This window comes from Podarcis cretensis, assembly GCF_951804945.1.
Source record: "Podarcis cretensis genome assembly, chromosome: 13".
Taxonomy (NCBI): domain Eukaryota; kingdom Metazoa; phylum Chordata; class Lepidosauria; order Squamata; family Lacertidae; genus Podarcis; species Podarcis cretensis.
Genome location: NC_137182.1, coordinates 2,361,406 through 2,649,763, shown reverse-complemented (window position 1 = coordinate 2,649,763; position 288,358 = coordinate 2,361,406). Strand labels below are relative to the sequence as shown.

Sequence of the window (288,358 nt, the reverse complement as noted above, 5' to 3'; positions counted from 1 at the left end):
CATCCAAAACATTAAAATAGTATATCTTGGATTATCTGAAGTCAATTCCCCAGTGCTTGAAAACGACAATGTGTTTGATATGAGTGACAGCAGAATAATTTATTGTGACAGTGGAACAGACTCCCTCGAGAGGCGGGGGTCTCTCCTTCCTTGGAGGTTTTTAAGCAGAGGTCGGATGGTCATCTGTCTTGGATTCTTTAGCTGAGATTCCTGCACTGCAGGGGGTTGGACTAGATGACCCAAGCGGTCCGCTCCCACTCTACCATTGTGGGATTCTATGAATAAATCCCTAGGCTCTGATGGTTTTACTACTCAGTGCTCCCCCCTCCAAGGTTTCTTTATGGATTTTTATTACAAGTATCACAAGTATGTAATAGTGCTGATACAAAAATTTAGGCACATCCAATGGTTATAACACGTCAGAAAACCATATGCCTGAAATCAGCAGCAACCTTCCTCCTGCCCCACCTCTTCCCTGGACCCTTGGGGAACACAGGGGGGAGGAAGCTTGCATGCTGTGCTTAGGTGCTCCCCTGCCTGAACTACGGAGAACCTCCAGAAAGGGAGTTAGATCTTTAACTGCCCTGTGATCTCCGGAGGAAGGGCACAACAACAACAACAACAACAACAATCATTCTAGGTAGAAACATATCTTGTTACAAGGTAAGACTACAAGCTATTTATGATGGGTTTGCTAACAGACTGAAATGGATAACTTTCAAGTATGTCCATCCAGACAAGACTGGCTTTCTCCCAGCTCACCAAATGCTGACATTATTAGGAATTCAGTAAGTAAAGTAAACTGCAAAGCTAATGGTCACACCCCCATTGCAGTCTTTGTGCTTGGTATTTTATGAAGACTTTGACTACACAGAGGGTCCATATTTGATTAAAGTAAGTGAAGAAGGTGGACTCTGGAGCAAAATTCACTCGTGCATTATGTGTTGAGGGGGAATCTATGGAATATCTATGGTAAAAATCAGGATGAACAATCTGGATTCAAAATAAAGCAATCTAAACCATGCAACAAACCTTTCCATGAAATTTGGGGCACATTTAAAGAGTGGTGAGGTGCTGGGGATGATTCAGATTGACAAAAGTTAAGTAGTGTTGTTCTTTCAATGGGAAAGATTTAAGCACTTTGTGCCTAAGAAATTTGCAACTTGTTGCTTGAATTTGAACAACAGGTGGGCTGCTAAACCTGCATGACCCAAGTCTGTGTTTAAACTGCCTCACTTTATTCAATGGGATTTACTGCAAGTAACTGTGCTCAGCTGTGCAGTCTGAGGCTGCAATCCTATGCCAGCTTCATTGGGATGAAGATGCACTTCCAAGCAAACTTGCTCAGATTGCACTGCTTGACAACCCTTTCTGTGCCACAGTAATACCAGCAAATTGTTTCTCCTCAGCAACTTAGTAAGGCAATACTTTGATTTAAAATGATTCAAATGAGAAATAGATTACAGTATTTAAACCTTAAATGAATGATAATATTTTTGGTTTGTTTTCCTGCCTTTTATAGTGATAGCTTTGCCCCCAAGAAAATGAACAGAGATGGACAATGCCTGGCTGCTCTGGCCCCTGGTGACTGGATCCTTTAAGCCTCATCGGTACATCTCCCAAGCTGAACTCCGCCTACCATCAATGTATGGTTGACTACCAGGCCATGCTAATGCCATCTCTCAGAGAATGGTAGCCTAACAAACTTTCTGTAAGAAAAATCTCAAAGTTAATTAGAGAGAGAGGGGGGAAAACTTGCACCTAAATCTCCCCTCTACCCAGGAATGTAAATTTTCCTAACTTCCTGCTTTTCATTTCCCTTATTTTTCTGAGTGATCTTTAATTTCCTTTTATTAGACTGTTCTAATAAGGCTAGCAGGTGTGTGTGTGCTCTCATCTGGTTGCCCCATCTCAAAAAAGAGCATCACAGACCTAGAAAGGGGCAACCAAAATGATCAACACTGATCACCCAAAGAAACTAAACAAAAAGTTCGGGATGAATAAAAGGAAGACCGACACACATCACACAAGAAGCATGTGGAATTCACTGTCAGGAGATGGGGGGGGGGTGCTCATTAGCTTGAATGGCTTTAAAGAAGAATTAGACACTTTTTTATTGGGAACTAGGTCTATCAGTGGCGATTAGCTATACTTGAGAAATCGCACTTCCACCTTCAGAGGCAGGAAACCTTGAATATCACAGCCAGGACCAAACTCAGAGCTGGACCGTTGCCTCCATCCCCTGCTGCAGACTTCTCCAGAACCTCGGCTTGGTTGCTGCTGGAAGCAGAATGGTGGACTCGGTGCACCCAGGGCCTGATCCAACAGCACTTTTTCAACTCTTACATAAAAAACACACATAGTTTTCCTTGAACTGAAAATGTAGTTTATTCTGGATGAATGTCTTGGATATCCTTGTCCAAAATTGCAAACAGGCTTTAATTAAAAGTGTTCCATATCTCCACCACCAGCTCATAATTAACTTTATTATGGGGATTTAATAAAGTAGACCTCTCAATTCCTATGTAAGATTCTACTTTAGAACCATTTTAATTCTATTTTTAATTTCCTCTCCAGCAGACCACAAATAATAACTAACGAAAAGGTCCATTTCTAGAAACAAAACCTGCGCAACATAAAGGCTTTCTCTCATTTCCATTAAGCTTGTTCCCCATCCCCCAGGACTATCAAGATGTGTAAGAAACAAAGTTATAATTTGTTAAGACAAATTCATTTCCTCCTTTTCTCTGTTGGCACATCTCTATGTAACTTTTCTATAGAAAAACAATGTTTAGTCATTGTTTCTACCATAGCTACTTATAGGAATTCGCTGTTGGTTACATGTCTTCCATCTCAGGGACCTGCACACCAGGCGAGGGTGGCCCCTGTCCCTTTGCACACACAGCCTGGCAGACAACATGCAACTAAAGCCACAATCCACAAAAGGTATTTCCAAGCAAACCATACAGGAATAGACCACAAACCTGAAGCATTTATATGCCTGGTTTTTTTTAAAAAAACCAAATTACTAAAATAAAGAAGAAATTAATTGGGAACACACACACAAAATAATTTACAGAAAATGCAATATAATTATATTTTTTGTAGTCATCCGTTATCACAGCACTTCAATTCTAGCTAGAATAACCAATAGATTGTTTATTAAGAATACTTTCTTCTTGTCAGGCCAATTTATATCAATATATGTGATAAAAGAAGGTAAATATTCTCTTCGTAATAATTTTAAACCTCTCCTTCCTTGCTTTCACTTCTCTGTATTTGAAATTCTGTAAAGGGGGTGGGGGAAAGCTTAATTTTTAACACAAATGATACAAAAATACCTAAGAGTCAGAGGTACAGACCCTGCGGCAAGTCTGGCACAACAACCCCACTGAAACGAATGGGATTGCAGCCCTGGGACTGCAGAGGTCAGCAATGTATATTATTATGGACATATTCTGCTTCATTTTAACCCAAGTAGTAAAGGCAGCATCATACAAAACCAGCTGACCAGAAGCAAGAGAGGACAGGAATCTTGGCATCTTGCTGGAGATGGGGTTTTGGCAGAGGCCGCCTTTCTCTTCCCTGTGTGACAAGATGCATTGGCCAAAATCCTCTTTTCAGTAACATAAATTGGTACAGGGCCTCTGTGCTGCTTTCCATTTGGTCACCTTGTACAAAAACCTACATATACCTTGATCAGGAAAAGCAAAATACTAAGGGATATTGAATGCTATGGCTGGTATCCCAACTAAGTCATACTCAAATAAGCCTTTGTTTCAGTAGCTCCGCTCTGAGGATGACTAACATTGGCCAATACTCCCTATTTATTGAACATGCCAATACAAAATAAAAAGAACAGCATGCTCTTTACCGTAGCTCAAAGACACAAATTAGGAATATTTGGCTCACAAATGAATAGGATGGTGTGGAATGGGAAGAAGACACTCAATAGTTTATGAAACTTGTATAATAACTCAAGACTTGAAGAATAAAATACTGAGATGAGGACAAGAGTCTTCCGTCTATTTGTTTTGTTCAGTTCCAATATGTTTTAGGAGCTGTATTCATTAATTCTGACATTGCTTCCTAATTTTACTTGGACTGTTCAAGGCATTTCAAGTGACAAAGGATTCCATCGACTTGAAATGCTGGACACATTTTCGCACCTCACATAGATAGGCAAAAGGATTCCGAAAATGCCTCCAATCAACATATTGTTCACCTGCTCAGCTTGTTCCAGTTTGCTTACTTGAGTATCTGACAGCCCTTGTGTGTCTGCTGACTCCAGTTTTAAACGAGTGACATCCCATTAATTTCAATGGGGCAGATTAAAATGATTAATGCAGTTGCCGCTGACCTGGCGTTACACGGACAGTCCTTTTCACTGTTTCAATTTGCAACTTTTCCCCCTTCTCCACGGAGAAGGGATTCACTGATGATAAGGGAAGAGAAAGAAAAACTACTCTTTTTTATTTCCCCTCCCCCTGCTTACATTAATCTACTTAAACTTTTGCTTGCATTCCTCCTGGGTCGCTTTAGCTGTCAGATGCTTCTGTTTTGAACAATGCAAGCAGCAACCTCAGTCCAGCAGCTGATTCTGCAAAGCAGCCCTCCCGGAGGCTGTTTCACAGGGTCTGTGCTGATGCCAGTGTCACAAAGAGCAGCTCTTGCCTGGCCACCTGTGACAGTTAAGGATTTCCTCCAGGTGACCAACAGAAGCCTTCCAACAAATGGCTTCCTTTCTCTCTGGGCTGCTGGTGCTGCCACAAATGCCCAGGTAAGCAAGTTATGGATAGGTAGCCTAGGGAAAATAGTGTAGGTGATTGACTTTGGAGGTCATGTGTAAAAAGTGGTTATATCACATGATTCCCAAATAGTGAGTCAAGAAGACCAAGATATGTGCTTATGGGAGCTATATGTTTCTGAACTGATATATCCAGTGTGGAGGACAACAGAGCAAACAATAAAGGGGGAAAGGGGCAAACTATCGTCCTGAGCCCTAAGGTTGTCTCAGTAAAATCCTACAGAGCCAGCAACACATATTCATGCAACTGTTACGCTTTTATTTGACAGCAGGTGCCATATGCCAGTTTACGGGCTTCCCAAAGCCATGTGTTTGGCTGCTGTGAGGGACGGATGCTGGACCAAAGAGGCCTTTCGTAGACAGCCACTCACCTGGTCAACTGGCCAGTCAGAGTTTCCTTCAGGCAACTAAAGAGGAAATTTCAAAAAGACTATTTTGTCCTGTGCCCTGCCTTTCTGGAAATGACACTCTTTTGCACCTCTTTCCATATAAATAGACACACACACTTTTTAGATGAAGAAAAGAGTAGCAAGCTGGTAACATTTGTAGACCTCTTGACAAGTCTTCCATAAACACAGAAGGGAAACTCTTTTGAAGGGGATCTTCCGAAAGCACCATCCGTTTCACAGCCAATGCTTGTACAGTACATAATATCCAGGGCAGCCTGGATCCACTTGACCAAGCCAGTCACACAACATAATTTTCATGGCACTTGTATGCATGCGATAAAAAAAGAATATTCCTATCACTCTCCTGTACTTTGGTCTTATTTCCTTTTAGCTGGCTGTGCCCCAAAAAATCTTATTGGCTCAGCATTCGTTGAACTGAATGGGTGGCCAGCTAAGGCTCATCATTGGAATACATATCATCACCCAATCCATGCATGGCCTGGCTAAGGCAGATGTGGGTTACAATCTGTTCTGTATGAAAATGTCCTAGAAATACCTGTTTCCTTTTAGAACATAATGCACACATGCCTTGAATAGGTGGGTCACACAAGCCGCAGGACTACTTGCCTCATGTAATTAGCTTTACTCCTAGCCATTGCGCTGACAATCTGTTAAAGAGGTTTTGCACCAGGGTTTACCTGTCTCTAATGAGATTCAAGCTTTTATTTGCAAACTTCCACATCATTAGTGTTTGAAAAGATCAACCCTGGGACTTGTGAGTGTGTACACACAGTCACGTATCTAGTTCATCCCCTAAATGTTCTTTTCTTAGGTCCTGGGAGGAGCTCTAGAGCATGATGAACCTCCCTCTCGGTGGGCAAAGATCAATCTGCTTTGGAGGTCCTACGCTGATCAGCATTGAAACGGTCCACTGCTGTGGCTTTCCTAATGGTGGTAATCTGCAGGTGGTAAAGGCATTCTGAAGCATCTTGGAGGAAGCTTTGTATCCCTCCACAAATATTCCCTTTTTGCCTTTACCACCTGTGGAGAGCCAGCAGTGGGACAGCCAGGGCAATGGGTCTTCCCTTGTTCCTTGGGGAGGGAGGGAGGGGAGGGAACTATGCCATCCCTGAAGCTGAGATGGATATTTTCTCTCCCATTGGAATTGGTGGGAGAGAACATTTTAAAAAGAAAGATACTGCAAGAAAAAGGGGGAGAGGCTGGGGGAAAAGCCATTCCTCCTCTGTCTTCCTTTGTGGCTGCTGTGAGCCTGGAAGGCCTGAGGAAGTGGTGGTTCCCCTGGCATGGGGGCGTCCCATCCTGCCACCTGACCTCCCTAGGACTGTTCTGCAAGTCTGCAAAGAGTAAGGTTGAAATGTGATTGCAAGCTGTAGCTACCAACTTGGTCATAACAAATGTTGAACCACGTCCTGCTTAGTACTATCTGGGAATTAAATTTTAGCTTGGATTTCCTGCCCTTTACTAATATGAAATTATTCTAAATGTTAACAAAGGTATGGCAATATCTTGTAACCTATACTTACAATGATTGGCTTTGCAAAATATGGGGACCCAAGCCTTTTTGCTTAGGATGTAAGCATGCAACTTCAAATTCTGTAGTGAATAGAGTGGTAGATATGGGTGTGGGAAACTCAAGATTCAAATCCCCACCCAGCCATCGCTTGCTGGCTATTATCTAAAACAGTCAAATGACCTTCCAGGTTCAGAAGCAGTTAACCTACCTCCAGGCGCCATAGGTGTGGGACGTACAACAGGGGAAGGATGTGTCTGCCTTCCTACATCCCAGATACATTTGCCAAACCATTGGAAACAAAATGATGGACCTTTGCCATGACCTAGCGTGGCTCCGCAACCTTGGGCCACACACACCCAGGTTGCTGCAAGGCTAAAATGCTATTCTAAGCTCTTTCTATTAAGGGCTGGGTACCAATATAAAAAATAAATTAAATATCAGCAAAAGAATATAAATAGCTTTTATTCCACTTACTAACATAAACAGAACTGTAAAAGTCCACCCCTGCTGATGAAGCGTGCAAGCCTATGCATGCCTACTCATAAGTAAAACACACTTAATTCAATTGAACTTACTCCCAGGAAGTGTATATAGGATTGCAACTAAAGTTGGCCATTTCTGCTCTAGACTACAACTGTAAATAGCTTATGTCCACCAAAATATATCTGCAGATATAGCCGAGTCTGAAGTTTCTGTTTATTTCCTTAAAATAGCCTGCTTTCAAACATTACAAATCTAATTCCCCTATTACCACAAATTTCAAAACTGTTTCTGCCGGCCACCAACTATTTCAACTTTTTAAAAAGCAACAACAACCCCCCACACCAAATTTTAATGAAGGGGGGCGGCGTTGATGCACATGGGCAAAGGCAGGATTTATGGGGGGGCAGGCTTCATGGGGGGGGGAGGCAGAACCTCAGTTTGTTAAGTATTTTTGTAGATTTACTTGATTTGGCCCTGCCCATGTTGATGCACAGCACTGCAATTTATGGTGAGTGCATCAAGCACATGCTGAAACATTCAAAGGTAGTCCAATAATATGTGGCAAGTGCTCAGTTACATCTTTATTCCCACTACAACTTCAGTGTATGCAATAATAAACCAACTCCCCATTTCTAAACACATTTGCTGGGTGTGGGTGGAAAGTTGCCTCTGATTCAAAACTTTATTTGCTGTGGGGGTTTCTTTTTCTTTCTTTTTCTTCTTAAAAATAGTGCTCTCTGGCAAACACCCCTATAAATCTCGGGCAACCTTTTTGTGAGAGCCTCCAACAAACAGAGCTGCACTTATCAGAGTGAAGCTGATATGTTCCAACTGGTCATCCTGGTGTGAATTTGCACTTCTAATAGTTCTTTAGGGTTGCACACCTTAGCACATTTAAATTGGTAGATTTACCAACCAGATTTAAGGGCACACTTTCTTTTTTTCTCTTGTTGAATGAAAATGAAAATATTAAAGATATTTTCCACCAAAAATGAGTAGTAGCTTTTACTAAATTCTAAATTCTCATATTTTCTTCTTTAAAAAAAAAAGTACCTATTTTGAGGTTTCAGTAATATGTAACTGCTGCTTAAAAGTAATACGTTAAAGGCAGGTTGCTAATCAATCAACTGAACATTATTTAATCAATTGACAGATCTAAAAAAGTTTACTTGTACCAATTAGAAGTTCATTTATACTGATACAACAGCAACAGATAATTTTGATGCAGCAATCTCTGAACCTACAAATAGGCAAAAATGCCCTGTATGGCATATGGCATTGTACATTCCCAAGAAGAATTGTAGCATGATGCTTCTAATTTTGAGAGTTTGCAACTAATTCAAAACCTTAGCAATATAAATTGAATCTTGAAATGTCAAGGTTCAGTTTGAAATATCTGGAGAACTTAACTTTGTATTAAAATAACCAACGTTACATCATCACTGCAAGTTATTATCTAGCTCATATTAAATGTAAACTATTTTGAGCTGGTAATCTATTTGGTATATTTTCAATTATATAACTAGAGATAGATATAAATATGAGTTCACTGTCTACAAAGAAGACAGAAATATCCGCCAGCATGCCCTTCACCACTTATTTCAGATTGCAACCTCTTAAATAAATTTCCGGAACTCTATTTTTACATGTGTATAATATTAATGCACACTATTTTGAAAGGGTAGGATCCAGTACCTGGTCCTCAAAAATGGATTGTATATTTACAGCCTATATCAGCTTAAAATAAACTTTTTTGCCTACCTTGATCCAAAACAGGCATGTTTCTCTTTTGGACACAGATGCCTGGTCTTAAAAGTCTGAAGGAGCTGCAAAGTGTTTATGAGCTACAAGAAGAAGCTTAACTCAATATGAAACAAAATGTCCTGAGACCTCTTATTTCCTGTTGATAATTGGCTAGCTTTTCTGTTTATTTATTTCGTTATTGTCAAATAATTATGAGGAATGAAATGAAACAAATTTACTTGCCTTGTAGGAACAACTGAGAAAATCAAATCATTCCCTCCCTTCAACCTGGGTTCAGTCCTTTGCATAAGGTGTCATATTTGTTCAAAAAGAAGAAACTTAGGTTTAATAGTGTAGCTCAAAGACCAAAACTGAAAGCATTGCAAAACCTTATTCCTAAAAATTCTGATCAACACTTTTTGTGTATTTTAAAGGTATCTCACAGGCTGATCTCACTTCATCCGATGTAAATCCCATTCACGTCCAACTACTGCAGCCTTACTTCCAGTTCATTTCAAGGAGATAGTTAAGCACATCAAACTGAAGAAACGTGCTTTAAAAAATGTTCCAGTGGTGCATACAATCCAGTGCTCTTAAGCACCCTAATTAATGTCTACAATCCATTGATTTAAAATTAATGCAGCTGTTTTCAGTACCTCAGATATTCAGCTCAATCTGATGCATACCCCTTGATGCTCTTACTGAGTTCAGTTAAACATGCTCCAAAGTAGGTGTGCATATAATTCTTTTTTAATAAAACAACACCACAAAGTATATCAATGAATTAAATTGTATAGATCAAATGTTTCCTGTTCATGGACTGGGAGAAAAACTTAGCCTTATAAACATTAAGAAATTGGGATAATTGGAGAAATTTAGGATATGAACTTCCTAAAATCTTGCCTAGTAAAATGCTTGTTTGGAAGGCTTGATCTGGTGCTAATTTTTTTGGTGCAATCCTATGCTGATTTACTTGTTAAGTTCTAGCGTTTTAATGAGGTTTACTCCATAGTAAGTGTGGTCTAAATGTCCAGTTTTTTTCACTCCTGTTGCTTTTCTAATGTTTGTCCATGGAAGTAACGGCAACAGCATATCAGCAGCCATCTTGATGGCAAGTGCAGTAAATTTCTTCATTCTTCCTCTTCATTTCTACATGTAAACTTATCAGAAAAGATCTATTGCATAGAACTTTCTATGGAAACTATTTCTACAGTAGGACTACTTTTAGAAAATGACCTTCTGAACCATTTTTGGTTCAGTTCATGGACTTAGAACAATTTTAAGAATGCTAATTTCATAGCACACACATGGCCATATAAGTGTCACAGACTCTATAGCAATGAGCATTTATTTGCAAGTGGCTAATATAGCAACAATAAGGAATAAACTTTCTGGAAACCTCTTTAAAAATGCTTGTTTTTCTAATGACATTAGAGAATCTATTTACCTTTCAAAGATATTCAGGGGCATGCAAACATGCCTTCATTCCTTGAACTGTAATAATAAAATTTAAAGTGTGATCTAGAAGTTCCAAAGTGTAATTCCCCCCACACACACACACGTTAGTCATGAACGATAAGAAAATGTCTACTATCTCCTGAATAAAACTTACATATCTAACCTAGTTTTCTGACAACTGCCAAACTTGTCTGCTGTGTCTTGTAAGTCTTGGATTCCTTTTACAACTACTGTACTTTAACTTCAACACATAAATTTAAAGATTCCTTTAAAGTGTATATATTTAGATTCCAGTTAACATAGTCTTACTCTCTGGGTGTTGTGCTGGGCCACATAAGGAAACTTTTTTTACTAGTGGGATAAACTTCCACAGCCTCAGTTACATCTGATAAAGTAGATGCAAGCTCATGCTATGGTGAATTTGTTAGCTTTGGGAGTGTCAGAAGCCTGTTCCCTCTGCTCCATGGGGCTACTGGGGGTCCCATCTGCAAACCTGGAGGGGATGTCAATCATCACGAGTCCCCCTTTGGATCTTTCAGTGAACATATATGGCACTTTTTTCTCTTTTTTACATCTTTATGAAAATTAATAGAAATTACATTGGGTTCTTCCTCCCCACTTTTTTAGGAGGGGGTTGCCAATAATAATCATCATGAAATTCTTGTAACACCACATTTATTCATAAAACAACATTCCACTACTAACATTCAAAGCCCACCGAGTTGTCTCCCCAGCCTGCCGCGCGCAGCTTGGCGCTGCCTCGGAGCTTTGCTCGTCGTTTATTCCTCCACCCCGAACCACTTTCCGAAACCGGGGGTCGGGGAGGGGAGCAAAACCTGCTCTCCTTCGGGCAGATCACAATCGAATCCACGGACTAGGAACGGATCGGCCGTTAGACAGACAGATCTAATCACCTCTCAGACCAGAAAAACAAACTTAGCAGGCAGCTCCTGAAGTTTCGAGGCGCGGGAGGCTCTGCACCAAGTTGAACTCGACAGCTAGGATCGCGCGCACTTTGCCCGCCGGCTCCGGCGGCGCTCCGCGCGCGCTCTTTCCGCCGGGCAGCCGCTCGCTCCCCGCCGGAGTTGGCGCGGCTTTTCCCCACCAGAACTTTTCTCTCCTGGAAAAGTTTGCTGCCGCGACAGACAGGAGGGGAAAGAGAGCGGGAGAGGGCGAGGGCGAGGGGAGAGCGCGAGCCGGGAAGGTACCTGCTCCGGGCGCGGCGGCGGCGGCGGGATGTCGGCGGCTGGCGGGGCCGAGCTCTCGGGGTGGCAGCGGCGGCGGCGGCAGCAGCAGCAGCGCGCCCGCAGGCAGCTCGGCTCCGTCGGCGCCCCAGCCCACTTCCGCCCGCCAAGGCAGCATCGCGGCGGCGGCGGCGGCGCCCAACCTGCTCCCTCGCCGGCGGCGCAGAAAGCGCGCCGCGCTGGCCCAGCCCGTCAGCTGACCAGGACCCCCCCCCCGCCGGGCCGGGCCGGGCCGGGAGGGGCGCACCTGGCAGAGACCACCTGGCGGCGAGGGGGAGGCGCCCACCGGCTGCCCCTCGCCCGCCCCGCCGAGCGCCAGGTGCGCCGCCTGGTTGGACGTGCGCTCTCCGCGCGCCCAGCGCCCCAGAAGAAAAGGCGCAGAAAGGGGGGCGGCCCGCGGGGTGCGGGCGGCGGCGGGGCCACCTCACATTTAGATACCGCTTGCTCGCAGGGGGAAACCTCCCAGGGGCTCCCATTTTATTTGGGTTTGGTTTTAGAAAAAGCATAGCTAAAACATTGACAGCATGATTTAAAACATGCGGAGAGTTGAGAAGCCTGACAGGGCAGACGAAAACAAAGTGAAAAGACCTGCAGACCTTGCAAGCAACCGGGGAGGCTTCCCTGCAGGAGAATGTCTGGAGCAGCTCAGAAAAGAGGAGGCGGGAGGCGCCCTCTCGCTGTCCAGAGGCAGGGAGTTCCAAAGGCTCAGTGGCGCCACACGAAAAGGACGGCGTTTCTCGCCATCCCTCCTCACCCTGCACCCCTCATCACAGCGATCTCTACTTGGAAAGGACGCCCTGGTCTTCAGTACAGTTACCCTGTGTTACTCAGAAGTAAAATCTCATTGAGCGCAACCGGGTTGGATTTGAGTAAATGCTTAAGACCGAAACCTACTTGCTGCTTTCCACGCAGGAGTTCTGCGCCGTGGGAAAGGGCCCTTGGGTTTCCGGCTGGAGCCCTTTCCCCCAGACACTTAGGGAGCATAGGGGGGCGCATGAAGCCTCCATGTAGGTTGCTGGGGGTTCGGGCTGGTGCACCTGCTGGGAAGCTGTGGAAGTGGATGGACCAAGGGCATCCATGTGGCAGCAAGTGTAAGGTCATTCGGGCAGAATAACCTGGCCAGCAGACTAGCTTCTCTCTCCTTTGAGCAGCTCCTGTTCATCCGTGGTGAAGTAGATTAAATGCTCCAAGCAGGTGAGCAGGGACGGACTACACTGGTGCCAATCCCAGAATGGGCAGCCTGCTGTAAGGAAGGGCGGGTTCCTGCCAAGAGGAAGCATCCACACCTGCCAAAAAAGTATGAAAACTGGCTGAAGATGTTGGAAGATGGCTATTCTACTGTTTCTCCCAGTTAAACATTCCCAGCTCCCCCAACTTCCTCATCAGTCTTGGCTTCCAGATCCTTGATCATCTTGGCCATCCTCTTCAGCACACCTTCCATCTTATCAATATCCTTCTTAAACAGTGGTGTCTCTGGTCTCTGGACTCTAGGCGCTTCTAACCAAAGCAGAATAGAGCGGCACTATGGCTCTCTTTGATGTGGTGTGTTGAACCAAAGGTGAGACTGCTCTGGAAGGTTTGCAGGTGCCACCATGGTAGTCAAGTGCCACCATGTGGGCCCTGGGGTGCTGGGCTCTGGGCCCAGAAAGGGCAGCGATCTGTCAGCCTTGGACAGTTGGCACCTATTCCCTCACCTGTCAGGTGGATTGGAGAGAGGTTCTGGCCAAGCTGATGTGTGCTGCTTCTTGTATAAGTAACGTCTACATGTTTAACTGGGTACAGACAAGCAATAACACTGGCTTGCTTGAAGCCAGCTATGATTAGATGGGCACAGGACATAGGTCATGACATTATGTTTGCTGACTGGGAGCAGTTATGGACCACAGGTATTAAATTCACGGCATGTAATGCCTTACGAGAAAACATTATGAAAATGATTTACAGGTGGTACATGACTCCAGTCAAGCTTGCGAAGATTTATCATTTGCCCAATAACAAATGTTGGAAATGTAAAGAGACTGAAGGTACCTTCTTCCACCTTTGGTGGACCTGCCCAAAGATTAAGGCCTTCTGGGAAATGATTTATAATGAGATTAAGAAAGTACTTAAATGCACCTTTCATAAGAAACCAGAGGCATTTCTCTTGGGTATGGTCGGCCAGCTGGTGCCGAAGAAGGATAAGAATTTCTTTTTGTACGCTACTACGGCAGCAAGGATTCTCCTAGCAAAGTATTGGAAGACACAAGAGCTACCCACGCTGGAGGAATGGCAGGCGAAAGTGATTGATTTTATGGGACTGGCAGAAATGACCGGCAGAATCCGCGACCAAGAGAAAGAGACTGTGGAAGAAGACTGGAAGAAGTTTAAAATATATCTTAAGAGCTACTATAAAATTGAGGAGTGCTAAAATGCTAAGGGAGAGGAAGACGTAGAATTACAGCGGTAAATTTTGTTTGATTTGGGGTGAAATTGAAAGGGAGAATGAATTTATATTTAATTGGCTAAAAGGGTTGTTGAATAATTGTTAAAAATAAAAGGATGCAAAAAGGGGAAGGTATGGGGAAGTCCGAGAAAAGAGGCTTATGGAAATAAGGTTAAGAAATTATGATTTTATGTGTTTGTTTCTATGTTGTTTTTGTTGTGTTTGTTAAAAATTGGAAAATTAATAAAAAAAATTATTTTAAAAAAATAAATAACACTGGCTTGCTGATATGGTTGTCCGTCTCGCGTTTGTAAAGGCAGAGAGGCCCTGTTTGCTGTGCTGTAGGTTTACACTTTTCTTTGGGACTCCCTACCTCAGAGCTTTCCAAACTGTGTGTCACGAAACATTAAGTGTGTGGGCTGCAGTGCGCCGCTGTGTTGTGCGAAGGCTCTCCACGCTCCTCCTGGGCTGGAAAGGGGTTAGTTTAACCTACCTTAGCTTGGCTCCATCCTTCTTGTCCTTCTGCTGCCAGGTGGTGAAGACTGTTGTGTTCCAGCAGGCTTTTGGAAACTTACTGCTTTTAAGAAAAGGGGTTTCAACATGATTTTTCCATTGTTTTAATTCCACTATAGTTTAATTTTTGTATTTTATATCTTTTTTAGCTTTTACTTTCATATTGGTTTTTGTAAGCCGCTTTGAAACTCAGTTCTGGGGAAAAGGTTGGGTATGTAATAGTAGTAGTAATAATAATAAATATAATACAATATAAAAAAGATGTATTGGATAAATAAAAGGTAAAGGTAAAGGTACCCCTGCCCATACGGGCCAGTCTTGACAGACTCTGGGGTTGTGCGCCCATCTCACTTAAGAGGCCAGGGGCCAGCGCTGTCCGGAGACACTTCCGGGTCACGTGGCCAGCGTGACATCACTGCTCTGGCCAGAGCCAGAGCCAGAGCCGCACACGGAAATGCCGTTTACCTTCCCGCTGGTAAGCGGTCCCTATTTATCTACTTGCACCCGGAGGTGCTTTCGAACTGCTAGGTTGACAGGCGCTGGGACCGAGCAGCGGGAGCGCACCCCGCCGCAGGGATTCGAACCGCCGACCTTTCAATCGGCAAGTCCTAGGCGCTGAGGCTTTAACCCACAGCGCCACCTGCGTCCCATTGGATAAATACACAATGCCTAAAGACAACACTTTCTCTGTTTTGCATAACTGAAAGAGCATACTTATATTTTAATTTAAAAATTAAGACAAAACATAAAACTTATACTGCACACGACTGAACTGTAAGCTGAGTGAGGCTGCTACTCACCCACCTGAGTGCGCACAGCACTGCCAGGAGCACACACACCCCTCCTGGGCTGGGAGGGAGGTGAGGCATCTCCTACATCTCCTCCCTTCCCCTCCTCAAAGGGCTAAGAGGGGCAGGATTTCAGCCCTGTTTAAATTAAAAATGTATGATGTTGGGCATAATATAGAAATGGAAGCGTGGGAACGATTGGGAACACGGACATAAAATTTACAGCAAGAGAAAATTATATGAAAATGCTTTGTAGATGGTACCTAGTGGACACCTAGTGGATTGGCAAAAATGTATAAATCAAAGTCAAGTAAGTGGTGGAAATGTGGTGGTCTTATAATAAGGTTAAAGCTTGCTGGGAAATGATATATAATGAATTGAAAAAGATGTTTAAGATACCATTTATGTATAAAAAAACTCAGAAACCTTTCTCTCGGGAATTATAGGATTAGAACTACCCAAACAGTATAGAAATTTGTTTATGTACTCTACTACAGCCGCAAGAATGTTATTTGCCCAAAAGTGGAATGATGAAGAGGGCCCGACAAAAGAAGATTGGATACAGAAACTAATGGCGTATGCAGAAATGGCGAAACTTACTGGAAGAATAAGAAATCAAGATTACAAACTCTTTAGAAAGGAGCGGAAGTGATTTATTGAGTATTTTCAAACGAATTGTAAACAGATTAAGACATTGGCAGAATTATTGTAAAAACTTGCAGTTAAAAAAAAATGTGAGATATATATTCAAATATACAAATAAAAGAATAAGTTAAAACAATTTGGAGTATGCAGGAAAAGATGAAAATAAATTTAAGGAACCACAGAAAGAGGGGGAAGGGAGCCCAAATTTAAAATGTTAAAAATTGGGAAAATTATTGTTGTAATGTACGGTATATAAATGAAAATCATAAATATTTTTTTTAAAAAAAAAATGTAAAAAGGTTTGCACATGTGACATTTTCCCCATTATAGGGGGAATTTTTTGTTGTTGCTGCTGTCATGCAGCTGTTAAAGGCAAAGAACGTAAGATCTTGGGGCTTTTTAATAGTCCTGCAGTTGAAGAAGATCCCCAATGGAAGAAACTGCCTGGGGGGGCTTTTTGGTAGCTTATGGGGGTTTAACTCGTGCATTTTACAATAGTGCAAGCAGTAACTTTTGAGGTTTCCAACTATTTTATGTGATCATTCCCCCTCCCCCTCCCAATACGTTTTATTTATGTGGTGTGTGTGTGTGTGTGTTTGCATTATTATTGGAAAACATCTACAAACACATTTTTAGTGCTTTGAGGGGGTTTTCTACAATCATTTGGTATAAAAAATGAAAATAAATAAATGTTAATGGAAATTTTAAAAAACAGCATGTTTTATAAGCAACAAGTAAAACATTTTTGGAAGCTGATTATTCGGTATTCACAAGATTATGAATTAGCCACAGAGACTGGATTAGAAGGAATAAACTTTACTAAGCAGTTAATATGCGTCCTAGATATTTTATTTCAAACGCGGCAAATCTGCCCTTCACTTGGAGTAGGTTTGTCTTGTGGCACCTGCGTAGAACTTGCTTCAGTCTCTGCTTACATTCCTCTTTGGTCTTCCACCCACATCGGGATATCATCTGTGCAGCCCATCCAATGCCCTCAAATGTCTGTGGGGTCACAGACCTTGGGGTCACAGAACTTGGGAGCTGGAGACCAAATGGCATCCTTGTAAACTGGTACCTGCCAAAAGACATATGAAATGTACTTAGCCTGGAATTTTCATCATGAAGCTGAAGGCACCCATAATTCCTGGATTTAGTAAATGATACAATTTGATCAATATCTGGAGAGTTAAACTGGGAAGTCAGATTCTTAATAGTTGGACTTAGCTTCTCATATTCAAAAGATCACCTGAGAGATGTGCCATTAGCAGAGAACAAAGACAGGGAGATGGGCTATCAGCAAAGCAAAGACTTTGTGCCAGAAGGCAAATGGGGGCGGGAATCTCTCCCTGAGCTTTAGTCCAAATACAACACCAGAGTTTTTGTTTGGAGGAAATTTTAGGATTTCCATTGGCTGTGGTGTGATCAAGGGGAAATAATAATAATAATAATAATAATAATAATAATAATAATTTATTTATACCCTGCCCATCTGGCTGGGCCTCCCCAGCCACTCTGGGCGGCTTCCATAGAAACCAAAAATACAGTAAAATATCACACGTTAAAAACTTCCCTGAACAGGGCTGCCTTAAGATGTCTTCTGAATGTCAGGTAGTTGTTTATCGCTTTGACATCTGCTGGAAGGGCGTTCCTGGACATCCTGCTGGAAAGGGTGTCAGCCTGTTAAATGCAGCAAGCTGGGGAGGGGATCCGTAGTGCAATATTTGAATCAGAGGCTGCAGCAATGGGAGAGACAGGACCCTCATAGAGTGCAATACTTTGAACCATTCCTCACAGACTGTTTGTATATAGATGTAAATAAACCATATATCATAAAGACACCCTTGTCTCTGCTGCGCCTCATTTCCAAAGGAAACACGACCTGGGGGGGGGGGTAAGCTCCTGAAATCTTGCACCGTTCCAAGATTTGGGTGATATGCAACAGTGTCTTACATATTGGATTTGTATAGTCGTTTAGTCGTGTCCGACTCTTTGTGACCCCCTGGACCAGAGCACACCAGACACTCCTGTCTTCCACTGCCTCCTGCAGTTTGGTCAAACTCATGCTGGTAGCTTCGAGAACACTGTCCAACCATCTCGTCCTCTGTCGTCCCCTTCTCCTTGTGCCCTCCATCTTTCCCAACATCAGGGTCTTTTCCAGGGAGTCATGAGGAGGTGGCCAAAGTATGGGACCCTCAGCTTCAGGATCTGTCCTTCCAGTGAGCACTCAGGGCTGATTTCCTTAAGAATGGATAGGTTTGATCTTCTTGCAGTCCATGGGATTCTCAAGAGTCTCCTCCAGCAACATAATTCAAAAGCATCAATTCTTCGGCGATTATGGTCCAGCTCTCACTTCCATACATCACTACTGGGAAAACCATGGCTTTAACTATACGGACCTTTGTTGGCTAGGTGATGTCTCTGCTTTTTAAGATGCTGTCTAGGTTTGTCATTGCTTTTCTCCAAAGAAGAAGGGGTCTTTTAATTTCGTGACTGCTGTCACCATCTGCAGTGATCATGGCGCCCAAGAAAGTAAAATCTCTCACTGCCTCCATTTCTTCCCCTTCTATTTGCCAGGAGGTGATGGGACCAGTGGCCATGATCTTAGCTTTTTGATGTTGAGCTTCAGACCATATTTTGCACTCTCCTCTTTCACCCTCATTAAAAGGTTCTTTAATTCCTCCTCACTTTCTGCCATCAAGGTTGTGTCATCTGCATATCTGAGGTTGTTGATATTTCTTCCAGCAATCTTAATTCCGGCTAGGGATTTATCCAGCCCAGCCTTTCACATGATGAATTCTGCATATAAGTTAAATAAAGAGGGAGACAAAATACAGCCTTAGAATCATAGAATCATAGAGTTGGAAGAGACCACAAGGGCCATTGAGTCCAACCCCCTGCCAAGCAGGAAACACCATCAGAGCACTCCTGACATATGGTTGTCAAGCCTCTGCTTAAAGACCTCCAAAGAAGGAGACTCCACCACACTCCTTGGCAGCAAATTCCACTGTCGAACAGCTCTTACTTGACCCCCTTCATGTGGCCATGACCCCCACCCACCACTCAAAGCATATGATTCGCCAGTTCCTTGCTACATGGCGCAGAGCAGGAATTTCTGGGGTGTCTCCCAGGTTTGAAAGAGGCACCATTTTTTTTCATCTACGCCATACTCCATCTAATCTTCAACGTGGTGCATTATTTGGCCGATTAGCACCATAGCTACACCACTGCTTGCAGGTAGTGTGGAGAAGCAAAAATAAATTAGCATCTTGAAGCACCCCTGCTGTAGTGATAGGTGTTTAGGTGGAATCTTCTTTCTTGTAGTTTGGAACCATTGCTCCGTGTCCGCTTCTCTGGAGCAGCAGAAAACAACCTTTCTCCCTCCTCTATGTGACATCCTTTTATATATTTGAACATGGCTATCATATCACCCCTTAACCTCCTCTTCTCCAGGCTAAACATGCCCAGCTCCCTTAGTCGTTCCTTGTCGTACTCCTTTGTCGTACTCCTTTCCCAATTTTGAACCAATCAGTTGTTCCATATCCAGTTCTAACTGTAGCTTCTTGTCCCACATAGAGATTTCTCAGGAGACAGATGAGGTGATCAGGCACTCCCATTTCTTTAAGAACTTGCCATAGTTTGCTGTGGTCGACACAGTCAAAGGCTTTTGCATAGTCAATGAAGGAGAAGTAGATGTCTTTCTGGAACTCTCTAGCTTTCTCCATAATCCAGCGCACGTTTGCAATTTGGTCTCTGGTTCCTCTGCCCCTTCGAAATCCAGCTTGCACTTCTGGGAGTTCTCGGTCCATTTACTGCTTAAGCCTGCCTTGTAGAATTTTAAGCATAACCTTGCTAGCGTGAGAAATGAGTGCAATTGTGCAATAGTTGGAGCATTCTTTGGGATTGGGATGTAGACTGATCTTCTCCAATCCTCTGGCCACTGCTGAGTTTTCCAAATTTGCTGGCATATTGAATGTAGCACCTTAACAGCATCATCTTTTAACATTTTAAATAGTTCAGCTGAAATATCATCACTTCCACTGGCCTTGTTATTAGCAGTGCTTTCTAAGGCCCATTTGACTTCACTCTCCAGGATGTCTGGCTCAAGGTCAGCAACCACACTACCTGGGGTGTATGAGACATCCATATCTTTCTGGTATAATTCCTCTGTGTATTTTTGCCACCTCTTCTTGATGTCTTCTGCTTCTGTTAGGTCCTTTCCACTTTTGTCCTTTAATATGGTAATCTTTGTACGAAATGTTCCTTTCATATTTCCTGTTTTCTTGAACAGATCTCTGGTTCTTCCCATTCTATTGTTTTACATATTGTATAGAAGTCATATTATCTTACCACTGGCAAATTTCCTTTAGCTGGGCAGAAAATCCCATTTAAGGTAGCAGAACCAGACATTTCCACAAAGGGACAGAAATTACATCCTCATATCCCAAATACCCTCATTTCGTATAAGTTTGAGAGAACTAAGTGCATTTAAGAGTCGAGCTTAGGCAGAAAATATGACGATCTGAGCTCTTGCTAAGTCCCAGTGCTCCCAAACTTTAATTTGGACCACAACCCTAAAGGGAATTTCTGTAGCCTTCTGGTGCAATCCTGGAGGCGTGGAAATTCCATTCCTGGCTTTGGGTCAAAGCTCCTTCACAGAATAAAGCCATATTCCACTGCTTGCACCTTTGGACCTGGAAGAGGAATTTCTGGTACCTATTATATCTTGTAGCAGTAGAGGCCTTTTTATGAATGGAGGCCAGATACAGGATAAAGGAAGCCTTTTATTTGGTTGTTTGTATTGTTATATGTTATGCTCACTGTATGTTATGTTCATGTTTAATGAGGGTGGATTTGTGTATTGGGGTGGGGGGGTTGTGTTATGTTGTAAATAAAATTCCAATAAAAAATTAAATTAATAAAGTTATGAATGGGCTAGGCAATTAATGCTACACCACCCCAAATTTTGTATCTCTGTTTCTCTCTTTTCTTACAATGAAAGAAAGCTTTGCTTCAGTCTCATTTGGATCTACATTATTGGGTTTTACACAAGTTTTCAAGCACACTCAAGGACAGCGCCTGTTTATTGCTTGCAAAACACACACACACACACACACCGCCACTGTCAAGGAGGCATATTTAAAGGGATGTGGGAATGGCAAGTTCACACACAAGGTTTCCCAATGGACTTTATGTTAACAGCTTCTGTCATCTTGTATCACTTCCTGGGAACCTGTCTTTATTTTAAAAAAAATTCTACTGAGTAGAAGCTTTTGTTAAGCAGTGCAAGGTAAAGGTAAAGGTACCCCTGACCGTTAGGTCCAGTCATGGACGACTCATGCGCGTTAGGGGTTGCGCGCTCAAACAACGGGAGCTCACCCTGTTGCGGGGATTCGAACTGCCTTCCGAACGGCAAGCCCTAGGCTCTGTGGTTTAGACCACAGTGCCACCCGCGTCCTTAAGCAGTGCAAAAGGGATTCTAAATAGACAATTGTAAAAACGTGGCTATTGCCTCTTATCAAAGCCCAAGTGACGTGAGCCAATATACATCTCCACTGCTTAGAAAGTTCATTTTAAAAAGGAGTTAATTCCAGTTCCAGTTCCCTTCCCCAAAAACGAACTACCGTATTTTTCGCTCTATAAGACGCACCACACCACAAGACGCACCTAGTTTTTGGAGGAGGAAAGCAAGAAAAAAAATATTCTGAATCTCAGAAGCCAGAACAGCAAGAGGGATCGCTGTGCAGTGAAAGCAGCAATCCCTCTTGCTGTTCTGGCTTCTGGGATAGCTGCGCAGCCTGCATTTGCTCCATAAGACGCGCACACATTTCCCCTTACTTTTTAGGAGGGAAAAAGTGAGTCTTATAGAGCAAAAAATACGGTAAGTTCCCATCAGTTGTGATCCTTAAGCTTTAAACAGCAGCAGCAGCATTTTTCATGTAGGTAAAAAACAATAAATGCAATGACCACAATCAAACACAGAGTTAAGTGCGATGAAACTTCTATGTATGCAATTGTTGAATTAAAATTGGTCAATTTTAAATTCAATTCTATATAAATTTTAACACTGAAAATAAATTTCACCATGAAGGGAACACTTCGCGTTCAGTTCACCTGGAAATTATAGGAACTACTTTCAGGTGTAATTCAGTGATTTTCAAATTAATTCAGTGAATTAGTGACTCAGTTTATTCAGTTTATTCCAAGCATATCCAACAGGCCTTTTTAAAAAAAATACTATGTTGGCTCTTGGTAGGCTGGGAGTGTTCTCATATGATGACTGTACTGAGTACCTCTGGTCCTCCTCTCTCACTAGGCTCTGCCTTAGGTAGGAAACATTTAAGATGGAAATGGTGCTGTAAAGGGGAAATTAACCACAGGAAGGATGATTAATGGGGCACTGGGGCTACTAGACTGCAGTGAGTAAATGTCAGGAAAAGAAATGTTTACTACAACTGCCCCATTACACTATAATTGGTTTATATAATTCAAGCTTAGTTCTATGTAATTTATATGAGAGAAAAACTCTTTAGAGGCCGACTGGATGCGCCACATGGAGCAAGTGCGCGGCTGGACTTAAACTCCTGCCAAAGCAACAGCAGTGAGGTTACCTTCTCAGGCTACGCTGTGCTGACAAATAGCTCTTGACAGACCACAGCTAATTCAGTGAAAAATATTATTCATCTCAAGAATGGCGAATAGTAACTGTTTTCCCTGTTTCTCCGACTTCATTTTCCTGTGCGTAAGCTAGTGTGAAAAGGAAAGCGGGGGGGGGGGGGGGTGAGCTGAAATAAGTCTGAAATTTCAGGTCATGCCATGAGGTGCAAGGCAGGAATTCTTGCTCTTTTGGACACTCCTGCCTTGAACATCTCCTTCCTTCCTCCCCCCCCCCCGCCCTACTCTCCCATTATGGGGGCCTTTGGTTTCTCAAGTCCCTGGCCAGCCACAAATACAAGGCTGGTGGGCTGAATTAGGCTTGACGGATCAGATGTGTGGGCCTGATAGGGAGAGAACCAATTCATTTAGTTGGAAGCTACAGCTTCAAGCTGCTAGTCATGTTCATCCCACCACCTCAAATCAAGGATGCCAAGTATTCTGTGGTTTCCCCAGGAGCCCTCGCTACTAACCTCAGCCCTAGAGCAACTGTGTAAAGAGAGGAAGCCAACATTTTAATAATCTCTGTCAGGATCTGACAATTTTCTCAAGGAAACTCTTACCCAAACATGCCACTATTTTTATCTTCCGTTTGTGTTCTAAAAAGGAAGGGGGAGGGGGAGCAGATGGAGTGGAGTGGGGGCTGAGCCAGCCAGGAGGCCAGGTGAGTCACCTGTCTCAGGGAGCAGAATCCACTGGCAGAGCACCTCTGGCCTCCAAGGAGCATGCTCCTTGGATCTGAATCTGCTGCCTCCCACGCAGCCCCGCCACTCCATGCAGGCACACCAGCACTGTGTCTGCTGCCAGCCTGCCTCAGGACGCCTGTGCCATGATGGGCATCACATTCTCCCATACACTTTTGGAGAGGCGGGCCATTGCCTTAGCTGCCTTGCCAATACGCTTATCTCACTCGGCATCGATGGAGAGGTTGCTGGTTATGTTGAAATTGAGATAGACAACATTGTCTACTCCCTCTAGCATGTGGTCACCAGTGCTGATGCATGGAGTGCTGGCGACATCCTGATCCAAGATGTCTTTGTCAGGTTGATGGCAACACCAAACTCCCTGCAGGCTTGGGCAAAATGGCTGGTGAGTCTCTTGAGAGCTTCCTCGCATTGCATTGTCAAGGCCACGTCATCTGCAAACACCACCTTTCGGATAAGGTTCCGCTACACTTTTGTCTTGGCATGGAGCCGTGCCAGATTGAACAGACCCTAGTTGCTCCTTGAATGGATGTACACACCGTCTTCAGTTGAGCACCAGGGAGAAGAATCTGCCCCAAGAGAACTGGAGTGAGAACATAGCCCTGTTTTGCACTGCTCTTTATGTCCAAGGAGGAGCCGTCATAACAGACGGTGCCACTCATGTCCACCGTAATCTTGTGGAGCTTAGGTGGGCACCCTGTCTTATTTAGCAGTGTGAAGAGTCCTTTTTGGCTAACTCGTTCAAAGGCCTTTGTCAGGTCTATAAAGGCGATGTACAAGTGGCACCTCTGCTCTCGGCATCTCGGCTGCAGCTGGCACAGTGGGAAAATCATGTCGACTGTTGACCTCTGATTTCTAAAGCCGCATTGTGGCTCGGGATAGACCCTGTCAGCCGATGACTGTAATGTGCCAAGAACAGCACAGGCGAAGGCTTTCCTCGCAGTACTCAGCAGGGAGATTCCACAGTCGTTGCCACAGTCATGGCAGTCACCTTTGTTCTTGTAGAGAGTCACACATGTCTTGTGGCACAGATCCTTGTTCCCAACACTGCAAAAGGAGGCCAAGGAGGCGCAAACTCTCAGCAGTAGGATCCTGGTTTTACAAGTGGTTTCCCTCAATGTCATGCCTCCAGTATAACCACTTAGCCACTACACAGCACCAGCTTTCCAACTATCCATCCCTCGGATCCACACTGGCTCTCAGCTTTCACATCCCCCCCCCCCCAGCTGGGCAAGGGGGCTGCTCTACCCGGGTATGAGCACACTTTTAGATTCCACTCTCCCCTCCCTTCTGAACCATGTAAACCAGAGGAGCATACAGGAAAATGGGGTTTGGACCAGCGTGCGACACCCTGAAGTTGCAAGGAATGATGGGAATCAGGGCCTGTCTGCTGCCTTCCCATTCTCAAACTTCCTTGTAGGCTTGGTGTGTATTGTCAAAACTTCAGAGGCTGATGGGCAAATAGGTTGTGTGGGTTGTCTCCCTCTCACCCATCAAATCTCTCTCCCGAAATCTACAGCAGAAAAAAGAAAGAGCGCCTTAAACATTTTTTTAAAAGAAAGGTAAAATGAATTTTAAGCGAGCCTATGTTGAAGAACCAGGATAGTATATTCATTTTATTTTGTATATCTAGACATTGATTTTAATGTTATGTAAATTCGGCTAGCAATTCCTAATCTATCCTGAAATGCAAGTGTCAGCGCTCTTGTGTAGTACAGGTTACTGATGATAAAAACAAGCTGTGTTTTGCACAGGGAAAGAGCATGATTACCAGCTTTAGAAATTCAGGGCTTTCCCCCCTTCATTACAAATTTAAAATAGGACAAGCTAATGCAGTGGAATCTGAGGGAGAACCAGCAGCTGAAAAAGCCAGTATTTTTTTAAAAAAAGAGTCAAGTTTGACAAGAATTGTTTTTCCTCTCTCCTTGAATCTGGACCAGACATTGTTAGATGGAGCTAAGCACTTATTAATTGTCCAGGCTGAGCACTGGCATTCACTTTCTCTTTTTAAAGGAAAGCTCAAAGGATGTTTCCAAACATATTGGCTTAGTTTCGCATGGGTAACTTGAGGCAATCATGATGAGTAAGTAATTCCTGTCCATTGGCTCAGTGGCGATGGAGCTGAACAAAGCAAAGGCAGCCTGTCCAATCTCCTGTGATTGCACTCATCAAATACTGCTCCATCCCTGGCGCAGCCATTTAACAGTGGGAATCTGCCAGAGTGTTCGGCGGATCACCAAGGAAATTTCGCCTCGAGGAATAAGGAGGCAAACAGGAAAGTGAAGTCCCCCCTCAGGTGAAACATGTGAAGAAATCTGAGGGGAAACATCTGTAATGAGACTAGCAAAATTTCCCAAGGAGGGTTCCACATCCCCCAAGGTGGTTGCCAGATTTCAAAATTTGGAGCGAATGGGAGATGAAGAATACTGGGGAAACACAAGGCACTTGATAAAATTTGTGAAATTTTTCAGAGGGTGCAGTGGAGAAAATACAAAACTAACTTATACAATCCAAGTCAGGCTATTGTTCAGTCTAACTCAGACTGACAGTGTTTTTTCAGACCGACTGTGACATAGATCTTTCCTAGCCCTGAAGCTGGAGATGTTTTAACTCAATTTGCTTGAGATTTAGCATCAGGTGTTTTGCATGCAAATAATGAAGACTGGTACAATGCCTACCAGGTTGTATTTGTATTAAAAGCTCCAATTCGTCTTGCTTGTTTCCCATACTCTGTGCATTTGTGTAGAGACAATTGAAACCATGAGTTGTTCCCTCCAGCTGCTTCCTTCTTTTAGTTTCTTGCCCTTTAGCAGGTTTCTGGAGTACCACCTCAATTTCCTGTGCATCAATGAAGCTATTATCCCCAGTACTGTGTATTCTTCTGTTGTCTGTAATGCTGTCTCCCTCCCCCTCAATATCTAGTTTAAAGCTCGCCTGACCAGGTTCGCGAGACTCTTAACAAACACATTCTTGCCAACTGCTTCAGTTTCCTGCACAGAGCCTCATAGACAGCACACCTCCTGGGACACCCAGTTTCCTCCGCACACTACTACCTCTGCCCCCCCCTGTAGGGAGTCACCTATCAGCACCACACATCACTTCATCCTCTGGGGAGTGACAGGAATTGTTCGGTACATTGTGCCTTCAAAGCCTCCTTGGAGTATTCTGAGGTCTGCCACTGCTGGTCTTGAGTCTTCCTGTTGTCTTCTGGAGCATATCTGGATATTGTTGGGATAGAGTACAAAGGCAGGAAACCAATGGCTTGAGAGCCAGTGTGGTGTAGTGGTTAAGAGCGGTAGACTTGTAATCTGGGGAACCGGGTTCGCGTCTCCACTCCTCCACCTGCAGCTGCTGGGTGACCTTGGGCCAGTCACACTTCTCTTAAGTCTCTCAGCCCCACTCACCTCACAGAGTGTTTGTTGTGGGGGAGGAAGGGAAAGGAGAATGTTAGCCGCTTTGAGACTCCTTAGGGTAGTGATAAAGAGGGATATCAAATCCAAACTCTTCTTCCAAACTCTTCTTGAGTATCAGTACTTCCTACTCCTTCCTCTCAGCTTGCCTTCATGCTGGTGGGGATCAGTTGGTCTGTCACCACCACTTATGGCCCGTCATGGTGATATCAGCAGCGGATGCAGGAGTTGGTTTGGGGTGCTGTGGCGAGTGAGGTGGATCCAGATGAGGAGGACATTTCTCACAATGCAGCTGCTGTTGGGAAGCAACTGCTGGGTTGGTGCCGTCATCCGTGGTGGGCGCAAAGGGGGATGACTGGGATTTGAACTGCATGGAGCCAGGACATGCTGGGGACAATGATGCTGAAGGAGGGCGTGGCAAGAAGGCCTTGTGCTGCTGAAGCAGCACCCAGCAGGATTGAATCGTCCTGCTCTCTGCAGGGCCATTGTGGATGGGGATCTCCTCCCACCCCCCTCCAGCTTGTATACCTTAATTATACATTATGGTGGTGGCTATTTTGGGGACAGATCTGGGTCGGTGGGAGGGTGACTGGTGCTCCCAGCCCTAGAAATTAACAAATTATATCATCCAGTTATAAATATCAGTATTTATTTTGTTTCTTGCCATTCCTGAGCAATACTGCACACTTTACAGCTAGCAAGCCATGTTCTGCACGCAGAAGATGTAAGTGTTCAGCTGAATTGTGGAGTTTGCACACCCTGGTACAAAATGTTTTCAATAATTCACAGCATCTCAAGCAAGTCTAGTGGTACAGGGATAGCTGTGTGCTGGGACATGACACTTTACAGGAATGAATTAATTTTTGCTTCCAAGGAAGGTCAGAGGTTACTTCAAAACAGCAACATGTTCAACAGCACAGGCACATCTGCCTTGGCTACTGCTGTCAATGAAGTTAAAACAGATGCAAGCATTCATCTAAGTAATTGCAGGAGGGGAAAACATTAAGAATATGGCACATGTTAAAAATGAACCCTAATTAAAACTGTTACTTAATAAACAGGCCCATTTTATTAATCATGGATTTAAAAAACAAGTAAGTGGCTGTAAAACAAGCAATTATAAGGCTTATAGAACTCTATATTGTGATTAGGAGGGAAAGTCATTTCACAATCGTCCAATGATCCATTTTCTACCCCACAGCTGTCAAAGTAAGCAAGCAATTGGCCCTCCTTTCATCTAGAGATGCACCGTTGCTATTTTGATTACATACTGTTGCTCTTAGAGCCAGTAAGAGCAGCACTCTCAGACTGGTCCATGCTGTAACTGATTACAAGCTTGCTGACATAACGGTGTATATTTTTATGTATTTATTTATAAAAGTATTTTTATACCAAGTTATAGTGTACAAGGCGGTGTACATTATAAAACCGAAAGCATCAATTAATTTTCTCCCAATGTCTCCCAAGACAGATGAATACAAACAAGATAAACTAATGAAGAATAATTTATTTTTACAAAATCATTTAGAAGCTATGCATTTATGTATTTATAAACATTTATTTGAAAACTGCTGCAACTTCTTCCATTCTTAACTACAAGAACCTGCCAGAGTCGTTTTGCTGTACCACATCATTACTACTAATCACATTTGTATATCCTTCCTCCAAGGAGCTAAAGACAGAGGCTGTCCTGTTTTATTGTCAGAACACCAAGCACTGCTAAGCAGAAAAGTACTGGCCGGCTGAAGGTCACACCGAGTCTCAGGTCTCCCTGCTCCATATTCCACATGCGCCCCATTACGCCAGGCTGGCTTTTCCATCCAGCGAGTCGAGAAGAGTTTCCAAGCACCATCTGTAGCATTTCTGCAGTTCCTGGGGTGTACCTTATCAGATCATAACATTGCCTAACCGAGTCTTGCCGACACAAAGCCTTGCCAACAGTAATTCACACCAGCCCTCATTTGCCCAGATATTTTATAATCCAAATCAGTTGTAGATCTTCTGTGTGAGTGCTGTCCTGCATTCTGGCAGAGGCAGATTTAGGGGAGCAAGACCAGTTCAGTTGCACTGGGGGCAAAGCCTTGGGGACACACCACCACTATTATTTAGAATAGAGGGGGGCGGGGAGACGGACAACCACATTTTGGTGTTGTATAGGGCACCGCTGAAATTCAAGACCCAAGGTCTGCCTCTGATTCTGATTTAACTGAATGTATTGTATGCAGCGGTTTTCTTAATTCTTCTAGAAAAATAGGTGCCGATACGCACCATGAAGTTGTTACAGTAATTGCCACACTTTTTGACAACAACAAAATAGGTGCTGGTACTGCATACCATTGAGTACCCCCTGAAAAAAGCACTGATTGTACAAATGATGCCCACAAGTTTGTCTTATGTACAAATCATGGCGCCTCTCTCTCTATTCTATAGAAAGTGTGCACAACGTTGTGCTGCTCTGCTTCTTGCCTTTTCAAATTTGTATGATGAAAGAGGAGCCAGTTTCCTGAAAGGTGGGGAGTCTTGAGTGAGACTACATATCCTGCCCTTGCCATGGGCACCACCATTCTAGAGACACTCAAAGTGCCACTGAGCCTCTCTTGTTTGTGTGTACATGCCATCAGACAGAACAGATAGAAATGGCAGATAGAAAGTTGGATAATTTAATTTCAAATTAAATGTACATTCTAGCTAATACAATATAGTTGCTGGATATATAAAAAGAAAAAGAAAAAAGTTAATAATGATGATGATGATCATGATAATTAGCAATAATACAGTCATTTCTATAATGTGAATTCAGTGTGTGCATATGTACACAACAGTTTAAAGTGGACTGAGTGCCAACTCCATGTACATGTCTGTTCACATGATATTAGTCTCCTCCAAGTGGCGCTTCCTCCTAATTCAGATTTTCCAAAACTGGGGAGCGGGGGGGAATCCTCTTTTTTTGTTTTGCTATTTTCTTATTTCTTGGAAAATAAAAAGAATAGCAGTAGAATCATGCGGGTGTTTTTAAGCTTTGGAAGATGAGAAATGTCAGGGATCTATGGAATACAGACCTTGCAAAAGCATGGAAACTCAAGGATAAGAAGAAGAGGGAAAATATCAGAGATAAAAGTGGGTCTGAAACAGAGAAAGAAACATAATGAAGATTAGAGACAACGCATCAGAAATGTAAACCCTGAATAAAAACAGTTGTTATTTAATTCAGCAGCTTTTAGCTAGTTGTACTGAATACTTTATTTAGTTAAATAAAAATGATAGATTTACATAGGAGTTTGTGCTAGATTTACTGATGAATAGGAAGAAACAGAAGTCAAATAGTAGATCAAGACAGAAAAGCAAGAAAGGAAAGATGGGTATTCAAATACTGGGTGTTCAAATATTTCATCCACTGATATATTTCCCACATTGGCCAAGCAAATCTGATCTTATAAAGCTAGATCTAAAAAGTCAATTTCAGTAGAGTAGGAAGATATATCATGTCAGCCCAAGCTCACAAGCAGAGCATCGTTTTGTAGATGCTGTGCTTTAGCAGAGGGGACAGTGGGTGCAGAATTCTGCTTTCTGGAAATCATAGATTCACAGAATTGTAGAGTTGGAAGGGATCGTGAGGGTCTACCCCCCTGCTATGCAAGACTACGTTGCCCAATGTGGGGCTGAAACCCACAACCCCGAGATGCAGGGCCTCATGGTCTACTGACTGAATCATCCCTGACAATTGGCCTCACTAACTTGGACCAAATCTCAGCTTTCCTTTACAAAAAAAGTAAGTGTCTCAGCCACACAGATAGGAAGATCTGTGGAGAGAGCGGTGAATTCTCAGAAGCCAAAATAATGGTAGGGATAAGATTTCTGGTAGTTGAGTGGGAATGGATGGGGGTGAGGCCCTTGATGGAAAGTGTTCCTGTTTGCAAAGAGGAGAAGAATCAAAGAAATGAAGATGAAAGAAATCCTTGCTCATGATTAGCACCAGGAAGGCAATAAACATGTTCTGTAAAACGCAAATAACTAACCTTGAGTAACAGGAAAAGGGAGGCCATTGCTATAGTCAGGAAGTGGGAGATAATGAAACAGGTGGCAATTGGAGGATTTGAACAGCAAGTGCAGCATGCTTTTCAACACATTGGGGTTACTTACTAGAAAAGGGATACACACTACAAATTGTGGATGAGGGTGTAAGATTTGTGCAAGGAACCCTAAGGCCTCCTGTAAGTGAGCCCCATCAAATGCAATGGGATTTACGGAATAAACATGCATGTCAGTGGGCTTACTTATTGTGTTTGGCAAGTTCAGTCCTAGTTTTCTGGGACTTGCACCTTGTAGACTAGGCATAGGCAAACTCCAGATGTTTGAGACTACAATTCCCATCATCCCTGACCACTGGTCCTGTTAGCTAGGGATGATGCAAATGCAAAGAATGTACAAGTGCAAAGCATTGGGAGAATGTGCATCTTCTGAGGAAAGATGTGCATTCTGGACTTCAGATGAGATGTGACAGTATGTTGAGAGAAAGCATGTGTATTTCATGCTCTCATGCTGGAAAATGTCTGGAGCCCCTTGTGGTTAGGAGGCCCTTTCAAAGGGCGATCATCCACAAGGCTGGGAGCTGCTGCAACCGATACCTGGCTTTAGCAGCGGTTGAAGGGCTGCTAAGTGGGCATGCCTTAAACATTCTTCTTCCAAAGAGCTTTAGAGATGCCGATAACTTTATTTTTCAGAAAAACTATGCTCATCCAACTGCAAACTGATCCCTATCAGAAGAATCAAAAAACTGAAGAGCCGGAGGAGGAAGGAAGATGATAAGTATCTGTGGGCACACTCTCAAGATCACTTGAAGGTGTCTGTTGACCTTTTGCTGCAGCTCTGTGTGTAAAGCTTGGCAAAGGGGTGTGAAGTTGTTTTCTTCCTTCCTTCCTCTATCTGCTTCTTAGCATGGAACATTTGCATTTTTGATTCTGAGAATATTCCTGCTAAATAAAAATTAACGGACTGCTTTCATAAACATGCATTGGGTGGGAACGCTAGGGGGAGGAAGGGGGGTGCGTCCGCCCCGGATGTCATTCCTGAGGGGGGGTGACATTGCCCCCCGCCCTTCTGGAAGGCTCACCGCCCCACCCCTGTGGGTGGCTCGCCCTGCCCCCGGGTGCACAGCATGTGCGCCGCTCCGGGTGCCAGAGCAGCTAGCTCCACCTCTGGATGGGCAGAAGCCACACCTTCTTTTTAATGTATTTTTTGCTAGCATATTTTTGTGGAAAGGATGGTAATTCAAGCATAATAACATAATAACAATCTTGAAAATGCAGTGTAAAAAGTGATCAGACCTGCACAATTTGCAACGCACTAAACTGAGTTACCATGGCACCTCCTGCAAGCTTCTGCCTTTGTTGCCTAGTTGGGACTACCAAATGAAAAAGAAAAATGGGCAGGTTATAAGAACCTGCCAGGCTGCACAACACTGAGTTGAGTTTGGTGGGTCACAAGCCCCAGTGTAGACTGTCATTTTAATTCTAGATTATGAAAACAGTGTGGATGGTGAAACTGAATTTGGGGTCTTCCATGCACCCTAAATATTAATGAGGCAAGACTTTGCTGCAAAATAAATGCAGAATAAAAATAAATGCCTAAAAGTTAGAGTCCGGCAAACCTTGGCTTCAGTTGGATCGAAGAGATTTTAATCTGAATGGTCTGTTTTAAGGTTATGAGTGTCAAACTGTTTGGTCTGCAGAAATCAGCAAGTGAAGTTTTCCATTGCATGAAGACAAGCAGTATTCTGCAGGGGTAGCGGTTTTTTAAGGGTTAGGCAATCCTAACACAAATCCTAAAGCAATGAGATTGTGCTAGTGAGTTTACCAACACACACCCTTCAGAAGCCATTGAAGGACTGACTATTTCAGTGTAAAGGAATGCTGTGTACAACAAGGAATAAATTTTACAAATTCAGATCCATATTTGCACCTGTGAAATGTTGAAGGCATGCCTGCAGAAAGCAGCCCAAATATGCTTTCCCTGTTAATGTTCAATATATATTTTGCCTCTGCAGTTACTCTTTTTTTAAAAAAAGGATTTGACTTGCAAACCTTCTCTGAGCTCCCAAATGCCCTGATTTCCCCACTGAGAATACAACATTATCGACCACCTGAACGTTTAGTGCACTGTGCAGCCACACTGAGAATGATATTTATAGTACATCTTCTGTAACCAAAACCATGTCAGTTAAACCACTAGAGACCAATAAAGGTCTTGGTGCCATTTGACAACAGGATATAGTGTCATGTGAGAGGAACACCTACGCTTCTGTCTGTTTCTCTCTTTTGCAGAGAGAAGCAGCCTACAGACCCATGTTTGAGGCGACCAGTAAACATAGCAAGCAAGCAAACTTACTAGGATTTTCCCAGCCCCCAAATGGTCCCCTGGGCAGGGCTGGTTCCAGGTTTTAAGGGATCCTCAGCAAAATGCCCTCTGGTGCTCTCCTTCCCAGGGGGAAGGGTGGGCTTGCTCAGTGATGGTGGCAGCAGGGAGATCTGCGGGACTACAGCTGATGCTCGGGTTATGAACGTGATCCATGTGGGAGGCACATTCACAACCCGCAGTGTTCACAACCCACATCTGCGCATGTGCAGGTTGCAATTTGGCGCTTCTGTGCATGCGCAAAGTATGATTTAGCACTTCTGCACATGCGTGACTGCCAAACAAGCTAGTAAGCAAGCAAGCAAACAGTGCAATCCCATGCACATCCACATGGGAGTAAAATCCATGGACTTCAGTGGAAACCCCTTCTGAGTAACCACACCTAGGATGCCCCTCCTGGGCCCTTCTCTCAGTGGGGGCAGCATCCCTATTAGAGCTACAAGGAAGCAGGGAAGCACTGGGCAGTTCCACTTTGGGCACCCGGCTGCGTCCCAAGGCTGTTCTCCTGTGCGGAGCAGGGAAGCTTTAATGACTGAAGAGGGATATAGTTTGTATATATAGTTTTACCCAAATAACAGCTGGCTTTTAAGTGAAGGGAGGACAACAAATTAAAGTAGTATACTTTTTATTTTTTATTTTTAAAATTTGTATGCTGCCTTTCATCTGTAGATCTCAGGGAGGTTCACAACATAAAAATACAAGATTAAAACACAAAATGCATAACAGAAACAAGAAGAAAATGAAAGTAAAAACACAAACCAATAACCCTACTCCCCCCAACCCCACAAACACATTTTAAAAGGGCATTGGATGTCAGTCAGCCAAAGGCCTAGTCAAAGAGGAACCTTTTTGCCTAATGAAGGCACCAGGCAAACCTCCCTGGGGAGAGCATTCCACAACTGGGGAGCCACTGCCGAAAAGGCCCCGTTCTCGTGTTGCCACCCTCCAGACCTCTCATGGAGGAGGAACACAAAGAAGGACCTCCGGTGGTGATCTTAGGGTCTGGGTAGGTTCCTTGAGGTATAGAGTTTCTGAGCCATTTAAGGCTTTATAGGTCAAGAGCAGCAGTTTGAATGGAGCCCCAGAATGAATTGGCAGCCAGTGCAATTGAGCCAGGATTGGTGCAATGTGCTCAAACCTTCTTGCCCTGGTGAGCTGCCTGATTCTGCACTAGCTGAAGTTTCCAAAACCGTCTTCAGAGGCAGCCCTACTTATAACGCATTGCTGTAATCTATCTTTGAGGTTACCAGAACATAGAGAACAGTAGTTAGGCTCTCCCTGTCCAGATGGGGGAGCAGCTGGGCCACCAGCCGAAGCCGAAGGAAGGTACTCCGGGCCACTGAGGCCACCTGGGCCTCGAGCAACAGTAAAGGATCCAGGAGGACCCTGAAGTGATGTGCCTGCTCCTATGGTTGGAGTGGAACCTTCAGCATTGTGCCTGTGTAGCTGGAGGGTGGTGATCCTTGGTATGAGAATAGGATTGTCGTGTGCTCCTATTTTCACCTACGGAATATTGGAGAGCATGCTCATAGGAGCTGAGTGCGTGCTCTTGAAACACAATTCTCTGTAACAGGCAGACTCTGTAGGGGGCTTTCAAGGATTCTCCTGCAGAGAAGCTGATGTGGGAAGTGTTCTCTGGAGGGAGAATGTTTCAAAAACATTGCATAATACAAGATTCTCTGGAACTGATGTTGAGCCAATAGCGTTGGGCACTTGAAGCCATCCCTGGCAGATGTTTATCCTACCCCTTCATGAACCAACAAAGATTCTGCAACTTCTTTGGCAACTTGCTATATTGCCCAACTTCTCTTACTACTAGGAAATTTTTCCTAATATTTGTCTCGAATCTCTGCAGATAGAACCCACTTGCTCTTGTCCTAAAACAACAGGCAAAAGGAGAACAAAGCTGTGGGCTACCTTCTCTGTAACAAGCACTTGGGGTTGGTTGTTTTTTTTGGTGTTTGGCTTTTATTCTGTCTCCCCCCCCCCCCCCCCCCAAGTTGTTTCTTCTTTTGGTTACTCAGCAGCGAAGGCTGGCGGCAGATTGGCTTGAAGGTGTTCTTGGGTGAAGCCTGGGAAGCGACTCCTTGAGAAATCCGCCCCCCCTTCCCATGCAAATAAACAGTGTGCCCTTAAGCAGTGCAGTTATACAAATGCTTAGTGCTGAAAAGCGTCTGCCTTGGTTCAGAGGGATCCCTGCTGTCCCACTTGCTTCTCTGCAATCACATTTCTGGAACTCCAGTTAGAGGAAAAGCATTTGAGGAAATCTAAGTACCACCTCTCCTCTCACTGGTTTTCCTTTGAAACCAACCCCCTTCACAACTTCACCACTCTAAGTCAGAGATGCAAAATTCTTCCAAATGTGTGGTTCTGGTCTCAAATCTTCAGTCTTACACCACTTTGTAAGCCATATCCGCCATGGAGTCTATATATTGTATATACAGAAAGCAACACTACTTATCATGACCACTAATGTTTCAGAAAAATACTGATTTGGCTGGAAAGCAAGCAGCACATTGGGCTATGGTATGTGTGCAGGTGGTTTTGAGTGGTTTTTGTTTTTTTAATCCTTTGTCAAGTCTACTTGGAAGCAACTTCTACTAAGATCATTGGAGCTTACTCCCAGGTTAGTGGGTGTGGGATTGCTACCTTTGTTGTGAAAGTTGGAGAGATGTGACCTACAATGCTCCATATCAGGTCTATTCAGAAGTAAGTCTTATTGACTTCAATAAGACTTACAACTCCCAGGAAGGAGGGTTAGAACTGCAGTTAGCATGTAACTGTAACCCAGTTACCTGGGAGCAGTGCTCTCATTAGACTTCACCTCTGAGCAGAAGTATGATTGGGGTTATGCAGGTAGTCTTTCTGTGCTCTCCCACAAAGCCTGCAACATAATTAAAAGGGAATCCTCCAAGATGGCAGGGCGTTAACTTGCTTAACCGCCTGGTTCCCAAATTGTGCAAAACTCAATTCCTAACAGAGTGGAGGTTCAGTCCTCTGTCCATTCCCTGGGAGACCAGTCATGTGAAGGCTGCACTTAATGGGCACTTCTGTCCTGGCATAAGTTTATATGGGCTGGAGTTCCCTACAGTAACTGCATATTGTATTCTATTGCCCCCACAGCCCTCTCAAGCAACATAAGAAAGAACGCACCCCCAGCCAGTTCCCTTTGCCAGACAAGCCTCTGCACCATTATTATTTGCCTTGTCTCACCCTTGGAAAAGTACCAAACGCCCCTCTGCTGTAGAGAAGGCAACATCCCTCTACCCCACCCCACACAACCTGCAGCATGAGGGCCCCCATTCTCCCACCTCCACCTTTTAGAACAAACCAGGGCCCTCCCGGGCGGGGGGAGGAATTCTGCCTCCTTGTTTCATAGAATCATAGAGTTGGAAGAAACCACAAGGGCCATCGAGTCCAACCCCCTGCCAAGCAGGAAACACCATCAGAGCACTCCTGACATATGGTTGTCAAGCCTCTGCTTAAAGACCTCCAAAGAAGGAGACTCCACCACACTCCTTGGCAGCAAATTCCACTGTCGAACAGCTCTTACTGTCAGGAAGTTCTTCCTAATGTTTAGGTCGAATCTTCTTTCTTGTAGTTTGGAACCATTGCTCCGTGTCCGCTTCTCTGGAGCAGCAGAAAGCAACCTTTCTCCCTCCTCTATGTGACATCCTTTTATATATTTGAACATGGCTATCATATCACCCCTTAACCTCCTCTTCTCCAGGCTAAACATGCCCAGCTCTCTTAGCCGTTCTTCATAAGGCATCGTTTCCAGGCCTTTGACCATTTTGGTTGCCCTCCTCTGGACACGTTCCAGTTTGTCAGTGTCCTTCTTGAACTGTGGTGCCCAGAACAGTTTCCTCTGCTGGGGATGGGTCTGGAGTTGACCCCTCGGTTTCTCACAAAATCAATGTTTCAAAAAGCAAGACCCAAACACTCCCACACAGGGTGGCAGCATGGTGGACTGCCAGGGCAAGAGCTCAGGGCACATTTTTTAAGGGGGCTCTGCACATTTGGCTCCTCCGGCCACCCTGCCAGCCCTAGGCCGCTTTGCCATGCTGGGATCTGATCTGAATAATAATAATAATATTGGTGGTTTCTTCTGTTTTGTATTTTTTATTTTGTCTGCTTCTCAGAAATCAGTGAAACCTAGCAAAACCAAAAAGACACTAGGTTCCTTACACTTCAACAGCTTGTAACATAAATGTAATATTAAAAAATCAGTTTGTAATTATTGTCTGAATAAACTATACTTTCAATAAGTAAACGTGGTCATTTTGGGGCAAAGCAAGTTACAATTACAATTTAGGATCCTAAAGGAACATAGTTGGTTTCATTCTGCAAAGGGCACTAAAAAATTGCAAATTGTTCAACCTCCCTAGCCATTTTATTCTTTATTTTCTTATTAAATTCATATACTACCCTTTATCCAAAGATCACAGGGTGGTTTACAGGTTTAAGGTTTCCATTTGTGGGGAGGGGATTTTTCCTCCATGGATTCAAAATTTATGGAAATTTTACATCTCTAATTATGTGTAGAACAACTTTTGTCTGTACTGAATCTACTGCAGTTAGATTCATTGGAGGAACCCAAGATGGAGCCACTCTGCCCACGTCAGCTAGACTTTTGAGGACAGGCACAGCTTTGAAGCAGCTCACATTGTAAAACATTTAAGGGTGCTTCTCCCTTCCCCAGATACTGCACTTGAACTTGGAAAAGTTAAGTGGTGAAGATCTATTAAAACATTATTGCAGAAAAGCTTTATCAGTCACAAAATACACCATCTCTGTTGAATCCCTGGGTTTTTCTAAGCTGCTGTGCAAAGTCTGTAATGGAAAAGTGGGAAGAAAATACAGCATCTCTATTTTAGACTTCATGGATCTTTAACAATTATCTAATGAAAGCTTTGGGATTCTAGGGCAAAATAACTGAGCCAGTAATGGCATCAAACAGTTAAGAAAAAACGAGTTAATGGTGTTCAACACAAGTAATCATGTTAAATAGTAAAATTATATTTCTTAAAAACTTAAATCCTCATATCTTCTGGAATGCATTGTATTGCAAGATGTTGGAGTAAATTAAATTCTCCCTTCACTCTAAAGCATCAATTTCCTTATGGTAATTATCTGCTAGATTGGATCTGTCAGTAGCAGGGAAGCATGCCTGACATTATACCCTCTTCACAAAAATGATTACAAAAAATTAAGACGAATGAGTAAAATTAAGGCTGGGGCTGGTAAGCCTATATAAAGCTCTCATAGATCACTTCACATAAGGTACCATTGTACTGGGGGCTTCAGCTATTAATGACTAGCCATATAATGAGGTGAAGTCCATTAAAGTGCCGCAAAGGTAACCGATCACAAAGATAAGGGCTCAAAAAAGGATTTTTCAGCCAACTAGAAGCAATTTATTATATACAGCTCTAAGTGAAATGCCTGGATGGATGCAAAAGTTCTTGCAGATTGACAGATTTTCTTCCTGGGAAAGTTTTTGCAAATATGATGGGATTGCATTTTGTCTCATTTGATTCCGTGCGCCCCCTTCCTTTTGGACATTCATTTCTCTAAAAGACACTTTTTAAAATGACTGAGTGAAAGCACCCAGCTGCATTAAATCACATAAAATAAATTAGAAGTTAGCATGAGGGACAAGACAGCATTTCTTACATACAGAGTCTGCACTGAGAAACAAACTAATTTTCAACCTACCTCTGTAAAATTGTTCCTGGTACCCACAGTTGCCAGAGGGGGGAGGGGGAATCTAGAGCAGCATAGCGAGAAACTTCTAAAGGGAATTCTGAAGTTGTATGCAGGAAATGAATGATTTCTAAGAAGAGCGGTGCAGCTTGGAAGTCTGATTCCTTGACTGGCAGCTCTGTCCCCAAACTCAGATATTTGGGCGGTGGTCCTGTTTGTAAGGGGGAAGCATTATTTGTATACTCAGACAGGCCTCCGGTTGCTGTTATTTCAGCACCACGATGCTAATATTACTAACAGGTTGTCCATGCAGGTCCCAGCTCAGTTTAATTTCTGGCCGTATGCAGCACAGTCCCATTTAATTCAGTTATGCAATCTGAGCAGCCACTTTCCATATCAGCTGAAGCTTCACTGGTCTCTGTCAGTTTTGTGCCCTTTTTTAAAGAATTTACCAATGTTTTCTTTCTTGTTTTTGAGGCCTGAACTGCTAGAACCTCGCTTTTCTTTTAAAATGAATGCAGAGACTAATCTGATTCTCAGTTCAGTTTAGACAGAAAAAGCACAAACTTGTGATCCTTTTCTGATAACTAGTTCTGAGTTTAAATGGGGCACGTGTTAAATTCTGCATATACTTAATATTTAACAGCTCTGTTTTCTTTCAGAGGAAATACCTCTTGAAAGCAAAGCTGGTTATTAAAAAGACATTGTGTTGTTTATATCGTATTGGCCCGAATATAAGCTGCACTTTCCCCCAAATTCCGATTGTGAAAAGTTAAAGTGCGGCTTAATTTCGCGACCTCACAAAAACTGGCTTTTACGATATCACTTCTGAAACAGACACATGGTAAAACAGAACAGGTGTGAGTGCCTGTGGAATTTTAAGGGTGCGGCTTATATTCAGTTATTGTCTTTTTTTCTTTTTCCCCCTTGAATTTTAAAGGTGCGGGTTATATTTGGGTGCGGCTTATATTCGGGCCAATACGGTACTATTGTTTAGTACCTGTGTGCAGAAACAACAGCAGCGTTAGCATCCCAGAATCCCCACAAATGCTTTTGCAGGACAGAAAGCTCTGGTGGCCTTTTTAGTCAGCTCCCAAGCTCAAAAAGATTTTCTTTTCAATTCTCTCAGCCCACACAATTTCCCCCTTCAGCCGTGTTCCCCTTCCACTCTGTAGCTGGGTGTGAGCTCCCCAAAAACTGCAATGAAATGATCTGCTGCATTACTTGCCCATTTACTGGCAAAGCCAGGGCAAAACTGAAGCAACACTTTGAAGAAAAGAATATTGTGACATCATCAATGCCCACAGAGTAGAGTAAGGTGAGACTAAAACTGTGGCCTATGTACATTATGAGAGTAGGGTTGGGGGATAAATTTGATTTTATTTGCATTTAAAGGTGATTTTTACCAAAATTGCCATTTCTGAAATAAAAATGAGACCTGAAACACAGCCATCCTTCAAAATCCACACTTATCCAAATTTTTCAATGCAGTTACAAGTTACAAAAATGTATACATTAGGGGAAAGTGTGCATAAAAATGAATTTATTATCGAAAATAACATACAAAAATAAAGGCAAATTGCCTGCAGAAATTTGTGCACTAGTCAAAATGGTATATAAAAATGTTTCTTTTAGGATAAATTCATAATAAAATGCTGATGATGAATTTGCACAGCAAAGTGCTGCAGAAATGTGAAGAGTTGAATTTAAGATTGAAAACATGAGAGACAGAGAGAGCTGCCACCGGCAGATCCTTCCATCCCTACCTGAGAGTAAATCCAGATGGAACTCAATGGGACTCTCTTCTGGGGAGATTTTTTATATTCCGCTGTAAAATTGTTTAGTAGTCATTCCTTATCTCTCCTGAAGAAGCTGTAGTTATGTGAGGAGCACCAGGGAGGAGTGTCTGTCTGAATTAACTTTTTAGTTGGCGGCAGGTCCTGTACTTCCATTTCTTCTAATCGTTTTCAGTTTTGCATTGAAAACCCTTCAAGGCCTCAGCGGTGAGGATGTGCAGCCTGCGCAGAGCACTGGCACTTCAGCCGTGTAAATACCAGCTTATTTACTGTGTTAAGCTGTTTGTAGCTAATATAATTATATGCTTTCTCACTGATATCTGATCTGTTAATTAGCTGGAAAAAACACTTTGATTGGGGTGACTGCTTAGTTAAATTGTTTAATAGTCCCACAAGCAAGGCTGTCAGCGAAAAATATGAAAATGACCGCAAAGCAGACACAGGCTTTTGTTGCCGTTTTTAAATCACATTAATTGAGCACCAGGTTATATGCCAGATGAACATGGCTAGAAAATGTAGCAAAGAAGCAAATGGGAGTCAATTTTTTTATTTTTGCAACTGAAATTGGTATTTGACACTTGAGATATGTATATTTTAAGGCTATTATTTTAAACTGTTTTTAATACTGTATTTTAAATTGTCGTGACCCTGGCACCTTCTGGCAAAGGCTAGGTAATAAAGTAATAAATTAAATAATAAGGATAAAAAGCAAGAGCTCCCAGGCTGTTCTTCTTAAATCCATGAATCTCAGTAAACTTCACTACTTTGTCAGAGTGTGGAGTAAATTTCCTGTTGCTTTTCAGAAAATCCCTGCCTGTTGCAGCTGGAGTTGTTGAGATACTCTACTTAAATTAAGCCTTCCTAGCAGGTCTTGAACTGCTAATGCTGGAATAGTTCCGAGGTGGACAGTTCTCTGCAAACCCTTTTACCTCTTTCACCATGTTTTTGTTTCTGATCATTTCTTTTTTCAGGAAGAAAAAGTATTGCGTGGATAGGCGGAGTCCCCAGATCCCGAGTGGTCCCCCCCGTCATGTGGAATAACGACTCTAGACAACGTGCTATGGGATTAAATTGGCCACAACTTTATTAAATTTCAAATGTGGGTAGACCTTGGCTCAGGCATTGGGCGTTCTCCCTCCCTAGTCCCCAGCCGGGGACCTAGGGAGCATCAGGGTTATCCAGTGGGGGGGGGATGGGCGGGCTCTGGAGAACATATGTTCAAGCAGAGATAGCCGCCCCCGTTACGCCGCCGCAGGGGAGAGCAATGACGACCTTTCGGCGTACGGCCAAAGCCTCCCTTCAAAAACCCCTTTAACGGGGAACCCTGGTATCGCCGCCGCAAAGAGGAAGATGGACTAAAGGATTCCGCCCAAGGCCTGATACCGCCAAAGTTGTGACGTTGAAACCTGCCAATGCAGGGAAATTCCTTTCCGGCCCTTCAACAGCGACCTTATCGTAGCAGCGCCCGCATACCTGTGGAGACAGGTTAACCTGCAAAACCTATGAAGAAAAGTTAACCTGCAAAAGAAGACATTAACTGAGGGTGGGTAGGGTGGGAGAAGCTCTGGAGCCAAGTGAGGATTAACAATTAAGATCCACCCTCTACTGTGTGGGCAGGTAATGCCTCCCCTTACCTGGCCTGGTTTCCCTGGCAACGCTTCCCCCAGGTGGGATTGGGCAACTCACTGGGGTAGGCGGGGACCTCCAGGTATCCCACCTGAGGGAAGGCAAAGCCTATGCTGATGGGGCCACTCCAGATCCAGGGCTGCACGCGTCCACGCAAAAGGCGCCCCCCGTTTTAAGTGGGGAGCAGTCATTCTAGACTGAAAAGAAATAGACTGAAACTTATTGATTAATATATGCTTTCCTATCCTCTTTAAACATATTATTTTCTCCAAATTCATTTTCATGATGTCAGGACCAGCCACCAGCTCCTCCTCGTGCCATCTCATTTTCAACCATTCATTTGTTTCTGTGTATTGTTTATCCAAGAGACATTTCTCTTTCACTTGGTATATTCATTATGAAATAATTCTCTGAGAAGATACAGGCCACTGATTTTTTGCAATTTGCATCAGCACACTCTTAAGTTATGTTGAAAGCTAAGCTTTTTGGTCCTCTTGCTTCAGAAGTACATTAATATTTCTGTGACCTTTACCGGGTGGCAGACGAGAAGCATTAGGAATAAAATAACAAACAAACCCAGAGAGGTGTACTTGAAATTACATATTTGTGAGCCTGTGCTAAAAATGAGCATGAGGGGAAAGAACTTGCTTGTTACGAAGATGTCACACAAACTAAAATTTAAAATAACCCTGCTACCCTGGGCTAATTATTTATTACATTTATCTCTCTGCCTTCTTCCACCTTGGAATTCAAGGGTAAGTGGATGAGATCCCCAAGGATATGAGGTTTGCAGCTCATCTCCAGCCCACGTCTGCTGGGCTTCCACAGGGCTGGTGCCTCATGGCCTTCGGACCGTACCCCAGCTTTTAAAAAACCAAACAGAACTAAGGCTGTACTTCTAAGCACACTTAAATGTCACTGACCTCATAGGACTTTCTTCTGATTAAACATATGTAGCCTCACACTGCAAAAGCTCTAAGGAACATCTCCTGCTAACATCTCGTTCAACATGTCCCATGTCACTGTTCCTCTACGCACCATTCCTTATGGATGGGGTGGGGAAAACCACAGGGGAATCATGGTCTGGAGACAGTGGACAGAATCTTAGCATTGTAGAGTTGGAAGGGATCCCAAGGGTCATCTAGTCCAGTGTTCCCCAACCGGGGGCCATATGGCCCTCTGGCCCCCCCCCCAGAATATTCCATGGGGGCCACAGATGAAAAATGTGTAAATGGGGGGGCCACAGTGGAAAGTGAGAAAAGAAGAAAAAAAACATATTTTTAAAAAATCCTGATTGGCTGGCTAACTACTTGCCAATCACAAGCAGGATGTAGCCTACCTTGATTTCAGCAAGGCATTTGACAAGGTGCCCCATGATATTCTTGTAAAGAAGCTGGTAAAATGTGGTCTTGACTATGCTACCACTCAGTGGATTTGTAACTGGCTGACTGACCGAACCCAAAGGGTGCTCATCAATGGTTCCTCTTCATGCTGGAGAAGAGTGACTAGTGGGGTGCCACAGGGTTCTGCTTGGGCCCGGTCTTATTCAACATCTTTATCAACGACTTGGATGATGGACTCAAGGGCATCCTGATCAAATTTGCAGATGACACCAAACTGGGAGGGGTGGCTAACACCCCAGAGGACAGGATCACACTTCAAAATGACCTTGACAGATTAGAGAACTGGGCCAAAACAAACAAGATGAATTTTAACAGGGAGAAATGTAAAGTATTGCACTTGGGCAAAAAAAATGAGAGGCACAAATACAAGATGGGTGACACCTGGCTTGAGAGCAGTACATGTGAAAAGGATCTAGGAGTCTTGGTTGACCGCAAACTTGACATGAGCCAACAGTGTGACACGGCAGCTAAAAAAGCCAATGCAATTCTGGGCTGCATCAATAGGAGTATAGCATCTAGATCAAGGGAAGTAATAGTGCCACTGTATTCTGCTCTGGTCAGACCTCACCTGGAGTACTGTGTCCAGTTCTGGGCACCACACTTCAAGAAGGACACTGACAAACTGGAACGTGTTCAGAGGAGGGCAACCAAAATGGTCAAAGGCCTGGAAACGATGCCTTATGAGGAACGGCTAAGGGAGCTGGGCATGTTTAGCCTGGAGAAGAGGAGGTTAAGGGGTGATATGATAGCCATGTTCAAATATATAAAAGGATGTCACATAGAGGAGGGAGAAAGGTTGTTTTCTGCTGCTCCAGAGAAGCGGACACGGAGCAATGGTTCCAAACTACAAGAAAGAAGATTCCACCTAAACATTAGGAAGAACTTCCTGACAGTAAGAGCTGTTCGACAGTGGAATTTGCTGCCAAGGAGTGTGGTGGAGTCTCCTTCTTTGGAGGTCTTTAAGCAGAGGCTTGGCAACCATATGTCAGGAGTGCTCTGATGGTGTTTCCTGCTTGGCAGGGGGTTGGACTCGATGGCCCTTGTGGTCTCTTCCAACTCTATGATTCTATGAGTCTATGATTCTATTCTATGATTCTAGGTAAGGGGGGTGGGGCTCACCGGGGCCTAATGCTCCTTTTTGCCACATGCATTTTCTTGAAGCAGTCCTAGTTTTTTTCCTTTAGGAGAGGGCAATGGCTGAGCCTCCCGTTTTGACTAGTAGAGCCCGCAATCCAGAACCCCCAGGTCAGGTTAAGTGCAGTGGTGGGGTGGCAATGGGTAGGGCTGGGCGAGCCAGAACTGCTTGTTGCTGCCCCCAGTGCTGGGCCCAGTGGCAGCCTGGGCCTGACTCTGCAAGGTGCAGGGTGCAATCCACCCCAGCGCCTAGTGGATCAGGGCCTTTGGATGTTGCCAAGGGGCACAGGGCCCATCAGCAGTGCCAGCCCGACTCTGCAAGGCATGGGGTGAAATAAATAAATAAATAAATAAATAAATAAATAAATAAATATCTGTCTACTCAGAAGAAAGCCGCACTGAGTTCAGTGGGCCTTACCCCCAGGTAAGGGTGTGGGGGGCTACAGTGTTTTATCTAGGCAGCCAGGACTCCTTCGGATGACAAGATCTTTTTGTACCAGGTCAGTGAGGACCACTTGCTTTTTAAAATTCCCCCATATTTACAGAACACCTTGTGCATCTTTTGGACTGTATCCGTAGCTTTCCCTCTTTGTGTCAAATAACTGGTGTCACATGAGTGCTGTTTACTTTTTATAGTACATGGAAGATGGATTTGCTTGCGAGGTTCTGGACTCTCCTTCTTTGGAGGTTTCTAAGCAGAGGTTGGATGGCCATCGGTCAGGGATGCTTCAGCTGAGTTTCCTGCATTGCAGGCGGTTGCACTAGGAAGATGGCCCTCGGGGTCCCTTCCAGCTCCATGACTCTATGTTTTTCTGCTTCAACAATATTGAAGATCCTTTTTCACACAGACTACTCGACAGCCAGGTCTCCCCCAGGTTTTCCTTGGTTGTTCTCTCCCTGCTTGAGAAACTTGAGGATGAGTCTTCTGGAGAGGCTCTGTGCTGTTTGCTCTGCTTGCGAGTCCTGCTTGGAGCGCCCCTTAGATCTGGGTGTGCTGCAAAGAGCTACTCGCTGGGCGACATGGGGTGGGTTTGTGTCTGGCTGTGGATTAGGGGAGGGCATTTGGAGCCTGAAATGAGGGAGACAGGTTTAACATTGGTTAAGAAAGTAAAATACCTGGGGGTTAGTATGACTGTTAAGAATGTGAATTTATTTAAAGATAATTATGAAAAATGCTGGACAGAAGTGAAAAAGGATTTAGAAATATGGTCAAACTTGAAGCCTTCTTTACTAGGCCTTATCGCTGCTATAAAAATGAATGTATTGCCAAGAATGTTGTTTTTGTTTCAATCATTGCAAATTTTGGATAAAATGGACTGTTTCAAGAAGTGGCAGAGAGATATTTCTAGATTTGTCTGGCAGGGCAAGAAGCCCAGAATAAAATTTAAAATACTAACTGATGCAAAAGAAAGAGGTGGATTTGCCCTGCCAGACTTTAAACTTTACTATGAATCAGCTGCATTTTGTTGGCTGAAAGAATGGCTGCTTCTTAAAAACACAGACATTTTGGATTTAGAAGGTTTCAATAATGTATTTGGGTGGCATGCATATTTGTGGTATGATAAGGTCAAAGCACATAAAGCGTTTAAAAATCATATTGTTAGGAAAGCATTGTTTAATGTTTGGACAAGATATAAGGACTTACTTGAAAATAAAACCCCAAGGTGGCTGTCACCGATGGAAGCGAAGGCTCAGAAAAAGCTCAATATGGAGGCCAATATTGGAAAATTTTGGAACAAGAGGGAGATAAATAAAAATTGCAGAGCTTTGAAAAAATAAAAAAACAAAGTGCGAGATTGGCTTCATTATTATCAATAATGGAGGCATATAATTTGGATAAGAAAATTGGCTTCCAGGTGGAAAAATCAAAATTAGAAACAGAACTGTTAGATCCCAAAACTAAGATTTTGTCAAGAATGTATAACTTGCTGTTGAAATGGAACACTCAAGATGAAACGGTGAAATCTGCTATGATTAAATGGGCTCAAGATGTTGGACACAACATTATGTTGGCTGACTGGGAACAGATATGGACCACAGTATGAAGTTCACGGCATGTAATGCCTTAAGAGAGAATATTATGAAAATGATTTACAGGTGGTACATGACATCAGTCAAGCTTGCTAAAATATATCATTTGTCTGATAATAAATGTTGGAAATGTAAAGAGACTGAAGGAACATTCTTTCACCTTTGGTTTTATAGGGGTGTTTTAACTTGGAACTGTTTAAATTGTATTGTTTATGGATAAATTTTGATGTATTGTTTTTAGATATGGGCCAATGGCCGTAATAAACCAATCAATCAATCATCACCTTTGGTGGACGTGCCCAAAGATTAAGGCTTTCTGGGAGATGATCTATAATGAAATGAAAAAGGTATTTAAATATACCTTCCTGAAGAAACCAGAGGCCTTTCTCCTGGGCATGGTCGGCCAATTGGTGCCAAAGAAGGATAGAAATTTTTTTATGTATGCTACAACAGCAGCAAGGATACTTATTGCAAAGTATTGGAAGACACAAGATCTACCCACCCGGGAAGAATGGCAGATGAAGGTGATGGATTACATGGAACTGGCGGAAATGACTGGCAGAATCCGAGACCAGGGAAAAGAGTTGGTAGAAGAAGACTGGAAGAAATTTAAAGTCTATCTACAGAAACATTGTAAAATTAAGGAATGTTAGAAGGATGCTGGAATGAAGCTATGTGGTTTTAGTAGTAATGTTATAAAGGATTAAGTAAAAATGGATTGTTATCAGGTCAGAATGTAAAGTTACAATATATTAAGATAATTTATCTTAAGTAAGATAAAAACAAAGAAGGAAAGGATTTGCTGAAACAACTAATGAACTAGAATACAAAAAAGGGAGGTGTGAGGAGGTCAAGGAAACAAGCAAATGATAGATAAGATATGGAAAGATGGATTGGTTTTTAATTGTTTTTTTCCCCTGTATTTTGTATTTTCTGTTTTTCTTTTTCTTTCTTTTTTATTCTTGTAACTTCTTGAAACACCAATAAATATTATTTTTTTAAAAATTAAATGAGCCCCTGCTTGCTGCTATCCTTTGCTTGTTTGTTTATTCATTTATTTCATAAAATTATCAGTAAAAAATTTACAACCACTAAAGGGACCAGGAGACAGCTTATAGTGAGGGATGTAAGGCATTCCCGGGTGCTCAAGCTTCCTGGCTTCCAGTCATGCCACCTCTGCTGCTGTTCTTTAGTTAGAGAAACGACATCCCTCCTCCCACCCTAGTAATCCTCAAAATGTCTCTTGCAGCAAAAGGACCAGGGCTGCTGTTCTGTTGAGCATCTTATGGTGAGGGGGACACATTTTCCACTGCTTCCAGCCACCTGCTTTGCCCCGCCCTCGATTGTGCTTGCCCGGCTGGAATGAGTCCTCCTTGGACTTGGATTCCTGCTTGCCTGGATGGGGAGAGAGAGGAGTTGGGACAACACAGCTAGAAACTGTACAAAGATAAAATTCACATTGGTTGCTCTGCCCACCTTTGCTCTCACCCCACCTTCAAGCTATTATTTTGTGCTGTGCATTTAGGAATTGAAGCTAAGTATTGTGTAAGTATCACACACAAATTAATTGATACTGAATCATTCCAGGCTCACTCACTTTCAAAGTATTCATGTTAGTTCATAAAGCTGTTGTTGCAAGCAACAAGTTGTATAGTTTTTTCCTTTGTGTGAACAAAATAATCAGCTTCAGATGATGGCTTGAAGAAACGTAACTTCTCCTTCTGTGGAGTGCTGGTTTGCTCAGTGTTTTAACTTCACACAGGAAGTCAACTCATTTCCTGTTCACTTAAGTAATGTTAATGTTAACTAAGGTCTCTGGCATAGATGTACCATTATCAATCTCTGAACTCTGTTTAGGAGATCAGGGGCACGCAGCAGGCTTTTTCATTCCTGTCCTTTTCCCCATCTAATGAACACCTTTCTCTTTGAACATAAGAAGAGCCTGCTGGATCCGACCAATGGTCCATCTAGTCTAGCCTTCTGTTCCCATAGAGGCTAACCAGATGCTTGTGGGAAAGCAGGGAGCAGAACATGAGCACATGAGCCCCACTCTCCCCTCCTGCAGTTTCCAGTAAGGGGTGTCCAGAAGTATTGCTGCCTCCAGCTGCAGACGTAGAGCATAACCATTATGGCTAGGAGCCATTGAGAGCTGTCTCCTCCTCCTCTGTGAATTTGTCTGATCATCTTTAAAAGCCATCTAAGTTGGTGGCTATCCCTGCCTCCTGGGGAGTCTGCAGGTGGACTATGTGCTGCACGAAGAAATCTTTTCTTTTACCCGTCCTGAAGCTTCCAACATTCAGCTTCGCTGGATGCCAGGGAGTTCTAGTGTTAGGAGAGAGGGAGAGAAACCGTTTTTGTCCATTTTCTCCATGCCATAAACCTCTATCACGTCACCTCTTACGCACCTTTTCCCTAGACAAAAAAGGCCTAAAGACGGCAACCTTTATTTACAGGGGACTTGCTCCATTCCCCTGATCATGTCGGTTGCCTTTTTCTGAACCTTTTCCAAATCTTCAATACCCTTTTTGAGGTCAGGTGACCAGAAGTGTACACGGTGCTCCAAATGTAGCCGGACCATAGATTTGTATAACAGCGTTATGATATTGGCAGTTTTATTTTCAGCTCCTTTCCTACCGATCTCTAGAAAGGAATTTGCCTTTTTCACAGCTGCCACACACTTGGTCAACATCTTCCTCCAGTTACCTGCTATAACCCAAGGTCTTGCTCCTGGTGTGTCACCACCACTGAAATACAGGCCCAGGGCTGCACGTCAGTATACTATAACATACAAAACCTGCTGGACCAGAAATAATAATGAGAGAAAGAAAATGAAAGCACATATGTAGAACAACAGTGACTTAAAATGTTGGAGTGGGGTGAGATTCTGTGGTGAATGTGCAAATTCAGCTTAATTCTTTTGAAGTGTTGGCGGGGGGAAGATTGTAATAACAAGGAACAAGGTGGAGGATGGGTATACTTTCATAAATTCAACATACATATGGAAAAGATGGCAGTAATAGGGGGTTGTAAAACTAGGATTAGGGACCTTCTGAGAAGCATTTTAAAAAAACTTGGCTCCTGGAACAAAGCATGCCGTTTTGTACGGACTAGAGAGACTGCTGCACAAGTTCTGACCTGTCGAGTCCAATGCTTTCCACCTGCATGCACTGTGGGCAGCCTCCTTCAAGGAGGCTGAAGAAACAGGCTCTTGCAGGGCTGGCAGGCTAAATTCAGGCACAATTAGTTGAGCAGACATGGTAAAGGCAAAAATGCTCCACATGAGGCTACATTCATAAGAATATCTCTTTATTTAAGTCAGTCAAAACATTCCACAGGACCCAAAGTAATGATTGCAGTACAAGATCAGTTTAACATTATTTGAGGGCACACACAGGAGTCCCACCTGGCAGCAGATGGGTGGCATATCAGGCAGACCTGTTGATCCCCCAGCAGTTGAAGCAATGCCAGCAGCCTCACAATTGGTGTGGGCTGAACAGCATGAAGCACCTCAGACATGCGCGGCCTCTGCAGCCGGCATGAGGAAATGTTAATGAATACGAAGAGAGAAAGTACATTTTTTTAAAAATGCATTGAAATGGTCATTTGGAATATACAGAAGGTGTCCCACACCATAAAGGCATGCCCTTATGAAGTTTTGTTTCTTGACCATTCTTGAAGAAGACATTCATTCCACAGCCTTGCTTGTTTCCCATTATCTCTTAAAGCTTGGAGTTGTGCCGTCAGAGACAGATATTCTTTCAAAGTTCAATTCTTTTTTTCTCCTTCTTATTGAAAGGATTTTGAGGTTCAGTGGGTACAAGGGTCTGTGACAAAGGCCCCAGATGCGGAAATTCAGATGGTTGCCCATGCTTAGCCAGGTAACTGCAATCACAAGAGAAGACAAGCATCTTTCTCACCTGAATGTGAATTTCAAGGTCACAATCACTACTGACACCAAGAGACAGTGGGTAGAACTTGTTGGTATTCCAAACAATTGTAGACTGTAAGGGGTTGTTGTTTTTTTCTTTGTTATTATGTTATATAGTTACAGTGGTACCTCTGGTTGCGAACTTAATTCATTCCGGAACTCCGTTCTTAAGCTGAAACCATTCTTATCCTGAGGCACGTTTTCGCTAATGGGGTCTCCCGCTGCGCAAGCGCCTCCGGTGCACGATTTCCTTTCATTTCCTGGGGCAAAGTTCACAACCAGGAGCAGCTACTGCTGGGTTAGCAGAGTTTGTAACCCGAAGCATTCATAACCAGAGGTACCACTGTATACGGTAAACCTCCCTGTGATGTTTGGACAAAGGGCCGTATAGAAATTTAATGAGCAATAACAGTAATTCCCTCCGACCCCTTCTCCCTCACACTCCTGCAGAGGCATAAGAGCTGCTTCCTCCTGGCATGCTCCTGCACTGCTGTGTCATGCGTGCAAATAAACAGAGGCTCCCCGTGTTTGGGGTCAATGGTGTGGCTCTTTCTGCCCCAGTTGTTGCCTAGCTTGAAGGGAAGGCAGTCAGGTGAAAAAGACATACACAACTGACCAAGCCATGCGGGTGCACACTAGGCTTGGGTGTTGCACCGATACATTGCCCAGGAATGGTATGAGGGCCAGAGGGGGGGGTGGCTGCTTCACCCAGTGGAAAAGTGCAGGTGAAGCCATCACTGCTGCTCCCGAGGCCCTCTGGCACCACTCTGGGGTAAACTTTTGATGCCTAAAAGTTTCAGGATCATGATATGGAGGGAAGAGTTAACCCCCATTCCAAGTGCCATGTTCACAAGCCTGATAGCAGCCATCGAGAAATTTACACTTTAAAACACACACAAATGGCATTAAACTATATGACACATAGGGTGCTTCCAGAGTATAAATAATTATTATTATTATTATTATTATTATTATTATTATTATTATTACCCCACCCATCTGGCTGGGTTTCCCCACTCACTCTGGGCAGCTCCAAACAGAATATTAAAAACACGATAAAACATGAAACATTAAAAACTTCCCTAAACAGGGCTGCCTTCAGATGTCTTCTAAAAGTCAGATAGTTGTTTATTTGCTTGACATCTGATGGGAGGGCGTTCCACAGGGCGGGCGCCACTACCGAGAAGGCCCTCTGCCTGGTTCCCTGTAACCTCACTTCTCGCAGTGAAGGATCCGCCAGAAGGCCCTCAGCACTGGACCTCAGTGTCCGGGCAGAACGACGGGGGTGGAGATGCTCCTTCAGGCAGACTGGCAGTATATTGTGGGAGGACTTCATGTACATACCAGAATTTTAGTTTTCGGCAGTTAAAGTGAATTAAAGGGCTTTGTTGCTTCAGCCCAACTTTAAAAACACTTTTTTAAAAAAACATTTTAAAAACACGCAACTTATTGTGGTTAGGAAGTAATAGGAAAATGCATTGAAAAGTGTGGTATGAAGGAATAATTCCTAGGAAGACAGATAAACAGCCTGCAAGCAAATAAAGATGACTGCTCGTTGTTGTATAGCCCCCACTGCTCACAAACACACCAGAATGAATGCTCAGTGAGGACCACATGCAAGCTGAGCTCTGTGAAAACTCTGAGCTAGCAAGTCAGGATGATTGCTCAATAAATAGGTCATCTGGAGAAGCCCAGTTTTGCCCTCCATGCTTTAGAATTCTTTTCCCCCCCCCCTCTGTTTTCAAAGGAAATACAAAGGAATCTGAAAACTACAGCAGATGTCAAATAATCTTGAAAGCTTTTCTTATGGGTTTTGACTCCAAATTTTTCAAAACCAAAGAAATGTTGTGCTTAATATTTAATTGTTCTTTAATGAAATAACCATAATTAGAATTCTAATGTATCTGAGCAAATTAAGTAATGTGCCTCACACTTACCAATACATTCGTGAAATTATTGATGGTGATGTTGGTGGAAGATTAGAATTTGCTGGTTGGGTGGCTGACCAATGAACCTTGCCAGTGTATCCAAAGGTGTTTGGGGAGCTAAGGGTAAAAGTTAAAGGGAGAAAAGGAATTGATTAAATGGGCACAGGCTTGAAATAATGACTTCTTGATAGCTCTAATTAAAGCAAAAGCTTTTGTTGTTGCATCTGAGGTGGGTGGGGAGAGAAAAGATGATGCAGCAGGAAAATACCAGGCTACTTCCTAAATGAAAATTGTTATTCCACTCATCTTCATAAAACTCGATCATTTTAGATGAGGATCTTGTTGACATTTAATATACTTTTATACCACTTTTCAGTCTAACCTCACAAAGTAATTTACATTAAAATATAAAAACAATTAAATATCAGTTAAACAAAAACAGTCAAGAAAAGCTACAAGGGTGGGGAGTGAAGGGTTTTTTGAAAGCCAGATCTCTCCTCTATGCAGGGCAAAATGGTTAAGTAGCAGCTGGTGGCAGATGGAGGAGGGAACAGGCCACCTCAGCTGGGAGCTAGACGGCAGGCCCTATCCTGCACAGATACAGAATGATGCAAAATTACACATATTTGTATTTTAGACCCCAATATCAGATTTCTCACTTTTTTCCATGGGCAACATTTTGCACTAATGGAATACCATCTGATTCTAGAAGAACTGATATTAGAGACTGCCACATACTCTTGGCAGCTGTATTTCATGGATATGGAATTTTGCCCTAAAACCAAATTTCACACATACAGCTCTAAAGCATAAAATGACTGCACAAGGCCCATTTGCAAAATAAAGCAGCAAAGAATCTTATGTACCAATGTACAAATTAGATTCAAGCAAAAGAACTACATACATGTAGAATGAATTTGTGCAATTGTCTAGTCTGTGGGCAAAAAATAAATTTCAGATTCAGTTTTTTTGGCCATAAACATAAAATACAGTGGAGAATTATCAAAACAACAACAGGTGGGGAGAAAGATAATATATAAATACATAATGAGAAATAGATAAAAATACAGACAATTAATAATTGTTTCGATGGCATCGAATGCATTGGAAACTGCCACTAAAATTGAAACATCAAATTCATCTCTGTCTCCCAAACTGACGGGCAAATACCTAGCAAGTTGATAATCACTACTAGATTGTTGTTCAAGTTACAGTGGTGAGCAAGCCCCGTTTGCCAGAGCTAACAAATTTTGCAAATTAAGACCCAGAGCTCTGTATAAACGGTTGCCTTTTCTAGCTCAAGTGGCAGAAGTTGGGGTAGTGACAAGCCAACAGGGAACCTGCCAGCTGGGCACGCCCAGCAGCCAAAGACTACATTGGATCCAGGCTGGGGAGGCGTCACTCACCTGCAACCTGCCACACCAGGAAGGCTAAGTGGACTTGTGTATCTCTCCCCCCTTTCCATATCTAGGATTTCTCAATGTATGATGTGATAAATTCCTGATTGCTGTTGTGATACATTGCTCAATAATCAGCATCCAATCACATGAGAGAGAGGCTGGGAAACTTGTTGTGTATCCCCAGCATGGAAATATAAAACAGGGAGCCGTTTTTGGTAGCAATCCTGCATTTCTAAGAACATTTACTTTCAGGTTTAGCTGGTCCTCAAGTGTACAGTGATGCAATGCATGCCCACCCATGAGGCAAGGTGAGGCAACTGCCTCCAGTGGCAGGATCCACTGGGGCAGCAGATCCCAATAGAGTTATTTATTTTGTCCTTGTTCCTGATGTACATCTTCACTCACCCCTTCTGCCCTGACAGAGAGGGGGGCGCCATTTTGTGGTTTGCCTTGGGTGTCAAAATGTCTTGGGCCAGCCCTGCCATGGTGCAACATAGATAAATTTAATGATATGCATGCATGCACCAGGCCTAGAGAGCAAGGCACTTGAGATTTGCTAGTACTAAGCATTGTTACACAAAGCAATGATGTGTTAGCAGCACTAGTAATGAAAAGGAATTTGTAGTTGTTGATATGACATTTGGCTAAGAATTGCATGGCCCTCCCTCTTCCTTCCCATGACTGTTCCACAGGAAAACCCCATCTTTAGTGGCATTTCTCCCCCATTGACTTAGAACACCTGCAGAACAAAGTTTCTTGAGTGCTGTAACCTCAGTGCAGCATTGTGGGGAGGGGGAGCAGAAAAAAGGATAAGATACAGCTAAATGAAGCTGAGAAATGTGCTAAATATCAAGTCTGTGCAATTATGTTTATGTGTGTGAATCATTTGTTGTTTGCCAATGAAAAATTAATAGTATGTATAAGGAGCAGAGGGGTTCAGATTACCAGATACAACTTCCTGTACAATAGAGGTTTCTGTTTACTGTGTGGCCTTGCAGATGTTTCTGAACTCCAGTGCCCATCAGCCTCAGCCCAGCTTGATCACTGATCAGTGATGATGGGAACATAGTCCAGCAACTCCTCTACAAAATCCATTCATTGGGAGAGTATCTAGGGCAGGCAAAGGCAGTCTCGGCCCTCCAGATGTTTTGGGACTACAACTCCCATCATCCCTGACCACTGGTCCTGTTAGCTAGGGATGATGGGAGTAGTCCCAAAACATCTGGAGGGCCATGTTTGTCTAGTCTATGCCTGATCTAGGGTATCTAGCTAGCAGCAAGCAGGTGCAGAAGACGACAGGGTTCCCGTGCCTTAAACTGTTGTGTAAAAAGAGAATTTTGCAGATGCAGCTTCTCATCACGCTCATGACAAGTTGCACCAATCAAGCTAAAAAAAGAAGACCCTGCTAGTTTGAAAACTAGGCATGAGATAGAGAGGAGCAGTTGTTTAAAGTTAGAGGAGAAGTTGGGTATTATGGTAGACCCAGTGAAAAGCCTGATCTCGTTTTTTGACAGAATTACAAGCCTGGTAGATGAAGGGAACGCAGTGGATGTAGCCTACCTTGATTTCAGCAAGGCATTTGACAAGGTGCCCCATGATATTCTTGTAAAGAAGCTGGTAAAATGCGGACTTGACTATGCTATCACTCAGTGGATTTGTAACTGGCTGACTGACTGAACCCAAAGGGTGCTCATCAATGGTTCCTCTTCATCCTGGAGAAGAGTGACTAGTGGGGTGCCACAGGGTTCTGTCTTGGGCCCGGTCTTATTCAACATCTTTATCAATGACTTGGATGATGGACTCAAGGGCATCCTGATCAAATTTGCAGATGACACCAAACTGGGAGGGGTGGCTAACACCCCAGAGGACAGGATCACACTTCAAAACAACCTTGACAGATTAGAGAACTGGGCCAAAACAAACAAGATGAATTTTAACAGGGAGAAATGTAAAGTATTGCACTTGGGCAAAAAAAAATGAGAGGCACAAATACAAGATGGGTGACACCTGGCTTGAGAGCAGTACATGTGAAAAGGATCTAGGAGTCTTGGTTGACCACAAACTTGACACGAGCCAACAGTGTGACGCGGCAGCTAAAAAAGCCAATGCAATTCTGGGCTGCATCAATAGGAGTATAGCATCTAGATCAAGGGAAGTAATAGTGCCACTGTATTCTGCTCTGGTCAGACCTCACCTGGAGTACTGTGTCCAGTTCTGGGCACCACACTTCAAGAAGGACACTGACAAACTGGAACGTGTCCAGAGGAGGGCAACCAAAATGGTCAAAGGCCTGGAAACGATGCCTTATGAGGAATGGCTAAGGGAGCTGGGCATGTTTAGCCTGGAAAAGAGGAGGTTAAGGGGTGATATGATAGCCATGTTCAAATATATAAAATGATGTCACATAGAGGAGGGAGAAAGGTTGTTTTCTGCTGCTCCAGCGAAGCGGACACGGAGCAACGGATCCAAAGTACAAGAAAGAAGATTCCACCTAAACATTAGGAAGAACTTCCTGACAGTAAGAGCTGTTCGACAGTGGAATTTGCTGCCAAGGAGTGTGGTGGAGTCTCCTTCTTTGGAGGTCTTTAAGCAGAGGCTTGACAACCATATGTCAGGAGTGCTCTGATGGTGTTTCCTGCTTGGCAGGGGGTTGGACTCGATGGCCCTTGTGGTCTCTTCCAACTCTATGATTCTATGAAAAGCACTGGATTTGAATAAATTAAGATCATTGGTTTCAGTAGCTTCAGGTATGCTTAGTACTGGAAGAATATAACAATATAACTAAGGAATATATCTAAGGAAAAATATAAATAGAAAATAAATTGGGGAAAAACCAGAAACTCTACTAGGGTAAATGTAGACAGCAGCACCTATGTTTTGAACTTTTACTACAAGAAACCAATACTATTTTGAGATATACAGCATAAGCAGATATAAGCATTATATCCACATAAAACGTCAAACCGCACCATAGCTGGGAAGAAGGGTTTCTACTGCTATTTATATTTTGGGGTTTCTCTGACATTTAGGTCATCATGAGGACTATTCTTAAAGGCAGCATCTCCCAACTGCTGTTACAAGCCATTAAGGGCACATGAAAAGCATTGTATCCCTGGCCCTGCCCATCCTGCACTTCCATAGCAAGACCACAGCCTTGGCAGGAGCCCTGGCCATGACAACAAGGAATGCATCAGATTCCATTCATCCATAACAATCCATGCCGGAGGACACTGCCAGTCAGCCAAAATCTCACCGGGGAATGATCTGTCCATAACATTGGCCTCCCCAAGCCCTCCTAACACTGGATCTGTGCCAGCCAACTCTGCAGACCAAACACCTGCCCTGCCACATCTATGTATCAGCCAGGCCTGTGACATATTGAGATAGCTCCATGGTTGTCATAGAGACCATGAAATCGCGAGCTAGCCCATGACAAGGCCACCACAGCACAAATGTTAGGCATGAAATTGCCTCTAAGCTGTGGAGCTGAGGGCGCTGTGGTGCATTTGGGTGGGCTATACACCAACATCATCTTGAGCCCAACACCAGGAACAACCCCTTGAAATCAGTCAGAGCAAGCTGGTCTCCTGGTGAGAGCAATGGAAATGTTATGGATGACAGTGGCTTGCCCCCTGCCCCACTGGGCTGGGTTGGTGTTGCACCAAGTACCTGGGGGGGCAGTGCTGAGTCAGCACAGCCCCCTCACACCAAGTCAGCCCCCTCACCCATGATCAGATCATGAATGACAGATCACTTGTTTTGGACCACACTGGAGGTTAGTGGCATCACCAGGAGGGGATTGGTTGGCACGCTCTACCAAATCATGACAAGTGCAGAAAGAATGATTGATTAAAAGCTCTCTCACTCCTTTATCTGTACCCCACTGTCATACCGGCCCCATGCTTGTCACTACAAAAATGGAATCCCTCTGCCCCGGACCCCCAGACCTAGCCCAGGCACACAGCACCATCTCCTCCCAATCAAGCCACAGTCAACAATTGCAGTAATGAACACCCCTGTGTAAAACTGCCTAAGTGCCAAGCAGCAATGGAGTGCAGATATAGAAGAAAGAAAAGTATCTAATAACAGAAAAGGACCATGTTCCAAGTGCAAGAGACCTCACCTTTAGGGCTAGGCCAGGGGTCAGCAACCCGCGGCTCCGGAGCCGCATGTGGCTCTTTTACACCTTTGCTGCGGCTCCGGGACAGATACTAGCGAGGGGAGGAGGCGCATTGTGCGCCCCGACACTCCCCACTGTGGCGGGCGCTGTACTGGCTGTGACGTTGCATGGGGGCTGTGCGTGCGTTAGTCACGCACCGTCCCGACATCACCTTCCCGCCCGCTGTCAGATCGCGGCTCCGGAGATATATTTGTTTTAAATGTCGCAATGGTTTTGCGGCTCCCAGTTTTTTTTCTTCGGAAACGGGTCCAAGTGGCTCTTTTTGTCTTAAAGGTTGCAGACCCCTGGGCTAGGCAATATCTGTTTTTCAACATAGTGATATATCAACCAGCTAACCATGGTGATATAGTGATATAGTGATATATCACGATGCCTGAAATAATGCTGAAAAAGCAGCTGGGCTGGGGAGGGAGGGAGAAGCGACCAGGAGGAAGGGAAGGAGGCTGCTGCTGACTCAGGTGAAGGAGCTCCTGCCTGATCCCTCCCTCCGTAGCCCAGCCTCATCCCAGGGAGCCTAAGAAGGTGCTCTCCCATCTGCTTGCCTGCCTGCCTGCCTGCCTGCCTGCCTGCACGCTTGCCTTCGCCTGAGCAAGGGGGCTGCCTCTTTCCTCTCCGTTGGTCACAGGAGTGACAGACCAAGACTGCCTTTGTCCAATGACACGCACACACCCCTCTCTAACTTCAAACGAAAGGAACAGGCACATCCAAGCCATGCAGAAACAACTGGTGCCAAGCAGGGCTAATGAGCTAATGGGCTAACCCTGGGGACAATTTTGAGGGTCCAACAGAGAGGCCTGCAGGGCTGTATTTGGCTCCTGGGCCAGAGGTTCCCCACCCAACTTAAAGTGTGATGCTGCAAAACAAAACAAAACCACCCTGCAGCACCATCAGCTTTAATGGTCATTAAGGGATGGGCAAAGATTTTCTGCAATAAGCGGCCAGTGCTCGGTATAGCAGTCCCCTCCTCCAGTGGCCTCCCGTCTCTCACCCAGGAAATATACCACCACACCAAAGCTAATCCTGTCCAGGCTCTCACCTCAGAAGTCACAGGTATCTGGTGTCCAGAGACCCAGCCAACTCCAATCCCTGTGCCAAACCAACGTGTGTGCGTGTGTGTGTCTCCGCTTATTGCAGGGGGTAGGACTAGGTTACTCTTGGTGTCCCTTCCAACTCTACAATTCTGTGATCTCCCCAAAGGATCTTTGGTGTTGCTTTGACTGACAGTGTTCTGTTCTCTATGGCAAGACTTGCTCCTTTCAACAGCTGGGCCCTGGGATTGGCCCCGTGGTGTCCCTGGCACCTCCCACTGCTCTTGCAACCAGCAGTGGGTGTAGTTGGCCTCCCCCTGCAAGCCCTGTCCATGCCACTTTCCACTCTGCTGCAGATGGCAGGCTGTCATAGAGGGAAGCTTGCAAGCCATAACTGATCTCCTAAGAGGCTTCCAAGGAACAGCAGAGTTCCCCACACAGTTTAAATATGATTATTTGGCAGTAGCACAATATATCCTCTTCTGGTTCCTTTTGGCATGCTCCACTACTAAGATTCTCTAGTTCATATAAGACTATCTTTCAGAAACGGCATGCGGCAGAAGCACGATTAGCAGCTGTGTGAAAAGTTAAAGGAACCAACATTTTTACAGCAGTAAACCTTTAGCATCTTCAGGTGACCTCTAGTGGCCAAATGTCCTCTCCACACCTAAAGTACATGGAGGTACTTGGCTTGGGCAGAGAGTATATTTCAAATAACCCCATGTTTTCTTCTTGTGTTGTTAATGGTGAAGAATCATAGAACTGTTGGAGGGGACCCAAAGGGTATTCTGTCTAGTCCAGCCCCCTGAAATACAGGGTTGTGTTTCTCTGGAAAATTCTTAGTTTTGAAAGCATACCTGACAATTTTATAATTGAAATGAATATATATTTAGTTACATTACAGTACACACATATAACTTGCCTTTCAAATGAGACAGTAAAGTGGGATTTCCCATTGTGCACCATGCATAGTAAACCATTAAAGTCTCCTGTGAGCCCAAAGTCATTGGGAGTGGAATTCCTCACACCAGCTTTGGGGTGGCTGTAAATTTCCACAGTCTGCCTGGGAGTGGCGGGGAAATGAAGGGGTGTAAGGCTTGGCAAATGTGTGTATTCTGCCAGGACTGTTTTCCATCAGGATTCTTCCATGGGCACCTATGTCATGCTGGCGGCATCTTCCAAGACCCACGGATGTGGCTGAGCTCCCCACTCTGTCACCTTCCTAAAGCCATCAGATATCTGAGCATTACACCTTAAAAGTTGTGTTTTTTTTTTAAGACTTTAAGCATGAAGGCTGTGTACACACTCTGGTTTACTCTGTATCCAGGGGATTCCCATGGATAGTTTGTGAAGCTGTGTGCTCACGATATTATACTCAATGCTTATCCATCCTGTAGTTTGAAAAACACTGCATTTTCAAACCAGTTTTGAACTGATTTGAAAACAGAACCCTTTGGAAGACCTCCATGCCCCCTCTCCACCCACTGGTGTGGACAGGCAGTGTGCAACCGAAAACGCATCCATCCATACTGATGTGTACAATGACATGCAACATGCAATTAGAGGGTAAAGGACCTCTGGATGGTTAAATCCAGTCAAAATTGACTATGGGGTGTGGCACTCATCTCCGCTTTCAGGCCAAGGGAGCCGGCACTTGTCTGCAGACAATTTTTCCAGGTCATGTGGCCAGCATAACTAAACCATTTCTGGTGCAACGGGGCACTGTGACAGAAGCCAAAGCACAAGGAAATGCTGTTTACCTTCCCGCTACAGTGGTACCTATTTATCTACTCATGCTAGGTTGCCAGGAGCTGGGACAGAGCAATGGGAGTTCACCCCGTCACACAGATTCGAACTGCTGACCTTGCAATCAGCAAGCCCAAGAGGCTCGGTGGTTTAGACCACAGCGCCACCTGTAACCCATATATTCAATTAGAAGTGCGGGGGGGGGGGATAATGACCTTGCTGAGTTTTAAGTAGGTAGTGAGTACACTGCTGAAGAGTGCCTCCATTTTCAATCTTTAAAAAAGCATGCCTCAGGGAGCTTGGGAAAGATCCATTGAAACACTGAAATAAAGAGAAATTCCTCCATACTTATTATTAAATCTATACCCTGCCTTTTTCCCCCCTGACAGGGACTCAAGGCAGCTTACAGTCAGAAATAACTGCTAAAAACATGGGAGGAATAATTAAACAATTAAACATAGATTGAATTAAAACCAGTGCAATTTTTCAAGAAAATGAGGTGCCTGAACTCACCATGAACACCTCCCTTGTTTTCATATAATGGCAACGGCCTGAGAGGTGTCAGAACTGAGTTCCAGCTTAAAAAACACCCTGATTATATGTGTGTATCTATCAATCTATTATCAATTAAAAACAGACATTACAACAGAAACAGCATAGCGCCAGCTGTCCTTACAAGCAGTCAGTCTCCCCAAGTCTCCACCTGCTGGCAGGAAGACAAGGAGGGAGCCTGTCTAGCTTCTCGACGGAGGGAGTTCCAAAGGTGTCTGGGAGCAGCCATGAGACAACCAAGATGGAATTGCTCCCTATTAGTGGGTCAGACTATATGAACTATTCATATACTGCGTTTGGTATCCAAAAGGCATTTGGATGTCCCTATTCTCTTTACCCTGAGGTCCAGCGCCGAGGGCCTTCTGGCGATTCCCTCACTGCAAGAAGTGAGGTTACAGGGAACCAGACAGAGGGCCTTCTTGGTAGTGGCACCCGCCCTGTGGAACGCCCTCCCTTCAGATGTGAAGGAAATAAGCAGCTACAGTATCTTATCTTTAAAAGACATCTGAAGGCAGCCCTGTTTAGGGAAGTTTTTAATATTTAATGCTGTATTCTTTTTAACACTTGATTGGAAGCCGCCCAGAGTGGCTGGGGAAACTCAGCCAGATGGGCAGGGTATAAATAAATTATCATTATCATTATCATTATCATTATCATTATCATTATCATTGTTATTGTTATTTACCCTTGCAGTAATTCTGAGATATGTCACTATCTGCTCCTTTTAAGAGCTGATGCTTAATGAGTATGTTAAAATAGCTGCACCCAAAGGCTAGCTGCAGCTAAAAACTGAGCTATACAACCATATTCAGCACACAAATAATATCTTACATATTCTTGACAGATTGCAGATGTGTGTCAAAGCCTTCCCTGTCTGACTGCTCTTACCTATGAAAATGCTTCCTGTACACAGAAAACTAGCATATGATTGCAGATGATTTTATCCCTGGCCCCCTGATATGAGGCTGATATATGCTTATGAGAGAGCATGCCAGCCAGTGATCCCTGCCAACAGTGTGAAGAGGTACTTCAGCAGTAACTTGACAAAGTTGACTCTGTTTGTGTAGCTTGGCTCTTAGTCCCACTGAAATCCATGGAATTAAAAATTACAATACAATGCCATCTTGGCTGTGAGTCCTGGAAGACCTGCTCCCTGTCTTGCAGGTCTTTTCAACCTGCCTTATATCATATGATTGATGTGGAAATAGTTCAGTTTGGTTGTGTAGCTTTTGATGTCATATTTATTGTTTATGAGTCATAAGCATAATTACTTTTAGTTATGTTTGTAATTATATAATTTTTCATGTTGTAAGCCACATTGAGCATGGTTTAACAATGGAAAGGTAGCATACAAATAAAATGATGTGTGGATGTATGTAATACATAAATTCCATTGGAATCACACAGTGCATGAACTGATTTGCCATAATATCCCAGAAGGGACGTGGGTGGCGCTGTGGTCTAAAGCACAGAGCCTAGGGCTTGCCAATCAGAAGGTCGGCGGTTCGGATAGGATTCCAGGTGGAGAAGTCGAAATTAGAGACAGAACTGTTGGAACCAAAGACTAAGGTACTTTCGAGAATGTATAACTTGCTGCTTAAATGGAACACACAGGATGAGACTGTTAAATCAGCCATGATAAAATGGGCTCAGGATATTGGGTATAACATTATGTTTGAGGACTGGGAAAGGTTATGGACCACCGGAATAAAATTCACGGCATATAATGCCTTGAAGGAGAATATTATGAAAATGATATATAGGTGGTACATGACGCCAGTCAAGCTTGCAAAAATATATCACCTGTCTGATAATAAATGTTGGAAATGTAGAGAGGCTGAGGGGACATTCTTTCACCTCTGGTGGACATGCCCCAAAGTGAGGGTCTTCTGGGAAATGATCTATAATGAACTAAAAAAGCTATTTAAATATACCTTTGTTAAGAAACCGGAGGCCTTCCTCTTGGGCATTGTCGGCCAGAAAGTGTCAAAGAAGGACAGAAATTTCTTTATGTATGCGACAACAGCAGCAAGAATACTTATTGCAAAGTATTGGAAGATACAAGACTTGCCCACACTGGAAGAGTGGCAGACGCAATTGATGGATTATATGGAATTGGCTGAAATGACTGGCAGAATCCGAGACTTGGGAGAAGAAACAACGGAAGAGGACTGGAAGAAGTTTAAGTGGCAGACGCAATTGATGGATTATATGGAATTGGCTGAAATGACTGGCAGAATCCGAGACTTGGGAGAAGAAACAACGGAAGAGGACTGGAAGAAGTTTAAGGACTATTTACAAAAACAATATAAGTTGTATGAATGTTAAGTATCTGCACGATTTAGAAAATCTCAGTTCCAGCAAATAGATTTTGTAAAATAGAAAATTAAGTTATAAATGAGAAAAGGTCGAAATTTAAGGCAACAATATGTTTAAATTTAAGGTATGAGTAAATGATAAAAATTATCTTAAATTCAGAAGTATAATATTTGGAAAGTACAAAATAAGGTGTGAAACAAGGTAATAATTTGCTGATATTTTTAATATAAATAATGCAGGGTAAAGGAGATGTGAGGAAGTCCAGTTAGTTATATTTGGTGTGTTTGTTTTGGCTTTTTTGTGTATTATTTTTTGGTGAAGGGATCTTGTATGAAAATTTAATAAAATATTTTTTAAAAAAACAAAAACAGAAGGTCGGCGGTTCGAATCCCCGCGACGGGCTGAGTTCCCGTTGCTCGGTCCCTGCTCCTGCCAACCTAGCAGTTTGAAAGCACGTCAAAGTGCAAGTAGATAAATAGGTACCGGTGCAGTGGGAAGGCAACTTCTGCCTTAAGGAGGAGGTGGAATTGCGGTCTCTCACGACCCCTCCACGCGCGCAGGGGGTGGGTGGCCAGCCCTGCGTGATTGGGGTTTCCCGGCTGTGTCACTGGAGATCTCTCTCTTTTGGCTTCCAGTGCTCCAGTTTACCCACCCTCCTGCCCTTTAAGGTTTTTGTCTCTTTTGACCTTGCTATGGACTTTGGTTGGTTGCCATTGAAGGGCCTGGTAGGAATTTTTCCACTTGGCAAATTGGCATCAGCCACTTGGTTTTTGCCTACCTCATAGCAGATAGTCACAACTTTTATGGTATGGTGGTTAGGCATTGGAATATCGTATTTTTTGCCCTATAGGACGCACTTTTTTCCCCTCCAAAAATGAAGGGGAAATGTGTGTGCATCCTATGGGGCAAATGCCGGCTTTTGCTGAAGCCTGGAGAACGAAAAGGGGTCGGTGCGCACCGACCCCTCTCGCTCTCCAGGCTTCAGGCAGCTCTCCGCAAGCCATGGGAGAGCTGCGCGACTTCGTGCAGCTCTCCCACGGCTTGCGGAGAGCTGTCTGCACCCTGAAGCCTGGGGCGTGCTGAGCTCAATGCCCCCCAGGCTTCGGGCTCCACGCAGCTCTCCCACGGCTTGCGGATAGCAGCCTGTTAGCCTGTTCTGGGGGCTGGGGTTGGGGGAAGCTCGGGCTTCCCCCGCCCCAGCCCCGCGCCTGGGGGGGGGGAATAATTTTTTTTTCTTTATTTCCCCCCCCCCCAAAAAATAGGTGTGCCCTATGGGCCAGTGCGCCCTATGGGGTGAAAAATACGGTAATTCTGGAGAAGCAGTTGAGGGGAGGTAGCACCATCACCTGCCCCACATATTGAAGGGTATTCCGTTAAAGGATTCGGGAGGGGGGTGGCCCAGTCCGAAGCCTAGGGAGGTGAGGGCCCAAGGCACAACCCCTATAAGTGACCCCCGGGGGAGCTCCTAGTTGATGTGCATCAGCAGGACTCCCCCTACTGGTGGTTAACCCTTTCTGTGCTCCCAGCAGACGGGCTGGAGTCAGATATAGTTGGTTAGATCCAATGCCTAAGCCGATACCGCTCATCATCTGTAACCAATAAAGTTTTGGCCTTTTTTAGCCCATTAACCTTAATTATTTGAGTCTTGTGTCTTGATTCAACAAAAGGGGGGTGGGGTCGAGACCTTGCCACGCAAGGTAAACAGCGTTTCCGTGCGCTGCTCTGGTTCGCCAGAAGCGGCTAAGTCATGCTGGCCACATGACTCGGAAGCTGTCTGCGGACAAATGCCGTCTCCCTTGGCCTATAGAGCAAGATGAGCACGCAACCCCAGAGTCGCTCACGGCTAGACCTAATGGTCAGGGGTCCTTTTACTATCCCAGAAGTCTGTAGTTGAGTCACCTGCGACCAGTCCCATATGTTCTGGTTCCAAATAAACTTAAATCCTGCTTGGCAGCATGATATGGAGTCTCTCAGGTTCTCAGTCAGTAATTACTATACAAGAAAGGAAACTTGAGGTTTACATACTAGGAAGATTTCACATATTGTGGTTCTGCAGTTCGAACTCTGCTGTGAACAATTACATCTACATAGGGATTGTCCAGGTCATCAGGATTCTCTGCACCAACACAGCCACTGTTTGGATGAAAAGGGGGAATGAATCAAAAGGCAAATATGTATTATTTATAACACAGCTGGCTGAGGCCACTGAAGCTCCAAGTTTTTCGTTATTTATTTAAAAGGTGCACAAAAACATACACAGAGATTTGTGCAGTCACGTACCAAAATACACATAAAACTAGGCAGTGTGCTTGTAGGAAAAAATGGATGACAACGTTTTACCACGTAGGTGGAATAAGCTAATTTTGGGAAACTGTAAATAATGTGAGAAAGAAATGGAGTCATCATTGCTTCTACTGCCTTTTGTATTCAGCCCCAAGAAACTGGTATAGCTCATTTTTTTTGTAACAGATTCATTAGTTTCTTCCATATTTCTATATCCAGTACACAAAAAACCAACCATAGTAATAGTACTAGGAAATAGCAGAGCAATGTCTCAGAAGCCATGATTTCTGACCCACAATGCTGAATGTAGCCCATTACTCTCATGTTGTGATATGCTACATGCTTGATAATCCCCCTCATGCTTTTGCTCTTCCAAGCAAGTGGCAAAAAACAGGAGGTTTCTCAAGCCACTGGGAAGGCAGTGGATGTGGCTGGCGGGCTGTGCTTGGCTTGCTGGATCACAAGTTGTGCAGGCCTGGGGCAAATAAATTTTAGTTGGCCTCAATAACCAGACATGGATGGAGTTTCTTGCCAAGCCCTAATACACGCTTGCATCCTAACATGGACAGCGGGTGTAGAGGAGGAGCACAGTATCATCTTTGACCTTCTGCTGCATTTTGGAGACAAAATGCCTTGGTATATCCAGAATGGTCCACAAAAGGCCTTGTTCCTATCCCTTTTGACAAGCATCTCTTCTCTCATGTCTGACTCGACACTATGCTTTGGAGACACGATTTCTTAAACACAAGGACCCTGCCCGGGGATGTAGGAGTTAATAAGACCCTCTTAAATCCTCCAGTGGGGCTTCCTTATTGCACATTTCAAACCTATTCAGTGCTGGTATTTAGAACTGCCTGGCCTCACCTCCAAGTGAAACACCCCCCCCCCCAAAAAAAAACCACCACCTCCTGTTTTTTGCCTCTTGCTTAGAATGGCAAAACTCATGTGGCAAGTGCCAACAGGACTGGAGCCAAAAAGGGACACTGAGAAACCGGGGAGCAGATATACTAAAAACCACCGGTAGATGTGGGGACCTCTCCTGCATAGCCCAAAGTGAACTGAGTATGCTCAGTAGGCATAGCAGGTTGAGTGTTACTTGGAAAAGAACAATGAAAAGGAGAAAGGAGAGAAGGGTGGGGTGGTCTGCTGGAGCCCCTTATGCCTTCTACTTCAAGGTGAGGATTCACTGCAACATTTTGTCATAGGTCTGACTTGTTCCAGCTGGCTGTTCAACTGTCCACAAGGATCACAATTGCTAGAGCAACTTCTCAAGTCAGTTCCCAGGCTGCTCATAGATGATTTATGAAATCACACAGCCATAGGATAGGTTTTGCAGCAGGTAATAGCCTGAATTGCATGCCTATTCTATTTATCAGCCCTCTTAATATGAAGTCAAGCATGAGAATGAGTTCATTTCAACTGACAATCTTCTAAAATCAATTCTATATATTGGGATAATCTCAATGTAGGGAAAATATGTATATTAAAATGGTGGAGGGGTGGTACAAAGTTGCTTTTTCTGCCGTGAACTGCCATAAACTGAGAAGAAGCATATAAGAGTATAAGAAACTACAAATTTTGACCAAACTCTATGAATTTTGACCAAACATCCAGTGAGTCTAGAAGTGACCAGTTAGATAGGAAGCTCATATGAAGTCAACATTGTTTATCTCCAGCATACATAGGCACACTGACTTTGAATGGGAAAGTTCTGTTTAGCTGTCATGGCTGATATTTAGTAAAAAAAAAAAAAATCTCTATAATCTGTCCGTTCCTTTAAATTTCAGGCTAATCTAGTGGCCACAACATACTGTATATTTTGTGGCAATGAATTTAATATGCTAATTATGTACTGTGTTTCCTCATGGACTCTACTGGGCGATCAGCAACATTTGGCTTATCTCTTCCTTTAAATCTTTCCATTTCAGCTGGTCATTACATTCTGTAACTTAAGAAATGGTGCTCAAGGGCTCATCCAGACTTCCTTTTGTGCCGCATTCTAGGCACAGGTCCAGGCTTTAACTCTGTGTCTGAGTGGCTTCCTTTTTGCCCTGGCACTTTCCCCAGGAAAACCCACGTTTTACTACTGAATCAGAGCAAATGCCAATGGGGTTTTCTGCAGATTGCTGGTTGCTCTGATTCAATTGTAAAATGCAGGTTTTTCCAGGGAAAGTGCCACGACAAAAACAAAACACAATAACTGCTCGGACATGGAGTTTTAAAGCATGGACCTGTGCCTCGGAAGTGCAGCACAAAAGAAAGTTTTGATGAGTCCTGATTTTGCTTTTTCCTCCTCCTTCCCAATCCCTTTTCTTTCTGTCATGTATTTTGAGACAGGAAGCCTAAAGACAAGGATTTTCTTATCAATGACATTTGTAAGCCATTCTGAAAACATTTTATGGCTGGGGTGACTAGGTGCAAAAGATGCACATTTGTGTAGAAGAAATTTCAGTAGCTATACATGTAATAACAAGCTATGCCTGCTGAAAATTTCTCCCCTAAACCGCCATTAAAAGTGCAAGAGCCCTGCATTCTTTTGTGTCTGACCACCTTATTTCTGGTTGTAGAGTGGGTTAAAAATGCTTTAAATAAATACATGTATTTTTCTTCTGTCCTCCTGCCAATTAATTTATCTGGTGATTCTGAATTCTAATATTATGAACTCACACAACATCCATTTTCTCGTTATAGAAGACTGCAGTCCTACACTTACCTGGGAGTAGACCCATCAAGCTCAACTGGGCTTACTTCTGGTGCAGAGTCCTGCTATCTCCCCAGCTCAGATTCATGACATTACTCCTCATATTGTTGAATCTCCGCCTCACTTTTGGAATCTCTTTCTGTGATCCGTTGCCTACTGCTCTTGCTTTGTTTCTCTGTGGCTCAGGCTTAAGTGCTCCTTGGTCCTCTGGATGCCATTGTAAATCGGAAGACAGGAGTCAACGGCATCCATAGGACCAAGGAGCACTTATGCAAACAGACTGCGTCTCTTTTTGTCTCTTTTTGAACGAAGAAATTCCCTGCTTAAGAGAAAAGATATATATTCACATAACAACTTTTACTTACGTGTATAAAGGGAGATGTTGAGTTCGAGAGCAAGGACTAACACTGTTAAAGATGAAAGGCACATTAAATTAGTTAACTTACTTCCTACTAATGTACAATTAATATTTGGTAAGTTATCAGATGTGACAACTTTCAGACAATTTACAATGGCATATATATTTTTAAGAACACATAGCGGACGCAGGGTCCTAGTTCAGCCTTGGTAGGTAGTAAAAACTTTAATTCTGGGTTTCCAACACTTAGGGTGATACCATTGCCTGACTGGCTAGGTCTTACAGATTCTAGCCTTGCCACCGGGTGCCTTTTGCACCACCAGCTTGCCCTGGATCACCAGACTTCATTTAAAGTGTGCATGCACACACACACACACACACACACAGAGAGAGAGAGAGAGAGAGAGAGAGAGAGAGAGAGAGAGAGAGAGAGCAAGTCTTTTTACTCCTTGAAGAGCTTCCATTGTGATGCTTGCTCCTTAGAATGCAGCTCTGCAAAGGCAATGAGGTAATGAGGAAAGAGGGAGAGTCAGTTAAGGAAGGGCAGTTGGCAAAGGAGAGAAGCAGACTGAAGAAACTGGAGACAGAGATCTGAGGAAGAAAGGAGAGAACAAGGAGGATAGCAAACTCTGGTGGCCTGAAAGACCTGGGACAGAAGGACCAGGGACACAGACTGTCACATGGCTATAGCAGCAGCCAACTGCAACTATTCATCTGCTCAACAAACTTGCTGTTGCCAAGTTGTGTGTGGGCGGGGCCAAGCTCACCCATGAGGTAGACTGAGGCAGCTCCTCAGGCGGCAGAATTGCACACTTTGGGAGAAGCAGTGACAGTGGCTGGGGGTGAAATCTTGCAATGAATTACAGAACTCTTGTGAGATCTTGCCAGAAGCCTGGTAGGTGAAGCTTTGCCGGCAGTGAAGGAGGCAGCAATTTGCCATTTCGCCTCAGAGGGTGAAACAGGACAGGCTGCCCCTGCCTGCAGGGTTTGGGATAGGTTAGGGTGGGCATTGCGATTGTTAATCGCTCTTAAGTGTATGTGCTAAAGAATTTGACTCCCATGTGTTTGTTTGTCAGTCTGTCCCTCCTCCTCATCACAGAACTCTGAGAAGAAATACCCTTCTTCTTAGTCAATGAGAAGAGTCATAGCTGTGGCTGACATTTAAGGAACTCATGCTGCCCGGGGAGAACTTAAGCTGCCTAGAGTAGGGACAAAGGATTTAATTCAGCTTGCACATAAAGGGAATCAACCTGATTTGCACCTTCCGAAACTAAAAACAAACTGTTACAGAAATGTAGAGAACTGAATTTAAGATTAGGAAAAAAGAGAAACTGAGAGAGGCAGAAATGGGCAAGATTCACCAATCTCCTGTACTAGGCAAGTTGACAGTTGGGGTGGAGTTAGTCCACACAATCCTGTGTGTGCGTGCATTCTCCAAATGTGCAAGTATTATCTGAACTGTCCTTTTGCAGAAGCAGTACTGGGAGAGAATTTTCTCCTTTCCCAGGTGGTGCTGGGGAGCAGATGGATCCTTGCGAGGAAGGGTAACGGGGATAGCAAAATCAGGCAGAGTGGAAAGTACCTCTGCTGCAACCAGCATATCAGGCCCTTGTACCCTGCATTCCCCTTTAAAAAACCCCCAAACACAACCCCTAAAATGGTTTGGCCTTCAAGGTCGCTGGCAGCAAATGTTGCAGTATAAGTTATTCCCACCTCAGCTGGTCACTCTCTGTCAGGGGCTAACAGAGAGGGACCCAGCCCCTGACAGAGCTGCCGGCCACCACCCTGCTCCGCCTTACAAACACAGAAAAGCACTTCTGGTCATAGCAAAGACCCGTCTAGCTCAATTGCACCCTCTCTCCCAGCCCAAATTCAGCGCCACCAAAACAACTGTACATATGCGTACAGCAAAAATCTTGCTTCGTGTCACTTTAAAATTCCCCTGATGTGAAACCATAAAAGAAAGTACAGACAATTTTTAAAAATCTACAAACATTTTCAAACTATAGAAATCAATGAAGCTCACAAATTAATTGGCTTGTCCGGTGACATGAAGGCCCTTCTCTGAAATCTGTCCCAGAGGCTTCCAACAACCTGGAAGAAGAATGTTTTTGGGATCACCACCTGTGTGAATAACACCGTTACTGCTAATAATCACAGTAACCATAAGAATAATCACATTCTCCCCAGGAATTTTCAGTACTGTACTGAAAAGTGTCTGGCACATTGTAGCTGCTTATTCTCTCTCAGGCAGACAAGAAGAACTGGAAGTTTATGTACATGGGATGCGGATGCTGGGACATGCCTGGGTCACAATTTCAGCACACATTTCTGCACAGGAAGAGTAGAAAGTATCACAAGAAGCTCACTCAGTGTCACAGAAAGACAAGACAGGCACGAGTTCTTACGATTATTATTTGTTCATTTAGATATTTGCTTATATACCAAGATGGCTTCTGGAGAGTGGTGAGGTTATGACACCTACCTTCACTTCTACCATGCCATAGCAGCTCTTTGCTGTAGCCAGTCAGCATGGTGGGAATAATATGGAGGAGAGGAATGGAACAAAACTTGTTTTGGCACTGAGGTAGTTTGATCGGCCATGGGACAGGATGCCTTTAATTGTGACATAAAGGCTTCTTAAATGACTATAGCTCCTCTCATCCAAGTCCTACATGAAGGCTTCCCCCACAGAGCAGCTATTAAGAGCAGATGAATGTCAACTTCATGTGGATACCTGTCTGGGCAGCACATATGGATTTATGTTTTTAAATTAATGTGGATGGATCGGATGGTTATTGTATTTATAATGTGAACTTATGGTTTTTCTCTCACACACTTCCCCTTCTCTCTCTCTCTCTCTCTCTCTCTCTCTCTCTCTCTCTCTCTCTCACACACACACACACACACACACACACACACTTTCCTTTCCTTTCTTAGTTCTCTGTTAAATTTGTTACAAATAAAGGAGTAAACAAAAAATTCCATATGGAAAAATCCTGTCCCAGTCCTCGATTTCTTGCCTGGTTAATTCATTCCTCACTTTTCAGCGCTAAAAATGAGCCCCAAGGCAACTTAGCTAAATACTTACAAAAAACATAATAAGAGACAGCATTTAAACAGAGCCATCAACTCACAATCAAGCAGGAGGGAAATGCAGAGCAGCTCAGCATCTACGGTTGGAACTATTGCTCTCCTATATTACATGTGAACTTACCTGATACTTAGTCAGAGCATCCATCTAGCCTCATACTGTTCATTCCTGACTAGCAGCAGCTCTTGGGGGGTCTCCAGTAGAGTTCTTGCCCAGCTCTGCTACTTGAGATCCTTTTAACTGGAGAGCCAGGGAATTAAACATGGGGGGCACCTGTATAAAAAGTGTGTGTTCTACCACTGATCTATGACTATGAATTAAACAACAAGCAACAACAACCCATAAACAAGCTAAAATGAAGTTCACTGACTTGGCTTGTTTCTGCTTCTGGTTCATACTGCTTCATTGAAAAACGCTGCGAGACTCTATCAGCCCTTGGCTCTAATGTCGTATCTGGAGGCTTGACTTTGGGGGGCAACATTCTATCCCAGGGAATGTCTTCATTTGCTCTTCATTAAAAAGAAGGGAAAGAGGTTTTACAGCAGTGGTTGTGGCTAGACAGTGAAATAAATAACACAGATTTCCACCCCCCCCAAAGGTGGACAGATTTTGTAATGCTGGTTCCATAAGAGTCATTGACTGTGCATATAAGGGGGGGGGGCAGAGGGGATTTGGTTATGTTATACGTTCACAGAAAAAGTGTCTAAGATGGAAGAGCTTATTTCATGGGGGGGGGGGGAATCTGGCTGTATTATGAAGCACAGAATATAATATGCATACTCCATAATGTATGATAAAATTATACACGGAGAGAGCCAGGACAGAAGCATGTGAGTTCTTGGCTTTTTACATCTAATAGTCAAAACTATTAACTTTACTTCGTAACAAAGGTCCCCATTCCATCACAAGCTAAGCCACACATGGATGAAATGCTGAGCGACTCCTCCGCTGCCTCTTCACAGCCAAAGTATAATTTAGGATGGGCTGCAGCTTGGAGGGTGTAAATGCATCTTTGCTGATTGAACACTAGGAGCTGAGCGCCCAGGCATCAAAAGCTGACCCAAAAATGAGCACGGACTTGATGTTTATCAATATATCTCAATATATCTCAACTCAACTGAAGGCATACGAAACAAAGACCATACCCAGGAGGTCTCGTCAACCGGAGTCCCTCGTGTACAGTCTTATCTAGATTTACGCCATAGTCAAACTATTGAACTCAGTGATATTGCATAGCAATTTGCATGCCTGCATATGTATATTTTCAAGTTCTTTGTGACTGTACATACCTTGTGTGGATATTATTTTGATATTTTGATAAGTATTTTGCAATACCTATTGCATTGGGACATTCAGTGCATATTATACTTTCGGTGCATACAGAGTTGTGTTTTCATTGAACACAAGTTTCATTTACATGGGTGTTTAAGTATCTATTTGCCTTAATGTTAACACACAGAATGATGGAATATCTACTTGGTTGTAGGGGGCTTTGGGTCACCTTGAACAAGATAAAGCGACTAACAATTTTTTAATAATATTTTTATTGATTTTCATTATAATAAACATCACTTAAAACAAACATTAACAAAATTCACAATGCTGTTTATACATTCAATAAAACATCCAGATGTGGGATTTCTCAAATCCCTTGACTTCCCTCTACCCCCTTCCATGGTTCCATTGTTTCATGGTCAATTCATGCATGTCTATGTAATATTATTAATCTATTTGTTTCCAGTTCTATCTTTTATCATAATAATGCAAATGTTTCTTAAAATCCTGCTAATGTATCAACTTGTATACAATGCTTTGATATATATGCAATAAAGATTTCCCATTCATTTCAAAATGTTATTGTCTTGATTTCTAAGTTTCTCTGTTAATTTAGCCATTTCTGCATATTCCATTAACATAATTTGCCAGTCTTTTTTTGTGTGGATCTTTTCCTCTTTCCATGATTGGGCTATCAATATTTGTGCCGCTGTAGTCACATACATAAAAAGATTTATATATATATATATTGGTATCTGCTTTCCTGTAATTCCTAATAAAAAGGCTTCAGGCTTTTAAACAAAGGTTATTTTAAACATTTTTTTCCAGTTATATATATATCATTTTCCAGTTATATATATATCATTTCCCATTTTTTTTATAACTTTACATTGCCACCACATATGATAAAACATACCTTCTAGCTCTTTACATTTCCAACATTTGTATTCTCTTGATTTATACATTTGTGCTAATTTAACTGGTGTTAGATACCACCTGTACATCGTTTTCATATAATTTTATTTAATTAGTGAACAAGCTGTAAATTCCAAATCATTTTTCCAAAGTTTTTCTCATTCTGACATTTGAATGTTATGTCTAACAAATTTAATAAATAATAACCATCATCTTATACCTTCAGATCAGTGACATGGCCATGTGTACCTGAATGGCTCTAAAATATCCCAACAGATCTTTGTTTTAGGCCTAATATTCACTGAGGTGGTAAACCTGTGTCTGGGTTGCATCACTCCAGACTGCAGGTCTCAGCACTCAAAAGCAAAACCCAAATCCTTCCACATAGGAAACTAGCATGTCATGAAGAAATTTCGGCAAAAATTATTGTCCCTGACCTCCAATTTCTTATGTGCAGGCAGGGTCAGCCCAGTCACGAGGTGGAATGAGACAACTGCCTCAAGCAGTGGGCAAAGGGGAAGGGTGAGCTGGCATGCCCCCTGGCCCCCATCTCTCCCTGCTGTGGGCACAGTCACCTGTTCACCTGTGGAAGGAATGGTTTCTGCTGCCCCTTTCTCCTCTTCTCCCTATGTTGCTTTGAGGAAGGGTGCAGGTGCTGGCAGAGTTTACCGCAGCAGAAAAGGCTATTTTATTCCACCCCTCTAAGTCTAAACAGCCTTCCTTTGCCCACCCCATTCAGAATGGTTGGCTCCGAGGAAAGATCCCGTCCTTTATTACTGAGGCACTGGAGAAACTATGAGTGCTCTTGTTGGCAATGTGGCAGTGGTGGCAAGAAAAGTAATAGGGGGGAGGAAAGTGGGGCACAACACTGGGGGGAAAGGAAGGGAGACAGGATGCCTTCTTCAGTTCAGTTGAGATATATTGAGATATTGAGATATATCAGGTAGGGGAGAGCTTGGAAGTGGGAGCTGAAGAAGCATTTCCCTAAATTTCTCAGCTGTAGCATTTCAGATTACAAGTGGGGATACATATGACTGAATGTTCTTCCATGTATTTTTTTAAAATAAAAAAACCCTTCACAAGCTCTCCCCTACCTGATGGCTAATCTTTGGAAAAGAAGCATGTCAACTTGTATTATTATTATTTACCCTCACTTGACTGTAATGTTCCAGGGCAGGCTATATCATTGAAATGTAATATTAAAAACAGTTTAAAACAACTTACAATCACAGAAACAAAGTGAGACCTAAAGGAGGGGTTCAGCCGAAAGCTCCTACGTAGCATCCTGTCATCCAGGTGAACACCAACTGTTTGGAGGTGAACACCAACTGTTTAAATAATCCTTTCCTTACCAGAAACAGAAGCTCACCTTTGAGCCACTGAGGTATACATATACTTCCGCGCTTTCTCATCTCTGAAGGCTTCAGAGGACGGATCACTTGACTTTGTAAGAAACCATTATGAAGAGAAATCATAAAAGATAATGCAGGGATTAGTCCTTTAATTGAATAGTTTTCCAAGCTGTGTAATGTCTCAAGCACACAAGCATAAGATTGCTACCCCTTTTCCTACTCCTGCACCTTTAGAGCAGCCTAAAATGTTCAGAGTGGCTTATTCAATAGAGCATGAGACTCTTAATGTCATGTCAGGAGCATGGATTTGAGCCCCACGCTGGGCTAAAGATTCCTGCATTGCAGGTCCTTGGACTACAGAGGTGCCAGGTTGCCCCTTACGATTGAGGGGGCCCATCGCGTGCCCCATGGGAATGACGCCCCACACAGACAACCGCACATCGTCTGGAGGCTGAGCACTCTGGAGGAGCCAGCTGCTGAAGCTGCAACACACCCTCTCAAGACTGAGGAGGCCCAGCCCCTTTCTAATAAATAGTGAGGGGGCTGAAGACACCTCGGCCCCCTAGAGTTAAGATGCCTGTTGGACTAGTATTCATTTGAAAATATGTTCCAGGTTTAGACAAACAACAAAATCAATAGCAGGAAACAAAAATACCTTAATGTCTGGGTCCACATGAAATGCAAATGTATGAGGTGAAAAATTTCCTTTGACTTTAGGTGGAGCAGGTATAACTTTTACTGGACTTGTCCATCCTGAAAAAAATGTTGAATTTCTTGTGCTATGCAGCCTACTACAGTATTAAAGATTACAACTTAGTTAAATAACTCTTATATTGCTACGTTAACTAACTTAAATGATTTTATGATGACTGTGGTGGTTACCGTGGTGGAAACAATGCAGTCTATGGCAGTAATTTGCCAAACTAATGTTATACCATGAAATGCTTGCAAACAAACTTTCTAATGAGGGATGATATCAACAACTGAATGGTTGCCGCAGTCCACTTCAATGAGTTGAAGTGAATTTTGAGTTTGGCTGAGAAAATACCACAGAAAACCCTGAAGGAGCACTATAGGTCAAAAAGAGAGAGTGAAATCAATGGCTAGCAGACACAGTGAGAAAGTGGTCCCAAGATGCCGGGGAACCTAAGAGCCAGGTAACAACGAGGCAGAGTAATTGAAGGAAGGGGCAGAGCAGCTACTGAGAAGCAAGAACCTGAAGGAAGGGCAGACAGAGGAGAAACAAAGGGCTTGACAAAATGAGCACTTAATAATGTGCGTGAGCTGCGGAGACGCATGTCAGGAGGGGCTGCATGACAGGAAACGGGGGGGGGGGCACACAAAGGAAGACATGGTGGGCAGAGTTTGGGAAGAGCCATCAAGGAATAAAGATCCAAGGAACTGGGGCAGTGGGTGCATGGTTGAAGAAAAAAGGGGTTAAGAAGGAAGTTTGTTTGGGATCTAAAGAGCTAGACAGTGCCTTAACTGGGGGGGGGGGGGAGCTGGGTTTTTTGCCGTGGGTGAAACCTCCAGAGCAGCCCCATTGAGGCTCCCAGCCTGGGTGGGTGGGTATGTACACAAATGTGAGTGGGTGGGTGGGCCAAACTGGGTCTTTGGCCCGGTTAAAATAAAGCCTAGTTTCGTCCCTGGATCTAGAGACAAAAGAGACAGTGAGCTGCTGTCAGGAAGTAGACAGGAGGCTGGAGGTTGTGACCCAGAGAGCCAATTGCTTATATGTTTAACAGGCCCAATAGGGTGCCATTTTCTTTACTGCTGCTCCCCCTTTTAATATCATTTATATAACATTTTAAATTTGATGTTTTACAGTTTTTACTGTGTTTGTTCTTCAAACTCTCCCATGAAGTACATATTGTTCCTTTTTATTTCCCTCGCACAGATATAGGTTACATCCACACCACACATTTAAAGAACTCTTATACCCTCCCTTCAGCTTCCCACAAAGAATCCTGGGAACTGTAGTTTGCAACAGGTGCTAAGCCTTGTTGGAACCTTAAACTAGTTCCCATGATCCTTTGGGGGAAGCAATGACAGTCCTTTCAGTGTGTGGTGTGGATGTGACCCGAGGCCGGGGTGCGGTGATTTACCCAAGGCCACATAGTGAATCCACGGCAGAGGTGGGACTTGAAATTAAATTTAGCCTCTTACATTAAAAATGAACCACCAGCTCTCTTCTGCTTTAGATTAGTGAGCCTTTGGAACAACACAACGTATACTTTAGCAAACAGTTACATGATCTGAGTTGTTTGGACAGGCAAGCTATATCTCATCTTATATATTCTTATGTTATAGCTAACAAACCACCTATCAATATTTAAATTTATTTGTTTTAAAATCTTAGATTTCTACCTACTTTCTTTATAAAATAAGTCAAGGTAGCTTACAACCACAAAATATCAAACAATATAAAAACAAAACAGGAAATAAAAACTGCAGCAACAGGAGCAGTCTATCACAATGGAGGGGGAAGTGGGAAATGTGCCTGTATATTGCAGCAACAACTTGTTGTCTCTGTCAGTGGAGGATAGATTATTCAGGATCAGGAGAGGGATGTGTGCATTTGCTCTCAATAGAACAGTGTCCTCAAAGGCAGTACTCCACTTTCCCCCTTTGAAGTGCATGACAGCATTTACTCATACTGCATGGAAGAAACCAAAAGGGTGCACCCAGAACCCTGTCTGAGGGAGGGTTAAGTCCGCCCCCTACATTTGATAAGCCCAGTACTGCATGGAGGAAACAGATTTTGCCCCTGCCAACTGAACTTAAGTAGAACCATGGTCAGCAGGAAAAAGGTTAAACAACCCATTCCCCTCACCTGTTCTCCTTCAGCACTGCAACTTTTTCATTCACTAGGGGGAAAGTTCAATAAAACTCTGCATAGCATGCATTTTGGCACTTTAAGGGACATCATTTATGTACCAAAGCTGCACCTTACGTCCTTTCATCAGACAATATAGTGAATACAATGAGAACAGTAAAAGATAGCACCATGTACCTCCAAGTTTAGACCGGAGAGAAATATCTGGCACTGCTCTTGAGTTCCACTGCTGGTCCTGCTTTATCTCTTCCAATACCGAGAGTCTTCTGTTTGCAGGCTGGTGTGTCGTATGTGGGAAGGGGGCCGACGGTGGAGGCTGCACATCTTTACCATTCCCCAGGGGTTCCTTATTTTTGCTGTACATGATTTGGTTAGCTTCAACTGCGCCTCCTGGGCTCACAAATCCTGAACAAGGGTTAATTATTGGCAGATCATCCCGATGTGGAGCTAAAAGGTAGGATTTATCTTCAGGTCGAATGAATGGATTGGATTTGAGAAAAGCATTACTGCATTTGTCGTGGAAACTGGTAAAAAAGTGTCTGTCTTCAGGTCCTCTCACAAAAGGCATATACATTCTCTTTAAGAGACCTTCATGCTGCTTCTGATGCATCTTGTGAGAATTGAAGTGGCTGAACTGCCTTGCAGTGACTCCAGAAGTCATAATTATTTTTGTATTGTTTCCAGGTAGAGATATTAAGAGTTTTGTTTTCTAATCCTGTCCAGGAACTCACACGGAAACTAACAGCACACAGACACAACCTAAAACCTTTCCAACTTATGGAAGAAAACACTACTTTAAAACCAAAGTAAAAGGAGATAGAAACCCGGAAGGGAACAGAGCTGTAAAATGAGAAGAGTCTCTTTGTTGCTTAGTGACAGTAGAACATGAGCACACAATGGAAGTTGTAGTGATGTTATTTCATAGGGATCTGGATCCAGGAGAAATGCAGTGATCTTTCTGATCTATGAATGAAACAATCGTTTTCTCTGCTTCACACAACAAAGAGACAAATTACCGTATTTTTTGCTCTATAAGATGCACCAGACCACAAGACGCACATAGTTTTTGGAGGAGGAAAACAAGAAAAAAAATATTCTGAATCTCAGAAGCCAGAACAGAACAGTGAAAGCAGCAATCCCTCTTGCTGTTTTGGCCTCTGTGATAGCTGTGCAGCCTGCATTCGCTCCATAAGACGCACACACATTTCCTCTTACTTTTTAGGAGAGAAAAAGTGAGTCTTATAGAGCAAAAAATACGGTATATGCTTTTTTCTTCCCTACTGCAATGTTTTAAAATGTATTAAAGATTTAGATTGTCAAACATCAAAGTTCAAAATAATCACCTTATATATTGTTATAGATTTAGGGTAAGCCCTAGAAATTAATAAATGCTACGGTTTGGGTTGTTTGTGATATGATGGGAGAACACAAGCTGCAAAGGAATTCCTGAGCTACAGTGATCAAGGAATAATTGAGGGACAAGAACAATACAAGGGAACTCCTTCCGCCAGGTGTGAACAGAGACTGGGGATCTGGGAGATTGCCAGGGTAACTGCTCTGATGGAGAACAAGGGGTTTCTGGGAAGAAGGGGAAAGAGGAGCAAAGATTCATCTTTGGGGGAGGCCGGCTGCAGGCAGCCTGCGCTGCTACCTCTTGACATGACTATGCCATAAGATCTGGACTCCCTCCATGCAGACTGAATAAACCCTATTTCTTAAAGCCAGACAGTCTCCGCCGTGTCTTCTGTTCTCCAAAGGGACACAGACCCCATGGGCTCTCGCCACCACTTGGCAGAGAGAGGGGCCGGCTTGTAACAAGAGGGACTTTTGTAACAATATTATCGTTTGGCCTTCCTCATCTTCCTGAGTGGTAATGCTTGGGGGTCACCTTTTATAAGGTCAGCGAAGAAAGTGTACTAGAGCCCTCTGGTGCTTTGGGAATGTTTGTTTATCTCTTTTCAAAAGATTACTGTGGAGATAAATGAAAAATGAATTGCAAAGCTTTCCCTCTTTCTAACCCAGCACCACATTTAGTATGCTAATACTAGACTCATAGACTCATTTTTTCAAGTGCCTATCCTTACGTAGTAAAAAAAAATGGTCACACACAAACACACACGGGTGCTGGGGAAGCCCAAGATTTGCAGAAGTACAAAATAAAAACTTTAGAAAAAATCCTAACAGAACCCCTTCAAAATAGCCCAATGAGACTTTGGTTCAGTGTGCATGGACTGCTGAATGTGTGTGGGGTAGACAGAAAACTAGGGAGAAGAGAGTCTCCTGAACAGAAGCACTCTACACAACAACATTTTATTGCAGGTCCATCTTGTAGATGCAAGTGCCAATGCTTACATTGCCAAAGCAACAATATCCTCATACAAGAGGAAGGTACCAGCGGATGTGGAGGGAATGCCAAGGTTTGCAGAAGTCCAAAGAAGCTTTAGAGGACAATATTCTAAAGGAAGAACCCCCTTCCATCCCCCCAAAAGAGCCCAGGAATAACTGAGCACACCATGACCACAGGATGTTGTGACTGACTCTTGGGGTGTGAAATGGAAAAAGGTGGGTAAAGGATTACAGTACAGTAGAGGACAGGGCAGACCTGATTAGAAGAGTAAACAAGAACATTCCACAGTACTACAGTGTACTGTTGCTGGATCCACCTGTTCCTCTCCAATTCCACTTTCCTACACAATCTTTTAAAATGAATTTTTTTAATTAAAAAAAAAAGCTGACCAAATTCCTTTATACTGCTCCCATATCTACTGTGAAACACATCCTTTACCTGATAAGTTTGATAAAGACTCTCCTCCCTGAAAGAGAGGGGAGTGGTTGTGGGCGGGAGCCTGAACACCGCCCCTAGCAGGGGGCGTAGCCCCCTGCCTCCAGCTCACCTGGCTGGCGCTCATGCCCCCCCCCCCGGTAGCTGTCCAACCAGGTGCCGTGGGGGGGCGTGTCCAGCAGCCTTGACGCTGCAGCGTCAGCCTCTCCCCGGCCTCATTTCTCTTCGTCGTCCTGTGCGAGTCAGGAGTCATCGTAGGGAAGAGCTCAGCCACGAGGTTTGGAGTCGGGGGGGTGTGTGTTTGTGTGTGTGGAGGCTGTCTGGTTCCTGGCTTGCCTTTTTAAATTTAGGAGGCTTGCATGTGCTCATTGCTTTACTGCTTTTAAAAAACCTACGCACCCAAGTTTGCCTTGCTGTCTTGCTGTGTCCTCTTTTCTGTGTAAAAACCTACATTTAACCTTTTATTTCCCCCCACTCCTGGTGCTGGATTTGTTTGGGTGTTTTTAAGTGCGAATTACCTTTCTTAAGCTGCAGCTTGTTCCTTTGCCCAGCACATGGTCACTCCACCAGCAGCGAGGTCTGAGTGTGAATGCCATCTTACTATCTCCCTTGTCTCCTCACTTTCCTTCCCTGGCCTCTGCCTTGGTGGCTGTGCGTTTTATTTTAATTTTGGCCAGTGTGCATGTATGTTTTTTCCCTTCTATTGCCCTTGCCCGTCTGATTGCCTGGCTGGTCTGGGTGACTGAGTGGGTTTGCCTTTGGGTTTGCCTTACATTTTAATTTGTTATCCAGGGTGCTTGTACGTTTTTCCCCCTCCCTTGCCCTTGACTGTTCCTCTCTAATTTTAAGTTGTGTGTGTGTGTGCTGGCAGCGTGTGTTTGTGCCTGCCGTTTGTTGATTTATTACTCTTTTAGTGTGGGTTTGATTTACCCTGCCATCCATTGGTACCACTTAAATCGGGAGCCCCCTCTGAAATTTTAAATGATGCTGGGGCTTAGAATAGACTGTGCATTTAAACCTCACCCCTCTTACTTTATCTAAGCCACCCCCCCTTTTCGCTTGGCGTTTGGGGGAAGAAATAAGGCAGGGCTTGGGGGGGACAATTCAGGGTTTCTGACCAGGGAACCATTCCTCAGCATTGTACATTTATATGTTTAGAACCTTTGAAGGTGTACCTTTGCCTGGTTCTTGTCATTGGCTTCACTTGCCAGTACAGGGTCCCTAAAGAAAACCGCTTTTAAACAAAACAAAACAAGACAAAACAGGTTGCGGTTTATATTTCCACTTCATTTTGGCTCGCTGTAAAGGACAGCTATTTTCCTATTCTTCTAAACTTTTCCTTGCCCGGCATGTTCATTTTACCCCCTCCTCCCCCCCAACTCCCCCCCCAGGCTTTTCTTCTCCTCCCTTCACCCCTCCTCCCTCCCAGCACCCCCACCCTTTCAGAGTTCCCTTTGCTTCTGGCCTGAGTCATCACAGTTACCAGACAAGTTTTTCAACTTGCTTGCCTGCAGGCTTGATTGCTCTCTGAGTGACCAGCAGTTTGTTAGGCATTGTCTTTAAGCACCTGGCAGTTCAGCAGCTCTAGTTGCATTGTCACTTTAACTAACCAGCAGTTTGACCATTTGCAGTCTTTTGTCTGTTTAAGCACTCTCATGGAGCTGACCTTGTGGCCAAAATTTTACTTTTCTTTGTTTGGCAAAGTTTCCTTTGTTTGGTAGACATTTTCCCAGTAGTGAAATATTCCCCTTAAGAGCAACCTCACCCCTCCTTTTCAGAGGGCCATTGGTGTGGGCCTGGAATCTTGTTGATTTCCTTTTCTCTTAATTTGGCTGCAGCTTCTGGGCATTTCCTAGTAAGCAGTTATTTTCAATCCTGATTACTTGGTGTTGCTATGCACCTAGATTTGCCTATCATTTAAAAGGGGCAACATTTAATTGTAGGCAATTATCTTCCAATTCTGTCTGACTGCAGTTGAGGTTTCTTTGTGTATGGGTCTGTTCCTTGGAGCCAGGTGCTAACAACTAGCTGAGCGCTGCTGCTTGAACTCTTGCTGGGTTGTGATTTAATAAATATAAATAAATACAAGCGGTGCATTTAAGTGACGTATAGCTTATTCTGTATGGGACACCGTGCATATTCCTGCATTGCAGAGGATTGAATGAGATTTTATTTACTGATTGATTTAAAAGGCTCACTGTTCTGCCGAAATGCTGGTAGAAGGACCATTTCCTTAAGTGTATTTTCCTACATTTTCATTTGATAGCAGTTCCTGTGTCTGTTGTTCTCTGATTGTTCTATGGTACCATCCCTCTAAATCACTAGGAGTTTTACCTGAAGCAGCTCTATATAAGTGATTGTGTGCATGTGCCTGAATTGTATATTGACTAACAGATACATAAATTAATAAGGAAGTACGTTCTGAGCATACTATTGCATGGAATTAGCACAGTGTAGTTAATTCAGCTGATGTTAAGAATTTATGTAGCCAAGCGTTAATAATCAACTCAAGGAAACATTATATAGCCAAGCGTTAATAATCAACTCAGGGAAACATTGTTTTTGGCAGCATTTTCCTTCTGCTGGGCCTCCAGCATTACCTTTTGTTTTGCAAAGTGTTAGTTAAAGGACATTTCCCTGAGAGCGATTTTCTTTGATTCCATTTGATTGCACTATGGGGGCTGCGTTGCTCTGCTGTTCCTATTGTTTCATCACTACATGCTTGTGAGTTGCTCCTCAGGAGGCAGGTCTATCCACCTGACCCATTTGTTTGGTGTCAAATAAATTTATAGACATATACAAACAGAACAGTCAAGTGATGAATAATTATTTCATATCATCGTCACTTACGGTAGACAATTGATAGTATCAGTAATTAATTCTACTTACAGTGGTAATTGATTGAACAAATAATTGGATTAGATTCTAGTAAATAACAATAATAATAAATAATAAGAACAATAAATAAATAAATAATAGATAAATAATAATAGAATGATGATGATGATAATAATAATAATAATAATAAAATAAAACATTAAAATAAAGAATATTAATAATAATATATAATAAAAATAAATAAAGAGAATAAGTGGAATGGCATCACATAACAAGATTAAATTGATTAATTAATTAAGTAAATCTAAAGATAAATATATAAATAGACAAATAAAACTAATAAAAATAAAAATAAAATTAATAATAAATAATTGACATATATTTCGGAACCCTCAGTTGCTTAGATCATGGTGACAATAATGCCAAGGTTGTAGGTTCGATCCCTGTATGGAAAACTGCATATTCCTGCATTCCAAGGGGTTGGACTAAATGACCCATGGGGTCCCACACAATTCTAGAGAGCCTGGATAGCTCAACTGGTTAGAGCATGGGGCTGATAATGCTTGGGGATCATTGTTTATTATAAGTAAAACAATCATTAATTAGTATATTTGTTCCAGAATCAATAACATGTCCCTGTACGACTGCTTGTAAGCGGTAGCTCATGTCTGTGGCAGTAGCTTTAGCATGTTATCCATGGCGCCTAAGAGGAAGCGCTCTGCAACGGAATCAGCTCACACCTCAGGCTGCATGGGTGCCAATAGCCGTAATTCATCGGGGGTGCCACATGGACGGGATAATAACCTATTTCACACTGCCTAAATGCATTTAGATCGTTCATTGATGATTATGAGCAGCTTTTTTCCAATCAATCCCCTAACCCCATGCCCTCCACTGCTACCCCTGATATGCTCTTGGACAGTAACTGCAGCAGTGCAAACTAGGTCTCGGGCTCACTCGGCATCATCTGGTCCTCAGAACTGCATTGGGTCGCCTGCGAGGAGGCCGCCGGCCTGTGTCAATAACCCTGTTGTGTCCAGTTCTTCTAGTCCTTCGCAAAATAAGCAGCCCTGGGTCCAGCTTCCAGAATTGGGCACCTTGTCAGCCGGTGAGGAGGAACAGCAGCTGGAGGGGGAACTTCAGACAGCTGAGGGGGACAAACTGTCAGGCAAAAGACGCACCAAGACGCACGTTTGTAAGAAGAGCAAGTTGAAAACGGGCAACACGGAAGAAGAGTCAGAACAGCCTATGTGCCTTATGGGGGGCCGCCACCGTTAGCTATGATAAAAGTTCTGAAGGAAGGCTTCCAGGATCCCGCTAGCACGCTGGGATCAATTTGAAAAGGGCATCTGGTCAGTGGCGGTCATCCCGTATGTTGAGAAGAAACCATTAGATTCTCATCGCATGGGTAAGCCGGAATTAAGAAGGGAGCCAAAGCGCAAGGTGTGTTGGAAATTCAATAAGGGGTCATGCCAAGGCAGTCTGGTAAGTATCCGCACGAATGCGAGAGGTGTGCAGGGGTACACCCAGCTGCAGCGTGTTACAAAGAGAAGCAGCCCTTTCGGGGAGGTCGGGGGTTCCATCATTCTAGCTCCAGAGGAGCCCCCGCAGCAGGGAACAGACGATAGGGACCCTCCGGGTCTAGCATTTTCACTGATCCAGCTCCCTCCTCTCCGCAACCTCGTCTAGCTATCCAGATGGAAGTGCAGCATCCTTTCGTTGGAAGGGTTTTGTCGGAGGGTTTCAGAATACCAGTAACCGACTCTTTAATTGCAAAGGATTTCCCCTAACCAGATGTCAGTAAGGGAAAGGCTTGAGGTTGCAGAAAAAGAAAATAGCTAAAGAAGTGGCCGCAGGGAGGGTGGCTGGTCCATTCGTACACCCCCCCATCCCAAACCTGCATATCTCGCCCCTTGGTATTGTACCCAAAAAGACCCATGGTGAGTTTAGATTAATCCACAACCTTTCTTACCCTAAGGGTCTCGCTCTCAGATGTCTCGCTTCCGGTGGCTAGCACCTGGAGCTCATGGGCTTCAGGTCAGGGATATTGGGGCTTTTGCCTAGCGTGCCACCCACCACAGATTACATTCTGCAATACCTTTCCCATCTTGACGATTTGGGACGGGACCCCAAATCTTTAAAGATACACGTAGTCGCCATCAGCTTCTTTGTTATTTTTTTAAATAATATTTATTAAAAATTTTCCAGAATAAAAAGGAAAGATAGCAAGAAAGAAAGAAAAAACAAATATGATTTACACTTGGTTTCAGTGGCATCTTTCCCGGACTCCCCCCCTCCCCCTCTTGTATTCCATTTCCCTTAAATTGATTCCACAGATTCTTACCCCAAATTTTAAAACCTTATTTGTAATTTTAAATAACCCATTTATTCCAAATTAATTTATCTTATTTATCTTAATGAACCATTTCTCCTTATATTTTATATAATTCCCTAAGATCGACCCCATTTCCCTTCCACGAATTCCCCTATTTTCAAACAACAAACATGAAAAAAGAAAAGAAAGAAATAATATATAATTTTACAGCCTTTGGATTCCAAATCTCCCCCCCCCCCCATTCCCCGGTTCCAATCCCCAAAGTTCATCCATTGTCTACTGCCAGCCTGGTGTATCCACGTCTATATCTCAACTCCACTTTGCCGTCTTTTGATAGCTTTTAATTTCAGAAAGTCCAATCTCGAAAAAACTCTCAGAAAAAGTCATTGTTCTTCCATCCAGACCTCTATGTTTAAGAGTCTAACTTAAATTCTATTTCTTGGTCCTTTTAAAGTCTGGATGTTCCAAATACTCCGGCTTCAAATTTGGTCCAGCTCTTATTCCTCAGGTTGCTTTTTCCTGTTCTGCTGCAGAAACCTTCTAATTCAGAAACTTCTTGTTCTCCACAGAGGCTTTTGTTATTCAGGAACATAACTTGCGTCAAGTCCCTTCCTTTCTTCAATAGATAAATCCATTGTCTCCTTTAGTATAGAAACCTCTGTAGACAAAATAATGCTTCGTTTTTGCAGCTTTCCCAAGAGATAACAGATCCTGCTCAAATTCATAGTATTTTTCCACTTGCTGCTACTGTTGCAATGTCCCAGCCTCCCTCTAGAGGGAATATGGTAACTTCGCGGGTCGGGGGGTGCAAACGGTGCCCGCCGAGTCACCAAGTCCATGGGCATCTCCGCCCATGGTTCTTGAGGGTCCCCGCGTCGCCGGCACGGCAGGACCCGACCCCTACCCAGCCGACTCCCTCCGGAGCTCGGAGGGAGTCCGCCATTCGGCGATGGCGCCGACCCGGAAGTGCCATCAGCTTCTTTGTTAGAGCCATGTTTTCCTCTGACCTGTGCAGTGACTTCCTGATCCGCAGAGCTATTGAGGTTTGGGGCAGGCTACAACCCCCCTAGAGCCGTAAGCCAATTTCTTACGGGCTGCTATCTCAGATACGCACAAAGCTTAGGTCAATCTGCTGGGCCAAGTTCGAGGCCCGCCTCTTTTCCGCAGCATATGCGATCGCCTTCTTTGGCGCCTTGAGGGTTGGTGAAGTGGTAGCCGAGGTTAACGCAAGTGGGAGGAACTGCAGTTGACCGAAGCTAGCATGACTGTGCGCATACGTCAATCCCAAATGGACCAGGCAGGTAGGGGTTCCCTCGTAAAACTTACAGCTTCAGCGCAGCGGGGCCCATGCCCGGTCAAAGGCACTAGATGGTACCTTTACCTCAGACTGCCCGGTCCTGGTTCACGAGGATGGGTCACCTTTGTTGAGACACCAATTCACAAGGGCACTCCGCAAAGTTATTGATGCCTGTGGTTCATCTTCCCAGGATTATGCAGCACACTCATTTAGGATTGGCGCCGCCTCAACAGCGGCACGCTTGGGCCTGCCAGTGGATAAGATTAAGGAAATGGGCCGGTGGAATCCGACGCTTATAAAGGCTACATTCGTTAGAATTTGCCCTGCTCCTTTACCTCTACTTATCCGTAATTTTCTTTACTTTTTCTTCTCCTTTATTTTCAGCCGTTCACAGAAGTGTCTGGATTTGTGGCCAAGGTATAGTCCATTGGCCCACGTACGGTCAGTTAGCTGTGGCCTCACCCCTAACCTCGGATTGCTACCTGGAGTGCGAGTTTCCTGGTTTTCGAGACGAGGCATTGCTTATGCCATTGCTGAGAGGGGGAGTTGCCACGTTTGGCCCTCCTGATAGCCACCTGGAGTGCGAGTTTCCTGGTTTTTGTGATGAGGCATTGCTTATGCCATTGCTGAGAGGGAGAGTTGCCACATTTGGCCCTCCTGACAGCCACCTGGAGTGCGAGTTTCCTGGTTTTCGAGATGAGGCATTGCTTATGCCATTGCTGAGAGGGAGAGTTGCCACGTTTGGCCCTCCTGGCAGCCACCTGGAGTGCGAGTTTCCTGGTTTTCGTGACGAGGCATTGCTTATGCCATTGCTGAGAGGGAGAGTTGCCACGTTTGGCTCTCCTGGCAGCCATCTGGAGTGCGAGTTTCCTGGTTTTCGAGACGAGGCATTGCGAGTTTCCTGGTTTTCGAGACGAGGCATTGCTTATGCCATTGCTGAGAGGGGGAGTTGCCACGTTTGGCCCTCCTGATAGCCACCTGGAGTGCGAGTTTCCTGGTTTTTGTGACGAGGCATTGCTTATGCCATTGCTGAGAGGGGGAGTTGCCACGTTTGGCCCTCCTGGCAGCCACCTGGAGTGCGAGTTTCCTGGTTTTCGAGATGAGGCATTGCTTATGCCATTGCTGAGAGGGAGAGTTGCCACGTTTGGCCCTCCTGATAGCCACCTGGAGTGCGAGTTTCCTGGTTTTCGTGACGAGGCATTGCTTATGCCATTGCTGAGAGGGAGAGTTGCCACATTTGGCCCTCCTGGCAGCCATCTGGAGTGCGAGTTTCCTGGTTTTCGAGACGAGGCATTGCGAGTTTCCTGGTTTTCGTGATGAGGCATTGCTTATGCCATTGCTGAGAGGGAGAGTTGCCACGTTTGGCCCTCCTGGCAGCCATCTGGAGTGCGAGTTTCCTGGTTTTCGAGACGAGGCATTGCTTATGCCATTGCTGAGAGGGGGAGTTGCCACGTTTGGCCCTCCTGGCAGCCATCTGGAGTGCGAGTTTCCTGGTTTTCGAGACGAGGCATTGCTTATGCCATTGCTGAGAGGGAGAGTTGCCACGTCTGGCCCTCCTGACATCCTTATCCTTCAATTAGGGGGAAATGACCTTGTTAGCAGAAGAAGTGTGGACTTGTCGTGGCACATAAAGAGAGATTTGGATGAGGTGGCTGCCTTGTGTCCCGGAACAACGGTGTTCTGGTCCTCCTTCCTGAAGAGAATTGTGTGACGCAGTGTGCAGAACTGTATGGCCATTGAAAAATCCAGGGAACTCTTAAATTGTGCAATAGCCCGTTGGGTGCACTTTTTGTATGGCCGAGTCATTTATCATGACCGTATCCGGATCGGCGACCAAGCTTTATACCGGAATGACTGTGTCCACCTATCGGATCTGGGGAACGACAGTTGGTTAGCTAGTGTCAGCAAATGCATCTGGGATTGGTTACAGCTTTGAGGGTATTGGCGGCGAGCCTTTCGGCTCGGGTGGCGGTTAGGCATTGGAATAATGTGCTGTGGTGTGTCGAAGTGCTAGGTGTGGCCATCGCCTATGCCTTCAATGTTTAGGGGTATTTCGTTAAAGGAATCTGACGGTCGTGTATTCTGTCCGATGCCTGCTTGGCGGGAGGCCATGGCACGACCCTCGGTGACAGCAGGGGTGAGCCTATAGTTGGATTAGCATCAACAGGTGATGAACCCCTGGTGAATAAACCCACTTGTTTCGCGATCCAATGCCTAAGCCAATACCTTTTCATTGCTGTAATCAATAAAGTTGTGGCCTTTTCTAGCCCATTAACCTTATATCACGTGTCCCTGTGTCTTCTTTTCATGTCGCGGTGGTCGGGTCCTCGAACCACAACAGATTTAATAAAAAAGCTAAAAGATTAATATTACTTGCACCGCCCCTCAAAAAACCCCGTGTGCTTAAAAAAATATATTGTACAGTGGTACCTCGGGTTACATATGCTTCAGGTTACAGACGCTTCAGGTTACATACTCCACTAACCCAGAAATAATACCTCGGGTTAAGAACTTTGCTTCAGGATGAGAACAGAAGCGCGGCAGCAGCGGGAGGCCCCATTAGCTAATGTGGTGCTTCAGGTTAAGAGCAGTTTCAGATTAAGAAGAGACCTCCGGAATGAATTAAGTATGTAACCCGAGGTACCACTGAATACTCTTTTTAATAATATAAGAGGAGATCTAATGGATCAGGCCAAAGGCCCACCTAGTTCAGCACCCTATTTTCAGTGGCCAACCAGATGTCTATGGAAGCCTGCAAGCAGAACCTTCTCTTTTACAAAAGATAATAAATTTTATTTAATTAACATATAGACAAGGCAATTTAAAAAGAATATGACAGCAGATGACTGGTACATCTGTTTATAACATCCTGGCGATTAACATTTGACTGATAAGTTGTTTTTACGGCATTGTTCAGTATCTAAACCAATATTCCATTTCCGATTCTGGATCGCAGAACTGTTAGGTGGTGAGTGAATGCAGCGACTATTAGAGCAGTATCTGGGCATGGGGAACTTTTGTTGTCCCCTACCCACCCCACTGTGGGACTGCAACTCATCCCTAGTCACTGACCACACAGGCTGAGGTGGACGGCTGACGCAGCTCAGCATCATCCAAAGGGTCCAAAGTCCCCTGCTTCTGCTTGCCCACACCTCTGTTTGCCTGTGCTTTCTAGGCATTGGTCTGAGAGGTTTACTGCTCACTGCATCCTTTTCCCTGGGAAAACCTGCTGTTTACTGCTGAATTGGAGCAAACATCATCTGCAGGAAACCCGGTTGATGTTTGCTGTGTTTCAACAGTAAACAGTGGGTTTTCTGGGGGAAAGCGGAGGCACAAGTGGTGGAGAACACAGGACCAGTGGAAGTGTGGGTGAGCCCTCAGTTGCCCCTGGCATATCTTGATGAAAGAGAAAGTCTTGAAGGACAGAGGGCTTAACTTTCAGGCAGGCTTTTAAGCTCAGGCACTTAGCAAAATAAGGTTACAAGGATGATTGTTTAAAAGCTAATGAATTCCTTCTTTCCAAGAAGGCTTCTTACACACTCTGCCTGCAGCTGCTACACTCGTACCAAAATGCTGGTTCTGCCACAGGGTCATTTGCTCAAACCACTGGTTCCGCCGTTGCTCTATTGTCTCAAGCTGCTCAAGGAGCGTTGCTATTCCTCCGTCCATCTTGATTCAGGCACACTTTGCTCACAGGCCCTCCTCCAGAAAACACGGACCCCACTTCTAACCCCTGTGTTGCACGCCACTCCAAATCTCTGAGAGGTGCAAGGTTCCAGGCACTCATCCAGGGTCTGTGTTTCCTTTTGTACAGCAGACACGCTGGTGTCTTTATGACATAAGACTTATTTATGCCTATACAGTCATACCTCGGGTTACAGACGATTCAGGTTGTGCGTTTTCGGGTTGTGCACCGCGCCAAAAACGGAAGTATCGGAACAGGTTACTTTTGGGTTTCAGTGCTCGTGCATGAGCAGAAGTGCTAAATCAGAACTGAATCGCAACCTGTGCGTGCGCAGACGTGGAGCTGCGGGTTGCGAACGTGCCTCCCACACGGATCGCATCCGCAACTTGTGTCCACTGTATACAACCTGAGTCTATGATGGAGGGGCTGACAGCATTAACACCCCAAAAGCTGCAGCCGTCGTGGCTCCCTCACTTCTTGCTCTACGGTTTCCCACTTCTAGTTCACCTCACTCTCCTCTGCCCTTTCCTCTTCTTCTTGTCCTTTTTAACTAACAGTAGAGGGAGGTTACAGATAGGTAGCCGTGTTGGTCTGCCATAGTCAAAACAAAAAAAATTCCTTCCAGTAGCACCTTAAAGACCAACTAAGTTAGTTCTTGGTATGAGCTTTCGTGTGCATGCACACTTCTTCAGATACACTGAAACAGAAGTTTCCAGACCCTTCTATATAGTGAGAAGGTGGGGAGGGGTATTACTCAGAAGGGTGGTGGGAATGGGTGATTGGCAGATAGCTGTGATGAGCCTGTTGACGACTCTTAACGACTGCAATAGGTCTTACAGGAAAAAGCAAGGGGTGAGAAGGTGAAAAATGGCTTTGTCATGTATAATGAGATAAGAATCCAAGGTCTTTGTTCAGACCAGGCCTCTCCATGGTTTTAAGTTTGGTGATAAGTTGCAATTCAGCAGCTTCTCTTTCCAGTCTATTTCTGAGATTCCTTTGTAGTAAAACAGCTACTTTGAGATCTTGTATAGAATGTCCTGGGAGATTGAAGTGTTCTCCTACTGGTTTCTCTGTCTTGTGATTCCTGATGTCTGATTTATGTCCGTTTATTCTTTGGCGTAAGGTCTGGCCTGTTTGTCCAATAAACAGTAGAGGGAGGGTATCTGCAAAGAACCTCTTCCTTTCTTCCCTTAAGGGCCCATCACCCAGGCCATCACTTGCTGGATCCAGGGGCTCCCCCCCCCCCCATATCCTCCTCCTCCTCCATTCAGTTGATAGGCTGCCCTTCATGGAAGACGGCGGGGCCTTTGCTTAGGGCGCCGCCGCCCGAGGCCAGAGCGGAACCTTCTGAGGCGCCTCCGCCCCCTTCCTCCCCCGCCCCCTCCGAGGGCCGCGTCAAAAAGGCCAAGCCGACCAATCAAAGGCGAGCGCGCCAGCGCGCTTAAAGTCTTGGCGCTAAAAAACAACGGCGCTAAAGAAGGGCGGGAAAGAGGGCGGGGCGCGAGGCGAAAAGCCCGCCGATGCTGTGCGGCTGCGCAGAACCCCGAGGCGCGAGGCGGTGGTTCTTGTCGGGCGGCGGCCATTGTGACGAGGGGAGTCGAAGGCGGGCGGTTAACGACCTCGCTGCGCTCCCGCCCTGGCTGGGGAAAGAGCGCGAGCGGCAGCAGGAGGCGCCTTTTCCGGCGGGGGAAATGCGGCGCCTGCGGCGGAGGAGGCTCGCGCCGCCGCCTCGCACCTTCCTCTGCGCGCCGCTGCTGGTGGTGGCGCTCTCGGTGCTGCAGGGCCTCGCCTCAGGTGAGGGGGCGCCTCCATCGGGCCCCGAGGGGCTTCAGGCGAAGCCAGCGCGCTCCGTGCGACCCGATCCTCAGAGTGCCAAGCTTCCTTTCGCTTGTGAATTCAGGTTTCTGGCATTTAGAACTATAGGAGGCGAGCGCGCAGACATTTACTCGCGTTTGTTTAGTGCAAAACGTAACTGCTCCCATATGTATTTCCCCAACTTCCTCCCAAAAAGTTGTTCATGATGGTAAGGAGGATGCCATGAGAGAGAAAACGGGGAAATGGTGGAAATGTGGGTGCAAACTATTTCAAAAGAGAGGAGGATCTCTCAAGAAGTCAAGGCTTAAAAAAGAGCAATATATTATTGATTTATTAAATTAATATACCACCCTTCATCTGAAAATCTCAGAGCAGTATATAATTGAAAGTGGTGGGCCAGATAACAAAGAATGGGTACAATAAGCCTACCAAGACCTGATTCTTTTTAGAAATGCTAAGAAAGTACTATACTGTCTTTGGAGTAATAACAAGAAAGGAAGGTGATTTATTAAATTTTTATACCACCCTATACCCACAAGTCTCAGAAACCCAAGAACAAACCTTGGCTTTACATTGTGGTTTGGAGAGAAACAAACCACAAACACTGATTTGGATATCTGGCTAAGCCAAGTTCATGGTTGTGTTGCTCTTGGGTGGACAAATAGAGGAATGCTAGAGCTTGTGTTTAAACATATCACACCTTGATTTAGCATTATGTAAATGAAGGCAGTGTGTGTCTTAGCTAATCATAAGCTAAAGCATGACTTGAAAAACTTGGTATCTGAAGAAGTGTGCATGCACACGGAACCTCATACCAACAATAAACTTAGTTGGTCTCTAAGGTGCTACTGGAAGCAATTTTTTTATTTTGTTTTGACTATGGCAGACCAACACGACTACCTACCTGTAACTTGAAAAACTTATACTGCATTAATGGGCAGATTGTGGCCAAATCATAATAGTTGCACTCCATTTATGCTAGTCGGGTTGCTTCTGGAGTACTGTGTCTAGTTTTGGATGCCACAATTTAAGGACATTTACCCAACTGGAGCTGGTCCAGAGAAGGGTGATCAGGATGGGGGTGGGGGGCTGGAAACCAAGTCCTATGAGAAACAGCTGACATGTTTAGCATGGACGAGAAATTTAAGGAGGAACATGATAGCAGTCCTCAAATCTCTCAAGGGCTGTTACAACAGAAGATTGAAAATATTTGTTTTCTGTTGCTTCAAAGGACAGGAATATAATGTTATTATTGTTTAGTCGTGTCCGACTCTTCGTGACCTCATGAACCAGAGCACGCCAGGCCCTCCTGTCTTCCACTGCCTCCCGCAGTTTGGTCAAACTCATGCTGGCAGCTTCAACAACACTTTCCAACCATCTCATCCTCTGTCGTCCCCTTCTCCTTGTGCCCCCCATCTTTCCCAACATCAGGGTCTTTTCCAGGGAGTCTTCTCTTCTCATGAGGTAGCCAAAGTATTGGAGCCTCAGCTTCAGGATATGTCCTTCCAGTGAGCACTCAGGGCTGATTTCCTTAGGAATGGATAGGTTTGATCTTCTTGCAGTCCATGGGACTCTCAAGAGTCTCCTCCAGCACCATAATTCAAAAGCATCAATTATTCGGCGATCAGCCTTCTTTATGGTCCAGCTCTCACTTCCATACATCACTACTGGGAAAACCATAGCTTTAACTATATGGACCTTTGTTGGCAAGGTGATGTCTCTGCTTTTTAAGATGCTGTCTAGGTTTGTCATTGCTTTTCTCCCAAGAAGCAGGCGTCTTTTAATTTCATGACTGCTGTCACCATCTGCAGTGATCATGGAGCCCAAGAAAGTAAAATCTCTCACTGCCTCCATTTCTTCCCCTTCTATTTGCCAGGAGGTGATGGGCCCAGTGGCCATGATCTTCGTTTTTTGGATGTTGAGCTTCAGGCCATATTTTGAACCAATCGGTTGTTCCATATACAGTTCTAGCTGTAGCTTCTTGTCCCACATAGAGATTTCTCAGGAGACAGAGGAGGTGATCAGGCACTCCCATTTCTTTAAGAACTTGCCATAGTTTGCTGTGGTCGACACAGTCAAAGGCTTTTGCATAGGAATAGAATAGAATAGGTGGAAATTGCAGGGAAGTAGATTTTGGCTAAAGATTAGAAGGAACTTAAAGGTAAGAGCTGCTTGACAGTGAAACTGCTGCATGAGGTGGTTACCTCTCCTGAAAGTTTTAAAATATTTGAACAGAGATTCAACAGGCATCTGTCAGGCTTCGGCAACCCAGTCATATGGACAAGTATAATAATAATAATAATAATAATGCAATCTTGGATTGCATATCCTGCACTGATAGCAGGTTGGACTAGTAGGTGACTCCCAACTCATTAATTCTGTGATTTCCTTGCCTGGTTTATGGTTATCAGGACAAGTAGACTGCTGCCTTTTTGTAAATAGTTGCCTAAGAGCTCATCCCCCCACATACCGTATTTTTCTGTGTATAAGATGACCCTTATTTTTTTTAACCCGAAATTAAGTTATTTAGCTTTGGGGGTGGTGGGGGAGGTCACTTCTGCCAATCGTTCACCTGCCTGCCTGCCACTGCCGATCGCTTGCCACTCTCAATTGCACACCTCACCGCAGCAACCAATTGCCCGCTTGCCGTCACCAACAGCCCACTTGCCGCAGCTGCCAATCGCCTGCCCACTTCGCCACAGCTGCCAATCGCCTGCCCAATTGCCACAAACAATTGCCAGCAGGCCTGGCCGCAGCCGCCAATTGCTGCTGCCAATCTCCTGCTTGATGCTGCCATTAATCGCACATCCCTCCCTCTGCATTCGCTATTTGTGTATAAGACGACACCCAATTTTTGCCTAATTTTTTTAAGCAAAAAGCATCGTCTTACACACGGAAAAAAACGGTATTTCTGTCAGTGGCTGATTAACCTGTGGCCTTCCAGGTGCTGTTGGGCTATAGTATAGCTCCCTTTGCCCTGCCCATTGGTCATGCTGGCTGAGGCTAGTGGGTATTGGGAGCCCAACAACATCTGGAGGACTGCCAGTTAATTCCTCTTTCCCTACATGTAGGGCAAATTTTCCTGCCTACAAACACTGGTCATGCCTGTGCTGCTGCACCCATAGAGCTCACAACCCAGAAAGTCCTACATTTTACGTGGGGTAAAACTTTATTCTAGTAAATAAAACTGAACCAGGTCCTGAGTCAAACATCCTTATGTGCCGGCAATGGGTTTCAGCTATGTCCACAAGGTTCTTCCTGCTGAATAGACGGACAAGGGACATAGTGGGTGTATTTTTTATTTTATTTTTAATTTTACATTTATATCATCCAAAGACTTCAAAGAGACTCTCAATTGGCCTAAACTGGAAGTCCCAAACCAGTGCCTGCGGGTGCCATGGCGGAAGCCTTTCAGGGCAACTGGGGGACATCTATCAACACTCAGCTGTTGTTGCCCACCAGCCATGTGGAGCTTCTGGCAGGCACTTTCTCTTCCCCACAAAGGGCCTATTTTCCACTGGGGGGCAATATAGGGATAGCCTTACTTGCTCAGCATTGTTGCCCACTAGCCATGTGGAGCTTTTGGCAGGTAGTTCCTTTACTCTTTTGATGGACTTTTCTGAAGGGGATGTTGTTCTCTCTTGGGCAGAGCAAAAAAGAGAAGTATGTGTGTGTATTGTCTGTGTATGTACTGTTCACATATGTACAAGAAAGCATGGTGTGGCCACTAGGCATATTTTCCCTTCCTATTATTAGATAACAGCATCATTGTGTGTGGAAAACATCAATAAGGAGTGATCTCGACAATCAGAACCAGCAGGACATAGCTGACTTATGTTAGCAGTGGGCTGTTGCACTCTTTCTAATGCTGGGACTAGTGTAATGACACTTACTTAAAATGTAAAATGTGCCCGTTTGTCCCCATAGTTTGGAAATCCCTGCATAATCAAATAATGTAATTGTAAATGGGAGGCTTGACTGGTAGGCCTTCATTACATACCAGTACATCTAGAAGCCATGTGAAAATGTTTCTCTATAACCAGGCCTTTGGCCGAATAACATCCTACAACCATGGGAAGTGGGTTATTGATTTGCTTTTGTTTTATTGTGTATTTCTCATTTTGTTTTTTAATTTATGAACCATCTGTGATCTTCAATTGAAGAGTTGTACACAAATTTAAATAAATTTATAAATATCCTGACTGACACCTTCATGAACAACATATACATTCAATATATCTTTATGTCAGGTATAACAATTCCCTGCCACATTAACTCTGCTTTTCTTCTAAGTAATTGAGCTTACAGAAACTTTTTGCGGGTGTTACAAAGAAACTGGGAAACATTGAGCTATAGCTGCTTCCCTTCCCAAACTACCCAAATCAAATCAGTCAGTCCTTGTTTTCCTCTACCTTATATTGCTATATACACTCAAATAAACAAAAACTTATAAGAAATACTTTCTTACACACGGTCACCTGGGTTGTTTTAAGTTTAGTTTAAAATCATGCATCAGGTTTGAAACCCCTCTGACAATTACTGCCTTATATCATGTGCTATACTGTACTGTGGCTCAGTTCACACATAAACTAAGCCAAACCATGACTTACCACAGACGTACAGGTTCCCAGAGAACAGATTGCTGTAGGCCGTGAATAAATATAAAAAGCATATTGGTATTTCTAGAGAGAAAGTGTAAGATCTATTCAAAATCTCTATATTCAAAGTGGTTTCAAAAACACATTACAACACTTTTCTAATATATTTTTCCTTGAGTATTGTCATAAGAACTTTCTAATTATATTTCTTTTCTCAAGGAAAATGTTCTAAATTTTAAAGAACTGGTTTTGTTTTGGTTTTCAGTCTTTTATACTGTTTCTGAACTTTGATGATTTTTAAAAAAAGCTTTTTGTAGAATTAAAAAAATAAACATATATGCATAATGTTGGTGCATTACCGAGCTTTTTTATCAGTACATTTATAAATAAATAGACGATGTGTACTGAAAACATGCTCAAAGAAGTTTGATGTATACTCTATAAATCAGTTTTTTTATTTATACTAGTATTTTGTATTAGCAGTTAAAGTGCTCCACCTTGTGGCTCTAGCTACTGCATGTTTTTTCTGTTCAGAAAATCTGAAACTAAAAACTTAGAAATATTGAACAGATGGAATGAAAGTAGCTTGAATAATAGATCAAGCTCAGGATGCTGGAAAAGCACAGGTATGTTGCCCCAAACCCCAAAACTACTTTTCATATTTGGACTGATGTTATTTGTTGTTTATATAATATGATTATAATATTATATTTTATATACATGTATTATATAATATAATATATTATAATATAATATAATATAAGATGTTGTTTATATTTGTTATTATAAGTGCAAGTAGATAAATAGGTACCCCTCCGGCGGGAAGGTAAACAGTGTTTCCATGCGCTGCTCTGGTTCGCCGGAAGCGGCTTAGTCGTGCTGGCCACATGACCTGGAAGCTCCCCCGGCCAATAAAGCGAGATGAGCGCCGCAACCCCAGAGTCTGCCATGACTGGACCTAATGGTCAGGGGTCCCTTTACCTTTACCTATTTGTTGTTCAACAAACACTCAATTTTATATGCAATGGATCCAGAAGTTTTAAGGACAAATTAAGTTAATTTTATGGACGCGGGTGGCGCTGTGGGTTAAACCACTGAGCCTAGGACTTGCTGATCAGAAGGTCGGTGGTTTGAATCCCCGCGACGGGGTGAGCTCCCATTGCTCGGTTCCAGCTCCTGCCAGCCTAGCAGTTCGAAAGCACATCAAAGTGCAAGTAGATAAATAGGTACCGCTCCATCGGGAAGGTAAACGGTGTTTCCGTGCACTGCTCTGGTTCACTTAGTTATGCTAATGCGAGATGAGTGCCGCAACCCCAGAGTCGGCCATGATTGGACCTAATGGTCAGGGGTCCCTTTACCTTAAGTTAATTTTATCAGATGGGATCACATTGCCTCTGGTAGCAATTAGATTAAAACTTCCAAGATGTAAGAACTTGTTGAAGTTTTGTGGTCCTAGGCTTAGAAGAAATCACTACTCAAATGATAGAGTTCTAAAAGTGTTTTGATGTTTTGCTTGTTTAGCCCCCTGCCCTTTATGGTGCAGTCCCTATAAACACATCTACTCATAAATCCTATTAAGCTCAGTTGGCTTATTCCCATGTAACTAGTTGCTTGTTAAATATTTATATCACCGCTATAATTCTCTCCTGTAAATAACACCCAATGAAATATACAAATGATTATATTAATTAGATTTAAAATTTCTATTCCAGAAACATTAATACAAGGGTCTTATTTATTAATCCATTTATTAAAGTTTGCTGTCTCAATAATACGGAATTGTGATTCAGTAAGTGCTGTGAAATCTTAAATGTGTTGCATATTCAGTATCAAAGATCTATTTTAATATAAACATAGCAGAGTTTTAGAAAAAAGAAATAAAGCAGTATCTTTCACATTAATATATTAACTAGTAGATAAACCATGACAAACCAATGATTAGTCTGGGGTTAACACATAGTTAAGCACACAAGCCTATTGTGCCAAAGGCCATATGGGATTTCCTGTTAATTTCAGAGTTTATCCATAATTGCAAACCTTTTCTTTAGCTAGATCAGATCTCTTCATGTTTGACGCTTGTAAAATCAGGAAGTTTGGTAGTTTTGCTGAGAGCATCTTGACTTTGCAATAGGAAATTTATTTACTGAATATAGATTATGTTTAAAGTACAGTTGCACCTTGCTTTTCAAATGGAATCTGTTTGGGAAATCCGTTCAACTTCTGAAAATGTTCAAAAACCAAGGTGCAGCTTCTGATTGGCTGCAGGAGCTTCCTGCACTCAAGCGGAAGCTGTGTTCGATGTTCGGGTTCCAAAGAACATTCACAAACTGGAACACTCACTTCCGGGTTTGCGGTGTTCGGGAGCCAAAACATTTGAGTCGCAAGGCGTTCAACAACCAAGGTACAACTGTACTTTTTAAAAGAAGAACCATCCTCTTTCCAAATGAAGATAAAGAAAGGAATAAAATGGAGGTTACCATAGAATTATATTTTATCTTTATCATTGTTATGTGTTTGCCATCTGCAGCAGCTCTTCTACTAAATCTCTCAGACTTTTAAAAATTGTTCTTGTATGCTGCCCTTGCAAGGAGCTCAAACGGCTTTTCATGGGAATCATTACATTGCATTCTGTAAGGTTACTTAGTCTGAAAGTGAATGAGTGACACCAAAAGTGTGTGAATTTGATCCCAGCAGTAGCATCCACATCTGAAATTCTATCCACAGCACTGCACTGAGGCTGTGTTGGAGTTTTGATGTGATGGGTAGCTCTGGCATAATTCAAGGTCGGTTCTTCTCCAAAGCCAGCAAGTGACAGGTGGGAAGGGAGGGGGATGGGCCACCATGGTCCTTGACCACTGCTTCATAACCTATGATTTATTATCATGTCTCTTGTTACAGTCACTGCCTAATTATACCATATTTTTCGCCCCATAGGACGCACTATTTCCCCTCCAAAAATAAAGGGGAAATGTGTGTGTGTCCTATGGGGCGAATGCAGGCATTCGCTGAAGCCTGGAGGGGTCCCTTGCGGAGAGTTGCCTGTTCTGGGGGCTGGGGTTGGGGGAAGCTCGGGCTTCCCCCGCCCCAGCCCTGCACCTGGGGGGGGAATAATTTTTTTCCCCTTTATTTCCCCCCCAAAAAACTAGGTGTGCCTTATGGGACGGTACGTCCTATAGGGCGAAAAATACGGTACTTGCTCAAGTTCATTGATTTTGTTATGATCAATCGTCATTTTTTTTTATTCCTAAGAAGCTTGAATTTTTATGCTAACTTTTAAAAATTCTGTTTTGACAGTTCATACTTCGGCCAGTACAGATTCTAGTACATTGAAAGTTGTAGGATCAACCAATTTACCAGGTATAAAGTAAATATTTTAAATTCATTCATGTTAATCTTTTGAAGTCTTTTGAACAATTAAAATGTTATGGCTGGATTTTAAAATATTGTTTTCTTTAAGGTCAGTTATACTATTTATATGATTATTCTGTGACACTAAGACTGCAATCCTAAACATCTAACTTGGGAGGAAGCCCATTGAACTCAGTGGGACTCATGTCTGAGTAGACATGCATAAGATTGCCATGTTAGAGTGGTATTGACTATTGCAGAATAATATACTTGCCAAAAATAATTCTAAATTTTTAAAAATAGTATTTAACTACATTAAAACTTAGAATGAGGGAGTGTCAAAAACATATTCTTGAACAGTGCTGCTTTCATTTGATAGATTGCCAAAGCAGTATGGAATGATTTAAAAAGGTGTTTGAAGTTGTACACGTGACTTCGTATTTTGACAGAACAATTACCAGATTTCCCGTTTCCCCTTTAACGTGTACACATTTTTTCCCTGCTACTTGTGTCTAGTATGGTTTAGAAAGTCTTGGTTTTATCTTTGTTGAGGGTATGTAGGACTGGATCCAGTTGGCTTTTTAGCATGTGCCATTAAGCATGTTCAAACAGTTTTGAGTTTGTAGGAGAGCTGCCTGTGTGTTTGTATCTTAAGTGCCAGGAGGATACAGGAGCCATGAGTGGAAGGGAACAGATGCTAGAAGAGGGGAAAGGACAAGACCAGGAAGGTAGAAATAAAATAGACAGGCTGCAATTAGAACCAGAAAGGAAAGAGACTGATTCTGGGAGTAAGGGAATATTGCAGAATAGCATGGGCTGGTGAATGGAACTACTATGCTATGGACATTTAGATGTGGGTGCAGGGAGAAAAGCCATACACCTAGGAAATAAAAACAAAAAAGGGGTTCTTGTGAGAAAAAGTCATCTCCTAGCCCTTGGAGTAAGGGTTTCACCAGGCAGTCTCTGAGGTCAAGAGACTATTTGAAGTTCTGAGGATCCTGGGGACCTGGCAAAAAAAAAAAAAAAAAGGACACCAGGGTTGGCACCTTCTAAATATGGAGCAGAATGCACAAGAAAAGGTGAAGATTAATCTTGCAATCAAAATACTTTTCTGTTTAAAGCATAGCCTTGTTTTTATTAGTAGAATTCCATTGAACTTTTGATGTACTTTGCTTTGCCTACAATTGATGATTAAATTATACTGTATTTTCAGTCAAAGTATACGTCAGGTTGAATCATAACAGTCCACGTATTCTATGTGTAACAAAGCATCTGAGAAATTCAGAATTGATCGATCCAATATTTCAGTGGCATGGACCTGGAGGTGACCTGGTTACAGGTAAGGTTTCTTACTCTTTTAAGTCCAGCTGGCTGCATTTGGATGTTGTACTAAACTGTTGAGTGAGATGTGACTGAGCCATTCTACTCTGTATCCAAACCTCTCTAATTGCTTAGAATTCAGGTAAAATGACACCACCCACACCCACACACCCCCTGCCCCCGCTTGGAAAAAGAACTCAGTGTTTCAGTGATTCCCCCCCCCCCCCCCGAAAAGAGATAAATTCTGGTTAAAATGTTTTCTTACATATATGAGCCAGTTTTGCCCTGCCCTTAAAGACTTTGTTGGTAAATCCAAGGCATAGTTTTTGTCTGGGGTCTAACGGTGAATTTTAGGGGTAGATTCTAAACTTGAGGTGGTTCTGTCAATTTTGTTGTTTTTGCTTGAAAGGTTTGCTGCTCCCAAGCACACACCTTTAGCTGCTTGTTCTAGGCAAGGCTTGACATCTGGCTAGCAGCTTTTACATAATTGATGTGGGTGCTAGTTGGTTTTTTTTCATCTTGTGTACATGTTTCATTGTTACCAATGAAAAGTGAATTATTCTTTGCATTTTTCCATTGTATGGAATCAAATACAATGTTTTGGAATTTGAAGGTCTGCAGACTATTAATAAACTTGAACTGACCTACTTCAGAGTGAAGACTGAATTGGATTCTTCTGCCCTTAGCAATGGAGTTGCATAAGTGAATTGTATTGGCTGCGCTGGATTGGCAAGGCAGCTATAGCAGTGGCTCGCTTCTCCGAAAGGGTATGGGAAAATGTGATGCTAATGTTCAATACTAAGATGAAGGCCTACCAGGCTTTATCAAGGTGTTGAGCCCATTGCTTTATGGAAGTGAGTTGTGGACAACTTAAAACTTTCAGGAGTGATGCCTCAATGCCTTCCACATGCGCTGCGTCAGGAGGATTTTGGGTGTCACAAGGCAGGACAGAATTCCAAACAAAGATGTGCTTTCCCAAACCCAAATTCTGAGCATGTTTACACTCCTGTCTCAGTGACATCTACACTGGCTTGGTCATGTCCACAGGATGCAAAATGGCAGGATCCCCCAAGGACATGCTTTTGGTGAGCTGGCCCCAGGCCCATTGGCAAACCAACTCTTGAGTTACAAAGATGTCTGCAAACTTGGCATGAAGGCTGGCAACATCAATCCTGCCATGTGGAAATCCCTTGCAGAGGACTGCAGTACCCGTAGACAGTCAAGTTGTTATCCATAGCAGTGACCGGAGGAGAAATGAGCACTGGTGGAGCATAGAGAGAAGAAATGCCATGGTGCATCTGCAACAGCATAACTGGATGCCTTCCTCTACCCCAGCTGCAGCAAAACATGTCTCTCCTGCATCAGTCTCTACAGCCACAGCAGGTGCTGCAATCTCCCAACAGCTTGACCTTACTTGCAAAGGTGCACTCCTCCCCAGACAGATGGATGCCAACAACATGACAGTTTCATTTGCTTGAGATTTATTTGAAAATAAAAAAAACCCAGTAGCCAATAATGGCAGTGAATTGGTGTACAAAAAGTTTCATTTAGTAATTTGGACTCTCAAAAGCCTTTCTTGTACAGAATACCGTATGTGCAATTCTAATGATTTCTAATGGTGGAATTGCAAAAGCAATTTTTAAATATGCTTTAGTTGCATCTGGAATTTCAAGGTGGAGGCTTTGCTTATTCTTGGATTTTCCTTCTCCCAAGAGACTAAGAGGCCTAAGGTAAAGGTACCCCTGCCCGTACGGGCCAGTCTTGACAGACTCTGGGGTTGTGCGCCCATCTCACTTAAGAGGCCAGGGGCCAGCGCTGTCTGGAGACACTTCCGGGTCACGTGGCCAGCGTGACATCGCTGCTCTGGCGAGCCAGAGCCGCACACGGAAACGCCGTTTACCTTCCCGCTGGAAAGCGGTCCCTATTTATCTACTTGCACCCGGAGGTGCTTTCGAACTGCTAGGTTGGCAGGCGCTGGGACCGAGCAGCGGGAGCGCACCCCGCCGCAGGGATTCGAACTGCCGACCTTTCGATCGGCAAGCCCTAGGCGCTGAGGCTTTAACCCACAGCGCCACCTGCGTCCCACTAAGAGGACTAAGGCAACCTTAATGTGTCTGAGATCATGACTGTATTCACATGGATTAAAAAAATAATTATTGTACAATAGTTTTGACTGATCTTTCTTTAAGCTTGCCCTTGAACTTATTTTCTGCTCTCCCTTTAGGCCAAACAGAACCTTCTTGATATTCCAATAATTACTACTAAAAGTTTTGCAACTAAAATAGCTTGTTCGTTTGTTTGTTGTCCTTTGTCCCATACTTCCTCCTGAAAGACCTGTGCTCAAATGTTCATTGCAATCTGCAGCTGCATAGTACTGACTTAGATTCCTCATAGGAATTAAATGGTCATGTCAGAATGTCTTGATTTCCATGCTAAGTTGTGCCCACCCCAGTCCCATATAATGGGATTAAAGTGGCTGTGACTCTTGTTGGATCAACATCTCTGCTTGCTTAGTCATGGGTTGTATGTGCTGGACCTTCAAATTCTACTTTGCCTATGTATTGTACCAATTTGAATATTGAAGGTTTTAGTAGAAATTGTAATCTGAGTTTCTTTCAGTTCTTCATCCAGTGGGATACAGGACAGTTTGAACCTACACTTCCTTGAGAGGGGTTATCAATGTTCTAATAATATAGGATTGTCCAATAAATCGGAACAATGATACTTTCTGGGCAGAAATCTCAGCTCAGTATTCTTGGAGAGGCATCCTGGGAGAATGTCATGAGTGAAAGGATGTCTATTAGCTCTATTGTGCTTATTTGAACATGGTAGCTTACTGTCTGCCTATTGTGTCCCCACAATATTCATTTTCATTTTTTATCTTTATCTTTATTTTTATTTTATTTATTTTTATTTTTATTTATTTATTTTTATTTTATCTTTATTTTTATTTTATTAAATTCATTTTTATCTTTATTTTTTATTTAACATTTTATTAAGATAATTTCAATTATAAAAAGATAGAGTGAGAAAAAAGAAAGAAAAAAGTGAGAATGAAAAAAAAGAAATAATACTCTTACATTACCATACATTAATATTCAGGTGTGTATATTCTTATTATCCTAATGTACATATAATTGTCAGTAACCTAATATATTCTGTGTAAACTCATTCCAGATGTCATTGTATTTATCCAAAGAAAGTCTGTGTCTATAAGCTGCCTGTTCATATGTTGCTAATGTTGTCATGTTGTCATTGATTAAGGGGAATCATATTCTTTCATCAGTACCAGTCTCTTGGTCACCATTAGGGTGCGTAGGATCCATTTTTGCTGTTCTGTTGTCAATTTCGATATAATGGGTATATAAGAGCACCTCTGAAAATCTTACATTTTCCCATAGTGTCTTGTTTATATAGTCCAGCACATTCTCCCAAAACTTAGTAAGTGTGGGACATAATAAAAGCATATGTTTCAAAGAAACATTTGATAGGCCTTTCTTATACAAGTGTCAGGGTGTTCAATAGATTCTATGTAGTAGTTTATGTTGTGTAAATCTTAATTTAAGACCCACTGATACATCTGATACCAAAGCCAAGACATTTTCCCATTGTCTAGGTAATAGTGAACATTCCAATTCTTAATTTCAATCATTTCTTAAGCTCTGCGTATTAAACGTATTTGTTGATAATTAATATCTCTAAAAAGTAATCACTGACTTTTTAGTTTCAAATGAATTATCCATTTGCACCAAAAATTCAGGTGTCTCAGATGCTGTGAAGGCTGCTGGACCAAACAAAGTTACTAAAAGATGTAGCTACAGTGTTACTAAAAGAAGTTACTAAAAGATGTAGTACAGTGGTACCTTGCAAGACGAAATTAATCCGTTCCGTGAGGCTCTTCATATAGCGGTTTTTTCATCCTGCGAAGCAAGCCCTTAGCGGATTAGCGCTATTAGCGGCTTAGCGGCTTTTAGCGGATCAGCTGATAAGCGGCTTAGTGGCTTAGGAAAAGGGGGGAAAAACCCGCAGGAACTCGCAAGACATTTCGTCTTGCGAAGCAAGCCCATAGGGAAATTCTTTTTGCGAAGCGCCTCCAAAACGGAAAACCCTTTCGTCTAGCGGGTTTTCCGTCTTGCGAGGCGTTCGTCTTGCGGTGCACCACTGTATTGCCATTGGGCCACCTCTGGCTGATGGTGTTTTTCTCTCAGAGCATCGTACGTACAAAATTCGTCTTCCTCATCTATCAGTTGGTCCAGGGTCAGTACACTTGCTATCATCTAGTTTTTCCACATTACCATCTTTTTTCCAATTATTAAAATAGGATTTTCTCACAGAGTTGGTTTAGCATGTGCAAATGAATCAAATTTATTTTTATTAGCGAATATGTTCCAAATCTTTCTAACTGGCTTAATTGTTTCAAGATTTTGTTGGAACTTTCAAATATTTTGATTGTAATATTGTCCACCCAACTAAAGGTGTTACATATTTATACTCCAACCTTGCCCAATTTAGGAGATTACAACCGTCAGCAGGTCTCCAGTGTTTGATACCTGTCAATAAATAAGCATGATGGTATAATTCCAAATTTGGAATTCCAAATCCACCTTCCTTAATTTGTAATTGCATTTTCTTCAACAATATTCTCGGTGCGTTTTCTGGGTATCCCTAGAAAAATGGTGTATGTGTGTTAAGCTGTTGTGGAAATACCTTTTTGGGTGGGTATGAGGTATAGCCTCACTGAGTTAAGAATGTGTGTGGCCAGTTTAATCTTTATTCTTGAAAACTAATGAGTCCCATAGAAAAAGCAATATTCACAGAAATCTATACATATTTGTGAGATATTGGGACCTTAAGTTTAATCACTTGTTCATGCATAATTTTACTATCCATGAGGATGTAGTTAGCCTTGGAATAAATATGGAAAGGTTGCAGTATGAAGCAACAGTTGGGTGGTGGTAATTTCTTTTTCAGTAAAACTAAATTTGTTACATTTTCTGAAATAGAAAATCAGACTGTGAAAATAACACCAACAGGAACTTTGCTATTCCGACACTTCAAAAATGAGTTCAGTGGAGTCTACACATGTTCTCTTGTTTTTAAGCCAACCATTGAACAAGATGAAAAAAGCTATTTAATCAAATATATCATTTATGGTAAGAAATTTACCTTCATTTCTGAACCATTTTTCCTTTTAAAAATATTAGTGGATTTGTTGGAATTATGAGGGAAAATCAGTGCATAATTAAAAATCCGAGTTGAGTTTGGTGATGTGCTTCATTGTCTTCTTCATTTCACCCTTAATGAGCAAAATCAAAACCATTTACATTTGATTCTCATTGATAGACAACACGTGGTATATCCCAAACAGATTTTCTTTAGTCTTCTCAATCAGAAGTTGGGGGTTACCAACCTGGTGCCCATGGGCGTCATGGTGTCTGCAAAGGCCTTTGCAGCTGTCCCAGGGAAGCACTCTCTGACTTTTGAGTTGACAGGGAGCATATTCCAGATACCTGAATTCCTAGTTTTTCTAACTTATAAGCAAATGAAATGAAGTTCATGTTTTATTGATTAGGAATGCACGGGGGTGGGGGGCTTTTTTCCTTTGCTGTGGACTCCCAGCTCCCATTTGCGCAAGCCAACTTAGCCATTGATCAGGGATGACGGGAGTTCTGTAGGGGTCCCCATCCCTGCTATAGTCAGCACTTCCTAGAGATCTGGTTATTTTCTTGAATTAAAGTTTTGCTGCTGCTGCTTCCTTCTAAACTTACTATTTCATACTTTTCTATGAATTGGAGTGAAAGGAATTAAATTGGGCAGATCTTATATTATTGTGGCTCTCTATAGCAGCTGAGCAGCCCTGTGGTGCAATTGGCATCTGACCCAGAGTGTGCATAGGTGTAGATGCCACCTGTCAGCAGAAATCTGAGCACAGTGGAACATTTCTGATCTGCTGTGCTCGTGAGAAACACAGCTTAGAACCAACCCCTGTAATCATGGGCATGCTGAGTCAGGCATTAAATCCATTGCACTGTGTCTGTTGGACTGCTCAGTACAGAGGTATTTTCAAAAGGTTGTTGAAATTACAATTAAAGTTCCAATAAAACATTCTAAACAGATGCATCTGACTGCTTCTGTTTCACTCTTTTTTGTTTTGTGAAACCAATCATAGAATCATAGAGTTGGAAGAGACCACAAGGGCCATCGAGTCCAACCCCCTGCCAAGCAGGAAACACCATCAGAGCACTCCTGACATATGGTTGTCAAGCCTCTGCTCCTGACATATGGTTGTCAATCATTCTTTTGTATTCTATTCATTTTTAAAACAAGTTGTCTCTGAGATATTCTTATGTACCATTTTCCTTCAATTATCATTACATTTAGATCCTCCCCTTCCACCAAGGGAATCGAAGTGACATACATGGTCTTTCCTGGTCCTTCCCCCAACTACCCTGTGAGGGAGGATAGGTTGACAGGTCATAACTGACTCTAGGTCATCCAGTGTACTTTGTAAGTAAACAGGGATTTCGGCTTTCCACTTCTAGTCCCAAACTCTCTTGACTTATCAAAACAGATTGGGATATTGAGTTGTAATGTAGGCCTGGATAGGAAGAACTGCATGAACCCTGGATGATGAAGAAATCTTTGGATTTGTGTTTCTTGAAGAGCAGCCTTTATGCTGCTGCTAAACTTCTTTAGAAATTAGGGGAAGTTTCAAAAGCAATTTGATGTTCATAAGAAAAATTATAACCCACACGGCCTAACCACTTGGTTGTGCCTGTTGCAGTTTGGATCTTTGGTGTAATCTTGCTTGGATGGCATTTTCCAAGCCTCCGTGAAAACCAAAAGGTGTATAATAAAAGCATGTGTTTGTTAATCAACAGTTCAAAATGTCACTCAAATAATTTTATAATACCATCAATAAAAGGGGAAAGCTGAAATGTTAATCTTGTGTTTTTCTTCTGCAGCTTACTCTGACCCTAACTTTTACTATGAGTTTACAGCACGATATCATGCAGCTCCCTGCAACAGTATCTATAACACTTCATTTGAGAAGAAGTTGCTTCAGATACTGACCAAGCTTGTCGTTGAGCTATCCTGTGAGGTTGTATTACGCAAATCAGAATGCCATCATGTAAAAATGCAGAGAGCTGGAATGCAAAATGAAATCTTCTTCACTTTTACAGGTAAAATTTGTTGCCTTTTGAAGAATTGCTTGAATAAAAATTGTTGTGATACATGTATTAAAAATGTTTTACTGCCATCAGCCAGATACATGGAAAGGCACTATTTGTACAAATGCTGTCTGAAAAGCGTATATAATAAGTAACTTATTTGAATGCACAGTTGATGCTGCATTTTTGGTAACTTTCCCGTTATGTTAATTGATTGGATTATTTTAAAATATTTTGTGAATCAGAACATACTGTTTGAGATTTCAGTTGTTTCTTTGGAACAGATTTTTTAATCAGCTTTTTAAAAACCACTTTCTCATTTATTGACCCATAATGGCCTGCTTCTCAAGCCAAACTATTCCAAACAGTGGCTTAGTGTGTCCACACATACCCAGAAAGGAGCTTGCAGCCATACTGCTCCTCAGGCCTAATTGTTGTTACACCACATGGAACTGTTTTCTGATTTGGGACTCATGGGTAAGTTCTCTTCTTGCTAACCATGAGCTGTAATCAAGGTTTGTTCCTGGTTACAGCTTGTGTTTAGCAAGGAAAGAGCGCAAGAAAAAGAACCAGGGATGAGCAGAACAGCTGCAAATTCCTCTCCAGGAGCCTACACACGTTTTGCTCAACCAGGGCTTAGCTAAGGTTGGTTAGGGTGAACCAAACCAAATCTTTGGCTACTAAAATAATAGTGATCTAGTTGCCCTTCAAAATGTAGACTTTTTAGTAGCAAAATATTGCAGCTTGTATCACAGACCATCATGGATGCCAATCCTGAAACTATTCCAAGACTCAAACGTTTAAAAAATGTCTCTGTGAAAATAGTTGGGTGCTCTTTCAATTTTCTGAATATACCAGAAATCTTTCACTCAAATAAGGTACAAATAGAGTTGCAAATTGAGGTGTTGCTGAAGGTCAGAGAAACAGAGAATGATGTTACTGACATTATACTGAAGAGTAATGTTAGTATGTCGTTTTTATTGTACGGCAGCATTTTAGTTCTTAGTAGCAATAACACAGGGTGGTGGTATCAGTGCACTAAATGCCTTGATTTCAGTGGGTCTATTCTGAGTATGACTGTTGGATATCACCCACAGTTTTTCCACATTTTTAAGCCATTGTAGGATTGGTGTATGGCTTTCAATTGATTGATTTTTTACGATAGCACTGTCTTAATTTCGTAGCAAGATCCATCTCCACACTTTTGCATTATCACTGCTTTTAACATTCTAAGCTCTATGTCTGGGCTAGAGCAGAGTTAACCTATTTAACATCAGAATGGGCTTAGTCCTAATCAAAAGTATGTGGAAGGAAATGTATGACTATGTATATGTATTTCTTAAAAACAATGAAGATGAGAGTTAAGGGACTTAGAAATGTGCAAAAACACATTGAAGTTGTAAGTTAAGGTGTTAACTTTTGTGCAAAATGTTTTCCAGCAGGCATGGAAAACCACCCTGTGGGTCATACATGGCCCTCCAGGCTGCTTTCTCAAAACCATGCTCACCTGCCCCATACCTGGTGGCTGCAGAAAATAGGCTTGCACATCAGTTCGAGCAGTATCCTCCCCCACCTCCAACTTTGATAGGTGGGCAAGAATACCCACCTCTCAATTACCTGGTGGCGATATGATGCCAGATGATTGACAGGTGGGTGATCTCACTCACCTGTCATAGTTGGCCCACTGGGTGAGAGAGAGAAAGAACTCGCCTGTCGGGCCCAAACATTTCTCCACTCCTGAAAAAGCAACATCCTTTTCAAGTTGTATGGGTATAAGAATATAATTGTAAAATTCCTAACAGTTGGTGACCCTTGAATAAGAAATAGGGCTTTTAAAAAAACAATCAAGTGGTATATAAATAAATACCGTATTTTTCGCCCTATAGGACACACTTTTTCCCCTCCAGAAATGAAGGGGAAATCTGGGTGCATCCTATGGGGCGAATACAGGCTTTCACTGAAGCTTGGAGAGCGAGAGGGGTCGTGCGCACCGACCCCTCTCGCTCTCCAGGCTCCAGGAAGACATCCGCAGCCTAGGCAGCCCTGCAGGAGGTCCCGCAGGGATGTCTAGGCTGCGGATAGCAGCCTGCTTCCCAGAGCGTCGGGTGCCTTGAAAGCAGAGTGCCCGGCGTTCGGGAACACATCCACAGCGTGGGGAGCCCTGCGGGAGTTCCCTACAGGGCTCCCCACGCTGCAGATAGCAGCCTGCCGCCCGGTGGGCGGACAGGGCGCCCTGAAGCAGAGCACCCCGCACGCCGGACAGACATCCGCAGCGTGTGGAGCCCTGCAGGAATTTCCCGCAGGGCTCCCCACGCTGCGGATAGCAGCCTGCCGCACGGCGGGCGGGGCGCCCTGAAGCAGAGCGCCCCATGCGCCGGACAGACATCGGCCAGCCCCACAAGCTCGGGGGACAGCAGGGAGGCGCAGCGCCGCCATCCTGCTGTTCCCCGACCTGGTTCGGTTTCCCCGACCTGCTTTTGGGGGGGAAATAAAGGGGAAAATTTTTTCCTTTATTTCCCCCCCCCCCCAAAAAAAAAAAACCTAGGTGCGTCCTATGGGACGGAGTGTCCTATGGGACGAAAAATACGGTAAACAACAAAGATTTTTTAACTTCATAAAATTCCTGAGATTTATTAAGAAATGTGGCTTAAAGGTTTGCATTTAAATGGATGCAATTAATGACCTTGGAAAACATGAATGCTTTATGTTGTGCAATGTGTGTTGCTTCCCTTGTAAAGCAGAACATTATTTTACAGTTGCTTCTTTAGATACAGAGAAAGGCAAAAGTGTGTGTCAGAAAAGCGCATGTGACGTCACAAGAAGATTACGAAAGGTAGTGTAGATCCACCTTAAAGGAAATAAAAGTCAGCAGAAGTTTACCATTGTTTCTAACTCTTCATCATTTAAAAAGGGATTGGAATGTTTAAAAAGGTAATAATGATGACCCCTGGCTTTGATGACTTCAAAGGGGGATGGGATGCATTCATGGAGGATAGCTTTGTCAACAACTGTTAGCTATGTGGAGCCTCTGGGTTAAAAGGCAGTAGACCTCTGAATACAAGTTTCTGGGAACTGTGGTGTTTAGTCTTTGTGTTCTGTTTATAAGATTTCCTAAGGTACCTAGTCAGGCACTGTAAAAAAACAGGTGCTGGACTAGATAGATGTTGGTCTGATCTAGCTGTGCTTATGAGAAGATGGTTCCAAATTTCCTAATAAGTCCTTGCACCCTCAAAAAATAGTTTTAGAAGCCAGTTGTTGACACACATTATACAGTAGCATCACACAATGGATTTGAATGCATAATGGAAGCATGTTCATGGAAGGAGGAAGAAATTGCTTGCAGCATGTTCTCCATGGCTTTTATTGTGCAATAGTGGGTAAACTGAATGAACTACAAAGCTGAGAGAGGGCAGAATTTGCTTCAAGCTGAAAAGACTACAGGATGTCAGATTTTGCTCCAATGAAATGGTGGTTCTGACTGAAATCCTTTGCTTTTTCCCATAAAGGTGAATGACCACCATTCATCCATATGGAGAAATACAAAACACTGAATAAGAAACAGCATAGCAAAAGCTATCCATCACTACAATTTTATCTGGCAGAGGTTCCCCAGCATACAGTCTTTCCACAAATATCCTGCCGGTCATAATGATGGACTTCTCACTATTTAGAATTTGTAGTAATATTACTGGCTATTGCTACTAATGAGGTATTTTTTCATAATATTTTCTAATATTAACTTGAGAGTATTAGAAAAAACATTGGAAACCCAAAAGCTGTATCCACATACACAGATTAATTAAGCAAAGAATAAGATAAATTGAACTTATTCTTTGGTCTCTGTGCAGTCACACACAATGACTATGATCAAGAAGACTCTGACCAGTGGTTTTCCTTCTTACTTAGGGAAAGGCAAAAGTCATCTCTCACATGGTACTTTGCATTTCAAAAAGAGAAATTTGTGAACTTGCAGGTTTTCTGTACTCCAAACAGCAATCCTTATCTTGAAAAGGGCTTCCATCTGCAGATCAGTCTTCCCAGTGTGAGCCTACCCATAAGGAACTCTTCTACATTTATAGCTACATTTTCACACAGGTGATTAGCGCTGTCTCCTGCTGCTGGTTGCCTGTTGTGGGGCTGTGGGTGGAGGGGAAAAAAGAGTTGCAGGCATTGCAAATGGCACTCAGCCACCACCCTTCATGCGGAATGCAAGATTGGCACCTACGGCTGTGCATTAGGATCGCTAAACAGGGCCCATGCGCTATGAACTAAACTCTTCCCGTAAGCTATGGTTATCTCAAAAGGTTGCTCTGTGTGTGATCGCACAGAAACGTAGACAAGAATTGTTCAATTCCAGCTATTCAAGACCATCCCCACTTCCTTTGTGTGGAGAAGGTAAATTTGCTGGACTGAGTCCAACTTTACATGATTAACCAAACTGAACACCAGTGCTACATTAAATTATTTTGTTGCCTTGAGTTTTACGTGTGTGTGTGTGTGTGTGTGTGTGTGTGTGTGTGTGTGTGTGTTTGTACGCACGCTACTCATTATCCATGTCAGTCATGGCTAAAAAATTTACTAAGGTTATAGGCTATTTAAGAAATAAAGTACTTTGTTTAAATGCCCAATTTAAATAACCATATTTAGATATAGATAGTTTTGGTGTAATATATGCAGAGGAAAGACTAAAGCTGTGCCTCCATGACCATTTTTATGCTCAAGTTAAATGCAAAAAAGATTCCCCCCCCCATCACTTACTATCTTCAAAATATCAGTGATACCTCTCAATGGATATCAATATATTCTGGATCTCTTCTGATCAATTGGCGCCCTTGGAATCTTTATGGACAAAATGTGTGAAATGTGTATTATGTATTTTAGGCTATTTTTTATGCAAGTAAGATGTTTGGTATTCTTCAGTGGAAACTCAATAAAAATGGCTAAACATTTTGTCAATGTACTTGTAGGCTATTGAGCAAACTGTCTCATTTAGCATTCAGAATGGTACCAACAACCTCTTGTGGCCTATAGACTAGTTCTAATAACGCCTGAATGGGACTTATGGTTTACCATGGAAGAGGGAATGAAAGGAAATTCTTACCATGAATTTCTATTCCCAGAGACTCCTGGAGAACAGCCTTTATGCTGGGATGGCTCCTCTCCTCTGACTGGACAGGCAGGGTCACATAAAGATCCTTGCTGGGGGAGGAGTCATTCCATGGTCCCCAGACCAGCTGATCAAGCAGGAAAGAACCCCTCCCCATACATTGCCACATTGCAGGTACTTTGCTGTACCCCGCTTTGGTTGGCATCTTTCGTGACGTTCATGTCCACCTCAAGTTCAAGAGTTTGGTTGTATCCCCAGCCATGTGTGACTCTCCCAGAGTGGTGGGTGCTGTCCTCCAGGAGTCTCTGGGAATAGAAATTAATGGTAAGAATTTCCTTTCATTCCCCAGAGGCTCCTGGAGGACAGCCTTTATGCTGGGACTACCTGAGCCTCGCTAACTAGAGGCATTATGGCTGTACCACCCTTTGCAGCACCTTCCTACTGAAGGCTGCGTCAGTGGATGCTCATTTGTCCAGTTTGTAGTGTCTAGTGCTCTGCATATGTCCAAGGCCTATATACCATATTTTCCCGTGTATAAGACCATGCTTTTTGCTAATGAATGAATGAATGAATGAATGAATGTGTCTTCTTAAACACAGATGGTGAATGCAGAGGGAGGACATGTGATTAATGGCAGCGGCAAGGAGGAGATTGGCAGCGGCAATTGGGCGGGTAATTGGTGGCTGCAGCAAGGTCTGCTGGCGAGTGGCTGTGGCAAGGCAGGCAGGCGATTGATGGCTGCGGCAAGTGGGCAGGTGGGCTGTTTGGCAGCGAGTGGGCAGACAATTGGTGGCTGCGGCAAGGTGTGCAATCAGCAGTGGCAGACAGGTGGGTGAGCGATTGGTGGAAATGACCTCCCTGACTCCAAAAAGCTAAACAATTTCTTAATTTTGGGTTAAAAGTAATAGGGGTCATCTTATACATAGAGGGCCTTATACATGGAAAAATACTGTGTGTGTGTGTGTGTGTGTGTGTGTGTGTAGCAGCTGATTGATTGCAGCCCATTATTATATGCCGTTTCAGGAGCGCCTCATAATTAACACCAATATTCCAAATTAGTGAGGAACTGATCACAGATCATTCCGGAGACAGAGGTTCGTCCATGGCAGGGACACACTTCCCAGGTCACACCCATTCTTCCTTTCAAGTTGACAGATATGGGCTTAAGTGACACAGCAGGATGCAGTAAATTCCCCAGAACCTCCTGAGGAGCCTTGCCAGGAATTTACCTCATAAATCCTGTCTTTCCCCTGCCCTGCCCAAACAGCTCCACTGCCTTGGAGGGCAGCAGAACACGATCATCATAAATTGTGATGTCAGCCGGAAACATCCATGGCCCCATTGAATGCTGTTGATGCCCCCCCCCCCCGCCTTGGAATGTGCTCTTAGCCCTCCCAGGGGTGTTTTCCCCACTGTCCGGTGGACACTGAGATGGCTTCCTGGAGTTTTCTGGAGATATCTGGAGATTGAGGAGGTGAAAACTTTACACCCCTGATTATCTCCACACTTGAATGAGACCAATAGGGATTCAGGTTTCTAAAGACTGCCTCTTGTGGTACTTGTTGGGATATTGCCAGGGAGACAGAGGCATCAGGCAGGCCCCCAGTTGTCTCCGGACGATCACTGGTCTCCCGTGGAACAGCAGCAGTCAGTTAGCGACAGGAGCCTCATTCCAAGACGCATGCACACCCTTTCAACAGTGTCTCCACAACGAAAGATTCAGACAGGAGAGCATATTTACAGCTTTATTTAACATAGTTCAGAACAAAGGAAAAACATGATTGCTTGCCTCCATGTCCAGGAAAACAGCCAGAGCAAAAGAGAAAGTTCCCAGCAGACAGTGCTGGATGTAAATAGGCATGTGATACACAACAATCATTCATGACTCTTTTAAGGTGGAACGGAACTATCCTAACAGTACTACCTCTTGTGCCCTGTGGAATAGGGAATTAACCTTAGGAATGAAGGGTCTAGCTGTAAGACCACCTTGTCCTGGTGGAAGATGCATAACTGGGTGTCCGAGGATTTGGGCTCCTATCTGAAACTCCTCACTGAAGTGATCACAACCAAAAACACCGTCTTTAGGGTTAGTAGACAGGTATCTGTTGTTGCCAGGGGCTCGAAGGGTGAGCCTGTTAAGGCTGTTAGCACCCAGTTCAAATTCTAATAGGGGAGTCTATGCACTACTGGTGGGTTTTTCTGGTTCACCCCCTTTAGAAACCTACGGAGCAGAGGGTGGGTATGAAGACAGAAAACTCCCCTTTGCATCCCAGGATGCTGCTCAGGGCTGCTGCTTGCCTCTTCACAGTATTGGTGCTGAACCCTTTATCCAGTCTCACCTGGAGTAATTCTAGGATGTCAATGACATCCGTAGCTGTAGGGTCCTTTTTACTCTGACCATGCCACTCTAGGTAGACCTTCCACATAGAGCTATATGTTCTATAAGTCGAGGCCATGTGTGAAGCCAGAAGTGTTTCTAGGACCCTCCCGGGCTCTTAGTCTTCAAGCAGTTAGGTGGAAAGGCTCTGGGTCGGAATGGAGTAGTCCTTGCCTGAGTACATGTCTCCTGTTTGGTAGTCACCACAGAGCTGGTCTGGAAAGATGCAAGAGTTCTGGGAACCATGGCCTCCTCGACCAGTGTTGGGTGATGAGGATAATCTCTGCTGCTTGATCTTCTGGATCATTCTTGGCAGGAGACTGAATGGTGGGAATGCATATAGGAGACCCATTGGCTGTTTTGTCACCAGTGTCCATGCCCTGTGTTCCCTGAACATTGTAATGTGACATAAACATTGCTGTCTCAGTGTTTTGTCCATGACTGGTTATCCAAAGAGCTGTGCTAGCTGCTGGAATACCTGAGGGTGTGTCAGTCTGTTTCTGATGGTTTGGTGGTTGAGCCAGCCTGCCTTTGTTTTCCACCCCAGTGACATGTTTTGCCTTCAGAGAAAGGATGTTCCCTTCTGCCTATTTGACCAGTCTTTTGGCCTCTTCCATCAGATCCCCCCAATAGTTCAAATATGCCTTGGCGGAAATATTGTCTGAATGTATCAGCAAGTGTATCAGCATCCCCTGATCATAGTTCCGAACTGCAGTATTGCCAAGTGTACTTCTCTCAGGGCCAGCCAGTTTACGCTCATGTTCACTTCTGCTCTGGATCAAGTTCCCTGAGCTGTGTGGCATTGCATGTGAGCTCCCCAGCCTGATTTGCTGGCGTTGGTGGTTATGACTTTCCATTGGGCATTCTGTAGGCTGACTCCCTTCATTAGTTTGGGGCCAGCTACCATTTCAGTTCTTGACACATAGACTTTGGAATTGCTTTCTGCAAATGGTGTGTTGATGTGATGTGGTCCCGAAATGGTAGGAAGCATGCCCAATCCACCAATCCTTTGGGCCAGGAGCATGATGTCTGCCTCTTCTGCCTCTCGTCTCTGTTGGCTTAAAGATCTGAGCTTCTAGATTTGTTCCTCTGTGAGGTGAAGACAGTATTTTTTTTGGAGGCTATCTGTACTCCCAGGTGAATTATGTTTTGTGGGGGATTCGACGAGCTCTTCTCCATGTTTAGCATGAAGCTGTGTCTTCCGAGTGTGTCCAGCGTACTCTCAATATCCCTCTGACATCTGTCTCTTGTCAGGGCCCAGATCAGAATGTTGTATAGGTATGGAGGTAAGCCCCTAATGCCGCCAAGACCTTGCTGAATACTCTTGGCATGGACATGAGGCCAAAAGATAATGCCCGGTATTGCAGAGGTAGATTTCTGTAGCAGAATCTGAGGTGTTTCCTTTAGCTCTTGTGTATGCGGTGTGTGGGGCTGTCTCTGATAGAGCTATGGAGGCCATCCAGTCCTCCCACTCTATCGCCTCTGAAATGGACTTCAGTGTCTCCATCTTGAAGTGTTCATACTGGATGTGCTTGTTGAGCCATTTGAGATCTAGGATCTTCGGCACCAGAAAAAAATTGAAGAAACTCCCACCCCTCTCCCTGCATAGGACATGCTTGATTGCTTGTACATTCATTAGGTGTTCTTTTGCTTTCATGTATGCCTTGTGCTTCTCTGCTTTCTGGGAGTGAGAATTGCCCACAAACTTCTCTCTTCTTGAAAACTGCAAAGGGTATCCTGAGGAAATCATACAGTTGATCCATCAGTCCAGTGTTGTCCTTGCTCACTTGTGGGCAAAGTGTAGGAGTCTCATCCTATCGGGGCTCCATTATTTGTTGCTTGGTGTCATTGAGCATTGCCCCCTTTCTTGGGGCCCTTGCTGAATCTTGCTGAGGCACTGTTCCCCCTGCCTGATCGTGTCTTGGAGTACCTGATCTGTCCCAATGTGAGCGGAAGGAGTTAGAACTCCACTTCCCTTTCCCTTGGCAGTGCTTTCTGTTTTGCCCCTGGTCTCCACCAAGACCTTCCCCAGGGCGCCCCCCAATAACTTGCCAACTCCAAAGGGTGAATTGCCAAGCCTTTCTTGGGAACCGGGATTGGCATCGCAAATGCGTAGATACAGATTCTGCCTCATGATTGTCCTGGCTGCCGTAACTCTGGCTGACATCTGCATGGCATCCCTGGAGGTGTTGGCTTGGAATGTAGATGCTATCAAAATCTAGTCTTTAATCTGCTTTATTATGTCCTCCTCGGAAGTTGATCTGTACAAAGCATGGTCACTCTGGTCATCTCTGAACTCTGCTAGGAGTGTCACATTCTGAGTCACATTTGTAGAAAATAATTTGGGAGAGGTAGCACCAAGATGTGTGGCTGGCCGTCTGGGAAGGCATTCTTAGCTCTGCCTCCTGAGGTGCTGGTCCCCCCTGTCTCCTTCAGCTTCTCTTTGGGTAGTTCCAAAATCCTCTTCGCCTTGGCTACCATGGATCAAAAGTATTCTGAGGTGAAAAGCCTACCCTTGGGTAGGGAGTGACTTCGATCTCCTCTGAAAGCTCTCCCTCCTCCTCTGAGGTATGATCCAGATCATCTGATGAGACCAAGCCTAATGCATTAGCCATCCACCTGCTATTCAAGCGGCTTTTTACTATGGCTTTGTCACTGCATGACCTGCAGTTTATCTGCCTAGGCTGCTTGTTCCTGTGTGGCCTTCTTCCAGTACTGGGACTGAGGATGAGAGGGACTCCCTTGATACTGAGCAGGTTGGTGATAGTAATGGTGAAAGAGATGAGTATGGGCTGAAAGGAGATGCCCTCTGTTGCCGCCTCCTTGAGCTGTGGGTTTTCCTTGTGCCCTTTCTTCCCCGCCCCCTTCTCTCCTGCTGGTTTGGGGTGGGAATTAGTGGGGGGGGGTGAGTTTGCCTGTGCTGGAGTGGAGGTTTGGGTAGCTGATGCCAGCTGAGCCACTACTATCCCCTGAGCCCCCTGCGTCATTATTCCTCTTACCCAGGATATGAATCTAGGAAGCTTCTCCCCTGGCCATGTGGATGCTGCCCCATTGGGTCCTAGGGAACATTCCCCTTCTGATGGCTGTGTCAGTGGTGCCTGGTACCTGTTTGAGTGGCCTTGGTAGCAGCTGGATCCTGTCTCCTGCTCTCCACTGCTATATCCACCAGCCTCCTCTGAGAGGGCACCCTCTGATGGTGGAGATGGGGTGCTGGGCAATGCCTCTTACCCCGTTCTCTGGCCTGTGGTGAGGAGGGAAGTGCATTGAGTTGGGTCCTTGGGGGCAAGGTAGGCCCGAGATGGTGCCTGCAGCTGTGTTAGCCAATAAGGTGATGGATATGGGCCACACTGCTCTCCTGCCTCTTGCTAGCCTCCTGATCTGCAGTTGGCTTGCAGGCGGAAGAAGACTCTCAGGTTAAAAAGCAGTCCTTTGGTTTTGTCAATGATAGAGACTACGGCGCAGGCTAAACATGCACACAGGAGCTCCCTGTGCTAAACAAAACAGCTGAGAGGTGGGAGACACATTTTCAGTGGAGCTGGTGTGTGTCTCTCCTGATCGCTCTGTCCTACTTTGCTCAGTCCCTCTTGACCCACAACGCTTCTGCTACTCAGAGAGAGGTAGAGCTCTCCCTTGCTCTTGCAGGCAGTCCGAGGCATGGAAAAGGGGAGCGTTCCAAAATTCCCCTGAGTCTGCTCTAGTGCCATCTCTGCGGCATTGAATTGAGGCAGTTGAAAAAGGGAAGCTAAAGGAGGAGCCAGGAGGACTGTAAAAGTAAATTAAATTCAGGTAGAATCCAAAGATAACCCTCCAAAAGGAAAAATCAGTAACGCCATAGAAAGGCAAAATTAAATCCAAGCAAAGAAGAAAGGAAGTTTTTAGGGTCGCTGAATTTGTTCAGCACTGGAGGGAAAAAAACCATCTGCCCATCTCGAAAGGCAGGGACAGTCTGGGGACCATGGGATGACTCCTCCCCCAGCAAGGATCTTCATGAGACCCTGCCTGCCTGTCCAGACAGAGGAGAGGAGTCGTCCCAGCGTAAAGGCTGTCCTCCAGGAGCCTCTGGGGAATCATGAGTGCACAAGGGTGGAAAGGAATGGATGAGCCTTCGACTTGTTTATGCAATGTCAAACTGTAGAGCTACCCATAACTAAAATCAATATTGTTTCAGTTAGTCATATAACACATTTATTTTTCCATGTGTGAAATTAATACATAAAAACAGGAAGGATAAATTTCAGATAAAATTTAGTTACAGTTAGAAGGTTATTTATTGCTGCCCCTTATGTTTTTCAGAGTAAGACTGAAACCATTGTAAATTTACCTTTAACAAATTATGTGTTATCTCAGACTATAGGAACTCATTGCACTGAATATAACTTGCTAGAATATCCGTACAGTACAGGATATCAATGTATTCTGTATTCCTATCTAGTTAGATAAGAAAAGTATTGCTTTTTATTTTCTCCCTCCCCAAGAAAACCATTTCTGTTTACTTCAGGCAAAAGACCTAATAGAGAAATTTTTTAGCCAGCAAGTTGAAGTTCTTGGGAAACGGACAGCACCGCTGCCTGAGATCTACTATATTGAAGGCACTCTGCAAATGGTGTGGGTTAATCGTTGTACTCCAGGTTATGGAATAAATCCTCTACTACATCCAGATTGTCCTAACTGTTGTGGTAGGTAGAAAGTATAACAATCTCCCAGGTTATAAATCTTAATTTTTAAGAAATACTTTTTATTTCAATGGAATTAGCAGTTGTCCTTTCATCATTTCAGGTAATGTAGTTCATGGGCATATGCTGGAGGTATTGAAAAATACTAATTAATTGCAAATATATGTTAATTACTAATTGGTTAATATGGTGCATTAGAATGTTGGTAGCCACTTAAAATGTGTCTGCAATTGCTGGCCTGTCTACAAAGTACATACAAATACATGGAATAAATACGCGAATGAGTGTGCAAACCTCAACCTCAAGTGAGATGTATAGATGTAGCCATTTAACTTGCTACATTCATACCCTTTTGAGTAGTGTTAGAATGATGCTTGATGCTGAAGAGATTGCCTGTCTCTGCCAAGGGATCTTGCATTATGCAAAATTCATTGTAACTGAATGCAAGTTTGGCTAGAAGACCATTGTGCTGAATACAGCAGTGGTTGTGTTGTGCTTATTGTATTGTATTTTATTTTAAAAGCCTTGATATAAGGCTATGAATTATGTCATCAGTATTGTGGTGAATTCCATCTGAATCTGTCCTTGAGAGTCTCATGTTCTGTTGGAGGTCTGCGGTATGGGTGCATTTCTGTCACATTTTAGCCAGTATAGACAGACTTTTAGGCTGAAGGTGCAGTCATCCAGATCTTGAGGGTTGAAACAGCACCATGGAAGCTGATGTCCCTTAAAGACAACTTAGGTGTAGTTTATTTATTGTGTAGATAAATGCTGTTTACCTTCTCAGCAGTGATCTAAATAAGCACCAGATCACCCATTCAAGTTCCCCCTGCTTGCCTTCTAAGAGACAGAAATTATGCTGTGTTCAAAAATGCAAGTCTTTGCAGATCTAGATCTTTCTCCCATTGATTTTGCTTAAGAATCTTATGAAATCTTATGTGAACTCTTGGGGCCAGTTAGGAAATAACAATCTTGGCTTAATAAATGAAGTTGATGAAGCAGAGAGTGATCATTGTACCTTTGTGCTCCTCCTTGCATTGCAATTAAACCCCTTTCCCATATTAATGTAAGTAGAAATTAACAAACCCTAGAAGTCTTCAATTCTAGCCTGTGAAGAAACCACAATACTAGCTCTTGGCTTTATTTAAGTTGAGTCTTATGTCTGAAACAACCCTTGCTATTAAGCTGAAAAAGGAGTAGAGAGTAGAAGTTAATCTTACTGGTTGATGTAGTGCTAAGTTTGCTCTGAAATATTAAAGGATTATTTCCTCCCTTAAAAAACAACTTGAAATTATCTAAGACTATGAGTTATGTCATCAGTATTGTATTACTGTACTGTATTACTTCCATTTGAATCTGTCCTTGAGTGTATTACAGTGGTACCTCTGTTTAAGAACAGTCCAGTTTAAGAATGATTTGGTTTACACTATTTCCGCAAAACCAGAAATAGTGTCTTGGTTTGAGAACTTTACCTCGGTCTAAGAACAGAATCTGAACGATGGAAGGGCACCGACGGCAGGGGGCCTCATCAGGGAAAGCACGCCTCGGTTTAAGAATGGTTTTGGTTTAAGAACAGACTTCCTGAATAGATTAAGTTCGTAAACTGAGGTACCACTGTACTGGATTCCTAGTGTATGCTTTGGTGTGTTATTCTAAAGTATTGCAACTTTAGTTGTACCAAAATAGCATTTATGTTTTGCTTTTGAGTTTTGTTGTTGCTGTTGAAAAGCACTTAAGGCATGTTGTTATATGTAAAAGGGACACTGTTGAAGTTTTTGTTCAATTGAATGAGGAACTTTTTTGAGCTGTGCCCTGTGTGGTTGTACATGGACTGTACAACTGTACACTGAAGTCTTGAAACAAATCATTTTAGGTCTTTTCACAGCTCTGGGCTGGGCTCCAAGATTGAGGGCTTATCCACACTTAGCTTTGTCCTAGACTTTCTAGGCTTTAAAGCTCCATGCCCATGCTCTTCTTTTTTTCCTTTTTCTTTGTCCCACCATTTCCCCCAGGAATTGGAACCTGCTTCTTTACCGCTGAATTGGAACAAACAGCAATTCAGGTTTTCCACGGGGAACATGGAGCTTTAAAGCGTAGGCCTGCCTGTGCCTAGAAACGCAGCACGGAAGGAAGTCTGAATGAGACTAGACAAAAGGAAGAGAAACCTCTCCAGTTCTCATGCCATCTTAAATATTTGAAAGGTTCTCCTCTTCCATACCATCCTTGGCACTGTATGGAGCAGAAATATTCAGGCAACTAAATCATAGAATCCGAGAATTCTTTGTTCGTGTTTAGTGTGTTAGCTCATATGACTCACTAAAGCCACACAACAGATTCCGCAAGCACACTAGTTTGCCTGAACCCGAGTCTGCCTTGGGTGCTGATGGGGGTGCTGTGTCAGTGAGGGAGCTGAACCTGCATCTTGCTTTCCTGTCCCTTCTTTTTAATCTTAAACCCTGCCCTTCTGAATATACTGTATAGCTTCATAGAGCTATAACTGTTAAACCAATTTAAAGGACTATTAGTTTAGACAGCAGCCTAGGGGGTCTGTTGCCAAATCTAGTTTGACTATTAAACTGCTTGAACAGTCTCCTGGTGGAAGGGCCTTGGCAATTAAAAGTCGTATTAAACATTGTGTAACTAGGGTTTAAACAAGAGCTGCAAGGGTCAAGATAGGGTGAAACTAAGCCCCCCTCCTATTATATGGCTGGGGGACCCCTGCTATGGATACTCTAAATACTTCATTATGCAGGTGCTGTTTGAAGAAATTCATATAGTGGATGCTGAGCAAATTCATCCCCTGCTGACCAATTTATTTAGAGCAACTGATGATTATATTATGCTTAAAGGAGTACATGGACCCCACAAATGTTATACTTCTTAAAACTGAAGTAGCCCATGATGAATGCCTATTTATTTCACTCTATGCCAAATAAGCTAACATAGGCAAATGTTCTTGCAAAAAAATAGTAGTAGTGATATTTATTTACTTAATTTCTAGTCTACTTAATTTATTTACTTAATTTCTAGTCAATGACAGGTGATTCCAGGGCAGTTATTTCTTAATGAAAACAAATGCTTATACCATAGTTCAATTCAATTGATTGATATAATATTAAATTTTCATTAAAATACCATTCAAATACTGTTTGGCAATGCTTAGTTCTAACTGGCCTGCAATATTTTGATCACTAGGTGGAGCTAATGCTATTTAATAAAAATCTACAGTATGACAAACAAGAGGCTAAGGCAGTGTATTCCTCTGAATACTTCAAATAACAGCCTGGGAATCTCGTGGAGAGAGTGCTTTCCCCCTCAGCTCCAGCTTGCAGGCTTCCTTCCCATTAGTATCTGGTTGGTCCCTGTGAGGACAGGGCCCTTTAGATGGGCCTTTGTTGTGATCCAGCCAGGCTCTTGGGCTCTTTTCTTAAATCTCAGTAAGTCCAGTGGAACCTACAAGTAAATATGGATAGTATATGTAATGTAACACCGTCCATTTCCTAGGAGTTATTTCCATACCAGCATTATGTCTGCACAGGTGTTAGTTTGCAAACTCTGGTTATGTTCTCATGTCCTAAAAATCACATACACTGAATATGGAACACATACAGGTAATGTGTTTTTGTTGGCATGAATGAAACTAGTAAATCTTGGTGACCTGCTGTTCACTTTTTGGGACAACTGATCAATAGGAGGAAATGCCACAATATTGAATACATAACACACAGGTTCTTGCTTGTCTTTTATAGACATTGTTGTTTCAGTATATTGAGAAATCCATGAGAATAATAGAAACTAGAATGAATAGAACTCATAGCATCCGTTGGGGCTATATGGTTCCAAAAGAGTAATTCATGGAGTTTGGCCTTCATTATCTCTCTATAGCATGTGTTCATGCCTTCAGAAAATCTGTATATGGAAACTGGTTTACACAAATCAATTCAGTTTTCCAGTCATGAAGCTATCACTGCAGCTTCTTAAAAATTAAATGGTTTGCCTAAAAGTAATTCAGAATATAAGGCAGGGATGGGGAGCCTGACATGGCCACCCTCATACGCCACATTTGGCGGGTGGGTGAGGCCATCCAGTTGTCAATTGCTTGATGTCACAGTGGCATCAGGTGATGATTGTAAGGACTTAAAGCACCACACAGGCCTTGCAAAGATCCCTGCATAGTGCTTTGGAGCACTGCTGATCAGCAGATTTGAAGTCATGGCCCATCAGCTGTTGGACTGACTTTTTGTAAGGATTGGGTGCTCAGTTGATTTCCTCATGAAGAGCTCAGTCACACGGTTGGTCCAGAAATGTCTGTCTGCCACACACTGATTGTCCCATATGGTGTCAAGTGGGCCTGCTTTGGGGAAAACAAACTTGAAGGCTCAGTTGGGACCCCTGCCAAGCCACAGTTGACCCACAAGCTGGAGCCTCCTCACTCACCCCTGACGCAAGGAGTTAACTTGGTGGCCATTTTGACCAGGATAATTTATTCCGACTGGCAGCATCTCTTTCCCAGCCTTGTTACTGGAGATCCTTTCTAGACATGGCAGAATTTGAAATTTATATGAAGAATTAAAGCAGAATGAATTTCAGAGTTTAAAAATCCTAACAAATACTCTATAAATGATTTTTTAAAAAATGATGGTTCAATGTGTTTGTTTACAGTGGTTTGCAGTCCAGGATCCTATAACCCTCGTGAAGGAACTCACTGCCTTCCATGCAACAAAAGTTTGGAATATGGAGCAACACATTGTTAACAGAATACCAGCATAGACCTTGTGCTATATTTAGTAGCACTGATGTACTTGATTTATATCTTTGTAATGCAAATAAAATGATTTTTTAAACTCCCAATTTAATTGGTATTAAATTTGCATTTGGTTGAATGAAGAATGGTATGAGATTGCTGCCAGAAAAACTACACCCTGTTTTGATGCCTCGGGCAGTTTCACATATTTTACATATTCTTAAGGGCAAAGGGATATGTTATTTTTACCAAGTTATCTTAAGACCTTTCTCAGACCTGTGTCTGATGTAGTAGATCATAGAATCATAGAATCATAGAGTTGGAAGAGACCACAAGGGCCATCGAGTCCAACCCCCTGCCAAGCAGGAAACACCATCAGAGCACTCCTGACATATGGTTGTCAAGCCTCTGCTTAAAGACCTCCAAAGAAGGAGACTCCACCACACTCCTTGGCAGCAAATTCCACTGTCAAACAGCTCTTTCGTCCAAGTCGTTGATAAAGATGTTGAATAAGACTGGGCCCAAGACAGAACCCTGTGGCACCCCAGTAGTCACTCTTCTCCAGGATGAAGAGGAACCATAGATGAGCACCCTTTGGGTTCGGTCAGTCAGCCAGTTACAAATCCACTGAGTGGTAGCATAATCAAGTCTACATTTTACCAGCTTCTTTACAAGAATATCATGGGGCACCTTGTCAAATGCCTTGCTGAAATCAAGGTAGGCTACATCCACTGCGTTCCCTTCATCTACCAGGCTTGTAATTCTGTCAAAAAACGAGATCAGGTTAGTCTGACATGACTTATTTTTCAGAAATCCATGCTGACTACTGGTGATCACAGCATTTCTTTCTAGGTGCTCACAGACTGTTTGCTTAATGATCTGCTCCAGAATCTTCCCTGGTATTGATGTCAGACTGACTGGGCGGTAATTATTTGGGTCCTCTATTTTCCCCTTTTTGAAAATAGGGACAACATTTGCCCTCCTCCAGTCTGCCGGGACTTCGCCTGTTCTCCAGGAATTCTCAAAGATGACTGCAAGTGGTTCTGAGATCACATCTGCCAGTTCTTTTAATACTCTTGGATGCAGTTCATCTGGCCCTGGAGACTTGAATACATCTAAACTAGCCAAGTATTCTTGTACTATCTCCTTAGTTATTCTGGGCTGTGTTTCCTCTGCTGAATCATTTGCTCCAAATTCTTCAGGTCGGGCATTGTTTTCTTTATTGGAGAAGACTGAGGCAAAGAAGGCATTGAGGAGTTCAGCCCTTTCTGTGTCCCCTGTTTGCATTTCACCATCTTCTCCTCTGAGTGACCCCACTGTTTCTTTCTTCTTCCTTTTGCTACGAACATACCCATAAAAGCCTTTTTTGTTGCTTTTAACCTCTCTAGCAAGCCTGAGTTCATTCTGTGCTTTAGCTTTTCTGACTAGATGATCCAACTGAGTGCATCCATATGGACTGAACAGAACTGGATCTGCTCAACCCTTATGCTTACCTTGGGCCATTCACTAGCACTCACCCTGATGAGCTTGAGACTTGCAAAAAGGCAGGATCTGAATCAGGCATAGGCAAACTTGGCCCTCCAGATATTTTGGAACTACAATTCCCATCATCCCTGTCAGCTAGGGATCATGGGAGTTGTAGGCCAAAAACATTGGGAGTTGGCCTGTGCCTGATCTAAATGCTGTCCATAAAGAAATAAGTATGAGGGGGAAATATGCTAGCAATGCATGTTCCCTAAGTTCTTTTGGAGAGATATAAATAGAGTGCAGATGTGGCAAGTAAGTGATAATTTTGGATATGGAGCCAAGGCTATTTTTCGTGTTGCTATGTACTAAAATTATGAAAGAGAAAGTTAGCAACCCTCCTGAAATTAGCTTAACGTAATTGTTGAACAATACAATTCATCTGTTCGCTGCAATCAATATATTCTGGGCTATAGGGCTCTGAAGTGTGCTGGTTCATCCCGCTATTTAAGTCATAATATGAAATGGCTTTTGCAAATTCTGTAAAAGGTCACTAAATAAATTCATGTGGAAATTATTGGCTCCTTCCATTGAAATAGAGATTCTTGTACATGCAAAAAAACAGTGAGTATATATGAACACAGAGATCTCTATGGAAGCAGTTTTGTGAAAGCTAGTTAGACCCAAAGATTGTTACTGATCTGTGTTGCTGGCATAGAAGACAGTGGAGGCGTGTGCCTTTGGGGTGAGGTCAAACTTGGGCGGTTAACGCAGACCTGGTCTGTCAACAGCCTAGTGCACGTCCTTGGGGTTCCTGCCATCCTCCATTCTGCGGACACCAAGCCCAGCGTAGACGTCACTGAGACGGGGGTGTGAACATGCTGGAATTGTGGGCTTGGGAGAGCACATCTTCGTTTGTAACACTGTCCTGCCATGTGATACCCTGATGCAGCACATGTGGAAGGCATTGAGCCATCACTTCTGATGGTTGTAAGTAGCCCATGACCTCCATAAAGCAGCGTGCTCAACACCCAAGTCTGATAGACCTATATTTTGGTATTGGACGTTAGCATCACATTCTCCCATGCCTTTTGGAGAGGTGAGTGATTGCCATAGGTGCTTTGCCAATACACTTGTGCAGTTCAGCCTTGAGGGAGGTTTGCTGGTCATGGTGGAGCCCAGGTAGACAAAAGCATCTATTGCCTCAAGTGTGTGGTCACCAATGCTGGTGTATGGAGTGCTGATGATGTTCTGACCCAGGATGTTGGTCTTCGTCAGGCTGATGGGCCTCTGATCTTGCTGAGCAATGTGAAGAGTCCTTTACGGCTGGCGAGGTCAAAGATCTGTGCTGCTTGTGAATCAGTGATGATTCTAAGGTGGGATGGTGGAGCTGTGACCTATGGGCCAAATCCAGCCCTCATCTAGCCACTTCATGTCATCCACCAGCCCCAGGCAAAATCAAATGTCTCTTCACATTCAAAAGCTGCTACTTCCTGTGACAAGATGACCTTGCTAGGAGTTGCTAGCAGCTAGGAAGGGCTACCAAGATCTCCCAACAATGGCACCATGCAAGAGGGACAAGAGGTGCCTTTTCAAGGTAAGCACTGGGTTCTCTTCCTCATCGCAGTGCTAAGACTGAGAAGAGGCTTAAATCTGCTGTGACCGGGCAGTTTGAATCTCCATCCCCTCTATGCATGTGTGCAAGTAGGTCCTTTGGCTGTGCTGATTACTAGCATGTGGCTCTTGGAGAGCTGGTCAGCTTTGAATATGAACCTCAGGCCAATAAAAGGTTAGCCACTCCTGCTCTGAGAACTGAAGCTCTCAAAATGGATGAATAATTTTATGTATAAATATATAAATAAAAACCAATGTGGCTTTGTAGCAGGAAGACAGATGTCTAGTTTAATAAGAACAGTGTTGAATAAAGAAGAAATAAGAAGAAATAAGAAGAAATAAATTGAAAGCTGATATAGTAGCATTGGATATTTTTAAGGCTTTTGACTGTGTAGAATGGCCAGCATTAAAAATGATTATAGAAAGCTTAGGATTTGGAGAATGATTTAAGGGATTAATAAATCAATTGTATTTGAGGAACAAGGCATTTGTTGTACTGAATGATGGGATAACAGAACAAATTACACTAGCCTGAGGTACAAAACAAGGATGCCCCCTTTCCCCAATTTTATTTTTATTGGCCATTGAAACTCTGGCCAATATAATTAGAGAAGATGGAAATATAAAAGGCATAAGCAGTAATGGAAAATAGAAAATAAGTTTATTTGCAGATGGCACCTTGCTAACTATAAAAAAATCATGGGAAAATATGCAGGTAATAAGAGACACATTTGAATTATTTTTGGAGAAATAACAGGGTTGCGAATTAATTGGTTGAAATCAGAGAAGATATTTAACTGATGAAGATGAAAAATGAACATTTTTGAAGGAAATAAAAATAGATACAATTAAGAAATGTAATAAATTAATTGGGAATAAATGTATCAAGAAATTCAGAAAATTTAGACCAAGGGAATCTTAAAAAGGGGAATTAAGGAAAAGCTGGAGGAATACAAGAAAATTAAGCTTTTATGGTTTGGAAGAATAGTTATAATTAAAATGAATTTTTTGTCTAGAACAATTTTTTTATTTAGATTGTTACCAATTAAGCTATCGGAGACAGAGATAAAGGGTTGGCAAAGTATGATTAATAAATTTTGTAATGGGGATAAGAAACCTAGAATTAGAAGATGGTATAAACTCCAGAAAAGGAGTGGACTGGTAGCTCAACAACATCAAGTTATATAGCAAATATATAGTTATATATATACAGTTATATAGTTAAAATATATCATAGATGGGATAACAGAACAAGGTGAGTTAGAATGGTTAGAGAGTGGTACACAAGAAATGAAGAAGTTAAGTTGAGGATATTTTTTTATCAAACCAAATAGGCAATGGTGACAGAATATTGAAAATACCTTATTAAGAAACATCATTGAGATATGGGCAAAATATAAAGGAAAACTGGTACCAGCAAATTCCCTACGAACTCTGGTAGTGATGATGGAAGACTTCCCAGTAAATTTTAAAAAGGAAATTGAAAAAGTGAAAGAAGAAAATACTTAAAGGCAAGGGTGGAGAAAATGAGAAGCCCCACCCAGCATGGCCAGTGATCAGGGATGGTGGGAGCTGAAGTCTCAGCAACATCTAAACGGGCATCTCACTGGGTACCCTTGTACTAAACCATCTGAAACATGAGCTCTTGAGATGAATGAGAGCATAGTGAACTTGCCATTGCATGGCAGGTATGTTACTTGAAAAGGGAAACTATCTGAAAGCCATCTTAAATCATCCATATTTTGCTGCTGCTTGTACCTTTCTCTTTTTTAAAAAAATAATATTTATTAACAATATAAACACTACAAAGAATAAAAACAATACAACACACAAACACTACACAACACCAACACATTTAAACTAACAAAAAAAAAACAAAAAAAAACAATTTAAAACACATCAAATAGTTTCAGTATCATATCTTTCATTCACTTATTTCCGCGACCTCCTCACACCTCCCTTTTTGTATTCCACTTCTATTAACTGTTTCAGCAATTCCTTTCCATCTTTCTCTGTTTTCTATCCTATAATTATCTTAACACATTCTAACCTTATTTTTTCCTTTGATACTCTATTAATCTATTTATACTTAATTCCTTATAACATTTCTACCAAAGCCATATAACGTCATTCCAACATTTTTCTAACATTCATTAATTTTGCAGTACTTCCATAAATAATCTTTAAACTTTTTCCAGTCTTCTTCCACCGACTCTTCTCCCTGGTCTCGGATTCTGCCGGTCATTTCCGCCAGTTCCATATAGTCCATCAACTTCATCTGCCATTCTTCCCGAGTGGGTAAATCTTGTGTCTTCCAATACTTCGCGATGAGTATTCTTGCTGCTGTTGTTGCATACATGAAAAATGTTCTATCCTTCTTTGGCACCAGTTGGCCGACCATGCCCAGGAGAAAGGCCTCTGGTTTCTTCAGAAAGGTATATTTGAATACCTTTTTCATTTCGTTATAAATCATCTCCCAGAATGTCTTAATCCTTGGGCATGTCCACCAAAGGTGAAAGAATGTACCTTCAATCTCGTTACATTTCCAACATTTATTATCGGGCAAATGGTAAATTTTTGCAAGCTTGACTGGTGTCATGTACCACCTATAAATCATTTTCATTAAGTTTTCTCTTAGAGCATTACATGCCGTAAATTTCATACCTGTGGTCCATAACTGTTCCCAGTCAGCCATCATTATGTTATGTCCAACATCTTGTGCCCATTTAATCATATCAGATTTCACCATTTCATCCTGAGTGTTCCATTTCAACAGCAAGTTATACATTCTTGACAAATTCTTGATATTTGAGTCTAACAATTCTGTTTCCAATTTTGATTTTTCCACCTGGAAGCCAACTTTTTTGTCCAAATTGTATGCCTCCATTATTTGATAATAATGGAGCCAGTCTCACACTTTATTTTTCAGTTTCTCAAAACTCTGCAATTTTATTCTGTCTCCGTCTTGTTCCAAGATTTCCCAATATTTCGGCCATTTGGCCTCCATATTGAGTTTTTTCTGTGCCTTCGCTTCCATTGGTGACAACCATCTTGGGGTTTTTTCCCCCTAACAAATCCTTATATCTTATCCAAACATTAAACAATGCTTTCCTAACAATATGATTTTTAAACGCTTTGTGTGCTTTTACCTTATTATACCACAAATATGCATGTCAGCCGAATACATTATTGAAACCTTCTAAATCCAACACGTCAGTGTTTTCAAGACGCAGCCATTCTCTCAGCCAGCAAAAAGCAGCTGATTCCTAATAAAGTGTTTGTACCTTTCTCTTATGGATGGACTCCCATCTCTCAGCTTAAGTAAATACTTCCTGTGCGGTCTGGGAAACATGCTCCCCTTATCTTCTTCCTTGGTTCCTTCAGCAACAACTGCAAGCTGTTATCAGTTTCTAGATAAGAAGAGCCCTCCTGGGTCGGGTGCCTGGTCCATCATAATCCAGCAGGACCTGAGTGCAACAGCGCTGTCTTCTCTTACAATTCCCAGAGGCAGACTGTCCCTTCCAGCGGAGATAGTACATAACTACCACGACTGGCAGCCATTGAAAGGCTTACCCTCTATACATTTGTCTAGCCATCCAAGTTGGCTGCCATGATTTTCTTTGGGGAGGAAATTTCATAGTTCAATTGCACTGTGTGAAGTACTTCATTTTGTCTTTCTGAATCTGCCAACATTTTGCTTTATTGAACAGTCCTGGGCTCTAGAATCAGAGAGAAAAAATGTACCTGCACCATGCCTAACTGAATGCATAATTTTATTGCTCTCTATTATGTTGTGCTGTACTTTCTTTTTTTCTAAACTAAAAAGCCCCAAATGCAGCAATCTCTTCACAGAGGCATTGCTCCCCTGCACAGAGGCATGGCTGCCCCTTTCGGAACCTCTCTGATTATGAAACCTGTGTGATTTCTTCTGTTTTTTACCTCCAAGTAATTCAAATGTTTTATATAATGAACATTTCTGAGTGATAAATTCTTCACTGATGGGTATGTTTTGGTATTATAAAAAAATAATAATTCTAGGCTAAATCTGAAATATATTTCATGAGCTTATGGCTTTAACTTCTCTGTGCCATTTGAAAAAAAATATTCTGCTTCCTTGTGCTCTTATACATTGTCTGATTTTCTGATTCACACAAAGGAACAGCACACCAACCTGTCTTCAAACAGCAAATGCCCCCTTAAACCATTCTTAGCTCAGAAGCTTTCCCTTATGTTGAAAAGGCCACTGGGAAATGGCTGTTCATGGAGAGCAGATAAAAATGTTTTTTGTTGCACTCACTTTTTTCACTCTGACACCAAAATCACCTTTGGGCATTTTCAGTTTCTATGCTCCTTCCAGGCTTTTGCCTTGCTGTTGGCATTGCCAGTCCAGTTGCTGCCTGGAGCTGTTTGTTTTGCTGAAGTCTGCCTACTACGGATATTCTTTAGTCTGTCAGCTAATTTCACACTGAACAGCCATCAAATGTTTATGGTCTCTTGCTAGCTACAATGGAGGCTAGAATTGAGTCCAGTGACCTAGATGTGAAAGACTTCAATGCCCATTATGAATCCCCTGAGACATCTTCTCATTGCTGCTAGTGTGATGTAACCACATCAAAAAGCAGAAGGGCATCCTTGCTCCACATTGCAGCGATGGTCATGCAAAGATCTAGGTGTGGGTAAGAGGAAACTCTCTATAAAAAGCTAGAGTTCAATAAAAACATTTTATCTTCAGCACCGTGACATGAAAAGCTTTCCAATTTATAATTTTAAAAAGAACATCCTACTGAGGTCATTGCCACAACAGTGTTAGGGAAAGGGGGTATGTACACATATTAACATGTTTTAGCAGATATTCTGCAACACGTACATGTAAGACTAGCTGACTGCTCAATCCAGTGAACTCTCACACTTCCACATGAAGTTCTATTGAATGTACATTTTTTCCATGGAACACCATGACTTGCCCTACAATGCTCTCGTGTGCCCCAAATTGTGTGCTCAACATAGCAAGCTTATCTTGTGCCACTATGATGCTTTTGCTATACAGTGGTGCCCCGCAAGACGAACGCCTCGCAAGACGGAAAACCCGCTAGACGAAAGGGTTTTCCGTTTTGGAGGCGCTTCGCAAAACGAATTCCCCTATGGGCTTGCTTCGCAAGACGAAAATGTCTTGCGAGTTCCTGCGGGTCCCCCCCCCCTTTTCCCCCTTTTCCTAAGCCGCTAAGCCGCTAATCAGCTGATCCGCTGATAAGCCGCTTAACAGCTGATTGCTAAAAGCCGCTAAACCGCTAATAGCGCTAATCCGCTAAGCTGTCAATGGGCTTGCTTCGCGAGACGAAAAAACCGCTATACGAAGAGCCTCACGGAACGGATTAATTTCGTCTTGCGAGGCACCACTGTACTCTGCACTCAATGATTTGAAGGATAAAAATTTTATTTACCTATTAAATGCTTGTTTTGGCCTACTACACATTTTAAAATTGATGTTTAAAAATGCAAACCTCTGTTGCATTTCAAAGGCTTCATTAACGTCAGTGGGACAGTAGTGTCACCCTAGGCATTCCTACTCAAAACTAAGTTTTGAGTTTAATGGAACTTAGACCCAGGTTGCATAGGACTGCAACATAAGATACATATAAGCAGGTACAAGATGGCAGCTTAAATGGCTGACAGCAAATATCTTACAATATATTACAGCTCTGCACCCCAATTCTTTTTCAAAAACATAATTGCAAGAGAGTATTTTAAAAAACAAAAAACAAAACATGCTATAGTCTAAAGTTAGGGATAATATATGATACTTCCAAATAGCAAACTTACCCCGATTAGCTTTGGTGATACGGTTTTATTTGTGGCAAATAAATACTTCATTATTTGCTCTCGAGAGTGCAGATTCCTACATGAAGATCTAGCGTGTTTTCCAAAAGTATTGTAAAACAATGTTGGCATAGACTGCTATTGCTACACATTTCAACAAATTTATTCACATTTCTGTTACTTGGATATGGGGGGCTATGAAGAGATTTGAGGTGTAACACATTCCCTGGGGACAATTGGGCAGTGATAGCTACAAAAATATAATATGCTTCCTATGCTCACTATCAGAGCATGGTTTTTTCAAAAAGGAATTTTTTGTATTAGAATTCCTTCTGGAGGTCTAGAAATATATAAAGACAATCCTCTAATTAGTTTTTTACACTGATGTAATTATTTGTATATTACCATGAACATTTTTGGTAAAGGCTAACAGTAGAATTCTGTACATGTCTAGTAAGTCCTATTTTCGTGTGGGTTTACTCTCAAGAAAGTGTGTAAAGACTAATATCGGTAGAATTTGTCAAGATACCAAGCCAGGTCACAAGAGTAACCCAATTTTGGCCAGCCAGAATATATTACTGCTAGTGTAATCAATATTGTCCCACATCCAAGAAAAGAAAACCTGGCTCACATTTTGCACACACATACACACTCATAAACTCACTGAAGTCAGCAACAAAAACCCCAGAGGCTAGGACCAAACCTATTGTAAACTTTTCAGAGTAGACCTCCATCAAGTTCTTATCATTTTCAGATTTATCATTTCCCTGCCTTTTTGTCCTCCCCCCACAAAAACAGCTTCTATCGCAAAGTCATGTTTTCTTTTAGTCAAGACCAGGTATGCAAGAAGACAATCATTTATCTCTCCCAACATTTATTTAATCTCTCAACTATATAAAACATTTATTTTAAACTCTATAATAGGATTATAGAAATAATATAATCTTTTAATGTAATTTACAGTACTCACCTTGGAAATATAACACATTTAATAAGATGTGAACAATCAAGTCCAAACCTTCTTTTGCTCAAATACTGTTCTACTGTGGAAAAAGAAAATACCAGCAGGGTCCTTTGTCCTCAAGCAAAACAATAGTTCTTTTGAAGATGTTTCTCGGTTCACTCAAATATCGTTTGGAGCATGGAAGTATTTTTATAAAAACATCTCGAGGCATTGGGCTTGTGGATCTAGATTTGCTTGCAGTCATGTCTGGTACACATCGCCTGTCGTTCAATTCGCCAAGTCACTTCTTCATAGGTACAGTGGCATATAGTGCAGTCGTCAGTCTTTACCTCTCGACCTGCAGGGATGACTGTGGTCTCTGCAAAGCAGTTGGGCCCTGGAACAGAAGGAGGGGGGCACTGAGTGCAGCTGCTTGACATGTTGCAGGTTGTGCCAGGTGGACAGAACACGGGTTGGATGTGGAGACGGCCTGAAATCCTCTCTCTGACTCACAATGTGGACTCAAGCAAATCACAGCCTTAAAGCCCACAAACATGTCACACGTCAGTATGGTAAGAATGGCAAAGCTTTTAGTGTATTCCAAAGTGTGACTGCAGTTATTTTTAGTAATGACTCTTAGGGAATCTCCAAATGCATTCTGAAGCAGAGGTTATTTTATTTATTAATTTCCTAAAATGTATACTCCCCTTGATTGTTAAAAAACCAACAACCTCAAAGTAATTTACAAAAGAAAAAATTTCAAGGAAAAAAATCACAATCATACTTTAAAACACAGAAAAGTTAAAATCCTAAAACAGATTAAAATTACCTCATCTAAGCATCTGGGTAGCCTTGTCTAAACAATAATGTTTTTAGCAGGTGCTGAAAAGAGTACAGTGAAGGTTTCTGCCTGATGTCAATAGACGGGGAGTTCCAAAGTGCATGTGCTGCCACACTAAACAATCGTGTTCTTACAAATGTGAAATAGGTATTGTGTGGCACCTGCAGTAGTGCCAATTCTGCCAATCAAAGTGGTCCCAAGCTTTTGTGGCGCAATCAAATGCTTCACCAAGAGTACATGAAGACTGTGGAGACTTAAGTATTCTTGCTAAAACAACATTAAAGTTTTAAGGGCCTAAGAAGTGAGGGGGGTGCTGGTCTTGAGCAGCAACCAATGGGCAGGCCCTCCCCTCCCTTTACCAACAGGTAAGGATGTGCACTCATATCCCGCTATCTAAACACCCATTGTTTGAGAATTCACTTATCCAAACATGAGGAATCTGTGCCCAAACCTCACTATACACACTGCAGATTCAGATACCCAAACAGCTGGACCTGCATGTGGTGCTTTAAACAAATAAGCAGCCTTATTTGTGTTTTGCTGGTTCACAGCAGCCATTTCACCAGAAACCATGGTGGGAGGCGGGGAGAAAATGGGAGATATCAGACAAATGAGCATTTTCCCCTTCCTTGTTTCCTTTTTGCAAAGTTTCCGTGGATTTTCCTGGGTTTTTCCCATCACTTTGGGGGTGAAAATTCCATGGTCGGGAACACATTAGAAATTTCCCCATGGGAATTAATAGAAATCATTGACTAGTTATGTGAGCACCCAGCTAACAAATGATTTCTTGAGGACGCATTGCGTTCAGAGAAAGAGACCTGTGCATCCTTATCTCTGAGCCACGGCATCCGCTGCTCTTGCTCCACCATCCTCTTCTCCATCAAGGAGTCCTGCTATTCCTCCCTCCATTTTCAATTTCAGGAGAACGCTGCTCCTAGGCCTTCTCTCCAGGAAACACAGATCCCACTGAGAACACCAGGGTTACAAAAGTTGGGTGGTACACCCCACTCCGTCAAGCGAGAGCAAGATCCCAGAGGGTTCTAGGCACTCCCCCAAGGTTCTGTGTTCCTTTGGAGAATTGAGACACAGCAGAGACTGTCTTAGCTTTAAGAAATATAGTTTATTCACCTATTTACACCTTCGGTCTGCATGGAGGGAGTCCAGATCTTACAGCATGGTCTTTTTTAGAGGGGCTTGTCCCCACAGCAGCACAACCCTGGAGTCCAAGGCATTTCTCCCAGTCATCTCTGCAGCCAGCCTGCCCAAGATGGATGCCAGTCTCCCTTCTTCCCAGAACACCCAGTATTATAGATTTGGATGGGGGACCCCCTAAACCCTAGAAATTAATAAATGGTAAGAATTAAATTATTTGGTCATGTGAAGGGAGAAATACAAGCTGCAAGGAATTCCTGGGTTAGCCTAGGCAAAACAACCTGGCCAAGCTAGGGCCATTAAGAAACAAGAGAGGGCCATGCAATGCAAGAGAGCTGTCCTCCCCCCTTGCCCCGAGGTGTGAACAGAGACTGGGGGGTTGGAAGGATGGCAGGGTAACTGGGTGGGAGGTGACAGGAAAAGTTATGAACACTAGAAGATTCTATGGAATCAGGAAGAACTTTCTGACAGTAAGAGCTGTTCAATTTTGGAATGTTCTCTCTCTGGAGGTGATGGACTTGTCTTCCTTAAGAGGTTTTCAAGCAGGGGATGGGTGGGCATCTGTCAGGGAGGATCCAGTTGAGATTCCTGCATTGCAGGGGTTGGACTAGATGACCCTTGGGATCCCTTCCAACTCTTCAATTCTATGAAAATCTGAAAGCTCTAATCAGCTAAATAATCATATTGATAAATGTAGATTTCAGGTTTTAAACATCCGTGGCATAGTGAGGCATTTTCCCTGAGGCATCAAGCCTCAGAAAATAAAACAACCCTATACCTGTAATTACAAGACTCATTTTTGACTAATTATGACCTATTTATTCGTACTAAATAAAACTGTGTTGGCAGATTGTGACTGAATACAGACACCAACTGTCAGGAAAGAGGCAAAACCTTAAAATAGAACAGAATGTTTGCTCTGGCTGACAGAGACAGCAGAATCCCACCTTTTCTAGTGTGACATCTGCCACTCAGGAGCCCCTCACAGGCAAGTGCTATTTTGCGTTTGGCTGACTTAGCCCCAAGTGGGGCTGGGAAGGGAAGAAGGGAGGGGCTAAATGTGTAAGATATTGGAAAGGATTGAAGGCTGAACAATCCTTCCACTGATCTCTGATAGCCCCATTCTGCTGCTAAGCTTTAGGCATTAATTTAATAAATAATAACAATAAACTAATATTAGAAGATGCTAGAAGTGGCTCAACACTGTTTCTGGCTACTATTCAAGGCTTTAAGGGTGAAACCTCAAAGGTTCAGAAAGTATACCCGTAAAATTTAAAACGGATCACAGGAGGGTAAGTGCAGAGCATCCAGCCCGCCATCTTACACTGATAGCACCTGGAGCAAAGGACTATGGCAGACAATCACTCAGCATAGGAGGAACATTCTCTGCTAAAAGAACAGGTGCCAACATTTGGGCTCCTTCAAAGCCAGTATTGTCACTGAACTAATAAAAATCCTAATGACAGTGGAATTGGCCCATGGGCCTCTCACAGTGGAAGAGGTTAAGAAAGGAGGCATCTGACCAGCCCAAGTGATGTGGAACCCATAAAACAGCTTAAAGCACAAAAATCCCTGAAAGAACAAGAAGCTGTGCTTGGGATGGTGTCACACATATCAAAGTTCATTCCAAGATTCACAGAAATCACAGCTTGCTAAAGAAAAAGGCCTGAAGAAAAAAGGCACTGAATGGTACTGAAACAACAAGACACTTCAAAACACAAAAGAAGTTATCACCAACTGAAGTATTGTGTTGAAACAAAGGAATTAACATCTACAGTTGTGGCTGCGCTGTTGAAGTCGTTGAAGGAAGGGCACCTTGTGGCAGATGCTTCAAGAGCATCAGCATCTACTCAGCAGAATTATGCTCAAGTTGAAAATGAACTACTTGCTATTGTCTCTGGATGTACACCTGAGGGCACTTTGCAGCAGTGGAAACTGATCACAACCTCTTGCAAACATACTAGAGAAACCTCTAACCTCTGCTCCACCAAGACTTTGGCTCTGATCCTGAAACAAATTCAAAAATAACATACAAGCCTGGAAAGACATCCCTGCAGCTGATCTGCTCTCACATAACTGTGCAGAAGGAGAAAAGGCCACAGAGAAGGACTGGGAAGAGCAGGGGCCCATGATATTGCAACACCTCCCTGCAACCACAAACTGGAAGAAAGCAGGCAGAACAGAGAGAGGCGAGAAAAAGGAAAACAAAAACCTAAGTGCAGAATGTCTTACCTGCAAGCATCAAGTTACATTGGCCATAAGAGAATTCTGGAATGATTAAGGCAAAACTCACAGGAGAAAATTTTCTGATTTTTGAAGGGGAGTAGGTAGTAATCCCAAAGGCAGGAGTATTTTAGTATTTTAACTTCTTGTATATTTTAATGCATTGTAAGTTTTTCCTGATTTTATAGTTTTATCTTCTTATAAATCACTTTGAGGTGGTTTTCTTTCTTTTTTTACAGTCAAGTGGTATATAAATTTTATGAAATCAAACGATCTATAAGAGATACCCTCTCCTGGCCTAGCATGGCAATGTCTCTCTCTTCTTCCACTATTGTTGCCAGCTCATGGAGGAGAAATCTACACACAATATAAAAAAAGTTCTGAAAATGCTTTTTAAAAAGCATTTCTAAAGATACACTGAATTTTCCTTAAGGCTCACTATCGCTGTCTAGTGTCACATTATATATTGCACTTAAAGCACACTTGGAACATTTTATTTGCAGCTGTATAGCTGAGTCCAGAGTCTTCAGAAAACTGCTTGCTTGCCTACCTACGCCTCTGCAGGAAAAAGCTCTGTGATGAATGCTCATGGCATATGAGTTGCCTATGTGATAAAAACTGCAGCAATAATTTAAGCTCAATGACACTTCCAAAGAAGAGATTTAACCAGCAGTTACATCATAGGTTCCTAGCATAGGAAGGAACAATAGCTCGCTGCATATTATTCCCCAGTCTGCACTCCCCTCCAGATTGCATTGGGTAATTTCTTCGGAGACAAGAGTCATCTCCACAATCACCGGGATTATTCCTCTCTGATACTTCCATTTATTTCTAGAGATCTCCCATAAAGTCGAATCCTACAGCATTGGTATTTCTAATAAATCCACAATATGAATGGGAGACCTTGCATGCTACCTGTTTCAGAAGGGAACCCTAGAAAAAGCTCCTAACAGCTTAAATATACAGGGCTGGCCCACCCATGAGGCAAGGTGAGGCAACCACCTCAGGCGGCAGCAGCAGCTATAGGGGAAGCAGATCCCAATGGAGATCTTTATTCTCCCCTTGCTCCTGATGCAGAACTTCACTCACCCCTTCTTCCCTGGGGGGGGGGGCACCATACTGTGGTTAGCCTCAGATGCCCATATGTCTTGGGCAAGTCATGGTCAATGCACTTAGAAGTGAATACAAATAGCACCCCACTATTCAACAGAACCTTCCAGTTGAGCCAAAATAGCATTTTCTTCTGTGCAAAAGTAAAATGTCTTGTTAAATCTGAAATCAATGGGACCTCAAACTATTTTACTTTAGAACTACCACTCAATGTTTGTTTGTTTTTTAACCAAACTTTACGACTTCTTAAAAGAGTGAAATTAAAGTATTAGTAATTTAGAACACTTCAAAGCTTTGTCCTCAAGGTGGTAGCTGAATACAGTAATATTACACATTAAAATGCAAAGAAGGGGGGGAATACCTCACAGGTATCCAAAAGTCTAATTTATAAATATTAATCAGGCTGAAATTTGATTAAAGGACTCTTTGTCAATATAACTTACAGAGCGAGGCCTTGTTAATTTCCATGAGGTTTTACTGTGTTTGAAAGCTGGAATCATTAATTCAAAACCCATAACAAGATCATTTTAAGATCATTTTAATTAATTTTAATTTTAAGATCATTTTAAATTCTGTGTGATGTAAATTTCCAAGTTATCAAATGCTGAACTATTATTAAAATTGACTTTCCATTTTAATGGTCATTCAATTTCCTGTTTCATTCCACTCCCTATTTCCCATTCTGCCCTATATTTATCTCTATTTGTTTTGAAATTATATTTTACAAGTGAGGCAAAGATGGATTTGACATTCTGAACCTAGTTTTGCTGGAGGCCAGAATTTCAGCAAATAAAAATTTCAGCTCAAATGAAAGGTAATATCGTGAATGCTAATAAAAAGAATTTATTTCATAAAGCTAGGTTAACATAAACCTATATATCAACTTCTATTTGTGTCAATAACCTAAAGATTAGCTAAATTTGCACAGAAGATGGAAGATGATCCTGGAGTGGCTTTCTGCCGCTAAGCATTTATTACACTTTAATCTCTCTGTTTGTTGATGGAATTCCAGACTTCTTCAGCCTTGCACTTCAGTGTCTAGTGCAATATATTTTAATGTCTATGTCTGAGGTAATCTTTCACTCAAAAAAAATATAGCACTACTATACTCAGTATATAAAAGAGGGAAGTAGATTTCACATGAAAGAGTCCTGTTCTGAGGTTTCTAAGAGGTGATCTATATCTCATGGATGCCAAGAAAAAGGATGGGTTCTTTATGCTTTTGTCAATGAGGTTAACACAGCTGTGCTTGGCAAGAACTATTGAAATGTATAGATTGAGGTGGCCCTGCCATGAGTTTTTGCCTTAATAGTCTTTGACAACAGAAAGCAAATTGACATTGGTTCAAAAAGAAAGAAACAAGGAATTAATGGTCTTATGTTTTTATGTGTTATGTCTGTTTTTAGCCTGAAACAGATTTTCTGTTAGATACTTGATTAGAACAGCGGGGGCGCTATGGGAACATGAGACGGCCATTTGCAGCACTGTCAGAGACCAGGCTGATGGTGTTTCCTGCTTGGCAGGGGGTTGGACTCGATGGCCCTTGTGGTCTCTTCCAACTCTATGATTCTATGAGGAGAGCTATTCTGATGAGGAATGGTGGGAGCCTCCCCGGCCCCCTGCTCCTGAACAGGATCCTGAAGCTGCCCAGGAGCAATGGAGCAGTATAGATTTGGAGTAGTGGTTTACAGAGGGATTTAGTCTGGAAGACAACAGCTGGGCGGAACTGAGTGGGGAACAGCTAGGAGAAGAAGAACAGGGAGAGAGAGAATGAACAGATTCCCTTTCACTGGAAAGTGTCCAAGCGCTCAGTCCAAGGTCAAGGAGAGCAGAAAAGGCCAAATGGTTGCGAGATCAGGTTTCCAGACAAGTAAGTGACAAGGGTGGCTCGGGGGGGGGGGGAGTGGGTGGAAACCTTAACTGGGAGCACCTTTCCTCCAAGATGGAGTCTTTGTTCTTTTGCTGTGAACATTAAATACTCTTTAACTGGTAAGAGACTATTTTCTCTTTGTTCTGCTTATACACAGCCGAAGGGAGGGAGGGAGCCACTTCCCCGAAGCCTGACAAGCACCAAGACAAGTCACCAGACACATTGGCATTAAACAGTTTCATCCTGTTCAGATCTGTCCGGTGCCAGTGTCTGATGGAGCTCATGGTTCCCTACAGCACATTGCCATCAGACCTCACTCTCAGCAGGATGGTGGTGTCCTTCCTATGTCAGGCAGCCAGAGAAAGTGTGTTGGTGCAGCTACAGAGGGCAGTAGCACAGGCTGCACCTTTAATTTTGAATATTTGGAGAAGCCAGGGTGGAGAGCCATTCCTACCAGTGGGCACTGGTGGAAGCTGTGGGGATAGGAGCAGCCAGCACTTGTGGGACTAGTCAGAAGACGGGGGGGGGGTATCCATGGGGTCCTATTTCAGGGAGAGGTGACAGACCAGTGCCACATGGAAATTGCAGTGTTCATAAGACACATGCTGGCCAGAGCAAGCTAGTGAAGGGAGTCTGCTTCATGAGATCCAGGGAGCCCCAGCTCACAAAGCATCAAAGCGAGTTCAGCAGAGACGCATGTTCAGCAGCAGGGCAAAGAGGCCAGGGAACACCATTGTGCCCCTCCTTTCCTTGTCCTAAAGGAAACCCAAGCTCTCTGTGCAGAAACTCAGTAAGCTACATGGACAATTACGCACATAGTGTGCCAGCCGGAGAGTGGGGACTTCCCAGTGTCTGTCACATGTACAACTATCTGCCTATTGTGAAGGGGACCCTAGTGTGATTAACAGGTCCATTCAAAACTTAATGCAGAAGCTGAGGTTGGCAGTGCATAAACAGGGAGGGTCACTAATTCGCTCCCCAGATATCATGCCCAGTAACACTGAACTGCATAGGCCAGATGCAATTCGCCTCACAGATGTTGGCAACAACAAATTTTTGACAAACCTTCAGAAGGGCCTGCACAAGATAGACTGTTCTCAACTGGAGAAAAGGGTGACTAAAAAGATTTCTGTCTCTTTTTTGGTGGTTAGGTACGAGAAGGAAAAGAGTTAAGTTTTAGCCAAGTTTTAGCCTGAGGCACCTTTCCTGGTGATGGCCTGGCCTCGAGGCTTGTTCTCTAGGTTATGGGGCCTTGGAGTGGGATATGAGCCCCCTTTGAGGCCCACCTGCCTCATCTGCCTGGGGGGGGGGGAATGCAGCAAGGCCTATCTACTCTCCCTTCATGGTGTGGCCTGGAGAAAGGCAGTCCTACTTCAATTTGCCAAAGGCATGAGCTCCATCACACAAGCGGCTGCGGTTTCGCCTTACGTTACAGTTAGCTCCTGCGTCGATAATTGTTACCCTCTGCATCTGTTTTTTACTGATTTAAACTTAAGTAAAGTAGTCCTAGTTCATACAACTCTGGGTGCTGGGCTCTTTATTTGGCCATCAGGTAACAAATAAAGAAAGAAAGGCACATACTTGTCGAAACTGCACTTTTGTTAATGTTGTAGGGATAGTTTTTTAAATAGCTGAAGCTTTAAGCCAACTGTCGCTTGAATTTGTTGCTTACCATTTTTGCAGATAGGACAGCACTGATCTGGCTCATATACGGGATCCACGCAGTCCGTCTGAGGACATGCAGACACCGTACACACTACTTCGCCATTGGCTTCACAGCGGCATTTTTCACAAGGTGAAACCTGAAAACAAAACAAACTATGTTTTAGCTTGGGGGCTGTCAGATTTCAAGTTTGAGGTCTCCTTTGTTTTTACTAGAATCCAAATTGCCACCAAGCAGAGTCAGGTACAAAGTAGTTCCTTGGGGAAAGAGGGATGCTGTTGAGCTACATGCAAAATGGTAGCTCCGGGGACAGAGCCCCTCTGGGCTTATTACCAGCTTCTATAAATGTGCCCATGTTATAGATGGGTGTTATATATGGATTGGAGGGTGGTACATTCACAAAATACAAAACAAGAATTACGAAGAGAAAAAAGACATCTGAATTACTATTGATCAGGGTTCAAACAGCCAAATTTCATGCAAGGGAAACTTTTTGGTGTTGCTGTTAACCAGTATTGAACTGTGAACTCCTGGCCAATCTACTTGAGACCATCTGACATATACCAATAGATCCTCATCTATCTTCTGCATACCCTTGTTTTAATCAGTATATTTCAGCAGGTTAGGCTCTAAGCATTTGATTTCATGTTGTAAATTCCTCTTCATAGTAATTTGAACAAGGAGATAGCATGAGCTCATGTGAACATGCTGGTGCCAGGTGCCCCCCTGAAAAATCCCTAGATCAGCCAGAAAATCCTTAGATCTGCCAAATCCAAACTCTCTCATCTCAGTTCAGATTGTGCTGTAAATGAATTTGAACAACCACAAACAGAGTTAAGGATAAGCATGTGCAAAAAAGGAGGGGGGAAGCATGACAGTACAATAAAATTACTCATTCAGACTCCTTACCAGCATTACAAATGTTAAATAGGAAAAATGAGTTTACAGCTCTGCAATTCCAGTCTCTGCACTCTGCTACAGCTTAAGGACGCCACTGGTGGATTCTGCAGGAGGCGAGTGCATCCAGGTGGGGCAATGTGCCTGACGACTGGTCCCACTGCTTACTTGTTTGCCCAATTTATAAGGCCTTAAGAGCAGCCTTGTTCAAAGACTTAAATATCTCAGCTGACAGATCAATTGAGTGCTTGGTTAACTTTCTATTAGGAGACCCGTTCTCTGACATTCCTGAAAGGCAGGTTGTTTTGCCTTCAGAGCAGCAATTTTAAGGAGAAACGTTTGTGAGGGTGCTAAGTTAAATTCTTCAGTGGTGCAAATTTCTATTTGGCAGAATGCCTATTTTAAATTTTAAATTTTAACTGCACAACATATTTTGTTTGTGTGTTTCTTGTTTTGGCTTCAGCTACACAAATGAATAAACAATGACAATAAAATACCCGCAAGAGGCCAAATCATAACCATATATGACAACATAAGACAAACGCATTTCAACAGAGAAGTCCTTATAAGTAGCCTAATACAGTATAGTAACAGAAACCTGAGCAGAACAATTATGTAAGAAATAAAAACAGTGATTGGAACAGCACTTCCAGAATTAAAAATAATCACATATTTAAGAAACTCACAAGTTGCAAACTAAGACTCACCAACTGGCTTTGGCTCTTGTATGTGAGACTTCAAAGAAGGAGGGCAAGACCTGGAAATAGACTGGGAACCAGTGCAGATTAAAAAGTGCAGACTTAATATGGTCAAGCTGTTCATTGCAATTAATCATATTGTGGCAGTTTCCAGACTGTTTTTTAAAGAAAACACCACACACAACACATTGCAATATGTTAAGATCTCATTCTCCCATGCCAACCTGCCCATGCATTAAGATCAGCAGATTGGGGCTCCCTGCTGCTATAAAGATGTAGTGTCCCATGGAAGGGCCTTTTCAGTAGTGGCTCCATGTCTGTGGAATGACCTCTCCACTGAAGGGTGTCTGTCTAGCACCAGCTTTGGTATTTTTTATAGATGCTCACTTTTTTGCTATGTTTATGAAGCTTCTAGTTATCTAATAAGTGTATTTAATAAGCATTGTTTTTGATGCTCTTGCATATTACATTTTAGATCACCTTATATTCCTGTAAACTACCCTGTGAGCATGTTTGGCTAATAATAAATACATTTCTAAGTCAAGCTGCCTCCATTCAAGGAAGGGCAAAGCTGGGGAACCAGCTGAAGCTCTTTAAAGGGGCTTTGGCCACAGAGTCAGCTGAGCCTCAAAAAACAGTGCTGGATCAATAAGCATGGCCAGACTGGGGACCTGGTTTGGAGGAAGTGCAGTCCCGTCCAGAATATTCATCTGAGCGGATGAATCAGCAATCAGCAGTAGCTCCATCTTGTCTGGGCTAAGACTCCATTTATGCATAGAATCATAGAATGGCAGAGTTGGAAGGGACCCCAAGGGTCATCTAGTCCAACCCCCTGCAATGCAAGAACAGAATCATCTCAACTAAAGCACACCTGACAGGTGGTCATCAATCTGTCCCTTCTGAGGGAGTCCATTCCACTGTCAAACAGTTCTTATTGTCAGAAAGTTCTCCCTGGTGTTTAGTCAGAATCTCCTTTCTTGTAACTTGTATCCATTGGTCCCACCCTCTGGAGCAGGAGGAAAGAAGCTTGCTCCATCCTGCATGTGACAGGCCTATCATGTCTTCTGTCAGTCTCCTCTTTACCAGGCTAAATGTACCCAACTCCCTCCACTGTTCCTCCTAAGGCTTGGTTTCCATCTCATCCAGGCCATCACTGGTCAAGGACAAGCACAGTCTAATGGAAAAACAGAGCTAAAACCTGGTGTCATATACTACAGTAAATACTAGCTAAACCCTGGGCCAAATTTCTGGATGAATGTTCAACAACACAAGAAAAAGACTAGATATCTGTGGAGCTCCCCCAAAATTACTGCCAATGGTCAAGCAGTAATCTTCCAGCCCACTTTCTGGAAACATCCATCCTAAGTAAGAGGGGAATTTCAGCCACTTAGCCTGGACAACATATCCAGAAGGATACTGTGATTCATAGTATCAAAGTACTGATACTTTTTTCTCAAAGGGACTTTGGGAGACAAGCACCTTATATAGTTCTGCTGTGTGTTCTCCAACATGGTACTTTAATTCCACCTTGCTCACTTAAAATACCACTCTGTAACCATTAGCGATTCTTTCTTACAATATTTTCAATTAAATGTGGACATTGGTCTGGCATACCCAGTAGTTCAGGATGCTATGACGGTGGTCCTTTGTGGAGCCCCTACAGGCAAATCTATTAAATTAATAAAAAAACTCATCCTGTATCAAAACCCTATTAACCACCGATATCCTGGGATTGGAATGGAAACACAAGCACACAATTTCTCCAAGGGACCTCAAATATCATTAATCTAAGCTTTAGAATTCAATGATTGCTAAGTCTTTTATTTATGTTAATAAAAAATACTACAAATTTTAGAAACAAGAATTCCAAATTATTGACTAATGTGTTTAAAAGGCAGAGCTACACAGAAGATCTTATCAGTGAATGATCTTTCTGAATCTCAGGTTTAGGAAAGTATTTGTGAATTGTTGTTGTTGTTTTATTGTTTTATTGTTTGTACCCCACCCATCTGACTGGGTTGTCCCAGCCACTCTGGGTGGCGGCTTCCAATATATATAAAAACATAATAAAGCATCACACATTAAAAAGCTTCCCTATACAGGGCTGCCTTAGATGTCATCTATAAGTTATATAGGTACTCATCTCCTTAACATAGGAGGGCGTTCTAAAGGGGGGCATCACCACCAAGAAGGCCCTCTGCCTGGTTCCCTGTAGCCTCACTTCTCACACTGAGAGAACTGCTACAAGGCCCTCAGAGCTGGACCTCAGTGTCTGGGCTGGACGACTGGGGTGGAGATGCTCCATCAGGTATACAAGGCCAAGGCCATTTAGTGCTTTAAAGGTCAGCACCAACAAATCTGAAGTATTATGTAGATATATACTTCCCCACCAATCCAGATGTTGCACAAATTACAAAATCTTTTTGGACTCACTCTGTCCCTATTTTGTACCCTTCAATCTCTTCAGGGAAGCTCTTTCTCAAATAATTTCTATGAAGGAAACAGGCCATAATTAGAAGCTTAAAAGTCGCAAGTCAACAGGCCCAGATGGGACTTCTGGGTGATCCAAAGAAGCGTTTGAAGGATGTCTTTTGTCTTGCAGTTGTCTGTTCTTGTTAATAACATTATGCAAGGAGATGCCATTCTTGAGTCCTAGTTAGGGAAGTGGATGATTCTGATACTTAAACCTGGGAGAGCCCTCCCTTGCTGGAGTCTTATGGCTCCAACTCCCTCCTTCAGCAGGACCAGAAAATATTCACAGCTGTACTTGTGGCATGCATTTCATCTGGACCAAGTAGGGTTTATTTCAAGTAGAAAGATGGTTTCCTCCATCCAGAGGGTATTAAATATACGCCACAGCTGACAAAACAGAAATCCCCTAGTTTGTACCCTTAAAGGCCTTTGACTGCACTGAGTGGCCTTTTTCAATACTTTTCTTCACAAATACCACTTTGGAGATGGCCCTGGTATGTGTTATATCTAGATTATATAGCCCCACACTGGTAGAAGTGGATTTTGACCCATTCTTTCTCCACACTCTGCCTGCCCTTCATCAACAGATGGAAGTTTAAGGGGCTGGCAGGATGGGGGTGAGGATTAACTATGATAAACTGGAGTCCATGTTCTGGAAAATTGGTTCTAAAGATTATATTTGCGTTTGTTGAAAAATGAATATTAAGGGTTGCCCTGTTGTCTTGTGGTGTCTAGTTGTGTATCTCCTAGGGAGTTAACGGAATTATTTGCTCTCAATAATCTTCCAGCTCTTTCTCACATTAAACCTGATTTTAAATCCTTTGTGGCTCTGTATTAGAACTGCAGGAAATGTGAGCTTGCAGTAGCTCAAATGGTGTGAATAAACACCCTGATGTGGAGGTGCAATGGCCAGGTGTTTCCCCTGCACAGTTCACTCTTGACAACTGCAGAGCAAATGCACTGCGATGCATAAAGGACACATGTGAGGGAGCATGGCTTAGAAGGATAACAAAATGCTGGCACTAATTAATAAAGACATGGTTATAGCTTTATGTGAACAAAAAGGCCTTCTTGCATAAATGTTCATAAATGCGCCACACAGTCTAGTCATACGTGGCCTAGATTTTCATCACTTTTCAAACAGTTCTTGACAGTAACACTTTTGGGGAATAATTTGTAACTGAAGGTAAAGCGATGCTAAAGCAACATTAACTCTGAGGACTACCTAAAGCTATCTTACATGAGTGTTCCTTGACCAAATGCCAGTGAATTTCTTCTTTCCCCTAAAAGCTACAGGGAAAAAGAATCAGTTCATTTTCTCATGCTAAATAATAGGAGATGTTTTTATGTCGTTTGATTTTATTGATGACACAAATGATGAAGCACATGGAAGAGAGATGCCTACAGTTTATAATATGGTGGAGTCTCTAGGTGGTTAATTCTTCTCTGCTTTCTTGTTTTTCCCATATGTTCTTTATTTTATATTGGAAAACAGATGTAATGGGTCTGTAACCAATGCATATAACTAAAAGTGCACAAATGTAATTGTTATTGGTAACAACCAAGTATTACTTCTCTGTTTAACCGGTATAACCTACCTTTCTGTATTGCCAAAACTGTCAAGATTACCATGTCCTCTCGGAATCCAGTTTAAATTTTCTATTCTGTTTTGTTTATATGAAACAAAGTGTTTTGTGCTTGACTCTGTGTATCTTGGGCTTTATGGAAAACCAATAAAAACTGAAATTAAAAAAGGGAAAGGAACCAAACTCTTTTATGCACATGTGTATCGCCTGCAGGGAACAGAATGGCAGGTTTCAAAAAGTGAAGGCGCTGCTGTCCCGCTGCTTTATCAACACTGCAAAAAGCTCAGCACTTCTGGTCATCATAACCATTTTCTAATGGCCTTCTGAACAAGTCTTGCTTGTAGGAAGGCTGAAAATAGGTGTCTAGGAGATGTCTAGGAGATAATCTCTCAAGAGTTCATATCCAAAGTGTTCCAACTATGAATAGAATAATTTAGTGAGGAAAAGAAGCTGAGGACTACAGTTCTATACCTCAGTCATGGACACTTTAGCTTGAAAATAAGTATTGCTGATTAGAACTAAATAGAACATAATTTCTAAACTATGCTTAGGAATGAAATAGCAACATTGCAAAGGGTCAAGCAGCATTTGAAATTAGTCAGGCCCCAGGCGCATTTTGCAACGGGACTGTCAGAATGCGAGCATTTCAAGAAATCTTGTCACCATGTATGGCAACTGAGACTCAAGAATAAATTTGCCGCTGCTGGCACTGACGGCACGGGAGGAGAAATGCCCACATGCCCACTTCCACAGTAGGAGAGATCACTGCGGCTTCTGTGGGAAATGCCACTTCCCCCAATGCAACAGGAGTAACTCTTGTGAAAAGGACAAAATGGCAACTAGACTTTCTGTTTTTGCGCCCATAATGTAGGTTCCAGGAGCCGTGCAACAGAAAGCTCTCCTATCCTAGTTTCTAACACTGGAGTCAAGCATTACTGCTCTGTCCCCAGAGCCAGCCCCACCTTTAACAATGGCTTTTAGTAGTAACGTGAGGGGGAAACGCACATGCAGGAGCATCCTAAGGACAGTCAAAGTACTTCTGTCCTTCAGCAGCCCAATGTAATGCTGGCAAAAAAAAAGTATAACAAGGGTTTAGACAGGTTTTATAACTTTGCTCCGCTTTCTTGCATAGGATGCCAATTTAGCTGTTGCAAATGACAGAGTTCTCTGCTTGCTCCACATCAGCTAAAAGAAGGAGGAAAATGGCAGTAGGCTACCTGTGATTCGCCTTGCCTTAGCTACATAATACCATATCGCCCCAAATATAAGCTGCACTTGAATATAAGTCGCACCTTTAAAATTCAAGGGGAAAATATAAAAAAGACAATACATAAATATAAGCTGCTCCCTTAAAATTCCGCAGGCACTCACCCCCTTTCTGTTTTACTGTTTCAGCAGTGATGTCGTAAAAAGCAATTTTTGTCAGGTCGCAAATTTAAGCCACACTTTAACTTTTCACGGTTGGAATTTGGGGGAAAAGTGAGGCTTATATTCAGGCCAATACAGTATATAGAAATTATCTATTGTATAAAGCACTTTAATGTTAGTATGAAGAGGATACTTTTTTAAAAGTAATACTGCAAATACTGACGACACCCCACTATGATCCTTGCTATTTCAGACAGAGAAATCCTGACTATAGCAAACTGGTGCAACTTACCTGACGGTAAGCTGCCCCTATGCTAAACTCTGTTGAGAAGCCCCTGGGAGGGGGCTAGTGCTGGCTGAGTGGGCAGGTGAGTGTCGGCCTGAGTTTAGAGGATTGGGTCCTAGGTCCCATGACCAAGCTGAACAGGATTCAGAATAGGTGCAAGACTCTCCTTGCCCCATCCTCCTCCTGCCATTCCCCCAGAGCCCCCCTTGGAGGGACTTAAGTGGGCACAGGTTCCACCGGCTGAACTGGGGTGAAGGATTTATGCCAGCATCGCCACAACTCAGCTGGGAAATCCTGGTGGATTTTGCATTTGGGTTGCACTAATTGCTTCTCAACCTATTTGTTTCACCAGTAAGCTACATAATTAACTCATGTTCCTGAAATTATTTGTCGTTAAGATGCTCTGGGCAACTTTCCAAATTCAAATTTGTTACTAGTTCACCATGAGTATTATCCAAATAAGAGAGTGTGTGTGCACCAAAGACTAGGGACGGGGGAGAAATCTGTTCCAGTCCAAAGCTCAAACAGAAGTTCTGCTGCCATGTGAGCACAAAGTGCCTTTACAACATCATTAACAGAAAAAGATCACTTTCAACATTGGTTTTATTTTATTCCATTTATGCTAACTTCTCTGGGTGTTTGTCACACTGGTAATGTGGCAAATTCAGTCATTAGAAGCCTGATGCCTGAAGCAAAAACTCAGAACACGCTGAATGTGTGCAGGGCTCCAACCATAACTGTAATGAGCAAAGCTGGAACATAAAGGTGAATGAAAGACTCACCGGTGCTGCATCCAGCTGCAGTATAGATTTCTTGAGGTTTTAGGAATCATTATTATTGTTTATATACTGTTCAATGCCAAAATAGGCTTCTAATGGTTCAGCATGAAAACCAACTATACAAATACTAAAATACAAATATTCATAATTAAAATACACAATAAAACAGGAGGTAAGTGCATAGGACCTACTAACCAGAATTAGAAGAGCATGCAATCATGTACATGTTTACTCAGAAGTAATTGTGTTCAGCTGGATTTACTCCCAGGTGAGCCTACACAGGGTTGCAGTCCAATTCCACCCACCCCCCTTTTACACAACACATACAAAAACCTGGGGGGGGTCAGCTCTAGGTATAATTACTTCATTTAACAAACTCCCAAACAAGATATGCTTTGGAACCATAACCAGTCTTTAGTAAAGACTATGTCCTTTGACATCAGCATAAAAAACATGCAATCATGAAGCTCGCTGTGTGATGGTTTAAAAACTTGTGATGGTTTAAAAACTGAAGTCTGCCACACAATCTCCCAGGGTTGTTTGTGAACCAGGTGTTGGCGGCTGCAATTCAAACATTGAACAATATATTTAGGAAAATCACAAAAACAGTACAAAACCATTCACCAGGGTGCTGCTGTGCACAATAATAAAGATGGAGTAAATTTTCCACGTGCCCTTTTTGGCATCACCTCAAACTTATGAGGTTCAACCATTGCAATATACTTAAAAATAATACCGTTCAGATGAGCAAGCCTCAACATATCTCCATCATCACGGGGTGGGGGAGTGGGGTGAGGAGCACAGCCATGTTTGTATTCTTTCATGATTCACATCCTACACCAGAGGCTTTCAACCTTTTTAAGCCCATGGCTCCCTTGACCAACTACATTCTTTCTGTGGCTCCCCTACAGGGAAGTGTGCTCTGAGCCTCTGAAGCACAGCCCTTGAATGCAGAGCCAGCAGCCCCCCACCCCTTTTCGAACACCCTCCCTTGTGGAGTGTTCCCTCAGCCTCCTCTCCCCTCTCCTTGGGAGTCCTCCAGGCAACCACCACAGCTGCCCCTGCTCTCTGAGCTGCGCCTGCCCACCCCAAACAGAGGAACCTCCTCACACTGCCCCCCAGGGGCCTGGGAAGAGGATGCCCCCAGCCTTCACAGCCTGACAGAGACTGGCCAAAGGTGAACGTCAGCCCAGCACCTCACTCACCTTGGGAGGCACCAGTGGGCACCCACTGGACCTGCATGGCAGAAAGGCTCCCCTTCGGTACTGGGCACTCAGCTCCCAGGCAGGCATTGCACACAGCAAGCAAAAAAAAAAAAAGGCCAGTGCAGCACCTGCCTGCCTGCCCAGCCTCCCACTTGGGGCTGGTGGACTGACCATCTGGGCTCCCTCACCTGCTTACCTGCTTACTCCGAGGCCGCCTCAGTTCCTGCCAACTGGCACCTCCTGGCCAGACCCAGAGGCACCATTCAAAAGGGGACCTTGTAGCCAGGGCTGCTGCAACAAACAGCCATGCATGTCTTGGGGAGGCAGAGGCGCGAGGGGGCATCAGAGGAGGGATGGAAGGAAAGAGGGATTCAGGCTAGTGTTGTCCATGGCTCCCCTGACCACATGGGCATAGCCAGGATTTTTGTTGGGGGCAGGCTTTCATTGGGGCAGCAGAACCTCATATTTGTAATGATTTTTATTGATGGGGGGCAGCTGGCCTCTGCTCCCCTGGCTACGCCCATGCCTGACCATCATTCAAGGCACCCTGGGTGCCACGGCACACTGGATGAAAACCCCTGTCCTAGACAGCCAATAACCCTGAAGGCAGATGGCTACCTAACAGGCAATTAGATGGGTCATTGATTTGTGAATAGAAAACAGCAGCTGTACTGGAAGTTGTGTAAGATATCTATGTAAGGGACAGCAGTAACATTAGATTTGGCCACTATAACTTGGTAGGACAGTAAAGATCTATTTTGGGGGACTGCAAACACCCACAGAAACTGTCTGTTGGATAACACCTGAAATGAAAACATATGGCATACTACTTCCTTCCAAAGAACATGACACACTGCTTAATCTTTTGGCTTTTGTAATGATGGGTGCTTGTCTGCTTTTGGCACTGTTTATTTCTATGAATCATGCCATCAGTGCAGTTAGAATGAGTTTAATACAAAAATACATTTCATCAGTTATCTGTGACCCAGGTACAAGCGCCTATCTAAGAGCAGAATACAGTGGCACTATTACTTCCCTTGATCTAGATGCTATACTCCTATTGATGCAGCCCAGAATTGCATTGGCTTTTTTAGCTGCCGCGTCACACTGTTGGCTCATGTCAAGTTTGTGGTCAACCAAGACTCCTAGATCCTTTTCACATGTACTGCTCTCAAGCCAGGTGTCACCCATCTTGTATTTGTGCCTCTCATTTTTTTTGCCCAAGTGCAATACTTTACATTTCTCCCTGTTAAAATTCATCTTGTTTGTTTTGGCCCAGTTCTCTAATCTGTCAAGGTCGTTTTGAAGTGTGATCCTGTCCTCTGGGGTGTTAGCCACCCCTCCCAGTTTGGTGTCATCTGCAAATTTGATCAGGATGCCCTTGAGTCCATCATCCAAGTCGTTGATAAAGATGTTGAATAAGACCGGGCCCAAGACAGAACCCTGTGGCACCCCACTAGTCACTCTTCTCCAGGATGAAGAGGAGCCATTGATGAGCACCCTTTGGGTTCGGTCAGTCAGCCAGTTACAAATCCACTGAGTGGTAGCATAGTCAAATCCGCATTTTACCAGCTTCTTTACAAGAATATCATGGGGCACCTTGGTCATATGGTCATATGGTCATATGATATTCCCAAATTAAAGACCACGTCCCCTCAGCTTCAAAATACATTAGTAAACAGAATAGTAAACTAGCACATATAACCAATGGTTGAAAGAACTCACTAAGGAAACCCTCTTTCTTCTCCATAGAGTACAGTTGGCCCCAAACTGTACTTAAACCCCAGATTTTCAAAGCTTGGGTTGCTCACAATCTCCACTGGTATCCTCTTTTTGCTCTACATTCTCAAGGACCAACCTTACGCTTTGATGGATCATAAGCAAAGGAACAGGTGAGAAACCTGTTGCTTTCCTGGCACAGGATTCTGAAGGGGGAGCCTAACTCTCACAGGAGGTACAGATCTCTGATCCTTGGCTTTCCGCTGGGCCTGCTTCAACATCTGGATCCCTCCCTATCTTCTCTTTTAATGTGAGTCTGTGGCACATTGTTGCACTCACTCTTCAGGCTTAGGTACTTAGAGACTCTCTTGGCACTCTATAATTAAGGTGTATAAATGCTTATGTTATGTACTGGGTTGAATAGGATCCAAACTGCAGCAGTCTGATTGGCCCTAGAACAATAGGATCCAAAAGGCAGCAGCCTGATTGGTCCTAGAACAATAGGATTCAGAATGCAGCAGTCTGATTGGTCCTAGAACAATGCAGCAGTATGATTGGTTGGCAGGAACTACCCAATCATGCTCCAGATAGAAGTGAATCCACAACCTGATTGGCTTACAGTAGAATTCCGGAATTAGCCAATCATGTGCAGCCCATTGTGTAAATAATGTATATAAAGCAGATACCTTGAGGGGACTTTCATTCATTCCTCCTCACCACTATGAGCTGAATAAAGAGCATGAAATCACTTTGCGACTCTGAGTATATTTCACTGGCGACGAAGGTGGGATCCCGCTGAGCTGACTGCCACACACAGCACCGCAGCACCGCCACCTGCCGCATCGCTGCCTCGCACCGTGTATCCAGGCTTCAGCTCCGGGACACAAGGAACTCAGAATGGCAACCAACAGCAGCTTTTCGCCGTTCAACCCAGCATCTGGAGACTGGGAAGCATACGCCTCCCATTTCACCTTCCTCCTAGAAGCCAAAGGGGTCACCGATGAAGAAGACGCCAAGAAGAGGGCAATATTCTTCAGCGTCTGCGGAGAGGAGACGTTTGAAATCGCCCGGGCTCTCCTTGCGCCTGAAGACGTCGCTACTGTTCCATACAAAACAATAATGGAACAGCTGAAGGGGCACTTTTCGCCACAGCCCTCAGTGGTGGCTCGTCGAAATGCCTTCTACGCAAAGCGGCAAGCCCCTGGGGAAACCATAACTGGGTTTGTGACCTCTCTCCGCCAAGCCGCCCGGTTCTGCAACTTCTCAGAGCTGGAGAACATGCTTCGTGACCGCCTCGTCGGTGGCCTGAGGGATGAGAAGCTGCAACGACGCCTCTACGCTAAGAAGGACCTAACGTTCCAGGTCGCTCTGGAGGAGGCCCTGGCAACGGAAGCTGCCGAGAGGTCGACGCAAGAGGCACGGCCGAGCCAGCAATCCCAACCGAGGGTCCACCATGAAGACCTCACCGACGACTCAGGATCCAACAGGGAGGAGGTGCACCGAGTACAGCAGCGCACTCAAGCAGCCCACATACCACAGCTGCCTCGACGAGAAGGAGGGAACTGCGCAAGCTGCGGAGAAAGTCACGAGAGGAGGACCTGCCGTTTCCGCAACGCAGAGTGCAGGCAGTGCAGAAAATCGGGACACATCGCCCGGGTGTGTCGGGCCCGGCCCACCCGATGCCAGGCATCAGATGACCAATCCAAGAGCCCCAGGTCCCGGGGCCCAACGCACCAAGGCAACTCGACTGAGCTCATGGACTTCCAGGTATACCAGTTGCCCCACCCCAACGTAGAGAAAATTTATGTTGACGTACAGATAGAGGGGGCCCCATGCCGCATGGAGCTTGACACGGGTTCAACTCTATCCATAATCTCGGCAAGGACCTTAAGGAAACTGTGTCCTACTGGGGGTCCCAAACTCAGGCCGGCCCCATTCACCCTCCGGGACTTCCAGAAACGTAAGGTCCCCACAATGGGGGTGGGGACCTTCAGGGTGCAATACCGAGGGCGGACGCGGCAACTGGAATTGCTGGTGGTCAAGGGCCCCTACATTAGCTTACTGGGATTGGCATGGTTTGGACCACTGGGGCTAGCCGTCACCGGGGTGAACCACACTAGCTTACAAGTGGACGTGGACGCCATATGCAAGGAATTTCCGGGGGTTTTTGATGGGAAATTGGGACAGTATACGCCCCCCCCCATTGCTCTACAGCTTGACCCCGCAGTACGACCGGTCAGGCTCAAGGCCCGCCGGGTCCCGTTCGCCCTGAAACCCCGTATAGACGAGGAATTGGACCGGCTTGTGGAGCAAGGAGTGCTGGATCCGGTGCCTAATGCCCCCTGGGAAACCCCAATTGTCACACCCGTCAAGCCTAATGGTTCGGTCCGCATCTGCGCAGACTACAAATGTACCATAAACAAGGCCCTTACGGCCCATGCATACCCAGTGCCAGTGGTCAGCCATGTTCTTGCCACCCTGGCTGGGTCGAAAATTTTTGGCAAGCTGGACTTGGCCCAAGCATATCAACAGCTGCCAGTAGATGAGGCCACAGCAGAGGCACAGACGATTGTGACGCACAGAGGAGCATTCAGGGTAAAGTGGCTGCAATTCGGTATCAGCGTGGCACCAGGCATATTCCAGAATCTAATGGACTCTCTACTTAAAGGGATTCCTGGCGTCACCCCCTTCTTCGATGATGTGTTGATTGCCGGGCCCACACCAGAGGAGTTTGAGGACCGCCTCCACACCGTTCTGCACCGTTTCCAGACGGCGGGTCTCAAGGTGAAGCGGGAAAAATGTCTACTAGGAGTGCCTCAGGTGGACTTTCTGGGATTTATGGTGGACGCAGAAGGGGTCCACCCGACTGGGGACAAGGTACGGACCATTTGTGATGCCCCAGCGCCCAAGAACAAGACTGAACTTCAGGCCTTCTTGGGACTATTGAACTTTTACCATTCCTTCCTTCCCCACAAGGCGGCGGTAGCGGAGCCCCTACACAGACTCCTGGACAAGCGGGCCCCTTGGGTGTGGGGCCAGTGCCAGGAGGCCGCATTCCAGGCAGTCAAGGACTTGCTTGTCTCAAACTCGGTCTTGGCACACTTCGACGAGAGGCTGCCGGTGGTGCTAGCATGCGACGCCTCGCCCTATGGAATTGGCGCTGTCCTGGGACACCAACTCCCGGATGGAAGAGAGGTACCAGTGGCATACTTTTCCCAGACACTCAACGCAACCGAGCGGAACTACTCGCAAATCGACAAGGAGGGTCTGGCAATCGTGAAGGGAGTAAAAAAATTCCATGATTTCTTGTACGGGCGGCCCTTCACTGTGGTGACTGACCACAAGCCGTTGCTTGGCTTGTTTGCCCCTGAAAAGCAGACCCCCCAAGTGCTGTCTCCTCGCGTCCTCAGGTGGTCAATTTTCCTTGCCAGCTACCAGTATGCACTGATTCACCGTCCGGGGAAGGCGATGGGCCATGCGGACGCCCTCAGCAGGCTACCACTACCGGAAACAGGCCCCGACCCAGCACCTGCACAAGAGGTTATGAGCCTGGAGCTGCTTCCTGACCGCCCCATTCAGGCACAAGAAGTTGCACACCATTCCAAGAAAGATAGGGTCATCTCCCGGGTCCTGGACTGGGTGTGGAGGGGATGGCCCAGCAGCAGCCCCGGGCCAGAATTTGCCAGCTACACAACCCGCAAACATGAACTGTCGGCCCACAAGGGGTGCCTGTTATGGGGAAGCAGGGTCGTTGTTCCCCAGCCCCTCCGCAAAAGGGTCCTCACAGCCCTACACGAGACACACCCAGGGGTAGTAAGAATGAAGGCCCTTGCCAGGAGTTATGTGTGGTGGCCAGGGATCGACGGAGAGATAGAGGCCTGGGTCAAACACTGCCAGGCCTGCCAAGAATCCCGCCCAGATCCCCCAAGGGCCCCAGTCCAGTCCTGGGAGTCCGCCCGAGCACCATGGTCACGCCTGCATGTGGACTTCGCTGGCCCCTTTCAGGGGAAAACATTCTTCATAGTGGTGGACTCCTACACCAAATGGCTGGAAGTCGCACTGGTACTGTCCACTTCTACATCCGCAGCCATCCGGGTACTACGCAGGCTGTTTGCAACCCACGGGCTCCCTGACACTCTCGTCTCAGACAACGGGACTGCATTTACGTCAGGAGAATTCCAAACCTTCACAACGCAGAACGCCATCCGCCACATCCGTTCGGCGCCATTCCACCCTGCCACCAATGGCCAAGCAGAACGCATGGTGCGGACCACCAAGGACACCCTTCGCCGTATGACACAAGGGGATTGGGAGTACCGCCTTGCCACATTCCTTCTAGCACAGCACAGCACCCCCAGCTCAACGACTGGCCGGAGCCCCGCTGAACTACTAATGGGTCGGCGCCTTGCAATCAGATTGGACCGCCTTCACCCCGATAGAGCTCAGGATGAGGCAGTGGTGGGGGAAGGCAAGAACCCCCGGACCTTCGAGGCTCAGGACCCAGTGTATGCAAAGAATTTTGGGGCAGGCCCAGCATGGGTACCCGCCACAGTCACCAGGGTCACTGGCCCCGTGTCGTATGAGGTGCTAACGGATGGAGGGCAATGCTGGCGCCGCCACTGCGACCAGATACGGCGACGATTCCCAGGAGAAAACCAGGAGGAGGAAAGGGCAGAGGAGTCCCAAGGGAACAGAGTGGCAGTGAGGCCCATAGAGCACGAGGGGCCAGTAGGAGAGGCAGAATCAGTAAATACAGAGAAGACCTGCGAGGCCGAAAGGACACCGGAACCAGAACCACGACTGAGTGAGCCGGTTGCGCCAGACCAAACAGCCCCATCACAGCCAGCATCCTTGGAACATGAGCCAGAACCTGAACCCCGGACCAGGGAACACCCCAGGCCGCAACGCACACGTAGGCCGCCGGCGTACCTCGAGGACTATGAATGCGACCTCCCGGGCAGGACTGGGACTTAGAGGGGAGGGGTGTTATGTACTGGGTTGAATAGGATCCAAACTGCAGCAATCTGATTGGCCCTAGAACAATAGGATCCAAAAGGCAGCAGCCTGATTGGTCCTAGAACAATAGGATTCAGAATGCAGCAGTCTGATTGGTCCTAGAACAATGCAGCAGTATGATTGATTGGCAGGAACTACCCAATCATGCTCCAGATAGAAGTGAATCCACAACCTGATTGGCTTACAGTAGAATTCCGGAATTAGCCAATCATGTGCAGCCCATTGTGTAAATAATGTATATAAAGCAGATACCTTGAGGGGACTTTCATTCATTCCTCCTCACCACTATGAGCTGAATAAAGAGCATGAAATCACTTTGCGACTCTGAGTATATTTCAGCTTAGTAACTGTATTTATTGCCCGCAAATTTTGCTCCCTGAAGCAGCATCTATATGCGCTGTCTCTTTCAGTTTCATGTAATAAACCAATCTTTCTTCATTCCTTTGGTGTATTCCTTTAATGAGCATAAGGTGAAGGGTAATCACGTTTTCATAGTGGATGCATATACTAACTCTGCAAAAGAATCCGGTCCTTTCTGAGTATACCTGGGTGGGTGGGGGGTTCAGAGTGTTTGCAAGCTATTCGCAAAATGTGGAGACAGCCAGTATAAAACTTCTAGCTCTAGTTTATAGCTTTCTGTGAGCTTTCCCTTAACTGCCAATCGAGAAAGAGAAAGAGAGAGAGAGTGTGTGTCATGTGTCTAAAGTTTTAGGGCTTTCAAGCCAAACCACATTGATTTAAAGGTTGAGGGCTTTGAAGCTGAAACCAACATAATTTAATGTCAGAGTTGTTGACCTGTGGACCCCTAAATTTATGTAACACTTGCACCCATCCTCAGTTTCCATGCAAATACTTTGAATATTCTTTCTTTTGAGGTTAATCATCTCATGGGACTGTTTGTACTTAAAAGGCAGAGGCTGGTTTTGCAAATGTCTAGGGTCTTTGTGGAAGACTCAGTGGAATCCCTAATTGTTCATGTTTCATTAAAATTTAGGTAATTTTCTTTCTGCAGTTGCCTTGGAAACACTTATCGACCATCGGCCAGACTTAATACCATAGACAGAAGAACACAAAGAAGTGTCTCAATTTTTTTCTTCAATACATATTGTATTTTGGAACATTTTATGTACGGTATATTAGGGGAGATTAACATGGGTCTCAGTATAGTTTATTTTGCTTTTGAAGGCTTGGGTGGCCCCACTTTCATAGAGTGCCCTGGAACACAACTCCTAACCACAACTGCATCTGGGACAAAAGCCAGTTTTAGAAGGAGAAAGCATATTCTGAGTGTGACATAAGCAACAGGTAAAACTTTTTCACGATTGCAGAAAAATCTTTAAACCTTGCCAGAACAACCGACTGCCACACCGACATGTGCTGTCAAGAGGCTGTTTAGCAAGGAAGGAGTTGTGACATTTCTAGAAAGCCTCCCAGTGAAGTGCTTGTGCATTTGGGAAGATGAATGTTTTAAATCTGACAGGCCACTAAAACAATCAAGTAAGGTGTATGACTTTTCGTAAGGACTGCTAACGTTTAAAATTCAGTTATTTGGGGATTGTTTAATGCTTGCCAATTATATGAGACACATTTCAAATAAGTTAAGAAGTAACCAGGAGAGAGGTTTTGAGGAGTTAGGAAATGAGAGCAAGTTCCAAGTAGTAGCAGTGGAGGAGGAAGCGGAGCAGAAGAGGCTCAAGGACAAGGAGACATTCACATCTTCTACTTTTTAAAAAGGAAGCTCAGAATCTGTGCCCCTTGCAGCCCTGCCCCCTGGTGCAATTGTACCACTAGTAATCCAGCCTTGCTTGAACCAAGAACTATGGTTAATGGCTTCTAAGCAAGTCAAAATTCAGAAGCATAGTTAACTGGTTTGTTCTGCTGACCAAAAAGGTTACTTCAACTCTTTCCACCTTCAGAGGTTTTCTGCTAAAAAAGAGAAGAGTTAAGCAGTTCCTCCCCCATTGGTCCTCGGCTAAAGACTGAACTCTCCCATGGCAGCTTGTGGTTTGTTTGTTTTTAAAAGAAGAAATTGGGAGAAACGCCGCCTCCCTGCATGTCACATATAATTCCAGCCCTAGAAACATGCTTTCCAAGTGGCATGTCAATAAAGTGCAGTTCTCTACATACTGATAGATAAGAACTCTTGCAAACAATAAGCCGGCAGCACATCGCCCAGTATTTTTCAAAAAAGTTCCCCTGAAATCAACCATGTCACTGAGCCTAAAGTACAAATCATTTCAGTGTTCTGTTAAACATTAATTACATCTCCCAAGTTAATGAAAATATTGCCTCATTAGAGTGTTTTACCAGATAGAAATGCCAACCCTGATTAAACTAGCCATATCATGCTCCCTGAAATATGCTCTTAGTACAGACTAACAGACCTGACAGAAAGATTATATAACTCTGACATCCTCATTTGAAGAGGCAAAAGCAGGAGAAAATGTAGAAAGCCAAATCAGAAATACTGTGTTCTTAACCACAAATAATATTCCTCCACCTTCCCCCACAAAACCCCTTAATGCTAATGAAATACAGGAACAATAAAATTATTATTCTTAAAATACAATGGGCATCCACAGGACATCCCAGCTATTATTAAATTACTTAACTGTGATTATGAGCTTTACAGATGTTTTTAGAAAATTATATAACAAAGGAATGGAAGAATGATCCGAACCTCCTTGTTAAAATATTGTGCTTTTGTCTAATGTAAAAGCTTGTATTTTTGGAGGACTATAAAGTGAAAGAAAGGATGGGAAAGAAATGTCAAAGAAACCATTCTGTGAACACGAAAGCCAACAGGAGGGCAACATCACGAGAACAAGCCCCTTTCTGCTTACCCCCAGCGCCCCTTTCTCCTTACCGTGAATTCTTCCAGTGTTTGGTAGGTTTTGCCCCGGAACTCGCAGTAGTTTTTCCTCTCTTTGCACTGCGGGCAACACTGGCTGGTGTCCACATGAATACAGCGAGGGTGGAGTCCGGGGCACTCGGGCTGAATGCACAGAGGGCCCTCTTCAGTGCAAAGGCAGGGGCATGCAGAGGGACCTGGAGTGAACTTCTCCCCAATCGCATAAACAAAGCCGCTTTCGTCCACACAGCCTTTCCCACGGTAATCTGGATAAGCATATTCCTCTGGAGGCTCAGGGGTGCCACCAGCAACATCCAAAAAGGAAGACTCTTCAGCAGCTGGAAACTCCTCCTGAACAACTTCCATTTGCCCTTGGGCTTGGAGACTCCCAAACTTGCCACTTGTTGCCTGGCTACTCAAAGCTTGTTTTTGCTTAGTCCAAGATTCCTTATTAGAATAATTTCTGCTGCCCTTGCTTTTCCAGTCTCTGGTGCCCTCCTCCCTCCCACTCCTGCCCATCTCGTTCATTTTCCCAGGTCTTGTCTGATTCTGGCTCTCCCGGGCTGATGTGTGATCCCGCTTTTCTTGGCTTGGTCTTATCTCCTGCTTGTCTTGAGGTTTTGCCAGTTTTGGGAAAGATGCAGCAGAACTGCAGAGAGCAGCCATCAAGCAGCAAGTCACAAGGAGCGAGCCAGAGAGAGCCCCAATTGCCATCGCAGAAGAGCGTGGCATCACCTAAGGCATCCCAGAAGGGCAGGGCACGCTTCATTCACATCCAAGGGAACCACTCTATCAGGCCACAGTCCCTGGAAAGAAAGCAGATACCTCAGTTTTCAGCATGCATTTTTTGTTCATTGCAAACAGACTATATACACCTTTATCTGTCATGTATAGAAAGTCAAGGATTTTGAATTGCAACACAGCCATGGGTTTGTCTGGCGTTCCTGAAAAAAGACCTGCCCAGTTAGCATATTTATTTATTTTTAAAAGATAGGTCAGAGATTTGGTATCATATCATAGGATCAGGGAAGGAACACTGAGGGTCATCTAGTCCAACCCCCTGCAGTGCAGGAATCCTGCCCATAGCTAACCCTGGGTGGGCTCAAACCACCAACCTTCTGAATAATGCACTGACCCATTGAGCCATGGGCTCACCGTAAATCATTAGAAAGGATAAATCAATATAATGCGTATGGGAATCCAAAACATCTGGATAAATATATAGTCATACAAAAATAAATGCTATTTATAAAAAGGTTACATTAAGAGCGGCAGATACTGAAGACTGGAGAGGGAAGTATTACTGTATTTTAGTACAACGAAGAGCTCCAAATAAGATAAGCTTTGCATAGCTTTAAACCATCTTTCTTTCTTTTTTACACTCTGAAGAGGGAACAAACTTCACAGATGGCTTTGTTTAAACTGGATGTCCATGGAAGGAAATGAACCTCCTCAAATCACAACACACTACATAACAAGCATCTGTCAAAATATTTCCATATTCTGACTTCATGTGACAGCATTTTCACTAATTTTTCATTCAGTCTGGGTAGAAGAGTTGCATACCAGGGAATAAAATTATAATCTAGGTTTATGGGGAAAAGCCTACACACACACACACAAAGGGGAAAAAAGCTTACACAGAGAAAAATCTCACAGTCCAACAAGCTAAGTTCAACAAACTAAAACCAAACTTCCATGTGAATTCCGTCCAACAAAATTTCCTAACTTTTATTTCTCATATACAGAATGCTTCTCATTAGAAAACTGTGGTGTATAATTTAAAATAAGTTAGAAACAGCAGTCTCGAATAATAAATTCCCTGGATTAAAGAAAGGTGAATCTAGATGTGTCATCAATTATCCTCCACATTAATTAGCATGTAAAACATGCAACCTCTTCTGTTGCTTGCCAGTGAAAAGAAAATACTTATTCACACAACGGATAGTAAAACAATTGAACTTGCTCCCACAAAATATAGTGGGGGCCACCAACTTGTATGGCTTTGAAAGAGGATCAGACAAATTCATGGAGGAGGAAAAGGCAAATGGTGGCTCCTTGTCACCTGGCTTTGTTCTCTTATGTCTCTGAGTCCCAGCAGATGGGACTCACCAGAGGGAAGAGTGCTCTTGCATTAAGGTCCCCCATGTATTGTTATTATTATTTGTTAAATCTGTATACCACCCTTCATCTGTAGATCTAAGGGCCTTTGTAAGGTAAAATTACAATATTGGCTTTCCACAGGCCCAGGGCTGATCACTATGAAAACAGGATGTTGGACTAGATGGGTCTTTAGCTTGATTCATACAGTGGTACCTCTAGTTGTGGACACGATCCGTTCCGGGGTGCCGTTCACACCCCAAAAAGTCTGCAACTAAAGTGGCGCTTCTACACAAGCGCGGAGCATGATAGAGTGCTTCTGCGCATGTGCAAAGTGCGCAGAACGCTTCTGCGTGTGTGGCAAAACCCGGAAGTGTACACTTCCGGGTTTGCAGCGTTTGCAAGCTGAAAAGACGCAACATGAAGCTAACGCAACACAAGGTATGACTGTATGTTCCTATCTATAAATCAATCAATCAAGTGGTTAAAGATTGGTTATAAATTAATACTCCCACCATTTCCACTCAGGTCCTCTATTTTTAAATGTAAATACACCTGATCTCACCTTCCAAGCTCACAGCAGAAAGGTTTCGTGTCAGCAGCTGAGTCACCATGGGCATGCAATGGCCCACCAGGGCTGATGCCACTTGCTTCATTCTCATATATGCAGACACAAACAGTGTATACCTGGCTACAGAAGCTCATTTTATTATTTTTAAACATATTATCCTTTTCCACAAGAAAATGCTTATAATTCAAGTAAATTCACATCAGGGCAGCAGAGGCAAGCTCCATTTTATTCCTGTAATCATTATAGTGCTATGATTTAAGAGAGTATAAAATGTGAAAATGACCATGCTCAGAACTTTGTTTTATTTTTGTCTGGGTTTGTATACTGCTTTTTGTTCATCAACCCCCGCCCAACATCAGGAATGCAGAAGCAATTGTAAAGGATGGAGTGGGGAGGAATGTTTACTAGGTGCCTCACAGATGACTGGGGGGAGGGCCTGCAAGATCATTAAGTCCAAGGACTAAAATGATCTTGGGGAGAATGCAAACTCATATATCCCTATCCACAGATGTTGAGAAGAAGGAAAGGAATGAAAAATAAAATAAAGAACCATCGTGGTGTAATGGATAGTGCTGGATTTGAGACTCCTTAGTTCAAGGGACACCAGTGGCGCTGTGGTCTAAACCACAGAGCCTAGGACTAGCCGATCAGAAGGTTGGCGGTTCGAATCCCCACGATGGGGTGAGCTCAGTCCCTGCTCCTGCCAACCTAGCAGTTCGAAAGCACGTCAAAGTGCAAGTAGATAAATAGGTACCGCTCCAGCGGGAAGGTAAACGGCGTTTCCGTGCGCTGCTCTGCTTCGCCAGAAGCAGCTTAGTCATGCTGGCCACATGACTCGGAAGCTGTACGCCGGCTCCCTCGGCCTATAGAGTGAGATGAGCGCCGCAACCCTAGAGTCATCCGCGACTGGACCTAATGGTCAGGGGTCCCTTTACCTTTACATTCAAGTTCACTTGAACAAGTCAGTTACATTTACATACCTTAAAGACTAGAGTGTCCTGAGCTCTCCTACTTCATCTGTTCAGATGCTTGGAAACAGACACCATTATGAAGGGTCTGCTCCATCTTTTCTAATTCACTTCTGGTGATCAAAATGTACAAAAGGCCCCTCAAAGAATGGCAAAAAAACAGTATGTGCAACTGTAGACCATGGAGATTGCTCTCCCAACCGGGGCTTTTTTTCTAAGAGGAGGGAGATGTTCCTGCTGAGTCCCTCTCTTCCTAGAAAAACAGCACTGCTCCCAAACCACTTCTAATTCTAGCACTGCTGTTGTCTCCTGCCTTTAATTTAGTTAGCATCTTACACCTCAACTCACCTTCAGCCTCAGTTCCCCTATCTGAGAAATAATACCCCAGGTTGGTGAGGAGTATGAAGACTGTAAAGCACTTTTCATGTTTCAAAAGTTCAGGGTTCAGACACTTGGGAACTGCTAAAACCTCTGAGTTGAAAAACAAGGCAAAACATTCCAATACATTACAAAAACAACCCAGAAATAAAGACTGCACATACGACTTAACTGCAGTTTGTGAAGAGTGCTGGGAATTGTAGCTCTGTGAGGGGTACACTGCAATTCCCAGGATTTGGGGCAGGCAGGTGTAACATGTATGATGTGAATGCAGCCCCCCAGTAATGGGCTCTCTGAGAATGAGAAATAATCCCCTGGGGATTGTCAGGAGAATGAAGACTGTAAGGAACATTGCATGTTTCACAAAGTCCCAAAGAAAATGACAAAACAGTGACAATCATAAAATGAAGGGTTCAGGGAGGCTGCACACCAGCACCATTGGAGGAAAAGAGCCCTCTTGGGGGTCGCACAGGGGCTGGTTGGGGTGGCAGCTCTTCGAAGGGTAAACTACAGTTCCCAAGATTCTTTGGAGGAAAATATGTGAAATAAAGGCGATGGTTTGCAAGAGAAACACAGACAGACAGACGGACAGACAGACGGACGGACAAACACTCTGAGACTGTAATGGCCTTCTTGGAAGACAACCCCGCTCCTTCCGGGGAAACCAAAGGCAGGTGGCATCTCCATCTTCGAGCCCATTCCAGGTGGGCATGTCGGGAACGAGCCAAGCAAGCCGCATTTGGGCAGGGCGGGGCGGGGAGAGCGGCCGAGGGGGGACGGGGAGCCGGCGGGGCTGCAGCTGCAGGAGCCAGCCCGGGCGGGAGCCGGCTGCCCGGCGAGGCGCCGCGGGGCTCTGGGCTGCAGAGGGCTGCGGATGGGGGCTGCCGACGCCGCGACGCGCCGCGACCCGCAACTTCCCTGTTCCCCAAGCAGGCAAAAGTTCCCCTTCGCCAGGAGGAGAAGGAACCCCTCGCCCGCCCGCCCGCCCGCCCGCCCGCCGGCGGTTACCTTTGCGCGCATAGCCCGAGCCCAGCAGCTGCCCTCGGTTTCCCGTCAGCGGCGGCTCTCCTCGGGGCTGCCCGCCATCCTCGGCTCCGCCGCCGCCGCCGCCGCCCTGGCCTCTCCTCCGCCCGCCCGGCCGCGGGCTCCTCGCTTGCCCGGCTCCGGCCGCTCCCTCAGCCGCCGTCCTTGGCGCTGCTGCCTCCGCCTCAGACGCGCAGCGAGCGGCTGACGCGGGCGAGCGGGGCGGGGGCGCTGGCGTCGCGGAAGGCGAGCCGCGGCCGAGGGCGCCGAGCCGAGCCGAGCCGAGCCGCCCGCTTCCCGCCCGCGCGGGGAGGCTGAGGGAGACGGCGGGAGGGCGCCTGAGGCGAAGCCCCCGCTCGGCCCCGTCGGGATCCCCGGGGCCGGCTCTTCCGGCGGGGCGCGCCGAGCCGGGCTCCCGAGTCGGCGGCGGCGGCGGCGGCGGCTGGGCGGGCAGCAGCTCCGGCTCCGTCGCGCCCCGCGGGAGGACCACCCTCCGAAGAGACAGCGCGACAGGATTCCTCTGGCCCTTGTTTCTGCTGCTGCCGGGAGTCAAGGAAGGGGGAAGAGGGAAAGAAAAGCAGCTCAAAACGCACAAGGGGAAGGAGGGGAACCAAGAATTTGAAAACCATTAAAGATTAATAGGAAAAAAGACTCTTTGTATATTAAAAGATCTATTACAAGCATACAGTGTTATTAATATCGGTTGCTTGATGGCATCGGTCCGTCTCAAGAGACAATGGAGTGGGCCTCCAGGGGTGAGGTAAAACCCATCTTGGCAGCAGCCTGGGCGGGGGGGGGGGGGCATGGAGGTCCGGGGCTGCCAGGTGACCACCTCGCGGAGGTGGTCCAAAGGAAAGCAGGGCAAGAGGTTTGGCACCAACTTGGCTGCAGGAGCTGACAGAAGGAGGCGGACAAGGTGCCATCCAGCTGCCTTAGGACTCACTCCTGAGCCTTTTCTTCTCCTGAAGAGATCCTGGAAGCCAGCAGAGACTTGGGATCAGGGTTTCCCTTCTGCGTGGGCTTCCTTCCCAGGTGGACGAGCCCCATCTTGCCCCCCACATGCAGAAACTGCCTTCTTGACCACTGGACCCACCCTTGGTCTCCTTTGCCTGCCTTTGCATGCAGGGGAAGTCCCTAACTCACCAAGGGATCATTAAGACCCGTCAGCCAACCTCACCTGCTCTAGCCATGCAGTCAAAGCCGATCCCATAAAAACCGAAAGAGGTCAACTGGTCAGCACTTCTGAATAAAAAACCCCACATGAAAAACCAAACAACTTTATGCTCCTCAAGGAGCATATAAAGCTTGAGAGGACGCTGACAAAAAAGAAAATCATTTCCAATCTCCAGTGGAAAGTGAACAGTAAGAGGATCCATACAAGTAATGCTGACACAACCCGTCACACACACTAAGAATAACAGAAGCATAACCACCCAACCCAACGCCACTCACCCCTTCCCTCTTTCTTTTCTTTTCTTCTTCTTCCTAATTGTTTAAACCAATTCATAAGCCAAGACCATATACATTGACCACTAATAATGAAACATGTATATATTTTTCCAAATTTATTATGCTATTTTGGTGATATACAAATGACATGAGAAAACTTGGTATACTTGTTTGTATAACATTATTCTTGCTTATGAAACCCAATTTTTAAAAAACAAATCACCAAAAATCTCCAGTATAATAAAGAAACCCTGAAACATTTTCAGAATGTATAAGTTATATTCATTGGTATGTGAAACTTTCTATTGACAGCCATATTGACTGATAATAATTTGGTAAATCTTGAGAAGCTTAGTTTTGAAGCTTGGGATTTGTGAAGGCAGATGTTCATGTGATTTTAACTTGTGATTGTTGAAATGTTAATGCATTTAGAGATGTCAAAAGCACTGAAATTTCAAGGATGTTGATATGGGGGGCCTCTCCCATTAAACAACTAGCTGGGGGTCATGGAAGAAGTAAACAGAGTGGTAAATGCACCCTTGTTGAAGAAGTCACCTTCGAGTGCTCCCATCTTGGGCACTTGCAAAACAGTTTCATATTTATTTACTTAGCAATATGTTTTAGCAGATGGTGGCTGGATAACTCCAGTCTCTTGCATGAAGCTGATTATCTGATAATATTTCAGCCTGATCTCAGGCCTAGTTTTGTCACTGATATCACATTGATCACAACCTGCCCTAGGAAAGAGAGATAAGAGTGGAACCTTGTCGATTCCCTTGAAATCCCTTTACCCACCTCTTGCTCTTTCCTGGACTGGGGGTGGAGCAAGGCAGTGCTTTACAGTGGAGCCTATATTCATGGTTTGACCTCATATGGGGCTTGGCTCTTTTTGAATGGTGAGCTGGGTATTTCTCCCTGTGCTGTATAACATCTACACAAAACCACTGGGGAGGCAGTTGTCTGTGGTATTGTGTCATAATGTACTGATGACACCCAACTCTGTTTTTCATTTTCATAGAATCTGCTCCTCAATTGCTTCTATATTGTACTGTTGTTCATAACTGTATTTTCATTCAGTTAGTTGCTTTTAAATGTTGCATTTTAAATTGTAAAACTACTTGGAAATTGTTTGGAAAAAAGTATAAGTTCATAGTCCATATTTTGGAGGGGGGCAAAATGTGAACCTTATATTTCTAAATGTTAAAAAGAAACGGCACATTATAGCTTCTTTCAGTTCAAAGCAGGTGTTTTGTTAGGGGAAATCATGAGCTAACCAGGAAGAATGGGTTGGAACAAATGCAGTTCCCTGATGTCATTAAAATGCAGGACATTTCATCCTCGAGCATGTACTTTTTGACATTTAACCATATAAGAAATGTCAGAGAAATAATGTGCTGAACTGCATAGACTGGATGAAAGGGTTATGCATCTGAGGCTTTCATTACGACCAATTCAGACCAAAAGATCTGGAGTTGAAGCTTTGGGGTTGGCAGGAGACTGGAGGACATGCAGGAAACAGCTGCTGCCCAACTGCACACATCAGCTGGTGGTCGGGAAGGCTGAGCAGCTGAAACAAAGCACCACTGCCCCACTGTCTCTCCCTCCACCCTCACCGATGTCTTCTTCAGGATCCAGGATTTGAAGTTCTCTTGCCAGTTTCCACAGATCAGAATAAACAGTATTATGATTAAGCAAAACATAATGCTATCAGTAAAATCAATCACTTTCAGGTAATGCTCATCAGGCATCTGGATCATTAGGCGCGAGTGATCATGCTCTTCTGAAGTTTACTATACAGCGGAAAGGAGCAGCCAAGCATACTAGGACTCAATTTCTTGACTTTAAGAAAGCCGACTTCATAAAACTTAGGGAAGTGCTGGGTGAGATCCCATGGACAGTAATACTAAAAGGAAAGGGAGTTCATGATGGCTGGGAGTTTGTTAAGAGGGAGATAGTAAAAGCACAACTTCAGGCAATACCAATGAGACGGAAAAATGGAAGGTGCCTAAAGAAGCCAGGGTGGCTATCTAAAGAACTTTTAACTGAGTTAAGATTTAAAAAGGATGTGTACAAAAAATGCAAAAGGGGGGAAACCACCAAAGAGGAATTCAAACAAATAGCCAGCACGTGTAGACACAAAGTCAGAAAAGCTAAAGCACAGAATGAACTCAGGCTTGCTAGAGAGGTTAAAAGCAACAAAAAAGGCTTTTATGGGTATGTTCGTAGCAAAAGGAAGAACAAAGAAACCGTGGGGTCACTCAGAGGAGAAGATGGTGAAATGCAAACAGGGGACACAGAAAGGGCTGAACTCCTCAATGCGTTCTTTGCCTCAGTCTTCTCTGATAAAGAAAACAATGCCCGACCTGAAGAATTTGGAGCAAATGATTCAGCAGAGGAAACACAGCCCAGAATAACTAAGCAGATAGTACAAGAATACTTGGCTAGTTTAGATGTATTCAAGTCTCCAGGGCCAGATGAACTGCATCCAAGAGTATTAAAAGAACTGGCAAATGTGATCTCAGAACCACTGGCAGTCATCTTTGAGAATTCCTGGAGAATAGGTGAAGTCCCGGCAGACTGGAGGAGGGCAAATGTTGTCCCTATTTTCAAAAAGGGGAAAAAAGAGGATCCAAATAATTACCGCCCAGTCAGTCTGACATCAATACCAGGGAAGATTCTGGAGCAGATCATTAAGCAAACAGTCTGTGAGCACCTAGAAAGGAATACTGTGATCACCAAAAGTCAGCATGGATTTCTGAAAAATAAGTCATGTCAGACTAACCTGATCTCGTTTTTTGACAGAATTACAAGCCTGGTAGATGAAGGGAACACAGTGGATGTAGCCTACCTTGATTTCAGCAAGGCATTTGACAAGGTGCCCCATGATATTCTTGTAAAGAAGCTGGTAAAATGCGGACTTGACTATGCTACCACTCAGTGGATTTGTAACTGGCTGACTGACCGAACCCAAAGGGTGCTCATCAATGGTTCCTCTTCATCCTGGAGAAGAGTGACTAGTGGGGTGCCACAGGGTTCTGTCTTGGGCCCGGTCTTATTCAACATCTTTATCAACGACTTGGATGATGGACTCAAAGGCATCCTGATCAAATTTGCAGATGACACCAAACTGGGAGGGGTGGCTAACAGCCCAGAGGACAGGATCACACTTCAAAACGACCTTGACAGATTAGAGAACTGGGCCAAAACAAACAAGATGAATTTTAACAGGGAGAAATGTAAAGTATTGCACTTGGGCAAAAAAAATGAGAGGCACAAATACAAGGTGGGTGACACCTGGCTTGAGATGTGAAAAGGATCTAGGAGTCTTGGTTGACCACAAACTTGACATGAGCCAACAGTGTGACATGGCAGCTAAAAAAGCCAATGCAATTCTGGGCTGCATCAATAGGAGTATAGCATCTAAATCAAGGGAAGTAATAGTGCCACTTTATTCTGCTCTGGTCAGACCTCACCTGGAGTACTGTGTCCAGTTCTGGGCACCACAGTTTAAGAAGGACACTGACAAACTGGAACGTGTCCAGAGGAGGGCAACCAAAATGGTCAAAGGCCTGGAAACGATGCCTTATGAGGAATGGCTAAGGGAGCTGGGCATGTGTAGCCTGGAGAAGAGGAGGTTAAGGGGTGATATGATAGCCATGTTCAAATATATAAAAGGATGTCACATAGAGGAGGGAGAAAGGTTGTTTTCTGCTGCTCCAGAGAAGCGGACACGGAGCAATGGCTCCAAACTACAAGAAAGAAGATTCCACCTAAACATTAGGAAGAACTTCCTGACAGTAAGAGCTGTTCGACAGTGGAATTTCCTGCCAAGGTGTGTGGTGGAGTCTCCTTCTTTGGAGGTCTTTAAGCAGAGGCTTGACAACCATATGTCAGGAGTGCTCTGATGGTGTTTCCTGCTTGGCAGGGGGTTGGACTCGATGGCCCTTGTGGTCTCTTCCAACTCTATGATTCTATGATTCTATGATCCTATCTGTAAAGATAGCAAGAAAGAAAGAACTTCCATACTGGACAGGTAGAATCGGAAAGATATAGACCATTTCCCCAACCCTGTATTTCTTTCTGGGTATATGGGAGCACCAATGCAGAGGCAAAGCTCTGCAGGCAGGAGCTCATTCATTCCACGTTTGGAAGCTTGCTCACATTTTTTTCTGAGTGGAGGTTCTTTTGTGAGTGAATGTTTTCCCTCCATTGAAATGAATGAGGCAGTTCACAGGCCTGAAAACCTGGTGTCTATATTAACACACACATGGGGCTGGGGGTTGGTGTGTGTCTCATCCTCGACTCCCATCAAGAACTCCATCTCAATCTTCAGGCTATACTTCTAAGGTGTCCTGCCACTTAAAATCAAGTGAAGCATTTAAATTCGTACCCTTGCATTAGATAATTTGCATTTTTTTTAAAGAGCATAAAGTGTGATTTGTAGGCTATTGAAAATGTCATGTTCTGCATATTCCCCTGGTATTCTCTCTTTTATCTCTAATTACTGGAACTGATTACAGTTAAAAGATTATTATTTTTCAGCTGGGAGGGATACGGATACATCTTCTTAAATTTATTCCTTAGGCCATTTCAACATGAAAACTGGTGAATAGGTGCTGTACTAGCTCTGGGCAAGCTGCTTTGCTTCTCTGCTGACATGGATCAGCATGTTAAGTGAGTGTGGAGGCGCCTAATAAACTGCTTTTACCTAGAGGCAAGCAAAGTGCAAGCTGGCTGGTATTTAGGCAGCAAATCCTTGGAGTTCATGAAACGGTTTTGCAGCTTCTGTTTCAGCTTTATGACTAGTGTGAACATTTATAAACAGAGGACTGTCTGCTGTAGAATAGGATCTTCAGTCCTTATTAGTGAAACATCTTCATTACTGTTGCTTCTGCATATACCAACATTCCATGCACATGGAAAACTTTCATGTCAGGAACAATCAGCATTCTCCCTGGCATACTAATTGTCTATGTCCAGGGTTAAAAAAAAAAAGGGGGGGGGGAGACTTCAGTCATGGGAATCCAAGGGGTCACAGCAGAATGTGGTCTGACAGTTTGAATCCAACATGGCAGCCATGGGAGAGATGGGACCTCCTTGGAGTGCAAAACTGGAATCTCCCTCCCATCTAAGGAACTCAGGATAGGTCAGTCGGTAGAGCATGAGAATCTTAATCTCAGGGTTGTGGGTTCAAGCCCCACGTTGTGCAATAAATTCTTGCATTGCAGGAAGCTGGACTTGAGCCTCACGGTTGCTTCCAACTCTACAATCCTAAGGTGTATATGTGTGTAATTAAACTATCTATCATAAAGACACCACAGTTTCCCCTGTGCCTCATTGTTCAAAAGGAAACAGACCCTTGGTATCCCTGGAATTTTGCACCACTGGGACATTGAGGTGGCATGTAACAATATCATGTTAATTAGATGGGGAAATGCTACAAGCGGCAGTGCGCCGGCCTTCTGTTGAAAGAAATGAGCAACTGAATAGAAAAAAGAAAAATAGGCTTACCTGGAAATGTCAAGAGTTGAACCTGGGATCCTTCAGCAGGCAGAGTATGTGCTGTGCCACTGAGCCATTCTCTCCATATTGGCCAGGAAGCATGGCCCAAATCCTGGGCCCTAAGGAAACCAGCCCTGAGTGCTCACTGGAAGGACAGATCCTGAAGCTGAGGCTCCAAGACTTTGGCCACCTCAGGAGAAGAGAAGACTCCCTGGAAAAGACCCTGATGCTGGGAAAGATGGAGGGCACAAGGAGAAGGGGACGACAGAGGACGAGATGGTTGGAAAGTGTTCTCGAAGCTACAAACAACAATTGACTGGGCAAAGAAGAAGGCAAAAGCTGTTCATGAGCACACACACACACTTTTCAGTCTAATTTGAAATGCAGAGTTAAAAAAAATAAATTGACCCTCTTTTGAATAATGAGTGGGCAAAATCAATAGGAGATGCTCTCTTTTATGATTTCAAACTGCGATGCAGATGGCAAAGTATCCATTTTAAATAACTTCCTACTCTTTCAGATCTGGCAATCTCATTTGGGGGAAAATACAACATTTGGAAATTTTATTGTCCTATAAGACAGCTCGGAGAAGTCACTGTGTAAGGTAATTTTTTAAAAAATCAAATAGTGACTAACTTGATACAACCCTCAGCAACTGGACAAGGGCAAAGTTCAAATGCCATTTGCTTTGTGGGGCTCGGAGCATGCAGTGACATAGGCTTTTAGAAATGGGCCGATTGGATGAGGGGTTGCGCACTGGCAGAGGAAGAGGAGTGCGGGGGGAGCGCACTGCCCCCGGCAGCACGATCCCGGTGGGGTGCCATCGCGGTTGCTCCCCACCCGTGCTGGGCACCACGCCCCCGCAGGCGGCACGCCCTGCCCCCAGGACTCACACCAGCCCCTCCCAAACCTGCTCTCTGCCCCCCCCCCCCAGTGCTGGAGCATGAAGCTCCGCCACTGGGGTTGCGATTCAGTTCATGGTTCAGAACAGCTGACTAAGTAGCACTGGCAGATATTTTTGTGTTCCTGCACCATCCTCTCTGAATAAAATGTAAAGGTACCCCTGACCGTTAGGTCCAGTCACGGACGACTCTGGGGTTGCAGCGCTCATCTCACTTTATTGGCCGAGGGAGCCGATGTTTGTCCGTAGACAGTTTTTCTGGGTCATGTGGCCAGCATGACTAAGCCGCTTCTGGCGAAACCAGAGCAGTGCACGGAAACGCCGTTTATTTTCCCGCCGGAGTGGTACCTATTTATCTACTTGCACTTCATGCTTTTGAACTGCTAGGTTGGCAGGAGCAGGGACCGAGCAATGGGAGCTCACCCCGTCGAGGGGATTTGAACCGCAGACCTTCTGGTCGGCAAGCCCAAGAGGCTCTGTGGCCACAGCACCACCCACGTCCCTCCTCTCTGAATACCTGATCTTAATTAGCTGCTAAAGATAGATAAGAATAATTTTGCCATGCCCTCTAGCTTTTTCAGCCCATGCAGGGAGCCCTCAGAATTCTCAGATCAGATCCTCATTCACATGTGGATGAGAGGAATGTGCAGCCAAATTCTCAAGAGTAAGGCTGCAAGTGTGGAAGAATTGAGAGATGCAGCTTTCCTTAGGAAGTGTTGTCACTGTGGCCTCCAGCTGGAGAAATTTTTCTTGCTTGAAATGCTCCCACATGGAAAAAGAACAAGTTCTACACATAGCAAACTTGCTAATCAGTAAAAAAAAATCATAAGCTTACATCAGGCCACTGAAATTCTAGAAAGTAACTCTCAAGGAAGAAGGGGCTCATACCCTTCTGCTGTTCAGCGCAGAGTAACTGCTTCGCTAAACTGCCCCTTGGTTTGCGTAATGATTGTGCCATTCTCAAGCTCTATTCTCCTGAGGACCCACACTCAGCGAGGGATCATCATCAGCGAGGCTTGTATCTTTAACTGGCTTGGCACAGTTTAACTCCCCAAACCTTGATTAATTCTAACTTTTATTAGACCCAAGAATTTAGGGTGTCTTGCACCCGACAAACCCTTAACAATATTTTCAGGTATTCATCCAGACTTACTATAAACATTAATGAATCAAGAATATGCCAGGCACACAAACTGACAAAGATCAGACTATTAACTAACATCTCTCTAAATTACCAGCTACAATTAACAAAGCACAAGGGAATGCGAAAGGTAGAGAAACACAGCATGCAATGGATTGAAAATGCTTAAAGGAATCTTAAGAGGTTTCCAATTGGGAGCTGTTTTGCATGAAGACAGAGAACATGTCAACAGAGGAATGTGCAAATGTTCAGTCTTGAAGGAAAAACATCCTACACAGAGTGAGGGGAATCATCATTTTCCTCTGTTATGGTGCACACACTTTCTGTGCAGGAATGTAACTTCAGGATGTTAGGCACCTTTGCTAGAATGTGCTTAAGATAAAGACCAATCTGTCCAAACTCTCTTTTCCTTCTCTCTCTCTACTTTTCCTGTAACACAACCTATTCTGACTGGCTGCTAGAGGGAACTAAGCAAGTTTCAAATCAGTAACAAATGGCCAGTTGGGTTTTAGTTATTGTGTAATGTGAGCAGGAACTAAAGTGATTCAGAAATGGGCAGGGGCTGGGATCAAGTTCTGGGTGACACTAGCAGAGAAAGGCAGCTGAGAAGTTGAAACTAGTTTGACTTTTGTATATACTGCAGCTTGGAAACAGCATTCTGCTTCTCAGTTTAAACCCGTCTCTGTGGATCATTTGTAATATTTCAAATGCTACACATGGTACTTTCATGACCCTGGCATTAGTTCCTTTAACAACAGCCATGAAATGAATGAACCCCATTTCTGTTTTTCATTTGGTACAAAGCCCAATGACTGACTGTTCCAATAGCACAGAAGATATTTCAGCTTCAGAGCAGAGGGTGGAACATAAGCCAGCTTGAGCACAGTTTTAACTTTGGAAAGGTGGCATACAGATAAAATGATTGATTGATTGATTGATTGATTGATTGATTGAGATGATGACTAAGATGAAGCACTTCTGCCCTCAGGTCCACCCCTGTAATGAGTCATCAGACGGGGACCCCTCTGACCTCAGAGCTTCTTGACAAGGAAGACTGCAGTTCCTTGGTTTAGAAAAGTTGGCAGTTAGAAGCACAGCAAGCCTTTCACTACTCAACATGAATGTATAGCAACTGCATCTGACATGTAAGCTAATAACAGAAACTGTGTGGCTAGAACCTTTGTCGAGTTTGAAAATGTCTTTCCCTGTCCTCTGCAATAAGGCTGTGGAGGGAAGGAGGAGCTGAATGCTTAGATGGGAAGAGAGACCTGCCGCCTCTCCCAGTGGAATCTGACTCAGCACAACAGTGTCTAAATGTGATCAGTGATTCGCAATAGGATGCCAAAATAAAATGTAATGGTGGGAACTAAAGAGGCTTTTCTATTTTATTTTTTAAAAAACCAAACAAATACGTTAATAAATAAATAAATAAAGTTTATCCATGGGTTACTTCAGAAAGCTACATTTTTAATGTTGGGAACATTTCATCCTAAAGCAATCTCTACTGTTATTTTAAGGGAGATCAATTTTATCTTTCCTTTAACCCAAAGGTAAACAATACACAATTGGGGTAATGTTGAAAGCAGCAGATTCATTTAAAGTGTGAGATATCTCTGCCCAAATGAATTCACACTTGAAATGAGAGAGCCATGCATCACGAGGAAAGGATCAGATTAAAGTGACAGCACTCCGTAATAAAACCAGAGCAACACGCAGTTGGGAAGCCGGCCAACGAACAGGATACTATCAACACTTTTCCATCAGGACAGATAAAATTATAAAATATACTACCAAGGTTTTTCTCCACCCACCTGTGGCCAGTAATGCTAATGATGTTTAAACATTTTTCAAATAAATAAAAATAAAGGCCCTGAGCACTGTGTGTGTGCATTGAAAGCTCAGAGATATTGACCTCAGTGCTGCAAAATCACTGTCCGTATTTCAGACATTGTGATATGTCAATAAATCGCAATGTTTAGCTGGTGATATATTGCGATATTGAAAACCAGATATCGCCCAGCCCTGTTGACCTGCTTGGTTACTAAGTTCTGTGGGTGAGGCCCACCTTTTTGCGCCACAACCTGTAGAGGTTCATCTTGTAGCAACCAGGGGGAGGTTCTTCTTTTTGTGGAATTACCTCTCCTCATTTCATGACCTGGTATTATTTCCCTAGGCCTTCACTGACATTTCATACCAGCTTGTCAGTTTTATATCTGTCCTGGCTTTTACTGCCATACACCTTCCATGTTATTGGGCTCTGAGTCCCTTCGGTGCCAGTCAGCACAGCCAGTGGTCAGGGATGCTCAAAACTGTAGTGAAGCAACATCTGGAAGGGACCATGCGGGTCCCCCAGGGTCTAGAACTAGATTTTAACTATAAAAGCTGCAATTCTCAGAATTTCAAGGGACAATAACAAAAGTTGCCTTGGGGAGGAACAGAAGTTGTCCATCTCTAATTTATATACTAAGAGTGAGATCTGGTGTCTGTGGGTTTTTTTAAACTTAGCTTTCTTCATTTGCAAGTATTCTCAGCCATTTTTGTCATTAAATGTCATTAATTTTCAAGTACAAATAGAGATAAATCAAAGAAACTACAGTTGCTACCGTTGCTCTAAAAATCATTGCCATCATAGTTACAACATTCCCTTCATGCTAAATTTGAGTGAATCAGTACTAAAATCTTCTGCAGAAAAGCAGACATGGTAATTTGGATGATAAAAGCTAATATGTTCTGACAAGAGGAAAGGCCTGAGGGATTAGGTTTGCCACATATCCCACATAAAAGCAGAACTATTTAAAGACTTTAGAATACAAGTGACCCTGAAATGATGTAAAGGAATAAAGCTGATGTGCTTGAAAATGTAACTCGTTAGCCACAAGTTTTATTCAACAATTCAGAAATATGCTTCACAAAAAGGTGAGTTTTGAAGAGGAGAGATTTAAAGGGAGAGAGAGGTGGCCATATTGATCTACCCCCCCCCCCCTCTATATATCTGCCGTTCGTCAATCCCACTTGCTTTCCACTGGAGGAGATGGCCACTAATCTAGATGGCTTTTAAAAAGAATTAGTCAAATTGATGGAGGAGGAGAGGGCTGTCGATGGGCTACTAGGCAAGATGGCTCTGCTCAGCCTCCACAGTCAGAGTCAGAGGTCTTCTGAATGCCAGTTGCTGGAAACGGCAGGAGGGGAGTCAGGGCTCTTGTGCTCAGATCCCGCTTGCAGGTTTCCCAGAAGAGGCACCTCGTTGGACACGGTGAGAACAGGATGCTGGGCTAGAAGGGCCCCACTTGGCCTGATCCAGCAGGCCCATGGTTTTGTATGACCCCAGTGTGGGCTAAAATGCAGCAGAACAGCAAAGCAACACTCCAATGAAACCACTTCTGCACGAGTTATAAAAGCAGATAAAAATAATTAAAAACATCCAGGGAACAGACACATTTAGGAGCCTGTGGTCTTAAGACTCTCTCTTCCCCACCCATTCAGGTGTTTAGATTTTAATGGGAGCTAGAATTAAGTACTGATCCTTAAACAAAGTGTGAGGAGCTCGGGATGTTTCTAAATGCCTTCCAGGATACGTTTTTGAGATCAGTTGGGTACCAGGGTCAGGAAAGTTCATCAGGCTTTATACTTATACCATGATCTACAGTAATAAGCCATGGAATAAGTTCAGATTGACACACATTTATTCACAAAAGGAACCCCAAGAATACGCTGAAGGGTGGAGTCTTAGCTCTAACCCATAACAACGGGATACAATATTTAACTCTATAATTACCAATTACTACACTTATGGAAGATCTGGGGGGAAGGTTTGTCAGTTTATGGCAGCTACAAAGAATCCTACTTATTTAATAAAATTTACATATTGCTTGATTATAAAAAATAAAATAATAAACCCTCAAACCTTATGGCTTTATTAAAAAAATTGTGAAATAACTGCTGCAATCCTATAATTATGTACCTGGGAGTAAGTGCCATTCAGAGTAGACATTTATATCAACTTGCACTGTAGATGCAGTTTTTTCAAAAGTGCATAGAATTTGCTCCCTGCTTAAGCATCCGGCAGATGGAGGCTCCTCTCCATCTCCATGGAGCCCCTGAGGGGATCAGGCGCATCTGCCTCTAGAGCAAATATGAGAGGAAAACATGACAACATTAATTATTTTAAGTAAGTAAAGACCTGCCATTGGGGGGGGGGGAGTGAATCAAATTGTGATTTGTTTTGCAGGAAACAAAGAGCAACAAAACTGGGGAAAATACCTTTCTTTAATGCAGATGGGAAGGGACAGCATCCCTAGTGTGAGTAGCCTGCAAAGTTCTCTGGCTCCGCCATGGTGGGCACATGCAGCAGAAGGGGGCTGGTGAGTCTTGAACTGGCGGAAACAGCAGGAGGAGTCCTATCTCTCCAGCCTGTCAAGTTATGAGAAGTTATGTTTTCAAGTGTTTTCTACATGTGTGTCCCCTTCCAGTAGAAATCTAGCAATGTAATGAGTAGACTTATTTCTCCCTTCTGCTTCTTTTTTTACCTACAGTGAGGGGGGCAGGGTTCATGGAAAAGCGTTTGTGGGGTACCTGCCTCAGATAACCCGAACATTCTTGAATTGAGTTTGCCCGCACTAGGTAGCGAGCTGAGAGGGCACCTGCCAAGGGCTGGGCAGAGGAGGAGGAGGAGTGGTGGAGACCCCCTCCCCATCCCGACCCCTCCAGGGAGGAGGAAGAGGAAGACAGTATAGATTTACAGCAGGGGTTCAAGCGAGGTCGCAGCTCAGAGGCAGATGAGGGGGAAAGTTGGGAAATCATGGGAGAGCCAGAGCAACAAACACCTGGCTGACGCGTTGTCACTAGAAAGCATTCCAGGCCCTCCATCTCCCAGAACCCTGCGAGCCTTGAAAGTAGGAGAGCAAAGAGCTCAAAGACAGAAGGCACGTAGCAGCACCTGTAGAGGAGATGATGGTGACGAATGAAGAAGCAGAAGAGAAGTGGGTGGAGATTCACTTGGGACATTGGCACTGTCCAAGAGGCTTGGTTCTATAGCCTCTCTCTGTAAAGAATGAAATAAAAAAGGATTGTAAGAAACTTTTCCTTGTCTTTATAATTTCCTGGGCAACCAGCCATGAGCTGCTGACAGCACCCAGACAGGAAGCACTGCAACAATGATGAGCAATGCATGGCAAGAGGCGGGGACACAATGAATTTTCACATCACACAGGTTGCTTCTGAAATTGTAAAACCCACAGTTTGTCACTGTCAGTCCAAGTAGAGCTGTCACTCACAGCAGTGATAGTGGGAACAGTCACAGGTTCTTTGATGGTCCTTGATGGCAGCTGTTGTCCTGCCAAATGTCAAACCAGTTGGTTTGCATTGAAATGTGAAGCACACAGCTTTCTTCCCCACCCCTAGCTCTGAGAAGACTCAGAATAAGAAAACTTTTGAACTGAAACCTGCATGTGAGCTAATGGAAGGAGGTGCTTGCCAAGCTGCAAGTAATTAGAGATAGCATGGAAGTATAAAACGCTTCTGGCAGCTTTCTGCATTCTCACTTCAGACCAGCTCTTTAAACATTCCAGTACATCTTTTTTGCCCCTGTTTATCTTCTTCAGAGTCACTATTGGCAAGAAATCATGCATATGCAGAACTGAGGGTGAACGGCAGGTGTCCTGTTGGTGACTTCTTGAGGCAACATCTGGGATATTGTTTTACGCTATCCGAACGCTGCTGTTTGTGTTGGTTTCTTAACCCAATTCTTTACCTTGTTTCCCATTGTTGTTTGTGATCTGCTGATGGTTTCATGCCACAGAAGAAGACGAAAAGAGAGAATAACATTTTTCTAAAAAAAAGTAATCCACATGTTTACACTTCTGTGCAGTTCTCTGTGTTTTTATGCCAAAGGCAATGCTTGGGGCAAGAGAAAGCCTCTAATTAGTTGCATAAGTTTGCTCTTTAATTACGGGAGATCTTTAGCTAGAATGACATCTTCAAGTAATGAAAGCATGGCTGTGTGTTTCTGAGGGGGAGGTTGGTTGGTAAAGAATGATATAAAGTGTAGTTTGACTTTTTTCAAATTTGACTGTCATTGCTTAGCTATCTTCTGAGCCAGTTGAAGGTGGTTTGCAGTGTAATCCATTGCATTTAATGGAGCTTATTATCCAGTAATTGCTCATTACTACAAGAAAAATATTAACTTCCTGGTGTTTGTGCCCTTTTCCTCTCCACCCTCCTGTCATAGCCCCAACACAGGTAGTCATCCCTATGGCCAGGTTCACACTTTCCTCCCTGCAAGCATGTTTCTCACAACAATGTGAGGGACTTTGTTATAATCTGAGACTTAAATATGTGTGATTTCCTCTCCTCTATCCCCAGCTATTGTATTTTTATCTTACTATGTTGTAAATCACTCTGAAATCTGTTTTGATGAAGGATGGTATAGATTTATTTAAAGGCTTTGCTGTATTGTATTGCAGGCGCAATGAAAATCTGCCTTCGTTGACACACTGAGCAAACTAAAACCTGACTTTTCATCTGCCATGTTTAAGTATCTCTGCTTGAAAACAAAATATTACATAATCAAATGTTATTTTAGATAACTATTAATGCATTACCCTCCCTTTAGAACCCCTATCCAGGTTGCAATGGGGTAGCTATCTTTGGCTCCCTGCCCTTTTCTACTGCCAGTGCTTCATCGAGTTGGACTCAATGGCCCTTGTGGCCTCTTCCTACTCTTCTATGATTCTATGATTCTATGACAGACAGCCATCCAGCCTCTGCTTAGAAACCTCCAAGGATGGAGAATCCATCACCTCCGAGGGAGACTGTTACACTCTCAAACAGCTCTTACTGTCAGAAAGTTCTTACTGATGTTTAGTCAGAATCTAATTTCTTGTAACTTAAAGCCATTGGTTCAGGTCCTACCATCCAGAGCAGAAGAAAACAAGTTTGCTCCATGTTCCATGTGTCAGCTCTTTGGATATTTGAAGATGGCTGTCATATCTCCTCTCAGTCCATATCTCCTCTTTTCCAAGCTAAGCATACCCAACTCCCTCAATTGTTTCTCATAAGGCTTACTTTCCAGACCATGGTCACCTTGGTTGCCCTCTTCTGCCCACCTCTCAGTTTGTCAGTATCCTTCTTCAATTGTGTAACCCAGAACTGGACATAGAACTCCAGGTATGATTAAGGCAGCATATAGTGGGACTATTACTTCCCTAGATTGGGACACTAGACTTCTGTTGATGTAGCCTAGATTCTTTTTGAATTTTAAAGGGTTTTGTGCCTCTGCATCGCACTGTAGATTCATGTTAAGCTTGTGGTCTACGAAGACCCCCAGATCCTTTTCACATGTACTGCTAGTAAGCCAGGTGTTTCCCATCATATATTTGTGCATCTGGTTCCTTCTTAAGTGCAAAATCTTACATTTGGCCCTAATAAAATTCATTTCTGTGTCCAGTTCTCCAATCTGTTAAGGTCATTTTGAATTCTGATTCTGTCTTCTGTAGCATTAGCTACTCCTCCCAGTTTGGCGTCACCTGAAGACTGGATGAGCATCCCTTCCATTTCTTCATCCAAGTCATTTATAAAGACGTTGAATAACAATGGGCCCAGGACAGAACCCTGCAGCACCCCACTGGTCACTTTTTCCCGGGATGATGAGGATCCAGCCCACATTTTACCACCTGCTCTGCAAGAATATAATGGGAGACTTTGTTCAGGGTGTTCTTATAGTTAGTTCTAGCCTTTTTCTACTACAAGGCAATGTTGTATTTCCAGCAAAGATTTCTCCCTGCCCCATCTGTCCAGTTGGTTTCTGGGCATCTCTCCTGTTTTTTGTTCTTTCCACTGTTGTCTTTAATCTGACTCCTGTAGTCTTTTCTCATCCCTCCCACCCCATCTGTCTTTCAAATACCTTGATGCACCATCTCATGTCTGGGTCTGTTCCAGGCTGTTTTCTTTCCCTTAGTACCATAAAAGCAGATCAACTGTTTTGTAGCACAGCACTTTGGTGTTTGTGATCTTTCTTGCTTATTTCTTCTTGGAACAAGGAAGCACGATGAGTGCTTGTAAATTTTCTTGTTTAAATAGATTTTTCAGCAACTGGTTGGTTTTTTTAATTCTCTCAGCATTGCTGGCTCTTGTCTGCTTTTCTTCCTTCACATTTTTTGTATTTGTGGGCTACAAGATTTAAGATTCATCAAAACACAAATCAGACTCAGTTTGTCCAAATACTCTTATCTATTGAATTCTTTACCTGGGTTTAGCAACTAGTGATATTGTAAAGACTATTGCTTAAAGTGGGGTTCAAGGAATAGAATAGAATAGTACCTTCATCTTCAAAACAAGGTTGCCAAGCCCACTACCTGCTACCTGGAGCAGGGCAGGCAAACCCGGAGACTTCATGTCAGCCCTGGAGGTCTGGCAACCTTAGCTGGTACCCAGAGGCAGAGGATGGTCAAGTGAAGAGCTAATGTCAAAGGTTTTCTATTTCTCTCTCGTGGCTTGTTGTACCATGTGCGGAAGCTGTTGCAAACAGAGTTTGCCTAGGTTTCACTGTTGTACCACTATGTTGTGTTCTCTCCCCTGCCCCATCTCCTTCAGCTCTACAGAGCCCATGGAGAGCAGCCACGGAGAAACCATTCTCATGCATTTGATGTGAGAAGTTGTGTTTTGACTGTGCTCAGTGACCTAACACCTTCATGCCCATGCTTAGGCTGGACAGTGAAAACTCTATGGCTGTTTTAAGACCAAAAATCCAGCTTTTCTTTCAAATAAGATACTCCGGCAACAAGGCCAAATTTCCTGACATTGGCAACTAGCCAAGAAACAACAATGTCCAGCCATTCTCCCCCCCCCCATTAGTGACCAGAGAGAGCCCATTATATTAACACCTATAATGCCTCCTCTCAGACAGTAAAAATGTAGGAATGAAAATAAAAAACAAACTGCTGCCATTTAATGGTACTACAAATCCTGCCACTAGGGGTAGACTGCTGCACCCTGCTGAGTGACAGGCCAGGCTACCTGGGTTTTGTACGCTCACTTGCCCAGTTTATTCAATTGCTTTTGCAACATGTCACAAGCTCCTTTAAGGATTTACAGGTCAGGGGCTGACAAAACCAGGTGAGCAGCGATGCCAACCAACCCAGCCTACTTCAATTTTATGTGAAGACTCAACAGTATAGGGATTTGCTTGGCAGGATTTATTAGGCACCGTGATGATTTAAGATGCACATTTGCAGCTGACAAGTTTAAAAATTACACAAGGAATACTCATCTGTTGTGAAGCCTCTGCATTTATTTTGTTTGCCAATGAATCAATGTTCTTTAGGGTCTGGCTCTGACACATCATTAGCTACACTTGTATAATTGTATTGGTATTCTGAAGTGCAACACACAAATGACCTGTTGCGAAAGATACTTTCAGCAAACTTGCTTTGGCTCACTTTGCAATCATTGCAAAGCACCATTACCTAATGTATGCCCTATAGGTTCTGTGGGTAGTTCATTAGCAGCAACATCTGTTATTTAAGGGTGTTTTCCCCCCCATGCTCTGCTTTTCAGAAGATATAATTCCCAGCCCATTTCTCCTAGAATTGAAAGTATGCTCTTGCAGCAGAATTTAAAGCACATGGCTTAACCGATGGAAGCAATTTTTTACAAAGAGGGTCTAATTCTGGTTTCACGTTTGTGTGCAAGCAGCACAAGTAATCACATGCCATGTTCCCCCAAACAGATAATAGGGGGTGTGCACACTTACTTAAAATAGGTAGAACGCCACCTCCATGGTCAGCCAAATCACTACCAAGGCATGATCAATCTTATCTGGATTGAGTTTCCACTCAATTAGCCATCATCTGGTCCATCATCACTGATCTCAGACATTGCTACCACACCTCCATATTTATTGTTCTGTATTTCTTGAAGATTCAAATTGTCTACTAACATTGTGGTTTTTCTCAAGAGTTTTAATACATATGGTTACCCCTTTTAATAGTGGATTAATATAATTGGAAATCTCTATGTGCATCTCAGACTTCCACAGGAATGTAGCAGCAGTAGCAGCCTTAAAGAATTCATCTACATTCATAGAATCATAGAGTTGGAAGAGACCACAAGGGCCATCGAGTCCAACCCCTAACCCTAACCCTAACCCTTTTCATAGGCAAAGAAAACAAAGGACAATCAAGCTAGACCTTTTCCAAAATTATATTGGAATTTTAAGGCGATTATCATAAAATCTAAGTAATTTATCCTCAAGAGTTGTTTCTCTCCCCCACCCCAGATCTAGAAAAATTGGATTCAAACCAAAACACTATTTCAATATTATTGTATTAAAGACCCAGCTCAAATTGGGAGTGACTATTGCAGATATTAATATTGCACAGCTGACTCCTCTTGGAATAAAAAGTTGTCCAGACCAAAATACGGTTTGAAAGCTTTACTAACAGAAACTTTCTTCATAACAGACACAAAACAGTAGTGATACATCCAAATAGTTGCATAAAATAGTTGCATAAAATCATGGGCTTGTCCAAGCATAGGTTCAGCTTCTAACAAATATGAAATACTATTTATAATCAGAGCTAAGAAGCAGAACTATGTCTCTTCCACAGACTCCATTAGCCTGGAGGCTGTTTTCCTGGAGGAGAGACTCATTTGTACATTTCTGTCTTTGGTGGCTTGAGAACAATGGACTCCCTCAAAATGGTGATTTGCAACTACGGTAAATGCCTTACTCGTGTGATCTAAAGTTAAAACACCACATGTGGAAGCAGAGCAGAGATACATCTACAGCTAATTATCAGCCTGGTGGCATTTAGAGAGCCCTTATTTGCTTCAGTGGAATTTCTCCAGTGGTCCCTTTAGTAATACACATACACACCCATTTTTATTTCAGTGTGCAATTAAACAATTATACTTAACAGTGATGTACTTAGCCCATCAACAAATGCATCACAGCCAAAAAGATTACTTTCCAAAACACAAATTATTAATAACTACAGGATAGGCAGGATGTTCATTAATAGTGTCAGTGAACCAACATGGCACTTAATGAAGCGTTTATAAATAGCTTAGATTAAAGGACACCTTTATCTCTCAGGCAATCTTTTTACTCAATTCAGATTAATGTTTACATCATTTCATAAAAGTTGTGAAATATATAGACCTCAGCCAAGGTGCAGCTTCCCAGGTGCAAAGTGAATCTGAACACTCCACTAGAGTTTGCTTTCTATCAATTCACGTAAATTCTCATAACAAGTTGATTTTTAAAGAGAATGTTAGCATAGGAAAGGCTTGAAGGGGTGTGACCAGGTGCATCCACAGTGTGGTCAATGCACCCTTGCAAGAAGGAGTGGTCCTTGCCATCTTGAAGAGGCTATTTGATTGCTCACCTGGGTCAACTGGTTGGTGACAAGCGTGGGATAACCAGCCTCATATAACCAACATGCTTAAGTCTAATGAATGCACAAAGGGGTTAAGATCAGGCATCCCCAACCTTCGGCCCTCCAGATATTTTGGACTACAATTCCCATCATCCCTGACCACTGGTCCTGTTAGCTAGGGATCATGGGAGTTGTAGGCCAAAGCAGGTTGGGGGTGCCAGGTTTAAGACCATAGAGTAAGCTGCTCCGCCAGGTTTAGCTGATCTTGGGAGGGATTAGGCAACTGAGCCTTTGTTCCACCCTCTCTACCTGATGAACTTAGCCTGTGTGAGGCTAAGCTGGAGCCACCACTTGCCTCTATTGAGTTCCCATACCAATAATTAAGAACTTTTACTATTTTGTAATGAAGCCAAGTTTTACTGCTTGTGCAACTTTTTTTGAATGCTGTGTTGAATGCACCTGAATCTGACCTTGGGAGAGTTTGTAAGGAAACAATTTATAGCTTTCCAAGCATGTGGTCTTCCCCCCAATGCTGTGGGAGGAGGGATAGATAATACTTTATTCGGCTATAAGCCCACAAGGTAAAACAAATCAATAGATAAAATAGCATTTTACAATCTAAAATATTAACTAAAATATTTCAACGCATAATCTCTTTCACATTATTTACAATCTCTAGATGTACCGTGTTATGGCCTTGAAGATAAAGATGGTGCATAGAGTTTACTGGATTTTTAATAGTCATGCAGCATTCCATGAAGTCTTTTATATGAAAGAACTGAAATCAGGAATCTAGCAACCTGTAATGTTCTATAAGAGTCAATGTCCTGGAGTAGATAAGCTAGATGTAATTCAGGTGGTTTAGCAGCAATTTCCAGAATGATTGAACTCAGGATCCTTGATCGGGGAACAATGTATAAGGGGCAATTAAACAAGATATGATGGAGGGATTCTATTGATTTGTTGTCACATGCGCATAAAACAGAGGTTTTACCATTAGAAAATCTATTGCTCAGAACATTTGAGGGGAACACATTAAATCTGGCTCTAACAAATGCGAATCTATGCGACGCAGCCGATAAAGTAGACAGATATCGAGGTATCTGGGACATAGATGTAATGCCCTGATTTATCGGGGAACATGTACCTCCACCTGTAGTAAGATTTTGTTGCAAATCTACCTCCTCCAATCTTTGTTTGATGACCTTTTTAGCTGTAATTAGATCTAAATTAAGTATATCGGAAGGAGAGATTCCATAAGACAACAGTTTGGAATGGATTTTTGTTGCCCATGGGTTGGTGAATTCATCTCTCCAAAGGCACTGAATAAGATGGTAGTTTGGCAATTTATGCCAAAGGGACAGCCAATAATTAAAGGCATGTCTCCACATCAGAATCTCTAGGGAGGGGATCTTAAGTTCTAGGCGAATGGCAGAGTTGCTTACACAGGAGGGTAGTTTCAAAAGGCGTCTTAGAAAAAGATTTTGCAATGTCACCAGAGGCAAGAGGTTTACAAAGGCGCCCCATAAAGGGACCGCATAGGCCATAGTTGCAACCACTTTCGCACTATAAACTTTTAAGGCGGATGGAACATGCATAGCCCCCTCAGTAAAGAAGAAGCGTAATGGAGCATAGATAAGGGCTTTAACCTTATTTTGTAAATATGTGATATGCGCTTTCCATCCCGTATTATACTGGAAGTAAATTCCTAGATATTGAAATTTGTAAACTTGTTCAATTGGCTTCCCCTCGAGTTCCCATCTATACAGTTTACGACTCCTGGAAAAAATTAGGACTTTAGATTTGGAATGGTTAATAGTAAGTAAATTTGTTTGGCAGTATAACGCAAAAATCTTAAGGGCCCTTCTCAAACCGATTCGAGAATAAGAGAGGATCACCGCATCATCAGCGTACAATAATAAGGGGCAGCGATAGTCTGCAAGCCTGGGTGCATGAATGGAGGTTTGGGCCTCAGCTAGGGGCGTTCTCATGTCACTAATATAGAGGTTAAAAAGATAGGGGGCAAGGATGCACCCTTGTCGTACCCCCTTATTTATTGGTACAGAGTTTGTGAGATCGCCCTCAGGTGTTAACCTCACCCTAGCGGCCGTCCCTTCATGTAATTTAATCATAAGCCACAACAACCTTTTATCTATGCCCCACTTTGCCAGTTTTTCCCATAACAGCTCTCTAGAGATACTGTCAAAAGCCGCCTTCAGGTCTATAAAAGCGGCACATAGAAGACCATGAGTAGGGGAAGAATACTTCCGCGCCAAATGATATAGAATTATAGCATGGTCAATAGAAGCACGATTTGGTCTAAACCCGATCTGTTCATGGCCTATCAGATTAGAATCTTCGGCCCATTGGGTTAGTCTGGTTAGCAGGAAGCGAGTATAGATTTTCCCGATGATTGATAATAAACTGATGTTACGATAGTTTCCTGGGTCCTCTGGTGGTCCTTTTTTATATATAGGAATTATGATGGACTCCTTCCATGATCTAGGTATCTGGCCCCGTGGCATTGATTGCATCAAAGATTTTTGCAAGAATTTTAGCCCACCATGTTGGGTGTTGTTTAATAGCTTCCGCCGGGATCAGATCGGGCCCTGGGGCTTTATCAGTTTTCAGTTTAGCAATTAAATCTACTATTTCCTCCGGGTCAGTATCTGGCCATATGGGCAAGTGACTTGAAAGAGTATCAGATTGAGTGTTGGAGATATCTGTCTGGGAGAAATATTTTCTTAGAAATTGTTCCCATGTCGGGGCTGGGATAACCGTCAATGGGTATTTCCTCGATCTTTTGTTGATTAAATTCCAAAAACCGCGAGAGCTGCGAGGCTTAGAGGCAGCAATCAGCGCTTGCCAGCGTCTTAGCTGCCACTCGTGCTTGGCTGACTTCTGTGCCTGTTTGTAAGCAATTTTGGCCTGCAAGTACTCTGGGGGGAGAGTTTCAGCTCCAGAAGATTTATATCTGTTGTAGATACAACAGAGAGAGAGTCTAGCTTGCTTACATTTGGCATCAAACCAAGGTGCACCGAACCTGGGTTGGTCTCGGTTAACCAGGTGAGCCGGCATCGTAAAGAAGCTAGTTAAATCTGCAGAGAAGTGGGAGAACCACTCCAGTATCTTATTTGGTTCAGACAACTCCGCCAATGAAACAATAAGGGATTCGGAGATATTCCTCTGGCTGAATTCTGCATATTTTTGGGCCTGTTTCATAGACCATTTAATGCCTCTTACTTGAGCTGTGGCATTTAAACCTACATGAGTTGGGTGTGTACCACTAACCGGGTGCCAGTCAAGCGTTAGCTTGGCAGCTAGAGGTAGGTGGTCACTGGAATGTATATTATCTACTTTGAAATAAAAGAAGTTTGAAAATAGGTCTTCTGAAACTAGAAGATAATCTAGGACACTATTTGATGTTGTGCCCAAGTGAGTGAATTCACCTGGCACGTCTGGAGGGCAGTTGCCATTTAAAATGTTCAAATTCATACGAATGGCCAATTGATAAAGAAGGACTCCCGCCTCATTCACTCTGATGTCCTTAGATCTTCTTGATGTAAAAGAGATTAAATCAGATTTTGGGTAGGGGGGAGATACCCACCACTTGGCCTTAATTATCCCATCCCAGTTGGCGGCTGTACGTGCATTAAAGTCACCACCCATTATCGATGGAATATTAGGGTACATAGCATAGCATGCCAATAAATGATCTTCCAGAGAATCCCATCTATAATGGAGGTCTGATATAAGACCACCAGGAGGAAGATAAACATTGGTGATTAATAGTGAGAATTTTTCACTTGAAATCAGACCAGTAAAAGCAAAAGGAGGAAAAGTCTGCACTAGCAAGAGTTTAGCTCTCATTTTAAGCGATATGGCGATTGCAAGACCGCCTCTGGACCGGCCACCTTTCTGGGAGGGGATAGCTGGAAGTGATATCAGTTCAAAGCCATTTATATCTATTTTATCTTCTTCCCATGTTTCTTGCAAAAGGATTATCTGAAAAGAGTTTATATAGGACAGAAATTCGGGATCTAATCTTTTCCTTTTCCAGCCAGCAATGTTCCAACTTAGGACTGCTAGCTGGGGACTTCTGTGTTGTTCTTTTAACAGTCAAAACGGAGGGGGGGCAGACTCTCTGTTAGAGACAGAAGATGTAACAAAAAAGTCAGTTATTTTACTTTGCGAAGATGGTAACTGTGAGGAGCCCTCCAAATTAAAGTTTTTAACAATTTGGTTCGACTGTTGGCACACCGTGGATGATCCACTGAAAGTAGATCCCTGAACAGGAAGTCTCTTCATTTCGAAATTCTTGGTACAACTTGACAGAGAAATACCCAGGGAGGGAGAAATTGAGTCCGTCGGAGGAAACCCTCTCGCAGATTTATCACCCGACATTTGGATGATTTTATTGATGCGTCCCATCGGGTCTTCAATCGTTTCCGACGGCGGGTCCCGAGGTGTAACATTCGCAGTTTCCTTTGAGGAAGGTAATTGAGGGGGCATCACGGGGGCGGGAATTGCGGAAGGCTCTCTCAGGGGCATCACTTGTGGACTACTTCTATATCTGGTCGAAACTGGAGAAGATTCTAGCTCTGGCATAGATGAGTGAGTTAAAGAGGGATTTGAGTCAAGCAGGGAAATCAGAATTTCGTCCTTAGGTATGTTGGTCGATGAATATAGATGAAGGTTCAGTGAGGATGGCAGAGCCTGGTCGTCTCGTGATGTAGCGCACGGGGCAGAAACAACTTGAAGATTTGAGTCTTGTCGGATGGTTTTTGTTTTCAGAGTGGGGCTGAGCTGAAGAAGGTCAACCACTTCTGTCCGGTGAGCCCAAGTGGGATTATTTGAGACATCGTTAGTATCTTCCCCTCTATGTTGGACTTGCAAAAGCTGAGATTTAAGCGTGTCAAATCTTTGCATCATCGCCGACTGTTCTTTTGGAGGGAGGGCTCTGAATGAATCAATAAGTTCCCTTTCGTCAAGGGCAGTCTGCAGATTCTCGTCCTCATATATGGCTGTTTGAGAGGGTATTGAGTTTGGTCGAGGATGGCACGCTGCAGAGTCATCGCGGTGGGGCCTGACAGTATTTTGAAGTAAGGCAGAGTCTCTTGTCCTAACGTCCTCACCGCCAGGGCACCTATTTAGAAGGGGTTTGATCTTGGTGTCTGTAAAAACCCTCGTTGCTACGATGTCGGCCATGGACAAAAGCATTTTTCTCCTAACAATAATAGATGGTATCTTTTCAGAGTGGAACGCAAGTATCACCTTCAAGAAGTTGGTCTGCCGGGGAAGGGGCATCACAGCATATATATTTTTTTTTTTTATAATAATTTTTATTAATTTCCACAAATATAATAAAGAACAATATAAAACAGTATCACATCATACTCATCGGTTCTTACCCTTCTTTCTTTGACTTCCCCATACCTCCCCATCCCTGCATCCTTGTTTAATAATTCTTTAGCAACCCTTAAGTCCATTGTCTTAGTTCCCTTTCGTAAAAAATTCTTAAGTTTTTTTTTGTTTACTGCTGCAATTCTTTACTTCTTACCCCCTGACATCCTAACATTCCTCAATTTTACAATTATTTTTAAGATATATTTTGAAGTTCTTCCAGTCCTCTTCCATTGTCTCTTTCCCCTGGTCCCGGATTCTGCCCGTCATCTCAGCCAGTCCCATAAAGTCAATCACCTTTGTTTGCCATTCTTCCAGAGTAGGTAGTTCTTGCGTCTTCCAATACTTTGCCAGTAGAATTCTTGCTGCTGTAGTGGCATACATAAAGAAAGTCCTATCCTTCCTTGACACCGCTTGGCCCACCATGCCCAAGAGGAAAGCCTCTGGTTTCTTAGGAAAAGTCCACTTAAGGACCTTCTTAATTTCATTATAGATCATTTCCCAGAAAGCTTTAACCTTTGGGCAGGTCCACCAAAGGTGGTAGAAAGTGCCTTCAGTCTCATTACATTTCCAACACTTATTATTAGGCAAATGATAAATTTTTGCAAGCTTGACTGGGGTCATGTACCACCGGTAGATCATTTTCATAATATTTTCTCTTAATGCATTACATGCAGTAAATTTAATACCGGTGGTCCATAACTGTTCCCAGTCAGCAAACATAATATCATGACCGATATCTTGTGCCCATTTAATCATAGCTGATTTCACCGTTTCATCCTGTGTATTCCATTTTAGCAGCAAGTTATACATTTTTGATAAGTTCTTAGTATTGGGTTCCAACAATTCTGTTTCTAATTTTGACTTCTCTTTCTGAAATCCTATTTTCCTGTCCTGTTTAAACGTCTCATTTATTTGATGGTAATGCAACCAATCTCGGACCTTAGGCTTTAGTTTCTCATAACTCTGAAGTTTCACCCTTTCACCATCGTATTCTAAAATCTCATGATATTTTGGCCATTTAGAATCCATATTAAGCTTTTTTACTTCCCTAGCTTCCATTGGTGACACCCACCTAGGGGTTTTACTTTCCAACAAATCTTTGTATCTAATCCAAACGTTATACAATGCTTTCCTTACAATATGGTTTTTAAAGCTTTTATACACCTTTACCTTGTCGTACCATAAGTATGCATGCCAACCAAAACTATTATCGTACCCTTCCAGATCCAAAATGTCAGTGTTCTCAAGAAGTAGCCAGTGTTTCAACCAGCAGAAAGCTGCTGATTCATAATAAAGTCTTAAGTCCGGCAGGGCAAACCCCCCTCTATCCTTTGCGTCAGTTAAAATCTTAAATTTAATTCTGGGCTTTTTGCCCTGCCAGACAAATTTTGATATATCTTTCTGCCACTTCTTGAAGCATTCCATCTTGTCCACAATCTGCAACGTCTGGAATAAAAACAACATTCTAGGCAGTACATTCATCTTAATAGTAGCGATTCGGCCTAGCAAGGAAAGTTTCAGCCTTGACCATATTTCCAGATCTTTTTTAACTTCTGACCAACATTTTTCATAATTGTCCTTAAATAAGTTCACATTCTTGGATGTTAAGTTTACCCCCAGGTATTTTACCCTTTTTGTTATCTCCAAGCCTGTTTCATTCTGAAAACTCTCTCTTTCTTCCATTGTTAAATTTTTTTCCAACACTTTCGTTTTTTGTCTATTCAATTTAAAACCTGCTACTCGACCAAATATATCAATTAATTCTAATACTCTTTTAGTACTAGTATCTGGCTGTTGCAAAGTCAATACTAGATCATCTGCAAATGCTCTTAATTTATAATGTCTAACTCCGACCTGAACTCCTTTAACCAACTGGTCCTTTCTAATCATGTTTAACAATACCTCCAGGACTGATATAAAAAGCAAAGGGGATATTGGGCAACCCTGTCGTGTACCTTTTTCTATAGGTATTTCTTCTGTTACCACATTATTTACAATTAATTTGGCCTTTTGTTGAGAATATATTGCACCTATACCGTTTTCAAAACCTTGGCCTACCCCCATCCCTTGGAGATTCTTTTTCATAAAAGTCCAACAAATGTTGTCAAAGGCTTTCTCCGCATCCACAAAAATCAAAACTGCTTTCCTATTAATGTCAACATCCAGCAGCTCCAAAATATCTATAATGTTTCTCACATTGTCTGACATATGTCTACCTGGGAGAAAGCCTGTTTGGTCCTTATGAATCTCTTCTGCTAAAACTCTTTTCAATCTTTTTGCCAAAATGTCTGCAAAAATTTTGTAATCCACATTGAGTAAAGATATAGGGCGGTAGTTTTTAACCTGGTTCTTCTCAGTCTCTGTTTTCGGTATAAGTGAGATGAAAGCCTCTTTCCACGATTCAGGTGCCTTTTTCCCCTTCAAAATTTCATTGCAAACTTCCTTCAATGGTTGTGTCAGCCATTCTTTCAACATTTTGTAGTATTTGGCCGTCAGGCCATCTGGTCCTGGTGATTTTCCCAATTTCATATTTTGAATGGCACCCTCTATTTCTTGTTCTGTTATTTCCTCATTTAAGATCCTTTTACTTTGTTCTGAGATTTTTGGTAAACCGTATTTTCTGATGAATTCTTCTATTTCTTGCTCGTTGATTGGCCCTTGTGCATACAATTTCTTAAAAAAGCTTTGAAGACAATTGTTGATCTCATTGGGTTTATGGATAATTTTTCCATCCATTTCTAAACTTGTTACAGTGTTCATTTTCTGCCTTTTTTTCAATTGCCATGACAGAAGTTTCCCACATTTATCCGCTGATTCAAAAGTTCTTTGTCTCATTTGCCTTATCTTCCACTCTATTTGTTGGTTCATAAGCTCCATGTACTGCATCTGATAGAACTTTATTTCTCTCAAAATCTCATGGGATTTTGGTTTAGACCTCAACTTCTTCTCTCCTTCTTTTATTTTTTCTAAAATTTTTTCCTTCTTCTCATTTTGTTGCTTCCTCTTAATAGAATTTTGTTGAATTAGGAAACCTCGCATCACGGCTTTACTTGCGTCCCAAATTATTCTTTTTTCCACATCTGTTTTCCTGTTGATCTCAAAGTAATCTTTTAATGTTTTAAGGGCCTTCTTGTGGATCTCTTCATCCTTAAATAGGGTGTCATTCATTCTCCATCTAAAGGATCCAGTTGTTGTTAGTTTCATCTCCATCTTCACCGCATTATGGTCGGAGCACGTTTTTGGACATATTTCTACTTTTTTTGTTCTTGGCGCCAGACTACTAGAAATCCAGATTTGGTCTATTCTTGTCCATGTCATTTTTGCTTCAGAGAAGAAGGTTCCCTCTCTCTCTAGAGGATTCTTTATTCTCCAAATATCAATCAAGTCCATTGTTTCAGTCATTTCGAAAAAGATCTTTGGTAGTCTCCCTTCTTTTGAAATCACTTGTCTCTGTGCTTTATCCATGTTTGTTGAGACAACTCCATTCATATCTCCCATCATTAAGATTTTATAGTCTAAAAAGTCAACTAATGTCTCATGCAACTTCCTAAAGAATTCGGCCTTCCCTTCATTTGGGGCATAAACTCCCACAATTAATATCTTTTCTCCTTGAATTTGTATTTCAATTGCCAGGTATCTTCCTTGTTCATCTTTAAATATCAATTTTGGAGCCAACTTTTCCTTTGCATAGATCACCACACCTCTTTTCTTTACTTTGTCTGATGAGATAAATTCTTGACCAAGTCTCTTATTTATCAGTAATTTCCTATGTATCCTGGCAATATGGGTTTCTTGCAAACATATTATGTCTAATTGTTCTTTCTTCAAAATGTGAAAAACCTGTCGTCTTTTCCGAGGAAGGTTCAGACCGTTACAGTTCCAACTAAGGAGTTGCAGAGACATTTTGTATTTAGGTAGCTGTTCCTCCAACTGCTCCAAGCTTCTGCTCTTCCTCCGATGGTGGTAGTGAAAGTCCAAATGACAAATTTGCTATATCAGGTGGTTCCCTCTCCTCCACGGTTCCTTTCTGCAGATCCTCCAGGTACTTCTCCAGAAATTGTTCTTTGTCCTGAATTGTTTTTATTTTAATCTTCCTTCCTTTGAAGTTAAAGGACAATCCTTGTGGAAACTCCCATCTGAATGGTATAGTGTTTTTCTTCAGCAGGTCTACTAAGCTTTTGTAATATGTTCTCACCTCTAAAATGTATTTAGGAATGTCCTTGAAAATCTGTATCTGACAATTTTGGATCACCAATGCCTTTTGATAATGCAAATTCAATATTCTATCTCTTTCTTCTTTTGATCTCAATGTAATTAGACAGTCCCTTGGTTTTTTATCCTGCCTTCTACCCAGTCGAAAGGCTGATATTATCTCAAGTTCCTCATCTTCCTCCCATTCCTCCTGCCAAAAAGTTATGATGTTCTCTGTGAGAAATTTCACAAGGTTGTCCCCTTCCCCTTCAGGCACCAATCTAAATTTTAAATTCTTCTCTTTACGTTGAAGTTCCAGTAAGGAGAGGGCTGCATCATGCTCATTCACTTTTTTAATAATAGGCCCAAATTTTTCCCTTGTCTCTTCAGCCGTTGTTTTTGCACTTTCTGCAATCTTTCGTGTTTCTGAACTTTCCTGAATTAATCTATTTATAGAATCTGTGTTCAATGTAACACTAGCTGTATTCACATCCAACCTTGTTGTCAACTCTGTTAATTTTTTAGAATTCTCTGTCGATAGCTTTGTCAATGCTTCCAGGGATTGATTTATTTTAAGTAGTGCCTGAGTCATAGGATCCATAGAAGCTGGTGTTTTTTCCTGCACAGCTGCAGTTCCTGATATAGAGGCCCTTTTCTTGTGAGATTGTTTTGCTTTCTGCCTTGTTACTATCTCTTCTGTAGGGGCACTCATATCCTCAAGGTCGTTTTCACAGAGTTGATTCCCAAGTGGAAAATCCCACTGTTACTTTTCCAAGTGCAACAGTTTCACATAGAACCCTCTAGAGGGAGCATTCAATTGTATCCAAATGGCAAAGATAGAAGAAAACAAAGAGGCAAGGAAGTATAACAGTAGCCAGAAGTTTCCAATATCCAAATTGTAATGTCTCTATTTTCTATGTGGCCAAAATGCAACAAAGTACGTCTAAGGTCCGGTAACTTTGTTACAAACAAGTCCCCACTTCTCAAAGTTTGACAGTCCACGTCCCGGTGTCTTGTTTGGGCAGCCCGACCCCGGGGGATTTGGCAATGGAAGGTCTTAATTTTCCATTAATTTTCCAGCAGGTTAACAACGTTCCAATCCCTTCCCCCCTTCTCCTGCCAATCTGGGGGGAGGTTTTAAGTCCGATGTCAGTTTGACAGCTTAAAAAAATTAGAAAGATTCCCTTTAAGTGCAGCTTGATTTTCGTTGCTTTATCTCTTCTGCAGTTCCGGGGAGGCAGACTTCCTTAATTTTTGCCTTTCCCGTTTTCAGCCAAATTTTTTTTTTTTAATGTCCCGTTACTTTTTCAATCTTACTCACGGGTGTTGTAGTCAAATTCCAATTGCAGGAAGGAATCGGCGCTCTCCGCTCATGGCGACGCGGCTTCACTCCGCTAGCTGGGTGACGACTCTCAGCACCGCGCTTACCCCGATGCCGCTCAGAAGCCTTTAAAAAGGCTCCCTCACAGTACCGGGGGGCGCAAAGGGTGCCCACCGAATCTCCTTTGTTCACAGGCTCCGCGCCTGTGATTTTAGGGGTCCCCCGCTTGCCGTAGCGGGTGAGACCCGAACTAACGGAGCAGTCCTGCCTCGGAGCTTGAGGCTCGGACCGCCATTAAGCGCTGGCGCCGACCGGAAGTCTCCTCGGGGCATCACAGCATATAGGTCAATCTGATGTTTCTTAATTTTTAAAAGTTTGCTTAAACAGTCTTTAGCCCCTTCTAGCGTTGACCATCTTCCTATTTCCGACCTAACAGAAAGGCAACTTTTCTTGGGTTGCAGAGTTAATATCTGATTGTTCAATTGGGAATTTAAGATATATTTAATTTTAGTCTCCTTTATTTTATCTGAATTGGGGTGAGGCAGTAAGTTTTTGACCTCACAAACTGAGGATTGTGTTGTTGATTCAAGTTTTTCAATTTTCAGCAGGATATTGGATAATTGTGAAGATACCTCGTCCAGCCTTTTAAAAATACAGTGAAGGGTCTTAATTACTAAGTGTAACTGCTCACAACCGGGGAACTCCCCCATGTCAGATGCCAAACCATCTTCCTGTGCTGAGAGTTTTTCTTTCGTATTCTGTGGGAGGAGGGAAACTTTGGAACTCACAATGGCACATTTTAAGGTTTTACAACCTGTATTTCCATGCTTTATTTAACTGCGTATTATGTTATTTTAAATCTTTGCTAGGGTTTTCTCACCAATAAGTACTTGCCCTAAACTTGGATTTTGGCATCCAGGGAATTCTCTTTTTTGTATACCTATTTTCTCTTTGAAGCAACAACTGCCGCCAAACCTCTGGAGAAGGTGATTAAGAGGGTTGTGCCATGCCTGAATTGGCATCCGTTGCCCTGATCAGAATCATTCATATGTACTGAGCACAGACAGAGCTGTTTTTTCCTAAGGCTGCAACTACATAGCATGTTCCCTGAGCAGCCTTGTTTGCTCCCCTCACCCCAGTCTCACTGACGTGCCTTTTTGTGAGAGCGAGGACCAGTGGGCACATGGTGAGACTATTGTTTCATTTTTATGAATGTGGCATGTGGGGATTTGGAGGTCTTAAATGGTTGTTTTTTTCAACTGTGTTTGCCATTCCTGCAGCAGTTTGCCTGCATGCAAATCTGATGGAAGAAAGAATCCCGGAGGATCATTGTGCTGAGCAGGGAGGGGAGAGGGGGTGGCAGAGGGATTTCTTCAGAGGCTTGCTGGGACATGGGGTTCCTTTTGGTCAGCAATGGATGCTGTGAGCCTGGCAACATCTTGCTTTGGGCTTCCATGTTTATTTGGCATTTTTCTCAGCTCTGGTAAAAGAAGGATCGTGATCCCATGCACCCTTGACCTATACCATTTGGAGGGCAGAACTAGAAGAGATTTGCAGGCAAGGCCACCTCTTCTGAGGGCATGAGTACCTGCAGTGGGTGTCCCTGCAAGGGCAGCCATTTCAGTTTTAAAGTGGGTGAAGAAAGAGTCCCTTCATCTGCCCTAGTGTTGAACAGGCAATTGCTCTGGAAATTGTAGACATGAGAGAGGTGCCCCTTGCTAAGAAATGTGCCCAAATGCTGGGCTTTTGTGTTGGCCGTCTTTAAAGTTGATTTGGGATCAGAAGTACGAAAAGGGATTTACTTTCTTGGTAATATTGTTCCCTCTGATTATAGGTGTTATCTGTTTGTCACAAGGTGCTCTCCTATTGTTCTCTTCCACTTTGAAAGAATTGCCACCCTCTTTTCTCCTCCATGCCCCCTACCAGTCGCTTTTATAGAAAACTTTGAGACATTACTTTTGATTTCTTCACTTTGGGGGTTCCCACCAGGGCCTGGCAAACACGGAAATTTTAATTTCTTTTTGTTTTTCACTTTCCCATATCATTTTTTGTTTTTGTTTAAGTCCTCATGACAACCCAGCAGCATTTTTGTGAACTTTTATTCATGGTCTCCATATTTATAGCTGCTTTACTTTTCATGTTGTTTAACTATTAGCAACTGATCAAACCTTAGTATCTACCATCATGCACTGATTGCTTGTTCTTGTGTAGAATATGTAATCATAGAATCATAGAGTTGGAAGAGACCACAAGGGCCATCGAGTCCAACCCCCTGCCAAGCAGGAAACACCATCAGAGCACTCCTGACATATGGTTGTCAAGAGACTTCTGGGTCAGCGCCTCCGGTAATGGCGGAATTCCTCTGATCGGGAGGAATTTGCTTCGTGGAAATCTGGGCCTGGCCGCCCCGGCGAAGGCGGAGACCCACTAGAAATCACAGGCGGGTGAAGCCTGTGAACGTGGGATTCGGCTGGCATCTTTTGCGCCTCCCCTACTCGCGGGGAAACCCGATTTCGGGGATCCGGAGCGACGTGGGGTGAGCGGCGTGGTGCTTCGAATTGACTGCTTCTTCCACGGAGCGAAGCCGCATAGCTGTTGCCGGAGAGCGCTGACTTTTTCCTGTGGACAATTTGATCTTAAAGCAACTACCCGTGAGTAGAACGGAGAATTGGATTTTTAAACGTCTTAATTTGGTGCCGAAACGGGGAGGTCTAAAACAGGAAGTCCACCTTCCCCTTTTGTAAATAGATTGAAGCAATGAGGATGCAAGCTGAAGTCTCGGAAAGTCTATTGTAAAGGACTAAATTTTCATCAGTAAAAAATACTAAACCCCCCTTGGTGGCAGGAGAAGAGGGGGGAAAGTTTGGGACTGAGTATACCTGCAGGAGAGAGCGAACAGAGTTAATATACCACCGCTCCGATCCTGGAAATGGGCTGCCAACAGGACTGACCATAATTAGAACGTTCACTGACAGTTAGTTAAATAAGAGGAATACATTGTTTTCATTGTCTCCGTCTGCGTTTAAAAAGGAGTAAAAGTAACAGAAAATTGAAACTAACTTTATTGTTTGAATTGAGTTTAAAAGGACTAATACAAATAGAAACTGTTTCCCTCTAGAGGAACTGTTTCCCTCTAGAGGAAGCCTTTGAAACTGTCACAAGAGTTGAGCTGGGGGAATTTCCAGCTGCAAGATAAAACCTGTGAGATTCTGGGGACCTTGAATCAGTTAAGAATGTTGACAGAAGAGGCCTTAGTGGTTGTATTATGTAAGATAAGTGACTCACTGGAACAGCTTCACAAAAAGGTGGATGTGGTAACTACTAAAATCGACAATTTGGGACAAAAAGTGAACACCAATATAGAAACTATTCAGAAACTGACACAGGAATCTACTTTGACATGGCAAACTGCGGAGAAGGCTAGGGAGAAAGTTATGACCGTTGAACCTAAAGTAACACAATTGGAGAGAGAGAGAGTCCCAGCCTTACAGATGCAATTTGATGGCCATAAGTTGATGCCTGCTATGATTGAATTTAAAGAAAATCAGATTCCGAGGATCAGAGCCCTACCTGAACTGGAGAAGGAAAGTTTGATAAATTTCCTCACACAGGAATTTGATGAGTTTTGGGACCGGGACTTGGGTCAAGAAGAGATTAAAACTGTGAAGGACTTCAGATTTGGAAGAGGAGGGGAAAAAGAGAAGAACAAAATAAGAGACTGTTGGAACTACCAGAGGAACTTAGAAGAACAACAGTTAAGAGTGGAAATTTTGAAAGACGTTCTGAAATACCTTTTGGATCTTAGACTTAACTACAGAGATTTGGTTGCCCCGTCAAGAAGGAATAAAATTATCTTTAGGTGGGAGTTTCCCCGAGATCTACTCTTTAGCCTCAAAGGAAGGAAAATGAAAATAAGATCAGTGGAAGACAAAGTAAAGTTCATGTATAAATATGAAGAAGACTCGCAGAAGGGACCTGGAAAAGAGTTAAGAGCATCGGACAGAAGATCACCAGGTTGATGGACTATAGGGAATTGGCGGATTTGACTGGCAGAATCCGGGACCAGGGAGAAGAGTCGGTGGAAGAAGATTGGAAAAAGTTTAAAGACTATTTATAAAAATATTGTAAAATTAATGAGTGTTAGAAAAATGTTGGAAAGGAGTTATATGGCTTTAGTAGAAATGTTACAAGGAATTAAGTACAAATAGATTATTAGAGTATTAAAGGGAAAATAAGGTTAAAATATGTTAAGACAATTATATATTAAAGGGAAAAATAAGGTCAGAATATGTTAAGATAAATTACAGGACAGAAAACAGAGGAAGATGGAAAGGAATTTCTGAAACAGTTAACTAAAGTGAAATACAAAAAGGGAGGTGTGAGGAGGTCGATGAAACAAGTAAATGAAAGTTAAGTTTGAAAATATTGGAAGTGTTTTAAATTGTGTTTATTTGGTTTTGTTAATTTAATGTTTTGGGGTTGGGGTTGTGTGGTGCTTTTGTTTTTGTATTGTATTGTATTGTTTAATTCTTTTTCTTTCTTTTGTAGTCTTTAAAATGTTAATAAATTTTTTTTTTAAAAAAAGACATATGGTTGTCAAGCCTCTGCTTAAAGACCTCCAAAGAAGGAGACTCCACCACACTCCTTGGCAGCAAATTCCACTGTCGAACAGCTCTTACTGTCAGGAAGTTTAGGTGGAATGTTTAGGTGGAATCTTTTTTCTTGTAGTTTGGAACCATTGCTCCGTGTCCGCTTCTCTGGAGCAGCAGAAAACAACCTATCTCCCTCCTCTATGTGACACCCTTTTATATATTTGAACATGGCTATCATATCACCCCTTAACCTCCTCTTCTCCAGGCTAAACATGCCCAGCTCCCTTAGCCGTTCCTCATAAGGCATCGTTTCCAGGCCTTTGACCATTTTGGTTGCCCTCCTCTGGACACGTTCCAGTTTGTCAGTGTCCTTCTTGAACTGTGGTGCCCAGAACTGGACACAGTACTCCAGGTGAGGTCTGACCAGAGCAGAATACAGTGGCACTATTACTTCCCTTGATCTAGATGCTATACTCCTATAGATGCAGCCCAGAATTGCATTGGCTTTTTTAGCTGCCGTGTCACACTGTTGGCTCATGTCAAGTTTGTGGTCAACCAAGACTCCTAGATCCTTTTCACATGTACTGCTCTCAAGCCAGGCGTCACCCATCTTGTATTTGTGCCTCTCATTTTTTTTGCCCAAGTGCAATATTTTACATTTCTCCCTGTTAAAATTCATCTTGTTTGTTTTGGCCCAGTACTCTAATCTGTCAAGGTTGTATTGAAGTGTGATCCTGTCCTCTGGGGTGTTAGCCACCCCTCCCAGTTTGGTGTCATCTGCAAATTTGATCAGGATGCCCTTGAATCCATCATCCAAGTTGTTGATAAAGATGTTGCATAAGACCGGGCCCAAGACAGAACCCTGGTGCACCCCACTAGTCACTCTTCTCCAGGATGAAGAGGAACCATTGATGAGCACCCTTTGGGTTCGGTCAGTCAGCCAATCTTTCATCCCATCTTTATCATCTCTTTTATCTCCATTAGATTCAACCTTCTTCTGCAGCCAATTGTTTTATCACCTGCATTTGTTCACTGTTCAGGTTGTGTTCAACTTATCAGTAAAGCTGAAGACTGATTTACATGGACATGTGCACTGGATAGGAAATTAGCTGACTGGAAAGACACAGTTTCTCAAGGCCAGAATAGTGCCCTTCATGTGTGGAGCCTGGGAAATGTCCCCATCTGAATAAAATACTGGGCGGCACAGATAAGCCCTGCCCCACATTATCAACCACAAGACACCGCACACCCACCCATCTGAATGACAATGCCCATCAACTGGGGGACGGGAGCCCCCTCAACTATTTTATTGGGGAGTCCAAAGGGATCTTGGCCCCTAGGTGTTGTCACCTATGTCCCCACAACTGTGAGGGTGTGAACGCATGGCAAACTCTGACATGGAGGCTGAGCTTGCGCAGTGAAACAGGTCAATACATGAAACACAGAATTTTCCATTTGGAGGTCAAACTCATTTTACAACAGGTGGGGGGAGAACATCAGAAGCGTTTGTTGCATCAGGCCAATGGTCTATCTCATGTGTAGGCAAACTGAGGCCCGGGGACCAGATCTGGCCCAATCGCCTTCTCAATCCAGCCATCGGACAGTCCGGGAATCAGCGTGTTTTTAAATGAGTAGAAGGTGTCCTTTTATTTAAAATGCATCTCTGGGTTATTTGTGGGAGGAATTCATTTATTTCCCCCCAAAAAGTATAGTCCAGCCCCCACAAGGTCTGAGGGACGGTGGACCAGCCCCCTGATGAAAAGGTTTGCTTACCCCTGGTCTATCTGGTCCAGGATCCTGTTCTCACAGTGCCACCCCCCCACCTGATGGGAAAAGCAGAAGAGCATCCTCCCCTCCTGTGAGAGGGGGACTGGAGCTATCAATGAATTTGTCTAATCTTTTGTGTTGCAATGTACATGAAGCAAAAACTGTATCGAATGCAGAAATGTTTTTGTGATAATATTTCTGGTTTTCCTACACTACTTTTTTATTACTTAAAACAAGGTTATTAAAAAGCTTGCTTGTGTTGGAGCTTATCAAAAATGTAAATGAAATGCTTATAAAAAGAAAACACAGGCTGCTTTTTTAATATAATAAATAACCTTTGCTTGTCATAATTCCTTGTTATTTCAGCACCATTTTTGTTGTGGAAATTTCATGTGCAACTTGAGAGGGGGAAAGCAATTGAAAATTATACAACTTGAACAAGATATGTTTCTTCCAACTTGACATACACAGTGTGAGCGATGAAATCTCTTTAGGGCAGGAAAAAACCTAAATTAGATGTGGAATAATAAGCACAATTAAAATATACAGTCATTAATTGGGATGGAATTAGTTTAAACATTTCACCCCCAAATTTCCTGCCTCAAATATTCAAGCAGCTGGCTCAAAAGTGTTATTGGAACATTTACCAGTCAATAAGTTTTTCAAGATTAATTAATTAATTAATTAGTTTACTTATTGCCCACCCTTCATTGTAAGATCCCAGAGCAGATTACAGAATTCAAAGCATTAAGAGCATATTAAAACAATAAAAGGGTTTTGATTATCCTGGATAAAAATTGTCCTCTAGAAACATTATCAATCCACAAAAATTCTTTTAAAATCATACCTGGATTTTACACCAGAAGATAAATATTCCTAGCTGTCTAGTGGACACATGTGACCTATCGTTGATTTACACACCGTGTCACGCACAAGAATGTTGAAATGCCCCATTTTAGAATCCTGCTTGATTTTAGTATATGAAAATGTACTAAGAATTATGTTTTCATGACTCAATTATGCTCTGCAAACCTTAAGAAAATGTCTTCTAAATGTCAACCAAGTGAATTCAGGAAATGGAGATGAGTGATCCATATTTACTAACCAACTGGAAAGCTCTCATCCAATGTCCCAAAAACTCAACAGGGTACAGGTCACAGTTAGGCGAAAAGAACTAGCCAGACCCCTGTTCAAATCTCACTAAAGGCACATTTGTACACACATCATTAAAGCACTCTGATACCTCCTGAATGATCATGGCTTCCCCCACAAAGGTTTGCAGCAAAATCTCCAGAATAAAAGGTGATTGGTTAGACTTTTGTTTCTAAAGAAAATTGAAAGTGTCTATTGGCCAGCAAGATGGCAGCTGTGGAGTGTGAGGGGTCTGGCTCAGCCTCTCATGGACTGATGTTCTCTGCCACGAGCCCCGTAAGTCAGAGTGGAAGGGAAGTTCCTTTATTAATTTTTAAAGACCATGCAGTGAAATGCTGTGTTAAATTTTATTAGGCCATTCCCTATAATTAGATGACAACTTGGCAAATGCCATCCTGCATTTTCAAAATGGCTCTATTCCCTAGTGAAAGACTTCTCCATTTGCAATGAATTATCTCACTTTTTCTTCTGCTCATGCTTTAGGAGGTGGCAGGAATTACTAGTAATTAGCTAGATAGTCTCATTCTGAGTTTAAACAGGGGTCTCCCTTACACGGCACTAGTGTGGCACATTGTACTACCAACCTTACTGTATGTTTGTGAAACATGGACCACTTAGAAACGCCATCTCCAGCTCCTTGAAAGATCCCATCAACTGTGCCTCCAAAACATTTTAGACATCACTTGGGAAGACAGGCAAACTAATGTCAGTGTACTGGAAGAAGCAAAGATCACCAGGGTCTTGTTGTTGTTGTTGTTGTTGTTGTTGTTGTTATTAACATATATTATTTATACCCCGCCCATCTGGCTGGGTTTCCCCAGCCACTCTGGGCAGCTCCCAACCAAATATTAAAAACATGATACAGCATTAAACATTAAAAACATTAAAAACACCTTCAGATGTCTTCTAAAAGTAAGATACAGTAGTTGCTTATTTCCTTGACATCTGATGGGAGGGCATTCCACAAGGCAGGTGCCACTACCAAGGAGGTCCTCTGCCTGGTTCTGTGTAACCTCACTTCTCGTAAGGAGGGAACCGCCAGAAGGCCCTCGGCACTGGACCTCAGTGTCCGGGCAGAACGATGGGGGTGGAGACGCTCCTTCAGGTATATTGGGCTGAGGCCGTTTAGGGCTTTAAAGGTCAGCACCAACACTTTGAATTGTGCTCGGAAACGTACTGGGAGCCAATGTGGATCTTTCAAGACCGGTGTTATGTGGTCTCGGTGGCCGCACCCAGTCACCAGTCTAGCTGCCGCATTCTGGATTAGTTGTAGTTTCCGGCAGTGGCGAAGGTATCTGCTCCAGCACCGGGCGTACATCTGGGGGCATGGCTGACGTGCATCCCAGGGGGCATGGCGCACGTCAGGGGGTGCGTGGTGAGCATCCTGGGGCATGTGCAGGGAGCAACGAGCATCCCAGGGTACGCGGTGAGCGCCAAGCGTCCTGGAGGAGCATGGTGAGCGCCAAGCATCCCGGGGGATGGGAGCAGCCATGAAGTCATCCCACGGGGTGGCATCTGGGCTGGGCTGCTCCCTCCACCCCCACCTTAGTCCACCAGTGGTTTCCAGGACACCTTCAAAGGTAGCCCCACGTAGAGCGCATTGCAGTAGTCCAAGCGGGAGATAACCAGGGCATGACTCTGGCGAGACAGTCTGTGGGCAGGTAGGGTCTCAGCCTGAGTACCAGATGGAGCTGGTAAACAGCTGCCCCAGACACAGAACTGACCTGCGCCTCCATGCACAGCTGTGAGTCCAAAATGACTCCCAGGCTGCGCACCTGGTCCTTCAGGGGCACAGTTACCCCATTCAGGACCAGGGAGTCCCCCACACCGGCCCGCCTCCTGTCCCCCCAGATAGTATTTCTGCCTTGTCAGGATTCAATCTCAATCTGTTAGCCGCCATCCATCCTCCAACCGCCTCCAGACACTCACACAGGACCTTCACTGCCTTCACTGGTTCTGATTTAAAGGAGAGGTAGAGCTGGGTATCATCCACATACTGATGGACACCCAGCCCAAACCCCCTGATGATCACTCCCAGCTGCTTCATGTAGATATTAAAAAGCATGGGGGAGAAGACGGAACCATGAGGCACCCCACAAGTGAGAGCCCAGGGGTCTGAAGACTCATCCCCCATCACCACTTTCTGGACATGGCCCAGGAGAAAGGAGCAGAACCACTGTATAACAGTACCCCCAAGCCCCTCTAGATGGTCCAGAAGGATGTTGTGGTCGATGGCATCAAAGGCCGCTGAGAGATCCAGCAGAACTAGGAAACAGCTCTCAACTTTGTCCCTAGCCCGCCAGAGGTCATCAACCAGTTCAACCAAGGCAGTTTCAGTCCCATGGTGAGGCCTGAATACCGATTGGAAGGGATCCAAATGGTCCGCATCCTCCAGGCGTGCCTGACGTTGTTCAGCAACCACCTGCTCAATCACCTTGCCCAAGAATGGAAGCCTGGGCGATAGTTGGCCATATCGGCTGGGTCCAAAAAGATGTTTTTTTAAAGAAGCAGTTTAATGACCGCCTCTTTCAGTGGGTCTGGGAAGGCTCCCTCACGGAGCCCACAGAGCCCATTGCTGGAAATTGTAGCTCTGTGACAGGTCTCTTAACAACTGTCAGCACTCTTAACAACCAACAGTTCCCAGGATTCTTTGGGGGAAGCCAGGACTGCTAGAAGGCCCATTCACATGTACCTGAAATCTGCCATGTGAGCTTGATGTACCATTGCTATTTTTCCAATATCCTAATTGTGGGAGTTTTTTTTTTTGCAGTCAAACATAACTAATATGCCTATTTTGCTAGTTAGTATATGAAAGGGTTATTAAAGGTTTTAATTGCAAGAGTAGGCTCAGTTAGGTCATGGCCCCTCCCCCCTGGTTCGGGAGTTAGTGATGCATTATTGCTTCTCCATAGCTCCTGGCATCAGATACGTATTTCAGCTTCAGAGATCTTGCCGCCAATCCTACCCAATAACATTTTTACCTTATAGTTTCTTATAGTTGCTGCACAGGACAATGCATGGCTGTGACCTCAAATAAGTAAGTAAAGCATTTTAAACATATTGCAGTGTGTAGTCTATTTCATTGCAGGAGGGGTAAAAAGGGGCCAGCTGCTTCACACAGTTGCACTGAATAAACAAGGTTTAATATCCTATTTCTGTGCTTCATTAATCTGCCTAAGGATGAGGGTTTTCTACTACACTTGCCCCACACTTTGGAATATAGGCTTGCAGCCATTTTTCTTTGTTGTTAACCCTCACATGTGGGCCTCTAGATAATTAATATATCTTCTTACCAATTCCTAGCACTAATGATGTCTACAGCTGGCATGCACTTTTTGTCTCCTGCCCAATTTCAAGGATATGCCAAAAATCCAGAAATATCTTACAAAATTTTATCCAAGATGACATTGGGGATATCATGTGTAGGAATTCTTTCACCTGATCCCCTTCTTATGTTTGCTGGGGGGGGGGGTGGGATCACCAGTAATTTCCCCATTTCATCTTCTGCCTAGCAGCTGTATCTTCCAGTTGCCTTCCCTAACACTCCTTGTTCTCCCCCCACAACATAAATCAAAGTGTTCAGCAGGTTCTTCCCTTTATACTGCCTTGATCCCCTTTCCATTCCCCTTTATGAATGTGTTTTGGGTTTTCCCCTCCTGCTGAGATGCCTTTGCCATTTGCAGTCACTTTTTTTTTTTATTTGAGAGCAGAGCTCCACCATAAATTTTCCATCTCCAATACATTGGACATTTATTTGGGTCCTTTGAGGGGGTGCTGTGCTGTGCTGTGCTGGTTTCATTTTTATATGCACTTTTTCTTCTGTGCATCCCTCATTTCCTCACCTCCTTTTGTGATTCTGTACTTTCCAACTTTCAAGAAAGTGAGGAGGGGGCCCTGCGTGTCTTTCTTCAGCAGCAGCAGCAGCAGCCCCACTTTATAGCTCTTCTCCTGAGAGGCAATTTGCTCTGTCCTTTGGATGTTGCTCTGCTGTAGCTCAACAAGGTGCGCTGAAACTGGGCTCACAGGCTTTGCAATGCTGCTTTAAGTTCCCCTCCTCCTTTAAGGCACCGTTCCATTTCTTCTTTGTGCTGCTGCCATTTCCTTTTGTTATTCAAGTCTTTAATTACCCATTGATTGCTCTACCAAGATCAAACTTTATTGCTCTTTTTTTAGTGAGGTTGCACAAACAAGCCACAAACACTTCCACATGCAGACAACCTAGAAAAAGATATTGCAGGGAATCCATTATCTTTTTTACCTTATTCCTATTTTGAGTTCACTGCTGATGGGGGGGGGGGCAAAGTTATATAAGAGTGCTTTGAATGTATGGATGTGTGGATGGGATGGGGCAATACTCTGTGTGTCAAGACAGCAAAAGGTTGCACATAGGGTGTTGTCACATAATTACATGCTTGTATGACGACTACAACTGCGACCCTGGCAGGGAGGGGGGTTTTGTCTGCCACATGACAAAAGAAATTGAATGCTGGAGAGCAGATTCCTCTCAGGGCAACTTACTGTCTATTGGTTAAAACCAAGGAGCTTTGAAGAGTATTTCCTGTTCCAGGTTTCCATTGCTTTAATGTTTCCATATTGCATGTCAGGCTCCTCTGTTTGCATAATGTGTGAATAAAAAGGGTGCACCAGATACTTCAGATGCTAAGTGCAATAAAACAGCACAATGAATTTTATTAGAGTGAAGCCCCTTCTGTTATCAGGAATACCAAGGAGACCATTCATTTGAAACGTGTTGTTCTGATACCAGTGGAAGCTGTGGCAGCAGCTGGAGAAAGCAAGGGCCATATTAGAATGCTGTTCATAGAAATTTTTTAATGGCGTACTTAAATTGTACACTGGTCTTACCAAACGCCAGTTTTGTGAATACGATCCCATCTTCCTTAAAGAACAGTAGAAACACACCTGCTGGGTTTAAAGGGAGACAGATCAAGAAGTGGCGTACTCTCATCTGTATGGTTTTGATCATTCAATCTGCAGAGCACAGAAACTGGTACTGGTACAATGTTCACATCCACTGGATCTTAGCTTTCTTTTATTTTTAAAGCAACCTCATGGCTAGCTTTTGAATTTGCCTAGAATACACCTGATGCATATTCTACTAATACAGAGCCACTGGCTGGATCCATACACATCAAAAATGTGTTTCAGGAAAACTAGTTGTAAACATGAAAGTGGGAAATCATGTTGGCAAAAGATGGAACTCCACAGTGCCATCTGGTGTCACAGTGGTTTAATGAATATAAAACACTTTTTCTTTACTAATATAAATGCTAACTGAATGCTTTTATTAATTAGCAAGAGATAAAGAAACATCTTCTGCACCCTTTTCATACAGCAAGAGCTTTAAAAACTTACAAGGTTTCAATAAGGTAGAGTAAGACATTTTTCTGCATGTGGAGCCTCCCCCCCCCCCCCCCCCCGTTGCTTTGATACCTGAAGAGTGGCTAGGGAATCTTCCTGGATGGTTCAGGAGTGGCCCCCATCGGCATGTGTTTTCATTTTTTGCAGACTCAATATCACCCTCACTATTATTAGCCATTAATTTGAAACACCCCACATTAATGATTGGGTGAATTCTGTCTCCTCCTTTCATAATTCTGACCAATTCCTGACAATGACAGTTCTTTATCATGCATGTTTTGCCCAGTTCTGAATCAGACAGCTGGGATTTTTGTAGTTTTAGCAAAAGTATCTCTATGCCCCAGGAGTGCCAGCTTGGTCCTGCGACCGTGGGTGCCCGGGGCTGTGGGTGCCATGCAGCCTGCATGGCCCTGGCACCAAAATTTGTGGGTGCCTGGCCTCTTCATGGGGAATTTTGTGGGTGCTCAAGCACCCTGGGTCCCAGGGAGTTGCTATCTATGCTACGCCCTCTTTTGACCACAGCTGTAATTTGTAACTTCAACTAAAAGAAATGTTTACTGCTCTCTGCCTTTTACGGTAGCATGTCAGCTTAGGCCTAACTCATGCCAGAATGCCTATGTTCCCCTATGCCTAGATAAGGGCTGATCCACACTTACTTTTCCTCCATGTTTTCCAGTCACGGCCTGCACTTTAAAGATTGCAATCTGCAAAAATCCCAAATGGCCATTTGTTGTGCTTCAGCTTTAAAGAGTGGTTTTCCATGGGGAAATCTCTGGGGTGGAAAAGAAAGTGCTCTGACAGGGAGCTCTAAAGTGTGGGCCTGTGCATAAGCTCTAAGCCTATTATCCTCTATTAATACTTCACTAAATATGCTATGTGTTAGAGATGTGCATCTGCTTATGTACTCTGCGCATCCTTTCAAATGTAATTAAAAACAACAACACTCTTAACAAGTCCCATAGACACTCACTCTGTGCTTCCTTCTCATGTTGAAAGTGGCAAGTTGCTTGGGTTTTAGCCAAGTACAGTGGTACCTTGGTTCCCAAACGCCTTGAAAACCAAACACTGCAAACCCAGAAGTAAGTGCGAAGGTTTGCAAACTTTTTTCGGAAGCTGAACATGCTCCATTTTGAGTGTTATGCTTCTGATTTGAGTGCCACACTTCTGTTTTGAGTGCCATTTGGAGTGTTACACTGACAATTTGAGTGTTATACTTCCGTTTGGAGTGTTATGCGTTTTTGTGGCTCTTTTTTTTGGGGTGTGTGACTGTGTAGAACCCAGTTCAGATACTGACTGATTGTGTGACTGCAGTACATTGTTTATTGCTTTCATTTTATAGATCAGTGGTCTTGTTAGATAGTAAAATTCATGTTAAATTGCTGTTTGGGGGGTTATTATTAAAAGTCTGGAACAGATTAATCCATTTTGCATTACTTTCTATGGGAAAGTGTGCCTTGGTTTTGAAACGCTTTGGTTTTGGAATGGACTTCCAGAATGGATTAAGTTTGAGAATCAAGGTACCACTGTATAGAGTTCACTTCAGGGTAGAATTGTGAGATTCCTCTTTGGACTTTCCAGAAATGAAGATCGGAAAAAAGAGAAACTGAAATGTATAGATTTGCCCATCCTTCTTGACATCATACAGAAAAGCTGTCACAATCCCTTATATCAGTTTTAAAAGAATTCAGAGGTGATCCATTCCTACTTGGACACAGCTATCGCCAGTGCTTTTTTCCTAAAAAAATATTTAGGGGTACTCACATTTTCCTACTCACATTGAAATACTGCCCCGCAATGAGGCCAAACTTAGATTCACAAAATGTTTACGGGTATGTGTACCCCTAGGTCCCCCCAGAAAAAAGCACTGGCTATCACACACAAAAGGGGAATCAGGATAGGGCTCAACAGGTTATGAGCCCAAGTAACTGACACCTAGTGAAAGAGCCCCAGGGCTGACCTTGGAGTCTCCAGTTTTGCCTAGCCACTCCCAGGTGGAGGACTTTAAAACTCACCCCCACCACTTAAGAAAACTGTGCATGCAGCTTGCAAGCTTCAGACCAGCAGGAACTGGCTGCAGATTATTACATAGACACTCCAGGAGTTGGGCTGGGCTGAAGAGGAGGAGGGGGGGTTAAGAGCGTGTGACATGTAGGGCTGCAAAAGTGAGAGAAGCATGTGAAGAGCAGCAGCAGCAGGAGCCAAACCCTTCTGCCCCCTCTGCCCACAGCAACTCCTCAACAGTGGCAGAGCCTCATGCTCTGGCACGGGGGGGGGGGCAGGGCAGAGAGCAGGCGGGGTTGGGGTTGGCGCGCATCCCGGGGGCCTGGTGTGCCACCTGTAGGGGCATGGCACCCAGTGCGGGCAGGGGGGCAGCCACGATGGCACCCCACCAGGATAACACTGCCGGGAGGGGCGCGGTGGACTCCCCCCACCTGCCCCTTCCTCCGCCAGTGCTCCTCAATGGCCTTTTGACACTGGGGAGCTGAGAGACAGGCGTGGTGACTGGAGACTCTGGACTGGAGGAAATATTTCCTTCATTAGGAGTGGAGACTCGGTGGCTCATTTCAGGAGGAAGTGGGTGAGGCGGGGGGGGGGGCAAAGAAAAGAAAATGCTGGGTTGGGAAGTTCCTAATCCAATTCCAGTATCTCCCCCCTTCTGCTTCCAGGGCAGTCCACTTCCCAGGTGGCAGGTGGAGGCTTCATGTGTTGTTCTTGATGATGCCACGAGGGCCTGCCCTGGGACCCAGATTGGGACCCTGAAATCTCAGGCTCTGCGATGCTCCTGATTTGGCAATCCTAGCTGAGAAAGAGAGATTGATTGGCACAGAGGTGATACACAAGCCATTCATCTTACAAATAATTTGTAATGTACAAAAGAATTAAACCATTTGACAACTTGTTCCAGTACAGCCATTTTGTTGATCAAAGAGCACTGATCAGGCAACAAGGTACATTTGGGTGTATTGAGGGACCAGTCTTACTGACCCCTTTGCAATGTATGATATAAACGGCATCTGGGTCTCTGCAGCTACCTGTGCAATCTACTGCCCACTAAATCTATGGTGTTGAGTTTTTTCATAGAGCACCCAAACTCGCCCAACTCTCTTCATCCACTCAGTGGAAGGATGTGAAGCGATAGGAACCCCTCTTGAGTTTTCCAGTGCTGGGAAGCCTCTCTCCTGAGGAGCACCACCAAAACCTTATGCAGCACTGCAGCTCTGGGACTTAGTTGTGGCTCCTCTCTTTCTCTCACCCCTCCCACTTCATCCTCTCAGCAATTCTGCAAGGTTGGCTGGGCAATCTGCCCTCTCACTGTGTCTAAGATCACCCAGTAAGCTTCATAGTTCAGTGGGACTTGAACCTGGACTTCCCTGGTGGTCCCAGCCTGATACTCTCACCACTGCTCCACACTAGTTCAAGATTCTGTGATACACACACATCCATTTGGGATACCCACATCTCAAGGAGGAAGCCAGGAAAAACAAGGTCTATAAACCTGCCAATCCTTCAGTGTCTCATAGAATCATAGAATCATAGAATCATAGAGTTGGAAGAGACCACAAGGGCCATCGAGTCCAACCCCCTGCCAAGCAGGAAACACCATCAGAGCACTCCTGACATATGGTTGTCAAGCCTCTGCTTAAAGACCTCCAAAGAAGGAGACTCCACCACACTCCTTGGCAGCAAATTCCACTGTCAAACAGCTCTTACTGTCAGGAAGTTCTTCCTAATGTTTAGGTGGAATCTTCTTTCTTGTAGTTTGGATCCATTGCTCCGTGTCCGCTTCTCTGGAGCAGCAGAAAACAACCTTTCTCCCTCCTCTATGTGACATCCTTTTATATATTTGAACATGGCTATCATATCACCTCTTAACCTCCTCTTCTCCAGGCTAAACATGCCCAGCTCCCTTAGCCGTTCCTCATAAGGCATCGTTTCCAGGCCTTTGACCATTTTGGTTGCCCTCCTCTGGACACGTTCCAGTTTGTCAGTGTCCTTCTTGAACTGTGGTGCCCAGAACTGGACACAGTACTCCAGGTGAGGTCTGACCAGAGCAGAATACAGTGGCACTATTACTTCCCTTGATCTAGATGCTATACTCCTATTGATGCAGCCCAGAATTGCATTGGCTTTTTTAGCTGCCGCGTCACACTGTTGGCTCATGTCAAGTTTGTGGTCAACCAAGACTCCTAGATCCTTTTCACATGTACTGCTCTCAAGCCAGGTGTCACCCATCTTGTATTTGTGCCTCTCATTTTTTTTGCCCAAGTGCAATACTTTACATTTCTCCCTGTTAAAATTCATCTTGTTTGTTTTGGCCCAGTTCTCTAATCTGTCAAGGTCGTTTTGAAGTGTGATCCTGTCCTCTGGGGTGTTAGCCACCCCTCCCAGTTTGGTGTCATCTGCAAATTTGATCAGGATGCCCTTGAGTCCATCATCCAAGTCATTGATAAAGATGTTGAATAAGACCGGGCCCAGGACAGAACCCTGTGGCACCCCACTAGTCACTCTTCTCCAGCATGAAGAGGAACCATTGATGAGCACCCTTTGGGTTCGGTCAGTCAGCCAGTTACAAATCCACTGAGTGGTAGCATAGTCAAGACCGCATTTTACCAGCTTCTTTACAAGAATATCATGGGGCACCTTGTCAAATGCCTTGCTGAAATCAAGGTAGGCTACATCCACTGCATTCCCTTCATCTACCAGGGTTGTAATTCTGTCAAAAAACGAGATCAGGTTAGTCTGACATGACTTATTTTTCAAAAATCCATGCTGACTATTGGTGATCACAGCATTCCTTTCTAGGTGCTCACAGGTGCAGAAGCAAATCATTAAAATCTCACATTATTATATTTACATTTATGGGAATATTATACTTTACAGAGTCCTTGCTTAGCACTCTAAACAATGATTTCTATGTGTCCTTGATGTTGACCTTTTCCTAATGTGTGCTTCCTCCCCACACTCCCCAATTACTGATAAAAGAAAGAGCAGAGCTGAACTGCAGCATTTTGTTCAAGTGGCATTAGACCTGAACAGGATTTTAACAGTGTGCTCTGTCTGCTTTTCTGCCTGCCTCAAAAACAAGCCTGCCTTGCAGCAGCAAAAAAGAGGAGCATAAGCACATTGCTCAGAAGAGCATAACCTAAAACTGTCTAGGTGCTTATGGATGAATCATCTCAGGAAAATAAATGTTGTCACTACAGGTGATTCTACACTTAAATTAGGGAAGTTGTGCTCATTGTATGTTCCCTTGATCTGTGTCACTTGGGAAAGAGACTGCTTCAGTACTCTTTAAAAATTATCTTCATCAAGGAAAACAAGACTGCTCATTCTTTTGAAACTCTTGGTAGCTTTTGATGCAGTGACTGATATAATGTTTCTGGACTGAGTGAGATAGTTATGAAACAGGGGCCCTGAGCCAACGAGTCAGTGCCAGAGGCTAGCAGCTGCTTTATTCTACAACAATTTGCCTGTATGGTCCTGTAAGTCTCTATCTTGTCCCGTCTGCTTTTAAATGCTTGTGTGCAACCTCTGGAGGAGACAGTCCATTTGTATATGGATGACACCCAAGTCTATTCTTTCTTTCCATCAAATCCAGCAGCCAGCCTTTAGTCTTTGTTTTTGATAGCTATTGCTCCTTGTTCTGGTACTTCATCCTCTGGTTACCAGGAGCAGCTCTCAGGCAGGAACTGGACTCCTGCGTTGCAGGGGGATGGACCAGATGGGGCCCCTTCCAAATCCAGAGTTCTCTTATTCTATGCATGGGCCTTATCCTTTGCTCCGTGCCACCAGTAAACAGCTTGTCAAAATAAAATGTATACTTTTATGATATTTACATCTCAACTTCTTTTTCCAGGGAGCTTCAGGTGCCATCCAGGCATTAGCCAGATCCAGAGCTCCTCAATTTAAGAAACTCTTGGACTCCCTTCTCTTTGCCTATTTCTGACCATGGAATCTCACTCAGGAGCTCCTTACACTTTTTGAAATCAGCCTTCTTCAAGTCTAGAGTTCATGTCCGACTATACCCACCTTTCCCTTGCCTCTGTGTCATGACACCCAAGAGGACATGGTACTTCCACTTCATCCATCAGTCCCTCCCTGTCGGTGAGGACCAGAGTTTGAGTTCCAACAGATACTGGGGAAGTTGAAGCCTATGACTACTGTATGTCTCCTATTTGAATGTTTGGTAATCCGCTCCCGGAAGACATTGTCCAAGTCTTCAGTCTGACTTGGAGGTCTATAGCAGGCCCCAAATGTAAGGTCACTCTTGTTTCTCTCTCCTACAGTTTCCCCCCAAATACTCTCAATCTGCCTTTCATGCTAAGGTCATGGATCTCTGTACAAGTGTACATATCCTTTACATATAATGCTGCTCCCCCTCCCTTCCTGTTTAGTCTATTCCTTTTGAACAGGGCTATTCCTCTAGTTCTACATTTCTTTCATGAATCTCATCCCACCAGGTTTCAGTAATGCCTACCTAGTCCTATTTGCCACCCTGTATTAAGTGTCCCACATCTTGAGGCCATGTTAATAGCATGGCATTTTAAAGTAATCAACTTAAACTAAAGTCTGATTTGCATCACTAGGATATAGCCCTTTTGTGTTAAATAATCCCCAGTCATTTCACAACCTGGATTCATTTTAGCCATTCTCTTTCCTAGGTAGCAAACAATAAAGTTGACAACACAGGAATCTCAAAGTAGGCAATATTTTGTCTGAAGACACCAAGATAAAACTGACCCAGATCGTTGACATCTGCAGAGCCCTAGCTTTCAAACAACCTTCAGAAAGAATATTGCAAGAAAGACAATATATATCCTGCCAGTAAAGGACAAAAGGTGAGTACTGTCAGATACGAACATGTCTTGAATATATAAATTCAGGGAAGTTTTTAATGTTTGATGTTTTATCACTTTATTTATTATTATTAATAATAAAAATATTCTGTTGGGAGCCACCCCGAGTGGCTGGGTATAAATAAATAATAGTAATTATTATTATTATTATAAATTTTGTGAGTGATATAATATAGAGAGAGTGAATTTTAGTCCTTTTGCAGAGACAAGTTATTATCCAGTACTATTAGTATGGTGCCAAATTTCATTTTTAACTGTATTTATATGTAATTTAATAATTTAAATTTTAATAATAATAATTTATTATTGATATGCCAACCATCTGACTGTGTTGCCCCAGCCACTCTGGGTGGCTCCCAGTAGACCTGAAGGAGTGTCTCCATCCCCATCATCCAGCCTGGACACAGAGGTCCAGCTCCAAGGGCCTTCTGGAAGTTCCCTTCCTGCAAGAAGTGAGGTTACAGAGAACCAGGCAGAAGGCCTTCTCAGTAGTGGTGCCCACCCTGTGGAACGCCCTCTCATCAGATGTCAAATAGAAGAACAACTACCTGACTTTTAGAAGACATCTGAAGGCAGCCCTGCTTAGGGAAGCTTTTAATGTTTGATGTTTTATCGTGTTTTTAATATTCGGTTGCAAGCTGCCCAGAGTGGCTGGGAAGGCCCGGCAAGATGGGTGGGGTATAAGTAATAAAATTATTATTATTATTATTATTATTATTATTATTATTATTGACACAATGAAACATTGACCATTAAAAACTTCCCTAAGTAGGGCTGCCTTCAGATGTCTTCTAAAAGTCAAATAGTTGTCTGTTTGACATCTGATGGGAGGGCATTCCCCAGGGTGGGCACCACTGCCAAGAAGGTCCTTTGCCTGATTCCCTGTAGCTTCACAGCTTGCAGTGAGGGAACCAGCTAGACAATGGAGATGGAGACACTACTTCATTTATACAGGGCCGAGGCTTCTTAGGGTTTTAAAGGTCAACACCAACACATTGAATTGTGCTCAGAAATGTACTGAGAGCCAGTGAAGATCCTTTAGGACTGGTATCATAAGGTCCCGATGGCTGCTCCCAGTCACCAGTCTAGCTGGTGACTGGATTAGTTGTAGTTTCCGGGTCACCTTCAAAGGTAGCTCCACGTAGAGCGCATTGCAGTAGTCCAAGTGGGAGATAACCAGAGCATACACCACTCTGGCAAGATAGCGGGCAGGTAGGGTCTCAGCTTGCGTACCAGATGTAGCTGGGAGACAGCTGCCCTGGACACAGAATTGACCTGTGCCTCCATGGACAGCTGTGAGTCCAATATGAACCTCAGGCTGTGCACCTGGTCCTTTAGGGTCACAATTACCCCATTCAGGACCAGGGAGTCCCCCATACCTGCCTGCCCCCTGTCCCCCAGAAACAGTACTTCTATCTTGTCAGGTTTCAGCCTTAATCCATTAACTGCCATTCATCTTCCAACTGCCTCCACTCACACAGGACGTTCACCACCTTCACTGGTTCTGATTTAAGCAAGTGGTTGAGCTGGGTGTCATCCACATATTGGTGAACACCCAGCCCAAACCCCTTGGTGATCTCTCCCAGCAGCTTCATGTAGATGTTAAAAAGCATGAGAGAGATGGAGTCCTGAAGCCATCTGGATCCATTAAGTGGTGGAGTGGACCATTAGAATCGATCCCACCTCCCTGCAGAGGGGAAGGATCATGGAGGTTTAGTTGCACGAGGAAGTGATCTCCCCATGACACTTCTTCTGTTCCACTGGAACTTGATGTCAAATCACCCACGTCCACAGAGGTGAACACGAGATCTAAAGCATGTTCCTGACTATTAGTAGGGTCAGGTTTATTCAGGGACAATCCATGCTTTCCATAAAGTTCCGAGCAGCTCCTCGTAAGTTTGTGTCACCAGACTAGGACCACCAGATTAGGAACTCAGCTACATTAGTCAAAATAAAAGGTTATAAATGTGTTATAACACTATGACACCCAATTGCGCTGTAGAGCTGAAATCAGAACTCTATGAAAAATTCCATTGTGAGCTTTAAAACGGGTTTTCTCAGAGCATTTTAAATAGCTATGTAGATGCAGCCTCTGAGTCTCCAGGAGAACATCTGCCACAACCTGAAACAGCTCAGGCAGGGAATCTTTGGTGCAGCGGGGAGGCTGGTACACCATTAGGAATCCTGTACTACCACTGTTGCCCAACTTCCAGAAAAGTGGGTCTCCCCAATATTTCAGGGTCCAGGATTTTAAATGTTCATGTATTAAATGTAACATTGATGTATTTGTATTTAGATTAGTACTATTTTACAATAAGCTCTGATCCCCAGCCTTTCCTCTGCCCCGAGAATTTATGGCTGTTCCAGAGTACCTACAGCTATCAGGTATCAAGCACCTGAGACCTAAGTGGAGTTTAATTGAAATATTTTGGGCTCAAAGCCAATTGGATATAGATAGAAGTCAGAGAAATAAAAATGTCTAGTCCTAGATCGGATTCATTGTTGCTTGAGCAATCTTCTCTGGAATAACCCTGACCTCTCTGGAACGCTGTAATTTCCTTTCCTGAAGTCACCCATAAAGCTAAGCAATCAGAGGCAGCAGACTTTCCTGCTAACAACTATACGGTGTCAGGGGTCAAAGAGGAGCTAGTCTGTCAGCAAGTGTTTAAGTACCTTATGCTCTGTGCAACTGTATTAGTTTGCCAGAGCCGCTGGTTTGTGCTCTGCCGAGCTTCACTGACACATGGCCAGAAGGTGCTCTTGTAGCTCCCAGCTCTGCAGGAGATGGACGACTGCAAAGGACCTGCAGACTTTAGTGAGATTTCAGAAAGCTTCCGACTCTGGCCTTGCTTCTGAGTATCTCATTCCCTGGGCGCAGACTGCGCTGTTCTCAGACTGCATGATTCTGCTTTTCCCACTTGCCTGATTGATCAACCGCCTTCCTTCTGGCTTCTCCGCTTGATTTACCTACCTGGTCAGCACCTGCTTGCCCCCAGACACTGGCTATACGGCTGTGAATAATAGAACACACATTTCATTTATTTTTTAAAGAAAAACAATGCTAGTACAATGCGGCAAGCTAAATTTCCAAAGCAGATGTATTGCAGCCTCACTCCTATGGATGATTAGCTTGACCTCACCTTTTTTGTACCTCTCTACCTTATGGGATGCAGGTGGCGCTGATGGGACGCAGGTGGCGCTGATGGGACGCAGGTGGCGCTGTGGGTTAAAGCCTCAGCGCCTAGGGCTTGCCGATCGAAAGGTCGGCGGTTCGAATCCCTGTGGCGGGGTGCGCTCCCGCTGCTCGGTCCCAGCGCCTGCCAACCTAGCAGTTCGAAAGCACCTCCGGGTGCAAGTAGATAAATAGGGACCGCTTACCAGCGGGAAGGTAAACGGCGTTTCCGTGTGCGGCTCTGGCTCGCCAGAGCAGCTTCGTCACGCTGGCCACGTGACCCGGAAGTGTCTCCGGACAACGCTGGCCCCTGGCCTCTTAAGTGAGATGGGCGCACAACCCCAGAGTCTGTCAAGACTGGCCCGTTCGGGCAGGGGTACCTTTACCTTTTACCTTTTTACCTTATTTACTTTCATTTGGCTGGATACACAAATCCTTTGAGAATCTGCTTCTATATCTGTGACACATCAAAAGCAAAAGGACTATGTTTTGATGCACCTCTCAATGATGCTGCTGCCCACTGCTTTCAGTAGGATATGAATTTGCATACATTAAAAGCAATGGCTAGCGCTTGGAGACACATTCAGGTGTGCATGCCATTTATTCCTATAATTCTTAAAAGCAAGACTATCCAGTGAGCTCTGCAGAGTTTCCATGGATACTTGAGACCAAGCCGTGGAACAGGGTCTTTCACATCAATGGCTTCTTTTAAAAATAATATTAATCTGTTTAAAAGAAATAGTGCTCAGGTAAGCAGAAAGCACATACTCAGCATGTTACTACTATATTATGTTGCACATATTCTTGAAGAAGTTGCTGAATTTTTAGCCTCATATGACACAGAAGATCCTCAGATGGGTCTATTCTATTTATAAAACTAACTTGCCATATTTCTAAAAGAGAAAATCCAGACCCAAAAACTGTTGAGCTTTTTTTGCAAATTTCCCCCCAAAATACAAAGTTTTTACCTATTTTAAATAAGAACAATCCCAATATGGGCCGCCATGCATGGACATTTTTAGCCGCTTTATGAAAATTCCATTTTTGACAGGTGAATCCCATTCTGGACATATGGCAGCCCTAATAAAACCATTGCTTGACCACTGAATATTTTCTACAAGAAATTCTCATATTGACGTGCCAGGGTTAAATTCATCTACTTCCTCCAGAAATGCCTCGACTGTGGTTCGTAAGCCTCTTTCTGTCAAGGGTCTCATTCCCTCAGAGGTAATCTGTCAAGGACCACACACCAGCAGATTATGGAGCCAGAGGAAAGTAATCTGGCATAAATACTTCATTTTTCACCATAGATACCTCAGATTAAAACTCCCAGTCCTATGCAGGTCTGCTCAGAAGTAAGCAGCCCTGGATTCAATAAGGATATAAAGATAATTTTTTTCTTAGTACAACAAACCAAAACAGCTACTGTTATGGAAAGTAAGTGAAAATAGTGAGAATGCAAAGAACTCACAGAGTAAGCCATTCTCTTTCTAAAGTTGATTTCTAGTGACTGGAACAGAATGCTTTTCAGAGAGAGGTAGCATTTCCAGTTTAGTGTTGCTCAAAATTCCCTCAGTAACGTCCAAATTTGTTTCAGATTGCACTTTGAACAAGACCAGATGGCCTCATTGAGAACTGCATCTCTCCCCCCACACAAAGAAATTTGAAATCAGATTATTTCACCTTCTCTCAAAATTCATACAGATGTTTCAACTGAGTAGAACCACCACATTTTGGTTAAAACTAGATGGTAACTCCTAAACATATGTCAACTTTGGCCAAGATGCAGAGTGAAAGGGACTCACATGTTCTTATGCCACACTTTATCTGAAGCCTGCTGATATACAAATCTCCCTGTGAATAGGTTTGTGTGTCAATCTGAAGTTATTCTATGATTTATTACTGTAGATCATGGCATACATAAGAAAATGGACATAACCTAATATGACAAGAGATACCCCATTCATGAACTTTGGTGAGCCTGGTACCTGTCTGATCCCAGACTCCTTTGCTAAAAGGCATTCAGGCATATTCTGAGTTCTTCACACCTTGCACAAAGATCAGCACATGCAGATTGAGTTGCCAAGTACAGTCCATTCATCCCCGGAATAGAGACCATCAATATAATGTTAGTATAATTTGAAGGCAGAGAGCAGACAAAAGATAACCAATCAAAGTCTACTAGAATAACAGTGCCTCAAACTCTTAATTTGCAAGATGGTGAGGTGATAAATTAGCAGGAACTCTGGGGGAAAGACAAAAAAAACTACAGGAATTGTTAATCTCAAAGCCCCCTCCCTTCTCCATGAAGGAAAGGGTATAAAGGTGCCCTCAAATTTGTAGCTAGTGGCTCTCCTAGCTCCAGCGAGGACATTCATTCAGTGCTCACAACGCGCTTAAAAGGTAAAGGTAAAGGGACCCCTGACCATTCGGTCCAGTCGTGACCGACTCTGGGGTTGCGGCGCTCATCTCGCTTTATTGGCCGAGGAAGCTGGCATACAGCTTCCGGGTCATGTGGTCAGTATGACTAAGCCGCTTCTGGTGAACCAGAGCAGCGCACGGAAACGCCCTTTACCTTCCCGCCGGAGCGGTACCTACTTATCTACTTGCACTTTGAACTGCTAGGTTGGCAGGAGCAGGGACCGAGCAATGGTCCATTACTGAACTTACTATTAGTGCGAGTCCTGCTGGCACTAATTGCTATAGGCTTTAAAAATTAGGGAATCTTTCACTCTTCATATCAAGGTGTAGGATTTGTAGGATTTCCTGCCTGCTTAAATTGTAATTTTGCTGTCTGAAACAGCATTTATATATTCTGTCACTTTCATTTCATATAATAAATGAAGCTATTTTTAACTTTTGCATGAAAACTTATTGTGGGCATAAGATTAAGGGTGAAACACATAGTGATCAATGGATGCATGTTATAAATCCAGCAAAAGAAACCAAATCTCTCTGACAGAGTGTATATGAATACACCTGAATGGGAGACATGAACATGGGTTCAGACATAAGCTGTAAAATTCCCTCCAGGGCCATATATAGTGGAACACAGCACAAGTTTAGTGCCCATTTTCATATTATTTGCAATTTGATCCCCCCCCCCGGAGGCAGATAACGTGGAAATGAGCTCCAAACATGCACTATATAGCACTATAGTTCCAGAAGTGGTTTTTACATCGTGTGACAGCTCAAATAGAACATGGAACATTAGGGGGAAATTGTGAAAATGGAATAAACTGCCATGTGAATGCCATTCTCCATCTCATCAGAAGCGACCATGGCCAGCCCAAGGCATTGTGCTGTCTAAAAGCAACAAAACCAAGTAGCAACCAACCGCAAAAACAACGATACAAAGATATCCAAATAATAAAATAGAATAAAACCAGCATACTACCATTAAAACCAGCTACGCCTTAAAAACAGCATAGTCAGTTTACAACTTTTATGACCACATCATCTTCTTTTACAAGAAGAAAGAAGAAAGAAAGCCATTGGAAGTAAATGAGTTTTCACTGCCTGCTCAAAGGAGCTGTCTGCATAAACCTTTCCCTTCCCCCGGGAGGGAGTTTCATAGATATGGAGTCACTGCCAAAAGGGTTCATAATGAGAAAATATGCATTCGATTGCACTTGGGAGTCTTCCTTTGTTGACTTTGCAGTACACTAACAAATAATATTCCATATTTTCCTCCACTAAAATGAAAGTAAAGTTTTTGGTAAAACATTTTCTATGAGCAAATTTCTCTCTCCGCCCCCTTCCCTGGCACTGACATTTTATTTATGTACTGTACTAATTTTTGTTTAATTATATTTAACAACACCATGTGAACAAGGAGCAGTCTTGCATTTTAAATTTACAGTCCATGGCATCCTTCAGGATTTGGCAGGACAAGTTGGAACTGCATCCCTATGCTTGCTTGGAATGTAACTTAATTACAACATTGCTATTTATTGTGATACCAGCAGAAATCTTGAACTGCTGGGTGCATATTTGGACAGAAAAAGTAATTTAAATTTCCCTGTTTACAAAGCGCCAGGGACAGAAGCTCCCCTCTTCAGGGAAATTTGGCATTAGCCTCTAATTATTTGTTATTTTATTAGGTACAGGATAAACAGCTGAAAGATTAAATTGGGGTGTGTGTGGAATGCAGTGAAGTTCATAACATAATTAACAAATCACTAATGCCATATTGAGGAAGTATGAACTATGCTTCTTAGCCAAGAAACTTTTAGATGCCAGGGTAAGAGGAAAGTAATTGGATAAGCATCCTTGCCTTTCATCCTCTGCTCTCGAAATCATATTTACAAGTCAGACAAATCATTTTGAGTCAGACAAATGTTAATATTCATGTGAAAAAATAATCTCCACTGGCTGTAGTAACATTATGCATGTTTAATACCTATTATGTATTATTATTATTATTATTATTATTATTATTATTATTTATTTTAGTATTTGAAAGCTGTTACATAACAGAAGCAGCTTTCATCTTCAGCAAAATGGTTCAGAAACCAGATTTATTCAGGAATTTCACTCGCATGTTATAAAGCTGTTTCAAGAGTTTGATTCATTTTGTCATTGGAATTTGGCAAAAAATAGCCATGAAGTCTGGGATCTATGCAGTCCCGCATCCTGCTTCTAAGAAAGGCCACTTGGGTGCCCACAGATAATAGGCAGGGCTTGAAAAAGGCAGCCTTCCCTTGTTTTGATCCCAGCATCTGGCACAGAGGAGGTTCACTGACTGCTGTCCCTGAAGAGATCCATGTAAGTCAGCATGGCCAAGAGATCAGCTTGGCAGATCCTCCATGAATAAGAGCTAAGTGACTAGCCATTGCCATGTCTTGCTGAGCAGAGTTCCATATTTTTATCTTATCTTATTTATAAGGTATGTTATTTGCTGCACTATCATTAAAAATGATTTACCACAATATATGTATCTGTTATAGATTTGTTAATTGCTGTGTGACTCTACTGCTAATCAGTTTCATTGGATGACCCAAATTCTAATATTTTGGTGAAAGGGGGAGAAAAAAATATCTCTAGCCACATTAAAGACGTTATTTAATTTTCCATTAGATGGGTATCAAGTTACAACTAATAAATTACTATTTCTGAAATTTCATCTTGAAATGAAACTGCTTGTGGTAGGAAAAAAAAAAGCTGTTTGGCCTATGTTACCAGGCTTGCACATAGACAATAGAATCATCGAGTTGGAAGGGATCCCGAGGATCACCTAGTCCAACCCTCTGCAGTGCAGGAATATGCAGGGATCAAATCTGCAACCTTGGCATTCTCAGCCCCAGGCTATCCAGAATGACTAATAAAACATGTCCCTGATCACGCATGTTGTACTTAACATCTGTGTGACACGTGTTCTTATGCAAGTGTGGTATTTCTAGATCATTGGCACAGTGGAGGGGCTGCACTCTGCACTGGTTTGGTTTATTACTGGGAAGGATTAGAGAGAACCATTGAATTTTAAAAAGAGTTATTTATTGTTGCAATTGCCAAAATAGCATTAAAAAGTACATTTGTTCTGGAGTTGGCAAAAACATCAGGTACAGAGTGCAGAAACGGCACATGCCCAAAGATCTTGCCCCCGATAGGCACTGAGGGCAAATCTGTCTCATGTCAATGGGCTTAGCTAACGTACACTCAGGTCTGCTTCCTCCCTGCGCTTGTCAGATCCTCCCTAGAAGGAAGCTAAAGAAGCCAAGGAGACAGGAGGCATCAGGTTTGGACCACAACAATGGGGACCATTTCAACTAGGGCAGTCAAAATATTGAAGCTCCTATTTGATAATCAGTGGTTTTCAAATCAATCACATTTAAGATGTGGGAATGTCACTCAAACCTGAATATGGGTACCTCTTTGCAGATCTGGAAGGAAATTACATGGTTTTGCTGAAGGGTCAGATAACTAAAGTCATGTGATACAGATAAACTTGTTACTAGAGAAACATACATTGCTGTAAGAAACTGTAAAATGGTTTTGATGCAATCTACCTAGATCAAAGATTTGCAGTAAAAGACTCACTAAAGGACCTTGGTGAGGCGAGAAATGTGGGCAAAAAACCTATGAGGAGGACATTTTGGGCAGCTTTGATATCAAAACTGAAAACTTTCCTCTGGTTATTTATGCCAGTTACACAATCCACTGCGGTGCCCTGGAAGATGCTAGCTTAGCTACTCTCCTCCTAAGAGGAAAAGATTACATTGATGTGACTACATGACGGGGAGTTATTGTTCCAGCTATCACAGATTTTCATCTGAGATGAAAATTCTCATCAGCAGCAGTTTTCAGAAGGATGGAATCTACAGCGTTTGGCACTGCAGATCTGGGCCTTCATTCTGGAGTGGAATTCAGTACTGTACTGTACATGGAAAAAGGACTGTGAAGGGGAGATTATCTTGGCAAACAGGAAAACGCTCTGTAGACCCCTTTAGATTAAAGATCTATTTTCTGTCTTTGTTTCTTAATGCCTTATCTCCAGGCAATTCCCTAGTCAGGAAAAAAACAAGTCTAGCCTTTGCTTTTGCACTGCTAAATCCAATGTCTGGCTCCTTCTCTTAATACTCCAAGTATTGGTTAAATCCTAAAATTTACTTAATCTAATAAGTATGGGTGCCTTGCACCCACAAACTCTGGCACTCAAAATCTATAACAATATAATATCAATAACATCAATAGAAGAATAAAAAAGCATTAATAAAACCAAATAAAATTGCAACCCACCAAGTTTCTGGCAAAATAAAATTGTATTTTCTACACATCTAAAAACTATAATAGAAAAAAACAGAGGGGGGAATTTTTGTTCTGGGTGCTATTCCCAAGAAGACCTTGGTCCTTCATAGCCAGCAGCCAAGTTTCAGATGGTGGCAAAATACAGTAAGGGGCAAGCCTCAGAGGGTGGACACTGGAAAGTCCTTTAAGTATTCTAAATCATGTAGGGCTTTAGAAAAGCCAACACTTTGAATTGGCATTCCTCAGGTGAAAATAGGAACATTTTTCATCTGAGGAATGTTGGAGGGGCTGCTGCTCCTTCAGCATCTGTGTTTCTGCTGCCCCCAGAAGTTCTCATTCCCCCACCAACCGACCCTCATTGACCCCCACTTTTTCTGTCCCCACCCCACCCCCACAGAGCATCTCCTAACAAAGGAAGGGGGTGCCAGCACTACACCAAGGGGACTCAGCATGTTCTTTTGGGAGTGGGATCCCTTCTGCCCACGGACCCCCTCGCCCCCTCCCAAGATCGGAGCATGTGGTGAGCAGATGGGTCTCTGTGTCTGTGTGTATCTCTCTCTCTTCTGCCCTTTGGCCTCTGTGTTCCTGCCCCCCCCCCCAAGTTCTCACTCCCCACCAACTAACCCTCCTCAGACCCCCCCCATTTTTCTCCCCCCCCCAGAGAATTTCCTATCAGAAGGTGGGTGAGTTCCACCCCCACCCCACCCCAACAGGACACAGCAGGCACACCCTCCACCATCCTCAGAAAACCTCTTAATCCCAACTGCATTTTATTCTTTGGTAGATTTACAAAAAGAAAAACACACACCAGTAAATGAATGTTAGAAAGAGGCAAGTTCAGACGCGCAACGCATTAAAAAAAGAAGACTTCCAGGAAGGTGCCTGGCAGTTGTAAAGCTTTGGCGCAACCTTTTTACAATTGCCAGACACCTTCCCGGGAGTCCCTGTGGCCCCCAAGGGTTGCGCCAAAGCCCCTCCGGGAGGCTGTGCCCGTGGAAAGCCCGTGGGAAAGAGCCGAGATGGAGGAGGAGGAGGCAAAGGGGCGGCAGGGAGATGGGGCAGGGGAAAGGGGGGCAGGAGGCCACACCGCCATGGGCAACAAGCATGTAGTATCTATAATTCTTAAACTGAAAAATGTATTTACTTGTTTATTACAATTACTTCCATGCGACTCCTAATTCTGAATGCTTTCAGAGCAGCAGATAATTTAAAATCATAAAACTGTAAACGACAATTTTATATTAATGTTTTAAGAACAAAAGCATATGTACAGTCTCGTGAGAAACAAATAAAACTAAGGACAAATAAAAACGTTGGGAACATACATAGCATAAAAATGAATATAAAATTGTTGTAAAAGGCCCAGATAAAAGCTCTTCCTCTGGCACTCATCAGGTGAGCCACCTCAGGAGAGAATATTTCACTTCCGTGGGGCCACAGCAGAGAAGACGACCCCCCCCCCGGGCACTTGCACTAGCCCTGCTAGGAGAAGGAGGTTAAGCAATTTTTTAAAAATCCTCCCAAATCTCAAAGCCATACACTTCTTTCCAGGTGATGGTGATGATTACATTTTCTACGACTGCTTGCAAAACTTAATGTGGATCCCAAACCCCCCAGGTGTCCCTGTTTTCCAGGGACATCCCTAATTTAGAGAAGCCGCCCCAGTTTCTGATTTGATCCTGGAATGTCCCACTTTTCCTTAGATGCCCCTATTCTCATTGGAGAAATATTGGAGGGTATGGAATTACCCAAACCCCGAGCCGTCTGAAGGCAATCCTGTATAGGGAAGGGTTTTTTTAAAAAAAAAAGTTTCATGTTTTATTATGTGTTTATACATGTTGGAAGCTGCCCAAAATGGCTGAGGCAACGCTGTAAGATGTCTGGGGTATAAATAATAACACTAGCATTATGGAATGGGATGTCCCTATTTTCATCAGAGAAATGTTGGAGAGTATGACAAGCTTTTTCTGTGGCCTTGATTTGGGCCCACTGCTCTCGCCAACCATGCCTTGTGTTGGTATTAGAGGGAGTTTTTCTGCAAAAAAAATAAAATTGTTTTCTTTTAATATAATCATTAGCAGGTGTTATTACAGTAGTGAGATCTGATGGATATCCAGTTATTAACAGTGAACTATTTCAAGGGTGGAAGTCACTATAGTATCGGAATTATAATTATGTCAGAATTGACATTTCCTACCTACCAGTAACTCTTTACTGAAAGAAGGTACATGTCTATCTACTGAAATGTCCTCTTCTTCAGTGTTACTAGAAGTCTAAGAGGCTTATGGGATTGATTGAACTTTACATGGATTTATGGGCCATTGGCAAATTTAATATGCCAGTCAGGGATGCACCACAGAAATCTTCTGGCTAACAAGATTCATAAGAGAAAAATGTCTCTGAAAAGGACAGGAATAGGAATAGGCGAGCTCCAAGACAGAGATAAAGCGCCCAAGTATGAATGCATATTCATAGATAGATTTAAAACCAAACTGTAAATCAGCAGTGTAATCTTAAAAGCATCTGAAGTGATTACTTTTTAGACTTCCTTCTCCTCATAATCAAAGATATAGATGAGCCTGAAAAATAGCCCCATGTCATCAGAATCACTTGGGGGGGTGGGGGGGGGGTACTGTTTCTCTCTCTAAATGGCATTAGATGAGTTTGATGAGGCCCTCAGCCTCTGAAGGTAATGGGGCCTTTTATATGTCCAGCTGATCTTTGTCAACAACAAATTGTTGCTTTTTGTGTTGAATAAATGCTATATGGTAATTTATGGACCTACACAACACAAAACACTGTTGCTGTATGTAGGTTTCATTTTATTAGTTTTTTATGTTATATTTTGGAAATGCACACCCATTGGGGGTTTTCCCTTTAATTTTTTTGGGGGGCCCCAAGAGAGTGGAGCCCTAAGCTAGAGCTTGTTTAGCTACGTAATACATAAATCTGGCACTGTGCCCATGGCACCTCAAAATTCTCCACCATTTGGCACCCCTCACAATAGCTTGGACCTTGCATCATTCTGAGGTGCTGGGAGGGGCAGGAGGGGCGGAAGCTGCCACACACACACACACACACAAAGGAGAATATTTTTCCTGCTTGGGGTGGGGCTCAGAAAAAGAAAAGGAATCCCACACAAAAAAATTTTCAAAAAATTATCCAATAACTTTCAGCTTTGCTCTAAATGACACCCCCGCAGCTGCCTCAACAGAAATTCCCACCACCAGGACCCCAGCCCTGGAGGAATGAATGAATCTTTATTTGCGTCAGCCATCAGCCATAGCAATAAAACAACAATAAGATATACAAAGAATAGAAATAAAAAGTCAATTATATAAAATGCATTTTAGGGTTTTGAATCAATAGTCAAATAGTGGATCTTATTCTAATTGCCCCAGCTAAAAAACTTGCAACCTTTGCTGTCACCTGCTCATCAGGGGCATAGGAGGGGGGGCGGACCCCCCAGGTACCCTCACTGAGGGAGATGACATTTGGTGTGCCACTCACCTGCGACTCCCAAGCCTACCCAAGCCATTGGGGGAAGGGGAGAGCTGTGCCGCTTTGCTGCCGGCATTGCCCCCTTCCCCCTTTGTTTTGACAGCTTGGGGGAGGCTTGGGAGTTGCAGGTGGGCAGTGCGCCAAATGTCTGCCATGGGCGGCTCGCTCTGCCCCCTGCTCCAGCACCTGAGCGGCTATTCCGGGCCTGAGAGGGCACCCTCAGAATCACGACCCCCCCTCGGGAGCACGCCCGCCCTGGGCAGCGCGGGCATATGTTCCGCCGCTGCCCAGAATGGACCATAAACGAGGGGTGAGAACCTCATTCCTCAAGTCTTTATAAAGAGTGCAAGCCAGAAGGGCATGCGCCACCATTTCGGTACTGCCATCTCCACAGGGACAGAAGTGTTTTTCGTGTGGAATCTGTTGGAATCGTCCCTCAAGTGCAGCTGAGGGCAATATATTCAATCTTGCAAGAGTAAAAGCACGTCTATATTTTAGAATTGCTAGGTTATGCAGAAAGGGTGCCAGAGAGTCTAAATGGGAAGGCGGAAAATAATTATACATGGGCAAAAATTCCTAATTGTGGCCAAGTTGTTCTGATGCTCGATATCATTTAGGCGCTGACAAATTAGGGTAGACTGTTTGCTTTACTAAAACCCAAAGTGAGCAGCTGTTGTGATAAACCACAGGAGTGAAGTTTTTGATAGACAATTTTAGTTCAAGCGCTCTAGTGACAATCTTGCAGCACAAGGGATATTAGACCAGGGGATTAGAGTTTAGGCGAAGCCAATAGTGAAGTGTCCTATGCCAGATCCATAATTCTACCGAGCAAAGATTAGCCTCTAGGTGCAATGATGCATTTGGGACACAGGGTGGGATAGAGAAAATTTGCCTTAAGAGCTTTGATTGGACAGCTTCCATAGATCCAAGGTGAGTGCCTGTCCAAATTTGAGCCCCATATAATAGCTGTGCTAGGGGTTTAGCTTGGAACACTTCCAGGACTGATGGTTTATGTTTACCACCTTTTGTATAGAAAAAGTATGCCAGAATTTTGGCACTTTGGGACACTTTTTCTTTTGCACATTTCTGGAAAATAAGGCCAAGATATTTGAAAACTTTGACCTGTTCAATTAGCTGGCTGTCCATGCGCCATCTATGGGCCCTATATTTTCCAGAGCAGACCCAACACCTGGTGGCTGGTTCTAGGCCGGTTCTCGAGACAACCTACAAAGCAGAGCTCACACATCTTGTGGGCCTCTCCTGGCCCTGCTGCTGCACCACTTTTTCATTTATTTATTTTTTTGCTTCCTTCAATGGGCCCCTCAGGACAGGTGTTCTGGTATCCAAAGTCCACCCCCGAGTACTGGTGGAGTGGAATGCCAAAACATTTCCAAGTAGAACCAAGTTCACTAGAAGAGTGACTAGTGGGGTGCCACAGGGTTCTGTCTTGGGCCCGGTCTTATTCAACATCTTTATCAACGACTTGGATGATGGACTCAAGGGCATCCTGATCAAATTTGCAGATGACACCAAACTGGGAGGGGTGGCTAACACCCCAGAGGACAGGATCACACTTCAAAACGACCTTGACAGATTAGAGAACTGGGCCAAAACAAACAAGATGAATTTTAACAGGGAGAAATGTAAAGTATTGCACTTGGGCAAAAAAATGAGAGGCACAAATACAAGATGGGTGACACCTGGCTTGAGAGCAGTACATGTGAAAAGGATCTAGGAGTCTTGGTTGACCACAAACTTGACATGAGCCAACAGTGTGACGCGGCAGCTAAAAAAGCCAATGCAATTCTGGGCTGCATCAATAGGAGTATAGCATCTAGATCAAGGGAAGTAATAGTGCCACTGTATTCCGCTCTGGTCAGACCTCACCTGGAGTACTGTGTCCAGTCCTGGGCACCACAGTTCAAGAAGGACACTGACAAACTGGAACGTGTCCAGAGGAGGGCAACCAAAATGGTCAAAGGCCTGGAAACGATGCCTTATGAGGAACGGCTAAGGGAGCTGGGCATGTTTAGCCTGGAGAAGAGGAGGTTAAGGGGTGATATGATAGCCATGTTCAAATATATAAAAGGATGTCACATAGAGGAGGGAGAAAGGTTGTTTTCTGCTGCTCCAGAGAAGCGAACACGGAGCAATGGTTCCAAACTACAAGAAAAAAGATTCCACCTAAACATTAGGAAGAACTTCCTGACAGTAGGAGCTGTTCGACAGTGGAATTTGCTGCCAAGGAGTGTGGTGGAGTCTCCTTCTTTGGAGGTCTTTAAGCAGAGGCTTGACAACCATATGTCAGGAGTGCTCTGATGGTGTTTCCTGCTTGGCAGGGGCTTGGACTCGATGGCCCTTGTGGTCTCTTCCAACTCTATGATTCTATGATTCTATGATTCAAAGTTGCTCTGCTCATTTCTGGATTTATCAGTGTCTTTTGCCCTCTCATTCTGCCCTGCATTTGGTGATAATGACCATTATATAACGACCAGAAACCTACAGAGACATTTTATAAAATGTTCTCTTTCAAAACCTCCTCGGTGGCTGTTCCCAGAATGTGGAACTTCCTCCTTCCAGTGGCAGCTGAAGACCTTCGTGGCCCAACAGGCTTTTGGGAACTGACTGCTTTTAATGAAAGGGCTGGTCCTGTGCTGTTTTTATTACAATTATTTGTATGGTTTGTATGGTTGCTATCAATTCTTAATGCTTTTTAATTATTGGGTTTTTTGTTTTTAGCAGTTCTTGTTTTTATCTGCAGGGCCACCGGAAGTCCCATGACGGAAAAGGGCAGGTATACATCCATCCATCCATCCATCCATCCTATGCTGCGTTTGCTCTTCATAGTCACTTTCCCATTGGCTACTAACCCAAACACCCACTTTTTTAATTGGTTCCCAATTGTGTCTATATTTGAGACTCACTGTTACTAACTAGCCAGCACATGTCATTTTCGTTCTTCAGATATTGATTTGATCCTAGCTGCACATCTACTATTTTTCTTCTATTAACTTAATAAATTCATTAAAAGGGACATCACGAAATGAATTATGCAATATAAGATACATTATGCAGATTCTTCCTTGCATAATTTATACTGGTTGAAAAATCCAGCTTTTCTGCATAAAGATTTTGGGGTTACCATGAGACAAAATTTTGATTTTATTTTGATCACAGAATACACATGGCCCACAACATAACCCTCAAAAGTGCTAAAAGTCTTTGTAAGTTAATTTACATGCTGAATCCCTCCCCAGATTCCCTTTTGATAAGATCAGATGAGATAGCTGATCGCAATGGTTACATTGATTACCCAGACTAGCACAAAACAGCCTCTTAGGTCAGGCTCAGGTCTTTACTGATGCAGCTGCTTTTGTGAAAAACTCCTGGTAAGATGAGGCACAACACAGATACCTTCAAAAAGGAAGTTTATTCCCACTAATAAAAAGCTAGTTCAAGGTATTTTGTGTGTTCAAATTGAGAAGCAGCAGCATTTAGAGTTCATACGACAAAGAGCATTTAAGAACAGTTGCAAGCATATGGCAGCATGACTGCAGATTGCAAAAACATACTGAACCCAGCCTTGCAGGGTAAGAAGGGCTGGTAGCAGCCACCAGAAGGGACACAGCAGAGAACACAACCCAGGTGTCAGAGGACACTGAAGTTCAGGCTGCAAAATGCTACAATGCTAAATAATGTCTCAATAGCAGTATAGCTCCAAATTGCAAGCATTTTGGAACAAATTGCAGGAAACAGCTTCAAAAGAGAAAATCCCATTTAACCACAACTATCTATCAACAATTATATAGGGTAAAAAAATGAATATCATTGCTAAAACAAACAAACAAACAAACAAACAAACAAACAAACACCCTTCGCATTCTTGTTCTCTTCGCCATCTTTTCCATCTGCATTTATTCGCAGTGGGGCAAATAATGAAGCAAGTGAGGTGATTTGTTGAGGGAGGAATGTGGGCAAGAAGACCACTCACAGCTGGATCCCTATTGTTTCTTTCTGGGTTGCCATCCTAGTGACCAGATCAGACCCACAAGTGCAGGGAAGGACACTGTCCTATTGCCAGTGTTGAAGTCAGATCCTGCTGCCAGCCTAGTTGCACTCTAGGCACCATCTTGTTCTGTGCTTCAAGCAACACCTTGTCTTGGGGCAGCCCTGGAAACAAGGCCTCCTTTGTTGTGCTCACAGGCTGTGGCAGAAGTGTGTTTCTTGGTGGGTCCCCCATTTCAAAGACATTCAGCTGCCTGATAAGCAGAGAAGCTGCTGACCGTGAAACATGACAGAAGGCCAGTTCTGATGCCGACTGACCGTGCCTCAAATAACTCATTTGCAGGTGGTGCTGAAAAAATCCCTCTCCAATCTTTTGAATTGGGTCCAGTAGAACTGTGCTGGATGGTGAAGAAAGTAAAATGCACAAGAGGTGAACTGCCAAATAATTTTGTTATCTAGTGCTGGTAAAATTTCTCAGATAATTTTAAACTACCAGGCCACCGAATTTTATTTACCGGTATGTATGCATGCAAGTGACGCAGGTGGCGCTGTGGGTTAAAGCCTCAGTGCCTAGGGCTTGCCGATCGAAAGGTCAGCGGTTTGAATCCCTGCGGCGGGGTGCGCTCCCGCTGCTCGGTCCCAGCGCCTGCCAACCTAGCAGTTCGAAAGCACCTCCGGGTGCAAGTAGATAAATAGGGACCGCTTACCAGCGGGAAGGTAAACGGCGTTTCCGTGTGTGGCTCTGGCTCTGGCTCTGGCTCTGGCCAGAGCAGCGATGTCATGCTGGCCACGTGACCCGGAAGTGTCTCCGGACAGCGCTGGCCCCTGGCCTCTTAAGTGAGATGGGCGCACAACCCCAGAGTCTGTCAAGACTGGCCCGTACGGGCAGGGGTACCTTTACCTTTATGCATGCAAGTCATTTGTTCTGGGACGCAGCTGTGATCCATTCCACGGAGAAGGGGTCATCGTACTCCATCGGGAGTTTCAACTACTTCTGCCTTAAGACATGCTTGAGCAACAGCTAGGAAGTTATTGGACATGTCGGAATGTTCATTATGCTAAGAAAATAGTAAATGCTCAGTGTTTTGCTCTCTTGCTCGCTCTCCCTAAAGACGCTCCCTCATTCCCAGCTCTGCAGCAAGTTAAAATAGGCTGTGCTTTCTAACAGGAGTGGCTTCATTCTTTAGCATATAGTTTGTATTCTTAACCCCTATTTCATCTAAGTAGGTGTCAGCAGCTGCACGGGAGGGTTTCTGTTTCTGAGATGCCCAGCTCAATTACTGTTAGTTCCGCCAAGGGAGCAGCAACATAACTGGTTCCCATTCTTCCAAAACACAAGACCCAAATTCATTCTGACTGCCCCCTTTCACATTTTAATCACTCATTGAGGGGGCAGCAATGATGTATTGCTCCTAAGCTGCTCTCCGAACAGCACCAGCTCTGCCTTTTTACTTGATGATAGAATTTCATTACTTTTTAATAGAACTTTGGTGCTGGGCCAGCTCATTCCTTGCTGCAATTTTCTTCCCAGCTCTCCAAAGAGTGGCAGGGATTTTGTAAAGAGGCAAGCCAGACTGCAAAGCAAAAGGGGAGGACTGCAGCAAACATGTGGCAGCAGGCATGGGTTCCACAGGGAGGGCCACTGCACTTGGTCAGAAAGGCACCTTTTCTGTATTTGGGGCATTTATGGATAAGTTTTCATGTCATGTCATTTGTTAGATTTCTATGCTGCTTTTCACTCACACAAATCACAAAGTGGCTCACAAACAGTAAATAATAATAGAACATCACGATTGCAGCAAATATCACATAGAATTATCAACAAATCATCAGTAAAACAACCATCTTCTGTACAATACTGTTAACAAAACAACTAAAAAAATAAGCTAAACAGCACAACCAATGTCATATTACAAGATTCACAAAGCACTCCAGTACTCATCATCCACAAAACAATATGAATAACACACGCACTGTTCCCACCCCTTTGACTCACAATCTTCCACTCAGTTCATCAACATCTGCACAATGCCTGTCTTAGGGCTCCTAGGGATGGAGGGTGGGGCAAGGCAGGTGGGAAAAACCATTGCCTGATGGTCAGCAGAAAGTCTCTCTCTCCTCACCCACCTGTTAAGCTAAACCTCCTAAAAAGCCTGATTAAATAAACATATTCACCTGCTGCTGAAATGAGACTAGAGCAGGCATCCCCAACCTTCAGCCCTCCAGATGTTTTGGACTACAGTTCCCATCATCCCTGACCACTGGTCCTGTTAGCTAGGGATCATGGGAGTTGTAGGCCAAAACATCTGGAGGGCCACAGGTTGGGGATGCCTGGACTAGAGCATATACTGTAGGGGGAGTTTTAATAGGTAGGAGAGAATATATAAATTGCAATTTATCTCTCCAGGTGCCCATGTGTGCAGGTTGAACATACAAAGAGATCAGCAGGGCGGAGCAGAGTTTGACATCCCATCCTTAGCAGAAAAATGGAAAGAATAGGAATAAGATGTGAAGCCTTCTTTTAATTAAGGCCAGCTGCAAAACAACCTGGCTCCCCCTTTCTTACCCTGGTTAACAAAGAATCACACAACAGACTGAGAAGTAACTTTAAAATGTGATTTACTTACTCAGACATAAATTTATTCTTGGATGCAACAGCAGTAAAATAAATGCAGGGGAAATATTTATATTTATAGGATAAGCAGCCTTAGGCATGTGTCTGATGCTGGAGAAGTTGGCAGTAGGCCTATCCCATCACTGGTCAAAGAGAAAGAGAAGGAACAGGAAATATTTATTAGATTCTTCTCTACTAATTACATTTCTATGGTCTGAGTCAGCCTACCCTCAATGTGGTTCTATGGTATTAACCACATGCTAACTTGCAAGGATATGCATTGTTTGCTTTGGTTGCCAATCTCCCACATAGACAAAAATTTGAAAGCTGATTCTTGGGCTGCTTCCATGCATATCTCTTTGATTTTGATACTTGACAACTGGTAGCTGAATATGTGGCCTGATACCACTGAGATCTGAGTTGAAACAAAAGTTGTCATTGTGATTATATTTCATGTAGGTGAGCAGGTGTGAAAAGGATCTGGCCAATGAGGCAAAAAAAGGTTCCCACTCCTACTTTACCTGGTGAAATCAAAGGAAGACACCTGCATTTTAGGTTTTGTGGTATACAGCCCCAAGACTTGCCTTGGAAGTATAAATCTGTTGCATTGGGAAACTGTCTAATCCTGCGTTGGGTGTGACAACTGAGATCTGTGAGATGGTTGGAGGCTGGTTGAATAGTTCCTCTCTCGCACATCATCTCACACAGGAATCCTTAGAAGCAAGACCAGAAGATCAATCAATCACACACAAATAACCAAAACAATTGGAAAAGGAACATCCAATCTGTTCCTATTTGTACGCAGCACTCCTACTTGGAAGGTGCTCAGCAAAGTATCTATCTAAAGCTGCTATACTATTCACATTTCCCTGGGAGTAATTTCTGTTAATCCAGTAGGATTTAGGATTAGGCATAGTTTTGGCTGTGTTTTTTTTCCCATTCTGCGCTGTGATTTATGGAGTCAAAAATATATATGGTCTTCAATTCATCATGGGTAGTATGTTTCTTGCTTTTATTATTTTCTGCAGTCACCACAGAGAAACAAAACTCACACTGGCTTGGTGCAGGGAGGACGATGCTGAGGAATAACAACCAGTAAACAACAGTAAAGGACCTCCCCTCCCCCGTTTTCAGACTAGACGCAGAAGATTTATTGCCATAGGGTTTCTGTGGTGCGCAGTTTCAGAAAGGAAAAAATATCATCGTTGTCTGGTATGTACACATATACTATATACAGTAAGGCTGCAACTTACATGGCGGTTGTGTTCCAGGGATTGCGCCTAAGGCCAAAATAGTGTACAGTCAAAGCACATTGAGTTCAACAGGATGAGCTCAAATGCATTATTTACTTTAAACAGTTGTTTTGTGACGCAGCTCTAAGTACAAGAGGCAAACGTCTGGATTCACACTGAGACAAATACCAAAGACAATAATTTCAGCTCTCAAGAAGTTAATTTAGAGTGCAATAATTGTTGCCGTCCATCTGTCTTGAGAGACAATGGAATAGTCCCTATTTTAAAATGGAATTTTACCCCTTTGGGGGTAAAATCAAACCACTGGAGAGTTACAGTGTCTGCTGTGGCTGTAGAGACTAATATGGGAGAGACATGTTTTATTGCAGCTGGTGTAGAGGAATGTGTCTGATTTTGCTGCTACAGGTACATTGAAGTGGATCCCCAATTAAACCTGCCATGAACCTAGCAAACCTACCACACAGTATGCCAGTTGATTACATTTCTAAATTACCACAGGTTATTTTTTGGATCTTGTGTGAGGGAAAATTAGTGATTTGGAGTCTTAGGCATAAGTTGAACAAATAAGAAAGGTTTTATTTACAAAACAAAGGTGGGTCAGGAGTTGTGTTATTTCAGAAAACAGCTAACTCATTAATTACACTAAATCTAAAGATGTCACAAGGATGCGGGTGGCTCTGTGGTCTAAACCACTGAGCCTCTTGGACTTGCCGATCAGAAGGCCGTCGGTTCAAATCCCCGCGATGGGGTGAGCTCCAGTTGCTCGGTCCCTGCTCCTGCCAACCTAGCAGTTCGAAAGCACATCAAAGTGCAAGTAGATAAATACGGTAGGTACCGCTCCAGCGGGAAGGTAAATGGCATTTCCGTGCGCTGCTCTGGTTCGCCAGAAGCAGCTTAGTCCTGCTGGCCACATGACCCAGAAAAACTGTCTGCGGACTAACGCTGGCTCCCTCAGAGTCATCTGCGACTGGACTTACCTTTTTTACAAGATGTCACAGGCATTAAAACAAAGTAGTAAATGCACAGCTTCTCTTAAACTTCAGTTGCTAAATATCAGTTGTTACACTTCAGGTACATGTTTTGGTTTCTAGAATAGGTGGTAAAATGTTTAACTTGGTTTCTGTGAAGTCACAGAAACTGAGTGCTATAGTGCTAAACAGGTGCTATTGTTAAATACGTCTGACACAACACAGCTTCCTTCACAGCTAAATACAGTACTTTGGTTCATGAGCAAAGGGCACCTTTTGTCAATTACCCAACAACCTCTTAGCAATCCCACTCCTGAACTATTTGCTTTTTCTTACAATAATATTATAGCTATAACATACGTCAAGGGAGAACAATATTTGACAAATAACATTTGACAATGAAGAACTATTAACCCTAGCCTAGGGCTGTTCATCCAGCCTGGAAACATCTGAAACCAAATTCGGCTGTTTTAGGGTGATCCAGGGCTGCCTGAACATACTCTGGACAAAATTCAGGATTGGCCCAAAGTGTCCAGATTTGTCCAGAGCTGGTTAAGACACCCGTAAATCACTGCCAGGTTGTGGTGGGACAGACAATGCAGGCAGCATTACCTGCCTGTTTCCTTCTCCCCACTCCTCACCACTGACTTAGGTGTAGGATTGTGCAAGTCGCCCAATTTGGTTAGGGGCCTGGACTGGTTCCTATGTCCACGTCAGTCTGGGTCTGACCAGTGTCCAATCAGGATGACTGGATTGGATCCTAATATGAATTGTGGGAGCCTTGCATTGCCCTACTGGATAAAATTATTGACATTTTCCAAAGGAAGAAGGGTGCCCTATTGTTTTAGCTCCTTCGAAAGTGTCAAGTTTTCTTGAAATGCTTCCATTCTGCTTGGCATATAATAAGAAGGCAAAGGCACCTATGCCTTGAAGAGATGCAGAGAAGTTGTAGGTACAACATAGCACACCTCTGCATAACATTATTTAACTGCTTTTCAAAGCCAAATCAACTTTCTCTGGTTTTGATGGTGATCTGTTCCTTTCTTCTTTTTGCTGTTTTAGCCTGAAATCTCAGGTTTCCCCTTTCTTGTCACTCATAGCCACTTGCTACTGCTCTTTTGCAGAAGCAGAACATTTATGAAATTGTTTTCCAATTGCTCCCTTCTGATTCTTGCATCTCTACCAGCAGCAGGAGAGGAGCAGTAGCTTGGTCAACTGCAAAGCAGGTAAAATGTTTGCTGCCATCTTTTTGCTTTGCCTTGCTATTGGCCCCAAAGAGAGAAGAGAATCCGGAGCATCCCTGGAGGAGAACTCAGGACCACTCCCCACTGCAGATTTGCAAAGGCTGCTCTTGACATCACAAGTCCAGGTGGAGTGGGGAGGTTAAATGCAAAAAATTGTTGGTTCAATGTAGGTAATGTTTGGACTACAGGAAGGTTGCTAATTTGTGGGTCAGAGTATTGCTTTGTTTGTTCTTTGAGAAATGTTAATGTTGTTTGCTACTATTTATACAACTGGGTTTTTTTCCCCTATGGATGTTATGTTATATGAAATGTTTATTCTATGCCATATGAAATATTAATATGATTCCGTCCCTTTCCTCCCCTATGGTAATATGTATTGTATGTTTTTCTTTGCTGGAGGTCTTTGGATGACAAGAGACTAACAGATTAAATAAATAAAATAAAAGCTCCACAAAATCACTACCTAAATTTCTTTGCTCCTCTTGCAACCTTTTTTGTCTATAAAAGCAAGTAACACCTTCAGGATCTCTGAAGCCAAATTTCATGACCACCCCCAACCCCAGTTCCTAACCAAATTAATCACATCCTAATTCATTTCTGTGTGCTGTTAATTGGGTTTTAATTATTTGTTTTCTTTGAACTCTTATTAATTTTGCTAAACATCTCTAGTGAAGAGCTAATTCTTTTTTGATACAATAAATTTACTTTTGCTTAATCTCTGCCTTGACCCTTGAGGTGCCTTATTTTGGGCTGCATCCACTTCTCAGTGTTAAAAATAGCTTGAGTTGAGTGTCAGGAATGCATGTGAGAACTGCAGGTTTCCTCAATGCAAACTGAGCATAACATCATGCATGCAGCTACTGGTCACCATGTGCCAAGGTGATTTGTGCTACCCACTCCATGCCTGGTGCTTAAATAACGTATTTAATTTATTACAGAAATTTCAGGCCACAGCAGTAAAGATCTACTTGGAACCTAGAAGCATATTTCAAAATGGGGTCTTATCTGGTTGCTGCAATGGCATGAAAAAAATAATTAAATAAAACAAGCTGTCAGGATACTTAGAATCATAATATTCTAGTGTTGAAGGGACCAGAAGGGTCATCTATATTTTTGTCCAATTTGTCCAGGAATGTTTTTGTCCAGTGTGGGGCTTGAACCCCACGACCCTGAGATGAAGAGTCTAAGAGCAAAGCTGAAAGAACAATGAAACATTTTCTGTATCGTGTGTGTGTGTGCGTGTGCATATGTATGCTTTATTGGTTTTAAAAACTGTGTAACATAATTAATCAACAGAAAACAAAAGGAAAAATAAACATTCATTCCATAGTTGGTGCTTGTTGTATGTAACAATTTGTAGTTGGATTCAACATGACCTCCCCCATTGCGGTTCCCAGATTACCGGTACATTCTTTATCTGCACACTAAACTTTTTCTCCTCTAGGCTGTTTCAATTACATTAATTTTGTACATGCAGAAAGTCAGTCCAGACCTGCCAACGGATTTATATTTTTGCAATGTTCTTTCAAATAAACTCTGCATACATCCCACTCTCTATTGAAACAAGGTTCTGAGATGTTACCAATGAAAAATTCAATAGAAAACTTTTCTGTATCCCAGTGGTGTAATTTTTGGGAACAAGGTGGCCCTTTGCTCCCATCCTGTTTCCTCACAGCAGAACCTGGAGCATCTCCCTGAAAGACAGCCATCCAATGGCCATGAATGGCTGCTGTGAATGTTTCAGGATACTGCACAAGGTATTAGAATTTCATTAAGGGTCATGAGTGCTGTTGGGATCAGGGCTGGGCTGGAAGCTCTGTCAGAGGAGGAGGAAGAAACAGGGAGCAGGAAATGAATGGTAGAAGGAGGGGTTGGAGGAAGAGGAGGGGTCTAACAGTTTGCTTCTACAGTGTAACCCCCTCCCGAGGGATGCAGGATCCCTTGAGGGGTAAGAGGAAGCAAAGGAGGTGTCAAACTGGGGGGCGGGGAGCAAGGCAAGCTGATAAACTTGGGCTTCATAATTTCTGTTGCGACAGAGTCTCGCTCCAACAAAGTCGGAAGAAAGCCCCGAACACAAGTGTGAAACAATGTTTAAAAACTCAGAAAGTATCCACCCACCTTGCCCTGCCCCCACCCTTGACATAAAGACTATCCCAAAACATAACATAAACACGTCTACGTCAGTTATTTTAGGCGGGAACTCTGGGCTCTTGTTGCTACAATGTTGACAGCCGGCTGCCTATAAAAGCAGGCCGGCTGAGCTGTTTGCAGTCAGTTCTATTCCAGCTTACAAAATAAAGAGCTACTTGGAGAAATCGCTGTGTCGTCTGCTATGTCAACCCACAACTTAACACTGGCGACGAGGATGGGATCGATGGACATCAGAGCACAGCCAGATGCGGCCAGCCTCTGAACTGAGCTGAATCACTGAGCTGAATCACAGAGCGAAATCACTGAGCGAAATCACTGGACAGAACCAATTCAGAGCTGACTGTTCTGGCTAAGAGCACTGTGTTCCATCCATCGCCCTTCACACCGGCATCGGAATCATGGCTTCACTTGTGCCTCTACCGCCGTTTGCGCCAGCCTCTGAATCATGGGACTCCTACCTCGCTCGGTTCGACTGCTACCTCCAAGCCAACGAGCTGACAGCAGTATCAAAGGATCGGAAGCGGGGCCTATTCCTCAGCCTCTGTGGGCCTGAGGTGTTTGAGACGGCCCGAGCATTGGTTGCGCCTGAAGCAGTCCAGGCAACACCATGGGACACGATCCAAGAGAAGCTCCGCAACCACTACGCACCAAAGCCGTCCAAGATTGCTGCCCGCCATGCGTTCTACCACCGGAACCAGGCAGAGGGGGAGTCAATCAACAACTACACCACCGTCCTGCGACAGGCTGCAATGCACTGTGAGTTCCGAGACTTAGACGATGCCCTGATGGATCGAATCGTCTCTGGGGTCCGGGACATCAATTTGCAACGGCGTCTCCTCGCCAAGCCAGACCTCACGCTACAGAAAGCCATTGAGGAAGCTGTGGCCTCAGAAGCTGCTGAACGCTCCGCCCAGGAGATCCGCAAGTCCAGCAGCCCGCGTCTTGCTAGGGAGCCAGTTCCGGTGCATCATGAAGAGGCCAGCAGTGATGAGGCATCCTCCAGTGAAGACGATGACGTGCACCAGACAAAGCGGGAGCGCAGGAAGTTCCAACAGAAGTCCAAGGGCCAATCGGAATGTGCCGGCTGCGGAGGCAACCATTCCCGTGCCAAGTGTCGATTCAGAGACGCCATCTGTAGGAAGTGTTCCAGAAGGGGCCACATCGCTAAGGTCTGCCGATCGGCTCCGTCTGACACCCCCCCCTTCATCGACTCACAAGTCCAAGTCTTCACTCCAGTCTGCCAAGGAAAGTTGTTTCGCTCTCACCAACTGCCGCTGCCCGTCTGGAACCACGATTGGCCAAACCGACTCGCCTATGCGATGCAAGCTGAACGTCACGGTGCTCATTGAAGGAGCTCCATGTGACATGGAGATCGACACCGGGTCTGCCCTGTCCATCGTGTCATGGAGCACCATCAAAAGACTGGTACCCAGAGTGTCCAAAAGGCAACTCGACTCTCACCGCGTACACCTGAGAGACTACCAGGGAAACGACATTCCCGTGGTAGGCGTTGGCCGGTTCCGGATCGCCTTCAAGGATTTTTCGGGCCTGCTCCGGTTGGTGGTGGTCGAAGGTCAGCGGCCAAGCCTCCTAGGGCTAGACTGGTTTGATGCCCTCGGCCTGGAAGTCACCGGCATCAACTGCATCTCTAACGCAGAGACTGAGGGTCTGGTCAAAGACTTTGCCGAGGTTTTTGACGGCACCTTGGGGCAATATACAGGTACGCCCATCTCCTTTAGCCTTGATCCACAAGTCGCCCCCATAAAGCTAAAGCCACGCCGGGTTCCCTTTGCTCTCAAGGGTAAGGTGGACGAACAACTGGACAAACTGATCGCCCAAGGAGTTTTGGAGCCGGTTGACCACGCCAAGTGGGAAACCCCCATCGTCACGCCTGTCAAGCCAGATGGGTCGGTGAGAATCTGCGCTGACTACAAGTGCACGATCAACAAGGCACTTCAGCAGCACGCTTATCCGGTTCCTGTTGTCCAACACCTGCTGCATTCCCTGGGTGAGGGTAAGGTCTTCGCTAAGCTGGACCTTGCCCAAGCCTATCAACAACTGCCCGTCGATGATGCCACTGCTGAAGCCCAGACAATCGTCACCCACCGGGGGGCATTCCGTTGCCGCCGGTTGCAGTTCGGGGTGAGTGTGGCTCCTGGCATCTTCCAAAGCCTTATGGAGCGTCTCCTGCAAGGGCTTCCGGGCGTGGTACCATATTTTGATGGCGTCTTGGTGTCTGCAGACTCACACCAGCAGCTGTTCGAGCGCCTCCGTGCCGTGCTGACCAGGTTCCAAGAGGCCGGGCTCAAGGTAAAGAGGGAGAAGTGCCAGATCGCCGTTCCACAGGTAGAGTTCCTGGGCTATCTTATCAATGCCTCCGGCCTTCACCTGACCACATCCAAGATCCACGCTATCCAGCAGGCCCCCACCCCAAAGAACAAGACGGAGTTGCAGGCGTTCCTGGGGCTGCTGAACTTTTATAACATGTTCCTGCCCCACAAAGCCACAGTGGCTGAGCCTCTTCACCGACTCCTTAGCACTAAGACGCCTTGGGCCTGGGGTCATCGGGAGACGGCGGCCTTCAACGCGGTCAAGGCTCTCCTTTCATCAGACAGTGTGCTGGTACAGTACAGTGAATCCAGGCCGCTGGTCCTTGCCTGCGACGCCTCACCTTTTGGCATCGGTGCTGTCCTTAGTCACCGTTTTCCAGACGGAAGAGAAGCACCGCTCGCCTACTTTTCCAGGACGCTATCTCCGACGGAACGGAATTACAGCCAGCTCGACAAGGAGGCACTGGCACTTGTGGCTGGAGTGAAGAGGTTCCATGAATACCTCTATGGCAGGACTTTTGACCTCATCACTGACCACAAGCCACTCCTGGGCCTCCTCGCCGGTGATCGTCCAACTCCACCGGTCCTCTCGCCACGCATGCTGTGATGGACTGTTTTCCTGGCTGCCTACCACTACCGGCTCATCCATCGCCCGGGGAAATCGATGGGCCATGCCGACGCCCTCAGCCGTTGCCCTCTTCCAGCATTTGTGGAAGACCCGGCTCCAGCTTCATCGCTCCTTCTGATTGAGGATCTTCCGGCAGCGCCTGTATCGGCTGCCACTGTGGCCTCCGCGTCTGCCCAGGATCGCACCATCAGCCGGGTGCTCAACTGGGTGTGGAGGGGGTGGCCACAAGGGCCTTTTGCATCGGAGTTCCAGCCCTTCACAACCAGACAACATGAACTCTCAGCTCATCGCGGCTGTCTGCTGTGGGGAGACCGCGTCGTGATTCCCCAGGGACTCCGTCAGCGCGTCCTGGAGGCTCTGCACGTTGGCCACCCGGGAATTGTCAAAATGAAGGTGTTGGCTCGGTGTTACGTCTGGTGGCCTAATATGGACGATGCCATCACTGCCTGGGTGTCCGCCTGTCAAGCGTGCCAAGAGTCGAGGCCTGCACCACCGGCAGCTAAGGGACACACCTGGGAGACGCCAAAGACACCCTGGTCGAGGGTGCACATCGATCTGGCTGGCCCCTTTCACGGACGGACCTTTATGGTAGTGGTGGACGCCTATTCCAAATGGCTGGAGGTCGCCCTGATGCCCTCCACCACTACCGAAGCTGTCATCTGGGTGCTGCGAGGCCTGTTTGCAACGCATGGGTGTCCTGATGTCCTTGTCTCTGACAACGGACCGCAGTTCACGTCAGGCACGTTTGAGCGGTATCTTTTGGGACTGGGCATCCGCCATGCCCTAACGGCACCCTTCCATCCATCCAGCAACGGGCAAGCGGAAAGAATGGTGCGCTCGGCAAAAGAGGCGCTGGCGCGCCTGGACCGGGGAGACTGGCATGAGCGGGTCGCCAAATACTTGTTCGTGCAACACATCACCCCTCATGCGGCCACAGGGAGGAGTCCTGCTGAACTGCTTATGGGCCGCCGCCTCAGGTCACCGCTCGACCGGCTACACCCGGACTTTGCCGTGGCTGAACCCCCAGGCTGTGCCAACGCGCCACGGTCATTTGTCCCAGGAAACCAGGTCTTTGCCCGGAACTATGTGGGGGACATTTCTTGGGTGCCAGCCACAGTAGTGGGAGTCACTGGACCTCGCTCGTACCAGGTGGCACTCGAAGACGGACGCTTGTGGCGACGGCACATAGACCACCCACAACTTAACATTTGACATAAGCTTCATTCATAAAACGGGGGGGGGGTGTCATTCATAAAAACCTATTATTTCCAAAGGAAAGATTGACAAGTGATCCTTTCAATTCTGCCGTGAGTACATCCAATTTACAGAGGAACCAATTAATCTCCATGGCGTGCGCCTGATAAGTAGCACTCACAAGTGTTAATTAGGTCTCTTTTATTGGTAGAGAAAATGCTTCTTTCATACTCTATTCTGGTCTGAAACAAAAGATGCTAGTTAAAGCTGTGTGGCTGGAGTGACCAACTCAGAACTCCTCATATTGAACTCCACATGGAGAGTGAGAGATCACAAAGTCTTGGTGACCTATTTCCTCCCAAGGTGGGAAGTGATGACGTAGGCTAAGCCTGGCAAGTCAGTGTAGTCCATGGTTTTAACCCCTTCATGCACTAACTAGATCCAAACATGCTAGCATTATATGAGGCTGGAATCACAAAGCCTGAACAGGAGATGACAGTGACTGAACAGGAGTCTGAACAGGAAGGTGTAGTCTTATCACCTAAAACCAGGTGTCACCTTCACAGATGGGAGCAGACCCACCTACCCTGATGGACCATGTACTTTCAATCACAAGGGACTCAAATGTGAGCCTCAGGCCGTTGAAACTACTTGGTTTTAATAGTGGGGGGGGTGAGGATAAGGCAGAGTTTCATTTTTGATGCTGATAGAATCATAGAATCATAGAGTTGGAAGAGACCACAAGGGCCATCGAGTCCAATCCCTTGGCTTAACACTTACTGAAGGAGTCGATGCTATTGTTTTTACATTTACATGTGATATGTGAGAATGGCAGATTTTTACAGTGGAAGGAGACAATTTATGGATTTGCAAGGAGGTGTTGCAGCTTAGCTTACTTGGCATGTACAGCAGTCTGACAAACACAATGAATCTCACTTTCTCTTTGCCTCTCCCTGCCAACAGAGTCCCCCCCCCCATGCAACTACAGCAAAAGCTAGGTTTTAGGGGTGCTTCATAACAAGGATTTGACTCTATAGGAAAGATTGAGATCTTCACCTGCTGTGTATATTTTGTGATCTCATTCACAGATTAAAATATTCACTTAATGCTGCAGTTGTCCAAACATGCACCAATAAACAGATATACAACTCTATATTTTTTAAGTACAGTACAGTACAATGTGGCACGTAGCGAAATCCTAATTTTTATGTAACAAACACCTATGCAACATCCTCCTAGTGCTGGAGTGAACAGAATGAAAGGCTTTTAGTTATGAGAAAACTTTAGAAGGCAACAGAATGAGAACAAAACATTTCAGTTTATAAAACCACATCTTAACCACAAACTTGCCTCAACAAGGCAGCTGCCATTGTCTTTTGCAGGACTCTTGAAGTCTCTCCAAGGACCTACCTAGCTGAGTGCATAAACTTGTGTTGTTAATCTGTCCCTCTGCCTTGTTATTTCTTAATTGCTCAAATGATGTTTGAGCTAATTGGCAAGGTTTAAGCTAAGGCACAAAAAGCAGCATGGATCTACTGAACCAAAGCAAAGGTTTAATTGCATATATGTGGGAGTCATAAAGCCATGACAGAGGCTTGTATTGTGCCTGCTGACCTGTTGACCCAGCACTCTGTGCCTGGCAGTGTATAGAAAATATAACCATATATGGAGTTGTGTTTCCTCTGGGCAGTGATTACCTTATATGGTGATGGGAGTGTTAAACAATTACCAGGCGATGACGTGAGACATTGCCAGATGACCATGCTGTTGGTGAGGACAAAGGATAATAAAAAAGTTACCGGAGGAGAGGGAAGGAAAAGGAGCTGCCCCTCCATTATGAAAATACTCGCTGCCTCTTTGTGTCTTTTTTCTATGCTATGCTAAGCACCATCTAATGACGGCAGGACTTCCGTCACATATATTCCGACTTTATTTATGGAACTAATAGACTGAATTCTACCAATTAATATATTTATGTGGAACTTACATGGTGAACTCGGCAATTGTCAGTTTGTTCTCAAATATTCTCTGCATGCTACCACCCTAGTGGGCATAAACTACTGACAACGGCACACAAATTTAAATAAGAAAATTTCTATTACAGTTCTGAGTTAGTACAAAGCATAAAACTGCCAATTAGGTCTGTATTTAAAAAACAACTGTGAAAATGGCACCAGGCTTTGTTCTTGCTAAGTTTGGCTGGACAGTAAACACAGAATCAGTCATAACATTTAGCTAAACCTGCTTGATAGTTCAGATCTGTCTGTGTGGAGCAGATAAGGTCAGATTCCTTCAGCTGCCCTGGGGAGTAGCAGTAACCTTGGGTTAATCAGGCCAGTGGACAAATTTGCTCTGGAACCTTTCATTGAGGTCAGGTAATACAATGATGTAAAGAGCACCTCTTTCTCCACCCATTATGTCAGAAGTGGCTTTGCCCTTGGCTTCTCAGAGAAGAGGAGACTGAAGCCCAATGTCCAAAGGTCTCATGCGCCTTGTCAAATGGGAAAATGAGGAACTGGCCCAACATTTAACCAGTGGTCCCTCCTGCTCTCCTCAATTCAACTATGTGCTGAAAGTTACTATTTTAATATTAAATAGATATTTAATTTAATATTAAAATTAATCTTGTGAGAGGGAGGTGTCAGGGACCAACTCAACAGATCCAGAGCCCCAGTGTTCAGATGTATCTTATTTTGAATCATAGTTCTAAATATCCACTTCCATATTTTTGTGGGTGGGTTGCAAAATGTTCTATTCTTTGCTTTTCATTTTGTTTTTATTTTGCGCAGCTTTTATGTGAAACATAAAAAGAGACACAATATCAGAAACAGTACTATAACTACCGTATTTTCCACCCTATAGGATACACCGGCCCATAGGACGCACCTAGATGTTGGGGGGGAGGGAAAATAAAGGGGGGGAATTTATTTTTCCTCCCCAGGCGCGGGGCTGGGGTGGGGGAAGCCCGAGCTTCCCCCGACCAGCCCCCAGAACGGGAGCCAGAGCGATGCCAAAGCTGCGCGCAGCTTCGGCATCGCTCTGGGAGCTTGCCGGGCTGGGGGAATAGCTTCCTGAAGCCTGGAAAGCGAGAGGGGTCGGTACGCACCGAACCCTCTTGCTCTCCAAGCTTCAGCAAAAGCCTGCATTCACCCCATAGGACGCACACACATTTCCCCTTCATTTTTGGAGGGGAAAAAGTGCGTCCTACAGGGCGAAAAATACGGTAATAACAAAAAATGTAAACAAGACTAGAACTGAAACAACTTCATGGGTCACAGTGCAGTGTGGAAAACAAAAAGGAAATGAAAAAAGGGCAATGTAAGTACATTCAGTCCCACTTGATAATAACACTTGTTACCACATTTCCTAAGTCTGTATATTTGGCCTTTTTGAGAATGTAAAAAGATGAATATATTGCCTGGAATGATGTCTTTGTTCCAGATGACTTGCTATTCAAACAATAGCAAAAAGATTTATCCAGGTTTTATGGCAAAGGAACAAACCACGTGCTAAACTTAACGTATTACGTACAAGATGCAAAGAAAACGGGAAGATTGGATGCACCAAATCTAAGATTGCAGCCTGTTGTTTAATGGGGGTGAAGGAGGGGACGACACTGAGAAATAAGAGGCCCTTGGGAACAGAAGGACACGACCGGAGAAGCCTCTACAGCATTCTTGGCATGCAATTATTCTTTCAAAAACAAAAACAAAAATCCATAACAGACAGTGGTAGTGGTGATAGGCAGTGACACAGTAAAAAAAAAAGGGGGGGGGTATTTGTGTATTTGTGTGTTACAAGGAAGATTCATTCAAAAATTGGCTTCACACAGTTGCAACAGAATTCATTCTACACTGCCAAGGGTTTTCAGTTAAATATGAGGCAGAAAAGCATAAAGCATAAAACAGTGTTTTACACACAATAGAAAAAAATGCCACAAATGTATCTCTTTTTTAATCCATAGAGGCATTCCAAGAAAATTATGACCTTAGCTGAAGCAGGGCAGGTTTAGCACAGTATTCTCCACCATTTAAATGTTATGCATGCCAAGACAAAATATTTTTATATTGCCTGATTCTGAAATTGCAAAAAGAAAGTCATGGAAAGGCTGGGGGGAATCAGAAGGGGGGGGGGAGTATTGTGGATGGGTAAATGGATCCAGCGTAACAGAAAACATTTTGGCACCAAAATCACTAGAACATTAGTTCAAGGTCCTGGATGATGCAGGTTTTGTTCAATTGCATTTCAGGCCTCTATAAAGCCTTAATGCTGTTTGTCTGTGGCAGAGGGGAAAGCATGGCTTGCTTGAGTTTGATGAGGAGACGCACAAAAGCTTTTACCAGAACAAACTTAGCTGGTCTACAAGGTGCTACTAGGCAACTTATTTATTTTAATTTTTTTTAGTTGGCAATGTATAACTCCAAGACTCTACAGACTCTGACCAATAGTCAGCATGGATTTCTGAAAAATAAGTCATGTCAGACTAACCTGATCTCGTTTTTTGACAGAATTACAAGCCTGGTAGATGAAGGGAACGCAGTGGATGTAGCCTACCTTGATTTCAGCAATGCATTTGACAAGGTGCCCCATGATATTCTTGTAAAGAAGCTGGTAAAATGCGGTCTTGACTATGCTACCACTCAGTGGATTTGTAACTGGCTGACTGACCAAAGCCAAAGGGTGCTCATCAATGGTTCCTCTTCATCCTGGAGAAGAGTGACTAGTGGGGTGCCACAGGGTTCTGTCTTGGGCCCGGTCTTATTCAACATCTTTATCAACGACTTGGATGATGGACTCAAGGGCATCCTGATCAAATTTGCAGATGACACCAAACTGGGAGGGGTGGCTAACACCCCAGAGGACAGGATCACACTTCAAAACGACCTTGACAGATTAGAGAACTGGGCCAAAACAAACAAGATGAATTTTAACAGGGAGAAATGTAAAGTATTGCACTTGGGCAAAAAAAATGAGAGGCACAAATACAAGATGGGTGACACCTGGCTTGAGAGCAGTACATGTGAAAAGGAGTCTTGGTTGACCACAAACTTGACATGAGCCAACAGTGTGACGCGGCAGCTAAAAAAGCCAATGCAATTCTGGGCTGCATCAATAGGAGTATAGCATCTAGATCAAGGGAAGTAATAGTGCCACTGTATTCTCTTTTTTTAAAAAGAAATATTTATTAAGGTTTTTCAGAACAAATCCAAATCAAAACAATACATCAAAATTAACAATCAAAAACAGCACAACAGAACAAAACAACAGAAACAAAAAATAAAAAATTGTTGCTTACTTACTAATTTTTTAACCCTCTTTCCTGACTTCCTCACATCTCCTTTTTCTGCGTTCCCCTTTACACAAATCAATTTTAGCAATTTCTTACCCTCTTTCCAATCTTATTCAATATTGTACATTTCAACCTATTATGCATTTATTTTCCTTCTTTTTTAAGAAAAAACGAAAAGAAAATTTTATCACATGTTCTTCGTAATTTAACTCAGTCCTTTATATCATTTGTTTAAACACAACATAATAGTGCTCTGGTCTTACCCCTTCTTTTCCACATCATTTTTGCATATTTCTTTTTACCAAACCCCTAGTGCCCTATTATTTTTGTATCTCACATCATTTTAACATTCAAACATTTTACAATGTTTTTGAAGACATTCTTTAAATTTCTTCCAGTCCTCTTCCACCGATTCTTCTCCCCGGTCTTGGATTCTGCCAGTCATTTCTGCTAATTCCATGTAGTCAATCACTTGCATCTGCCATTCTTCCAAGGTGGGCAAATCTTGTGTCTTCCAGTACTTTGTGATGAGTATCCTTGCTGCGGTCGTTGCATACATAAAGAATGTTCTATCTTTCTTTAGCACCAATTGGCCGACCATGCCCAAGAGAAAGGCCTCTGGTTTCTTAAGGAAGGCATATTTAAATACCTTTTTCAGTTCATTATAGATCATTTCCCAGAAAGCCTTAATCTTTGGGCATGTCCACCAAAGGTGAAAGAATGTTCCCTCAGCTTCTTTGCATTTCCAACATTTATTGTCAGGCAGGTGATAAATTTTTGCAAGCTTGACTGGGGTCATGTACCACCTATGGATCATTTTCATAATATTTTCTCTTAAGGCATTACATGCCGTAAATTTCATATCAGTGGTCCACAACCTCTCCCAGTCAGCGAACATAATGTTATGACCAATGTCCTGTGCCCATTTAATCATGGCTGATTTAACTGTTTCATCCTGAGTATTCCATTTTAACAGCAAGTTATACATTCTCGAAAGTATCTTGGTTTTAGGTTCTAACAGTTCTGTTTCTAATTTTGATTTTTCCACCTGGAAGCCTATTTTTTTATCCAAATTGAAGGCTTCTCTTATTTGATAATAATGTAGCCAATCTCGCACTTTATCTTTTAGTTTCTCAGAACTCTGCAATTTCAATGTGTCTCTGTCTTGTTCTAGTATCTCCCAATATTTTGGCCATTTGGCCTCCATATTGAGTTTTTTTCAGAGCCTTGGCCTCCATGGGTGATAGCCACCTTGGAGTCTTGTTTTCCAGTAGATCTTTCTATCTTGTCCAGACATTAAACAAGGTTTTTCTGACAATATGGTTTTTAAATGCTCTGTTAACTTTTACCTTGTCGTACCACAAATATGCATGCCACCCAAAAGCATTATTGTACCCTTCCAAATCCAAAATGTCAGTGTTCTCAAGAAGTAGCCAGTCTTTCAACCAGCAGAATGCTGCTGATTCATAATAAAGCTTCATGTCTGGCAGGGCAAACCCCCCTCTTTCTTTAATATCTGTCAATATTTTAAATTTTATTCTGGGCTTTTTGCCCAGCCAGACAAATTTAGAAATATCTCTTTGCCACCTCTTGAAACAATCCATCTTGTCCACAATCTGTAAAGTTTGAAACAAAAACAACATTTTTGGCAATACATTCATCTTTATAGCAGCAATCCGACCCAACCATGAAAGCTTCAATTTTGACCAAATTTTTAGATCTTTTTTAACTTCTGACCAACATTTCTCATAATTATCTTTAAATAAATTCAAGTTTTTAGCCGTCATATTGATCCCTAGGTATTTCACTTTCTTAACCACAATTAAATCTGTCTCCTTCTGAAACCTTTCTTTTTCCATTGTTGTCAGATTCTTCTCTAAAACCTTAGTTTTTTGTTTGTTCAGTTTAAATCCTGCCACATGACCAAATTCTTGAATCAATTCTAACACCCTTTTCGTACTAGATTCTGGCTCCTGTAATGTAAGAACCAAGTCATCTGCGAAAGCCTTAAGTTTATATTGTTTAGCTCCGACCCTAATTCCCTGGATCGACCGGTCCCTTCTGACCATGTTCAAAAGCACCTCCAGGACCGATATAAATAACAATGGAGAGATAGGGCAGCCCTGTCGTGTTCCTTTCTCAATCCTAAACTCTTCTGACACCACATTATTAACTATCAATTTTGCCTTTTGTTCTGAATAGATTGCTTCTATCCCATTTTCAAACCCCCATCCCACTCCCATTCCCTTAAGATTTTTCTTCATAAAGTTCCAAGAAATGTTGTCAAAGGCCTTCTCCGCATCAATAAAAATTAAAACTGCTTTTGTATTAATATTCTCTTGTAATAGCTCCAAAATGTCAATGATATTCCTTGTATTATCAGACAGATGTCTGCCTGGAAGAAAGCCTGCCTGATCTTTGTGAATTACTTCATTTAAGACTCTTTTTAATCTATTAGCTAAAATATCTGCAAAAATTTTGTAATCCACATTTAGAAGGGATATGGGACGGTAGTTCTTAAGTTGTGTCTTTTCAGATTCAGATTTGGGTATAAGTGTGATGAAAGCTTCTTTCCACGACTCCGGCGCCTTCTTTCCCTCCAAAATCTCTCTCTTTTTTTTTTTAATAATTTTTATTAACTGGCCAATCACATCAAATTAAATCACATCATATAAATTCCGAATTACAAAGCCAAATTTTTAAATTTTGTTGGGGGAACCCATACTTCAAGATCCAAAGGGGAATTCAAATCATCTTCTTATTACTGCGTTAATGTCCAAATCAGTCCAAACAAAGTTCATAATTCTATCCAGTCTTATCTTGGTGTTGCCACATCATATCTTGTTCGTATAATTTCTCTTTTTCCTTTACGATCTCTTCTGTTAGTCTCCTTAAGCCGATAGCAAGTATAATAATCCTGTGTGGATTTCCCGTTCCTCCACTAAGTCCAGATGGATTCCATATATCTCCTTTGTAGATAACATCACTTTTTCCATCGTAAATTTTGGCATTTGTCGCTCTTAAGTCCCACCGAGGAGTTGATTCACGATATGTAAACAGCTCTATTTCTCTCTTTCTCCTCCCAGACCCAAGAGCTCCCACAATGCCTCACGAAATGGCGATGGTATTTTTTTCTAAGTGCGACACTCCAAAACTCTTAGCTTTCCAGCTTCATCTTGAAACATTGCTTTGGATCGAAAGTTTATCTCCACACAGCCTTAAATCCACAGCTTAAGTCCTTAATTTCTGACTCATTAGGGGAGGGGATTCTTGTTAAATCACATAAAAAGGTAGAGGCAGGTTTTTCCCCCCTCCCCCCTCAGTCATTTATCATACCGTATCTTCACGTTCTTCTCGTATTTTATTGTTGTCTTGTTATCAGAGATCTCTTCTGTCAGCAGTATTTACTCCCCATTTTCCTTGATGTATGTGCAATTAATCACGTCCGAATTGTTTCTTTTAAAGATCATTGCAACCAGCGGCGCGAATCGGGGACGGCATCGAGGAGTGCCGAAAATCCCACAGGAGGGCTTTGTGCCTAGTGCCCCCACCCCCACAAATTCGGGGGTGGTATAGGGCACAGCAGGCAAGGGCCGTCCCCCCCATAATCCTGGGGGGGGTTAAGGAGGCTAATTACCCCCATCATAGCCTCCAAATTACCTCGTGTGGGTCGGAGAGATGTTATTGTCAGCCATCTTCCGATGCGCCACCTAGTGGCCCCCCCCTTTCCCTCCAAAATCTCATTACATACCTCCTTTAATGGTTGAATTAAGTAGTCTTTCAAAGTCTTGTAATACTTGGAGGTTAGTCCGTCAGGTCCTGGAGACTTGCCTGGTTGCATGTTCTGAATGGCACTTTCAATCTCCTGTTCTGATATTTTATAGTTCAATGTTATCTCATTTTCTTGAGATATCTTTTGTAATCCATTTGTTCTTAAGAATTCGTCTATCTCAGTCTCATTCTGCGGCCCCTGGGTGTAAAGTTGTTTAAAGTATCTCTGGAAGTACTTTCTAATCTTCACAGGATTCTGAATGTTTTTTCCTTCAACCTCAAGATTTGTAACCGTATTCAACTTCTGTCTTTTTTTCAACTGCCACGCTAGCAGTTTCCCACATTTATTTGCTGATTCAAAAGTCTTTTGTCTTATTTGTTTAATTTTCCACTCAACTTCCTGATTTATCAATTTCAAATATTGTACTTGATATAATTTAATTTCTCTCAGAATCTCCTGTGACTTTGGTTTCGATCTTAGTTTTTTCTCTCCTTCTTTTATTTTCTCCAAAATTTTTTCCTTTTTCTCATTTTGGGTTCTCTTTTTTATGGCATTCTGTTGTATCAGAAACCCCCTCATGACTGCTTTACTTGCGTCCCAGATTACTCTTTTTTCAACTGTAGTTTTCAGGTTTACTTCAAAGTAGTCTCTCAGAGTCTTTTGGGCCTTCTTAACAATCTCTTGATCTCTTAATAGGGTGTCATTCATCTTCCATCTGAAGGAACCAGTTAATGTTAGTTTCATTTCCATCTTCACGGCGTTATGGTCGGAGCAGGTTTTGGGGCAGATTTCCACCTTTCTAGTCTTTGGTGCCAGTCCTCTAGTTATCCATATTTGGTCAATTCTAGTCCAGGTCATTTGGGCTTCAGAGAAGAAAGTCCCTTCTCTCCCTAAGGGATTTTTAGTTCTCCAAATGTCAATCAAATCCATATTGTCAGTTAGTTCAAAAAAAGTTTTAGGTAGCCTGCCATCCTTTGTTATGTTTTGTCTTTGTGCTTTATCCATATTTGTAGATACCACCCCATTCATATCTCCCATCATAATAATGTTGTCATAGTCCATGTAGTCCAGCATTGTCTCATGCAGCTTCTTATAAAATTCTGACTTCCCCTCATTTGGTGCATAAATTCCTAAAATCAAAAATTTTTCTCCTTGTATTTGAATTTCAATTGCCACAATTCTCCCTTGTTCATCTTTAAAAAGAAATTTTGGTGATAGGCTTTCTTTTGCATAAATAACAACTCCTCTCTTCTTCACTCTGTCCGATGAGATAAATTCATGGCCTAATCTTTTGTTAATTAGAACTTTCCTGTGTAGCCTAATCACATGCGTTTCCTGTAGGCAAATTAGGTCTAATTGTTCCTTTTTTAATATATGAAAAATCCTCTTCCTCTTGTGAGGGGAGTTACAACCATGAATGTTCCAGCTTAAAAGTTGCAGAGACATGTTGAAATATGTCTAATTTCCTCCCACTGCTCCCAGAAGTTCTTCTCCCTTTGACGGTGGTATCACTTTCTCCGGTTCGCCAAAACCCAAGGGTGTAAGCAGAGAACTCAGTGGTCCAGATCCTAAGGCTTCTAGTTCTTTTTCAGTCTCTTTCTGAAGGCCTTCTCCGTAATCACTCAAAAAATTTTCCTTATCTTCAACTGTTCTGATTTTAACTTTTTTCCCTCTAAAATTAAAAGATAATCCCTGGGGGAACTCCCATCTAAAAATGATTCTGTTACTTCTCAGTAGTTTCACCAGATCTCCATAGTTTGATCTGAGGTCCAGAAGATATTTCGGAATGTCCTTATAAATTTCCACTCTAAAATCGTGAATCTCAAGAGTCTTTTGAAAGTGCGCACCCAGTATCTTGTCTCTTTCTTCCTTTGATCTGAGGGAGATCAGGCAATCCCTTGACCTGACCTTCCTCCCTCCCTTTCCAAGTCTGAATGCACTTGTAATTTTAAAGTCTTTATCCTTTTCCAAAGGCCAAAATTCTGCAAACTCTTTTGTCAAAAACTCAATTAAATCCTCCTTCTCAAGTTCTGGAACTGACCTCAATCTCAGATTGTTTTCCCTCGATTTCAGTTCTAACATAGACAGATATGCCTGGTGTTCACCAATCTGTTTACGCATGGGTTTGATTTCCTCTTGCACAGCCTCTACTTTCTGTCTGTTCTCCTCAGATATTTTGCTATTTGCTGTGGTGGCCTCAAATAATTTCCCAATAGATTCTGCATTTGACTTAACTTGCTCAGTCAGGTTATTAACACTGGCTGTATTTTGGTCAAGTTTAGCTGATTGCTCAGTCACCTGCTTGCTCAGGCCATCTAGTTTTTCAAAAAATTTATCTAATACTGTGGTGAAGTCTCCTCCTGTGGCCATTCCTTCAGGCCCTATTTGCTCTAAATCTTCCTCTTGTGCCACAGGAATAGTGGGAACAGATGATCTACGCAGCTGTGAGATTATGCTAGGCTGCTCTGTTTTGGTTTTACTTGATCTTGTCCTCCCTCTCATTCCACTGCTGTCTATGCGTCAAGGTCAGTCTCACGATTTGCAATTCCCATGGAAATCCCCAAGTCCAAAGATGGAAAAGTACCCCCAGTAGTTACACAGCTTCAGTCTTCCACTAGAGGGACACAATGTTTATCTCAAAAGTCACAACTTATAAAGTCTTTAAAGTATTTTCAAGTTACAAAATGTCCCTTCAAATTTATAACAGTTTCAAGTGTCCAGAGAGCCTCAAATCCTTTAACTTGCAGAGTTAATCACAAGAAGTTACAATGTCTCCAAAGAGTGCGAGTTGCAAAATGACAGTTCTTGCAGCCTGACAGCTCAAATAGTCTGGCAGCCCGGTCTCCGAGGATAGAATAAATTTTTATAAATCCACACAAGAAGAGGGAAAGCCAAATTCTTCCTCTTCCACCTTAAAATAAGGTGAAATTCTGTATCTGATGTTCAGATAATTATCTTTTAAAACGTAGTTCAGAGCAAAAGTATGTTACCTGTCCTTGCTTTAGATCTTTAAGCAGAGCCGGGAGACCGACTTCCTGGTTGCGTCTCCCGTTTCAGTGTCCAAATTACTTTTTTTTTTTTTTAAAGTCCGAATTTCTTAAGCTTCACCTACTCACGGTAATCGTTTCTTAAGCCGAATTGTCCCAAGAAAAAGGTCAGCGCTCACCGACAACAGCTCTGCGGCTTCACTCCGGGGAAAGAGCGATCGACTCTCAGCACCGCGCCAGTCCCGTCACCTTCCGGAGCCCCTTACGGGGTTCCTATCCAGTTTCGGGGGGCGCTAAAGGTGCCCGCCGAGTCCCACGGCCACAGGCTTCTGCCACCTGTGGTTTTCCGATGCGGGTCTCCGCTTCGCCGTAGTGGATGACCCTTTTCCACGGAGCTCCCTCTTCGCAGTTAGAAGAGGGCAGCCATTGCCGTTCGCGCCGCCTCCGGAAGTTTCAATAGTGCCACTGTATTCCGCTCTGGTCAGACCTCACCTGGAGTACTGTGTCCAGTTCTGGGCACCACAGTTCAAGAAGGACACTGACAAACTGGAACGTGTCCAGAGGAGGGCAACCAAAATGGTCAAAGGCCTGGAAATGATGCCTTATGAGGAACGGCTAAGGGAGCTGGGCATGTTTAGCCTGGAGAAGAGGAGGTTAAGGGGTGATATGATAGCCATGTTCAAATATATAAAAGGATGTCACATAGAGGAGGGAGAAAGGTTGTTTTCTGCTGCTCCAGAGAAGCGGACACCGAGGAATGGTTCCAAACTACAAGAAAGAAGATTCCACCTAAACATTAGGAAAAACTTCCTGACAGTAAGAGCTGTTTGACAGTGGAATTTGCTGCCAAGGAGTGTGGTGGAGTCTCCTTCTTTGGAGGTCTTTAAGCAGAGGCTTGACAACCATATGTCAGGAGTGCTCTGATGGTGTTTCCTGCTTGGCAGGGGGTTGGACTCGATGGCCCTTGTGGTCTCTTCCAACTCTATGATTCTATGATTCTAGGAGAATGATTTCAGAATTGCATGACAAATGATGCCCTGTAAATTCTGGGAAGCACAGTACAGTGGATTAAAGGGGAAGTGCAAAAGCCATGTAATCCACAGTTTTGAGTTTTGATGAAGAAACATCTGTCTTCAGTGAGTTTTCCTCCTTGGCCAAGAAAGTAGTGCCTTGTTTGTAGGAATGGAATACAAATATGTGCTTCAGCATAGACCAGCAAGGTGGCTCTCACTTCCACCTGCTCTTCAACACAGGTGACAATGCTGGCCAGGGTGAGCTTTTTGACACAGCACAGCATTGAGTGTCTACTTATTAACCGAGGGGAAGAAGACTGTGTGAAGATTGTGTGGGGAGCATTCAGTGGGGAATATCTTGTTATGCACAACGTGGTGGTATTTTTCAGACACTAAATTTGGATAGTAGGTCAGAAACAGACACTTTGAGGGATGTGTCTCCAACTGGCATAATATAATTCAGAGATGAAGAAATAAGATGTTGCCATGGTACGTTGAAAGGTCACAAAAAGGCTTTTGACAACAAAGTGACAAACGACCCCCCACTTCACATTTGCTCCAGCCTTCTGCAGCAAGAGTTACACTGAAAAACTGTATGATGCCCAACCCATGGTCATGACCCAGGGGTCCAGAATTAGAGCAACCCACCCTAGGCTCACCTGGAGACACTGTCCTGTCTTGGTTTTTAAATAAACCCTACTTAAACATACAGACAACAGGGGACAGGGGAAAGAGAGGTTGTTCCGAGAGCAGAGGAGTTAATTCTCCGACTGCCCTGTGGCAAGCAGGATCAGCCCCTCTGCTGAACATTAAAACGAGCAGCAGAGGGGCTGATCCTGAGTCTTCTATTCAAATGCACACCCTGAAACAAGCAGTAAGGAGAGTTATGGGAGGCTTCTCTTTGCTGCCTGATGCCCCACCCCATGGCAGTCAGGTATATATCCAGCCTGACCTATAGCAATCCATGGCTGCCTTTACCCAACTTGTCCAATGCCCAGATTTCTCTGAATACAGTATGCCCAGTTTGTCTCGGGGACCTGCCAGATCCAGACTACAAGGAAGAGCAGAAAAATATCAGAGATATTTGGAGGTTTGCAGATAAATGACTGAGAGAAGTAGCAACCAAATGGAAAAATCGGTCTATTTTGCCCTTTCCTGTGTCTAATATTTAATGTCTACTGTGAAAGAGTTTTATGTATAGCCGAGGTGCAGATGCAACTGAACATTGATACAACTTCTTTTCTTGCCTCTTTAAAAAAGAAGCTGGATCTGCTGGAAACAGCAGGGGCCATAACAAATATAAATTTAAAAGAAGAGAAGTCAAGGACAAGCCAACCCAGTTTTAATGTAAAAACTGCATTTAATTTCAAGTATGAGGGTGTTGTGCCTGCAGCTAGCTGCTGGGAAGGAGGATAGCAAGGGCAACAGAAAAGGCCTCAGGGGGTGAGGGGTTGTCTGTGGAGACTCACCACTCTTCCTGGGGTATACGATTCAAAGGCAAACGAGGGTGTGAAATTGTGACTGTGAATTCCTGCCAGTGCTTAGAGGGGTAAAGCAACATGTAGAGGCTTGATCTCACTTTGAAAAAACAATTCCTTTAATTTCCACAAGCAGAGGTGACTTGGTCTGGCATGTCTCCTTAAAGGTGCTGCCAGGATCCCTAAAAATAAAACAAAAAGTTGTGCTGCTTCTGCACAAGGACCCCTGACCTGTCAGGCTGCGTGACTCAGCAGCAGCTTCACTGCTCCACATGACTGCTGCTTCCTGCCTCAGACCCGCACATGCTACTCAGTAAGCTTCCTTGGAGTAGGCAGGATGCCCTGAAGATGCCTAGGAGACATGAGGACCACCAAGAAAGCCTGGCCCCAGCCCTCTCTTGTCCCAGCCTCCATCGCCCATCCTTCAGCAAACTTCCCAGGGAACAAGCCTGAAGTTGGGTGGATCCCCATGCTCCCACAAAAGTACCTGACTGGAGCCTCTGTTACACCGGCCCCGTTATACTGCCACCATTTCAACATGCAGGAGACCTCATAGCAGACCTTTGTATTGTGAGGAATGATGCACAGCAATTGCCCCACAATCTCTGGGCTTAGCAATTATAACAGTGTAGGGTTGAGCCCTGAAAGGTTTGATTATACTTTGCTGGACTCAGCACTAATAACTGGAATGCACAGTAGATGAATAAAAAAGTTGATAACCCCCAAGTTGATGAACAACCCCCTCCTCAGTTGACAATCTCCTGGAAACCAGCTGGGCTGCAGTCATGGGATGTAGGCTTGAGTGGCAGCTGCACTCTCATGACCTATCCTAGGAGGGTCCTGGAGGCCTGGTTCATGGGGCAGAACACACCTGTTAGCTGACTTGCCAGGATACATGTTATCATTATGAGAGCTGGAATCGCTGTTGGACAGGACCCACGACAGACCAGGAGACCTGGAGAGGGTGCTATGTATCTGCCAGCTCCAAGCGGGGATGTGGGGGCAGTCACTGTCTGTCATGTCTAAGGGTTCTCTGGTAGGAAATGGAACATGAGAACAAAGCCCCCTGGAATGGGCTTTAGTAGTTTGCCTTGCCTGGTCTGAGTAAGCTCTGTGCTTGTGTATTGTGCACATGCAAGCTGACAAAAGCTTTGCCCGTAAGTGCGCTTACTGATCTCAAATCCAAAAGAACCCCTGCCTTTGGCAAACAAAATCTTTGGCACAACAGAGGTACGTCACTCTTTCAAATATAACCAAAGAATAATGATGAAAGAAACTTCCGAGGAGGTCTCAAAATAGTAAATCTATTTAAACCACAAAGGGTATGTTAAAGAACATTTGTGACAATCTTTTTCCAAAGATCAAAAAGCGGTATCCATCTAGTCCCAATTATCTGCTTACAAGAAAGAGGGAAATTGTATAGATGTATAGCAAGAAGAGAATGCTTCTTTGGCAATACTCTTTAAATATCATTGGAAAGGACCAGCCCCTTTCAGTGTAATTGTCCACTTAGCTCTGAAGCTCCTTTTCAGAATGAAGCTTCCTGTTCTTCCACTTAGACTGAGTTGTGGCAATTCTGTCACAATAGCTTATTACCGTTTGAACTCTTGACTGGCTTTTGAGAAATTGCTTGTTTCCTGCATCTCATCCTTAAAAACATTTCCCATCACGTCAGGGCTGGAAGAAAGCCTGTATATGTAGCTTTGTGGAATTGCTTTTAATTTTTAAAACCCTTTGCAACAATTGCATAGTTAACATTGATTTTAATGATGCACACTTGGGAGCCATTCATAATACCTAGGGAAATGATTGCTTTGGCTTCTTTCTTGACTGCACCACTTCAAACTGTGTACATTATGTGGAATTCTCTTTAATAATACCATGAAACCAGTGGGTGAGCAAAGTCTCCTCAGGATGCTGATAATATCCAGTTCATTTATCCATCCATCTATCCTTTCACCGCCTGAATCAGGTGAAGTTGTGCAAGTGCTGGATTGATCCCTGGGTTCAATAATGGGCAAGTTGAACAGAGGCTGAATGGGTCTGGTGACTCTCATGATTGGTGGAATAGATCACTCCCAGCTGCCACACACACACAAAAGAACAGTTTCACAGCTTTTTTCTGGATTCAGTTTGTCAGAGTTGGCTCTGGATTGCTGCAATATAATCTACATGTGGCTGCCTTAGAAAAGCACTCAGAAACATCTATGGTTTTGCTGTTTACAGGGAGGGCACGACTCCTTTGTTACATCAGTCCCACTGGCTACCCGTCTGTTTCCAGCGGAAATTCAAACTACTAGATATGACCTATGACCCCACACAAATTAGGTCCGAACTATGTGAAAGACTGTATTCCCTCATGTGAACCCTCCCACATTTTCAGATCTTCAGGGGAGGCCCTTCTTTCGATTCTGCCACCTTCACAGGCATGCTTGGTGGGGACACAAGGAAGGGCCTTCTTGGTGGTGGCTGCTCCCAGACAACCTTGGAACTCCCTCCCCAGAGAGGCCAGACTGGCTCCCTCTTTGCTGTCGTCCGACCAGCAGGTGAATACCATCTTGTTCCAACATGCTTTTTGGAAATGACTGCTTTTAATGGAAGGGCTGGTGCCATGCTGCTTTTACTGTAATTATCCATTTGTTTTTAAATATATACTGGTCTGCAGGGGCGTCATCTCTAGGGGGCCTGGGGGTCCTGAGCGCCCACAGATTTTGTTGCACATGCTCAGGATCCACATCGCAGGACCCCCAACACAACTTCCAAGTGCCTCGCGAAGCACTGGAAGTCACGTACGAGGCCTCGCAAGACCTCGCAGATGCTGTCTGAGGCCTTAATAATAATAATAATAATAAATTTCATTTATATCCCGCCCTTCCCAGCCGAAGCCGGGCTCAGGGCAGCTAATAACACTAAAACAGTGCAACATTATAAAAACATTATAAAAATTAATTAAAATCAAAATTGATGGCAACCATAAACTAAAGTTTTGTAAAGATTGCCAAAGGAGGGAGTCAGGCTGCGCCCTGACCAAAGGCCTGGTGGAACAGCTCTGTCTTGCAGGCCCTGCGGAAAGATGTCAAGTCCTGCAGGGCCCTAGTCTCTTGTGACAGAACGTTCCACCAGATCAGAGCCACAGCCGAAAAAGCCCTGGCTCTAGTTGAGGCCAGCCTAACCTCTCTGTGGCCTGGGACCTTCAAGATATTTTTATTTGAAGACCGTAAGTTCCTCTGTGGGGCATACCAGGAGAGGCGGTCCCGTAGGTACGAGGGTCGTAGGCCATATAGGGCTTTGAAGGTTAAAACCAGCACCTTAAACCTGATCCTGTATTCCACCGGGAGCCAGTGCAGCTGGTATAGGACCGGATGAATGTGATCTCGCAGCGAAGATCCCGTAAGGAGTCTCGCTGCGGCATTCTGCACCCGCTGGAGTTTCTGGGTCAGTCTCAAGGGCAGCCCCACGTAGAGCGAGTTACAATAATCCAGTCTGGAGGTGACCGTTGCGTGGATCACAGTGGCTAGGTCAGGGCGAGAGAGGTAAGGAGCCAACTGCTTAGCTTGGCAGAGATGAAAAAATGCCGCCTTTGTTATAGCTGCAATCTGCGCCTCCATGGAGAGGGAGGTATCGAAGATTACACCCAAACTCTTAACGGACGGTGCTGGCACTAATGCACCCCTGCAAGAGATGGGAGTTGCCCCCTCAATCCCATATCGTCCCGTCCCAGCCAGAGGACCTCTGTCTTCGAAGGATTTAACTTCAACCGGCTCCTACATAACCATCCAGCCACAGCTTCCAAGCATCTGATCAGTGTGTCTGGGGCCGAGTCAGGATGGCCATCCATCAACAGATAGAGTTGGGTGTCATCAGCATACTGATGGCAGCCCAGCCCAAAACTCCGGACAAGCTGGGCGAGGGGGCGCATAAAGATGTTAAAAAGTATCAGGGAGAGTATCGCACCCTGGGGCCCTCCACACACCAAGGAGTGGCGGGATGATAATTCCCCCCCGTCGGCAAGGCGGTGGTCCAGGAGTTCATGATTGACCATGTCAAAGGCTGCTGACAGGTCTAGAAGAATCAGCAGCCCCGACCCACCTCGATCCTGCTGCCTGCGGAGATAATCTATTAGGGCGACCAGAGCCGTCTCGGTCCCATGACCAGCGCGGAAGCCGGACTGGAATGGATCCAGAGCCGATGTTTTATCCAGAAACCTACCAAGCTGTTCAGCAACCGCTCTCTCAATCACCTTACCCAGGAATGGAAGATTTGAAACTGGGCAGTAATTGGATAGATCTAAGGGATCTAATGATGTTTTCTTTAAAAGCGGACGCACCATTGCCTCCTTCAGTTCCCCTGGGAATGTCCCGGTGCCAAGGGACAAATTGATGATATCCCCCAGGGGGGCCCGCACCTCGTCTGGACACGCTCTAATCAGCCAGGATGGGCACGGGTCGAGAGGACAAGTGGTGGGCTTTCCAGCTCGGAGGAGTCTGTCCACATCGGCTGGGGATATCCAGTCAAAGTGGTCCAATACTGGACCCGAGGACAGTCGAGGGGCCTCCAGTTCCTTTATTGTATCCAAATTGGCAGGGAGGTCATGGCGGAGCAACAGGACCTTCTCCGCAAAAAAGCTCGCAAATGCCTCACAGCTGTGTGTCAAATTGTTATTTAAATTTGGCTGTCCTTTGAGGGATGTTAAAGACCGAATTATACTAAATAATTGCGCCGGGCGTGAGCTAGCGAATGCAGTGGAGGCCGAGAAGTAAGACTTCTTAGCGACCTTCACTGCCATCTCGTAGGTTTTCATGAAAACCCTATAAGATGTTCTTGAGGCTCTGTCACGGGCACCCCGCCATACTCGCTCTAGCCGTCTGAGGTCCCGCTTCATTTTCCGAAGCTCCTCGGTAAACCAGGGAGCCCGGTTTCTGCGGGGTCGCAGAGGGCGCTTAGGTGCGATCTCATTGATGGCTGCCAGGAGCTGGATATTCCAGCCCTCAACAAGCTCAGTCAATGAGTCGCCAGGGGGAGAAAGGTCCCGCAAGGCTTGACGGAATCTATCAGGGTCCATCAGCCTCTGCGGGCGAGCCAAAATCGGCTCGTCACCTAAGCAGGGTGGGGGTGGAACGTCAATCCTGGCTTTCAGAGCGTAGTGATCAGACCATGGCACCTTCATCGAAGGAAACATGATCACATCTATACCGACGCCAAAAATCAAATCCAGCGTGTGGCCTGCTTGATGTGTGGGGCCCGAAACAAACTGGGAGAGCCCTAGTGTCGCCATGGAAGACACCAGGTCCAGAGCCTGTGAGTGGCATCAGCATGGATGTTGAAGTCCCCCAATACCAATAGGTTAGGGAACTCCAAGGCCCAGCCGGCCACCGCCTCCAGCAGGCCTGACAGGGTGGCTGCTGGTGCGCTAGGTGGCCGGTACACCAGCCAGACAGCCAAGCTCACCTCGGAGCCCCACACTAGGCCAACACATTCAATGTCGGGGATCGATGGCGATGGTAGAGCCCTGAAAGAACAATCTTCCCGGATTAATAATGCCACCCCTCCCCCCGGCCCACAGTCCGCGACTGGTGGAGGACGGAGAAACCCGGGGGCGTCATCTCTCGTAAGGTAACAGTATCCCCTTCGCGCACCCAGGTCTCCGTCACACAAGCCAGGTCGACCCCCTGAGAGGTAAAGAAATCTCGCAGGGTGGCGGTTTTGTTGCCTATAGATCTGGCATTGCACAACACCAGTGACAGAGGTGAGTAATCCTTGCTCACCCTACCCTCGTCTCTCGGGATGGGGCGCAGATTGGAAGGGGAACGAGCACCTGGGTAGGAGGTGTGACAGTGGAAGCAGATCTGGACTGCCAGTTTAATGAGGGCTTGTGTTTCTTCCTCTGATTCCTCAGAAAAGTCTACCACAGTTCCTCTCTTGTCAGTTTTCCCATCTTCATCAAAATGCTGCTTGCCTCTTGGGGGACAGCAGAGGTCGTGGTCCTGGAGAGGCTGCAGTGAGCCAGGGGAGGGGGGTCCGTCACCCGCATGGCTAGCTGACATAATCACTGGCCTTGGCCGGCTGTGGGTGCTCTCAGAATCTCCCACACAATTCTGTTTGAACTGGCCACTCATGGCCTTTGATGGGAGAACTCTTGCCAGTTTAAATGCTGGCCCCACTTGGTAGAGGCAGGGCAGACGGCAGACAGACAACTCCGGGTTGCTCAAAGGTGAGCAGGCAGCATGTGCGTTTGGCTTCGCTGTGGAGTTAATTCACGGCCATTGTCAGGGCCAGGAAGGAATTTGTATGCAGACAAACTGGGCCAGTCTTTGGGTTTTGCCTTCCTCAGAGCAATTGTCACAACGTCAGCAGAAAAAGGCATAAGGTTGGACTCCAATAATTTGGAATGAAATTCAGGTACCCCGCTAAAGAGGTCCAGAGGGAGGGTTCTGTTTCTTGGTCCACGTGGGGGGGAGGGGCATAGAGCACCCTAATGGCATGCTGGCAGGATCACCTCATTTTAGGTGCATCATGGGATGATCCCTAAACCTAGAATCAGCCCTGAAGGATTATCATTCAGCAGACAGTCTGGTTGATTTAGGATACACACCCAATCTCATGCCAAAGCCTAACTACATCTGTAATCAATAAAATTGTGGCCAGTTTAATCCCAGACTGTTTAATTGGTGTTTGTTTGATTGTTTGTTTCTTATGTGATAGTACTGTCGATGGCTGAGCAGCTATCTAATTTATCTATTTTATCGTGGGCAGGGCTCTTTTTAGTGTTCTTTTATTCTTCAAAGAGCTAAAAATCATAAATCAGTTTCAAAGGGGGCTCAGCAGCTGTCTCTTTGGCATTCTTGGCGTTTATCTATAGAGGTTTTAAACTTTATTCTAAGGATTTAAGAAAACCTTTAGAGCCAGTGTGGTGTAGTGGTTAAGAGCGGTAGTCTCCTAATCTGGTGAACCGGGTTCGCATCTCCGCTCCTCCACCTGCAGCTGCTGGGTGACCTTGGGCCAGTCCCACTTCTCTGAAGTCTCTCAGCCCCACTCACCTCACAGAGTGTTTGTTGTGGGGGAGGAAGGGAAAGGAGAATGTGAGCCGCTTTGAGACTCCTTAAAGGGAGTGAAAGGTGGGATATCAAATCCAAACTCTTCTCTTCTTCTTCTTCTTCTTCTTCTTCTTCTTCTTCTTCTTCTTCTTCTCTTCTTTTAAACTTTTCAATGTTCTACCACCACTTAACATAACTGCTTATCACTGCCTGCCAACAAACAAAATACAAGCTTATTTGCTTGACTGTTTGCTTGCTTGGAAAAAGGGGAAAACGAGCTTGAGGGGATGCTAGCAGATACCGCTGTCATTCGTATGAGACATTTTGTAGTGCTGACTGCCCGAGCTCAGCCACTGCACATGCAAGCAGATAAAGCCCACACGAGGCTCCAACAGAGACTAATTACAGACAGAAGTAAACCACTCTCAATTTAATCTAAACTCCATTATGGGCAGCCAAATTTCAACTACAGCTCAGGAAAATATAATTAATCCTGATGCCATGGATTTGAGAAACGAAGGGATTCATCTAAGAGCTGAGATACAAGAATCCTGGCATGAAAATCTTCCCTGCAATTGGTCCTCAGACCCAGAGTTTCTGAAACGGAATCTGGCAGACCTGCTAACTGACTCTTTAAATTCTACCCCTCCCAGGACAAACAGTATGCCAATAGTATTTTTCTGGTGCTCTTGATAATCCAGATAGAGCATCTGCTGGTTATAACTACATGATTTTGAAATACATGGGCTATCTATCGGTGCAGACTAGTCAGAACATCCTCATGTGCTCTATAACACAAGAGATTTTAGGTCTGAGGGCTGTTTCGGATTCCATAGTGACCCTAATAGAACTAAGGATACCATATGAATTTTGTGAGAGAATCAGAAGCAGCCCAGGCTGATAAACCTGGAACTGGACTGGTTAGTGTTGTGACGTGGGGTTTGTGATTTCAGCTCTCTTGACATAATATGCTGGAGACAGCTCTCTAGTAACACTTCTTTATTAAGCAACAAGACTGAGACCTGAGGAGGGAGAGCTACATTTATAGGGACAGGGAACTAGCTAGAAGGGATACATTTTGGAGGGAACAATAACAGGCAATCACAGTCCTGCCTTTTGGAGGAAACCAATAAGACAGAGGATCCAAATACAGCAGCTTAAATGAACCAATAGTAGCTGTACCCTCTGGAACCAAAAGGCTTTACCCTAATGCAAATACAGACAATAATAATACAGATATAAAATCCTTTGACTCAATACACAACAGTTAGGAGTGAGAATGGGAACACCTCTGCCCATGAGCTCCCCACCCCATTCCATCTAAGGAGAGATAAACAAGACTGGTAGTCCATAGTTGGGGCTGAAGTTTCAGAATGGATTTGGGGGGTTTTTTAATGAAGAAACTTCCCTAACGAATTCCAACTTCAGCACCATCTCTAATGGCTCTCCAGTAGGACAATGCCTAGGATGCAGTCGGCTTCTGGTCTTTGCTCATAAGGGTCTCCTGTAGGAACTCCAGATGGATTGGTTCTCCAGGAAAGTCAGGTTTTAATCACCATACTTTACTGCATGATGAAAGGACTTTAACACATTCTAATTGTATTACCATCTTCAGTTGGCCACTAATAGGTCCCGATAGCAAGGTTTCTGGAGGTGCTACGGGACATTTGAGCTACAACAAGGAAAGACTGGAATCCATTAATGAACATAAACTGCTTCTGCATATACCCCACTAGCTCTAAGCTACAAAGAGTCATAGCCAACCTGAGATTTATTAATAGTCATCAGGCCCAGTTTTTTTGGAGCCTGTTATAGAAATTGGATGGGAGGAACAGTTCCTCTGCATAAAATCAACTCCGAGAAGAATTGGATAATTTTTTCATCAAGAAATTGCAAGCTTGTGTCTAGTGAGAAGACCTATAAATCTAAATTTCAGAAGGCTATGTCCCAGAGTAATTTGTCCCTGAATCCTTATTTTGAACAGGACACTTGTGCTTCTTAGGTATAACCACCTGATAATATCCCCATAGGGTACTTTCAAGGCCCACAGGCTAGATCTAATGTCCAAAAGTATAATTTCAGAAGATTTCCTAACATAAGAGACATCTATTTTAAATAATCAGTTCTTCTCAAGTCACAATCTACAGAAGTTGTCCAAAAAGAGGGACCTTATATTAAAAGGATCAAATGAAAACCAGCAGTTGTCGATTCCTGATTGGCGCGTAAGTAACAGGTATGCTTCATGGTATTTCCCTTACCTTTCCCGCCCCAACTTGGCCACAGTGATCCATGCGACGGTCATCTCCAGGCTTGACTACTGTAATTCGCTCTACGCGGGGCTGCCCTTGAAGCTGTCCCAGAAACTCCAGCGGGTGCAGAATGCTGCAGCGAGGCTCCTCACGGGGTCTCTGCCATGGAAGCATATTCACCCAGTGCTTTTCAAGCTGCACTGGCTCCCGGTGGAGTACAGGGTCAGATTTAAGGTGCTGCTTTTGACCTTTAAAGCCCTTCACGGCCTAGGACCCTCGTACCTACGGGACTGCCTCTCCTGGTATGCCCCACGGAGAGCCTCAAGGTCCATAAATAACAACACCCTAGTGGTCCTGGGCCCTAAGGAAGTTAGATTGGCTTCAACCAGAGCCAGGGCCTTTTCAACTCTGGCTCCAGCCTGGTGGAACGCTCTGCCTCATGAGACCAGGGCCCTGCAGGATCTGATTTCTTTCCGCAGGGCCTGTAAGACAGAGTTGTTCTGCCTGGCTTCTGGCTTGGAGCCAATTTGATTCCCTCCCCCTCTTTCTTTTTCCTTTCTCCTCCTGTGATGAGGCTACATTTTAATATTTTAACGTTGTATTTTAATCTTGTTTTTAAGTTGTATTCATTCAACTTGTTTTTATTATAGGTTGTTAGCTGCCCTGAGCCCGGCCTTGGCTGGGGAGGGCGGGGTATAAATAAATATTATTATTATTATTATTATTATTATTATTATTATTGTCAGATTCTTCTGCAGATTGACTAACAATTGATAAGGAATCAGCCCAGGCTCTAAAATTCTTATCTTGGAAAATTGCAGGCTGGAGAAACAAATTATTTGACTTAGGTTTTAAAAGGTACTTACAAACTGTTGACATGGTGTGTCTGCAGCAGACTTGGCTTTGTACTCACTAAAGGTATTCTAGAATTAGGGGTATGCAGACATAATTTTCACAAGCTTTCTTTTCATTTTTCTGCTTAAGCTAAATCAACCTCAAATTTTGCTTTAGGTAGGGATATGTTGAATTTGGTCAGGGGTCCCTTTACCTTTACCTTTATGTTGAATTGGTTTCTCCCAAATACATCTCACTGGTCTAACAGAAAATAGTTTTCTCTCTCCCTGAAACTCTGATATTTAGTTGAAGTGGGAGCCCTACAAAGTCCCTTTGGATTTACCCTTCAGACAAAACATAGTAGTAATCGTGAGAACAAATAGCCAAGCCTGTTTGTATCCCTAACCCCACATTATGCTGTGTGGATCCTTTTATCCATAGTCACTCACTGCATTACACACATACGGTACTCACTTCAGCTGTTTGAGGGAATGAGCAAGAACCGCAGAGCCTCGCTTTGGGTTCAAATGAAAAGACAGCTATTTTTTACAAGTGTCACAAACTGGCATTAAAGAGTCAGATGGCTTTGCAGCTTGAATCAACAAAATGTGGTGTTTTCTGATGAGTAAAATGATTAAAGCAGACTTGCCCACTGGCTGCCCCCAACCCACACTGCCTGAACCAAGAGCTGACCAAGAGGCCAGGGACCTTGGAGGGAAGGAGGCCTGAGGAACCAGAGGCGTGCCGGCGGCATTGCGCAGTGCGTGCCTCGGGGCACTGCGTTTCAGGGCTTGCCCACACTTCTGTGGGCCTCACCACTTTCCCCTGGGAAAACTCACTCTTTACTGTTGAATCTGATCAACTGTTCTGTAGTAACATACCACAAGAAGGGGAAAAAGAAACTCACTCTGGAGCTCTTCTTTGAGAGGCATGTTTTTCCTGCTACTCCAACACAGTACAAAGGTTTGGGCTATGTGAAGGCAGAAAGGCAGTGAGATTTAAAAAGTGCATGAGAGAGAAACTAAAGGAGTGAATGCTAATAATTAGAACACTTCACATACATAGGAACATAGAAACACTATGTCTGCAGAGTTGCAAGCATCTGTAAATAAAAGAGTTGTGGGGGCCTTTTGCTCGTTGTTCAAACCTTGCTAAGCTTGCCAGCCCCTTTCCCTCCATGCAGCTGCAAACCCTGTTGGGCTAATTTGTTGTTTGGAAGTGTTTTTTGCATGGCCAGGCATTAAGCGAGTGGAGGATGATTGTCCCCAGGAGCTCTGCCGCTCCTCATTTCATCACATTACATAACAATTTCATATTTTAAAAAGCCCCCGTCTCCAGCAGCTTTCCTCTCTCTCCTGCCCCACTCCCTATGCCATAGTTTCTTCCAGGTGTGGTCGACCCACATCCTGTTCCCTATCCCACCCCCATGCCAACATAATTTTCCATGGGTACCTAGTTTTAATGCCTTCTGGTTATTTTGCATGGCTTGTGGATGCTCTGCGTAGCCAGTCTCCCTTAGAATTGTAATAGTGCAGTGTGGTATATCTGCTCCACATTATCATTTGGAAAAGAAGTTGGTTGCAGGGACAAAAGCAAAGCTTTGATGTTAATGGCAAAGGACAGCCTCAAACCTAGCAGCTACTCGATGTTTAATGCAATTCACCCTTCAAAACATATAGTAAACACATACACATATTCTAGGTTGTTTTCCCTCTGTGTTGTAGGCACTCACCGTGTGTCATGTGAAGAGACCCTGAGCAGGCTGGTGTTTGTGATGGAGAAGACTTGACCCTACAGAAACACAGCAAGAGGCAGACAGGTGTTGTATTAATGTCAGGTGCAAAGGTGAGGAACCCAAGTGGGGCACTCTCAAAGGAAGCATGGCAACTGGCCCAAGTCTCTCAGTTAGTCACACAGCTCACAGGCTTCCCAGAACTTCCCATTCTCTCGCATCTGAGGAATCTTTCCCCCAACTCACTGGGTTGCCACCATGGCCTTGAAAGAGGGGGACCAACAAAACAATGCAGCTGCATCTCGTGCGATCATTTTCAAAGAGTGAGAAAAAGTTTATTCCTCAGGCAAACTTCCTACCCAGAAGACGGAGTAAAAAGGAACCACCTTTTTGGACAAGGCCTGACAGAAGGCCACATTTATTGACCGAGGGTCTAGGCGAGCTGTGAGGGGTTAGGGTGAACTGTGAAAGGATAGGGAAGGTGGCGGGAGCTGATTTGCTCATTTAATATAGTTTTTAAGGAAAGGCTCGAGCATGCCCTTTAAAAATAAAACCTTCTTAATGTCAAAAGTACATGTCAAGTAAACCTGACCCCAAAATTAAGGTCAGTGTTTCCTTGCGGTTTAGGCAGTGTCAACACCCAGAGAGTAAAACTGCCACCATCCCTGTTTTGCCTAGATTATGATAGAACTAAAACTATGGCATTTCCCATGTATTAAGAAAGGGTTTTGGATACTGCAAGTGATAAAAGTGATTATCAGAGTTCTATATCAGAACCATATTACGTATATAGATGGAACAATGAGGCTTTTTGGCCCCATGATGCCTTCTATCCTGGGCAGATCTTGAACAGGTGCCTGTCACCATCATGGACAGGGACACACAACCAGGTTTATCCATGTTTAGCTGCATTGTTCCTATTCCAAGCTATGAAGGTTTGTAAGCAGTTTTAAAGAAATGCTAAGGATTACTCATTATATTTTTTTCTCTATTTGATCACATTTTAACTGTTAAATGTAATGTTGGTGGAGTTTTTTCATATCTTAAAAAAATCAAATGGTTTTGTTTTTGGAATCTGAGAGTCTGTGGACCATTAATAAACTTCATGTACCCTTGTATTCTCTTCTTGCATACTTGATGTACTGCCAGTAAATTGAACTGACATAAATGATTTTGTCTTCAAGAGGACAGCTCTTTTTGGCATCAGTATTGTTGACATCCCCCCCCCCCCATTCTTTGCCCCATTTAGAACCAGTGGGCATTTTCTCCTTCAGACTTAATTGCTGTCAGAGGCAGTTTTGGCATGATGTGCAACTTTTCTGGCATCTTCTAATCCAAAAGAGTTATTTGTGGTTCGAGGACCCGACCCCGCGAAGTGAAATGAAGACACAGGGACACGTGATATAAGGTTAATGGGCTAGAAAAGGCCACAACTTTATTGATTACAGCAATGAAAAGGTATTGGCTTAGGCATTGGATCGAAACAAGTGGGTTTATTCACCAGTAGGTGGAGCCTGTTGATGCTGATCCAACTATAGGCTCACCTCCTGCTGTCACCGAGGGTCGTGCCATGGCCTCCCGCCAAGCAGGCATCGGACAGAATACACGACCGCCAGATTCCTTTAACGGAATACCCCTAAACATTGAAGGCATAGGCGATGGCCACACCTAGCACTTCGACACACCACAACACATTATTCCAATGCCTAACCTACCCACCAATACCACAAAAGTTGTGACGATTGCTACGAGGTAGGCGAAAAAACCCAAAAGCCTAATGCCAAATGGAAAAACTCCTACCAGACCCCCCGGACAACCAGGGCGACCAACCTAAGGTCCATAGCAAGGCCAATGACCTAGGCCCTAACTAAAAGGGAGTGGAGGGTGGGTGACTCGCAACGGGACGACGAGGAATGAGGCCAGGGAAAGGCTGGCGATGCAGCAAAAGGCTGCTGAACACGCCCCCTCCGTGGCACCTGGTTGGATGGCCACAGGGGGGGCGTGAGCGCCAGCCAGGTGAGCTGGAGGCAGGGGGCAAATGCCCCCTGCTGGGCGGTGCTCGGGCTCCCGCCCACAACCACTCCCCTCTCTTTCAGGGAGGAGAGGCTTTATTATCCAGTTTTATACCTGTTGTATGAGCTGTAAAAATAATTATAAATACATTTTGAGATAAGCAACACAAGTATTCATACATAATAAATACATCAAGGGCCTCTAAAACATACGGATTTTCTAACATCTGGGTTGAAAGTCATCAAAAGCATATATTATCCTACAATCTCAACGTGACAGGATTACATTGCATAAATGTTTATCAGGTTCAAGATGACTGGGAAAAAAGTTTAATTGTTTTTGACAATTTTTATAGAATGTTAATGAACAAAGTATTTGAAGTGTATTCAGTTGTGGTTGACCTAAAAACCAACCGTTTGTCTAAACTCTAAAACCTTCTCTGAGAATGAACCTTACTGAAGCACATAAATTCAGTTTTTCTGGAGTGCAAGACATGCCACAGTTTTCATTTGTTTTTGTTTCTTAATAATTGCAGTTCAACAGACCAGTAACATCCTCCTGGAGGTACTCAGACACATTTGCTCTTTGAAGTTCCTGAGTGACATATTTCTCATTCAGGACGCCTTTTTCAGCTGAAGCTGAGCCTTCCAGCAACCCCTTTTGGCTTCACATGGGATGTGGTGAAACTGGTTGAAATAAGGGCAGATTGTGGAATTAGCCCCTATTCTGGTGTTATGAGGGTCATCTAGTCCAGCCCCTGCAGTGCAGGAATCTTTTGCCCAGTGACCACTGAGTACATGTTTGCACTTTCCTCTTATACGAAAGCTGTATGTTTGTGGTCCTATGCACACATCTCTCAAGCAATGTGCCCAAAACATTTGATATTTCTGTGGCTTCTGCAGAGCTGCCCCTGAATTGTTCCTCCCAAATTTCTATGAGATACAGTGTCATTTGCTGCCAGTATGATGAAATGCCTCTGTCACTGCAACCACAGCTTGCAGCAGTATTTTCCAAAGTGAACAGGAAAGACACCTTGCTGTAGCCGTTCCTGGAAATGAAAATAAGCAGGTTCACTGAAGGGGACCAGAATGGAAGAGAGGAAGAGGGGTTGTGTTGTGCACTCACAAAAAAATGACATCAGAAGCATCTCTGAATACTGAATAACTTTGGTTTCAGCTGAATCAAAAGAACTACCACTTTTTGTACCTTTTAATTGGATTTATTGCATTTTTTCTGCTTAGGGAAAACCTGCACAATTTAGGAGGGAAAATTGGGAAATCTTCAAACACATGTGGATTGATTCCACAGAAAAAGGATTATTTTGGGGAGTGAAATGCTAGGTGTATCTTTCATCTTTTTTTTTTTAATAAATATTTATTAAGGTTTTTCACAACAAATCCAAATCAAAACAATACACCAAAAATAACAATCAAAAGCAACACAACAAAAACAACAAAAACGAAAAAGAAAAAATTATTACTTACTTACTATCTTTATAACCCTCTTTCCTGACTTCCTCACATCTCCTTTTTCTGTGTTCCCCTTTACACAAATCAGTTTTAGCAATTTCCTACCCTCTTTCCAGTCTTATTCAATATTGTATATTTCAACCTATTATGCATTTATTTTCCTTCTCTTTTTAAAAGAAATTTTTTTTTATCACATGTTCTTTATAATTTAACTTAATCCTTGGAGTCTTGTTTTCCAGTAGATCTTTCTATCTTGTCCAGACATTAAACAAGGTTTTTCTGACAATATGGTTTTTAAATGCTCTGTTAACTTTTACCTTGTCGTACCACAAATATGCATGCCACCCAAAAGCATTATTGAACCCTTCCAAATCCAAAATGTCAGTGTTCTCAAGAAGTAGCCAGTCTTTCAACCAGCAGAATGCTGCTGATTCATAATAAAGCTTCATGTCTGGCAGGGCAAACCCCCCTCTTTCTTTAACATCTGTCAATATTTTAAATTTTATTCTGGGCTTTTTGCCCTGCCAGACAAATTTAGAAATATCTCTTTGCCACCTCTTGAAACAATCCATCTTATCCACAATCTGTAAAGTTTGAAACAAAAACAACATTTTTGGCAATACATTCATCTTTATAGCAGCAATCCGACCCAACAAGGAAAACTTCAATTTTGACCAAATTTCTAGATCTTTTTTGACTTCTGACCAACATTTCTCATAATTATCTTTAAATAAATTCAAGTTTTTTCATCTTTACTTTGCTGTGCCTTCTGCAAGTCCTCATAATACTGCCATTATTAAGTGCTGAACATACATGTGTGAACTGAGCATCTTCCAACATCCAGACATCACTCTTACAACCAATTTTGACATCTGTTCCTCTGTGTATTCTTTAAATATCATTAATTTTAATTATGTTTATTATGCTCAGTGAACAGATCAAATAATAGCTGAGTAATGAATATAACAAATAATTGGTGTCACTCTCACTATTCAAAGACAGATGCAAGCTTGTTCTTTTAATTCTCAGGCCCCCATTATAAAGATTCAGATGGTTCTAAGTGTTCTCTTGGGAATTAGTAATTAGACAGAATTTAATCACTAATAATAATGTACAATATCATTGCAGGAGGTGCTTCTCACTAATAAGTACAGCATTTTGAAATCTGGCTGGAAGATTAAAGTAAAATTGAGCATTTGGAAAATAATGCATTTTGCCCAGTGTGTTGTACTTGAACCAAAAGAAGGGTCTCAGATACCCTCGGGTTGAAGCATTCTGGCTACCTCTGGATAGTGGTTGTGAAGATAATGCTGATGTTTGACACCCGAAGCATTGTGTATATACATGGTATATTGTAATAAATAAATACATGTACTGGCTTTTGCCATTTTCTGCTTTGATAATTGACAAAGTTAGGTAAAGGTAAAGGTAAAGGTTAAGTCCAGTTAAGTCCAGTGGCGGACGACTCTGGGGTTGTGGCGCTCATCTTGCTTTATTGGCCGAGGGAGCTGGCATAGAGCTTCCGGGTCATGTGGCCAGCATGACTAAGCTGCTTCTGGCGAACCAGAGCAGCACACAGAAACACCGTTTACCTTCCCCCCGGAGCGGTACCTATTTATCTACTTGCGCTTTGACGTGCTTTCGAACTGCTAGGTTGGCAGGAGCTGGGACAGAGCAACGGGAGCTCACCCCGTCACAGGGATTCGAACCGCCAACCTTCTGATCGGCATTGGACAAGTCTGATTCCAGCCTGTCTCCTGACAGGCATTCAGGCATATCCTGAGTTTGCATAAAGCAAATTTAGTTGCCAAGTACAGTCTATTCAACTCCTTCAATTGGGGCCATCAAGATAATTGCAAAGCAGGGGGCAGACAAAAGATCGCCAGTTCAGTCCCAGCCCACTAGGGTGATTTTCATTCAAACACTTAATTTGCAAGATGGGAGAGTTGAGTAGCTGGCAGGGAATAAATTCAAAAGCACAGTAAAACTAATTGCTTATCTCAAGGTCCCCCTTCCCTTGCCACCGGCATGCCTTGACCCCAGGTTCAAAATAGGTAGTTAGCTCTTCTAGCTCCAACAGGACAGAACTTGCCCAGTGCTTCCCAAGGAATCAGCACACACCTTAAGGACAGGTATATTATTTTTCTCCCCCACCCCCACCTCCATTTCTTAACTTGCTATTAGTGTGGGTTCGCTGGCAAAATTGCCAGGTCCGTGTTCTATAGGCTTTGAAATAGTTAGGAGTTCTGTTCCTCTCCAGATAAAGTCATGTATGTATGGTATGTATGTATGGTATGAAGGGACGCAGGTGGCGCTGTGGGTTAAAGCCTCAGCGCCTAGGGCTTGCCGATCGAAAGGTCGGCGGTTCGAATCCCTGTGGCGGGGTGCGCTCCCGCTGCTCGGTCCCAGCGCCTGCCAACCTAGCAGTTCGAAAGCACCTTCGGGTGCAAGTAGATAAATAGGGACCGCTTACCAGCGGGAAGGTAAACGGCGTTTCCGTGTGCGGCTCTGGCTCGCCAGATGCAGCTTTGTCACGCTGGCCACGTGACCCGGAAGTGTCTCCGGACAGCGCTGGCCCCTGGCCTCTTAAGTGAGATGGGCGCACAACCCCAGAGTCTGTCAAGACTGGCCCGTACGGGCAGGGGTACCTTTACCTTTACCTTTTATGTATGGTATGATTTGCTGCCTGCCTAAATTGTAATTTTACTGTCTGAAACAACATGTATGTATTCTGTCATATTCATTTCGTGTAATAAACTAAGCGTTCTTTGTTGATGTGTGTAGCAGATCCCACCGCTAACTGCCCCCAGTTAAACCTGTGGTGAACCTACCACACGGTAAAAAAGGACTCCTGACAGTCCTGGCAGGTATGTTCAGTCGTGAACAACTCTGGGGTTGCGGCACTCATCTCGCTTTACTGGCTGAGGGAGCTGACGTTTGTCCACAGAAAGTTTTTCCGAGTCATGTGGCCAGAATGACTAAGGTGCTTCTGGCAAAACTAGAGCAGCGCACAGAAACGCCGTTTACCTTCCCTCCAGAGCGGTGCCTATTTATCTACTTGCACTTTGACATGCTTTTAAACTGCTAGGTTGGCAGGTGCTGGGATCGAGCTACAGGAGCTCACCCCGTCGCGGGGATTCGAACCTCTGACCTTCTGATTGGCAAGTCCTAGGCTCTGTGGTTTAGACCACAGTGCCACCCATGTCCTTCCCACACGGTACACCAGTTAATTAAATTTCTAAATTACCACAAATTATACTTTGGGGGGTTTGTGTGAGGGAAAACTTAAGTAATTTGGAGACTTGGGTGGAAGCTGAACAAAGAAGAAATGTTTTATTTACAAAACAAAGTTGGTAAAACAAAGATGGGTCAGGATATGCTTTCTTTCAGGTAGAAGTTAACTTGCTTAAACTAAATATCAAGACATCACAGGCTTAAACACAGTAGTATATGCATAGCTTTTCTTAAACTTCAGTTGCTAAATATCAGTTGTTACACTTCAGGTAGATGTTCAGATTTCTAGAATAGGTGGTAAAATGCTTAACTCAGTTTCTGAACTTCACTCTCATTGCTTCACCTAGTTATGACAGACATTGCAGTTAAATACTTCTGACACAGCACAGCTTCCTTCTCAGCTTGTTAATTTGGTTCAGGAGCAGGGGGCACTTTTGGTCAGTGTTATGTACCACTCAGGTCCACATATGCAAATAAGGGATCGAAAGTGATATTCAGTGATTGGATAGTTACAGAAAATGGTTACAGTTGCGTTGTAGTGGTGCTCTATATAAGCAGGCTGGCTGAACCCTTCAGTTCAGTTCTGTTCTGGCCTGTGAATAAACAAGAGCTGTTTGAAGAATCGCCGTGTCGTCTGATATGTTCACCCACAACTTAACAGTCAGTTACCCAACCTCTTAACAATCCCACTCCTGAGGTACTTTAAATAATACAACAGACCCATGAGATCTCCACAGCCTTCTTAACTGGACTTGGGTTCTTCTTCTCTTTCTAGAAGATGTCTCCTCTCCTGGCTGGAAGGAGATCCAATGAGACGGTATCCTCCTCACAGTGTCACCTTCTTTTGGCTCAAACTCAGTCCTCCAGTTCACTGAATACTCTCCCCAGACACTCAACATGGTCTTCCTATCGAGGCTACAAGGCTCCTTCCTCTAGCTATAGATATTCTCAGAGCGGATGTTAAACTCAAATTTGAACTAACTCTCTCTGACAAACCTTATCCTAATCACTATCTCCCATCTCAAATTAAGCCCTCAGAAATGGCTCCTTTTATTTTCCACTCCCAATTCTGAATTTTGTATAGATTTCCAAGAACCTCAAGGAGCTGCACAGGAACCATGCTCCTCTCAGTCTCTGGGGCCACCAATTGTCATTGTCAACTGGTATGATATGTTTTAACGTTTTGTTGACTGCTAATAAATAAAGTGAGCTTAATTATAGGAGGGCCCTGTTTTCATCCACATTGTTTCAATGGGGTTGATGGGAAGATTTAAACCTCTGAAGCTATGACTGCCATGGGGGTGAAATGCGCCCACTCCTCAGCTGATCTGCACTGTACCCTCTTTGTTCTCATATCTTGCAGAGAGCATTATGTGTATGAGGTCTGCCACAGCAATTATTTCAGTTGATTTGCATTCTCCCCACTCCCTTGAACATTACTGAAGCACATGTATATACTGATAAAAACAGCAGTGATGTGATTTTTTGAAAAATAAATACGTGTAGCAAGACTCTTTTGGGGTGGTGTTTTATCAGTGCACAGGAAGGAGCACACCTGCACATAGGTGCGACATTACACAAGAATAATCTTGCCATGGATTATGCAATAATAAACTAAGCAATAATATCATACTCACCTTTAAAGTGTTTTGCACCTAATAGCATCTATGACATGGTGGACAGAAATGCAAATAAATAGAAGGAACGGAAAGTTGTAGCAAATGCTGCCTGCTCTTCCTATGCTGAAGGAGACCTCATGCAGTTCCCATGGCGAAGGCCTCACCCAGCCAGGATCAGGCCTGCTGCTCTTCGACATGTTGCCATGGAAGTTGGAATGGATGAGACCCAAGCGGGAAGGGGGTGACCCCCGCAGCTGCTTCAAAGTGCTTGAGAAATGTGATGTCGCCCTTTATTCACAGTCATGAAACAAACCTTTAGTGTGAAAACCCTGGCAGCTGAAAAGAGTACATATCAAGCAGGCATTGTACCTCCATTATTAGTACAAAATTGGGATGGAAATTTGGTACTTAAAAAAAAACAAAAAACATTTCATAGAAACTTGAAGAGAGTGGCTTTAATTTCTTGGCCTATAATTTTAAAGTGAAAATGATATGACTGTAAGACAAAAAAATCAATTCATTTTTCAAATTAACTCATTTTTTAAAAATGGAATAGGTTTTTTCTGAAGCTTGATAGCTATTTAAGTGTCACTGAGATATTTTCTTAGAACATGTGAAGTTCTTCTCACAGTTAATGAATAGGAATGTAGAACTCCCCTTGCCTTTGCCCCATGTGCTTCTGAATATATATATAGTTTAACTTACAATGTCTATTCCATTTTTCAAGCACACACTCGGTATGTGTGTTATGTGGGGGGAGAGGATCAAACTACTCATGTTAAGAGCAAGGCATAACAAGTAAACCTATACAAAAATAAAATAAAAATAAAAATCCGAGTAACGTTAACCAGCATAAGAAAGCAACTTGCCTCCAAAATAATTTCAGTTTCAAGGGGAAGGGCTGTAGCTCAGTTGTACAGCACCTGATTTGCATGGTTCCAGGATCAATCTCCAGGCACATTATTGGGCAAAGACTGGTTTGGGGGGGGAGCAATTTTGTTGTTCAGGAACTCCAGATCAGCTTTTATTGCACAACCTGAATTTGCTGGTATATGGTTGAATCTCATCTGAAAATAGCAGCAGCCTGAAAGTGCCCTGAGTCTTCAGTCCAGTCTTTGCATTTCACACATCCTACTCATTACTGATAGTAAACTAATAGATCGAAAATTACCAGGTTGCTCTCTGTTTCATTATATATAGGAATTATTATAGCTTTATTGCATCTTAATGTGATTCTTAATAATTTGTGAATAGCTATAAACAAGGCTACTGTGGTAGACAGCTGAGCTAGACCAGAGTCTGGTGGTGCAATTCCTCAGAACTCCACCAGAGGGCTGGAGCTTCTCTCTGATTGGCTACCAATATAGCTAGTCAGAGGGGGTGGAGCCAGCACTTTGAGAGGGAGTATAAAAGGACTCATTTCTGAGAAAGAGCTCAGCTGGAGAGATGGTTGAAGAGAGAGCCGGAGGGAGAGAAGGAGAGCTGGTTCTGGTCTGTGTGGAACAACCACGCTCAGGAAAATATCTACAGCTAGAAAAAGGAGCCTCTGAGCTTAGACTGGAAGACAATGTGTAATGTCTAGGGAAAGTATTCAGACAGGAGTGAACTGGAGGGCTGAGTCTGAGCCAGGAGAAGTAGAGCTGTGAGGATGGCATCTCCTTGGGTCTCCTGTCAGTCATGAGGGGAGAGAAGAATCCCAAGCCAGTGAAGAGGGATGAGGGGACCCCCTGGGTCTGTTATACTGCTAGAAGTACCTCTGTCAGGGGAAACTGACAGAATGTAGTGCCTTGTTTAAGTACCAAAGTATTAAGCTGAAATGCCTACGTAACAAAACTGGAAACAAGCTAAGCATTTGCTATCTAAAACCTAAAAACCTGGAACATCCGAGGAGTAATAACTGAAATAAGCAACTGAACCAGCTATTCTTTGGGAAAACAGTGTTATCTACCACTACTTCTAGAAGCAGTCATTGCTTCCATAATCACCGAGAGGTTGCAATACTGCATCAATTTTCTCTACTAATTGGCTTGTCACAAAGAGATCTCTGAGCCTGCAAATTCCTGCTTCCTCTCAGCTTTGGGACTGCATATATGTCTCTAGGGACAGGGGGGAATTTTGATTACATTTGCATTTAAAGGCATATCTACTGAATTCATACTTTCTGAAACAATATATACAGTGGTACCTCAAATTACAGACATTTCAGGTTACAGACACTTCAGGTTACAGACTCCGCTAACCCAGAAATAGTACCTCGGGTTAAGAACTTTGCTTCAAGATAAGAACAGAAATCGTGCGGTGGTGGCACAGCAGCAGCGGGAGGCCCCATTAGCTAAAGTGGTACCTCAGATTAAGAAGCGTTTCAGGTTAAGAACAGACCTCCAGAACAAATTAAGTTCTTAACCCGAGGTACCACTGTAAACTAAAACACCATTATCCTTCTCTTAATTTTGCTGTGTACCTAATTCTCCAGCCAAGAAATGTGAATAAAGATGCAGATACTAGAACAAAGTGTTCATAAGAATGCATATATTAGTAAAGATTGCATACAAAAATGCATTATATTAGAGGAACTTGCTTTGCAAAACTGTATACAGTGGTACCTCAGTTTTTGAACAGCTTAGTTCACGAACAACTTGGAACACGAACATTGCAAAACTGGAAGTTGGTTCCAGTTTTTGAACTTTTTTTCGAAAGCCAAACATGCTCCGTTTTGAGTCCCCCTGTGTTTCCTGTTTGCGTCCCCCCATTGTAATTCAAGCCTTCTGTTTCTGATTATAGTGTTCTAAGGTGATATTTGGAGCTTATATTTGGTGCTTTTGTTTTTGCTATTTATTTTGCGTTTTTTGTTTTGAGGCTTTTTCAGTTAATTTGTTTTTGTGACTGTGTGGGTTCAGCTACTGATTGATTGATTGATTGATTGATTGAATGATTGTGTGACTGTGGAAATGGATAAAAGCCCCCCATCTAAAAAATGACTATCATCAGTGCAGGTAAGAAAAAAAAAATATAATTTTAATTATGTACAATACTCTTTTATTTAATTTATAGTACAGTACATTGATTATTGCTTTCATTTTATGGATCAATGGTCTCGTTAGATAGTAAAATTCATGTTAAATTGCTATTTTAGGGGTTGTTTTTAAAAGTCTGGAACAGATTAATCCATTTTGCATTACTTTCTATGGGAAAGCCCGCCTTGGTTTTGGAACGCTTTGGTTTTGGAACAGACTTCTGGAACAGATTAAGTTTGAGAGCCAAGGTACCACTGTATACTAGAGGATATTGCATCAAAT

The 288,358-nt window shown here is 43.6% G+C and overlaps 4 protein-coding genes across 11 annotated transcripts in view; 1 reads left to right on the top strand and 3 right to left on the bottom strand.

The window, feature by feature from the left end:
- IKZF1 (IKAROS family zinc finger 1) overlaps positions 1 to 11,681 on the bottom strand; it is a 78,904-nt gene extending 67,223 nt beyond the window's left edge. The window contains exon 1 of one of the 2 annotated variants that reach the window (XM_079949698.1): positions 11,623 to 11,681. The gene's annotated coding sequence lies outside the window, so the exon portion shown is untranslated. Of the gene's footprint in view, positions 1 to 11,328; positions 11,346 to 11,622 lie in introns of those variants that run through there. The other variant, XM_079949699.1, reaches the window with a different exon arrangement.
- Positions 11,682 to 49,567: 37,886 nt separating this feature from the next.
- On the bottom strand, positions 49,568 to 79,767 carry SPMIP7 (sperm microtubule inner protein 7). 2 transcript variants are annotated; one of them, XM_079949853.1, is made up of 9 exons: positions 78,971 to 79,767; positions 76,613 to 76,710; positions 75,975 to 76,048; positions 72,786 to 72,924; positions 71,348 to 71,415; positions 69,329 to 69,370; positions 66,005 to 66,112; positions 52,764 to 52,871; positions 49,568 to 49,692 (listed from the first exon to the last, which is right to left on the bottom strand). In XM_079949853.1, exons 1-9 carry the CDS (start codon positions 79,452 to 79,454, stop codon positions 49,677 to 49,679), a joined length of 1,137 nt encoding a protein of 378 aa, XP_079805979.1. In that variant the 5' UTR covers positions 79,455 to 79,767; the 3' UTR covers positions 49,568 to 49,676. The 2 variants fall into 2 exon arrangements, with proteins under 2 accessions (XP_079805979.1, XP_079805978.1); XM_079949852.1 differs by lacking the exon at positions 49,568 to 49,692 and adding an exon at positions 50,494 to 50,780 and having other exon boundaries at positions 78,971 to 79,762.
- A 13,544-nt stretch (positions 79,768 to 93,311) lies between these two features.
- On the top strand, positions 93,312 to 126,991 carry ZPBP (zona pellucida binding protein). 5 transcript variants are annotated; one of them, XR_013832469.1, is made up of 8 exons: positions 93,312 to 93,524; positions 101,438 to 101,500; positions 102,705 to 102,830; positions 107,815 to 107,964; positions 109,777 to 109,995; positions 112,740 to 112,816; positions 113,490 to 113,692; positions 121,943 to 122,121. XR_013832469.1 is itself a non-coding variant. In XM_079949946.1 (8 exons), the coding sequence occupies exons 1-8, from the start codon at positions 93,422 to 93,424 to the stop codon at positions 126,892 to 126,894; spliced, it is 1,008 nt and encodes a 335-aa protein (XP_079806072.1). In that variant the 5' UTR covers positions 93,312 to 93,421; the 3' UTR covers positions 126,895 to 126,991. The 5 variants fall into 5 exon arrangements, 4 of the variants coding, with proteins under 4 accessions (XP_079806072.1, XP_079806073.1, XP_079806074.1 ...); XM_079949946.1 differs by lacking the exon at positions 113,490 to 113,692 and adding an exon at positions 126,803 to 126,991 and having other exon boundaries at positions 121,966 to 122,143; XM_079949947.1 differs by lacking the exons at positions 113,490 to 113,692; positions 121,943 to 122,121 and adding an exon at positions 126,803 to 126,991.
- Positions 126,992 to 135,715: 8,724 nt separating this feature from the next.
- Positions 135,716 to 169,633, bottom strand: VWC2 (von Willebrand factor C domain containing 2). 2 transcript variants are annotated; one of them, XM_079950994.1, is made up of 4 exons: positions 169,484 to 169,633; positions 164,474 to 165,264; positions 145,591 to 145,720; positions 135,716 to 137,119 (listed from the first exon to the last, which is right to left on the bottom strand). In XM_079950994.1, exons 2-4 carry the CDS (start codon positions 165,188 to 165,190, stop codon positions 136,968 to 136,970), a joined length of 999 nt encoding a protein of 332 aa, XP_079807120.1. In that variant the 5' UTR covers positions 165,191 to 165,264; positions 169,484 to 169,633; the 3' UTR covers positions 135,716 to 136,967. The 2 variants fall into 2 exon arrangements, with proteins under 2 accessions (XP_079807120.1, XP_079807121.1); XM_079950995.1 differs by lacking the exon at positions 169,484 to 169,633 and adding an exon at positions 168,110 to 168,231.
- Between the last annotated feature and the right edge of the window lie 118,725 nt (positions 169,634 to 288,358).

Coding starts and splice junctions, on each gene's coding strand:
- SPMIP7 (XM_079949852.1), bottom strand. CDS start 79,454: ATGACTTCTGGAGTCACTGCAAGGCAGTTCAGCCACTTCAATTCTCAC. Junction 71,416..72,785: donor CAGAAGCAGAAACAAGCCAA/GTCAGTGAACTT, acceptor TTCTTCTTCCAG/GTTGTTGGAAGCCTCTGGGA. Junction 66,113..69,328: donor CAACATCTCCCTTTATACAC/GTAAGTAAAAGT, acceptor TCATCCAAACAG/TGGCTGTGTTGGTGCAGAGA.
- ZPBP (XM_079949946.1), top strand. CDS start 93,422: ATGCGGCGCCTGCGGCGGAGGAGGCTCGCGCCGCCGCCTCGCACCTTC. Junction 102,831..107,814: donor TGGAGGTGACCTGGTTACAG/GTAAGGTTTCTT, acceptor TTTCTGAAATAG/AAAATCAGACTGTGAAAATA. Junction 107,965..109,776: donor AATCAAATATATCATTTATG/GTAAGAAATTTA, acceptor TTTCTTCTGCAG/CTTACTCTGACCCTAACTTT.
- VWC2 (XM_079950994.1), bottom strand. CDS start 165,190: ATGCCACGCTCTTCTGCGATGGCAATTGGGGCTCTCTCTGGCTCGCTC. Junction 145,721..164,473: donor AAACACTGGAAGAATTCACG/GTAAGGAGAAAG, acceptor TTTTGTTTTCAG/GTTTCACCTTGTGAAAAATG. Junction 137,120..145,590: donor CTGTCCTATCTGCAAAAATG/GTAAGCAACAAA, acceptor CTTCTGTTCCAG/GGCCCAACTGCTTTGCAGAG.